At 39.3% G+C, this 228,084-nt stretch overlaps 2 protein-coding genes and 1 long non-coding RNA gene across 5 annotated transcripts; 1 reads left to right on the top strand and 2 right to left on the bottom strand.

Annotated features, from left to right (window-relative positions):
* Positions 1 to 12,189: 12,189 nt before the first annotated feature.
* LOC125961776 (uncharacterized) lies at positions 12,190 to 28,368 on the bottom strand. The gene is made up of 3 exons (XR_007472767.1): positions 26,878 to 28,368; positions 23,607 to 23,734; positions 12,190 to 13,809 (listed from the first exon to the last, which is right to left on the bottom strand). It is a non-coding gene; the product is annotated as an uncharacterized LOC125961776 (long non-coding RNA).
* Positions 28,369 to 38,082: 9,714 nt separating this feature from the next.
* On the bottom strand, positions 38,083 to 205,982 carry COLEC10 (collectin subfamily member 10). Of its 3 annotated transcripts, XM_033419915.2 has the most exons (9): positions 205,848 to 205,982; positions 197,053 to 197,143; positions 152,593 to 152,718; positions 99,213 to 99,308; positions 53,542 to 53,613; positions 52,095 to 52,166; positions 42,191 to 42,244; positions 40,496 to 40,591; positions 38,083 to 38,615 (listed from the first exon to the last, which is right to left on the bottom strand). In XM_033419915.2, the coding sequence occupies exons 3-9, from the start codon at positions 152,627 to 152,629 to the stop codon at positions 38,224 to 38,226; spliced, it is 819 nt and encodes a 272-aa protein (XP_033275806.1). In that variant the 5' UTR covers positions 152,630 to 152,718; positions 197,053 to 197,143; positions 205,848 to 205,982; the 3' UTR covers positions 38,083 to 38,223. The 3 variants fall into 3 exon arrangements, with proteins under 3 accessions (XP_033275806.1, XP_033275807.1, XP_004265413.1); XM_033419916.2 differs by lacking the exon at positions 152,593 to 152,718; XM_004265365.4 differs by lacking the exons at positions 99,213 to 99,308; positions 152,593 to 152,718; positions 197,053 to 197,143; positions 205,848 to 205,982 and adding an exon at positions 74,004 to 74,246.
* TNFRSF11B (TNF receptor superfamily member 11b) lies at positions 179,459 to 209,127 on the top strand. Its single transcript, XM_004265366.4, has 5 exons — positions 179,459 to 180,264; positions 198,904 to 199,273; positions 203,914 to 204,105; positions 205,793 to 206,017; positions 207,912 to 209,127. Exons 1-5 carry the CDS (start codon positions 180,235 to 180,237, stop codon positions 208,298 to 208,300), a joined length of 1,206 nt encoding a protein of 401 aa, XP_004265414.2. The 5' UTR covers positions 179,459 to 180,234; the 3' UTR covers positions 208,301 to 209,127.
* The last annotated feature ends 18,957 nt before the right edge of the window (positions 209,128 to 228,084 follow it).

Here is a 228,084-nt window from a genome sequence, read left to right as displayed (position 1 = left end):
TATTGTCTCTTGGCTCAGTGTAAGTCCTTCTAGATCACGAGTGAGGCTCTCAGGTCAAGAAAAAAGTCATAATGAAGTTTTATTCCCACTTTGAGAATATTAGGCATGGAAAAATCTAAATTTACAAGACCATCATTTTTCTATACTGAAGGGATTCTTTACTCTGCAAAAGATTTATCACAGCGTTTCTTTAATCTAAATAAAAATCTCTTTCCAACATAGTTAAATATGAGTCAATTTGTATGTAACATCTCAGGATACATCTCTTACATGAAGAAAGGCAAACTTATAAGCACAATAAATTGTCCAGTGTATTTAATCTTGCAAGGTCTAGCCTGTTGTAGATGAAATATGAGAGTTCAAAGGTTGAACAGAGACCCACCTCACTGCAGATGAGATAAACACACTTTACTATTTTAACAGTTCTCAGATTCACTCATATCTACAATCAAGAGGAAAAGGTTGTAATGTCTTTAGATGGGGCTTTAGAACTCAACATCCAAAGTTGTAGATTCATTAATACTATGGCAAGGACTATTGTATGGAAAATAATAACCACCATTCTTCAATGAGCGTCCTTTATAACAGAAAGCATTTTCCATTTATAATCTTACATGAGCCTTATTGCAATCCTTTGAAGCAGGTATCATAGCCTTTTTAAGCATGATAAAATTGAGACTAGAACATTAAATGACTTGCCCAAGATTATACATGAAAGTAGTACATGGGAGAGCCAGGATCCACATCCATTCGTCTTTTTTTTAAATTAAAGTATAGCTGACATACAATATTATGTTAGTTTCAGGTGTACAACATAGTGACTTGACATTTAAATGCATTATAAAATGATGCCATGATAAGTCTAGTAATCATCTGTCCCCATACAAAGTTATTATAGTTTTATTGACCATATTCTTGATGCTGAATATTACACCCCGTGAGTTATTTTATAACTGGAAGTTAGTTCGTACCTTGTGATCCCCTTTACTTATTTCCCTCAACCCCCCAAGCCCCTCCCCTCTGTCAACCACGAGTTTGTTTTCTGCATCTAAGAGTCTGTTTTCATTTTGTTTCGTTTGTTCGTTTGTTTTGTTTCTTGGGACTATTTTGTTTTCCAGTACAATACAGCTGCTTCCCAGCAAAATACTTTATCTGTCTTTGAATGAGCTGTCTGACATATCTTACAAATGACACTAACAACTTCCGCTTAAGGTAGTTTCCTGTTTTCCAAGCATGATACTGCATAATTGGCCCAGGACTGAATTTCTTGAAAATTGTTCAGAAATCAAAGGCCAAAATGCATTCAAGCAGTTTCTCTATAACCTGGCACCAAACTTTTCTTGGATCTGATTCTGCTGTCAGATAATTGACAGACATGCCCCAGTTTCTAACTGGTAGATTAACTACTACTATTTGTCTGTGTTAAACAGATGTAGCAAAATATATTTATTCTACAACAGCTCAAGTGTACTAAAGTAGAGTAGAACTTTTGGTTGTTAATTTTGTATAACTAGGTTGAAGAAGAATGTTTAGCAATTTAATTTGTATTTAAATATTTGGATATTTTCTTACATTTTAAAGAGGTTTCATTACATTTTAGAGGTTTATATATTCATCATGAATATATATTTTTGTGAATCTGAGAGATATATAGTCATTATTTTTATAGCAATGTGTTTGTTTTATTGGTCAACTCCCTGGCTAAAAATTCATTAGGGGGAAGGGATAATCACATAGGATATTGAGATTGTTTTATTTTAATTGATGGATAGATTTGGGAAAGAACAAAATATTACACCCTTGGTAAAACTAAAGTACTTTTCTGGCTTAATCAAAAGTATTAAGGAAGGGGCTTCCCTGGTGGCACAGTGGTTGAGAGTCCGCCTACCGATGCAGGGGACACGGGTTCATGCCCCGGTCCGGGAGGATCCCACATGCCGCGGAGCGGCTGGGCCCGTAAGCCATGGCCGCTGAGCCTGCGCGTCCGGAGCCTGTGCTCTGCAACGGGAGAGGCCACAACAGTGAGAGGCCCGCGTACCGCAAAAAAAAAAAAAAAAAGTATTAAGGAAAGTTAAAATGTACTTATAATTTCAGGCAAGAAAAAAATTGGGAAATAGAAAAATAGTTGGGTTGTTTAATAAACAACTAGAAAAAAATTCTTCTCTAGTCAACCAATTACACCATATCACTTCTTTTCTCCAAATAGGAAGTTTTAATTATGTATTAAAACACTGTCTGTAGCAGGGAATGAATATCATTAGGCTTAACATTTTCTCATTATTGTTTTATATACACATTTACAAGTTGAAAAAATGAAAGGAAGCAGTTAGTCACTTTACACAAGAGATTTTTTGAAGGAGGCAGAGCATTAAGCAACCATTATTAATCTTTAAAATTTGTATTAACTCAATATTAATGATGGTGACATTCACAGAATCCCTTAGTGGATATGTTCAATCCTCAGCTAATTTGAATCTGTGACAAGATAAAGGTTTTTCTGAATAATCCTGTTGCAATAGTTGCTTCCATCTTAAAATCATTATCTGGTAAGGTTGTCTGCTGAGGTCTTTTTCTTCAGTCCAAGAATGTATGCACAAGACATTTGATTTATTACTTCATTTAAATTTGTTATTTACAGGACAAATCTTGCAGTAAGGATTTCATGCTTGGAAAAGTCCTCTTGAAAATAACGGTGTATTTTGCTTAATTTACAGTGTTGCAATATGCAGTTTTTCAATAAATGCCGTATTAACAGGATAATTATTCACATATGCACTTCATCTTATAGTAGGAAAATCCAAGCCTTCCATATATTGGATCAAATGTTCTGTGTCACAAAACTAAGTCGATAAAACATCATACCTGTGTATGCTTGACGTATAGGTATTTATAAAAATTTCTTCTCAGACATTTGGCCCATATTCATGGCCTTAGGAAAAGTATCTCTCAAGGGAAACCAACCAGTGTTGGCACTTTATCCTGTTTTGGAGTGTGATATTTGTGGGTTGGATTCCAAATGTTATTGAAGTTGCCTAGCTACCACATCCCAATAGAAGGAGAAACTGTGAGTTTTGACAGCAATTGGCCATGAATCAAATTACCAGGGCCTTTTTTGACAGCTGGGTGGTAGGGAGTTTTCCGTTTTCACCTACCATATCTCCTTTTAATAAGACTGACTGTGGGCAAATGTTAAGGTGAAAGGTCCTCCACTGCTCGTGAATCACATCAAGTTTTAGTAGCTTTCAGGTCTTCGTGAACTGGGAGAGAGTTAAAAAGTCAGTGAACAAATGTTTTTGAGCCCTGATTATGTACCAGGCTATGATACAGGGGTACATAAGGCCTGATCTGAGGGAGTGGTGATGGTGAAGAAAACTTCCCTGAGGAGGAGATCACTAATCTGGGACAGGAAGAGTGTGTTGGCACAGAAAAGAGCAAGAGCCTGATAGGCAGAACTGCCCATGTGATGACTCAACGAAAAGAGCTTTGTATGTTCAAGGGTCTCAAGAAAGCTTAACTGGGCTGAAAAGAAGACAATGTATGAGAGGAGCAAGAAGTAAGTCTAGGCCAATTCTTACAAGGTCTTAAAAGAATATTAAGGAGTTTGGGCTTTATCCTAAAGATAATAGAAAGTTAATAAAGGGCCTTAGCAGAGGAACTTCATGAATCATAATTACAGTTTTCAGGAGATCCTACTACTATGAAGATAATAGATCAGTGGTAACATGAGAGAGGCAATATTAGATGCAGGAGACCAATTAGAAGACCATTATGTATTCATTGTATTATTCCAGATAGAGGATGATGGAGACATACACTAGGCTGGTGCCACCAGAGACGGAAGGGAGGCGATGGATTCAGGGGGCTTTAGAGGTAGAACTGGCCGAGCTGGTTGAATGGCTGTATGATGTGATAAAGGGAAAGTAGGTGTCAAGGATGAACACATATTCTCATGAATGATCACGAGAAACAAAGGAGGAGCAGGAATTCTTCTCTGGGACAGTAGAGTTTTGGGTGCTGTAAGAAGTCCAAATGGAAAGCCTGCATGGGAAGTTGGATCTATGAATCATGGACTCAGACATAGATTTGGACTGGAGACACACATAGTAATGGAAGCCTCGAACATGTTAGGGCTTGTCTAGGAGGAGAGTGGACAGAGAGTACTGGACAGAACCACAAGGAACTCCAATACCCTACTGCTGCTTGGAGGCGTGTGACCCAATAATGGAAATAGTGTGGTCAGAGAAATAGAAGAAATGAAAAGCAGAGGTATCAGGGAAGCCAAATGAAATGATTGTTTCAAGAAAATCAGAACCAAAAACGTTTCTGTTGAATGAAGCTAAGAAATAAGATGAAATGAGGACTGAATAGTATACTTTAGTAATGTTTACTTTTAAAAGTATACTTTTAGTAATGTTTAAATTATTAGTGACTTGGCAAGAACAAGATTAGTGAAATGGTAAAAGAAGAATGCTAAATAGGGAATGCAAAGTGAGAAACCACAGGGAATGAATATAGACAACTCTGTGAAATTTTGTTGTGGAAAGGAAAGAAGTTAAGATAGTAACTAGAAGTGTAGTTAGTCTTAATGGAGGAATATATACATAATACATGCATATGAACACAAACATACATGTAAAGAACAGGTGAACATATTTGGCTGATGATGGAGGAATAACTAAACTTGCGAGGGTCCTAAGAAGGTCATTAAAAGGATTAAAAGAGAAAAATTTTGGAGTAGACTTGAGTATTTTTATAGATTTCTAGACTGGAAGTTGAGACAAATTTCATCTGATGGCTTCTATTTTTCTGATAATTTGGAAGATAACTTGAGGTCTTCTGATGAGAGGGAGTGGGAAGGAGACAAGAAATGTCTTGCCTTATTGTAAGGAGGTATGCACAATGACTTTCATAACAGGGTAGTCCTTTCAATCCACACTAAAGGCTCAGTTGGGAATGCTGAGCACATATTGATGGTGATGTCAATTTGCCCAACAATGGGACTTTCCCAGCAGTACTCATCAACCTAGGGGTCGTCACAAAAGAGATGAAGAGCTGGATTCTCGGCTATTGGTTGGCTATTTGCCATGGAGGAGCAATGGAAGAACAAAAGAGCAAGGGAGTTTAGAATCTTAGCATGGCATACTATAAAGTCAAAATGAATAGGAATAAAACTAAAGAAAGAAGATAACACCAGGAAAGGTGGCATACTTGATTTCTCTCCCATCAGAAAACACACACACACAGACACACACACACATCTTTATCTTATTTATTCTCCTTTAATACTTGCCTTCAATATGTACTTCTGTGTGATATGAGACATTGACATAATTTTCAAGTTCCTTTTATTTTTCTTATTCTTCATCCCCCTATTGAAGCATAATATTCTTTATGACAGGGGATTTAAAATGTTTACATACATATGCACTATCATGATCCATTATTTTCCTAGACCATACCAGTCTGTGAGATGCTAATGTGGTCACATTAACTATAAAAAACAACAGATTTGGGGCTTCCCTGGTGGCTCAGTGGTTGAGAGTCCGCCTGCCGATGCAGGGGACGCGGGTTCGTGCCCCGGTCCGGGAAGATCCCACATGCCGCGGAGCAGCTGGGCCCGTGAGCCATGGCCGCTGGGCCTGCGTCTCCGGAGCCGGTGCTCCGCAACGGGAGAGACCACAACAGTGAGAGGCCCGCGTGCCGCAAAAAAAAAAAAACAAAAAATCAAACCAAAAAAACAAAACAAAACATTTTCTGTTGTCCCATTCCCTTTTCAGGACCCTGAACTCTCCCATTATTTCTGGGAGTCCCTGAGGGTATTTTGTATATTCTCTTAGTCACTTTGGCTGCAGGTGCCATCCATTAAGGAAAAGAATACAAATACCAAGTATGCTTTTTCCTGTTTCTTCGAGAGTAATGCTACCTCTTTCCTTTGGTCCTCTCTCCTTCAGATTCTGTAGCCATTCTTTCTGAATACAATAATGGTTTCCCTGTGGATACTGAGGGCAGTAAGGGGATGGAATCCTAAGAGTCCCAAAGCTTCATTAGATTTTCTGTAGTCTACAATGGGAAAATTCACTCTATGTTCCATGCTGAGAAAATTTTCTCTCTAGAGATACACCGAGTAGCACTCTCTGCTTCTCACATGGGTCAATTCTCCTTTCTTCTTAGCACATTATTTCCTAGCAGATTGTTCCTTATTATACAAAAAGATCTTGTTGGGGATATCAACCATTGTAGACCTATGAATAAACTGGTCCCCATGCTAAAAATTCCATAATCAAAATCTAGGATTTCCCTTCATATCTCTCTTCCAATCTACCCACCAACCAGGAGAATCAGCACTTCCCTTATATGCCCAGTTCTTTCCAGCCAAATCTACTAAAAGTCCCCCTATAAGCAGACACCAATCCCAAACAAATGGGATGGAGGGAGCCATTTTTATGTACTTCTTTCTAAATCTTGAGGGTTTTTTTTTTTGCCATCTTTCCTCTTCTCCATCCTGAGTGATCTCTGGTTTTCACTGGTTCTCCCTGATCCGTGGCTTGAAGCCAGTTGACTCATCTGGATCTCCTGTGGAGCTGTGTTTATGTTCATTGCTGTTCCTGTTTCTTTTTATGGTTAATTTATGGCTATGATAATAGGATTTAGGTGGGAAAGAAACCTCTCCCTTATTTCTTTCTCAATAATATTGTCCCCAAATTTCTCTTCTGAGACCGTCCAGAAAGGGTATGAAGGAGAGAGTGGAAAGTTGTGTGGGTGGGTGAGTGAATCATTTTGCTGTTTTGGGAAGTTTTAACTTGTGGAGATTCTACCAATGATTGCTAAAAATCACCTTAAACCCATCACTCTTAAGACTTAAATGTGAAAATGTATGATATTTCAATATAATAGTTCTGTAGGGAATTTTCTAATAACTGACTTTTTCTAGTAGAAAATGCACAATCTCTTGTTACTGAACTTATGATACTGATGATACTGAGCAGGACCCTGTGGGGCTCCAGGGCACAAAAGCCTTTCTCTGTTCCCCATTTCTTGATTACAGGAAATAAGCTTCATTCAGCCTCCATGACCTTCCCTGAGTTCCAACAGGCAGGTTCAAACAAATGCTAGGTAGGGAACCGGGGGAATGTGGAGACAAGGGAGGAACAGTCAAAAGAGAAAGTAGTGCAGCCTTGGGGCAGGGTCCTTGTTCCCCGTCACGTAATTATACATAACAATATCTTTGAGCTGTTTTGCAGATACTGAAACCCCACCAGGTGGGAGAAGTTAAAGGTATGGCGCCCACAAGCATGTAGACCTGAGACCGGTTGGAACCAGAAGGTTGATGCTGCTGACTCCCACTTACTTCATCACCAACCAGTCAGAAGAAGCTGATCACACCCTCTTTGAACCATTACTGTAAAACGCCTCACTACACCCTCCAGGTTGGGACACACAGTTTTCGAGGGCATTAGCCTGCTGTGGCTCCCTTTGCCTGGCAAAGCAATAAAGCTGTTCTTTTCTACTTCACCCAAAACTCTGTCTCTGAGATTTAATTCAGTGTCAGGGTACAGAGGCTGGATTTGGCTTCACTAATTGCTCTATTGCCTAGACAAGAGTCCAAAAATGGCAGGGAGGGAAACCAGAAGTACCCGTTTTTCCCCCTCTGTTACTCTCAGAATAGTTTTTGTTAAGTCTATTCAAAATTCCTATCTGAGTTTTGGAATCCATGTTATTTAGTAATTTCAATAACTCACAATAAACTGCATATGAAACATATGCAGTATTAAGCCCCCTTTGTAATAGAAGAATTCCAGCTAAGAAATGTAGAAAGAATGGTAAAATTAGAGAAATCACAATTTTATAATTCCTAATTAGGTAGAAGAAGGGCCTTTAGGGATTACATTTGATTTTCCCCAGCTCCTTACAGCCTGTATTTCCCACAGAGTCCCAGGGCCACGAATAACCTGGTTAACTGAGCAGACTGATGTGGTTCAATTCTAATGTCACCACTTTCTACCTGTGTGATGACACAGGAAAGCAACACAGCTAGAAAGTTTAAGTTTCAGTTTTCTTATCTGTAAAATGTTGCTACGAATAGTAATTATCTCTCACTATGATGTAATTATATAAGATCTAAAATGTTTTATCTTCATTAACAAAAAGTCACTAATTACCTACTCTGCAACAGATGTTCATTTTGTTATAGACCTTGCTCTAGGTGCTAGAAATAGAAAGTGGACAAGACACCCAAACTCTGGCTTCATGGAGCTTACATTTTTGTGGTGGAAAGACACCAAACACAGTGCAGAGGCAAATAAGCAAATGATTACAAGCCATGATAAGTGCCAGAAGGAAAGTAACTATCCCATTCTGAGTACAGTAGTCAAGAGAAACACCTCTGAGGAGGTGACATTTAAACAACGAAAGAAGAGGGGGAATCTTTGGTGAAAGAGGGAATATTTGTGTGAGGATCCTAAAACCAGGGAGAGTTTTGTCTTCTTTGTGGAACCTGCTATAGATGGAATATGTCCATCCTCAAATTCATATGTTGACAACTAACCCTCAATGTGATGGTATTTAGAGGGGGGGCCTTTAGGAGGTGATTACGCCATGAGGATGGAGCCCTCATGAATGGAATTGGGCCCTTGTAAAAGAGACCCCAGAGAGCTTGCTCATCCCTTCTGCCATGTAAGGACATGGTGAAAAGACAGCTGTATTTGAACAAGGAAGTAGGCTCTCACCAGACATGGAATCTGCTGGAGCCTTGATCTTGGACTTCATAGCCTCCAGAACTGTGAGAAATAAATTTTTGTTGTTCACATGCTATCCAATTCATGGTGTTTTTGTTACAGCATCCTGAATAGACTAGGACAGAATCCATGGAGATGAAGCCAACAGTGTGTCAATGAGCCACAGAGAATAAGTCTGAAATGATAGGCAAAGCCAGATTGTTCAGGGTATTACAGGCCAGGGTTAGAAATTTGGATTTTGTTCCAAGCACAACAGGAAGCTATTGCAGGGTTCTGAAATAGATAGGTTAAGTGACCCCAAGGTATGTTTTAAGTAGACTTTCAATGTTGAATGGATTTAGAGTTAATAAGAGTGAGAGTGCCTGGTTAGGGGGCTGCTGAGTGATACAGGGAGGAAGCAATGGTGGTCTGGTCTAAGGTAGCTGGAGTGAAGATGGAGGTAGGGACATGGATTCCACATGTACTTATGACAGAATAAAGAGTACTTGATGACAGTTGGTGTGACAGAATGGAGAGGAGAAAGTGGGACTCATGATTACAACCTAGGATTCTGGCTGGTTCACTGGGTGAGGCGGTCATGCCATTAACACTGCTGAAGAGAGGATAGAAGACAATAGGAGCAGGAAGGGGGACAGAATTGGGAAATAACCAAATCAAGTCAGCAGTTCTTTTTTTCTTTTTTGTTTTTTTTGGCTGGGCCTGCAGCATGTGAGATACAGGATCTTAATTCCCTGACGAGAGATCAAATGCCTGCCCCCTTCAGTGGAAATGCCACTGGACCACCAGGGAATTCCCTTCAAGACAGCAGTTCTTTTTAAGACCTGTTAAATTTGAGATGTCTATGAGACAATCAAGCAGAGATACTCTATCCCAGCATGGGAACAAACAAGTGTCATTTTTTATTTTTAATAATAAACTTGAGGACTTCAAACTATACTACAAAGCTACAGTAATCAAGACAGTATGGTACTGCCACAAAAACAGAAATATAGATCAATGGAACAGGATAGAAAGCCCAGAGATAAACCAACACACATATGGTCACCTTATCTTTGATAAAGAAGGCAAGAATATACAATGGAGAAAAGACAGCCTCTTCAATAAGTGGTGCTGGGAAAATTGGACAGCTACATTTAAAAGAATGAAATTAGAAGACTCTCTAACACTATACACAAAAATAAACTCAAAATGGATTAAAGACCTAAATGTAAGACCAGACACTATCAAACTCTTAGAGGAAAACATAGGCAGAACACTCCATGACATAAATAACAGCAAGACCCTTTTTGACCCACTTCCTAGAGAAAAGGAAATAAAAACAAAAATAAACAAATGGGATCTAGTGAAACTTAAAAGCTTTTGCATAGCAAAGGAAACCATAAACAAGACGAAAAGACAACCGGGAGAAAATATTTGCAAACGCAGCAACTGACAGAGGATTAATCTCCAGAATATACAAGCAGCTCATGCAGCTCAATATCAGAAAAACAAACAACCCAATCCAAAAATGGGCAGAAGACCTAAATAGACATTTCTCCAAAGAAGATATACAGATTGCCAACAAACACATGAAAGGATGCTCAACATCACTAATCATTAGAGAAATGCAAATCAAAACTACAATGAGGTATCACCTCACACCAGTCAGAATGGCCATATCAAAAAATCTACGAACAATAAATGCTGGAGAGGGTGTGGAGAAAAGGGAACCCTCTCGCACTGTTAGGACACTATAAGGACATGTACCTTACTGCTTATGTTGGCATTTGAGATCAAAGATAAAAAAACTTCCTCTTTCATCTTACATATTCTGTTATCAGCCATGCTATTGATTCAATGGAGATGCTAACTACACCTGTGCACACAGGTAAGGTTTTAGTGTAAATGGGGAAAGGAGTAATGCAGAAATGTTTGTGGGTTATCTTTTCACGGCATTTAAAAGTGGGAATAAATGAAAGCTGTCACAAGAGAGAATTAGGTGTGGATGTCAAGTAACGGGTGTGGTGTTCAGTGTCAGCAGGAGGGGAAGCTTCTGGTACTGCTTAGGTTTGTCTGAAGAGCAGTGGAATAAGAAGACAATTTTATCACCATGTCAATTGTGTCCTTTGACAAAATTGAGCACATTGCATAATGATAACTATTCTCAAGTTACTGAAAATAGTTGTGTCAATAACAGGTGTTCGTTTTAGGCAAAAATATACTTGCTAGTAGTTTTTCATGGCTGCCTCTCATCATACATGCATATACACATCTTTTTTGCCCTTTTTATTTAAGAACTCTGCATTTAGAAGAGATGTCTGACTTAAGGTACTCGTATTTGGGAATTTTAGTTAAATTAATATGAGTTTCAGTGGCAATTTGGAATGAGTTTAGAGAGGTTTTGATGAGCTAATGGCCATTAGAATAAGCCAATTCTGAAAATAATAAAAGAAAATGTATTAGTTGCTAATGCCACTGTGACAAATTAAATTCAGTGGCAGGAAGCAACATAAATTTATTATCTTAGAGTTCTGAAAGCCAGAAGTAAAAACATATGTTCATGAAATTTGTAAAAACATGGTCAGAGAAAGCTTTTCATAATAGCTCCAAACTGAAAACACCCCAAATATTTATCAGTAGGTGAATGGATAAGCAAGTTGCGATACTACTCAGTAAACTACTGATACACGTAGCTACATCTCCAAAACATTGTGGTATCAAAAGAAGTAGGACAAAAAAGAATACATTCTGTGGACTTCCATTTATAGAAAGTTCTAGAACAGGCAAAACTAATCCATGGCCATAGAAATCAAAAAGGGGATTTCCACGAGTTGGAGGTGTTGATTAGAAAGAAACATAAGAAACATTTCTGGGATGATGGAGCCATCCCATATCTTGTTGGGTACATGGGTATACTCATGTGCCCAAACTCATTGAACTGTGTTTTTAAAATGTGTGAATTTTAGTGTATATTAGTTTTACCTTAATAAGGAAATAAAAATAATAACACAAACTAAATATACAGCATTATTTTAATTTTATTTTAAATAATGTGAGCCTGCTTTATGTTTTCCACAGACAAATTACTAAAAGTAAATAAACTGATTTATAAAAAAAGGTTATTGTCAAGTGATAAAATCATTGATATTTTTGTTTCTTTACACTTCCAATATTTTCTACTCTTCATTCATTATGATAAAGTCACTTAATAAATAGTGCAATCATTATTGTAGTCTATGGTATCTGTAATTTTTGATATCCTATTTTATATTTATTTTATTTAGTGTTATTTATTGATAGTACTTATATATTATTATTATTTATATTATATATCTATAATATATTTTTATTTTATTTCATTATATTTATACTTTTATTTTCTATTTATATATATTTATGATATATTATTTTACTTTAAATTTTTTATTGTATTTGGTTACTATTTTATTCAAATGATGTTTATTGTAATCCAAGCATAATTTATTAGTATAAAAACTGTTTAATAACTAAGACCAAATATTAAAGAATCTCTTGAAGAAATCAAGCCTTGATCTTGGGAAGCATGGCAGAACTCTTCAAATGCTGGTTATTTCTAGGGTTCCTCTCCTGGATTTCCTATCTTTTTCTCTAATCTATGTATAATTTTGAGGGTTTAATCACATTTAATAACTGCCTCACCCCCAAGCTAACAATTCCCAATATCTTTTTCTCTAGGGTTAATCTCTCTTGAGTTTCACTCCTACGTATTTATCTGCCTTCTGAGTATCTCCAACAGAAGGGCAGTTACCTCAAATACAACACTTTTCTACTGAAAATAATTAACAAACTGCTTTCCTAAATCTTTATGTATTTGGGGGGCACACTTTCTCATCACTTAACCAGGAACCTAAAGATTCTCCTCTTTCCCCCATTACCTTTCCATCTAATGGATGCCAAGTTCTGGCCAAGCAATCTCCTAAGTAGCTCTTGTGTCTGCCTCTTCCTCTTCAACCCAACGGTCACACACAGCCACAGTCGGGACTCTTATTAGCTGAAGTCTGACCAAGGTCAGTAGTAACCTGCAGACTTATTCCTCTGCTTCCACCTCAACGTTTACAGTAATTGCACTTGGGCCAGTTGCTGGTGTGCCCTTATCAAATGCAACTTGGCTTCCAAAGAGTCACACAGTGACACGGTGTGAGCAGTAGAGTCAGCCCGCCTATGTTCAGATGAACTCTACCACTTACTCTGTGTAAACTGGGATAGGTTATTGACTTCTCCTTCCTCATCCTCACAGTGAGGAAGTAATAACACCCTCAAAATTAGGAGCCATACATGAGATAATCCAGTGAAAAGTACTCCATGTGATACCTGGCTTATGTAAAGAGATTAATAAATTATATTTTACATGAACATGAATTTATATTACATATAAACACACATTTAAATATATATGTATAAATTACATTTATTAACTAAACGTCACTTTCTCCTCAAGGTGGCGTACAAAGCTGTGCTGATAGACTTACAACATTGACTAAACTTATTTGGCTTATACGTTAGGAGTCTTCAGGACTCAATTGCCATTTTCCATCAAGAGAAACTGAGTTTTCACTTCATAAAGGGCAATGGAAATGTCCACCTTGTGTTATCTTTCCCTGTGATACAATCTTTTATTTTCCACCAGTTATTGCTAAATTTTTCTTGATTCTGTGGAATTCATATGTGAAATCTTGGAATTACTTAGTGCAATTTGCCATTTTCTGTTTACTCAGTCATTTCTGTCTACTCTGTACAATACAAAAAGCAAGCCTGAAGTGAAAAAGACCTATGGAATATACTGCAGTGTACATACTGCAGAACCACACCCAGTTAAACTGCTTTTTCTTCCTGCAACAGGGGACATGACCTAATTTCTAGCTGAGTGGTCTACATTGATGTGTATTTAACAGGTTCTGATCAAGAACTAATTAATTAATTACCTTTTCTTGGGTAGATCCTATGATTTTCCATTTGCTGTGTGCAATTCTATTTATTTACTGTGGCTTTTTTGTTAATGCATCCAGTTTCCCTGAATGACTATAACATTTCTTGGCTGTTGATACCATCAGTCTTCCTGGAATCATGAAATGTAAAAGCAGAAGGCAATAAATCTTAAACATATATAAAATCTACTATTTCATCTATTTTATTTCTTTAAGCAACCACCAAGTTTAACCACAATTTGGTTTTCAATCCAGATTTGGGGGCTTATAATTTTCTTTTTTCACTTCTTTTTTGTTTTCTTCCTGGTCATTCACATTCATTCCTCTTTCTTCTGTTAACCCCAATTTTCCCCCCTTACAGAAAGTAGCCTTTGTGGGATATCCATCAGGTTTCCCTGACCTTCCTAGACCAAGAGGTGTCTAAAGCCTTAAAAACTGAAGTCTAAATTAGCATAAATTAGTCATCTCAGAATGCAGGAAGATTCTAGATTTTATACTTTACATCAGAGAAAGGAGTGGTAATAATGTATTTTTTATGTGCTAAATTAGGTGATTATGAGTTATTCCTACTCTCTCCTAGCATAGGTGGCTTCCTCCATTCACGACAGAAAGATGTCTGTGACAACTCCTGTTCCCATCACCTTTATTACTTGTAATCCTAGAGGAAGAGAGATACATCATATCTCCCATTATCCATATGTTAAACCTTGACAAAAAGTGATTGGCCTTGTGCTTGAGTCACGTTTTTGAACCAATCACAGTGATTAGGAAAAGAAGTTTACTTGCTTGGCCAGCCTAGAACATGTTCCCATCATGAGGGAAGAGATAGAGTAACATGTTTAGCAGCTCCATCACAACCACACAGAAGAACAAATATTGAGCAAATAACCAATATCCACTACAGGGAGTATTCCAGGGCACTATTTTCGTATAGACCTGGCTTTATTTATAATATTAAACATATAAATTCTACATTAAAGGAGTGCTATCTTGTGTCAGATGTCCATCATTTAGACATGTAACTTTAGAGTAAAAGTCTTTCTTTTCTAAATGATACATGGTAAATTGTTATCCTGAATGTAGATTGACTTTTTTTTAATGAATGTCTGTTAATAGTGCCTAACAATAAATTACAACACACAAATAAGGAACATGAAAATCTAGATCACATAAGAGCAGAATCGTGTTAATAGCAGTGCAATCTATTTTAAATCTATTAGAAAAGCTTCAGTAGGTACCAGTAATGAGTTTTAAAGCACCCAGTTCAGATACACCAAGCAAGCTGGTAGTTCAGCTCATAGGATTCATTAATCATTGATGTTGCCTGCAAAACTGGTCTGTTAAAATGGACCAAGCACGTGGTGCAGGGGAGGCTGATCTATGAAATTTTCAGGCACGAAGACTGCACAGAAATTAACCATCATTGACAGCTTTGATAAGAAACTGAAGATTATTGACACTATAAGATTAGGGAAAAATGATTTGATATTATCTAGCTAGACAAATATTTCTCCATTTAAGTTATCAAGTAAAATGACCAGATGCTCAGCATAGAACTTCACTAGAAGCTCTTCTCTGACTTTCTGATCTGATTTGCTGGTTTCACTGATGTACTTCGTCACTTGGTAAATCACAGTGACCCATTCCACTGGTCACTGAATCCTTGCAGAGAGTGGGCATCTGGGTCATGCCTGCCTGCTTCAACTATCAACCGTTGCTATGTGCACTTACGAAGAGTCAAGTGTGTTTGTTCCCAAACTTGTTTTCCAGTTCACTTATTACTATAATAAAATAATTAAATATTAATGAACAGAGGTAATATTTATAGTAAAAGAGGGTTGTTTCTGTGACTGTTAAGTTAAATCCATTGTAAAATCTTGACTAATATAACTTTCCAGAAAAATGGCTCTATAATTAGGTGAGCTCACCCTTTATGAAAGTGGTTGTGATGACTATCTTGTTTGCCACTTCAGATTCATTCTCCTCCACTTTCCACCTTGTATGTCTTCTGATGCTCCCCTCTAATTCACTCTCTTTCTCCTTTTGCCACCTTCTTTTCTCCTGGAGGCTGAACAGCATCTATCCAGCTTCCACTTGCTTTGGGCCAATGAGAAACGCTGGCAGGAGATCCAAGGGAGGGAGGTTTTGAGTGTTTACGGCCCCAGTTCCTTTCCTGTGGGGTCACATTTGATATGCTACATCCTGGACCTAAGTTCTCATTTTCTTTTTTTTTATTATTTAAAATTTTTGCCATATAGTTGATTTACAATGTTGTGTTAGATTCAGGTGTACAGCAAAGTGAATATGTGTATATATATAAATACATTCATTCTTTTTTAGATTATTTTCTCTTATAGGTTATCACAGAATATTGAGTAGAGTTCCCTGTGCTATACACCATGTCCTTGTTGGTTATCTATCTTATATATAGTAGTGTGTGTATGTTCATCCCAAGTTCCCATAGGTTTTCTCTTTGTATCATCTTTAATTTCTTTCATCAGTGTCTTATAATTTTCTGCATACATTTCTTTTATCTCCTTAGGTAGGTTTATTCCTAGGTATATTATTCTTTTTGTTGCAATGGTAAATGGGAGTGTTTTCTTGATTTCACTTTCAGATTTTTCATCATTAGTGTATAGGATGCAAGAGATTTCTGTGCATTAATTTTGTATCCTGCTACTTTCCCAAATTCATTGATTAGCTCTAGTAGTTTTCTGGTAGCATCTTTAAGATTCTCTATTTATAGTATCATGTCATCTGCAAACAATGACAGCTTAAGTTCTTCTTTTCCAATTTGGATTCCTTGTATTTCTTTTTCTTCTCTGATTGCTATGGCTAAAACTTCCAAAACTATGTTGAATAATAATGGTGAGAGTGGGCAACCTTGTCTTGTTCCTGATCTTAGTGGAAATGGTTTCAGTTTTTCACCATTGATGAAGATGTTGGCTGTGGTTTTGTCATATATGGCCTTTATTATGTTGAGGAAAGTTCCCTCTATGCCTACTTTCTGGAGGGTTTTTTTCATAAATAGGTGTTGAATTTTGTCAAAACCTTTTTCTGCATCTATTGAGATGATCATATGGTTTTTCTTCTTCAATTTGTTAATATGGTTTATCACATTGATTGATTTGTGAATATTGAAGAATCCTTGCATTCCTGGGATAAACCCCACTTGATCATGGTGTATGGTCCTTTTCATGTGCTGTTGGATTCTGTTTGCTAGTATTTTGTTGAGGATTTTTGCATCTATATTCATCAGTGATATTGATCTGTAGTTTTCCTGTTTTGTGAAATCCTTGATTTTGGTATCAGGGTGATGGTGGCCTCATACGATGTGTTTGGTAGTGTTCCTCCCTCTGCTATATTTTGGAAGAGTTTGAGAAGGATAGGTGTTAGCTCTTCTCTAAATGTTTGAGAGAATTAGCCTGTGAAGCCATCTGGTCCTGGGCTTTTGTTTGTTGGAAGATTTTTAATCACAGTTTCAAATTCAGTGCTTGTGATTGGTCTGTTTATTTTTGCTATTTCTTCCAGGTTCAGTCTTGGAAGGTTGTGCTTTTCTAAGAACTTGTCCATTTCTTCCAGGTTGTTCATTTTATTGGCATATAGTTGCTTGTAGTAATCTCTCATGATCCTTTGTATTTGTGCAGTGTCAGTTGTTACTTCTCCTTTTTCATTTCTAATTCTATTGATTTGAGTCTTCTCCCTTTTTTTCTTGATAAGTCTGGCTAATGGTTTATCAATTTTGTTTATCTTCTCAAAGAACCAGCTTTTAGTTTTATTGATCTTTCCTATCATTTCCTTCATTTCTTTTTCATTTATTTCTGATCTGATCTTTATGATTTCTTTCGTTCTGCCAACTTTGGCATTTTTTTGTTCTTCTTTTTCTAATTGCTTTAGGTGTAAGGTTAGGTTGTTTATTTGATATGTTTCTTGTTACTTCAGGTAGGATTGTATTGCTATAAACTTCCCTCTTAGAACTGCTTTTGCTGCATCCCATAGGTTTTGGGTCATCGTGTTTTCATTGTCATTTGATTCTAGGTATTTTTTGATTTCCTCTTTGATATCTTCAGTGATCTCTTGGTTATTAAGTAGTGTATTGTTTAGCCTCCATGTGTTTGTAGTTTTTACAGATTTTTTTCCTGTAATTGATATCTAGTCTCACAGTATTGTGGTCAGAAAAGATATTTGATATGATTTCTATTTTCTTAAATTTACCAAGGCTTGATTTGTGACCCAAGATATGATCTATCCTGGAAAATGTTCCATGGGCACTTGAGAAGAAACTGTATTGTTGTTTTGGGATGGAATGTCCTATAAATATCAATTATGTCCATCTTGTTTAATGTATCATTTAAAATTTTGTGTTTCCTCATTTATTTTCACTTTGGATGATCTGTCCATTGGTGAAAGTGGGGTGTTAAAGTCCCCTACTATGATTGTGTTACTGTCGATTTCCCCTTTTATGGCTGTTAGTATCTGCCTTATGTATTGAGGTGCTCCTCTGTTGGGTGCAAAAATATTTACAATTTTTGTATCTTCTTCTTGGATTGATCCCTTGATCATTATGTAGTGTAATAGTCTTTATTTTAAAGTCTATTTTGTCTGATATGAGAATTGCTACTCCAGCTTTCTTTTGATCTCCATTTGCATGGAATATCTTTATCCATCCCCTCACTTTAATTCTGTATGTGTCCCTAGGTCTGAAGTGGGTCTCTTGTAGACAGCATTTATACAGGTCTTGTTATTGTATCCATTCAGCCAGTCTATGTCTTTTGGTTGGAGTATTTAATCAATTTACATTTAAGGTAATTATCGATATATATGTTTCTGTTACCATTTTCTTAATTGTTTTCAGTTTGTTATTGTAGGTCTTTTCCTTCTCTGTGTTTCCTGCCTAGAGAAGTTCCTTTAGTATTTGTTGTGAAGCTGGTTTGGTGGTGCTGAATTCTCTTAGCTTTTGCTTGTCTGTAAAGGTTTTAATTTCTCCATCAAATGTGAATGAGATCCTTGCTGGGTAGAGTCATCTTGGCTGTAGGTTTTTCGCTTTCATCACTTTAAATATGTCCTGCCACTCCCTTCTGGCTTGCAGAGTTTCTGCTGAAAGATCAGCTGTTAACCTTATGGGGATTCCCTTGTATGTAATTTGTTGTTTTTCCCTTGCTGCTTTTAATATTTTTTCTTCGTATTTAATTTTTGATAGTTTGATTAATATGTGTCTTGGCGTGTTTCTCCTTGGATTTATCCTATATGGGAATCTCTGTGCTTCCTGGACTTGATTAACTATTTCCTTTCCCATTAGGGAAGTTTTCAACTATAATCTCTTCCAATATTTTCTCAGTCCCTTTCTTTTTCTCTTCTTCTTCCTGGACCCCTATAATTCAAATGTTGGTACATTTAATATTGTCCCAGAGGTCTCTGAGACTGTCCTCAATTCTTTTCATTCTTTTTTCTTTATTCTGCTCTGCAGTAGCTATTTCCACTATTTTATCTTCCAGGTCACTTATCCGTTCTTCTGCCTCAGTTATTCTGCTGTTGATCCCTTCTAGAGAATTTTTAATTTCCTTTATTGTCTTGTTCATGATTGTTTGTTTGCTCTTTAGTTCTTCTAAGTCCTTGTTAAACGTTTATTTTATTTTCTCCATTCTATTTCCAAGATTTTGGATCATCTTTACTATCATTATTCTGTATTCTTTTTCAGGTAGACTGCCTATCTCCTCTTCATTTGTTAGGTCTGGTGGGTTTTTACCTTGCTCCTTCATCTGCTGTGTGTTTCTCTGTCCTCTCATTTTGCTTAACTTACTGTGTTTGGGGTCTCCTTTTTGCAGGCTGCAGGTTCGTAGTTCCTGTTGTTTTTGGTGTGTGTCCCCAGTGGCTAAGGTTGGTTCAGTGGGTTGTGTAGGCTTCCTGGTGGAGGAGACAAGTGCCTGTGTTCTGGTGGATGAGGCTGGATCTTGTCTTTCTGGTGGGCAGGTCCACGTCTTGTGATGTGTTTTGGGGTGTCTGTGACCTTATTATGATTTTAGGCAGCCTCTCTGCTAATGGGTGGGATTGTGTTCCTGTCTTGCTAGTTGTTTGGCATGGGGTGTCCAGCACTGTAGCTTGCTGGTTGTTGAGTGGAGCTGGGTCTTGGCATTGAGATGGAGATCTCTGGGCGATTTTTGCCGTTTGATATTACCTGGAGCTGGGAGGTCTCTGGTGGACCAATGTCCTGGACTTGGCTCTTCCACCTCAGAGCCACAGCCCTGACACCTGGCTGGAGCACCAAGAGCCTGTCCTCCACACAGCTCAGAATAAAAGGGAGAAAAAAAGGGAGAAAGAAAGAAAAAGATGGGCTTCCCTGGTGGCACAGTGTTTGAGAGTCCACCTGCCGATGCAGGGGATGAGCGTTCGTGCCCCAGTCCAGGAAGATCCCACATGCCGCGGAGCGGCTGGGCCTGTGAGCCACGGCTGCTGAGCCTGTGCGTCCAGAGCCTGTGCTCCGCAATGGGAGAGGCCACAACAGTGAGAGGCCCGTGTACTGAAAAAAAAGAAAAAGAAAAAAAAAAGAAAAAGATAAAATAATATAAAATTAAAAAGTTATTAAAATAAAAAACAAAAATTATTTAAGAAATTTTTAATTAAAAAAAAGAAATAAAGAAAGAACAACCAAACCAAAAAACAAATCTGCCAATGATAACAAGCACTGAAAACTATACTAAAAAAAAAAAAAAGAATGAACAGACAGGACTCTAGGACAAATAGTAAAAGCAAGCAAAGCTATACAGACAAAATCACACACAGAAGCATACACATACACACTCACAGAAAGAGAAAAAGGGAAAAAAACATATATCTTTGCTCCCAAAGTCCACCTCCTCAATTTTGGGATGATTCGTTGTCTATTCAGATATTCCACAGATGCAGGGTGCATCAAGTTGATTGTGGAGATTTAATCCGCTGCTTCTGAGGCTGCTGGGAGAGATTTCCCTTTCTCTTCTTTGCTCGCACAGCTCCTGGGGTTCAGCTTTGGATTTGGCCCCGCCTCTGCGTGTAGGTCGCCTGAGGGCGTCTGTTCACGATCAGACAGGACTGGGTTAAAGGAGCAGCTGATTCGGGGGCTCCGGCTCACTCAGGCCGTGGGGAGGGAGGGGTACGGATGCGGGGCGAGCCTGCGGCGTCAGAGGCCCGCGTGACGTTGCACCAGCCTGAGGCGCGCCGTGCGTTCTCCCGGGGAAGTTGTCCTTGGATCACGGGAACCTGGCAGTGGCGGGCTGCACAGGCTCCCAGGGATGTGTGGATAGTGACCTGTGCTTGCACACAGGCTTCTTGGTGGCGGCAGCAGCAGCCTTACCATCCCAGGCCCGACTCTGGGGTCCGCGCTGATAGCCGCGGCTTGCGCCCGTCTCTGGAGCTCCTTTAAAAGGCGCTGTTAATCCCCTCTCCTCACGCACCAGGAAACAGAGGCAAGAAAAAGTCTCTTGCCTCTTCGGCAGTTCCAGGCCTTTTCCCGGACTCCCTCCCGGCTAGCTGTGGCGCACTAGCCCCCTTCAGGCTGTGTTCACGCTGCCAACCCCAGTCCTCTCCCTCCGATCCGACCAAAGGCGGAGCCTCAGCTTGGGCTGGGGTTTTTAAATATCTGTCTTTCCAGTCAAATAGACTTATTATAAAATGGCTCATTTGCGGGGACTTCCCTGGTGGCACAGTGGTTAAGAATCCTCCTGCCAATGCAGGAGACACAGGTTCGATCCCTCATCCTGGAAGATCCCACATGCCGTGGAGCAACTAAGCCTGTGCGCCACAACTACTGCGCTTGTGCTCTACAGCCTGTGAGCCACAACTACTGAAGCCCCCGCCTAGAGCCCGTGCTCTGCAACAAAATAAGCCACCGCAATGAAGAGTAGCCCCTGCTCGCCGCAACTAGAGAAAGCCTGCACACAGCAACGAAGACCCAACACAGCCAAAGATAAATAAATAAATAAATGTATTAAAAATATAAATTAAATAAAATGGCTCATTTGCTAATTATCCTGGTGTGCTCTCTACTGGCATTTCAACAACTTGCTATATAACCTTACATAGCACTTACTGTATGCCAGGCTTTTTCTAATTACTTTACATATATATATATAAACCTATGACCGTCTGATGTAGTTACCCTTTCATGAACCCCACTTTACAGGGGAAGAAAGTGAAGCACACAGAGGTTGAGTAACTTGCTCAATGTCCCATGGCCATTATATGGTAAGATCAGAATCATTACACTTAACTACAAGTTTGTAGTCGCAGGTAGCAGAGAAAATGCTATGTGTTTACTACGTTTTCCTCTTCCAGATCACACAGAAAGGCTACATTTCCTCGATTGCCCTGAAACTAGATAAGTCCCAATGACTGAGTTCTGGCCAGAAGAATGTAGGCAATAATGATGTAAACTTCCTTCCAGGCTTGGCCTTTAAGATCATCCTTTGAGGTCCTCCAGATCTCTCTCTTTTGGCAACTAGGAAGCCAGGGGTTCCACATGGGACCAACAAGAGATGGAGACGGACTCCCCAATCTGTTTTCAATGATAATATGAGTGAGAAAGAAACATTTATTACATCAAACCACCATGATTTGAGAGTACATTTACTTGCACGTACCTTGATGTATCCTGACTAATAAAGAAATTGGTATTTTGAATCAGATTGCTTTAAAATCAATTATATGACATTGGCTTCATTGTTAGGCATCAAGAAGGTCCATATCAAAGGCTAGGATATATGAGAAACTAGCTATTCTTTTAATACTGTGGAAGAGCAACTGGAAATAACTGTTGCTTTTAGTAACTCGGGAGACAGAATAGGAACATTTAACTTGTAGTTTTAGGAGAAATGGATGAATAAAAGACCACTAGTGTCTATCGGCTATTATTGGCTGCCTTTGGCAAGGTTATTACCAAAAAAAATTGGAAAAAAAAACTGGTCAGTAATAAATAGAATTGAAAGAGAGTAGAGGGCAGAAATTGGGGTCTTGCTATGTCAGAAGATGCCAAATAATTAAAGAAGATGAGATGTCAGAAGACATTCAAGGAAAAGGTCTAATAAAATTTCTGAGATGAATAAAGTAATCTGAGCAAAGACAGGTGAAGACTGTAGACTTCCCCAACACAGTTCCAGAGAGCCTCAGAGAGAGCGGATGGGACAGGCACAGAGCAAGGAAGCAGAGAAATACATCAGGCTTGAAAATTCTTCCTGTAAAGAATTTTGTATGTGGTTGCTGATGGAACCTAAAGCAAGATCAGAAGTCTACTGATTTTTTAAGGAACTGCATTGTTAAAGAAAACACAACTCTGGCTTAAAAAAACCCTTTGACTGGATGAGACCTAAAACAACCCACAGGTCCCAAAGTTTTGAGGAAAAGAGTCAAGCTTCAAAGGCTATTTAACCCCCAAAGAAGGCGTGGTCTCTAAGACCCACATCAGATATGGCCAAGGAGAATAATAACCAGGAGGAACTTCCTTGCAGATAGAACCAGGGGTGGTAAGGTACAATGGTCAAATGCATTCCCCCCAGGAGCAGAATGAGAGTGGTAGGTCAGCAGAATAAAAGGGCACACGTGCATTTATCCTTGCAGCCTGAACAATTTTAGATTCTTGAATTGGCTGATGGCCCTGTCAAATTGCCAGGTATAATGTGTCAATTTGATAGCCATACGCTGCTTTAAATCATAGAAAGAGCCTTTTTCACCTCAACAATGTCAACTTGATAAAAAAATAAATAGATAATAAGATCGCCATGAACATTATAACAACTTGAAATACCTCATGGCCGTTGCAATAATTGCTAGTTCCTCATCTGGGAAATGTCTAGTAATTGTCAAAACACTCAGAGCAACTAAAATTTCAGTAAATGTGAAAGTGATACTGCACAATCGGATGGATTTCCAGCTGGCAATCATATCCCCGTGGTCTTACCCAACTTTGGTTTCCATGTGAGACAGTAGCACAGTCTTGCTTATTGGACTGATGTATTCCAAGCAGTATGCCACAAAGGTACGGTGGAAAGGAGAAATGCGGTCTGCTTTTCTCTGCCGCCAGTTTTCCTGAAACAGCCGGTAGGCACATTATTTTATATTAAAATAAACACACTATATTGTAGATGAGATTGTGACATTTAGATGAATTTTTGAGATGAGCTATAGAACTGCAAATAAATGTATTTTTGCGGCATTGGCAAACTTCAGCTTCCCTGGGCTGAATCACTTGGCAGAGACAATTCTGCCTGCCTTAGTTAACTGAGAAACTGGGAGGTGAGAGGGAACAGAAGGAGAGAAGGGGTGTAGGAGGCATTTTACAATTTAGCAGGATGGATATTGGTGCCTCCTTTAGATATTTATATCTAAAATCCCACTGGTCTTAAGTCACTGGGTAGAAGAACAAAATTCAGGTCTAGGACTTTTAAGGATGAATGTTCCTTACAAGGAATTGGGGTTTATTGTGATGTATGATGTCTCCCAGGTGAAATGAAGGTGGAGTAATAGCACAGCTATGTCCTTTATCCCTTTTTATTTCTTTTCCTTTCTGTAGCCCCTCAGTCCAATTCAAATCAACATAATTCAAAATATTATTACTCCATACAAAGACAGATATATTTCAAGATAGATAGATAAATCAAAATATAGAAAGAAAAAAAGAGAGACACACAGAAAGACATTCCATGAGTTAATGGAATTGTTACTTACTCCTGCCCCATCCCACCTATTCTTCTGCCATAGTGGAGGGCATAAGACCAAACCGAGCTACTTGGGGACAACAACAGGACATTGTGTCCCAGTCAGGAAGACACACTGTATTTTCCTTGAGGTCAGTGAAAAGGAAGAATGAGAATCAACATGAGGCTTACAAGTGACCAGCATTGCATCATGGGATGAGAGTCTGTAAGGAGACAAAGACAAGGAGAACCCAGAGAAGGCAGCTGTAGCACAATCCAGCTATAGCCCTATGTTTCCCACTTTCCTTCCCTACTTCAGTTAGTCTGAGTTGAGTTTCTCTTTCTTGCTATTAAAATATTCTGGCCCAAAGAAGTACAAAGGGAGAGCTATAAGCCCAGAAGTGGTGGTGCAGAGGGAATGGGGAAACACATTTCTAGAGTAGCCATACTACTTGCACAAATGACTTTTGCTTGATTGAGCTGATTGTGATTGAGAATAAAGTTTTGAGTTGACCTGTGTGTTGAGTTTTAATTAGAATTAAAATAGACTCATGATAACGAACTTATTGGTAACTTTTTGAAGAATTTAAACATATAACTGTATATAGACATTTCCATTCTATAAGCACGATGGCCATGACAGCAAAGAGTTTCAGGGTCTTGTGGAATTTTTAAAAAATAGTGCTCAAGGATTGGGGATCATAAGAGTGTCCTCCAAGACCTGAGAAGCCAGGATATGCCAAGGGGTGGACGGCACACTTGAATTCCATCTGACCCTTTTGCATTGGCAATTTAGAAAGCTCCTAAAGTTAGGACTCATACATTAGTCCCCTTTGCATATGCCAAACTCAGCTCTGTAGACTTAGTAGCTCCTTCTTCTCCTGTGAATAAATCTGTAAACATTTTGTGAAAAGTCCCTACAATGAACTCTTTTATTTTAGAGAGTGTCTCCTGGCCCCGCCTTCTAATTTTCATTGAAAATTTCCTGTTCAATCCTGGGTTCATGTCCCATTGCCTCACAAATTGTATCCACCATTCTGCCTATCTCTTTATTCTGATGCTTTATTAGAACTGTCTGTATTAATCCTGGCTGTCCACTGCTTGCTGCCTTTCTAATTTCAATGATCTTCCAACTTCCTTATCTTATCCTAGTTCCTAAAATCCCTAATAGGCATTGTCAGCCTCTGCTTGCTGAAGAAGCAAGCTTGGACTCCGGTCTCTGTGCTAGATGTTTTTGTTCGCCCTTCAACTACATCTTTACCTGGCTCCGCCATGTTTAGAGACTGGGGAGGTTGAATCTTTTAGCCTACAACAACTGGATCCTTTACTCTCTGGTTTCTGGTTGGGATTGGCCAATGGGAAGCACTTGTGGGTTAACAGGAAGCAGTAGGAGATGCTAGTCAGCTAATGATCTGTTGGTTTCTCTCCCTACCTGGCAGCAGGTTGCTTTCCTACCTCTAAGGCCACAGATCCTCTTGGGTAGCTCTCCCATGAGCTCTCTCCAGGTCTGGTAACCCATTCCTCACATTGGTCCTACAGGTCCTGTTGTTACTACCCTACATGTTTCATCACCTCTTGGTGGTTTCCTTTAACTCTGTCTACACCTTTGTAAAATTTCCCTTTTCAAGGCTTCTCAATCACCTCATTTGCATGTGCCATCTCTTTCCCATAAAGACCCTGAATAAAACATCCCTTGGTCCTAAAGTGCTGCTCTGAACATAGTAGGACCAAGGTACACCAAGAGACTTTGAATTCTGTTCCTGGATTCACCCTTTATAAGGTAGTTATTGAGCCAACATATACTGGTTACTCATTATATCCTAGATATTTTCCTCAGCCATTGTGCTACAAAGATGAATGTGGTATAATCCCTGGCCTCAACAGAAATGTCCTGACAGGAACATATAGAATTGTATGGAGAGAGAACAGTGGAAGAAACCCCTGAGGGTCTCTTAGAAAGCTGAGATGTATAAGTTGCGTTTCATTGGATGAGTGAAAAGTTGCTAAGCAGACAATAGGGAAAAATACTCAAAGGCAACATACACAAATCAGAGAGATGAAAATGCCGTGGAAACTTCTAGTACATGTGCAGATTCGGAGGTGTGTACTTAGAAGGGGTGGTGAATGGAGGGGCTGAAAATGTAGGCAGAAGCCATATTACAAAGATTGCATATTCGTCCATCAAGTATCTAAGTTTCATAGCATGTTATATTATGAATTCTTGGCTTTATCCCATAGGACTATAAGAGTACAGGACAGGATTGGAGGCAAGATTTCTGTGATGTAGAACTGCAAAGGCTAGAACATTATTGCCATCATGGAACAAGTGATATTTCATTCTTAAAATTAAATAAAAACAGCATATCCCGCTATATACATCACAGAAATAAAAGAGGAAGATAGGGAGTAGTTTTTCCAGGCTAGAATAGTGTCTACAGCAGCGGGACCTGAATGCTTTCAGAATCCCAAACAGAGGACCCAATGTCCTCACTAAGGGGGACCCACACGGCCACACTTCCCCCCAGAGGCACTCACAGTGTCCTTTAAGAAGACCCCTGAGCTCTCCATCTTCCTGCCACACTGCATCCCAGGATCACATCACTTCAGCCCAGGGGACCCCAATTATGTCATTTTTCCTCCTCTTGATCAGAGCAGTTGCTTCTCAAGGTTCTTTTCAGGAACTTCCTCATGTCTGACTTTAAGCGCTTTCCGCCAGATCCCCTTGGAACGCTCTGTCTCTATTAGTCACTTCCTTTATGTGAAGATGTAATTTTCCTTGCCTTCTGAGGGACAGAAAAAAGAGTAGTCTTCAGAATTCTTGAAATATCTATTTGTTCCTTTTGAGGCATGGACAATATGTTCTTAAGTTTCAAACCTATTCAGGACTGATGGAGGTGTTGTGAAACAGGAATGTGTTTGTACAGTTTTTCCTCTTTTCCATACATCCATCAATAAGTGTGTTGTACATGCTGACAACATGCCCAGAAAAACTGAGTGAGTTGTGAAATTCATCTAGAACCTAGGTAGCAAAGCCATAGCAGAAACTCTGGACTTTCGAAATATGCCCATTATCATATGGTAAGATGGAATAGTGTAGTGATTTAACAATGAAAGCACTGAACTGAACTGCCTGCAATGAAATCCCAGCTCTAAGGCCCAGCAATGGACCTTAGAGATGCTACTTAATCTCTGTGTTTCTATTTATTCATAGGTAAATAGAGGTAGTAATAGTATGTACTACATAGGGTTGATTTGTGGATTAAATTAAATTGAAACCACATATAAAATGCTTAACATAGCACTCAAATTTTATTAGTTATTACTATTATTTTGATTGACAATGTCCAACTTCCGTTCTTGATTGGATTGCTTCAACTCTCCTTTACTGAAAAGCTTCTGGAAAATATTACCTGTATATACTATCTCTACTTCTTTGCAGCCCATTTCCCCATCAACCCAGCTCTACTTTGTCTCTTGCCTCCCTCATACTATTGAGACTTTTGCTAAGTTCCTTTAGGATTTCATGTTGACAAATCCAATAGGTGCTTTTTAACTGTTTGTACTTGAACTCTCATAGACATTCAATAAATTTGATGCTCCCTTCCTGAAATGTTCCTGATTCTACTACTACTCTCTGCCCACCCTTTATCAATGAACCTTAAGAAACCTACCCTTATCCTTCTTCCTAACCTTTAAATATTAGAATAACTTAGATCTTAGGCCTCGGATATCTGCTCTCCTCACTCAACATTCTTACCCAAAGCAACCTCTCCCATTTCTGTACCTTCAAATCTCAGCTCTACACCCAGGATTTCTGTGGGGGACTCTGGCCAGGACTGCCCATGGAAAGTCTCTAAAATAAAATGAATGGGACATGTCTACGTGTTATGATACAGACTCAAGTAAACTGAAATTTTAAAATTGCTAGCACAGAATTTCAAGGTCTAGAACCTGGTCTTTAGGCATATAGGACATGGCTTGCTGATTTGCAGAATTATTGTTATATAATAGCATATGTTGTTTCTGACAAGGTCTTTTTTTTTTTTTGCGGTACGCGGGCCTCTCACTGCTGTGGGTCTCTCCCATTGCGGAGCACAGGCTCAGCGACCATGGCTCACGGGCCCAGCCACTCCGCGGCATGTGGGATCTTCCCGGATCGGGGCACGAACCCGCGTTCCCTGCATTGGCAGGCGGACTCTCAACCACTGCTCCACCAGGGAAGCCCTGACAAGGTCTTTTGACGAGAAAGAAGCTTGATTGCTCAGGACTTCTCAGACATACTGCATTACTCTCCTTATGTGGGGTGCTGAGTATTACCACTGTTTTGAGTGATTCTTAGTGAGAAATAGAAAGGAAACTTGCTCAGATGTGTAATTTGGTGGATATCACTCTTCCTAATTAATAAAGTATCAATGCGTTTTATTTCTTCAGTCTTTGGGTTCATCCTTGATTTCTCTGATCTAGGTTTAAGACGTTTAGCATCACGAGCTAGATGGTAAAAATGATCTAATAACTTATATGGGAGGAAAGGAAACAAGGATAATACAGCACTCTCCTCATGTCAGAGTAGGCTAATGCTAAGCCTGGTACCTGGTGGTAAAAGAATAAAAGTCTTATTGGGCACATTCCTTTGATGAGAAAAAAGAGGAATTTATGCTGATGGATTCAAAAGGAGATAGATTAGAGACTAACTCTTCTTTATTAGAGATTAACCCTTCTTTATTAGAGACTAACTCTAGGATAGCTAGAGAGATCAAGTTTAGCAGAAAGGTAGGACGCTGAGAATAGAACAGGGAAGCAGAGAGCAGAAACCTCCACCTCTCCAGATCACATAGTAATCAAAAAGGCAGTACATGGAGTTGCTGATCACGCAGGTGATGGGGCCATGGCTAGAAACCTCAATGCCCACCAGGAATCTTTAAGTTAGAGGGAATTCATTAAACATGAGATTTCTGAGGAAAGCCCTGGAAGAGCTGGGGTACAGAAAATGATCAAATATGATGAAGTCTCAAAGCTTTAATTCCTTGAGGTTTCTAAAGTCCATTGGGTATCCCAGGTTCTTCTTCTGCTTGCCACTGAATAGAGTATTTTCCACATTATCCTTTACCACAACCAGCAGCTTCAGCTGAGATCATCTAGTAGGAGTATGGTGAGAAGTGTTTGAGACCCAAGCTAGAAGTATAACTGTAAAAATGGCATTCTTCTGGGAAAAATATTTCCTGAAGCTGGGATACCAGTTAGATAATCAATTTGGTTGGTTTTGGTGAGTTAAAGTGGACTTTATTGAACTTGATGGGAAGGAGATTCTCTAGATCAAAGGCTTAACCAAAAGTCCTTTATGGGCATTGAGCACATAAGCCTAAATGAGGGTGGGGTTACTTTCAGTGATCTTTGCACAAAATAAAGTAGAATTGCATTTTACTCTTCATCATTGGCTGTCAGTGGAAGAAGTCATGTTAAGAGTAAAGGAACTAACCAGACAAAGATGTCACAAAAAAGAAAACTACAGGCCAATATCACTGATGAACACAGATGCAGAAATCCTCAACAAAATACTAGCAAACAGAATCCAACAGCACATTAAAAAGTTCATACACCATGATCAAGTGGGATTTATCCCAGGAATGCAAGGATTCTTCAATATATGCAAATCAATCAATGTGATACACCAAATTAACAAAATGAAGGATAAAAACCATACGATATCAATACATGTAGAAAAAGCTTTCGACAATATTCAACACCCATTTATCATAAAAAACCCTCCAGAGAGTAGGCATAGAGGGAACTTACCTCAACATAATAAAGGCCATATATGACAAACCCACAGGCAACATCATTCTCAATGGTGGAAAACCTGAAACCATTTTCCACTAAGATCAGGAACAAGACAACATTGCCCACTCTCACCGCTATTATACAACATAGCTTTGGAAGTTTTAGCCACAGCAATCAGAGAAGAAAAAGAAATAAAAGGAATCCAAATTGGAAAAGAAGAAGTAAAACTCACCGTTTGCAGATGACATGACACTATACACAGAGAATCCTAAATATGCTACCAGAAAACTACTAGAGCTAACCAATGAATTTGGTAAAGTAGCAGGATACAAAATTAATGCACAGAAATCTCTTGCATTCCTATACATTAATGATGAAAAATATGAAAGGGAAATTAAGGAAACACTGCCATTTACCACTGCAACAAAAAGAATAAAATACCTAGGAATAAACCTACCTAAGGAGAGGAAAGACCTGTATGCAGAAAACTATAAGACACTGATGAAAGAAATTAAAGATGATACAAACAGGTGGAGAGATATACCATGTTCTTGGATTGGAAGGATCAACATTGTGAAAATGATGATACTACCCAAAGCAATCTACAGATTCAATGCAATCCCTATCAAACTACCAATGGCATTTTTCACAGAACTAGAACAAAAAATTTCACAATTTGTATGGAAATACAAAAGACCCCAAATAGCCAAAGCGATCTTGAGAAAGAAAAACGGAGCTGGAGGAATCAGGCTCCCTGACTTCAGACTCTACTACAAAGTTACAGTAATCTAAGCAGTATGGTACTGGCACAAAAATAGAAATATAGATCAATGGAACAGGATTGAAAGCCCAGAGATAAACCCACGCGCATATGGTCCTTTATTTTTGATAAAGGAGGCAAGAATATACAATGGAGAAAAGACAGCCTCTTCAATAAGTGGTGCTGGGAAAATTGGACAGCTATATGTAAAAGAATGAAATTAGAACACTCCCTAACACCATACACAAAAATAAACTCAAAATAGATTAAAGACCTAAATGTAAGGCCAGACACTATCAAACTCTTAGAGGAAAATACAGGCAGAACACTCTATGACATAAATCACAGCAAGATCCTTTCTGACCCACCTCCTAGAGAAATGGAAATAAAAACAAAAATAAACAAATGGGACCTAATGAAGCTTAAAAGCTTTTGCACAGCAAAGGAAACCAGAAAGAAGATGAAAAGACAACCCTCAGAATGGGAGAAAATATTTGCAAATGAAGCAACTGACAAAGTATTAAATCTCCAAAATTTACAAGCAGCTCATGCAGCTCAATATTAAAAAAAACAAACAACCCAATCCAAAACTGGGCAGAAGACCTGAATAGACATTTCTCCAAAGAAGATAAACAGATTGCCAACAAACACATGAAAGGATGCTCAACATCACTAATCATTAGAGAAATGCAAATCAAAACTACAATGAGGTATCACCTCACACCAGTCAGAATGGCCATCATCAAAAAATCTAGAAACAATAAATGGTGGAGAAGGTGTGGAGAAAAGGGAACCCTCTTGCACTGCTGGTGGGAATGTAAATTGATACAGCCACTATGGAGAACAGTATGGAGGTTCTTTAAAACACTAAAAATAGAACTATCATACAACCCAGCAATCCCACTACTGGGCCTATACCCTGAAAAAACCATACTTCAAAAAGAGTCATGTACCACAATATTCATTGCAGCACTATTTACAATAGCCAGGACATGGAAGCAATCTAAGTGTCCATCAACAGATGAATGGATAAAGAAGATGTGGCACATATATGCAATGGATATTACTCAGCCATAAAAAGAAACGAAATTGAGTTATTTGTAGTGAGGGGGATGGACCTAGAGTCTGTCATACAGAGTGAAGTAAGTTAGAAAGAGAAAAACAAATACCGTATGCTAACACATATATATGGAACCTAAAAAAAAATTGGTTCTGATGAACTTAGGGGCAGGACAGGAATAAAGACGCAGACATAGAGAATGGACTTGAGGACACAGGGAGGGGAAAGGGTAAGCTGGGACGAAGTGAGAGAGTGGCATGGACGGATATACACTACCAAATGTAAAATAGATAGCTAAGGGGAAGCAGCTGCATAGCACAGGAAGATCAGCTTGGTGCTTTGTGACCACCTAGAGGGTTGGGATAGGGAGGGTGGGAGGGAGATGCAAGAGGGAGGGGATATGGGGATATATGTATACATATAGCTGACTCACTTTGGAGTGATTACAGACAGTCTGACAGTAAAGATTTCCAGTGTAAGGTGTTTACGTACCAGGGCCCAGATATCACGTTATTCCTCTCCATATGGAACTGAGGGATTGTTTGTGGTGATCAAAGGAACACATCCTTTTTTCATGTATAATTTCACCCTCCAAATACTATCTTCATAATTCATACAGGCATGAATCAATGAGGCCTGGACATTAGTGCATACTGAGCTACTGAATTTTTGAAAATGTAAGAATGAGGAAAACTTACAACAAAACTTTTTAAAAGGAGCAGTAGTGTAATGCTCATCCCGTCCCCAGTAACATAGATTATCTGAGGAAAGAAGAGCTTAGGTATTTTTTCTTTTACACTTTCAAAGATGGAGACACAAACATATATATTTACCCCCTGCCCTGCACTTTTTATAAAATATCTCCATGCAAGGGTGTTTAAGGTTAGAAACCCCAGAAGAAATATTTTCAAGCTTCTTTAAAAACTGTGCTTTTTGATATTTCATTCCAGTGTCTCAAAATGTATTTTTGGATCTCCTTTTTCTCAAATGTAGAGATCAAAATTTTGGACTCTTGGAAATAGCTTCCTATGTTTGTTCACTCTATTCTTTAAGCCCTAAGGTCCTTTAGGGCAAAGATAATATCCCTATTCTGTGGAAGAGAGAATTGTGGTGATTGTAATTTTGTGCCTGTACATAAATCCTCCATCCTTCCTGGAGACTGAGTCCCTGAAAAGTACCAACGTCAGCAGAATCAAAGATAAGGTCAGACAAACCAGGGAGTTTGGGGAAACGTATTTTGAAACATTATTATTTTAAACATAAACATTTCCAAAAAGCATCTATTTGTAAAACACATATGTTTCTCCCGGTAAGCTTTCTCCAGAATCATTTTCTCTGAGTTGATTCAGGAAATATACATATGAAATTGTAATCTCCTAGGAAAGAGTCTTCCGCAGTTGTCTATTATGTGCACTACACTTAGTAAAAATATTCACCTAGACTTTATTGGATGTAAATTGAATGTGTTTTGCAATTATGTCTCCACTTACCTCATTTTCTCAAGACTTAGGAAATTTCTGTGCCTGCCTTGTTTTTTCACATATCATGGTGGAGCTTCTGAGTATTCTTCCCGACTGACGTTCTATCAATATATCAAGGGGTGGGTTGTAGACAATCCTCATCTCTATCACCTCCCCCAGAAGCCCACTAACACAGTTTGTCCAAAGGATAACACTTACCTCTTGATAAATTCATCTGTTTAAGGGTTCTAAAGTGAAAAACACATACGCCAAAGCATTACATACCTTTAAAATTGTGTGGACACACATGAATCTGCATTATTTCCCAGCTGCAGATGCCAACATGGTGATTAATTTAAGGTTGCTGTGCTCACATTTTAATAAATTGTAAAATTCTGATTCCCTTCCCCCTTCTCCCTACCTGTCTTTATTTTCATATGAAAGTGACAGTCTGTGGGAAATCTGGGTTTCACTGAATGTCAGCTGTAGGTCACCAGAAAAAAATGATGTGGAGGAATATTTACCAAGTGTTACCGCTCATCCCTGCACAATCACAAGGATACATTCTGTCTTGTGAGGTAGTGGTGTGGGTGAGCATACACAACGACATGAGAACTTCTTGTTCACATCAAAATTAGCCAGCCTACAGGAATTTATAAATGTATTTGAAGAGATGTGTCAATGTTGCTCTTCAAGAAATGGTAAGTCCAACCTATTTCAGTATAATTTTGAAGAGGCGTTATGTTGAAGAGGAAGTAGGAGTAAAAATAGAATAGGTTTATATATTCCATCCATGACAGTGGATTAACTCTTGGGCTTCAGTGTGGTAACCTCGATGTTCAATGAGCCAAAGGACAGTTCTGTTCATGAGGCTAGAAGTCTGATCTGTCTTCTTTTCCATTGTGTCTCCAGCCCTCATCACATGGTAATGCTCCATAAGTACATTTGATGAATTAATGAGTTAGTGAGCTCTACTAGGCACCTAAGCCAATTGTTCGCCATGTCAGTTTCATGAACCTGGTCTCTGCCTTGGACTTCATCCCACTGGCACTGGACAGCTGCTCTGAACCCTCTCAATCAGGTCTTACCAAACCATCAACCTCTTAACAGCCTCCTCCCTTAGGGTTGAACCCTCTCCACTGAATACCCTCTCCTGATGAATAGATTATTTATAATTGAGATGCCCCACATGACTTTCAATCCCAGTTCTACTCTATATCTGTGCCTCTAATGCCTCACCAACAAAATTTGAATTCACTGGGAGTGGGGCATACCATATAGGGTTAGAGAAATGTACAAAACTGGGTATCGGGCTTCCCTGGTGGCGCAGTGGTTGAGAGTCCGCCTGCCGATGCAGGGGACGCGGGTTCGTGCCCCGGTCCGGGAAGATCCCACGTGCCGCAGAGCGGCTGGGCCCGTGAGCCATGGCCGCTGAGCCTGCACGTCCGGAGCCTGTGCTCCGCAACGGGAGAGGCCACAACAGTGAGAGGCCCGTGAACCCAAAACAAAACAAAACAAAACAAACAAAAAAAACACTGGGTATCCACCTTAGTAACCAGTGCCGCAGTGAGCACAGTTCTCCCTGCCCTGACCTGTACTTTCATTCAGAGGCTGATCCAGCTGGTCTCAGGGTCAGACCTCTCAGAGTTATGAACAGCAGAAGGGAGAACAAGGACGTAGATGGAAATTAGAGACAGCATATTTTATTTCACTGTAAGGAAAAACTTTCTTATGGGGTTAGAAAATTACCCAAAACCTTCAAATATGGACTGTGTGACCACCTGTTAGGAGTGCAGTAAAAGAAAGCCCTATATTGAAAAACAATGTACGTATGTATACCACATCTGTGGCAAATGCAGTGTGTGCTGCTGTTTAGTTAACCTGTCCTATTCCACAGACATCTTATGGTCTCAGGTATGCAATCCAGACAGCTGGAAATTAACTGGTTAATAACAATCAAAGAAGCTCATACATCTAAGCAGGAAAAAATACATCTTCTTTAATGTCAGTAGTTTTTATGGGTGAGTTGTCCAAAGTGTAATCAATGTTTGTTATAGTTCTCTCAACACAGGATGTATACCCTTCTACAGTGTTTGGGCAATGACTCTGGACATAAGATATTTCTTCTTGTCTGGCTATAGAGTGTGTTGCTTTGAAAAGGCAGCATTGTGCAATTGTGAATAAATTTTTAATTTTCTTCCCCTGGAACCTTTATGTCATCCTTGGGAAGTGCCCAGATATGTTCCTGAAAAGTTGAATATACATTTAACTTTTGAAAATGAAATTGATTTTAAATGCTAATTATTGAAGGGAATTATCTACTTTATTCTCTTACGGGGCAAATAATTACTTGTTCATTTTTAGTTTTGGCAAATCTTAATTTTAATATATCTGCCTTGCTTTCCCTAAATCTGTAGTTATTTGCAAAACTGCAGTGACACTGTACATTAATGACATGTGTAGACATTCCTGAATTTTAAAAGAAACCAGTGAGTACCATATTTGTAAGGCAAGTTTCTGAATCCCCAGCATGTCTATTAATTAACCCTAATCTTTAACTTTGGAAAGTAATCAAGAGAGATTATTTGAGCCCCTGTTATCACAAGAGAATCGTGGATGAAATTCTATTCAATATAAGAGCAAAAAACATGGGCTGGAGAGAACACTGGATTGACAGTTGCAATCAGAGTGAAATCCTGCTTTTCTTTCAAATGAGTTGATTTTGGTAAACTGCTTAGCTTCCTTGGACCTCAGTATTCTCATTGGAAAATGGCAGTAAAAACGTCTGCCCTTCGTACTTCACAGAGTTTATCAGTATCACATGGAAAATGTTATGTGAAGACATTTATTTTGTAAAGCACAAAGTAAGTTTTATAGCAAATCTAATTAAGTGTGTAGTGCCTTCAAAATTTCTCCCAGGCAAGGTCTCAGGATGAATCCTATCTCTGAAACTCTGTCATCTTCTCTTGGAAGCACTGGCAGCAACGATGAGTCATTGAGAGAAATGTTGTTATTATTATAATAATCATAAGAGAAATTAGAATAGTATGGACGGTACACACAGTTAATATTCATACTTGGGGGGCTTAGAACAAATCAGAATACGGATCCCAGTGTGAGCTGCCCATAGGCAATGTTTACTGTCTGCTCCCGCTCTCCTCTTTTCTAATCCCTTTCTTTTCCTCTAAGTGCTTCTAGCTTCTTGTTCCTCAAGCTCTTGGCTGGCATTCTACCCCAGGATACTGGATTTGATATGGTGTCCTGTTTTGTAATTTTTTTTTTTTGCGGTACGTGGGCCTCTGACTGTTGTGGCCTCTCCCGTTGCGGAGCACAGGCTCCGGACGCGCAGGCTCAGCGGCCATGGCTCACGGGCCCAGCCACTCCGCGGCATGTGGGATCTTCCCAGACCAGGGCTCGAACCCGTGTCCCCTGCATTAGCAGGCAGATTCTCAACCACTGCGCCACCAGGGAAGCCCCTCATTAACTGTTTTGCGAGCATTTTAAATGTCTAATTACATGTCACAAACTATAACTGGAGCATCAGTTTATAAGGGGATAATCTAGGGTTTTGTGAACTTTTATTTTAAAATTTCAACTTAGAGCTGCTTTGAGGTTTGATCTGCAGTTCAAAGTAGAATTTTACCAGCTTAGTAAATGTGAGCCTCGGGCACGTTCCAAGCTCCACACTTGACACATTCTTGTGATGTACTTGAAAGTACTTGAAGGCATCACTGATGTGAGATTTTTACAACATACAGTTGCAGAGAATAAAGGGCCTCCCACAAAATGTCACCATGCATGATATATTAGAGGCAGACAAGGGGCTTAGAGATTTGGTGTTGGTAGCACCCTGAAGCTTCTAGAGTTTTCTGAAGGCTTCACAAACCCTTTCCTTCATTCTCCATGCCCAAAGGGAGAAAAGTTGCTATGGATAAACGTAAGATGAGGAAACATGGAGCCATATTAATAAAGGGGGCAATTTAGCAGGAGGATTATAAATAACATTGTGTGGGAGCTAGCCTTTTCTTTTTTCTCTTTTCAATTTCTAGAGCTCCCTTTTCTCAGATCACAGGGTTAATATCTGGAGGCCTGGAATTTACCTGTGGGCCTACAGAAAGGGGGCCAAGGCTGGGTATACTTCAGTGAAGGCCATCAACCAGAAGAACAGAAGTTATCTGCATGATTCCATATGGTCTGGAACAGGGCACTAGGCTAGAAGTTCCTCACATAAAGGCTTAGAGTTGAAGTATTTCTGAGGGTATGCAAAGAAGAGGACCTTGCATGTGTGGCTATGGCCATGGTGGGTGACTGGTCAAAGAATTGGGGATCTTGGGTTCAAAGACAGATAATACCTTGACATTCCTAAGAGAAGAGCCTCTCATATGTCTGGCTTGGCGCCTAATCATCCCCAACCAACTATCCAATTATCCACTGGGCTAGACAGACAGTGGTTTACGGCTCTAGGGAGAGATGACAGAGCAAATGCCAAGTGAGATGGTTTACGGCTCTAGGGAGAGATGGCAGAGCAAATGCCAAGTGAGAACTTCATTGGAGACATAGACAGCCACCTCCTGCACAACTAGTAATTCCAGCTCTCTCTTGGGACCCATAACCTGGTGAGCTTATGGCTCAGTAACATACCGTGTATGAAAATGTTCAAAATCGTCATGGACGAGCATGGCGATGGAGATTCCAAACCTCAGTCTAGCATTTCTCACTTGCCTTGAGTCAGAATGAATTTAGTGTAATTAGACAGGAAAGATGGATAAAAATAACTGCCATGGTAGTCACAGGGAAATGACAAATGTGCAGCAAGAGGGAAGTTACTTTTTCTTCTTGACAAACTCACAGACAAAGTACATGGTAAGATGGCACTCTGTGTCATTCCACCTGCCTGAACTCAGCATTTCCACACAGTCCTCGTGGCCGTAGGGGTCGCTGGGCTCACCCTCTTTCCAGTTGCTGTAGTTCTGCAGTGGAGTGTTGTCGGTGAACACATACTGGCCCTCTCTCTCAAGGTCATTCACCCCGATGAACACCCGGAAGAAGCCACTCTTGGAGACGTAGTCTGCCAGGAGCATGTTGGCAGCTTCATCCTTTGGCATGGCTAGCATTCCACCCCGGATCCGGCAGTGGGACAGGGATTCCCTGTAGTTCTTCTCCTCCTGAACGATGTAGTAGAATTTCTCTTCGGTTTCCCTAATCCCTGCTATGACTTTGCAGCAAGGAAAAGAAGAATGTGATTATATATGTCAAAAAGAGAAACGCTAAGTATAAAATATTGCTAACTTAAATTCATTTATTCAACGTTTAAAATTCTTTTTCAAGACCCTATCATGAGGTGGGCACTGGTTCAATATTTTCTCCACCTTTCTAGCTGTCAAATGGGGAAAAAACTCCTGTCATTGGTCCTCCTTTGTCTTTTTCTCCTTCACTTCCCTCACAATGTGAAGCAGAGAGCTATTTTGACAAAGATGTGTTATATGAACTGTCACTCAGCTCATCTCAGACAATTTTTCCCCTCCTAGTTTATGCTTTTGCCACACTTACCGTTCCATGAGCATGACCTTCTCTCTTCCACTTCCGTACCTTTCATGCCTGGAAGGTCTTCTTACTGCTTTATCCGGCAAATTCCTACCCATCCTTTAGATCTTAGTGGAAGTGTTCTCTCCTATAAGAGCCTTTTCAATGCTCCTGGACAGACGTGAGCACTCCTGTGCATTCTCCCCTATGTTTCCATTGTCCCTTTCACTTCACAGCACTTGACACATTCTAGTCTAATTGTTTGTGTGTCTCTTCTACTGAACTGTGAGCATCTTGAGGCCAGTGGCCATGTCTTTGCCACTCTGTAGCCTCAGTGCCTGGAACAGCGTTAGGGGGTGGTAAAGGCTTATTGGACTGATATGGAAATAATACAGAAGTTTGTCCCTATGGGCCAGATTCCTAGATTGTGAACGTATACATCAATTGAGATAGATGGTCTATACTTCACTCCAGGTACATGAAGTAGACTGAGCTTCTGAGTATGATTCAGGACAGAATTGGGGACTCAGAATCATCCCGAGCTCATAATATGCTATGTACGTTTTGGCCTATGGGGGCATCTACATACATCTTTTTAGGGTCTATAAGTTAAAATTTACAAATAAATCTATGAGCACTCAAATGTTAAGGACTATTGCACTATGTTGAACCTCTGGGGTCTGGTTTATTCATTAACGTCCAAGTCATGTCAGATGCGGCATCTTCTGTATAGGTTATAACCAGAGTTATAACTGAGGGTTAGTTCATATCAAACATTTCCTATGCCTTTAGTATTACAAGACGAGAATGGACACAAGATGGCAACCGTGCGCCTCCAGTATTGTACAATAAATATGGCTGGATTATAATAAATAAAAGTACAACAAAGTGAAACCAACCATAACAGTATGAATGAGACAGTATGAATGAGTTCCCTCATTCATACTGTCTCAGGAGAGGGCACATAAGCCCCACTTTAAGGGTTTTATTGAGCACTTTAATAGGGAAATACAAGGGAAAACAAAAGTGACTGATATGGAAAATAGCACAATTTAGAGAAATGCATAATGTTCCTATTGATTTGCACTGAGGGTAGAGGAGTCATGAAACCTGTGTTCAGATCTGTGCTCCACTGTTCATTTAGCTTGTATCTATGGGTAAGGTAATCTCTCTAAGCTTCGGTCTAATCATAAAAATTATTGTTATTCCAAGTACTCAAGAAAGTAGCTGTTGTTTTATTATTACTTTTACCTTCTGAGATGCTGGCTGTTTGAAAGCTGGGCCTTTTTTTTCTTAAGGCCCAGCTAGCCAAACTCTGCCTCTTCTTCCTTCCCCTCTCTCACTAAAGCACCCGTTTCTACCCATAGGAACGCACATATGTATGTCCACAGGAAGTGGACCTGAAGTGTCCTAGAGTGAGTGGATAATTAGGATTTTGAGAGACCTTTAAACCGTTGACACTATCTCAGTAGGCCTTTGCCCAAAGTTATTTCCTGCTAGGGATGTTGGAATTGCAGTGTTGAAAGAGATAAATCCACGGATAAATAGTACAAAGCAATAGAAGAGACTCACCATTCTTGACAAACTTCATGGATGTCTTGAGGCGAGCCACACTGATATCCAGTTGTCCAACAACTTTTCGGTATCTTCCGCAATCACAGACAGTCCCTTTTAAATGACAAAGCTGTGAATTCATGTTGAAGCACTAGCAGACTGGTTGAAAAGAGCAATTGCTCTCTTCCCAATATTTACTGTCTTCTTCAGGTCTGGCTACGTCTCTCTGTGAACGGCTATGCTTTTCGTCTTTTATGTAATACAGGGTTTCTGATATACCTTGTCTTTAGGAATTCAGAAAATATCTTTTTAAATATTTTAAATTAGTTAAAACACAGTTCTAAACAAGATTTTTTAAAAGAACTGTCAATATGACTAAGCACGGTACACATATTGTGGACCATTTGGCATTTTGTTGAACACAGAACATACCAGTCTCAGAATAAAATCTTTACAGCTTTTAAAAAACATATTTCTAGCCAGTCTTCTCTTCTGTTACTGCATTGTTCACTGGCTCACACAACTCTGCCAAGACAGGAGAAAACTTTCACGATGAAATAAATGTTAATTCTGATTATCCATTTGGAGTATAGCTTATGTTTCAAGGACTAAGTTTAAATCTTGTGAATAGATCTATCTTACAATTTCAAGAGTCAGTTGTTCCATTTGTGGATTAACTATGATTTTAACTTCTGCCATTAATTCCCCTTTGCTCATTTACCTTTTCAGTTACCTACTGGTAATGTGGCAGAGAAAGAATTGTAAGGAAAATGATGTAAAATTCAAATGATTCCCAGATAACCAATAAGGGCCTGCTGTATAGCACAGGGAACTCTGCTCAATATTATGTAACAACTAAATGGGAAAAGAATGTGAAAAAGAATAGACACGTGTATATGTATAACTGAATCACTCTGCTGCACACCTGAAACTAACGCATTGTTAATCAACTATATTCCAATATAAAATAAAAAGTTAAAAAAAATTCAAATGATTCCCTTTTCCTATTTAATGGCTGCTTCATGTCAACATTTCCATTTGCTTTGTTTCTTTGGTTGGTGAAAAGCAAAATGAATTCTATTAGCCAAAGGAAAAAAAAATATCTGTGGCTTTATTTATCCACATTCACAGTTAAATATAAGGAAGTTAAAAGAGCTCTTAGAATTAGTCCGCACTACACCTTTACGGATAGAAATAATTGAAGCTCACCAAGAACAAGCTACTTTTTTCCTTGCATCAAGCGCTGGAAATAGACCTCTCTTTCAGTATCAGGGAGAAACTCCCCGGCCACTGAGGCATGTTCTGTAACCACAGGGCCTCACTGGATCAGGCCAGTCTGCTGCTGGCAAACTGCTTGGCCAGTATTTGGCTGAGATGTTGGTGGAATGTAAGACGTGCTGGTCCAATTGTTGTGGCCCTCGTGGATTTTCCTCCTGGTCTCGGAGAATGAGGGCTGCTTCCTGATGTGCTGGGTTTGCTGCCTCATGGTAAGCATGGGAGGGGTGGAATCACCATCCTCCCCTTCCCCAGAGGCTTGGAAAGTCACCAGCAGATACAGAGGAAATTTTCATTCTTCTCTTGCTTCTGGCCCAAGGAAAATGAGGTTAATCCCACTGAAAAGACTATTGTTTTTCTATAAACTATATTCATTTTTAAGATGAATAGATTTGGAATGATGCTAAAAATTAAGAAGAAAAACTAAGTATATTATACCTGCTTTGCCTTTTCCTCCAGGTATCCCAGGCAAACCCTTTTCCCCTTTGTCACCTGAAGAAAAACAATAGCCATGAAAAGAACAACTAAATAAAACAGTGTTATTGATGAATAGAATAGAACGCATAAAATCTAATGAAATAGAATTATTTCAGGCAGACAATATCTTATACACCTAAAACAACAGGAAAGAGGTTTTAAAATTCATTGCAATATCTCCAACAAATATTCCTTGGTTTTATAAAAATAATTTGATTTTGAGTTGGCTCTACAGGTACAACAAATCAAACGAGTCATAATTTAATTAGATGGAATGTAGAATTCCAGTTGGATGTATAAACGTTTAAGTTTGTGTCACTGATCTTACTAACATGTTTTTATAATGTGGCCTTCTGGGCAAAGCTAAGACAATATTCTGCATGTTTTTAATTTAAAAAGTGCCATTGTTTTACACATCTGGATCAACTGATTAGCACTACACAGTGTCTGTGTATTTATTATGCCCCCAAGTTCTTCCATGTGCCTCTGCCCTTGGATTTTCAAAAACACGTATCGTGCTTTTTCAATTTAATTCAACAAATACTTACTATTTACTTACTCTATGCAAGACAAAAGACTTGCTTGGTACTTTGAAAGGGTATAAAGAGAGACAAGATTAAACATCTGGCTTGAAAGAGTTTATGCTTTTTGGAAGAGATGTGATATATGCAAATATCCATATCTTAAAGTTGTGTCAAAAATATTATACTGACATATCAACCTTGATCATTTTCCTCTCTGCTCTTTTTTGTATTTGACCCTTTTCTTATTCAGTCAGAGATATCCACAAAACAGTTTCCAGAGAATCAGAATTATTAAAGCAGAGAGGAAAAAAAGGTTGAATTTTTTCAACTTCAAAATAAGCTCTTGAAACCCACATCAGGCACAATAATTGAAAGCAAAACTTTTGATTTATAAGAGGAAGTGTCTGCCTGAAGCTTTGGGCCCTGAAGTACTCTTCTCCAAAGAGAAGACCCTGATAGAAGTAAAACAGAGTTTACGCTTCAACGGTGATCTGGAAAAAGAATAAGAAAGAATTCAGGGGGATGAATACAGGATGAAGGTCATCCAGGCTAGAAAAGAGTATGAGGCTTACTCTTGTAGGATAATGATGTGGCCAGGAATTGGGTATATGACCGAGGGGGCAATGTAAGGGGCAATGGGGTCAGCATTGAGGTTCTGCCTAACCCCTTCCTTTCCCAGCAAAAGGGAAAACCTGGGAGCCACTCTAAAACCCAAAAGGTTCCCCATGTTGCCTGCCAACTAGCCATTCTTTCATCACTGTCTGCTGACTGCTTTTCATTGAGTCCCGTACATATTGGCCACTGATCATGCAGAAAGGCATGCCTGCCAGGGCCCCCAGGATTTGCTGAGCCTCTCCAAATTGACCCATGTGGACACTTTTCTTTACAGTGATGCCACAGCTCCCCAGACAAAAGGAGGGGAGTCCTTGAAACCCCAAATGTAGTTTAAGTATGCTGGGGAATGCCTCAGAACTTGTACTTGGATGAAATGAAACAATGGTGAAATCTGTGACAATGGAATGTGGTAAATATTATAAGAAAGACCATGAACAGAGATAACATACTCTGTCCAATGCAGAAGGGAGTTGGAAGAGGTAGTGCCCCAGCTGGAAGAATGAAGGAAGGCTCTCCTGAAGAGATGGCATTGGAGCTTCAGCAGGTGAAGGTAGGAGCAACATAGGAAACAAGGTACAGCAGAGGTACAGTTGGGAAAGAAGCATAAACATATGCCGAGCACCCTGATGAGGAAGACTGATCTGGACACACCTAAGCTGTGTCCTGCAAACTCGTCATTTCCCTTATATGTAAATTGGAAAAGATAAGACTAGATTTTGAGAGTATGTTAATGGAAGAAAAGGAATATATACTTGCTGAGTGCCAATCATTTGTCAAGTTAGATACTTTCTAGGTATTATCATATTAAATCCAATGAGCTAGGTACTATCATTATATTTATTCTACAACTGAAGATACTGAAGATCAGAGAGGCAAAATAAATTGCTCAAGGACGTCCAGCCATTCAATAGCAGTGCTGGTATTGAAACCCAACCACTTCTGACTCCCCAATTCATGGTGCTTTTCAAATAACTTAACCAATGACTTAATGAAGGGAAGCCAAGTTTTCAAAAAACGTTATAAAAAGTTGAAAGGAATATCAGTCCTATCATCACCAAAAGCAATATGGACTTGAAGGTTCATATGAATATGGCTTAATATTTTAATTAAAAATCGTTTATTTTCTTTATATGTGAATCCTTTCAATTCAACATAGGTTGAAAATTGATTCTAGTTCTGCTATGACCCTAGTTCTGGTCTAAGCCCAATAATGAATATTAAAAAAAAAAAGCATACATAGAGTATTTGCTTTAGAAAATGATAGGTTTTGGGGGACTTCCCTGGCCGTCCAGTGGCTGGGACTCTTTCACTGCCGAGGGTACGGGTTCAATCCCTTGTCAGGGAACGAAGATCCTGCAAGCTGCGCAGCATGGCCAAAAAAATAGGTTTTTAAGGAAAACAAAGTGCACATAAGAGACCAAGGAGATGAGACATTAGCACCATTGTCTACAAACAGAATGAAATAAAGGAATTGCCTGGTAGGTTTTCAGAGAAGGTAAAGACGGCTGTGGATCAGAGTAGGGCAAGATTCATTGAAGCAGTAGCCTTTAACTGGATTTTAATGTGGGAAATAGATACTTGAATTGATGCATGGATTTTTTTTTTTTTTTTCTGAGAAGATGTAAGCACTGTGACTACTTTCCAGTATTTTTTTTTTTTTTTTCGGTACGCGAGCCTCTCACTGTTGTGGCCTCTCCTGTTGCGGAGCACAGGCTCCGGACGCGCAGGCTCAGCGGCCATGGCTCACGGGCCCAGCCGCTCCGCGGCATGTGGGATCTTCCCGGACCGGGGCACGAACCCGTGTCCCCTGCATCGGCAGGCGGACTCTCAACCACTGCGCCACCAGGGAAGCCCTACTTTCCAGTATTTTGACATGAATTCCTTTCCTGTTTTTTAACAGATGGGAAAGTCAATGGAGTGTGGTGGAATGAAAGACCATGGAAGTCTGAAAAACCAGGGCTTGAATCTTGACTATGCCATTTAATAGCTAAACATGGACAGGTTACTTAATTCCTTTAAGCCTCCATTTCTTTCATTTTTAAAGTGGAATAGTGGTACCTTAAGTCATAAGATCATTAAGAAGGATAAATTAGATAATGTGATCATGGGATTAGGTCTGTGCTTGACGCCCAGAGGATGTTCAACCAGGGTTAGCTTCTGCCCCCTAAATCAGAGTTATGGTAAAGGAAAGCATGCCAAGTACTTAGCCAATTCATGGTGAATGTGAGCTCATAGTGTCTACTTCCCCAAAACGAAATCTGGTTTAAAGCATACGCAAAAATTTATTTTTGACCCATAAGTGAGAACACCTCTGTATTAACTGTCTTAATGTTGAAGAATTAGAGGTTGCATTTAAACAAACAAGCACCATAATACTTTCACTGTAAAAAAGATTATTAACCTTAAGTAAAAGCATCTATTTTGTCGTGGGATTGAATTTACCTATACTAAATCATCCTTTCCTATTCCTGAAATGAAATATTGACATCCAGAAAGCTACCTTATCCATTCAAGTGACAACATTAAGGTCAGCCCAGAAAGCTGAGATTAATCTGAGTCAGTGAAAAAGGATCAATGAGTCATTTAGAAGGACCAATGACAAAATGAGAACAATAAATTTCAAAGTTCAGATTAAAAATGAAATTAATCCAGGTGAGCCAGAGCAATGAACCTCCATTTTTTTTTTTTTTTTTTTGAAATTCCAGGACATGACATAGCTCTGGAGGAGTAAAAAATCTTAACCAATGGTGAAAACTGATGTTAAGGGAAAGTGGTACTTAGAAATAAAGAGTAGAAAAGAAGGTCACATCATAGGAAATAATGTATATCGTTTATTTTTTCATCCTTAATGCAACAAACATTTAGAAAGTTTCTACTGTATAGTAGACATTAGAATAAAATGGTTAAAAAGCAGCATCCTCACATACACTTTAAACAAAGAGACCTGATATAGCTTTTGTTCATTTGTTTCCTCCAGAAATCCACAGTGTATTGGATGAAACAGACAACCTAACAAGCCATGACGATAATAAAGTGATGGAGGTGTGCACTAGATGTATAGGCAACTGAGTTTGAATAAGGAATTGCCTGAAGAAGATAAGGTTAGTTAACACTATCCGTTCCAGACTGTTACTTGTCCAATTTTTGGAAGTTCATGCATTTTAAGGCTCAGAAAATCATACGAAAACTTTTGATCCTACCCCTTGACTCGTCGTCTACCACCCTTCCTTCCAAAGTTACCTAGTCTTATTCTATGACAGGATTAAGACCAGGCTCAAGATCATGAACTTCAACCCTCCTGGTTGGAGCCTCATCTAGATTTGGCACATCAAAATCTAGGAATGTGCAACATCTAGAATAATTAATGAAGGCCTTGAATTCTGGACATGTTCGTGGCAATGACTTAGCCTCCCACTCTACTTCTGCTCATCTCTAGGGCAATACTTGAGATCTTAACCTTATATAACTTGGTCGCATCTCAGAAATCTTGAAGTCCAACATGCCACACTCTGGCTACACCTTTCCCTCCCTTTAACCATTTGTTAAATGAAGCTGATAGAGCCAGAAGCAGATTCATGATGTATTTTTATCTGAAGCTTACACAATTTGAGGAGACTTCTTTAAAACAAATACTAAATTACAAATGACAAAGTACTTATAAAAATGAATCCTTGTTTTAAGAAAAGAAAACTAAGTCACTAAATTTTAAAAGTAGCCAATTACCACATTACAAAATTCACTAAAAATCATAAAATTTTAATAAAAGAATTTTGTATTTCTATAATTCTTTTTTTTCATATATTATGTGCTGCATATGTTTGGCTGCATTCATATACATCCATTGATTTATTGATAGGTGCATCATTTCCCATTTCAAAAAAAATATCGTCTTTGCATAATTCAAGTTTGGGGTCTGTTTCTGCATGCTGTATTCATTTCCATTGGTCTATTTGTCTCTGCACTAAATCAATACTATCTTGATTGTTTAACTTTATAATAAATATTTAAATGCAGTAATTTAAATCTTTCACTTTTGTTTTTATTTTTCAAGATGGTCTTTGGGAATTCATGGTCCTTTTCATTTCCCTATAAATTTTGAATTGGCTTATCTTATTCCAAGAGAACTACTTCTGGGATGTTAACTGAAATAGCACTGAATCTATTGATCAATTTGAGGATCATCTTATTAATATTGATCATCTTAACAATACTGAGTCAACCAATCTATGAATGTAGCTTTACCTCCATCTCCTTAGATATTCTTTAATTTCTCTCATTATCAACATGTGGTGTTTGTCGTAGAGAGCTTATGCATCTTTTGTTGGATTTATTCCTAGATATTTGACCATTTTGATGCTACAATAAATGGAATCTTTTTAATTTCAGTTTTTAAAATTGTTTCTAGTATTTAGAAACAAAATTGATTTTTAGAAGTTAAGCTGTCTAAAAAACTTAATACAAATAGCTAATCTGTAGATTCTTTTGTATTTTCTGGGTATGTTATCATGCCGTCAGGAAATAACCACCCTCTTCTTCATTTCCAGTTATTATGATTCTTATCTCTTGTTCTTGCATTTTTGCTCTGGCTGGCACCTCTTCTATAATATAATGTTTTTTTCTTTCCTAACATCTTTATTCGAGTATAATTGCTGATTAGACTTGGTGATGAAGGCTATGCTCATCTCATTTCCAATATCAGGAGAGAAGTGTTCAGTATTTCGCTACCAACTATGATTTTTAAATAGGTTTCTGTTGTTGTTGACATTCTTTTCATATTAAATGTTTCCCTCTATTTCTAGTTTGCTACATTTTTTTTTAACACGAATGGGCCTATGTTTAATGAAATGTTTTTTCAGAATTCCTGGAATCCTAACTGGAAATGTTTGTTTTTGAAATGAGAAAAAGAGTGGCATTTCCTGGGCTACTCATCTCTGGCAGGCCTTGAATTCTTGAGCTTTCTGCTCAAGCCTCTTGGTCTCTTAATGCTGCCTCAAGTATGAATTGGTAAATGTGGAAAATTAGCACAGGATGTAGAGCTTACCTTAGCGTGGCTCCCCTAAAGTCTTTTTCAGTTTGGTTGCCCTCTCATGCCTTCAGATATGGTTTTATTTATTTTTTGACTCAACTAGTCATGCTTAGCAGAAGGATTAACGCAGGTGGCTCTCTCATGGCCCGTAGCAGAAATCTGAATTTAATTTTTATTATTAATAATGTAAGAAGTTACTTTCACCTTCACAACTTGTTATTGATGGTGTATGTAAATTAAGAATATTGTCAACTTTGAGAATACCTCTGTAAAGTCTTGCTCATATCTGAGCTGTTAGATTTGAAAAATGTTTCCACAGATTAACTCTGGCCTGGTACATTTCAAGCCTTGTTTCTTTTGCACAATCGACACATTTCTTGGGCTGGATGCCCCGGACACATTCTTATGATGATCTGACTTCTACCCCTGCACTTTTTCATTATGACTTTGGATAGATCTGCACAGTCGGTGGTAGGAGTATTCTTGGAAGTTATTCCTACTTTGGAACTGTTAGCAAGAACTTAACTGTACATGGAAATAACTGCAAACTACACAGATATATCTCATTAAGTCCAAACAAGATATTTCCCCCACTCAAGTTCTTCTTAGCTAGCTCCCAAAATACTTGTATCCACTCCAAAAACTTATACAAGGAGAAGTATGTTGGAGGGAAGTTGGCGCAGGAGACAGTGCTCTCTCTTTCTCTCTCTCTCTTTTTTTTTTAAGGCTGTTACTGTCTTTATTTTGTCCATGAGGGAACTGAAGCACAGATAGGTTAAGAAATGTATACAAGGTCACACGGCAAGAAAGACACTGAGTCAGGATTGAAACCCAATCATTCCGATTTCAAACCTCAAGAGCTCAAATATTCTGCTGTATGGCAGCCCAAGTAATCCATGATGGAAGATGTTCACACCTTAATAGATGTTCAAACTCAGGTTGAGAGCACAAAGGAAGGGTTCAGGAAAAGCTTTATAAAGAAGCCTAGTCTTCATGGTCTTGAAGAATAAGTGGTATTTTGACACACAGTGATGGATGAAGAGGTGTGTAGGGGTAGGAAACTGTCTGAGCAAAGGCAGAGGGCAGAAGAAGGCACCTTGGCATGTTTGGGAAACAGCAAAAGGAGACAGTACCCTTAATCCATGCATTCCAGTGGGGACAGTACCACCTCATGGATGCAAAAGTCAGTGCAGTGGGGGGGGTGAAAAAATCTTACTCTTTTTTAATATATAAAGTATAAATACACACAAACTACATAATATATAGTCCATGGATGGTGTTAAAATTTCACGGAGGGGTGGGCAAGAAGGAAAAATATGTCTAAACATCTCATTAAGGGGCAATATGTCTCAAAAGGCTTGCTGGCAAGGCACTGGTTTTTTAAAATGTTGAGAGGCACCATTTTGATGAGTTAAGGTTACTTTACAAATTTCACCAAGACTTGTGGCCACGTGAACCCATCGCTGAGGCTCCTCTTGGCGGCTTGGGAAAAACCCAAACAAGTGCGGGGCTCTGCAGCCAAAACTTCATCAGCTTCATGGTAAAACCACCACAGGTACATCCTACAGCAGGACCATGAACTACGAGGGGTCCATGTAGCTCTTCTTCAGCTACGAGGTCTTCAGCTTCAAGTGAATATACACTATACGGTGGATATAACCCCCTGGATCAAAAGGAACCATAATAACTTCTTTTCAGTGGTATTGCCTTCTATTTCTGCCCTCAAATGCAGGTCGCAGGAAGTTTCTCAAAGGAATGAGCTGGAGGGTGTTCCAAGCCACAGAATGAGAGGAGAGGGGCCACAGCCTCAGCTCAGCCTGCCATCCATCAACCTGCCCAGGAGAACACACTGCTGGCCACTGCTGGCTTAATTATGCAGCTGCTAAAGCACATATGGAAGGCTGGAGGGGACATTAAGGCTGCGGAATTCTATTACCCATAGCACTGAGTTTCCCCACTCTGCACCTTTGCACAAGTATCTCTTGCATCTTCCTCAAATGCTTTATCCCCGTTTCCATAAACATGTTACTATTCTTCAAGATCTCGGTCAGTACTTTTTCTCTCTCTCTCTTTTTTTTTTTTTTTTTGCTTTACACGGGCCTCTCACTGTTGTGGCCTCTCCCGTTGCGGAGCACAGGCTCCGGATGCGCAGGCTCAGCGGCCATGGCTCACGGGCCCAGCCGCTCCGCTGCATGTGGGTTCTTCCCGGACCAGGGCGCGAACCCGTGTCCCCTGCATCGGCAGGCGGACTCTCAACCACTGCGCCACCAGGGAAGCCCTGGTTCTTTTTCATACCAATCTGGCTTCACTCTCTGACATGGCTCCTATAGTAGTCCTGTGGTTATTCAGCATTATACAGTTGACCCTTGAACAACACGGGTTTGAAATGTGCACGTTCACTTACGTGCAAAGTTTTAAAATAAATATATTGGGGAAGTTTTGGGAGATTTTCAACAATTTGAAAAAACTCACAGATAAACCACGTAGCCTAGAAGTACTGAAAAAAATTAAGAAAAATTTAGGTATGTCATGAATGTATAAAATACATGTAGATACTAGTCTATTTTATCATTTACACCATAAAATATACACAAACTGATTATAAAACATTAAAATTTATCAAAACTTACAGACGTGACTACAGACCATACATGGTGCCATTCCCAGTTGCGAGAAATGTAAGCAAATGTAAAGATGTAGTATTAGATCATAACTGCATAAAATTAACTGGAGTAAATACTGTACTTAGGTCATAATTTCGTAGCCACCTCCCACTACTACTGTGGTGAGCTCCAGCGTAGCAAGTATCTGCTTAAAATGCCCCTGTGATGCAAATCATCTGCACTTGAGCCCGTTCTCCTATGCTCAAATAAATTGTGTATCCAGGTTAAAGGAGATCGCTTTGAAACTTCAAACCCACAGAACGATGTCTGTATGAATTGCTGACTACCAGAAGCAATAAGGGAGGGTGGGAGGGAGGCTCAAGAGGAAGAGGATATGGGGACATATGTATGCATATGGCTGATTCACTTTTGTGTACAACAGAAACCAACACAGTATTGTGAAGCAATTATACTCCAGTAAAGATCTATTAAAAAAAAGAACCTGCTACCGTTGTGGTGCTTTTGGAGAAGACGATGGGATAGGGTGCTTAGATAATAAAGGGAGGCTACCTGTGTTTTATAATATGGAAGCAGGAACATGCAGGATCAGGATATGACTGAAAACAAAAGGATGTATATACACGCACCTCAAATTCCTATCCTGTTAGTAGATCTTAGACACAGACTTATTATTATTCCACTCAGATTAAAAAGGAATATTATACTGTCCTCAGCTACACTGAGTTTTATGAATAATTGTTTTCTGCAACTGAGTGCGCTTCATGGTCATGACACCCATTTTAATTGCATAAAGGATTATAACCAGTAGATCCCAGGAGAGAGTTCTGGGGAGAGACTAACTGAACTTTATGTTTGAATCTGTCCCTGAATTTCAGTTGAAGTTTGCTCAAGGCCTTTTTTCAAAGACACGTTGCTTACGTAGGGAAGAAACTGCCAAGATAGCAGGGAAGAGAAAACTCGTGTTTTAAAAGAAAGGAAAGGGCTCATTTTTCATGGTACAGAACATTTCAACATATATCGAGGGTAGGTTCAATTGGCTTTAAATTGCTACTGGAGAATAGTAAAATATAGCTTACCCTTCTTGCCAATGGGCCCGGTCTTGCCAATATTGCCTTGGTCTCCTACATCACCCAGTTCTCCTTTAATTCCTGAAAAGCAAAGCATGTCATCTTTATATCCTAAGGTTTTATCTTCCCTTTAATGATGTGCCTAGTATATGATATTCACTTGAAGGAAATACTGAAAAGTGCATTCTTCTATCTGTGGTATATAATAAACATTCTGTGCTATATTATATACATCCTGTGCTATATTAACTATTTTAATAGCATTATAATGTACGTATTAAAATTAAAATGTGGGTGAGTGTGACAGTCCTGGGCCTGATGATATTAAAATGCAATATTTCTAAAGAACTACAGCAGAGGATGTTTAATCTAAAGGTCAGGTAAGGAGCTGAGTGAAAAAATTCTTGCAGTTTTTTCTAATTCCGTTCCTCCTGAGATCCATTTTGGCTTCAGTCTGGGATTCTATTTCCTCGCTACTTTAAAACAAATTGGACTAGCTTAGCCATTTTTTCAAAGGGGAGGGAACATACAATCATAAAACCTAGTGATTAAAGAGACATCAGAGATTGTCCCACCAAGTTTTCATCCAAAAAAATATAATCAGGGGTTCCTGAGTGCCTACAAAATTGTTACTAATTTGCATTTTTAATCCATGATTATCTAAAAAATATTTACCAGTTGTAAAGCTATCTAGTTGTGAGAATAATTTTGCAGTTGATTGTACATATTTATACAATAAGAAGAGTTTAAATCAGCATTTCTCAAATTGAAGTCTCAAAATCCTATGAGTCTTTTTCTCTCTTTAACTTACTGAAGATTTTAAAATCAGTGGTCTAGGGCCACCACCTTGCAGCAGATGGCAAGGAATAGTTCTCGTGCTTGGAAGACACGCACTGACACGTCACAATCCAGAAGCTGTATTCTGGTGAGGCTGAGTCTTGGCTTGTGAGTAGAACCATTCCCTAATAGCCTGTGTGTTTTATTCTCATTTTCCTTTCTCCTGTTCTTCCCGTATATACCCCACCATTTGCCAAGAGATCTTGGAGAAAAGTGAGTAAATCAATGGATCAGACAGCTGTTTCTGCTCTTGCTTTTCTTCCCCCTCACACAGTAAGCCAGCCAGCCAGAGGTGCTTAGCACGGCATCTGAGGGGAGACACAGCGGTGAACATGGCTGTGTTTCTAAAACTCAGAGTTTCTTAGATATTCCCAGAGACTGCAATTCTCCAGGGCTCCCAGGGTGTTCCTCTCCCACCAGCCCTAAGGATGAAGCTTGAGAAATGTGTTCGAGTCTTGTCGACAGGCAATCTCCTAGGAACTCTCTGGTGGCAAGTAAATTCATCTAGGAAACACATCTCATGAATCTCTGGAGCGGAGGGTGTTATGAAAGCTGCTAACTTCCAAGGCAAGTCCAGTAGAGAGAGAGAAAAGTGTCAAAGTCATATCATGTTACCTACCTTTCGGCCCCATGCGTCCCACTTTGCCATGCTTTCCCTCCTCTCCTGGATCTCCTTTTTCACCCTCATCTCCTTTAGAAATGGAAAATGAATGAGTGGAGCAGCTCAAATAGTAACATAAGCACAGACGCCCCGGGAAAAGCTGAACATGGTTGGAATCCATCCCTCAGCTCAGTGCTGGCCTTACAACTTTGATTTGATTACGTCTATAGGCCCATGTGAACGGGACACTCAGGGAAAGAGAAGAAACTCCCATTAACATTTTTCTTTCACTTCTTCCATGTTGTTAGAAGAGGTAATCAAGAGGATGTGACCATTGGTTGACCAGCAAGCTAGACCCTGGCAATCAGCGGCTCCTTACCCTCTCCCCTGTCCTTGGAATGTATGTTCCACCCAGTTCCCATAGCCCAAGCCATTTCAAGGATGCAGCCTTGAGACCACCTGGACTGAATACATGCCCGAACCCAGTTAAGGCATCTATATAAACCTTTAAGATTCTGGTGGGTGAGTGCAGAGATCGACTAGTCTTAAGGCCACTCAAGACGAGCCTTGTAACTCCCCTTGCTTATTAAACCTCTCACCTACCAATCTGGAGTGGCCTGCCTCTTTCTTCACCTCCCCTTGCCCTCTAAAGACCCTCAACCACTGCGCCACCAGGGAAGCCCCTTAGCTCCATTTTACAGATGAGAAAATGAGGTCAAATAGAGGTTCAATAGCTTCCCGAGGTCACACAGCTCGTAAGTAATAAAGCCAGAATTCAAACCAGGGAAAATGCCTTCAAAGCTTTTGTTCTGAACAAGGTGTATGATTGGGAACAAATTTCTGTTTTAACATTTCTGGGTTTGGGGATTGCTATTCTGCACAACGGGACCAAAGATGCGTGCCCTGCTCACCAAAGGGCAAACTCAAATGCAGGCATGTACGTGGTTTGGTGAATCATAAAACCACACTAATGTGAATTATTGGTGCCATTATTATTTCTTCTCTCCCCCTTCTTAGGAGCTTTCCCATTCATTTTCAAGCAAGTATCTAACTGGAGGTAGCCAGGTGAGTGACTTAGTCATCTGCTGCTCCCTGGTGGTTCCTGACGGAGACCTGGGAGGGTGAAAGCAGGATTCTTCTTCTTCTGACCTGTGTGCCTGAATCCCAGCCTGGTGGTGAGAGGGCTGCTGGCAGCGATGAAGTAAACAACGTGTATCCTTGCCTTCAGCTTGGGTCCCAGCTTCATTTGATCTTTGGGACTTGTTTTAATGAGAACAGAAGAGAGGCGTAGAAGCAGGCTTTGGAAAGGATCTCCCACATGGAGCTCAGTTGTCTGTTTTTACCCTCTTGGCGAGATTTCATTGGATTAGTAGGGCAATTGAGACTTACTTTCCTTCTTTTAAAAATAGCCACTTACATTTTAAAATTACATGAAAAACTATAAACTGTGATGAACTAATTTCAGTTTTACAAAATTATTTGTTTCAGCCCCTGCCAGGCCACCAGCTTGTTGTGATAATCTCTCCAGCAGAATTCCAGCAGAGCACACAGCTGACCAATTTTTCTTAGGTACAATTTTTTTCCCCAAAAAGCAAAAACTCTTTTAAAATGAAATTCTAGTTTGAAATGAAATAGCCGGACCTAGGTCATTATCCCTGCTCAAAGGAAGTAATTATTAAAACTTAGTGAATTGGTTTTGGAAATGCTAAAAAAAATTCACTGAAAGCTGTACTTTTCCCACCGCCAGAATAATCTTATGGACGGGGGGCAAGTTGTTAACAATCCTTCTCCTGGTCAGCCTTGGAACTGAGTGATACAGGTGTTATGGTGTGCTTTATCAATGAGGCCAGATTCCTACCTAAAATATATCCTCCCCAACCCTACTTACGCCCTTTTTCCACGTATGCTGATTGCATCTTCATTTTTGGAAATTTTCATAGTTGTATCAATTATCGTCTGGACCTCTCATATATATGAGATACACTAGTAAGGTCATAAAGCGGACCACATCCCAGTACTTTTCCTTCCGCAATCACGACCTCATTATTCCCCAGAAACATAAAAAAGAACAAAATAATGCTATTTGCAGCAAGATGGATGGACCTAGAAATTGTTATACTGAGTGAAGTAAGTCAGACAAAGACAAATATCTTATGATATCGCTTACATGTGAAATCTAAAAGAAAATGATACAAATGAACTTATTTACAAAACAGCAATAGAGTCACAGATGTAGAAAACAAACTTATGGTTACCGGGGGAGAAGAGGGGGAGGGATAAATTGGGAGATGGGATGGACAGGTACACACTACTGTATATAAAATAGATAACTAATAAGGACCTACTGTAGAGCACAGGGAACTCTACTCAATACTCTGTAATGGCCTATATGGGACAAGAATCTTAAAAAAGAGAGGATATATATGTATAACTGATTCACTTTGCTGTACACCTGAAAGTAACACAACATTGTAAATCAACTCTACTCCAATACAAATTTGTTTCAAAAAAGAGAAAGAAAACTTTTAAGGCCTTACTGGGACCTGCTATTGTTTGCCTTTCCTCTATTCACCCAGCTTACCAGTCCCTCTGTGCCTCTACCTACCTCCCCCTAAGTCCTGGATCCCTTCAACTCAGTCACACTCACAAGGCTCACCCTAAGGAAAAAGGAGTGCACTGCACTGGAGAAAAGAGCTCTGGAGAAAGTCATTTCATTTCTCTGAGTCTCAGTTTCATCCGTAAAAGGGAGGAAAAATTCCTTACGTCAAGGGATTGTCAGGGACTAAAGGAGACAATGCATGAGAGGTGTTCAGCACAGTGTCTGGTAAACTCATCTATTCTTGTTTTAATGAGAACAGAATGGAGGTACAAAAATGATGATGATGATTACGATGAAAGGTCATCTCTTTTGAACCTATCTCAATCCTTATTTTAAAATCATTACTTACTTTTTTATTTGACTAGGCATTTTTTTTACTCATTACTATGAAGATTTTCACGCAAAGAGAGCTAAGTAAATATACACCCATTAAAGATACTGAGGTATCTTTAACAATTAACAAGTTGTCATTGCTTCATCTCTTTATTTTTACTGATTTTTTTAAAGTAAATGATAACCAATATTTCTCAAAGACTTCAGCAAGTGTCTCTAGAAGGTAAGAACATCCTCCTATGTAAACGAATATCATTATATCAATCCTACTTTTTAGTGGGCTGCGGGGATTTGTGTTTTGTGATTTCATTTATCTGGAGCCCATACTGCTGTGCTGCATATAATCTTATGAAAAACAGGCAAGCACTTAGAAAGCGGAGAAGACATTCAGAGGAGTAAACCGAAGTTCTTTGAAGACAAATCATGACAAATAATTTCATTTTCTCTTCTGAAAGGACTACTAAGGAACTGCCATGACCAGAGTGATTGGAAGAAGACAAATTTCCACTGGTCTTTCACAGAAGACAGCAGTTCCTGGGAAGCTGGGGTGATATATTGATGAAGCCCACAGGTTCCACTCTTACATATCCTGAGTTCAAGTCCTAATTATATCACTTTCCAGCTTTGTGAACTTAGGGGTAATATTTAACCTTCCAAAGTTTCTGTTTTATCTGTAATTGGAAATGACTAGAGTACCTACATGTTTAGTCTCCCATATTGAGGGTTGTTTCCTTACTCTGAGACACATGGGACTTTGGTTCATTTTAATAGCTTTGGGATGGTAATTGCGGGCAGAGGAAAACATCACTAATAAGGTTTCTCACTTCCTTTATTCCCTGTCTAGTCTTACTTGTACAGCTCCTGTTCATTGCCTGAAAGTGAGATTCTTTAACTGTCTAAATAGTCCTATACCCTAGAACTGGCACCCATCACTTGGTTATTGGGAGCCAATAGGAAAATATTATATTTAGATATATATTTTAAATTTTTTTAAGGAGAAGATTATCTTTAATTTAAAACCAGGTATGGCTTACTGATCCCCCAAAGATAGCACTGGGTATACAGTGTCGAGAGACTACAGATCCATAGTGACATTTTATCACAGCATCTTTCTTTCTTTGAGACTCTGAGGGGCAATTTTCTTCATATTTCTTTTAATGAAAACATAAAAATTGAGCAAGCAAGCATGATTTCTAAGTGAAAAATCGCTTGTAAACATTGTGTTTGGCATCTTCATGGCCGTGAGGTAGCTTATCTGTTGATAGGGGAGACCCTGACCTTGGTCAACCTTGCTTAAGAACAATAAACAACAGTAGGGCTTCCCTGGTGGCGCAGTGGTTGAGAGTCTGCCTGCCGATGCAGGGGACATGGGTTCGTGCCCCGGTCCGGGAAGATCCCACATGCCGCAGAGCGGCTGGAGCCATGGCCGCTGAGCCTGCGCGTCCAGAGCCTGTGCTCCGCAATGGGAGAGGCCACAACAATGAGAGGCCCACGTATCGCAAAAATAAATAAATAAATAAACAACAGTATGTTTCTCCATGATTAGTAAAAATATGGTGGTAGCACATAGGTCCTCTAAGAGATTTTTCTGCGATTCTTCCCTAACATTTCCTCACCTGGTTATGATGAATGTGCGTGAAATAAGACCATTCTAAGCAGTTAACGCTTTTCGTACCTTTTCCACATTTAACGTGTTCGCAAAACACTGTTTATTCCTGTTCACAGTAGGGATATGTTTACCAAAGAACCACGTTCATCTTAGTCCATAGGAAACTTCATGTCTTTAAGGAGGAGAGCTGTCCCAGGGAGAATCTTACATGGAAGGTGACAGCTTTTAACCAAGGTGAAATTTTCAAGGGGCTCAGCCTTCAGAACCATTAAGTCTATTCAAACTGAATGAGTGACAGAACTGTCATTCAAGTTTCCTCCAGAAGCTTGGTGCAATGAACTGGAGTTTTATAGTCTGTTATGGGCTGAATTGTATCTTCTCCCCAAAATCCATATGTTGAAGCCCTACCCCAGCACTTCAGAATGGAACTATATTTGGAGATAAGGCCTTTAAATAGGTGGTTAAGTTAAATTGTGGCTTTTAGGGCAGTTTTAATCCAATCTGACTGGTGTCCTTACGTGAAGAGGAAGTTTGGACACACAAAGGAACATGAGGGATGCGTGCACACATCCCTGAAAAGGCCATGTAAGGACACAGTGAGAAGACAGCCAACTGCAAGCCAAGGAGAGAGGTCTTGGCTAACAGAGACCAAATCTTTGACCTTGGACTTCCAGTCTCCAGAACTGTAAGACAATAAACTTCTGTTGTTTAAGCCCCCCAGTTTGTGATATTTTGTTATGGCAGCCCTAGCAAACGGAATCATAGTCACAGAGATCTAGGTGCAAATCCTAAATCTCCACTTAACAGCTCTTTAATCTTATCCTAAATAATTATCCCCTCTGCTTCAATTTTCTACCCTGGAAAATTAAGATAGTTACAGGTGTCTCATGGAGTTACTGTAATATTAAATAATACTATGGATGGCAAAATTTATAGAAGAGTCCCTTGCACTGAGGGGACTCATTAATCCACAAAATCTGTAACTTTCACCTACCTGGGAGCTTCTACCTGTGCTTCTGGTAACGGCCCCACAGCTTGCCATAGGAAACAATACTAGCTTATTCTCAATCCACGTAGTTTGAACCTTCTCCACAGTAACTGGTTCAGCAGTGGACATGTGGCCCAATGAGAGCCAACAAATTTCATTTGGTAGATAAGTCTCCTCAATAACTCAGACAGTTATGAATTTCAAGACAGAGACTTGCTCTTTCTGCAGGGGTTGCAGAGAGGATAGACTATTACTGAAGTATCTGAATCTATTTTAGCACCACAAAATAAGACCCTTCTTTAAAATGAAGTCATTACAGGGGAAAAGAGAACCAAGGTGTTTTTGATTCTGAACACATCACTTGAGCCTGGATATAGCTCTGCCTGAAACCCTCCCTTTACATGAGTCTATAAATTCCTCTTCTCTCTTTTGTTTGTTTGTATGATTAACCAGTTTAAGTTGGATTTGGTTTTGTTTCTTTCACTTGCAAACACAAGTTTCCTTACTATTATAACTACTAGACACTGATCAGGATCTTCTCATGAGGAGATCAAAACTTCAGGAGAGAATGGGCAAGTAAACATAATTACTGTGATAGATGCTGGAAGAGTAGCAGTTATGGGAACATAAAGGAGAAAACATCTAACTCTGCCTGCTCACACCTAAAACTCTCCTCTATTCTTTCTCCAGAAGAAGTAAACGAGATCCCTTTCATTGGGCTCCACCAGAACAAACTATATCTCAAGGTGAGTGCAGAAGAAAATAACCTAAAATACAAATTTGTCAATATATTAGGGCAGGTTGATACTAAAACGTTCTCATCAATAAAATTCATGTGGGTTTTTATCTTTTGTCCAATTCCATGCACCCTGTAGGTCCAGCTAATGTGTCACCTCCTCTACCCAAGAGTCTTCTCAGCATCTGCCCCCATCTCCCTCTTTAGCAGTCTGGATTAATCTCATTCTCTGAAGGTAATTCCCCTCAGACTTCATAGCATCCACCACATTGTGTCATAGATGATGGGACGCTTTGGGGATGATATATTATTTTCTTTGTATCCCTAGTACTTGGCACAGGGTCTCAGATGCAATAGGTGCTTTCTCAATAAAGGTTTCAAAGTAAAAGGAATAACATTCTTAAAAACAAGATGGATGAATGTGAGGTTAATGAAAATACAGTCAAATTAATTACTAATTGATTGAAATGTCATTCTTAATAATGGCTGATTAATGAATTGACTTCAGCTTGCTGGGGGGGTCTATGGGAAAGGCTTATAATCTAGTAAGGCAGCCCAGGCAAATACAGACAGTCCCTGATTTATGATGGTTTGATGTACCAATTTTTTGACTTTACAGTGATGCAAAAGTGATATGCATTCAGTAGAAACTGTACTTCAACTTTTGAATTTTGCTCTTTTCCTAGGCTAGCGATATGCAATATGATACTTTCTCTTGATGCTGGGTGGTGGCAGTGAGCTGCAGTTCCCAGTCAGTCATGCAATCACGAGGGTAAGCAATCAATACACTGACAACCATCTGTACCCAGACAACCGTTCTGTTTTTCACTTTCAGTACAGTAGTTAATAAATTACATGAGATATCCAACACTTTATTTTTAAAAAGATAATTTTGCCCAACTGTAGGCTAATGTAAGTGTTCTGAGCATGTCTAAGGCAGGCTAGGCTAAGCTATGGTGTTCCCTAGGTTAGGTGTATTAAATGCACTTTCAACTATGATATTTTCCACTTAGGAAGCGTTTATCAGGATGCAACTGCATTGTAAGTTGAGTAAGATCTGTACACCAATATCTGTCTCTACTGTTCCCTCCACTTCATATTTTTGTTTCCTCTTCTGATTTACCCATCTTCCAGTATCACTGCCATGCTCCAGTCCCCCAGGCTCCAATCCCCCAGGCTCCAATGCCCCATGCTGTCCAGGCTCCAATCCCCCAGGCTCCAATCCCCCAGGCTCCAATGCCCCAGGCTCCAATCCCCCAGGCTCCAATGCCCCAGGCTCCAATCCCCCAGGCTCCAATGCCCCAGGCTCCAATCCCCCAGGCTCAACACCCAAACTGGCTTTGACCCTTTCCTCCTTCCTAACTCCCACCTTGATTCTTATTTTTTCTCACGTCCATCCTTTCTTTTTCCTTCCATCTCTACTGCCATTGTTTTACCTCTTCCTGTCCTTATACACTAACCCGTGTTCCTTGCAGGTGAGCCCTAAATGGTCTTCATGGTGTTTTTATTCACTGGTGGTTCCAAGGGCCTAGAATCGTGTCTGTTGTATACATAGTTGTTGAAATCCTGGTTTCTTTGGATCTGAACTTCACTTTTTTAAACCACCTTGCAAACTAATCTGTATAAAATCACATTTTCATTATAAAACTGCCCCATTCAAAACATTTCAGCAGTTCCTCTGTGTTTCTAGGCCAAGTCCAAACTAATTAGTCTAGTGTTTGGACTTTCACAGACTGGTATCAATGGAACTTTCTGGCATTATTTTCTGACATTGACCTGCATAACTTTCTATTCCTGCCCGACTTGTCTATTCATTGTTCATTAAAATGTCTTTCAATGTCTGCTCCCATTGAAAGGCACGTGGTTTTCTCTCTGTTTGAAATTCATCTCCTCAGGGGAAAAACTTATAAAGTAAAAGACATATATGACCATATGAGAAATTAAAAGTCTTTATATGACAAAAGATGCCACATAAATAAAGTTTATCAACAAAAATATGAGAGACAAGGAAAAAGTCAAACACTGACTTAAAAAAATGATTAATATTTTTAATGTACAAAAAGTTTTTGCAAACTGCTTTGCTAAAAAAGACAACAAATGAAATTAAAAGGTAATCTAAAAATATAAACAGTAAATGATGGATAAGATGCCCAGACTCACTATTAGTCACAAAAAGATATATGTGTAAATGTCAATGTCATATTTTTCCATCATATTTAGTAATAATTATAAAAGATTAATGGCATCTGAAGTTGCCATGGCTACAGAAAGCACTCAGTCATTGCTTTTGGCAACATAAACTGCTATAACATTTCTGCAAAATAATCTGTCAATCATGATTAAAATAAAAAATCCACATACTCTACTTTACCTTAGCGAACCTATTTTATGGGACTTAACTGTAAGAACAAATGTATACATGAGAATGTTTGCTCGTAGTGGCAAAAAAACCCCAAAAACATAAACAATCTGAAAGTTTATCATCCTGAGACTGATGAAAATATGAGGAATATTGTGCAACTACTAAAAATAATGAGAAAGATCTCTGAATAAGGAGTGAGCTCCAGGTTCTATTATGTAAAGAATGCCTCTTAGAGAGTCATATGCATATGATCCCATTTAGAAGAAAGAACAAATGAACAGAACAAATATAGAGAAAAGTGTTAATAACAAGCTATTAATGATGGTTACAGGAGAGATTTGGATCTGTAAAGGGCAGCGTCACAGTGAAAAGAGAGATCATTAGCTTTTTCTTTATGTATCCTTATTTTGTATACATTTATACATGCTATGTGTTATGACAAGCCTGAATTACTTTTATGATTTAAAAAATAAATCATAAATAATATAAAAGAACTGTGGCCCTTTTCTCCTTTTATAAATCGTACCAATGAGTCGTGTCTCAAATTAAATTCTAAATTATCTGAATTTACTGGTAGAATTATTTCCTTGGTAATTCACCATCTGGCTCCTTGTTACTACTTTCTGATTGCTGCCTTGAAGTATTATTTAAAAATGCATTGTTACTTAACTTCAGAATGTAAGTTCCTTGTGATAAGGGCAGACATTCTACACTTTGTTCTCAAGAGCTGTTCAAACTTCACAATGTGCTCACTCATTCATTCCTTGGACAAATATTTACTGAATTTCTACCAGCTACCAAGTTCTGTGCTGGATCCTAGGGATACAACGTTAGCTTGGACAAGACATGACCTAAGCCGAAAAGCTTGGTGGGAAGGAGGCACCAAGCAAGGTCTTGTAAATGTCATGAAAGTTCTGAAAGGGAAATTACTGCCTGTTTTGTTGGCTTCTAACAAGGTGAGCCTTTGGAAAGATCAATGATGTAGGGGTAAGGAGACTAGGCTTTTACTCATCTCTACTGCTGTCTCCTCTGATGACAAGATTACAAATCAAATAAGAAAATAAAATGGAAGTGCTTTTTCAATATTAATATGCTAAACAAATGCAAGGAAATACAAAATGTAAGGAGATATGTATATTGTGACTAATTTATCACAATAATAATAATATCAACGTCAATAATAATAACATCTAATGTTTATCGGGTGCTTAATATGGCCCTAGCTGGGCTGTTAATATGCACGGCATGTTGTCAGCCAATCCCTTTACTGTGCCCCATCCATTCCAGGGACCCATAAACTTCATTCCCCCTTCACCTCACTCCTGTGTAACCTAGCAAAGAAAAGTGAGAATTTCAAGAATCCTGCAATCCTTCCTACTTGAATTACAAAGCACCCACTCTTTGTTTTCAGGCTTATTTTGTTTAAAAAGAATTCCTACTTGGAACCTGCAAGTCTTTTGCAGTCACTGCATGTCCGAGTAACAGGGAGGAAAAAAACAAAAAATAAAACACAACTAACATTATCCTTAATGAAAAATACAACATTAAGTTTTGTGGGGCAGGTTTTCTTCTGCCTGAACATATCATTCATTATTCAAACGCATTCACAGCCAAGTGAGCAGAAACAAATGCAAAGAGGAGGGATCCCATCCATCTAGAACTGAGTGCTGTGTTGCTGCAATGCAATGCAGTGGTTAAGAACAGGGCATCTGGGATCAGGCACTCGCTGGCTGTGAGATTTTGCAACTACTTCAATTCTTTCAGCCTCAGTTTCCTCATTAGTAAATCAGAAGAGTGAAATATCTTCCCCAGGGTGCCGTGGGGAGGAGTAAATGTGATGATACCTGTGAAGGGCCGAACGGTGCCTGGAATGCAGTGAGCACTCAGCAAATATGACATTATGACAGTATCACCCAATCGGCCCCCAGAGCTTCTAGCCACTAGAAATTAGAGGGATACACATTTTGTAATAACCTATAAGGGAAAAGAATATGAAAAAAATATAGATGTATATCTTGGATATATATACACACATATATATGCATATATATGTATACCTGAAACTAACACAACATTGTAAATGAACTATACTTCAATTAAAAAATCAATAAAATAAAGAGAAACCCCCCTCAAAAAAAAAAAAAAGAAAGAAAAAGAAATTAGAGGGATAAGAAGAAGAGGCCAAGGGGAAGCGATGCATCTTTTAGCTCACACCTTGGCTGTGCGGATCTCCCACGCCCTGGCTGATATATATTTTTGCTTCCAGAGATTTGTACTTCTGGCATTGAAATGTTTACAGTACTCTATAGATGTGACATATAATATTCTGTCTAAATTTTCTTTCAGTACAAAGTGGGGCAGAAACAAATTTAAAGAAAAAGAGTAGTGTTGTTATTAAGCGTAAGTCGTAACTGCTATTATATAAACGAATATCCTGGTCCATGTATATCCCAACTATCTGTGAGAAAGGCAGTCCTCCCTGCTATCACTAAATAAGACAAAATATAAAAACTAAGAGTCGACGCTACAGGTCATGTGATTAGCTTTTATTAAGGAAAAATGCCTAAAAAGTATTTATGATGTGTCTATTTTCAACTGCCTATTGGACTTTTCCATCTGGATGTTCATAGGTGGCTCAAACACAGTTTGGAACTCATTATAATCTGCCATTTTGCTTCTGAAATCTAATACACCCTCTCCCGACAGCCTTAATGCATCCCTTGTTTTTAATTCATGTTCCACCAAGAGCTTCTCACATCCTTCAGTCTATCATCACCCCTTCCAAGAGATTTATCTGCCTGAAAAACAAATTTAATTACATCATTCTCCTACTCAAAAACTTCCATTGGCTACTCTGGTTTAAATGATCATTTGGCTGCTCAGACCTGATAAATACAACTTCTACAGAATAGCTATGAAACCTGGAAAAAAAAAGAAGAAAGACAGAGAAAGAAGAAAAAAGAAAACCCAAGGTACAATGAAGATTAGGTTAACAAAGCATAATGAAGCATATGAATATTTACATAGAAGCCACTGGAGCTGGGATAGGGAAAATAATTCTGTCTTCTACCTTATTAAAAGATCCATCCTATTTAGCTAAAAGGAGGTAGAACGAAACTTAGTTCCTCTTCCACTGGACACCCCTGCTCCAAGACGAGGTCTCTACTGACAAGAAAGTTGAGTCAGTAACTTTGTTACATGAGTGATGTTTTTTGACATGGCAGAGTACTGCGCCCTAACCTCATTCCAAAAGGTAAGACGGAGAGGGATACAGGAGGACAGGCAGTGGAATGATGCATTTTGGTAGTTTCAGTTCCCAGTAATAAAACTTTTTAGGAAGGCACAGGAACACCTTGGGAGCTGTGAATGCTGTAGGTTTTAGTTTTGCACACGCTCATTTGTTCAGAGTTAAAATGTTAGTCAATCAGAAAGAGGGAGCAGGAAAAACTTCCATGTTAGTATTGTTGGGCAACATTAAAATAATACCAACGTGGTATTGCTTTCCTTGATCATCAGGAGATGATAGATATAGATATAGATACAGATATTGTTGATTAAAAAATATGTACAACCTAAAAGTTGAGAGTTAGGTTTTATTTGGCAGACAAACTGAGGACTTCAAGCACTGGAGGCAGCATCTCAGATAACCCTGAGAAAACTGTTCCCGGGAGGCGAAGGGGGAGCTAGGATATAGAGGAGTTTTGCAACAAAGGGCAGGTAGTTGGAACAAAAGATTACTATTTATGAAAGAAAACTAGATATCTCAAGTTTAGGAATTTAGTGCTTTTCTATGTATGGGAAGATGCAAGAGTCTGGGCTCACAGAAATCATTCCTTTGATGTGCACCTCAGCTCTCTGGGGCCAGTATCCTGTGTTTTCACACTTGAGTTTCCTCAGGGCTCACCGATGGGAGTGGCTGCAGTCTGATGGTTGCTGAATGGCAGGTATTCTTTCCTTCCTGTGTTCCCTCAGGGCTCACCAGCTGGCCTTTGGAGGTGGCTGCAATCTGTAATCGCTGATAACTGTGACATCCTTTGTCTACTGATATGACAGGCAATATTTTATTTCTCAATATAGATATAGATACCTACGTATGTGTTAATCAAAAATTGTCCATTTTAATAAAAATATAATGTCTCCTTAGGAGTACTCTAATCTAGGAAGGCAGGTCATAGCCCTTGCCTTTGTACACTCTAGGTGAGCCTTATTTCAGTGTATTTGGTCTGTGCCTATGGGCTAGTACTGGCTTTTCCCCAAGATCATTGGTGGCATTGTCCAGCCTTGCTCTGCAAGTGCTAGGGCAACACTGATAAAACAGTTCCAGAGACGCTCCCTTGTGGTATATCGAAGTCTCCCAGTCTCTTTGGGGACTTTCATTTTGGTCTGGAGCACATTGTCACACTTGCTGCCAACTTCCCATTGGACATATGGGCCTCTTCCTTTTGGTTGTCCTGTCATTTGGTCACTCAGCATGTGGTCTGATGAGAGAGAGATGACATTGTCATAGCTACTGGCTCTGAATATCAAAATCTTTTTCTAAATATTTGTTCATCTCAGGCCAGGCAGAACAACACCATGTAAAGTATTTTTGACTGCAACCAGTATTGTAATATCTTACACATACACCCATCCCTGGGTGATATGTTACATAAATGACCTTCAGAGGGGTCACAAACAAGAGTACTGTGCTTTAGTTTCCTTCTCTTTAAATAGGGATAATGATTCCTATAATACGTCAGTGGAGCTAAAGTGAAATAATGGATAAACCCTTTGTAAATTTTAAAGACTCGTATTTATATGATCGATTTCACAGATACAAGTATTGTCAAGAGACCTGAAAGGATGCTTCCAGAGTTTTCAAAGCAAGAACAGTCACGATAAACAATTTGAAAACAATTAAATTATTCAGATGCTACTTGACTTGAGTCTCTGAGTGTCAGATTGTAACTGCATATATTTATAATTCTTTTATCAAAGAGCAGAGGAAGCTGTAAAATATAACTGAAAGAATTTTGGAAAATTATAGAATATTGCAGATCCTATAGCAGATCCTATAGCAGATCCTATAGCAGTGTGAAAACCCGACAGACTGGTTATCAGTTGGAATACCCTGAAAAGATGTGGAGAGGACAAATAAAACCGTTTCTAACAGAATTAGAAAGTTTCCAGAAGTAGTATTTCATAAACACAAATAAAAAGAGACACCTAGGTTGTATATGGCCTACACACATGGCTAATGACCTAAGACCAACAGAACTGCCTACCTAGGGTACAGACAGTGGCTAAAGGAAAATATTCCTTAAAGGAAAAAAAGAAGAAGAAGGAAACATGGAAAAATAATTCTCATTCTCCCTTGGGTTTTGCTAATCTGTGGTTTTCTAATATTTAAAGAGTCCTTAACAACGTGTCAGAGATGGTGCTAAATGCTTTATGCAGCCTAGCTGAGTTTTCCTCCTCACAATCCTATGAAGTAGTCATACCATTACTAACCCATGTTACAGATAAAAGGACTGAGGCTTGGTTTTTTTCTGTCTTAATTCATTTAATCCTACCGGGTGTATTTACACTATTATTATTCTATTTAATTGATAGGAAGCCCCAGGCTCAACTGGAGAACTACAGAAAGAAAGCACCATTAGTGAAGAGAAAGGGTGGTCTCAAGTTTGTGAGCGTCTGATGAATAAAAGTTGACCTTGCAGTGAGACTAAAATAGGTAGGAAATGGCAGCAAGGAGCAGAAGGTGGTGCATTTCCCTGGTAGATTTCTGTTTGTAGAACCAAGGTTACAACCTATGAGCCTTTGTTTAGGGATGTGGGAGAGAAGACTTATGGTGACTAGTAACAGCAATGGAAGCTAATAAAAAAAACGATAGCTGAGCTATATGCTACACGTGTCTTAATTTTCAAATTAAGCTTTTGAGATTGGCCATAAAATTGTCTCCATTTAAAAAATGAGGACACTGAGACTTAAGATCACATCGGTAGGTAAGTGGCAGAGCTCAAATTCAAAACCATATATTCTGTCTCCAAAGCCCATGATCTTTACCAACATGCAAGCACCTATTACTACAGTCCCTAGTAACGACTGATATATAGCCAAATTATTATGTAAGTGAGTTGGGGGGAGAAATGGTATAGGTAAAGGATACAACTTTCTTAAATGAAACAAGCTAATTTTTTTTTTTTTTTTTGGTTATTACATCCTCACTCATCTTTGCCCACACTTGGATTGCCTGGACTTTTATTCCTCCCCTCCTGACCTAACCTTGAAATGTTTTCTTGGCATCTTATTCAAAGGGAAAAAGAGGAGAAAAATTGGTTCAGAACATCCATCCATTGGAATATAAAGTTGAAAAAGCCAAGTCTCTTAAAATTTTGGTCTGACCTTATGCATAACATACATATTAAAACTCTTAATGAAAGAATCCGGTGAATGAATACAATTTAAAAAAAAGGTTCTGGGAAAATACCTACTTGCTTAACCTCTCTGATAAAGTCACCAGAAAGAAATCAGCAACTTAATTTGTACCAAGGTGACCCAGCTAAAACCGTTCTGTACCATGTTTATACATTGACCTCCTTTTCTAATGTTAATTTATAAAACCTAAGGAAGGATCATTTCATGCCTAATGAGGATGATAAAACCTGAGGACAATGGTAGAACACGGCGGGATGGAACAATGACTGGCTTGGGAATCTGGAAGAGGAGTTTTAGCTCTGCCACCAATGAACAGCTGTGTGAACTAGAACACGTGATTTTTACCTCTCTGGGCTTCAGTTTTCACAAATGTAAAGATAACTGGTGTTAAACCAAATAAACTCTGAAGTTACTTTATACATAGTGAGACTTCTCATTGGAGTGTGAAAGTGACCCAGATATTGCTGGGCATATTAGCCATCTGTTTGGAGGCTTGAGAACACTTCTGGGAAATAACTCAAGTGTGTCAATTGCTGGGATCCAGAGCCATGTTCAGCAAAAATACTGGCCAGATTGAAGTCCATTTCCTAGAGGTAAGGGGTTTTCTGGGAAAGAAACTGTCCCATAAGACAGAGGTTTATGTCCTGGCAAAGCCACATGTACCTCGTAGCGTCTGGCACTCAGATGTGGGCCATAGGGACCAATAGGAGCTTTAAGCAAAAACTAAAGTAGCGGTTTCATCCTGCCCTGTACAATCCTGTGATGCAGTCAACACTGCTTAGGGCTCCCTCCAGCTGATTAGACGGTTTAGCATTCTGAATGGAGCATGAAGTCCAACTAGAATTGAATCAGGTTCCAACCCGCCACCTTCCAGCTGTGTGGCCTTAGGCTAGTGACTTAATAGTTCTGAACCTCGGTTTCCTCATCTGTCAGATGAGAATTAAAATGTCTTCTTTCTCAAAGTCTATTGAGATAGTTCAACTTAAAAATGGCTGGATAGCACTCACGCAGTACCGGGTCAATGGCATCTATTCAATGTGTGTTAGTATTACTGCTGCCACCACCATGATTGAGGTGGTCATTAGAGTCATGCTGAAGGGGAGAGAGCCTTTCTTGGCCCCATGAGTTCATCACAGGCCAGTTGCGTGGAGTCAAGATGGTTACTTGTAGGAGTTGCAGTGCCCTCAGAAGCAAAGGAAAGCCTTCCTTACTGAGTGAAGTGGCACTGAGTTAGTGGCCAGGCCAGGTTGAGACAGGGGCACCAGGGAAGTGGTGGTACAGCTGTGCTTACAGAAAACCAGTGGCCACTGGTGGGAAAGTTCTTTGACCACTGAAGTGGTACAATGACAGTGTCTCCCAAGACCAGTTGTTTTCTTGGAAGCACTGCAACACATTTTGGGGAACTGCAAGACATCCTTGGAAAGTATTTTCAAGGAAAGGTCAGGGGATCTTGGAAAATTTGGGTTTGTTTACTTCATCAAAAGTATTTATTGAGCAATCTCTATGTGTCAGGAACTCTTCTAGACAGCAGGAAAACACACTCAGCAAGATGAACAGGGTCCCCGCTTTCATGAAGCTTGTATTCTAGGACTGACTGTAGATATATAAAAACACAAGGGATTTTCATTTAGTACTAAGTCTGTGAAAATAACAACAAAATGTCTTGGGAACTATGACAGAGAGTGAAGGGGGTCGTCAGGCAGGGCCCCACTGTGCAAATGGCATTTGAGCTAAAACCAGAATGAGAAGAAGGAACTCTCCTTGGGAAGATCTGGGGCAAGTTTGGGTCAGACAGAGGGAACATCAAGTGCAAAAATCCTGGGTCGGGAATGGGAGACAAAGCAAGGATGCCTGAAGCAAACTACAAGTGGACAAGTAGTTTGAGGTGGGAGAAGTTGGGAGAAGCCAGATGGATCGCAAAGGAGCTTTAAGACCACATACATAGACATACACCCAAATTTCATTGAAAGAAAAACCTCCTAAATCAAAACCCAAAATAAGCAATAGGGTGAATTATCATTAATTTCCAAACAAACGAATGAAGTGATGGAGTTCATTATCAAAGAGGAGGCACGTCATCACTTTCAGCATGTTTTAGGGTCCAGTACAATGTTGGGCTGTGAGCTTGCATAAATTCCATGTTCTGAGGCAGAGTCCTACCCATTTATCAAAAAGGGGTCAGTGGGCTGTATTTTCAAACATGATTCTAATAGACTCTAGTAGATGTCATGGAATGACAGTGGACACAGAGCCAGAAGGCCAGGGGTCAAGTTCAAATTGCATGACTGTGCAACATCTACGTGGAAGACCTTGGGACCTCCACTTGGCCTCATAGAGACTGTTTCCTTATCTTTAAGGTTAAAGTAATTGCCACCACGTTGAAAAATTGTGAAACTTAAACAAGATAATGTATTTGAAAGTTCCTTGGAAATCACCCAAATATTTCTTATTGGTTTTACATTTCTTTTTAACAGTTCTTGTTAAAATTTCTTGTCATTGCAGTTTTCAAGTAAAACCACTAGAGGTCAGAATTTCACACAAATTGTTTAAGGAAACCACCAACGTGGGGGAAAAAAGAAGGGAACATTTTCCTACTAAGCAGCATAAAATAATAAGTTTAAGGCATAGAAAGAAAAAGAAACATGGCTTTCAACGAAGAATTTTTTATAACTAGAGCAATACTCATTCTCAAAATGACTACTCAACAGACTTAGACAAATAGAAAGGAGAGGAAAGATAAATAGAATGTTAAGTATCTATTCATACTGTCTACACAGCTTAAAGTTCACTTTGATTATCCGATGTTATTCTTAAAAGAGGTCTGTGATGAAGCTCATTTTGCAAATAAAGAAACTCAAGCATAAACAGCTGTAATACCATCCTGAAGATCAAGCAGATTCAATCCAATGTCTTTTTTTCCCACTAAGTCAAGCATGGGAAGTAGTGCAGTAAAAAATGGTGTGTCTGACTTAGACAATATATTATATGACAGAGTAGCATTAATGGTTTTCCATTTGCAACTCTATATATTTTTATTAAATTCCAAGTCTCCCAAATGAATTTAGGGAAAACTCCTTTTATTGTTTGTTTCTCAGAGTATCTGGAAGTGTCTGCGCACAGTGCTGATGACTATGGTATTGAGATGATTAGCCAGGGAGAAAAATACAGACCAGCTTGCTCTTAAAAAAATATATTAAACAAAAGCAATAATCCAGTTCTTTAAAATGTTTGCTTAGCCATCAAGTTTTTTTTTTTTTTTTTTGTCATTTTGTAGAGATAAATATACAAATCTGCCTTATTCACGGGTGGGGAGGACCGTCACCGTGTTCATGACAGGATGAAGTAGAGTAGACGGCAGTTTATATCTTGAGAGAAGACAAAAAAAACATGCCTTGTGTTTTGGTGTATCCACAATGTCTAGCACAGGACATAGAGCAGAGGAAGGGCAGTGATGAATAGGTTTTTGATGTTATGCATGTGGTACACATACAGGCAATTTGCAAATTAAAAATGAGTTAACTGACCCCAAGAGTTTGCACTCTAACACCAGCTTTCAATGTAGGTACAAGTTCTAAGACAAGTTCTTCCTTAGCTTTAAACCTTTAGAATCCCACATGATGCCTGGGACTTAGCTGGTATTCAGTACGTTCCAGAATCTTGGAATCTTTTTAATAAAAAAGCCACTGAGAACCCATTTGATGCCAAGTCCCCAGGTTCTAGGGGAAGAAGAAATCATACCAAGTCCATAACTTAGCTCTGAAACCCGGAGTTCTAGAGGGCTTCTTCCCAAGTCTTTCTTCCCCAGGAGCACTTGCTTCTTCATTCTGTCATATTTTTGCTTGTAATCATCTCATAATTTCTACACAGGCTCAGGCAGAGAGTTAAAGAGGTTTCCATTATTTGAAACCTTAGCGTTTCTAACGGGAAGGGAGAAGTTTTGTGTTACGTTAAAAAATGAGGGTTGGAAGACTCATGGTGGACCCCACGCTGGTATCCAGCAAATATTAATTGCCCTCTGCTCTCCCTCCTAAATTATTTACGTCCCCATTGCTCATGACACTAATATATATCATTTAATGCATCGCTTGTGCCTAAAATAGTGCTTAGCACTTAACAGGTATTCAATATATGCTGGCTGAGTTGGAATGAATAGAATTGTTGAACTGGACGATATTTTGGACATTATTTTAACAATTCTTTGTCCATTCTTCTTCCAGTTTGAAAGTTGCAGTTTCTCTGCAAGGAAAACTGCTTAACAGTTCTATTCTAAAATGGGTTCTCCCATTTGAAGGGACAAAGTTTTAATTTTAATTTTTAGCATTTCCCATGAAACCCCAGGAATAATACAAAGTTTCCTCTATTCTATGAAAAGTCCAGTAACGGTTTTAAGTAAGTACTTTATTTCTAATTGAAACTTTGTTTTCTGAACATTTACCCTCGCATTATTCATTTATTCACCCAAGAAATTATTTGGAAGCCCCAAGGCCTCATCGTTCTTCCCTGCATTTATTTTATGGTATCAAAGGTTAAAACTTGGATTGCAATCTTAGGAGGAAATTAATTCACTGATTAAGAAAAATGCACTTTAAGCAATACACATTTAAATAACTGACAAGCACGGGGCAATGTTTTTCTTTTTTTTTTTAAAGACCCTTTTTTTCTACTTAAAATTTTAAGCGGATGCAATTCTTCCACCATCTAGCCTGGAGAAACATAGCATGAATTACTAATGAGGGAGCACCAATTTGTGCTGCAGTGACCACTTTCAGAACAAAAGGGTCAGAGCTGAAACCGGGAAAACAACAGCATTTTTTTACCAACCAGTTGCTGGAAGCGCATTTGGACCTTGGCTCTACTTGAAAAACAACGTTTGCAATATTCTATCATCCTTCAGCTGAAGGCACTTGGCCCTAAAACTCCACTTTCAAATAAAGAAATGTTCATTTCTATGCTACCTCCAATCCTTGATGAATATTTTCCTCTTCAGAAGCCCCTTAATTTATGAAATACATGAAAGAATTCATTTTTACTTTACTGAGCTTTGGTCTAGTAGCTTTACCAAAATCAGTCTGAGGAAGCAGTTGGAGTAAAAACAGCCCATGAACAGGGATGCTCTAAAGGAAAGGATTCCGGAAGGTTGATGTCTTGCTTGTGTATCTCCCCTGGAGCAGCATGGAAGATGGAACTTCCCCCTGCCCTGGGTGAATTCCATCACAGCCCTGCCCCAGCCTTCCAGCGCCTCCCCAGGTTCTCTTACCTAACACCAAGGGAGATCTTAAAATAAGTAACAAGACATTGATTTTTCTAAAATAGAAGGAAAGTGAGAGAACTCTAAGGAAGGGAGTAGAGAAAGTCATTGGGGGCTAGAGTGGGGTTGAGAGATGAAGTAAGAGAGCGTACTTACTAGATAAGAGCGTTTCATTTTTCTTTCCTCACCTTTGGGTCCTGGTGAAACTATGTGTGTGGCACAGACTTCAGTCGTAGGACGACTATCAATGTCCAGACCCAGACTCTGAATTTGCAAAAGAAAGAGCAACAGAAGGATGAACTGATTCCTTCGAAGATGGGCTCCGAAGCCACCCATTGCTGTGGCTCTTCAAAAAAGGGCCGCCCAGAAGTGCCAAATAAACAGCTTTATTTTAAATAAAACCTTCTTCTTTGGGGAAGAAGGAGAAATATCTGGAACACACATTCCAAAAAGGGCTGTAAAAACAGGAAGGAAGCATATCCTAGGTTGTTTATTTTCTCAGTGTTCCAAATGAACCATACATTGTCCAGACTGTTTATTTTCAAGTGACAACAGTTTATTGAAAGTTATCTCTGAACTAAACACTCAAGTGTGCGGGTCAGCAGAAACATCTCAGAGAATAGAGGGGACAGAGATACCTTCAACTCAGTGCATGAATGGATAATTTAATACCCAAATTGCACTTAAATGTTGGGGTTCCAGAAAGATGGAGCCAGAGATTTCTTGAATTACCTACATATTATGTAATCGTTATGCATGGCATTGAGCTTTTTCACAAGGAAATATTCATTACTTGCTGCTGGTAGCAGTTGAACACTAATACTCCCAACTGATCTTCATGACCTTATTTCTTTCTTCTCTTGCTACAAAGAATTGTCTTGGGATTGAACCCCAAAGGAAGGAACACCACTTCACTGCAAAGCAATTTCGCAAAAAGTATCAAGAATATTAAAAATGTTTATGGCCTTTGCCCTAGTAATTGGCCTTCTGGTACACTGTCTGAAAAAAATATTCTGAAATGTGGGTAAAGCCTTATTTAAAAGATGTGGCCAAAAGGCGAAAGGACATCAGTTGCTTAATGATATGTTAATGGTTGGCAAGTCATCGTTAAGTACAAATGCATGAGAGTACGGCATGACAATTTTATTAAAATGGTGTTTTCAGCAAGTTTTTGATAAAATGGGGAGAAAAAACCTTGTGGTATCACATTTGTTAAAAAGCAGACCAGATATAGATACAGATGATGTAACTACAAATATAGCCATATATACAGAGATAGAAATAGAGATCTCCTTCTCTCTCTTTCTACATTTATCTGTTATCTGTCTATCTATCTACCTATCTATCTATCTATCCATCTATCTGTCAGCTTACCTATCTGTTCCATCAACCCCATGACCTGTATGAGTAGCCTAGACTTAGTAAGATTCTGAAAAACTAGAACCAGGTCATATAGCAGGGAGATTTCTTACCTTCTCCGTTCTTGGAGAGGCATGTTAACTAAGAGTTGGGCCAGAAGGGGTTTTGGACCTAGTTTCTTTGAAATTGGAAAAGAACCTTACATATTCTGATAAGAACTAATAAGGAATTATCCCTAAGAGATGTCATTTCAAATTATGGTCAATCTAAGAAATACAGGTAGATTTGTTTCTTATGGCTACTGTAACAAAGTATCACAAACTAAGTGGCTTAAACAACAAAAATTTGTTGTCTCACTATTCTGGAGGCTAGAAATCTGAGATCAAGGTATTGGCAAGGCCATGCCTCTTCTGAAGACACCAGGAAAGGATTTGTTCCGGGCCCATCTCATAGCCTCTGAGTGCCTCGGCTTGTGAAAGCATAACTCCAATCTTCAAGTAGAGTTCTCCCTGTGTGTGTGTCTCTGTGTCCAAATGTTTCCCTTTTTATAGACATACCATTTACAATGGATTAGGATTCACCTTAATGATCTCATTTTAACTTGATTACCTGTTTAATAACCCTGTGTCTAAACAGAGTTACATTATGAGGTACTGGGGGTTAGAAATTCAACATGTAATTATTTTTGCCTGGGGAGACTCAATTCAACCCATAACAACAGGCTTGTAGTATAACTAAACTGATCTTTTCATAAGCAATACAGGGAAAGGGAGGGAAAGGAACTGGCATTGACTGAACAGTCATTATGTACAAGGATAGGTCTCTTAACTTGTTTATTTTATTTAAACCTTAAAATAGCCCTGTGGAATAGATAGTAATTCCCTCATTTTGCAGGCAAAGTACCTGAGGCTCAGAAAAGTCAAGCAGTTTTGCCAAGGTCACTGTGATGGTTGATTTTACTAGTCAACTTGACTGGATCGTGGGTGCCAGATACTTGGCTATACATTATTTCTGGGCACGTCTGTGAGGATGTTTCCAGATGAGATTAGCATTTGGACTGGCAAACTGAGTGAAGCAGGTTGGCCTCCCCAAAGTGAATGGGCCTCATCCAATCCTCTGAGGGCCTGAGTACAACAAAAAGACAGAGAGAGAAAGAACTTGCTCTCTGCCTGAGCACTTGAACTGGGACTGGCTTTTTCCTGCACTTGGACCGGAACTTACAGCATCATCTATCCTCGTTCTCAGGCCTTTGTACTGGGACTGGGATTTACACCATTGTCTCCCCTGATTCTCAAGGTCTTTGGGATTGGACTGAAGCTATGCCACTAGCTTTCCTGGGCCTTCAGCTTGCAGACTGTGGGACTTCTCATCCTCCATAATTATGTAAGCCAGTTCCTTATAATAAATCTTTCTCTTTCTGAAATAGATATATACAGATAGATAGAGATAGAGATAGTGATAGAGAAAGAGATATATCCTGTTGGTTCTGTTTCTCTGGAGAACCCTGACTAATAGTCCCCCATTGAAAAGGGGACAAAAGAAATTCAAATACAAATTATGTCTAAAAATTCCTGCTTTAAAATGCTCTTTGGATTCCATAAAGGTGAATATTCTCCAGCTTCAAAGGTGCATTCATTTCCACACATGCTTAAAATGTCAAAAGTGGATGCATTTGTCATGTTAACAGTGATCGGAAAATGGTGGGAATTAATAGGATGGTGTTACAGGCCTCAAATTCCACATTTGTCATAACCAACTGTATGACATAGAGCAAATCACTCAACTTCAATTGCCACAAGGCATAGAAAGTGAGTTTGGACTTGATATTTAATGTACTTTCTGAATTCTATGATTCTTTGAAAATAGGTGTTCTTGAAGCTATTTAGACTATTCTAAATCTATTTTAGTTCTTTCATTTCTTTTTGAAGCATTGCCTGGCACACAATGAACGTACATTCTTTACATTTATAAGCAGAAATCCACTGGTAACAGTTTGAAGCAATAGTCCTTAGTATTTTTCCTTGGATGTCCTATGCCCATTCTTTCCAACATTTTTTTTAAACTCAATGATGCATATAATATCTTTCTATATTAATGAATAGACTGTTACAACAAAATTTAAATTAGTGCAGATTATGCGTCACATGTTTTATATGTAAAACATGATTTAGTCAATCAATGCTCTAGTGTTGGGAATTTAAAATTTCTAATATTATAACTCTGTGATAAACATCTTTAGAGCTCAATCTGTGTTCCCAGTCCTTTTGATCTTGAAGAAGACAAATGTATATGGCTTGGTAAGTCACTGAATGTTGAGAGCAACAGCTAAACAGAAATTAAAAAAAAAATAACTCATATATTGTAATCATATAGTGCTTTCCTTTCTCATGGAGACTATGATCTCCAGGATTAATTTTTTTCTTATCTGGCTTGGAAATACAGTTCCCTTTTTCCCTCACTGATAAATATGGGAGCTTTTAAATAGGTGGATATTCAAAGTAGAGGACTTTCAAAGACTAGAGAGGACTGCTCTACTTTTAGCTAGGATTTACCAAGAAATGTGATCTTAAAAAACACTTTTCAGTTTCAATCTGGGTGACAGGAAAAACACTATTGCCACTAAGAAACCCTGGTTGTGGAAAAAAATAATTTTGAAGGGAAAATAATGAGCCTGGGTGACTTTAAGGGTCAGGGAAATAACAGGATGGAGATTACAGGCAGGCATTTTGGAATGTGGGTCTTGATTCTAGGGGGAAATCTAGAATTTGAGATTTCAATCTGAGAGTCATAAGTATGGAGGTTAGAGATAAAAGTGGAATTTTGAGTGAGAAAAGAAGTTCAAGAGTATGAATACCAAGAGAGTCTATATTCAGGGGCCAAAAGGCAAAAGAAGGGCTAGCAAACAGATCACAGAGGGAGCAAAATGTCATGGAAGCCAAAGAACAAGAAAGTCTAAATGTATAATTGGTTCCAATTAATGCATGGAAGCATAAGATGAAGGCTGAGAATATGTCATGGGATTTATAAGTCAATAATTTATAAATACCACCTTATGAATGAAAGAGATCACTCAGTGAAGAGATTTCATCAAGATGAGAGGAAAGGAGTGACAAGGAGTCTCATAACCACTGGGAAAGTCATTATTGAACAGTCACAATAATATGAAAACTAATAATATCACTTACCTTTATTGACCCATATCTCTCCTGCTTACTTACTCTCAGCATCTAAGAATATACTGTATTTCTTCTTAAGGGTTCTAAACAGTGTTTAAACCAGAGTGCAGTTAAAATCGAATGGTGTGGTAAATGAGACAGTGGAATCTAGCATAATCTATTATGAAATTTGTCAATGAAGAAAAAAATGTTGTAAAGAAAGTATTAATGGAAACTGGTCTGTGAAATGTTGAAAGTTGTGAGCCTGTTGCTATTGTTTAAAAACTTTGTACAAGTTCCTTTTTAACCCAGTAAATATGGAATAAATGAATGACATAAATTTTAAAAGGGAAGAGAAGATTGAGTAAATGAAAGGAAGTTGTCAAATGATGTTAAATGTATCCTTTTTAGTGTGTGAAAAATATCTAACGCCCACTAGAAAGATTTCTACTGAAACTTTAAAGACTTAACTCTCAGTTATCTAGAAAATTAAGTCAGACGTTGAAATACAAGTCAACTATGCTTTCTCTTTAAAACATAATTCTGACATAAACAAGAAGCCAATCAAGTTTTCAGCTGGTATAAAATTAGAAGAGGTTAATGTAAAATAGATAGCTAGTGGGAAGCAGCCGCAAAGCACAAGGAGATCAGCTCAGTGCTTTGTGACCACCTAGAGGGGTGGGATAGGGAGGGTGGGAGGGAGACGCAAGAGGGAGGAGATACAGGGACATACGTATGTGTATAGCTGATTCACTTTGTTATACAGCAGAAACTAACACAACACTGTAAAGCAATTATACTCCAATAAAGATGTTAAAAAAAAAACCTCAAAAAAAGAAGTAAATCTAAAAAGATAAGAATTAGTGGCTTGTTTATGAAATTGTCTCTGTGATTCCACATTTTCCTGAATTTTTCATCTTCCACTTCCCAAGGCATTGAAATCCCAGGTTTGAGATTTGTGCTTGTCCAAAAATGACATGCCACTGAAGTGAATAACAAGTGATATTCTGCCTCCTTCCCCAGTCTTCTACCCATTTTTTCATAGGTTGAATGGTGGCCCCATAAAAGATACGTCCATATTCCAATGCCCGGAACCTGTATATGTGATCTTATTCGGCTAAAGGGTCTTTGCAGATGTAATTAAGCTAAGGATCTCAAGATGAATTATCTGGGTTATCTGGGTGGTCCTTAAATCCAATGACAAGTGTCCTTATAAGAGACACCCAAAAGAGACACAGGGACAAAATGAGAAGGCCATGCGAGGACAGACGCTGAGGTCGAGGTTATGCAGTCTTTAGCTAAGGCACACCTGGAGCAACCAGAAACTAGAAGAAGCAAGGAATCACCCTCCCCTGCCAACACCTCGATTTCATACTTCTGGCCTTCAGAACTGTGAGCTAATAAGTTTCTGTTATTTTAAGCCACCGAATTTGTGGTATTTTGTTATGGCAGCCCTAGGAAACTAAGATACCATTCTTGTGATATTCATCCACAGTTAATGGGAAGGAATGACACATCAGACATTTATTCAGTGCCTGACAGAGACCGAATAACATCTGTTCTTGTGCATTTTAATTATTATTCATCCAGCTTAGGTGATATCTGGAGGGAAATGACGAACAGAATATGAAACAAGCATATCCCAAGGCTGAAGTGTTCTACTAGTTAAAACAGGATAACAGCAAAATGACAACCTCATCTCCTGAAGGAATTTCCTAGCAAGGTGATATAACTCAACTCTGGACTTGGTTTTATCTTTGTCCATTCACATATAAGCATCTTATTCGATTAAAGTTCTCTCTCATAAGTTAATTTAATTGCATGCAGTTTGAAAAATGGAAATTAATAGAATGGCTTTTAAAATGACACATATTTAGAAAGCAACATGCTAACACTCAAAATTATTTTATTTTTACATTTTAAACCTCATATTTATAAAAACACATTTTAAAAAAATCGAATGGAAATAAATCCTCACACTGATTGTTGGCAAAGGTACCAAGGCAATTCAGTGGGGAAAATGATAGTCTTTTTAACAAATGATGCCACATGGAAAATTGAATTGCCACATGAAAAGAAATGAACTTAGAACCACATCTCACACCATACTCAAAAATTAACTCAAAATGGATAAAAAACTGAAATATAAGAGACAAAACTATAAAACTTACAGAAGAAAACATAAAAGAAGAACTTTGTGACCTTGAGTTAGGCAAAAATTTCTTAGATATTACACCAAAACCACAGTCCATAAAAGAAACTGATAAATTATACTACTTCCAAATTTAAAACATTTGTGCTTAAGCACACATACACCTCATTAAGAATAAATAGACAAGTCACAGATTGGAAGAAAATATTTTCAAATCATATATTCCATAAAGGACTTGTAAAAAACTGAGTAATAAAATGCAACCGATTAAATAAAAAAACATGAGCTAAATAACTGAACAGACATTTCTACACAGACAACAAATAGCTAATATATGTATGGAAAGAAGCCCAATGCCATTACTCATTAAATTCCAGTGAGATACCATTATACACAGATTAGACTAGCCATAATAATTTTTTTAAAAGTGACAGTACTAAGTGTTGGCTAAGATGTGATACACTGGCTCCCTCATTCTTTATTGGTAAGGATGTAAACAGTCACTTTGGAAAACAGTTTGGCAGCTTCTTTAAAGGTTAAATATAAACTTGAAATATAAGCCATCAATTCAACTCTTTGAGAGCTATCCAAGAGAAATTACAACATATGTCCACACAAATTCTTGTACATGAATTTTCATAACAGTATTATTCATAATAGTCAAAAACTGGAAACAACACAAATGTCCATCAAGCAGTGGATGGATTTTGTCCATCAAGCAGTGTGTCCATACAATGGATCGATACTATAAGGAACAAACTACTGATACATGGAACAATAGAGATGATGGCTTCTCTCCAAATTATTCAAAGTAGAGGAAACCAGACAAAAATGACTAAGTATTATATTATTCCTTTTATATGAAATTTCTAGGATAGGCAAGACTCTCAAGATAGAAAGCAGATGAGTAGTTGCCTGATGCTGGGGGCGGAAGCAGGAATTGATTTCATATGGGCACAGTGGAACTCCGCGAAGTGATAGCTGTGTTATAAATTTGTTTTACAGTGATGGCTGCACAACTATATAAATACACTAAAAATTCCAACTCTTCACTTACAATTGGTTAATTGTATGGTATATAATTTATACCTTCATAAAACTGTAAAAAAAAAATAACATCAACATTACATTCCAAACTCTTGGAATGTTTTAATTCTCAAGAAGTGTTTGTAAGCCTGGAAATCATCAATTAGAAAAATTTGGTTTTGTCTCCACTTTGGAAATCAGTTCTTATAGATTCAGTAAGTCATCAATCTTAAGATTGTTTCCAGGTCAGTATGTACTGATTCAGTGCACCTAACGAGTGTCTTTATGTGAGGCTTTTTCAATCAAAGCAATCAATAAAAAAAAAATAACCAGAGAAAAGAAAAGATATTAATATATATAAATTACTAAATTCTATTATTTAAACACATCTAAGTATAAGCTTAATTACACTAAAGAGCACGGGTATCCCCATTTACGTACTCAGGGATCAATACCTTCTGGTTAAAATGTGGCTCAAGGCAAGCTCCTGACTTTCATTATTTTTGTTCTGTGTTTAATTATACACAGCAATTTCTTGAATAATAGTGGATGAATTAGAATGAATAATTACATGGGCACATAATGAGAGGGGTTTGAGTTTGAATGATAGATATGTGTGATGTAAATGCATTCATTCATCTACTCATTCAACAACTATGAATGATTTATCAGATACTGCAGCACAATATCTGGAGTTACAATAGTCCTCAAGACAGTCTTTTTCTTAGGGAATTTATTGTCTTTTGGGGAAGAGAGAGAAGTTTAAAAACAGCTGCCATTACTTTTTAAATCTTTTTCCCATTCTGATAGGGATAAATACCGGGCATCCAGTTGTCATGGAGACCTAGATGAGAGGAACCTGATTTAGGCTTGGCGGATTAGGAAAGGTTTCCTTTAGGGGATGTTTCCTAAGCAGGTTTTGGAAAACTATTGGAATTAGCCAAATAAAGTTGAGAAGTTATAAAAGGAAGACATTCTGCATAGAAGGAGTACCATATGCAAAGTCTTGGTTGAGAGAGAGAATGATATGTGTGGGGAACTGAAAGTAGTTCATTGAGGCTAGTGTTTGGAACTAGATGGGGCAGATAAGGCTCAGCTGAAGGTAAGGAGTAGATCTGAAGGACATTGTAGGTGCTGCTTAGGAGTTGAAAAAGATACCAAGGGCAGTGGGAGCGCATGAAGGATTTTAAGAAAGGGAATGTTGGGACTTCCCTGACGGTCCAGTGGTTAAGACAGCGCTTCCACTGCAGGGAACATGGGTTCAATCCCTGGTCAGGGAACTAAGATCCCGTAAGCAATGTGGGTGTGGCCAAAAAAAAAAAAAAAAAAGGGAATGTTGCTGCTGGATCTGAAAATCAGAATATGAGAGGTGTGTCAGAGGTAGGCCTTCTTGGCTTCATGTAATAGAAACGCAGCAAGTAACTTGCTCAGTGAGATAAGAGATGGATTTTGTGGTTTATTGGTTTGTTTTTTCAAATAATAAGAAATCTGAAGGCAGAGAATCCTAACACAGTAGTACTATGTTGTCATCAGGCACCAAGACTTCTATTTTCTGCCTTCACCATATTTTACATGTGGCTTTTCTCCTCATAGCCACAAAAGGGCTGCTATAACTTCAAACGTTGTACCTACATTCTACGCAGGATGAAGGGAAAAATTGCAGACCAAGGGCCGAGACAATGGGACAGCTAGTTAGTCATCTTTTCAAAGAACCATCCTGGAAAACTTATGGGGTGAAATCCATTTACATCTCATTGGCTAGAATTATGCTAGCAGCAAGGGAGGCTGAAAGATCAAATAGTTCAATTAGGTAAATCAGGGCTTTGGAAGCAAGAGTATCAAGTGAAGCAAATGGATTAAAAAAAGAATGTGGAAGTAACAAGACTTACTGATTGCTTGGAAATGGAGGGTCAGGGAGAGGAAGGGGTCAGGGAAATTCCCAGGTTCCTGGCTTGAACAACTGGATGTGATGCCATTTACTGAGAAAAGAAATGCAAATTTCAGAGAAAAGATGATAAATTATATTTTGGGTATGTTGAGTTCAACATCCTTCTGCAATATTCAAGGGGAGGTATCTGATGGCCCCAACAAAATCTCAGCCAGAGGTACAGATTAGAGAGTCATCCACATATAGGTTGTAATTAAAGCCATCAGAGTGGATGAGATCTTGAAAGAATAGAAAGTGAGATGAAAAGTTAGCCAATGTATTATAAAGGAAGAGTCAACAGAGTTTGGTAACTTGCCGAATCCATATAGAGGAAGAAAGTTCACGTTTTATAACTGAGAGATTCTTTAATGCTTTCGGCAGTGTGAAAGGGAAATTAATACTTTATGCACTTTTTCTTCCTTTTTGACAAGGCATCTTTATTCTTTGTAGTCAGCTCAAATACATGATCTCTTTTAAATTGCTTTATGCTCTCTAGGAAAAAAAGATGACTAAACTGAATATTTTTAATAGAAACTATGCTAAACAATAGCGGTGACTCGACATTTAAGAAGCCTGGGCCCAACTTTCAATACCATTACAGATTTTTGCCTTGGGGAAGACTATTTACTTGTGTTACATCTTAGTTCTCTATTTTTGCAAGTGTGGAGACCAGATCCATGCTCTGCTTATGGAATGGGTCAAACAAAGTTTCGTGGTACCTGAGTTCCCTGGAGATAGGCACTAAACAGGTACAGGTTGAATTACTAAAGGGCATCTTTGCCTCTCTCCTCGCTGTATACGGAGGTCAGGAATGAACGCTCTTCAGCGTAATTGCTGTTGACCACTTCTTTTACCCCTTGCTTCTGAGAATCCTTAGCAACAAGGTCTCCATAAAGATTGAAGAGTGTGTGGTTGACTTTTGACCTGATGTATTTGGTTGACATTCAACACAGAGAAGTTAAAAGAGATCATCAGGCATTTGTTGAGCTGATGAAACACAGAATATAACCCATTTCTGGGAAAATATTTCCTGCATTATAGAGATAAATATTTATTTCAGCTCTGCTGGGAAGCATGTGCCTAATAAATGATATGTTCGTTTTTTAATGGTCTGTTTATATTTCAGAGATTTCATATTATGAAATTTGGCTGCTTACTTTATATATAATTTTCAGCACATCTTTTCATGAAATACTTCTGAGAAGATCTAAACTTAACGTCAAGCAAATATATTTTCTAAGTTCAGATAAATGACTCCAAAACTCCTCCTTCATAACAGGCATAGATACTGAAGTCTTTTACTCCTATTTCTCTTTCTTTCAAAGGATCCAAAAGCTTACAAGGACATGTCACAATGGATACAACACGGGGGGGAACAATTTTGCTTAAAAATGAGCATTTAGTTGCTAAAAAATATTTTTTAAACATGTTAATTTCAGAGGCAAGAATACATCATGGAAAACGGAAGCCAGAATTTAGGGACTCCTAGAAGTAATGCTGTGTGTGTTCTGGGGCACCATGGGGATATGTACAGCGTCAATGTTTTAGGATATCTTGGTCACACCATTGAGCTCAACTCAATTTTGGTTTTGTGTTCTATTCTTCCACCCCAGGTCCATGGTGTCTCTGTTAAGTGGCTCCTTGTCTGTCACATGCTTCCTCTATGAATATGTTTCGTACATGTAGTTTAGAATACAAACATTGGTGACATGACCTGTTGGCAATCTGTTGATATGGGAGAATTTCCCTGATGAATAATCACATTCACAAGTTGCAGCCTTAAGGTAAATTATTTCAAGTTGATCAACTAAATTAAGACTGAAGGAAAGACTAAATCCCATTTTGTAAGTTCAAGTGTGTGCAGTCCATCACACAAGGGAACTTTATTCCCTGACCCTGAAGCATCGCCAGTGCAAGACAGTTATACGCGGTACCTTTCTACCGAAGTGCTGAGGATAAACAGAGGATGATTATTTCACGAGCAGATCAAACAACTTCAAATTGAGTATTCGGCATCCCTCTTCTTCAAAATTCCCTAGCCAATAATATACTAGGAATTTCCCCTTTGCCATCTTCTCTCAGGCCTTTCCTTCTCAACATTTTTCTCCAGGACTTTACCTCCAATCCTCTCTTCTTGGTTTCATGTAACCTCACTCTTCCTCCTTCTTGGGTTGCCAAAATTGCTCCAAAATCTTTTTTTGTGGCGTTTTGCAGATAATTTTGCTTTCTCACTGTGTGCCTTCCACTAAATTTGCCCAATAACCTCTAAGATAAAACACCCTTTTTTCTTTAAGATAACATACCGTCACCGGCAACATTTCTTTCAATTAAATTAAAATGTAAAAATACTTAGTTTTCTCTCCTCTGAAAATGGAATGGGCATGAAAACAACATCATCAACTGACCTTGGGAGAACACTGGCTTGGTTTGCTATTTGTAATTTGTTCCACAGATATTATATTAATCTGAGAATCTCATTAACTCCGTGAGGAAACAGAAACTCAGAGACTTTAAGTGACATAATAAATTTGTCTAACTAATAAGTGTCACAACCAGAACTAAAGTTCAGTTCTTAGAAATTAAGGTCAGTAGTGATAGCCTTGGAGCTTTAGAAATTAAATGAGACAATGCCTTGGATAATGGAAAGACTTGTTTTTTTAACTTAATATACTTACCTGGCAGAGAAGACTAGTAAGTAGCTCTCAGAGTTATACCTAAGTGACATTAACATGATCTTTACAAGAGATCAGTATATGCACAGACTTGGTGTTGCTACTATTTCCATAATTTGTCTAGCATCTGACCTCCTATTTAAAAATGCATGTATTTTGCAAGTTCTAGCTGAAACTGTAGAATGTTGCTGGGACCATGTTGGCTAAAACCAAGCCAAATAACTTTGCCTAAGAATGAGAAACTTCGATAATTTTGATAATGTTGTAGGTGGAAATAATTATAGCAATGTTGCCATCTTGGTGTATTTTCTATCAGTTCTCCCTGATGAAGTTACCCCAGAAATGTGTTTATTTTGGGGAGTACCAAGTGCTATACTTCAGCTATCTCTTTTGATGCTTAATACACTGTAATAAAACTGTTATCTTTCCTATTTGACGTGTGACAAAACTGAGGCACAGAGTATTTAAGTGACTTGCTTAATGTCACACAGCAGTTGAGGTGCAGAGGTAGGATTCAAGCTCCAAAAGCTATACTTAGGCTGAGCCTGAGCATCTCCACTCTCTGCCCCTGGATTCAGAATCTCTACCTTTGTAGCTTGCCATATATCGAGCAATGTGCATCTTATGCATTAGAGAAACTGACAACTTAAATAGTATAATCACTATCTCAAATGAGGGTGATGTTCCTGCTTCTATTATTATTATTATTTTTTTTTCTGCTCAGGCTGGGAAATAAATGTCACAGTCTTTTATCTACTATACATTCATCTGTTTATTCATGCATTGATGAACGTTCAAATGAACATATATTTCACTCCATCTCTGTGCCAGGCACTCTTGTTTGTGATCAAGGCCCAGACTTCCTGAGTCAGATACTTTTGTTGCTGTTTTAAAACACTGATAACATTTTCATTAGGTTCATGATCTCTATCTTCCTCATAAAATTCTGATTTTATCGGTATATTAACTAAGGCTCAGGAAGGTCAAGAGACTTGCCTTCTGCCAGATGGATGGGAAATAACAGAGATTTGAATTCAGATCTTCTGATTTGCTATCTTGATGCTTTTCTCACTGTTTTTCTCACTAAAAAGGAAAACGTTTCAGTAATCCAAGAGCCACCTGAAATAGTAATCTGGAAAGAGCAACAAATGGGTACATTACTTATAATTCGTGCTCTTACAGTGTATTTCTATTTGAATTTTTATAATTGATTAATTACGTTTTAGATTTTGTTACAGACTCTTATTATCCGTAAGTAAATTAAAGCATTTTTTTGAATTTTGCAGCTCTTATCCCTCCAACTTGGAAACTGGTTTCAGTCCATAGCTCTGAAAGACACATATGTTTCTCTTAAGCACTTAGCTTTGGGAAAAGGATTGAAGTAAGGATTTATTCATTTTTAAAAAGCAAATAGCTTTCACTTTTCTCTATTTCACCCTTAATGCAAGTATTTATTGATACTTTAACCTTTCTTGTTGGTGGTGAGACTCTTAGAATATTTAGATGTGTGAAAAATTAATTTGCTTTACTGAATAAGGAGCACTGTAAGAGCGATGGAAAGATCACAGCTACCTGACCAACAGAGGCAGCAAGAATATAACTTTGGTCCTGTTGTTCCCTTTCTATAAACAAGTCAGTAATCTCAGGACAGAACCACTCAGACATGCCTCCATAGTGGCAGAGAATTGCTTGGTGTCAGTGACCTAGATGTGAAATGATTTATCGGAATTTTTATCTCCAAAAAAAAAAAAGAATATTTTTCACGTGGGTCTTAGAATCATAGTCATTTTATTGAATTTTTTCATTGTCTTAAAAAGTACTGGCTTTATTAAAGTAAAATAAATTACCAAGCCAAAAAATAGAAAAATTTTTTCCTAAGAAAAAATAGCCAACCAGACATTTAATCAGACTCTAAATGCGTATATAATGTTTCTTGCAGCCTCTGGCTAATGATTTATAAGCTTCTCTTGGATAGAAAATCTCTTTACTAACTTCTGAATAAATCGTATCACTTTAAGGCTGCCATAAGATGATTTCAAGAGATAATCGTGGGTTTATATTTAAACCAAAACTTTAGAGGCCAAATGAACTTTCTTACTTATTTTTTTTTGACAGCCAGGAATATATTAAAAAGCAGATCAGTTATTCTCTGGTTACTCTAGAAATTCTTAGAAATTATAAGTGATAAGACATTTGAGATACAATGCTTTCCTTTTATGAATCTCATTAAAAATAAAATAGTAAGACTTATGAAGTGCTAGGGAACATTCATTTTACAAGTGGTTTACATATATGAACTAGATTCTCACAAAAAGCCGAGTAGGTAGGCACTATTCTTACTAGGAAACAGGTATTTAGAAGTGAAGTGGCTTGCCCAAGGTTTCACGGCTAGTAATGACCATCTGGACCATGGGTACAGGCAATCAGCTTCAGGGTCGCAACTTCAGCCCGAAAGCCAGTCTGTCTCTCCTAGCAAAAGCTAATTCAACCATACCGACAATGTATTCCTGAAAAATGGGGGAAACTGAATTTTTAGATAATTGAATTCTCGGATCATTGATGGAGACACAGTAGTGATAGAAGTTATAGCGTGGTTCTTTTCCAGATGCAATCAATGCTGAGATGACTTTTTGTTTCTTCTTCAGGGCAATTATACAGCTTCTACAATTGGTGTTAAAATTCCTTTGATTCATCAAGAATTTATGAGTACCAACTCTGTGCCATGTACTTGCCTAACTAAGCACTGGAAGCAGTACAATGAATACAACTTAGTCTTTGAACTTGAGAATTCCTCTTTGTTAAAAAGCCAATTAAAAAAAAAAAGAAACCAAACTTTAAAAATTCTATTATGCTATTCTTGTGGCTTAGTAAATAAGGACGTTAAAAAAATCATCTCTTTCTTTGATGACTGAGCATCAAGGATTTGGAGCTGCCATGTGAAAAGATGACTCATTCTACAGTAGATGGGTTTATGTAAGGAGATAGATTTAATTTGTTCAAACTCTAGAATTTACCTTGAAAATCATACTTTCCTGACATCTATGAGATAAGCTTGTTTTTCTGACATTTTTTGTTTTTTACATAAAAGAGGGCAATTCAGACTTTCTACTTATTTGCATTATTGCTGAGAGCTGTGTTTTTATTCATTGAAGTTTTACTGTAATTGGCATGACAGCTTTGACATTGGACTCTCAAAGTCATTTGTTTTCTCCCATTAGTTTTTTGTTTTTCTTTATACTACGTAATCACATTCCTATAGAAAAAAGTGTAGAAAACGGGAGAGGCTTAGTACAGAAAGAAAACAACACCACTTGGGGGTTTATGTTTAAAAGAGTAAATATATCCTCTATTGCACATTTTTCAGAGAGGAAACTTCTCCATTCCAGCTGATGTGTGGAGTGTTGAAAAACCTGCATCTACATATTATGGATACGTTAGTTCTATAAGGAGACAAAAGTAGATACGCTACTATTAAGAGCTGGCAAGTGAAAGTCCAAATTGTATTTTGAGCCTTAGTCTCTCTACCTTTCTGCTTGCTGACCCCTAGAATTCAACTGAAGCTTTCTTGCTAGGGCACCAAATGCGAGAAAGACTCCCCTAACTTGATCTGGAAGGCTAATGGCTGGATCTGACACAGCATATGCTGTAACATATTCTTGGTTACTGAGTACACACAGAGGCTTGAGACAGCTGGCCATGGCCACGCTTCTGGCTTGGAGTCACGCCCTGAACTTGCACAGCTGAAATGAGTCCATGCTTTTCTGGCTGCCTGATCCACTACCCACGTGGCAACAGAGCCAAAGTGGTAAACCAGTTTCACCAAGGCTCGGATGTACCCAAAATGTTTACCTTGTACACTAATCCATATACTCTTTTATTTGAAAGTGGCTGCTCCTTTGTGATAATGACGTACTGTCTCTTTTGAGAAAACACCCATTAATACATGTTGGTATATATTCCAAAAAAAAAAAAAAAAAAAAACCATTTTGGAATAGAGTCCAAAGTAGGAGAGCCAGATTACTTAGGAGAGCTAAATCAGCATTTAGGACTTTCCTAAGGGAATGCTCTTCCCAAGACCTCATGATGTTCTTAGCTGAATTCTTGACATGCAAGTTCATGTTGGTTACTTCATACACAAGCTAAAGGTGAGGTAGAAAATTCTAGGTTCAATGTGTGGTGAAGTCATTGACTAACCCATAAGGCCATAGGAAGACAGTCAATGGCTCAGGATCAGGGTTAAATGAAAAGAAATTGATTCCTAAATAGGCAACAACATGCTGGAATCCATTTTTTATTTGTGTGTTTAGTAAGCAGGTAAACAAAGCAAATACCACATAAAAATCATGAAAGTCTAATTTTAAAATTACAATTGTTTGAAAATCAAGGCATCTTTTTTTCATATTTGGAGAATTCTGACATCTCCAGCTTCAGTTTAGAGATTGGATGTGTTGAGTGAATAGTTTGAACTGTCTATTGTTTCTTTAAGTGACGCCATTAAAAGGATGGGTCGGCCACTATAAAATATGGGCAAAGCAACTGTTGAAATAAGATGCAGCCAATATTTACCTGAATGATAAATTCATGTCAAGAATTCCAATTTACTATACATCTATGGACTTATGACACCCACCCTTAATCACACTTTTTCTGAGAGAGCCCATTATAATCTGTACAGAGCCACCAAGGAAGCAAAAGCAAGGATAAAATAAAAAGAGGTTGCTAGGATGAAGGTTGCAGATTCTAAACAAAGATGAGTGACACATGTTGGCTAGGATAAATCTACAAATAGCCTGGGGCCAGACATCAGACATTATTTGAAATGACAAACTTCACATTAACTAAAAGAAAAAAAAAGATCATAGATGGAGACAGACAGTGGTGCTAAAAGTTATAAAACTGCATGATTCATTTCCAGAAGAAATCAATGTTGAGATGACTTTTTTCCTCCTTCAGAACCAATAATGAGCCTCCTATAATTAGGTAAACTTTCTCTGTCCTATCAAAACAAACCGTCAAGCCGCAGAGAGGCCACTGACACATCTACCCTTCAACCAAAGCTATAGTATTTTAATTTAAGTACAATGCAAAGATGCATGAGTCAATCTACCGTAAATTTTCAGCAAATAGTGTGTGTCATTGGAAATAACTTCTGCTTTTCTGAAGACCGTAGATTTATTCTGTAGGAGTTTTAGAAACAAGCAACAATAATTTTAGCAAAAGCAATTCCCTGCGTTCACTAAACCATAACTGTCTGAAACTAGTTATTTCTAGAATTACACAGAACCAAAATAGCAAACATGTAAACAGAGAGCTATGGGTTAGAATTCATCAAATGAGGGGGGAAAAAAGTTTTGAATTTTAAGGTATAAAATATCACAGCTGTTAACTATTTATAGTTGCCCAATTTTAATGCACAATTCAAGCACTAATTAAAAACATTCTCCATAAATAGAAAACCAATTTGCTGTGTGTGCAGAGTGAATAATACAATCAACTTTCCCCAGCTATCAATTTTCTCTTCATACAGTCAGTCAAAAAGTAATTGACCTTTTGGACTTCTCATTAAAACTCAGCAATGGAGTCTGGAAAAAATGAGGCTAGGTCTATGCATGCCATCAAATGAGGTTATAGCATATCTAATCTCATCGTTTCAGTTTTGTCTGTCGTCATCATGAGTTGCTGGGCTGTGGTCTGAACCAATTGGGGGTAAAAGCAGAGTTGAGCCGATTGGCCATGGCATATTTTATCCATTCCACACGTACAGGCAGAGCCTTAGTTTGCCACTGAGCTAATAAAATAAAAACATGAGACATGTAAGTGACATCTGTCCCAGTCAGGACCCTGGGATGGAGAGATGGGCTCTCACTGTTTCAACCTTATGTTGTTAGGTTGTGTTAAGTTGTATTAAAGTCTAAGGCAAATTCCAGGAGGAGAAGTTCTTTTTGGTTCCCATTTATCCCGCTTTTGGAAATTTCTGAGGACATTTCACTGAGAGCTTGGGACAAATTGGTGATGGTGGAGGTGAGGGTGTGGGTAAGGGTAATACATTTTCCTGGGAAAGGATAAAATCATGGAAGTTAATTAACAAATCCATGGGAGTCTAAAACTGGAGCTGGAAAGAAACAGAGATAGTCTCATTCAATCCTTTTATCTTATAGAACATAAGATCCAGAGATTTAGAGCAACCAGCCTCAAGTCACACTTTGCTGAGACATGAATTTGGGTTTCAACTCCCAGCTGAGTTTTTACAGTCACAGCATAGCCTGACTACTCTTTCATGTACTTTCATGTTGTTTGTTAAAAACAAACAAAAAGAAAAGCAGAACGAAAATTCTCATTGAAGACATCTTGCAAAGCCACACATACGTGCTTGGGTCTTTGTGGCAACGGTTAGCTCTACTATGGCCATGGTGTGTGACCTTGCTCATTTTCAAGTACACAGCATCTCCCACCCACACCGCCCTTTTAATCCCAAGCTCTTGTAATAGGTTGTGTGGATTTCCTTATGGGAGGCCAAGTTTTAGAATGGACCTTCAGATTCTTTGCAAGTAAAATGTGGCTCTTTACCTTCAACGAGAAACTTGTGCTTTCATTAAGGGGACCGTATAAATTATCTTCCAAATCACACAATTGTGAGAGCAGATGGGGTAGTACTGATTATTACAACAGGACAACAGGTGCACACTGAACTGCTCTTGGCAAACTAGGATATGGGATCTCCCTAGCTTTAGTGTTTCCAACATCCACAATAGTAAAAATTCCCCTGTACAGGTATTTGTTCTATTGTGCATTTTTTAAGGTTTGTTTTTGTTTTCTTACTTTGAAAGGCAGCATTATATAGTGGAAAGGTAGAAAAAAATACAAAGAAGAACATCTGGGGGTCTGAGTCCTACTTCTGTGAGACAAAAAAATCATTGTCCTTTCTTGGATTTAGTATTTGCATCTATTAAAAGATAGAGTTGGGCTAAGTCACTATTAAGTTTTCTTCTAGCCCTAATGGTCTAGGATTTCTTTGCCCCCAGATTTCCATTTAATATGTGTGTGTGTGTGTGTATACACACATATATACATGTCTATATACATATATAAAAATAGAGGTCAGTTATGAAAAGAATATGAAGTTTCAATAAACACTGAATAAGAAAACAACCAGAATTTGAGTCTGGAATACACTGTTGGTAATGTTATCTTTGAAAAAAAAGCAAAATTGTTTACCTATATTGAAAGTCACACCCAGACACATAATGTCACAGCAACTTGGTAGTTCAGTACAGACAGGAAATGTTTTTTCATGTGTGTTTTTGGCAAAACTCTACAGCTTAGGGTACTGGTGGGTTTTTTTGTTATAACAGAGTCTTTTATGTGGCAAAGTCACATTAGACGCTGTCTGGTTGCTCCTGGTTACGAAGACTTTTCCTATTTGACTCACCTTCAATTTTTAGGCAAATTCTCTGGCTTCCTGCTATTGTTTCTGGTGTCTGCAAGTCCTTGCAATCTTTTATGTGTCTTTTGAGAGGAAAGTCTGGGTGATAAAAGTGTTACATGCCCCGTGTAACTTCAGAGGTGTTAATGATTAAAAGCATAAAAGTGGTTGGATAAGAAGCAGAAACAGAATTTATCAGAAATTCTAGATACTTATCTAGTTTAATAAATCCCCCATTTAAATTATAAGTGATAAGGCTTATCTACTTTCTGCATATACTACAGGCACAATTTGGGACAGTGTTTTGTCTTTCCATAATGCTTGTCTGAATTCTAACATTTCAAAACTTCCTTAAGTCATCTTGCTGAGCCAGGGAGACAAATACAAATATGGGTGGTTTCTCTCTTCTGCTATGACTCTTGGTTGTAAATTTTAGGTGCAAGATTGTGTCTTCATTTGATTACTACAATACGTTCCTACCCAAGCTGCAGTATAAGGAATAGTTAAAAAAAAAAAAACAAAAAAAACAGCTTATTGAGCTATGAGCTTAACAATGTGCTAAGCATTTTCTACATACAACCTCAACCAATCCTCAAAATGATCCCTTACATAAAATGAGGTTCAAAAAGATCATGTACTCAACCAAGTTTGCACAGCTGATAAGTGGCAGAGCCAGGATTCAAACCCAAGTATATCTGAAATCCAAACCCTGTGTCCTGAACAACTATAGTCTTATCTCAGGGTATATCATGGGGTGACAACTTCCTTCTCTACATTTGCACAAAGTCTTATGTTTTTAACACTCTTACTAGCACATCCATTTAGCTTATTGGTCCTCATAATGTTCTACTAGGGCAGCAGAAAGGGTGGATGTCAGGTTCATTTTATAGATGCGGATGCTCAGAGAGGATGGTCCAGCATCACAAAGCTAGTCATCTGTAGTGCCAGCAAATGGACCTGTGTCTTTGGGCTGCTGCCCTAGTGAAAAGTCCATAAAACCAGAGTTATTTCTTGAAAGACTTTTTAAAAAGTAAGATAAAACCTTAAAGAAACAAAAATTCAAAAGCATAATTAACCAATCATAAATAAGGAACAACTGCCATATTAATCATAAACGCTAGAGGCAACATTTAACAAAACTTGGTTTTTCCTTCTTGCCTATTTCACATCTCAACCAATGTCTGGCCAGTCTGAATTTGTGGCAACACCGACAAATGATGGTAGGTGATATAACCCAGACCTCTATGGCTCCCTCTGTCTTGTCATGCACCACCTTACATTGACAGTCTGTTTTTCCTACCAAATTCTGATGTTAAGTACAGAAACCATTTCTTATAGGTCTTCCCGTAGAGTGATGGCTCACTAAAAGTTTCTTGAATAAAAGCAGACGGTGTTGTTGTTAAGACATGTAATAATAACATTTACTGAGTCTTGTTTAATACATACCAACCACTCTTGTAAGGACTTTCGCTGTATTAAAATATTTAATCCTAAAAGCTATCTTATTTTACCTCAATCTCACAGGTACAGAAAATGAGGTACAATCAATTCAAACAGTTTTCCAGAGTCATAATACAGTAAGAGGCAAGGTAAAAATTTGAACCCACTTAGTACAGTTTAGGAAAATTAAGATTTCAAACTCATTAGCACTCAGCAATTCTGTTAGGTGGTCTTCGTTTAGTCTTGGATCCATTTCATAAAAATATTGAAACTGCATTCCTATAGTGTTTTTCTACTGAATTGATGTATGGAGGAAATGCCATTAAAAAAAAAAAAAACCTTCAGATTCTCCTGCAAGAATTAAATGGTACTCCATCATTTGGAGATCAGACTGGAAAAAAGAAATGGTGCTCCAGCAGGTTCTCTCCTGAGGATCTGACAACAAGAGCCAGCATTAGGTGGTGGTAGATAATAAAATGGGTTTTGGAGGAAGGCAAATAGGTTTGAAACCCAGCTCCAACCGCGTTTGGGGCTAAGTTCCCCAGAAGTCCACTCTTAGACAAGGATTTGTGTACCCCTTTGTCATGGTGCCAAACTAAAGGTGAAGTTTCACCCGGGTTATGCCCAGGCATAACCCCATACGTTCAGATGTTAGTTCTATTCTATGTGAGTTATTCTCCATTTGCTCCTCCTATTTTTTCCTGGGGGACTGTCCTTTATAGACCAGATCACAGTCTCACTTGCCTTATGGCTTCCAGGTTTGAATTTGCCAAATTAGAGAGTGGCACCAGTTGGAGATCAGGAGGTGGGGAGAGAGAAAGGTGGAGGTGTTCCCTCCACACTCCCCCTGCAGGGGCATAGTTTGACAGTGGCTCTTTCTTCTATTAATGGCCACAACTCCTGTTGAATGACCCTCTTGCATACAGTTAAAACTCTTACTCTTGTGGATCCCAAAACCCATCTCCCCCTTCTGGTCCTCCGCCTCTGTTGATAGTTCTTGGTGCTTCTCCATCTATTACTGGTTCCTTTAATCCTGCCCACACCTCTCTGTAAGTGGTCCTTTCATCAAATTTTCTTTGCTCAAAGACTTGAATATATATCTTGCCACTAAGGACTTGACTAGTAAATCTCATATCTGTATGGGTATTCTCGTTACGGATTTAAACAAAGCAGAAAGTCACAGAATACCTGTTTTACTACATGTTTCCCATTGACCTTCCTCTTTCTCCCTACATGCCACTGGACTAGGAGGGATGGGCTTTTGCTCTTCTCTTTGTGATAACTACATCCCTTACATCATATCCTGAATTTCATTTCAAATGGTTTAGAATAAAGCACAATTTTCAACCTTCCACCTTGATGTGCCAATGAGATATTAAAGAATTTAAATATTAAAGATATTAAAGAGAACAACTTTTTCTCTTTAAAGGATGTCTGCTTTTAGAGAAAGATAAATACCGTATGCTAACACATATATATGGGATGTAAGAAAAAAAAAATGTCATGAAGAACCTAGGGGTAAGACAGGAATAAAGACACAGACCTCCTAGAGAATGGACTTGAGGATATGGGGAGGGGGAAGGGTAAGCTGGGACAAAGCGAGAGAGAGGCATGGACATATATACACTACCAAACGTAAGGTAGATAGCTAGTGGGAAGCAGTCGCATAGCACAGGGAGATCAGCTCGGTGCTTTGTGACCCCCTAGAGGGGTGGGATAGGGAGGGTGGGAGGGAGACTCAAGAGGGAGGAGATATGGGGATATATGTATATGTATAGCTGATTCACTTGTTATAAAGCAGAAACTAACACACCACTGTAGAGCAATTATACTCCAATAAAGATGTTTAAAAAAAAAAAAAGAATGTCTGCTTTTAAGATTATAGCCATGCTAGGCGCCCCCAAAAGGAAAACAAAATAATAGCTCATTTACGAGTCAAGCCCAACTAATGATGTCATTGTTGTGGTTGGCATCTGCTTTCTTCTTTCTGGTGTTTTATGTCTCATGACTTGGAGTTGTTATAGCCAAACACAATTCACAGGAAGAAAGGAGTAGAATACATCCATTTAATAATTTAATATTATCTCTACTGCTTGGGCCAGAGATAGATAATTCCTTTGAGGTCCACTCACCTCACCTCTCATTTTAAAGATACGAAGTTGAATAAAATAGTACCATTCTTACGATAGGCAGAATGTCGGCCCCCAAAGATGCCCATGCTCTCATCTTTTAGAATCTATGACTACTTTAGGTTACATGGCAAAGGGGAATGAAGGGGGCAGATGGAATTTAGGTTACTAATCAGCTGAACTTAAAATAAAGGCCTCATCTTGGATTATCTGGATAGTTCAAATGTAATCGCAAGGGTCATTAAAAGTAGAAGAGAGAGGAAGAAGAGAGAGGTAAAGAAATGGCAGCATGAGAGGACTTGGTCCAATGTTGCTGGATTTGAAGATGGAGGAAAGGGCCCCAAGCCAAAGCTTCTAGGAGCTGGAAAAGGCAAGAAAACAAAATCTCCCTCAGAGCGTCCAACGTTAAATAACTCCACCAACACCTCGATTTTAGTGTGGTGAGACCCATTTGGGGGCTTCTGACCTCCAGAACTGTGAGATAATAAATTTACATCATCTTAAACTATTAAATTGATGGCAATTTGCTATAGCAGCAGAAGGAAACTAATATCATTCTAAACCAAATACCCTTACGGCTTTAGCTTAGAGTTTTAATTGGTAATTATTTACTTAGCATCTTCTATGGAACACGCACTATGCCAGACACTGGATATATAACAAGAAATAAGACAGCCGTAGGTTCTCTCCTCTTAGGTCTTATAGACTGGAGAAAGAGTCAGAAAGTTAAATCACATGTATATGTATAACTGAATCACTTTGCTGTACACCTGAAACCAGCACAACATTGTAAATCAACTGTACTCCAGTATAAAATAAAAATTAAATTAAAAAAAGAAATCTAAATCAGCTTTAACATTGACATAGGGGAAGTGCTATCCAGAGAAGGGCAGTGTGCTATGGATGACCTAGCAGGGGGTGTGACCCTAGGAGGGGTCAGGAAAGCCTTCTGTAGAAGCGACTGTTTCAAGTTGAAAACTGAAGGGTGAGCAGAGGCAACTGACCCCGGGGATGTAAGTGGAATTGGGCGTTGAGGTGGGGCACAATAGATTAAACAGAAGTAAGAGCGTGTTCCAGAATAAAAAAGAAGGCCTTGGTGAAGCCAAGAGAAGATTCTGCCTGGCATAAAGGCTTAAGAGACAGCATGGGAGAGGGGGCTGCTGACGTCAGCAGGGGCAAAGGGACAATGCTATACGTGCCACAGACTGTGAATCCCGAGCCTTCAGAAACAGAATTTGGGTGATATAATTTAATGCTATTAGTAAGACGGCTGCTCTTGTGTATATTTAATTTTATGTATATTGTAATTTTCTATATAAGTTTAATGTATATTATAATTTTATATGTATCGTAATTTTATGTATAATACTTAGATGGTCGTGCAAAATTGCAAAGAACTCAAAGAAAGCTAATGTGGCTGGAGATAAGGAAGAGAGGGAGAGCAGCATTTGAGGGGCAGGGTCTGGTAAGGTTGGGAAACAATTCAGGCGTGTTTATTAAGTCGTGTGGACAGGTTAGCTCAAGAATAAGATATCCATGATTGATCTAAAGATTCACAAAGGTGGATCACAAATTCACGAATGAATGAGAATGAGGGTATAACATTACCATTTCAACACCAACATCCATTCATTGAAATACGTTCTTAAAACGAGTCTAAATACCAGGTTGCAGAGAAAAAGGGGGAGTGAATGTACATAAACCCCTGTGGTATTTTGTTCAGTTGTTCATTTAGTTAAAGTAGTACTAAGATTAAGTCTTCACATCTCCTGGAAAGGGAAGTTTAATGGAAGAATGTTGATTCCCATTATGCCATGCCCGTTTTCTAAAATTACAAGAAATTTCTTAAATCCTCTATTTAAGTCCACTGCCCCATCCTTTGACTTTAACCAGAGCACAATTTTTGATATCCTTAAGGGGAAAGAAGGTGATAGAAGAAGGAAAGCTGGTATTTTATCATGTCAGTGAATTTACTGTGTACGTAATCCTATTACATTCTCTCAGCAACTTTAGAGAAACTGAATAATACTCAAGGTTATCAAGCTAGAAACGGCAAAACTGAGATGTGAGCCCCGCTTGGTCTCATATTAAAACCCAAGTTTATTCTACATTACCGTGTTCGTTTTCAGGCTCTCTATTCAGCAGCAGAAGAGAGTGAGAATCAGCTTTCTTGCTGCATCTCCAAAGTCTAGGGATATGTCCAGAAGAGCCTAGAAAAGGGAAGAAGAATGTTGAACTCCTGAATAAATTCAACTTCTATTTATTGAGCTTCTGTTAAGTGCCAAGATTCATGTTGTGGATTTCATGATGAAAAAGACAGGGCCCAAACCTTCAGACAGCTAGACAACAAAATTTTGTTATTTAATACAGTCACTTGAGAGAAAAAAATACAGTTCAATGTGATCATTGCTTTTATGGAATGAGTGTCAATCAGAGAAGGCTTCCAAGATAATAATCTAGGTGTACACGGGCAAAAGAAGAGAAGTTTCGACCAAGGAAGTTCATACTGTGTATAGATGCTTGAGATGATCAATTTAGGATTCAGAAAACTTTGGGGACTGAGGATCTAATGTAGAGTGTGGTAATTATAGTAACCATGGGAGGTGATGAATTAAGTGTTAATTAATTTGTGGTAATGTATCAAATTGTCACATTGTACACTTTAAATACATACAATTTTATTTGTCAGTTTAATCTCAATAAACCTGAAGGGAAAAAAAAACCATTTTGGAGAGAGCAGGAATGGAAACATCCCATCACCTCGAATGCCATTCATATGTCTGTAATTATTCCCATCAACTATGCTTTGTATATGAGTAAAATCCCATACACCTGGGAAGAACCAAGTTAAGTATGATTTCACCTCTAGGGCTGGTGTCTCATGAAAGCACTAGAGCCCAGCCATCCTTCAGAAGATAATTTCCAACAACCAGCAGTGAATAATTCATTAATAATGAAGAACTTGGCTTAAATAACATTATAAAATGTCAAATTCAGAAACAAGAAATTTTTTCTGGCATTTATTTATCCAACAACTAGTTATTAAGTGCTTCATCTGTGTCAGGCACTGTTCTGGGTTCTGCTAAAAGTGTGATGAATAAGTTAGATATGGTCCCTCCCCTTAGACAACTCACAAAATAAAATAATTAGATAATGGAAAAGATATACTTTACCAGAAAAAAATACAGACTTTTCTCCTAGATAGGTATAAAGGTTGTATGGGTCCTTATCTGGTTTGGAATGGGTGATTCTGGAAATCAATAATGATAGAAATCATCTTTGTGTTGGGGTGATGTGAATTTTTTTTCCCCTTCAGATCTACTCTTCACCCTTTTCAACTGCCCTATTTGCTGTGTGAAGTTGACCCATATGGACCCCATTGAAGGGGAATATATTTTGGCTTCTGCTTGGCTAAGTCAACGGCAAGCCCCCGTGACACTGCAGGGATGGGAACTCTCATGATACCTTGACCTTCAATGTAAGGCTACTGCTCCTCTCAAGGTGAACTTCTCCACGTGACTCCCCTTGAGGTCCAATATCTTCTCTCTCCATTATGGCTCAGAGGTGGTAACAACTCAGCTGCTATTCACCACCTGCAGATTATTGCATGATTCCATGGGTTTCCCCTCTATCCACATGCATCACTGTAAATAGTCTCTTTGTAAATGACTCATCCTTAAATTATTTCAATTTGAGTGTGTCTTCTGTTCCCCTTTGGGACCCTGACTAACACCTTTGCTGTACCCAAGTTTCTATCCTTTATTTACTTATTCTGCTTACATCGATTGACACCACACCTTCAACCTGGTGTAGAGGACAACACTCAGATAGCGACAATAGAATACCTGCCTAAAATAAGCACTCGCACATACTCTTAGTAGGAACTTAATTTATATATATGTCAAAATTTTAAATGCACTTATCCTCTGACCCAGAAATACCATGTAAGGAATTTATCCTGTTCATTACAGTGTTATTTGTAGTAACAAGATACAGAAATCACTGGTTGTATACATTATGGTATATCCAAACAACAGGATGATGTGCAGATGCTAAAAAGAATACAATAGATCTGTATGCAATAATATTGAAAAGTCTCCAAGATATGTTAAGTGAGAAATCAAAGTACTCAATAGTATTTTATATACCTATTTGGGTAAAATATACAATATAGTGGGTCTGCTATATGACTGGGTCTACACATAAAATTTGTTTTTGTTTTCATATTTTTTGGACATATTAAAAAAAAGAGATTTTGAAAGGGATATGACGAGAGACTAGGGAAGGGAGATTGTTACTTCACATTCTTTTAGCTTTCTGTGTCTGTTTTACTTTTTTTAAAAAAAAAAACATGTGCTTAAATTAATTTTTTTAAATAACATAAAAATAGAAATAGAGATGTAATTTCAAGCCCCTGTTTTGCTTAGCTTAATAGAGGAGTTCTGAAATAATAGTCAGAGGAAATAACTCCCTAAAACAAATTTACAAGAAACAATATCAGTACATTAAACAATATCACTTGTGAAACCTGAAAGGGGGGCATTTTACTCCACTTATATCACATGAAAATCTACTGAAACTGACTTCAAAGGCTGAACCACATGTCCTTGACAGCCACCAGGGGCCTGTTAACATAACCTCTGCCTGTTTCCTCTTATTATTTTTGCAGTGCAATTATAACTGAAAGTTCCCAAACCTTGTAATTGTCAACTAACTTTTGGAAAATGCAAATGGTTGACCAAGGATTTAATGGGAAGGCCCCTCCCACCCTCTCTGAACTTCGTGGTGGTCTTTGGGTACAAAATGACCTAGCTGCAGCAATTCTCAAAGATGAACCAAAGAAGAAAATAGTTGTCTTTTCAGAAAGGGTTTCTCTGTGGACATCAAAGATCACAGAGGAGAAATCTGTATAATATTATTTCCTTTTCCCGGAATTTACTGGCATCTATCCAAGGTTTTTCACTGAAAATTAACATCCTCCTGTATACAGATAGGTTTGATATCTGAGCTCAACTGGCTCAGCCCATTTTTGTGCAAACGATATTAATATTCTGTCCATGCCTCAGGCACTCTTTTTAATCCAGCACAGTTTCATATCTCTTCTTCCTATTTCTGCTTTTCACAAATAAACACAACCAACCATAGGTAGCGGATATTCCCGAAAGTACCAAATAATAGCTAATGCACATACAAAGCATTCTGAGCTTAAATTTCCTTTTAGAAGAATTCAGATCATAAGCATTGTAATTTCTGATAGAAACTTCCATGCACACAAGCGTATTGCATTAAATATTTTCCATTCTTCTTGCTTATTGACACAGCATCTATTGTGATTGTTACTCATATGCTATAAAGAGGCTAAAGAGGCAAAAAGGTGGAAGAAAACATTTCGTAGGTGGTCTTGCTCAATGAACAGGGAATACTATGTTATTTGTATTACTTCTGCTAACTCAAAGTATTAGTCTTTGCTATTTTTGAATGATGTGATTAGTTCTCATCTATTGAACTACAGGTAGGCACTGGACTAAGCATATTACATGTATTATTGCATTTCAACTGCATGATAAACTTTGAAATAAAGATTCGATTCCTACTTTACAGATGAGAAATGGAAGTTCAGGAATAGTATCTGGGCTCCACACAGCTAATAAATGGCAGAGCCGGTGTTTGTCTTCAACGTATATGTCTTTTCTTCTAAAGCCCAAGAGTGGGACTAACATCACAGAGCTTTAAATGACCAAAGTGGCCACTATTTTATCTCTAAAGAGAGTGAATTACCCCAAAGCCCCAATAACTTCCTTGCAGCCAAAATGAACCAGCAGGTAATATCCCAATGTAAAAAACCAAAGTTAGACATTTCTGAGATTTTTACCCCCTGATATTTTTCTGTCCCCATCTGCAGCCTGAAAAGACCCTTCTGTGGGTTTTCCTGGAAATATTCAGACTCTCCAAATCTCGACTTAGAAGGGCTTCTAGTCTACCATATTTGGGCAGCAGAACTACAAGGTGAAAGAGAGATGACAAAATTCAAGAGAACACATCACAAAAAGTCCCTTTCTGAATTGTTTTAAAACACAGACAATGGCCAAGAAGACCTTTGTTTATTAAAGAACAAGCTTTTCCTTTTCCAGAGAAACTGCTCTTATTACTTTCTCTATTAAGAAAAGGGCAATACTTAGGCTGAGTACAAAACCATAGCCATGGGCTTCCCTGGTGGCGCAGTGGTTGAGAGTCCGCCTGCCGATGCAGGGGACGCGGGTTCGTGCCCCGGTCCGGGAAGATCTCACATGCCGCGGAGCGGCTAGGCCCGTGAGCCATGGCCGCTGAGCCTGCGCGTCCGGAGCCTGTGCTCCGCGGCAGGACGGGCCACAACAATGAGAGGCCCGCGTACTGCAAAAAAAAACAAAAACAAACAAACCGAAAACTTCATAGCCATGAGGATCTTGGAGAAGAGCTTTAAAAAATGCATGAACTAAACCAACAGCCACACTGACTGGACAATGGCATGCCTTCCTTTTGGTGATGTGCCTGTCCTCTCAGTAGATTGTGTGGCTCAGTCACCATATCCCTTTGAGCTCAGAGTCACTATCAGAGTGAATACTCCGCTACACAGTCAAAACCACAGAATGCAAAGGTTGAAGGGGCTACAGAGCCTTCAAAAATTTCAACGTTTCCAATTCCTCCGTACCCTAGCAACCCATCCCTCAACGCATATTCTACAGACGAAGGGTGACATGATGGTTACCTTGCCACTAGATAGCTAAACGAGGACTCTAAACCGAATTTCTGAATTTCCAACCCTCTGCTCATTCCACAACATGGGAGGACTTCACTTCGAACCCTGGTTAACTTCTTAACAGTGGGCGACCAAAGTCTCCAGGTCTCAAATTTCCCCATCTGTAAAACGGGAAGATTCATGGTCCTTGCAGGTTAATGCTGTGCTTGATACACAGTAAGTGCCAAGTTAATATGTTATCACCATCATCATCATCATCATTATTAATACAGTGTTTTCCAAATCAAAGTCTTATTCCCTAAGATGTCATATATATGGGCTTTAAAAATTACATTTAGGGCTTCCTTGGTGGCGCAGTGGTTGAGAATCTGCCTGCCTATGCAGGGGACACAGGTTCGAGCCCTGGTCTGGGAAGATCCCACGTGCCGCAGAGCAACTGGGCCCGTGAGCCACAATTACTGAGCCTGGGCATCTGGAGCCTGTGCTCCGCAACAAGAGAGGCCGCGATAGTGAGAGGTCCGCGCACCGCGATGAAGAGTGGCCCCCGCTTGCCACAACTAGAGAAAGCCCTTGCACAGAAACGAAGACCCAACACAGCCATAAATAAATAGATAAATAAATTTAAAAATTACATTTACCCTCTATGAATGCTCAATTGTCACTGTAAGTTGAATTAAGGTCAAGTGTAGCATAATATATACATAATATGTAATTCTTACTCCTATTTATCCTTCTTCTGGATTAACTTCTAACATGATCAACAGAAAGAACTCTGAATAACCAGGATAAGTGTTTTCAGTAAGACACAGGGGAATGGGGAGGCCCTCTGTATGGTCTGGCCCTTCATGTAATTTACCCCATCTCCTTCAACTACATGTTCCATGACAGTCATCAGCGTCACTATTCACCAACTGATATGCTTATGTGAGAAATACAGTGACCTTTTTCAACTACTTTTCTACTTTTTCATCCAACGCTTCAAGCTAATCAGTGACTTCAAGCTAATCCTCTAAGTTTTATCACTGTAATCTGTGTGTAATCTACCCCTTCTCTCCATTTTCATCATAATGACATAATTGTTGACTCTCATCATTTATGACTTTAATTATGCAAGAATCTCCGATTACTTCCCCCTCCCCATTTTCCACACTGCCGCCAGAGGTAACATCTAAAGCAAAAAAATAAGATTGTTTTTCTGTTTTGTCAATCAAAATCATTCAGGGGCCCCAACTGTCCACAGAATAAGGCCTAAATTCCTCGACAAGACATACAAGACAAAAAGCCCTCTTCAGCCTCAATTCCCAACAATTTCCACATCAAATTGTATGTCCAGAACATGTTGAAATACTTGTAGTTTCCCAAACACACCAAGATGTCTGGCCTTAATTCTTTCTTCTGATTAAAATGCTCTTCTCATTACACTATCTTGTTTGATGATTAACTTTTATGTATCCTTCAAAACTCAGCTCAGGTTATACCTCCCTGAAAGCAGCCTCCTCTGTATCTAACAGCACCCTGTTCTCACTTTCCAGGTCTCATTACTGTGAGTTTTGTATGCCTCTATTACTGTACTGTTTTGGAATTTTTTACTTGTCTCTTTCCTCCACTAATTGGAACTTTCCTGGCTAGAGGGTAAGTGTTTTCTTCTTATTGGTACCCTCATGTCTATCCTAATACCTGGCAGGGAGTGAGTACTCAAATGATTTGTTTTAATGAATGAGAACCATCTAGACTCGTGACTGATAATCAGTTATTGCCACGTGATATTTCATTTGGTCCACATATTTCAGAGATGGAATGTTGGAGGAAGCTCCATGTACCCTTGGTTGTGGAGTGGATTCTCACAACCATGAAACAGGGTGTGCACAACCACAACTCCAGAAACCTTTAATCTGGTCTGGAATATGATGTAACACTGGCACCACCCTACGTCTTTCCTTCCAAAGAATACATTGGACCTTTAAATATGGTTTCCATCTGGGGTGATTAGAACTCAACATGATGTGATGCTCTCTCACAACTTCCATCCCTCCATCCCAGAGTCATCAGTGGAATTTTGAAATCTTCATAGAAAATACAGGATGAATAATTATAAATACTTTTTCACACAATAACTCCAAATTGTAGGTGAGGGGTAGGGTAGTCGTTATCTTTGATATGAAATATGGTTAGTTCCACAGGCATGCATTCACATGTTCAGAGCTTTATGGTAATTTGTTGATGGAAAGCACTACAGTTTCTTAAAAATTTTCAGAACAACAATATGATAATAAGTACTGTTTATGTGCCAAGACTCACTCTAAGCTCATTACACGTACTGACTTATTCGATTCTCCCAACAACCACAATGAGGTAACTACCATTATTCCCTCTCTCTTAGCGATAGAAATTGAGGCTCAGAGATTTGTCTTTATTCATCTTTTAATTGCTTGTACCTAGTATGGTTAACATTCAGATAATTTTTGAATGAATGAATGAATAAATAAATACCACACTACCATTAGTTAGCCATTGTGATTTTTATTCCTGTCAGCGGAAGGAAAATAATGTTTCTTTACCTGAGATGACACGACCACATATGAATTAACGTTTGAAGTATCTTTCACTTTCTCAAAAAGAAGATTATGAAGCATTCTCATTTTAAAATAGAGATAACAGCTCCTTAAGTTTCTGTGTCATACACTTGACATTTCACTTTTTCCAAAAGTCTGTCCTTTACACTACTGTGCAATTTCAGTATGATATATGATATGTATCAAACCTTTCCTTAACCATGTATCCAGCAATTAGTCATTTAATGTGCCAGACACTCTCCTAGATGTCAAGGAAACCAAGACGGATACGATAAAGCTCCTCTTAGGAGCTCATAACTAAATGGAGGAGACATGCAGGCAACCACGATAATACTCGTATCTGTTAATACTGAGTACATGCTTAGTGAATTTTGTACACATTTTCTCATTTAATCTTGACAGGGAACTTCCAAGGTAAGCTGAGAAAATCAAGGGTGTAATTGGTCCAAGGTCACTTAACTAATAAAGGCTGAGTTAGGATTTAAACCTAGGACTGTCCAATCTCAGGGCTCACCGTAAGACATTATGAGACAACACGTTAAGGACTTTAATCCAGGCTGAATAGAGAAGGCAGGGTAACATAGAGGAGAGAGAGTAATTCTTCCACCGGCAGAGAAAGGAAAGTCTGTGTGTATTTCTACACTCACATATATGAGTTGAAGAAAGCTTCATAGAAGAGAAGATATTTTAGCTGTGGAGAGAAGTTAAACTCACAAAACAATCGGTTAAGGTCCCAGAGCTATGCAAGAGATTGATGACTTCAAAGTAATTAGCACAATATTGTAAATCAACTATACTTCAATTAAAAAAAAGAGTAAATTAGCTGTTGCTGGAAAATTAGCTACATATAAGGGAGTGGCAATAGATAATGTGGTTGTCCATATGCTAAGAAACTTGTACTCTGCCTTACTGGAAATGGGATTTTAAGCAGGAAAATGATGGTTGGGTTTGAATTTGTATAAAAGATCGTTAGCTATCTATAAAGGATTATTTGGGAAGAAGAAAGATTGGAGGCAAACACATTAGTCTCGACAACAGCAACTAAGGATCTGACCCAGAGAAGTAGCAAGGTTGGGGCTGGAGAAGAGGTCACGAGTAACAAAGATATTTAAAACAAAGAATCAATAGAATGCATGGATTGAATGTGGGCATGCTTACGGTTTGGCAATCTATTGAATTTAGCCCTGTAGCACAAGGTTATTTCTGCAGCTGTCTTGAGTGGCTATGGAATTAAGATAATAACTGATTTTACCAGGCACTTACTATGTGTCAGATATCATTTTAAGCCATCACAACAAACCCATGTGGTAGGTACTATCATTATTCCCATTCCATGGCTATAGAAAGTGAGGCACAGAGAATTTAAATAATTTCCCCAAGGATATAGAGCTATGGTAATGCAGACTGTGAAGCTCTGCCCAGACTCCCTTTAGGATCAGGACATATGCCTCTAATGGCTGGCCATGTTGCTACCTGACTGTCCTCAGCTCCTAGCCCCAGTAAGGGAAGACAGCCACATTGCCCAAAGTCATGATACCCTTCCTAGTGGCAGCCTGCAACCAATGATTGATAGATACAGGGTTACAAAGGCCCTCCCCAGCTTCACTTAACTCTGAAAGCCCATTCCAGCTTCACACAAGTTTGGCTTTGATGAGAATCCACATAGCTCTACTTCTTTTTTTGCCCAATCCTGCTTCCCTCCTTAATCCCCACAGTGTTGATCTCAAGAGCACTCCTTAATTAACATCCTACACACCTATCTTCATCTCAGAGTCTGCTCTCTGAGGAATCCCTTCTGAACAGCCACCAAATGAAAGGGCTAGCATTTGAACTCAGATAGATTGGTTATAATAGCCATGGTTTTAAACACTTTTCTATATAGCTCTGCAAAGTCAAAGACCCTAGGGCAATGCCCAGGACTGCAAAAATGATTCTCAACTCATCATGACTTCTACTTTTTGTATTAGTTCATAATGCAGAACAGCCATTCAATAAAATTATACTTGAAAAGAAGATAATTGAGAAGATGTTGAACCAGGTACTGTCAAAATCAAGGGAGGAGAAGGTTTCAAGAAACAGGAACTAGTCAACTACGCCAAGTACTGAAGGAAGATTAAATGGGATAAGGACTAATAAACGTCCAATGGCTCTGGCAATGGGATGGTTTGAGCAATCCAAGTGAGTTCTGTTGACATGACATAATGTAAGCATAAATTATACTGCTGTGTTACAGACAGAATGGGATGATGAGAGAATGAGATGATGAGAGAATGTAAAGATGAGGAGTGATCGTAAACTGTGATGTCAAGGAACTTGGCTTTCAAAGGAGCCAGGATAGAGTCTTGGTGCTTTCTAACATTGCTCATGTGTTAAGGTTGAGTTGGGTCTATGTCTGCTGCATAAGCACAAGAAGCCTGGAGTAATACGGTTTGTCATAAATTTTAAGCAAACATCTGAGCTTCTGTGAACACTCATTTGCACCACATCTTCTCCTTTCTCAAGAACTGGAGGTTCCCAGAAGTGAATCCTCAAACCCCACACTGTGATGTGGTCAAGCCGAGTGCTTAGTCACTTTGTGCTTGGTGTCCGTACTGTCGATTTTTTGGAAGCCCAAGTTTCCCCTAACATCTTGCCCCGCCATTACACTATGAAGTACACCAGGAACTGTTTCAGGTAAGAAGTTCCTGACCCAAGGCCACAGGGGTGGGTGGCCCAGGGGAATCAACCACAGAAAGTATTTCCCACAAACCCACAGAGCACAGAACCCATGTTTGAAATGCTGGTGTTTGTGCTTGTTTATTCTCAGCAGAGTGCAGTACCGAGCATTATGTAAGAGAGGCAAGAGCAGCTAAAACTTTAAAAAATAATCTCTGTGGTAAATTTGAAAACAAATGTTGGACTGGAATATTTCAGATTTTCCACTCAGTGGATTGAATTGCTAGATATTTCAGTATCACTTTCTTTCCATTTAGCTTTGGAAAGCACAGATAAAATGCGTGACCTCACAGTCAATTTCCACATTCTGGAAGGAATAGACACTGTAGATTTGAGCTGGAGACCGAGCTCTGAAGTATGGTGCTATGCAGATGCAAATACGTGCTACCTCAATTGTATGAATATCTTATAGAAAGTGGGGTCTTTTTGTTAGTTATAATAATCCATGTAAACTCCCAGCTCACTGTAACTCACTGTAACTGGGTTGAGAGATGACATGTCAATGGTCTTGCCCAGACCTCTTGTAGCTTAAAAAAGACTAGTGTGAGAACTTGATAAATTATAAAACCTCCCTCAGGTTCCCTTTTGAACCATTTTAACAAGTATAACTTTTATTCTATAAAACTTGGAAGCAAGAAATTTCACATTATTCTCTTTCAGTAAATCAGATGGCCTGTTCTGACCCTCCATGTTTCTGAAAAAAGTAAGAAAATGTAACCAAGTTTCAATATGACACTTCCTCCTCAGTGTAATACAAGAACAGTTGAGGTTTCATGCCATCTAGGATATTCAATGAAGGTCACTCTGCCCACTACCCTTAAAAGGCACCTCATTATAGATGTGTCTGTGTGCACATTTGTGTATGCGTGTGTGTATGTGTGTTTGTGTGTCCACGTGTGTTTTGTGTGTTGGGGGGAGGAGGCAATTCTACCTGAAGGGCTGAGCCTTAAGAGTCAGCGCCCAGCATCCCAAGACCATCCATGTGGCCATTCCCATTTGAGGTCACACACATAATCGAGGCCCTACAAGGGGTCCCACTATTAAAGACCACAAGTAAAATGTCATCTCCCCCAATCTCTGGGAAAGCCCTAAAAATATTAAAAAAGGTTTTTTTCCTGGGCTTCCCTGGTGGCACAGTGGTTGAGAGTCCGCCTGCCGATGCAGGGGACGCGGGTTCATGCCCCTGTCCAGGAACATCCCATGTGCCGCGGAGCGGCTAGGTCCGTGAGCCATGGCCGCTGAGCCTGCGCGTATGTTTTTTCCTAATTTGTTCCACTTCCACCTTTCCCAATTCTTGAAGCCTTTCTTCATAAAAAGTGAGACCAAAGGTCCCAAAGAACATTCTAGGAATAGGTAAGAAATAAATGCTAGGTAACCATCAACTTTGTCTTTTGTCAAAAGCTACTTGTCCCCTACCCAACCAGAGGCATGGAAACACAAAGTTTAAAACACTTTCTTGAAATGGAAGCCTGAAAAAGTCACAGTTTTTTCTCACAACAAAACAAATGTAAAATCTAAACTGTGCTGTATACTCTTCACCTCCCAGCCCTTATCACATTAGCATGTTTCTGACAAACAAGACCTCCCAGAAGGAATATGTGTCCGTGTGCTCTGGACAAAAGCAGCTGGAGTACAGGACTGTCACAGCCTCTCTTAAAACAAAAACAGCAACAAAAAATCCTGCTTCTGCCTCTTACAAAGCTGTTTCTCTGATTTCAAAGGAGGGTTTGTAATTGCAGCTTTCATAGATTGTCTTTACATCCAATAAATTGATTGAAAGATAAATACAGAATGGGGTGCTTCTTTTGCTGAAAGATGTAATGATTGAGATATACATTCTAACAGAAACAACATCATTGTTCTGTTTCACTAAATGTTATCCATTCTTTCAACATCACTAAAATTTAAAACCAGAATATTTTCCAACTTTCATAGAAATCACAAAGGGAGAACTAAGCTGAATACTTAACGTGTTTAGAAACTGGGAATTTTAAACCATTCTCTGGAACATAAGTAATCTCAGTTTTAGTTCTGTTCATTAAATTCTATTGCACCATTTCTCCTTCCACAACTCAGTCACTTTTATCCCACATTTAAAAAGTACTCTCTACCAAGCTCTCTGCTTCTCTCTGAAGTTTCCTTTAAAACTACCAACCTCAAAAATATCTGGTCAGAAATATCATCCATTTATTCATTCTACAAATGGGATACATAAATGAAACAAATAAATATAGATCCTTGCATTCTTGGAATTTACATTGGGGGAAATGGATGGAAGACAGGCAATAAATAATAAACAGAGTAAGTAAGTAAAATACATGGCATACTACATGGTGATTAGTGCTACAGAAAAAACACAGCGGAGTCAGCAATATTGGGAAGAGAGAAGTGGCTTGTGGTTTTAAATAGGGTAGTTGGGTGAGCTTTATTCAGACAGCAATATTTAGGGAAAGGTTTGAAGCAGGTGCACGTACAACCAGGTGGGTGTCTGAGGGACGAGCACGGATGACGGTAGCTGCCGCTAATGGATCAGGTGTCCAATGCAAAGGTCCTCAAGCAGCAGGTGCCTGTTGAATAGGAGGAAGATCAAGGAATCCAGAGTGAGCAAGGGGAGACTAATAAGGGGCAATGCCAGAAAGACAGAAGGAGGGTCTCCTGGCATTTCCAGGATTTTGGCATTTACTCAGTGAGATGTAAGTCGCTGGAGGATTTTTTAACAGAAGAACGTCACGACCCTTCTTACGTTTTAGAAAGATTACTTTGACTGCTGAGTTGAGAACGGTCTGGGGAGGACTGGTTAGAAGGCTACTGCAAAGATCCAGGCAATAGGTGATTGTAGTTCATACAAGGGTGGAAGAAGAGGAGGTGGTAAGAAGTTCTCACTTTGTCACTTTCTAGATCTTTTTTTTTTAAATAAATCTATTTATTTATTTATTTATTTTTGGCTGTGTTGGGTCTTCGCTGCTGCGTGGGTTTTCTCTAGTTGTGGCGAGCAGGGGCTACTCATCGTTGCGGTGCGTGGGCTTCACAGTGCGGTGGCTTCTCTTGTTGCGGAGCACGGGCTCTAGGTGCACAGGCTTCAGTAATTGTGGCTCGAGGGCTCTAGATCGCAGGCTCAGTAGTTGTGGCGCACTGGCTTAGTTGCTCCGCGGCATGTGGGATCTTCCCAGACCAGGGCTCAAACCCGTGTCTCTTGCATTGGCAGGCGGATTCTTAACCACTGCGCCACCAGGGAAGTCCCTAGATCTATTTTGAAAGAAGAGCCTAAAGGATTTCCTTAGAGATCGGATATGGGATGTGAAAAAAATGGGCTGCTTTTCCCAATGTCATTACGCTGCATGAATGATGAACTCTTCTTCTACCTCTTCCCCACCTCAAGCAATTTCTTCTGCTTAGTGCTGAAATCGTTTTTATATAACGCTAACATTTCACCTAGATTTTTATATCTTTGCTATTTTATCCAGCACAGACTTAGATGGGAAATAAAAGGTTTAAGGGGCACAAACGCTTGACTGTGGGAGGGCCCTGCCTGTCTGAAAGGGGATGCTGATAGTTTCTTTGTTTTTCATTTGCTCTCCTTAAAAAAAACTGGCCAGTGCTTAAATTGTCACAGAACAAACAGAACAATTTATGAGGCCGATCTAATTTACTTTTGACAATTCCATCACCGTCTGACAGTTAACAGCTTTTATTTTACTCTGAAACATCAAGATATTCTATTTGGATGTTGCTGGGAGAGAGGCGAGAGGAATCTTGGCATTTGAGCAAGACGATTGCCGGAGGGAGCAATACCATGAGACGGCCTTGCCGATATTTGTCCCAAAGCCAGCTTTATGGGTAATGATGATCAAGAATATAGATCAGTTGACTAAGCTGTTTTACATACGTCAACCTATGTAATCTTTGCAGCAAACCTGTGGATTATGTGCTGTTGGCTGCATGGTACAGAGGAACATATTGTCTCACGGAGGTGTATTGATATCCCCAAGTCATGTCACTGATAAATGACAGAGCCAGGCTCAAAATTAGGGTCAAAATTTAACTCTAGTAATATTTCCACGATGTTGCAGTTGATGGATCTGGAAAGAGAAACTGTACCATAAAATAACTTTATTATTTCACAGTCTTGTTAAGGATGGGTCTTTCCAGGAACATATGGCGATGGTGGCTAATAAGTTTATAGGATTTCTAAGGGCCTTGACCCGAGATGCAGAGTCAGCCAGGATGAAACCCTGCCTATTCCACTTCCCTCCAGAGGGAAGCCTTCAGCCTCTACTGGCTCCAGCAGGAGTAATTCCTGCCAGCCCCTATGCTTTGACTGCAGAGGACGTTCATTCTCTGCCCCTAAACTCCTTATAGAGTGTCCCCATCTTAGATATAATTGCTGCTGTACTTCATCTGCAGGGACTAAAGTTCTATGACAAATGAGAGGACCTGTGTATGAAGTCTGCAGTGCTGTGAAGCCCTTTAAGAAAGTTTTAAGTCCTGTTAGTATAAATCTGGAAATAATGTAATACATGTCCCCTTGACAGAATAGAAGAATAAAATGTCACCATCTGCTTTTCCCCAAAATAATATTAATGGGGCTAACACCATGGATTTAAATTGAGGCAGCTTGTAAAATTAAGGAAATAGAAAGTACAAAATTCATTCCATCACAAGTTTATTGATTTTCCAATTAACACTGAAGGTTTGCTCCTAAAATCTGTGCTTACTGGCTCAGAAATGAAGTATGCCAGTGGATAATAATTGACATGAATTGCTACATTCCATATATCATCCACAATGTCAAAATGACTGGTAATGAGCAAGTTCTAGTTGTTTAAACACTCTACAACTGAAGTAGCATCATTAGAAAAGATAAAGATTGCACAGCATGAAATTTCTGTGCATTTTTAATGATTCTAGTTTAAAACAAACATACAGAAACAATATATTTCTAGGTGAATTTGATTTAAGCATACTAAAGAGAAGCTTAGTTTCTCAAGAAGGACTAGGCACTTTTTAAAAAACCAAAATTTAATTAAGTACAATTTTTGGAACTGATTCAAGATTGCTAGTCTTTTAACCTTCAGGCCATTTTAGGATGCTTATAATGAAAAACTGCAAAGAATCTTCACCATTATACTTGTGCCCGTGGGAAACTGGTAGACAGAAATCATTCGCTAACTCAGCTACCTTTTTGTATTGCCTTTATTGAATACACAGCTTCAGGGTACTAGGTTCATCCACAACTGCAGAGATACTATTAAGCTTAACTGTTAATCAGAACCTTGGAATTTAACACCTAGTATTTAGCAACCTGTACTAGGTATCTGTGTGCATCTCTTAGGTAAACACAGTTACAAAACAAACCTGGAAACCATTACTCTAGCTTTTGGAAAAGTTAAAAACTTCTAAAATGTTTATTTGAATAGGGAATTTTTAATTGATGTATTCCAAGCACCAAAAACAGTTCCTGGTAAACAGTTGGGTTCTCAATAAATATTTATTGAATGTTGGTTAAATGAATAGATGTTCTATTTTTTGCACCAACATTTAATCATTTCAGCAAATGTGAGTGCTTACTCTATGCTAAGCAATATGCTAGGTCCTAGGAAAGGTAGAATGAGGCAGAAGAGCCAAAGACCCAGTTCACAACCTTAAGTAGCTAGTGACCTAGTAGGGCAGGATAAAAAGAGGCAAAGAAGCCAGGCTAGGAATGAGCTCTGTGTGATCATGGAAGAGAGGACTACTGCCTGTCTGAGGAGGTCAGACAAGACTTTGAAGAGGACAGGATACTTGATTTCGGTATTGTGAGGGAGACATGCTGAGAAATGAATGAAACCTCACAGCATCAATGATGAATCAGTTTCCTTTCTCTTTCTTTGTTTCTTCCTTCCTTTCTTTTTTTTTTTTTTCAAAAGTCAATTCTTATCACTCTTTAAGAAGCCAGATAACATCAGACTGAAATTTTAACTGGACTGCAAAGCTTCATTAACTGCTTGTTTCTTGGATTAGGCCTTCGAATGAACACGCTGTATTAAATGTCAAGCACTTAGAGAACGAACTTATGGTTACCCGGGGGGGAAGGGTGGGAGGCAGGGATAGTTAGGGAGTTTGGGATCGACGTGTACACCCTGCTACATTTAAAATGGAAAACCAACAAGGATCTACTGTACAGCACAGGGAACTCTGCTCAGTATTATGTAACAACCTAATTGGGAAAAGAATTTGAAAAAGAATAGATACATGTATATGTATAACTGAATCACTTTGTTGTACACCTGAAACTAAACAACATTGTTAATCAACTATACTCCAATACAAAATAAAAAGTTAAAAAAAATGCCAAGCACTGTCTGTGCCCAGTGCCAGGCACTCATCAATGTAGGAGGCAGCACAATCCCTGCCCTAGAGGATACCCCTCCTGTGTGTCATCTGAGCATGTCCTTGGGTTGGGAAGACCTCCCTTCCCTCAGGAAAAAGCTTTGAAGCTGAGACCTGATGAGTGAGAGTAGAGACAAACAGGGGAGGAAAAACAAAAACAAAAACAAAACAAAAAACAGGAGTGGGTGGGAAGGAGAGAAAGACCTTCCAGGACGAGGGAGGAGCATGTGTGATGCCACCCATTCCCATAGGATCCAAAGACCAATTTCTTGGGAATCCTTAAAATGAATGGCTTCAAGAGCAAATGGAAAACAGGTTTTCCTGTCACTCCTCCCCCACTTGACTATCTCCCCTCACTGCACTGACAGCCTGTACTGACAGGGAACTTGCTTTCCCTTTTCCGGTATTCTCCTCCCACTGACCCGGAAGTTGCAAGCCGCAGGTTTCTTGGAACTGCGAATATTGTTTGAACTCCAGCTAAAACTGGAGATGTGTTTTGAGTCACAATATGCAAGCATATTTATACCATCTGTTTATGACACTTACAGGTGGACACTATGATTCATTACACATGCTGCATACTAAACATAGACTCTTGGAAAATCCTGAGCCCTGGAGATTCGTTGGGTACCAGTCAGTGTGCAGAAGGAGAAGGCAGTGAGAACCTTTTCTTAGAATTTTATAACTTGTCAAATAAAATCCTTATCTTGAAGAAAATGTTTTTGAAAGTGTTTCATAAAATGGATTGAGTAGATGAGGATGGAGGAAGTAGAGTGGCAAAATAGATACTATTATGACCAGTTATGGAAGATTCTACCCTTCTGTGGGTGGTACATATGTATATACAAATGGGCACATGTATTAAAGAATCAGAAAATATTTGGTAACTATGCGGCCAGAAACAAGTCATCTCTGTGTCAGAAGGAAGGATTCGGTTCTGAGACAATTACTTCTTTCTCCTCAGTAATGTTTCTACCTGATTTGGACTTAGCTTGTGCTTCTTATCTTCATATGCAAGTAATTCCTTAGTCGTTTTTTTTTTAAATCGTATTAGGACCCTTCTGATCCCAATACACAGAGACCTAAATATCGAGCCACAGGATATATCCATCCTTTTGTTTTTAGAGATGATTCTCCCTTTCTATAAATTAGGAATACTACCACCACAAGCCAAGGCTGGTATCACTCCAGCCGTTCTCTGTTTCAGCCAAATGTGCAAACTTTTAACAGCCTCATAAATAACAACTTGTAAAGTAGTTTCAATAAGCATGTATCTCAAAGTCAAGCTGTCTGGTGGGGACCCGTCCCCTTGGGGAAGTAGAAACATCCAAAAGAGTCAAGGAAGAAAGAACTCACTGCTGTATTCAATTAGTTGAGAAACCATCAAAGTAAATAAGGCAATACCTTCAAGAACACACAAAAAAGGAGGCAGTGAAGTAGAACAGATTAAAAGAAAAAGGAGAAGTCTGTTTTAGCTACCAAGTGACCCCAGGGGTGAAGAATAATTTCTTCTCCAGGACAATTTTAGTAAAGGTCTCCTAGCAAGACGGCTCGGTGGAAACGATTTCTTTTCATGTTTGTGGGGAACTGATGAAGTTTGCAGGAAACACAGGCAGTTTAATTCCAAACAAAGTACAGTAGGTCAGTTAGAGGGAGCAACTTCAGAACTCTTCTGTCCTCTCCTAGAATACTAATGGCTTTGAGAAGTCCCAGTGGTCATGATGTAAGTCACTTACATCTTAAGAGACAGTCCAGAGGAAAAGTTCCTTAACTCTGTATCAACTCAAGATGGCTTTCACAGAATTCTCAGCCGTCTCAAACAGATAGCTAATAATACTCATCTCACAAAATTATTTTCAGCCGTAAATTTTTCAGTAACTTTATTGAGGCCTACTACCTGCCAGGATTTGTGTCAGGCTGAAGAAATGCCCAGATACACAAGGTCTCTGATTTCAGGAGTGAGAATGAGAAAAGTATCATTAGATATTTATACAGTTATTAATATAAAATCACAGAAGTATGACTATAGTGTTATAGAATCATCAAAGGGATAACTCTATCTGGAAGAAGCAATAAATAAGAGAGCAAATTCCAAAGCATAAATCTCAGTAAGAGGTTCAGTGAATATGCTGTAAGTTTTCCCTCAATCACTGCCTATGTACCTGTGAAAGCCACAACAAATCAATCACTGCACTCATTTTGACAGAGCTGAGTTTCAGCCTCAGAATCCTTTTCAACACAGATGATCACCACCAATAAGTCAAAGCTAGTATGGACCCTACTTGCTAATCTGGCTCTCTACAAATGCAAGGAATTGTTATTAGTATAGTTTTGAGAGCAGTTATCCATCCAAACTGCCCATTGTCAAAGGGTATCAGTTGGATCAATTATTTAAAGGCACAAGACCAAGTATCAGATGATCCACATTCTTGCCTTAGCTTTGTGACTGTGGCTAAACCTTACATCAAAAATTCCTTCATTGGGGCTTCCCTGGTGGTACAGTGGTTGAGAGTCCGCCTGCCGATGCAGGGGACACGGGTTCGTGCCCCGGTCCGGGAAGATCCCACATGCCGCGGAGCGGCTAGGTCCGCAAGCCATGGCTGCTGAGCCTGCGCGTCCAGAGCCTGTCCTCCGCAACAGGAGAGGCCACAACGGTGAGAGACCCGCGTAACGCAAAAAAAAAAAAAAAAGAAAAATTCCTTCATTGTCAGAAATGGGAAATTATTCTGAAAGTGTTAAATGTTAAATATAAAAGTATTATATATAAGAGTACTTTGAAAACTGAAGTGTTAAACCAACAAAAGATGTGGGTGATCATGATAATGTCCCTCATTATACTCGTGGTATTGGTTTTAACTAATTTTTCCGTAGTATTCTGGGAATTCTCCCATGGCATTACCCCTCCTCCCCACCTTGCAAAATCCAGGATAAGTATATTAAAATGAAACTCAAAGGTATCCTTAAAGGGGAAAAGAAGTTTAAAAATGTGAAAGAGGGAAGAGATGGGAGAGGTCCTGTGTAGTAATGTAGTGGTTTCAGAGCAAGGGTTTGGAAGCCAGATTATGTCGGTGCGAATCTTTCATCTGCCACTAGCTGTGTGACCCTGGGCAAATTACTTACTCTCTCTGGTCTCTGTATTCTCATCTGTAAAGTGAGGTTAATAGAACCTGATTCCTAATGATGCTGTGAGGCTCAAAGGAAATAATATGTGTAAAGCTTGCAACAGTGCCCATTACGTACTTAGCACACAATAAATAGGAGACATACTTTTATTCATTAAATAGAAATTTGTTGCATGTCTGCTAAGTGCCATAACCTCAGCAGTGTGCGACTGCTTCCCTCAACTCTCAACAAATCTCAGATTTGTTCTGTTTAAGATGAACATTGCAATAGGATGAACCCAAGGATAGTCTGTGTTTCTTATCAAGAGAGTTTCCTAGCTGTGGGGAAAAGATCAAGAGTGTTTACAAAATCTGTAATCTTAAAGATAAAATACTGTGTAAAGAAGAAGTCACCTTTCCCTCTCTTCCTCCTTCTTCCCTCCCTTTCTCTTTCCTTCCTTCCTCCTTTCCTCCCTCCTTTCCTCCCCCCTTTCCTTCCTACTATATCCTTTGAGAGTTTATTATGCATTAGATTCTATGGTAGAAATCTCAAAATTTTGTGCTATGGTGAATCCCTCAGAAATATTGGGAGCTTTGTTATTGCCCATAAATCCAGTGATTCTTTAGAATGCAGCTTAAATTATCCTGTGAAAGTGTAAACTGATTCATTGTAGTAAAGCATTAAAGGTTAGTTTCCTAAATTCTAGGGTCTCCAACGTTGTTGTAATATTCTTCTTTATCAGAAAAGATATTATTGAGGATTAATCTCCAATGAGTATAATATGAATTTATACATTGTGTAGAACTACTATAATAAATAATATATTGCTTATTAAAAGTCACTAAGAGAGGAACAAATGAGATAAAATAAATAAATGCTCTAGTATTTCTTTTTGTACCTCAATGGATTGCTCTGTGCACACCCATGGGATTCTCATACCTCATGTAGAAGACCTCTCTTCTATGGAATGTATATAGGTAGAAGAGAAATATATAACTATAAAATGAAGAAAAGTCTTTTCTTTTTATAAGGCCAACACCTTGAGAAATAATTGGCAACTTTTACTCTCTGCCATGCCAGATAAGACTTTACTAGAGGTTCGATATGCGATAAAAATTTCTCAAAAAATGCAACACATTTTCTTGTGATGCGTTGCCTTTTAATTGAGTTGCTAAACCCACTTGCCGAACTCTGTAGTAGAGCACAATGGTTAAGCTCAAAGTCTCTGGAGACCTATTTCCTGGATTCAGATTCCAACTCTACCGCTCCCTAGTAATGCATCCTCGGACATGTTACTTAGATTCTTTATGCCTCAGTTTCTTCATTTGTAAAAGGTAGAATGATAGTATGCCCATATCATACAGTAATTGTGGGGATTAGATAACTTCCTAGCACACACTATGTGCCCTAGGGTGAGTTTTTTTTTTATTAACTTTAATAAAGACAGCATTAAAAAGCTAAGCTTTCTTTGCTTCACTTCTGAGTAAGTTGTTAAACTGCTTTACAACCATCAAGAGTCAAATCACAGTCTTCAGTCTTCTTGAAGTAAGTTTAATCCTTAATCCACAGATAAGCAGATCAAAGGTGATTTACCCAGCTTCCCAAAGGAACAGAACGGAAATAAAAGCCACATCCCCACTTGTGCTGTGCCCCCTGAATCTGTCACTTCTATAGGCTTTATTCTAACTTCCCACAAAATCTGTTCTTAAGGGGAAGGGATTTGCGTAGCAGGTTCTGAGCCAGTGGTCCCTTCCTCCCTCACTCACCTGTCTGTGTCTGTGGGGCTTTATTGAAATGAATCTCAAAGGTGAATTTTATGGGTCAGTGTTGACAGCAGCAGATATCAGGGTATGAAGGGCACTGCCCCAAAGGAGGAAAATGGGACAGTGTGTGTGTTTGTATTCAGGAATTCCAAGTTAGTGCTCAATGAATTTGCTAATTAGATTTACTAATTGAGGCTATGTCTTTTCACTCTTGCTTAATAAGGAAGCAAGGAGGGAAAGGAAGGAAGGAGGGAGGGAGGGAGGGAGGGAGGGAGGGAAGGAATTGTTTTTGAGTACCTATTAGGTGCCGTATATTTAATCATCACAATTTGATGGGGGCAGGTATCATCATCCCTATTTTATACATGAGGAAACTGAGTCTTAGAAGGTTGAATTAACTTTCTCAGGATCACAAAGATATAAAGAGACACAGCCAGGATTTATTATCTAGGTGTGTCAGAGTCTAGATCATCACACACACGTCTTAATGCCTCCCATGAGACACACACCAGCGTCCCAAGCAGCCAGGTTCCTGGAGTGACCATCCCACGGCTACTCTCTAGGAACACCTCCCTGAACAACTGCAAACCTCTGAGCTATCATAGACCCAAAACTTAAGCACAAGCTGAATCCCAATGACACAAAAATTACTCTTTTGATAATGATTCAGTCAATTTAGCCCTTCCCTGACCCTATAATTTTACATTTACTAGATTACTCATTTTCATGGGAATCATGAAGAACACTAATTCAGAGTAAAATGGAAACTAGGAAGCTAAGAAGGGGAATGGCATTCTGGCTCCACAGTGAGTTCCCAGATTCGCTCTTTCCCATACCTCTTCCACTCACTGCTGGCAACTGACTGGAGTCACATTTATAAAAATATCTTCCCAGAGAGTTCCCAGTTTGAAAAAATTATTGTGCTCCATAATTCTCTTAGAATTCATTGGTTTGGGCCTTGAACTGCATTTTTCCATAGGATTCACATTCTCAATTTAGCTACCAAAAATTCTCTGACATATAATGTAGCTGAAATTTACTTAATACCATACCAGTGAAGTAAATAATAGACTTGAATAATATTTTTGTAATGATTAAAATTATAATAAATATGATAATAATAATTGCAAATTTGTACCAGGCTCAGTATTTAACACAATCTCATGAAAATCTATGAAGATATCATCATATCCCATTTTTATAAATGAGAAAACTTTCCTGAGACAGATTAAGTAATTAATCTAAAAACACATAATTATTAAATTGTCAGGATTTGAACTCAGATCTATTGCATATTTGATGTTCTGGTTGCTCAGACTCTGAATTTTAATGTAATAGTGTACTGGTATCAGAGATAAGAGATTCAATTTTACTTCCAGTTCTGTTGAGAACATGCTTTGGGAAAGTCCTTTAACTTCCCTGGACTTAATTAATTCACTAGTAAGTTGAACAGTTTGGACAATTGGTCTAAACTCCAGGCCAAGTAAATCTCTCAGTGATAAATTTCTCATCACCTCTAAAAGCAGCCCTTTTAGCCCATTGTTCCAAGGCTAAAATTTTTAGTAACTTTTTTTTCCTAGTCAATCAAAATATATCTCCAAATAATTTCCAAATACTTTTCTCCTAGAACCCTACAAGGTAAATCTATACGCCCTTCTCCGTCCATCCAATCAGTAACTATGTAATGTAGTACCAGCATTAGGGAATCCAAAAAGGTTACAGTCAAATGAGTGGAAATGAAATGAGATTATTAGAACTGATATTTACTTATTTAATACAGACACATCAGAGTCCAGTAGGAACACAGAGAAACTCTTTATATCTGCCTGGAATATACTAGTTATGGCGTAGTAGGCTATACTTAAGTAGAAATAAAGACTGACATCTTAGGGTCTTGACACAAATTTACGTTTCACTCAAGTAAAGTTTAATGTGGTTTGGTGATAGTTCTAGGCAACTCCCTTCCAAGTGATAAACCAGGAGCCAGGTTGCTTCCAACTTATAGTTTTGTCATCTTTGATCCTTCACTTACAACTGCATAGTCAGAAACAGAAAATGGAAAATCGTGCATAAAATTTTATGGCTAGGGTCGTAAATCTCTTTGATCGCCTCTGCTCACATGTCCCTAGCGAGAACTCAGCCACATGGTCCTAGCTACATGCGGTGCTGACTGGGAAATGTACGCTTTCAGTATTTCCAGAAATCAAATCGTTTGGTCACCAAATTGCATTATGTTTCCTACAGGGACTCAGAGAGTTTACATTGTAGAGTTGCAAATGAGCTGAGATTTGAAAAATGAGCAGGAGTTTTACAGGTGATAAATCTGATGGAGGTGCTTGGGTTAGAAATAAATTCCTGAGCAAAGATCCAGAAAGAGCACGGCATGTCCAGAGACCAGTATTCATTACATAAATATTTACTGGGTCCATACCATGCATCAGTCCCTTTGCTAAGTACTGTACTTATTTTGGGAATACTATTTAAAGTAGATGTCTTAGCAAGAGTTCCCCCGAGACAAATTCTTGAGTGAAAATACTGTATTTAGAAAGTGATCCCCCAAAGCAAAAGTGATGGACAAGGGAAAGTGAAACAGAAAAGGAAGATAAGCCAGTTTAAGGTTGCATTGTCTAATTGGCCACTGATACAAGCAACATGTTGCTTGAGCCTGAGGGTTGGAGACTTATGTGTCTCATAACTGCTCTAAGAGGATTTGAAGTTGTGCACAAGAGACATCTAATATCATCCTCTTCCAGCACCATCTACCTCTTATACTACTCAGGTCCACTTTGGCCTTCCATTAGTCCAATCCATCATAAAATCCCATTCAAAATAGTAGTCAGTTATTAGAAGTACACTAGTGGAACTAGCTCCAGTTCCTGCTGCTGTAACTGGTCCTGAGGCACATGATTTTAATTCATTCTCTCACTCCTATACTATCTGTTATGGGCTGAATGTTTATGTCCCTTCATGTACCAAAATGTTCATTGCAGCTCTATTTACAATAGCCAGGACGTGGAAGCAACCTAAGTGTCCATCATCGGATGAATGGATTAAGAAGATGTGGCACATATATACAATGGAATATCACTCAGCCATAAAAAGAAACGAAATTGAGTTATTTGTAGTGAGGTGGATGGACCTAGAGTCTGTCATACAGAGTGAAGTAAGTCAGAAAGAGAAAGACAAATACCGTATGCTAACACATATATATGGAAGATTTTCTTTGCATGCCAAAGATTATCATCACCCACTTCCTACAAGTATTCAGAGTTTTAGTTCTTTCTTATCTATGAGTAATCCAGCTTTAAATCCCATCACAGGAGTCCGTTTTATACAAACCCTTCTAGTAATTACAGTTTTTCATATTTCTTTGAAAACAGAACCTCAGTCAAAGGCTTACATAAAGGTAATTTATTTGGGAAGTAATCTCTTGGGCCAAAAATTATGGAAAGAGGGAGTAAAACAGAAGAGAAAATATATAAATATGAATTGTTGAGTTGGCCATTGGTACAGGTGACAGGTGTTTAAACCTACATAACGCAGTAGAGATTTATAAAATATGTCTCTGAACCATTGGTCCGGGCCTCTATTGCCCACATGTCAAGGTGGCTCCATGCGTGTAAACATCCACTGTTGAGCTACACAAGTGTGATACTAAGAAGCTTCCTCAGATATGCCCTAGGGAAGGAAGAACTATGTGGCTTGAGGACAAAGTGAGGCATTTTGAAATGTACCTTGGTGAAACTAGTCAAGTTCTATACGGAACTGTTCATAATAACATGACCATGACTGATGTAAGAGGTGAAAGTTGAGAAGACTTGACATGGTATAAAAGAAGTATCTGATGCAGTCTAATGCAAAAAGGATTGAGCAAAATTAGGCTTGACACTTAGAGACCTGATCCCAAGGATACTTCTATGTGATGAAAATTATTTTGGATTTCATTCGTTAGCAGATAAAATTGAAGGATTTTGAGCATGGAAAAAATATGTTCCCCCCTGCCTGTTAGAATGATGACGTTTGTAAGCAGTATGAAAGACGCTGGTACAAGTGATATAAAGACCAACAAATAAGACTATTTTCCATAAGGAGATGAGATATGATGATAGTAAAAATCGGGGCAGTAAGAATATACAGGAAATGCTCACTTGAAAGCTGTTTGGAGGAAGAGTCAATGGGCTGGGTTTGTGTTGAGCAAGAAGGGTATAGGAGACAGCGGAACCTATGATTACTCCCAGATGAGTAATTTGAGACTTAACAGTGCCATACACAAGTTAGAAACATAGACTAGGGAAAAGCTGACTGGTGTCAGTGAAGCACTGGCTGCATAGAGTTCACTTGGGATATGTAGAGTTTGCAGAATGGTTTGGAAATTTGGATGTATACATTCAAAAGATAATTGGGAATATCAGCATGGAGTTCAAGAGTGAGACCTGGGCTGGGTAGGGTGAGAAAGAATAGCGTAAAGGTGGTATACTTAGAAAACAATATCAGTCTCAGAGAGATTGCCACTCATTCACGGGGATCTCTCAAGGATAATTCTTGGCAGCTGTGAGGGGAAAGGGAGAAGATGGAAACTGAAGCAACTTCAGCCTGTGATACTAGAAAAGGTGATACAGGATTCCTAGGATCGTTGTTGTTTTCCTTGATTACATAGTTGGAGGAGCTAGAATAGATGGTGGGCATTACTGCTGGACTAGTATCTCATTTGGAAGAAATTATTTCCCCAAGGGTCAGAAAAGTTCTTCGCACTTAGTTTCCCTGTAAATAACAGTAACAGCTAACCACTTTTGAGTGCTTCATATATCAGGTATTGTTTGAGTCTAGAACTTCCCTAAAAGTATGCCACTTACTGTGGATGTGGTTATAGTTTGGTTGAACATGTTCTGGTTGGCTCAGTTAAATTTCAGCTTCTGCCTAGTGTACCAAGCCAAATGTTATTATTAATGTGTCCAATTTTGCTCTCAGAAGTGTCCATATCTACATGATAAATTATACGGTCGTCCTAGTTATAAATATGCTAATATATTGATCTCTTCAAGGAGGCTGGACAGCTTACCATAGTTGGGAAACCCCAGGTTAGTATCCTCTGACATCATCACCATTCATCTTAGTGTGCTAGGCAATATTACAATTATGATGTGTGCCATGATGTGAAAAAGGTAGAGAATCTGGGCAACTTGCTAGGTATTATTATGCCAATTTTATAGACAAGGATATGGGTTAAGTGGCACAACAAAGATCAAACCGGAAGAGAGAAGATAAAAATGCAGATCCCTCTAAGTGATACCACCTTGCTTTCCAAGCATCCTCCTATAAGAAAGGACATGCAGCTAATTCATCCTATACTCAGGGATGCAAACAACAGACTCATTCTGTTTATGCTGAAATCATTTTGTGACAATGACATCAGAAAGTATTCTCCTTTTAAGACTCTATCAAAAAGAGAAATACTTCTTACTTTTTGGAAACAATTGTACCATTTGGGGCCCAACCAAGGATTTCAGAGGAGCCTTAAAACCAATAAACTAGAACCAGTAAACTAGAGTGTAATTTATTCTGCACACTATTTCCATTTATGTGGTCCCTGACTTTGAATCTTCACATCACATTGAAACACAGCTTTCTGATTAAGTACACTTTCAAAGTCATCTGACTTAGAAGATTTACAAAAAGCAGTTGAAAAACACAATCTGGTACTTAGACTTCTTCTTTCCACTGTTAACTGGTCACACAAAGAGGTTTTTCCTGAATGTTTACCTATACATATGTCACTAAAAGTAGTAATTATATTCAGTGAGAATATTTGTCCTTGCAAAGTGTAAATTCAATTGGAACCAGGTCAATGAAGAGAAAATTAAATCAAATATGATTACGTAAAGAACTTTCCTACTCTAACTTATCTGAAGTTACTCAGTTACAAAGTGGAAGAGTAGGGAATTAAAGCCAGGCTTAGAGGATTTCAAAAGGACAGGGCTTTGCCTTCCCTACTGACAATACAGTGTGTACTCAATTTTGGAGCATGGAAAATATATGTACTTGTTTTTGTACCTGTAGTCTGTATATATAATTGACATCTTTGCTCTTTGGTGTTTCAAAAATTTTAAGGCTGTAATGAGGGGTCACATTTACAATCACCAATATATTCTCTACAATGAATATGCTCCCTTAATTAAATCATGATTCTGGAAAAACACACCAAAAAAACAAAAACAAAAACAAAGTCCAGGGTTTTGAATGATGTTTGAAGCTGTCTTCAGTGATTTATGGATTTATGCCACTCGTCTGGATTTTCACCCTCATGAGACAATTACTCAGAGCTGATTCAAATCCCTTTCTTTGAATTGCTTCTCCAACCACAACTTCCTATTGTTCTCTAATTCCAATAAAATATTTTCTTCAACATCATTAAAGTTTCCAGTTCCTCAGTTTCCTCTCTCTCTCCAATCTAAAAGCATTTATCTATTTCTGGCTTTACTTTCCTACACTAGCCAGGTAGTACCTTCTGGCCAAATATTTCAACAAAGCTTTCCCCAAATACTATTTGATTACTTTTCTAGCTAACCTGGATAAACTCCACCCACCTTTTAATGAGATTCCTTTGTGGAGCAATGCAATTAACCAGATAAGAAATTGGAGAGACTTGAAGGCATCTGGTTACTGGAATAGAACATTCAAGCATTGTAAATAAAATGCCATCATCCAGAAAATTTGGTCTACATGATCTTATTTATTCTAGTCCATTAAGTGATCGGTTAAATATGTTTAGCAGATGAGTGTCAGCCCCTACCCATGGTTGTTCAATTCCTTTTAAGTACAAACAATATTTAATATCTTAATGGAAAAGTAATTTGTTTACTCAGAGAATTTAAAATTTAAGAAGTTTCTTCTGGTAATATGAAACATATCTTTTAATAACCAAATGCTTTTAGATATTTCATTGGGAAATGTTTAAGTTGTATTATTGTGATATGTTTCAAGAAATAGCAGGCTAGCGATGTTTTAATAATTCCCCCCAAAATAACTGCAGCAACATGGATGGACCTAGAGATTGCCATACTGAGTGGAGTAAGTCAGACAGAGAAAGGCAAATATCACATGATATTGCTTATATGTGGAATCTAAAAAATGGTACAGATGAACTTATTTGCAAAGCAGAAATAGAGTCACAGATGTAGAAAACAAACTTATGGTTACCAGGGGGTAAGCGGGGGGAGGGATAAATTGGGAGATTGGGATTGACATATACACACTACTACGTATCAAATAGATAACTAGTAAGGACCTAGCACAGGGAACTCTACTCAATACTCTGTAATGGCCTATACGGGAAAAGAATCTAAAAACAGAGTGGATATAGGTATATGTATAACTGAATCACTTTGCTGTACACCTGAAACTAACACAACATTGTAAATCAACTATACTCCGATACAAACTTAAAAAAAAAGAAAAAAATATATACCCAATGAAGTAATTCCATAATCTCAACCAGATCTCCATTACTTTTCCCTACTACTTCTTTTAAAAATATCCCTCACCCTTTTCTTTATTTTGCTCCCTTTCCTGCTTAGATCCCATGTTCAGAAATGCAGTCACTTCCTTGCAAATGCTCTCAATTCTCTTTCCCCTCCCTCTATCTTACCCTGCCATTTTTGCCTGGTGAAACTCAAGGCTGGTTAACTCAGCTATCCACTTGCTCTGGGCTTGCACCTAGGAGGCTATATGATGCTGGAAGAAAACACAGAAGCAGGTTGATTGGCCTCATTTTAATTTATGCCCTCTGTAATGTCTGATAATCCTACCACACTTCAGGAAAATGAGTTCCCCATTCTCCACTCTACCACCCTTTTCAGATAGCCACCCTTTCCTCTTGTCTCATTCTCAGTTGAAAACACTGCGCAATAATTCCCCCAAAAATAATCAGAAAAGAACAACATCATCTTCTTCTCTCTGATGAGAGGCACTTCCTTCCATGTGCCTCTGTACACTCTGCCCTTCTTCCTGTCTTAATGAACTAGCTATCCTGCTCTCATGTAAGGCCTTCCCCTTCACTGATGCTCTGGAGACCAGGACTATTCTCTTTCTTCACTGCAGCCTCATTTTCCTCCTCACTGCAGGATCATTCCCATTTGCCCACAGATGTGCCTTAGTACCCATCTTTTTTAAAAAATTTTATTTATTTTTTTATGCAGCAGGTTCTTATTAATTATCTATTTTATACATATTCGTGTATATATGTCAACCCCAATCTTTTAAAAGACCCCATAATTCTTTCCAGTTATCATTTTGATTTCTGTTCCCTTTCCACTTGAAAGAACTCTCTGTACTCATTGCTTCCACTCCCTCACATTCTATTCTTTGCTAACCTGACTGTAATTGAACAATCATTAACTGAAATTATTTATACCAGGGTTATCAACATCTTATGTCTTCCCAAAGTCCATGGCAAATTTTCGGTTCTCACTTTTCTCAACATCTCAGAAGGATTCAACAAATCTGACTACTATCTCTTAATTTCACTTTCTAGGCTATGAGACCATATTTATATAGTTTTTTTTTTCTACCTTCTTGAAGGACACTCTTCCTCAATTTCCTTTGCTGGCTCCTTCTCTTTTTCAGACCTATAAATATAGGAAACTCCTAGGGCTCGGTCCTCTAGGAACACACATCTGAGGTGATTTTAACCATTCTTACGGCTTTAAATGCCATCTAAACACCAATTTCCCTCATAAAAGGACTTCAATTAATCTTGATAAGTAAATAATGGCAATGGTGCAACTATTTTGATAATCTAGCATGTATCTTGTATATATCTTACTGCGTAACCTTGGGAAAATTACTTAATGAGTTTATGCCTCAATCGGTAACATTACTAAATGTCTGGAGTTCTTATGAAAATTAAATGATAATGTACCGGAGGCACTTAGCATAGTGCCTGGGAAACAGAAAGCACTCAATAAATGTGAACACAAAAATAAATATTAGTTATATGGGGGATGGGCCATTATTTGGAAAAGCACAATTAAGTCAAGCAAATCCAAGTTCTTAAATTTTCATCCCAAGATCAGATGCACAAGGTTATCAAAATCACTTGGCATTTCAAGAACTTCTATTCATGAGCTTTCCCAGCACAGTATTTAAATGATTAATCGTTTTATCTGGTCAAGGTGATGGTTTCATCGCTCTACCACACATGTCCAAAGGCAATCCATTCCTTCTATTTTACATGAGAATGGAGTCAACTGAATAGAAGCTTAGGGTAGGTGTTACATGGAGTTTGTCTATCCACACTGGGAATAATAAGAATATTTACTCCCTTTGGGGAATATGCTATAAGTAAAAGGCAAACTTATTCCTTCTAAATTCTTACAGTTTTATAGGGATACAAATACTTTTTACATACAATGTCTCATTTTATCTTTAAATCAACCTTATGAGGTGTCAGGAAGAATATAATTTTTATTTGATAATTGAAAACACTGAGGTTAATGGACTCCCATGGTTTATAATTGGTAAATTCATTCCTGGAATGCAGTTCTTGATTGCTAGTCTACTGAACACTCCAGTATGAGTCCTCAATTACGCTGCCTTGGTAGAGTTTGTGATGAACTGGTTTTATTATATGAAATAGAATGGGTTGTTTTTCACTTGTTAACACCAGTACGTCTATTTTATTGCCATTTAAAAGGTTTCCTTAATACCCCTTGACTGGGCGGCTGCACCTATCTGTGCTTTAGTCTACTGTATATAACTTTACAAACCATGAAACCTGGTACATTAGCACTTGAGAGTTTCCATAAGGCAAGACACACAAACACTCACCAGTTATAACGCATAACCAACGAAGGAGAAAGGGCTATGGCAAAAGCAGAGCCTAAAGAAGAGATTTCTTTAAGAAGCAGGCTCAGAATCACTCAGAGCTCGGTCATCATCACCTTGTTATGGCATTTGAAGCATAAATACTTTGTTTTCTCATCTGAAAATGAGGATCCTAATAACTAATTCACAGCATCATCATGAGGATTAAAGTGCCTTACACATTATTCGTGCTTAATAAGTATTTGTTCCCACTGCAGTCCCCTCAGTAACTACTGGTTCATTTTGGTTAAAGATGTCACTCTGCAGGAAGAGGGAAGGCCATCTCTAACCGGGCATTTTATTACAAAGTGCAGTAGAGAGTAATTAAAATCAAATGTGCACTCTTGTTTTGTTCTGTAATTGTTTGGAATGCATTCATCTTGTTTTTAAAAATTAATTGTAAATTTCAGTGCAGGAAAAACTGAATGAAATGTATTAGAATATTTATAATCCTCAGCCCACTGAAATGTCATTTTAAAAGTAAATGCTTAATAAAAATTTGATTATGTTTAGTTTGAAGAAGAAATGACCTCTTAGACCGATATTGCTTTGATTTCCTCAGCAAGATTTTTGCTGATAAATGAACATAATCTCATGTATCAGATGCAGAGATCCTTTGAAAATCTACCTCTTTTATTCTTTCAAAAATGTCATCTTTTACTCATCCACATCATGGTTTTTCTCCTTCAATTAGCCCCTAAATTATTAGAAAGGACAGAAGAAAAAGGACTAGAAGGTGAACTGTATTCATTTTCAGAATCTAGAAATCTGCTTAAGATGTATTTCCATAATTACAGCTTACACAGATATCCTGGAAGTAAAAGAGGCTGAGTGTTTCTACTATAAGTCATCAAGTTAGAAGAGAAAATGGCCAAAGTACTTAAATGAGTATCTTTTTTGTGAGGATCAAATTGATAAAAGAGTAAACAACCTTTATTAGCGAAAGAGAATTTCCACATTCACATCATAAATGGATCAATTAACTTTTTAAATTGTTTTAAAGTTCTAACTCTTAAACTGTAAAAGTTATAACTTTTAAAAATTGTTTTACTCATAGCACTTATAAATTACTTTTTATTCTTAAAAGGCATTTTATATTTATTTCATAACAATCCAGCCACAGGGTGTTATCTTTAGTCCCGTTTAGTGAATGGCTAGAAACTGATCACAGATTTAAGTAATCTGTCCAGGATACACTTCAAGTAAGTGGAATGAACAGTTAGAACTTGAGCCTGGGTCTCCAAATACTAAATCCTTTTCACTAGTCACTTTACTTTAGACGTACAAGAACTTGATGTGAGTCCCACATTAGCTGCTTCTGGGCAGTCAACTTTGTGTAAGTCAACTAACTTCTCTGAAGCTCAGGTATCTTATTTTATTTTTCAATATTGTACAGTTTTATTTGTCAATTATACCTCAATATAGGGATGGTGGGAGACCCCATATCATCGTGGTTCCGATCTTTTCTGGTACCTTCCAGTCTTTTTCATAGATTCTGCAGACAATTGTGATTTGGGTGTGCTCATAAGAGAATGTGAGGTCAGGGTTTTTCTATTCCACCATCTTGCTAATGCAAAAAACAAAAAGGTCACGTATCTTTTTTTTTTTTTTGAATGGGGAACATGACATCTAGTTTCCTTTCAAGGCTTTAGAAAGAGCAAAGGACATAATGAATATGAAAACACTTCACACCAGATTTTAATTTTCCTATTCCAGAAGTCAAACGTTTGACAGTAAAGTGATTATAGAGACTGATTGTCCAGCAAGATGGAAAGAGCAAGTCATCCTGTGAGCCTCATATCTAAATCTAGGTCTAAAGCCTTATTTCTTACTTCCCAGCTTTGCACCTTACCCAAGTTCCTTATCTGTTTTCTGAGGCTCAGTTTCCTCACCTGCAAAATTGGCACACACAATAAACACTGCTCCGTGATCCATCCCTGATTTACTCCTTTTTAAACTGAGACAGTTATTATCTGGGATTTATTATATTCTGAATATTTGTTTAAAGAGAAATTTAATAGCTACTCAGCAAAGGCATACTTGCCTTCTTTAGTGTGACCAAATTTCATTTTTTAACTGCAAGTTCCATCTTCACATTACAGACAGGTCTATCAAATTGAATTAAAATAGAAATGATTTATATCCTTTTCAGTTAAAAACAAAACACAACAAAAACCTATCCTGAAATCCAAGCAAATGATAGAAAGATCAGAGAGAGAAAAGAAAAGCTCTGTATGAAAATGGCACTTTTGCCCAGCTGTAAAAGCATAAGGAGAAACACAGAGGGGTTTTTTTTGTTTTCTTTTTTAACATCTTTATTGGAGTATAATTGCTTTACAGTATGTGGTAGTTTCTGCTTTATAACAAAGTGAATCAGTTATACATATACACATGTTCCCATATCTCTTCCCTCCTGCGTCTCCCTCCCTCCCACCCTCCCTATCGCACCCCTCTAGGCGGTCACAAAGCACCTAGCTGATCTCCCTGTGCTACGTGGCTGCTTCCCACTAGCTATCCACTTTACGCTTGGTAGTGTATATATGTCCAAGCCACTCTCTCACCTCGTCACAGCCTACCCTTCCCCCTCCCCATATCCTCAAGTCCATTCCCTAGTAGGTCTGTCTCTTTATTCCCGTCTTGCCCCTACGTTCTTCATGACCTTTTTTTTTCCTTAGATTCCATATATATGTGTTAGCATACGGTATTTGTCTTTCTCTTTCTGACTTACTTCACTCTGTATGACAGACTCTAGGTCCATCCACCTCACTACAAATAACTCAAGTTCGTTTCTTTTTATGGCTGAGTAATATTCCATTGTATGTATGTGCCACATCTTCTTTATCCATTCATCTGTTGATGGACACTTAGGTTGCTTCCATGTCCTGGCTATTGTAAATAGAGCTGCAATGAACATTGTGGTACATGACTCTTTTTGAATTATGGTTTTCTCAGTGTATATGCCCAGTAATGGGATTGCTGCGTTGTATGGTAGTTCTATTTGTAGTTTTTTAAGGAACCTCCATACTGTTCTCCATAGTGGCTGTAGCAATTTACATTCCCACCAACAGTGCAAGAGGCTTCCCTCTTCTCCACACCCTCTCCAGCATTTATTGTTTGTAGATTTTTTGATGATGGCCATTCTGACTGGTGTGAGATGATATCTCATTGTAGTTTTGATTTGCATTTCTCTAATGATTAATGATGTTGAGCATTCTTTCATGTGTTTGTTGGCAGTCTGTATATCTTCTTTGGAGAAATGTCAATTTAGGTCTTCTGCCCATTTTTGGATTGGGTTGTTTTTTTGTTATTGAGCTGCATGAGCTGCTTGTAAATTTTGGAGATGAATCCTTTGTCAGTTGCCTCATTTGCAAATATTTTCTCCCATTCTGAGGGCTGTCTTTTCATCTTCTTTATGGTTTCCTTTGCTGTGTGCAAAAGCTTTTAAGCTCATTAGGTCCCATTTGTTTATTTTTGTTTTTATTTCCATTTCTCTAGGAGGTGGGTCAAAAAGAATTTTGCTGTGATTTATATCATAGAGTGTTCTGCCTATGTTTTCCTCTAAGAGTTTGATAGTGTCTGGCCTTACATTTAGGTCTTTAATCTATTTTGAGTTTATTTTTGTGTATGGTGTTAGGGAGTGTTCTAATTTCATACTTTTACATGTAGCGGTCCAGTTTTCCCAGGTGAAGGGCAGACTGCTGGGATCCTTTTCTCGTGCAAAGCAGTAGACTCGGGCCACCTAGGGAGGTGTGAGGCCTTAGACACCTTAGCCGCAGGAATGACTCAGGTGCAGTGCAAGACTGAGAGAAGCTTGCTAATGCTAATTAACTTCTCCTGAAGGCCCTGTTAAGGCCAACCCTGGCCAAGTTTGAGCATCAAAACATTTACTTGCTTTTCTGGGTTTTGTATTATTTGATTCTCAAATTCCTTCTTGCTAAAGCAACACATGGCAAAATAAAAATTCTGTAGATACAGGGACAGCCAAGACTCATACCTTGCCATCACTCTACTAAAATGCTTTTGTAAAATGCCAGGGGGACCTGGCATATCCCACCCATGAAATCTCCTGCTGAGACTCTGGCAGAAAACAGGCTGCTTCACGCATCAGCAGCCCGGAGTTATTTTGGGTCTGCCGCTTACCAGCAATGTGTGCCTGTGTGGATCACTTAACCTTCTGGGGCTTCTACTTCCTTATCTATAAATCTAAGAGGATGGGTTGAATATTGAGTATATGCCAGACCCTTCCTGTCCCAATGTTCTCTGATTCAACCTATGAACCAATAATAAGGATTCCCAAACTAAAACAAATTCAGTGCTGCCTCCAATTTGGAATGCACTGACTGACGTGATGTTACTAGATTTAGCATATCTGTGGAGAGGGGAAAAAAAAAACCAGTTTACTGGCAGCCTGGGTGAGTCAAAAGGCCAAGCTATTTTTGGGAAAGACCACTAAAGTGGCTCAGGCATTTACATGCATTTTCTCAGCAATAGGACAAAGGCATTCTGCCCAAATTCCAGGGAAAGACCTACCAACACCTTTGCTACTGTCCAGTAGTTAAATAAATGTACTTAGCTGAATAAGGACAACACACTCTGAATGCTGGTTTTGTAACATTGGTCATGCTTTGCAGTCTGCAAGTTGGTAAGGTTGTCAAATGACCTAGTCATCAGGTGAGACTCATAGCTTCAGCAGGGAGTAAAGAAGCATTTTTGGACTCTCTTTTTCCTCTTGCCTATATTGAATTGAATTAAGAAGTTGTCACCTTATGAAGATTCCCATGGCCAGGGTTAAGAGATACAATGACCGTCATATATTGAGTTTGGAAAACAACTTCGCAAGCAAAAGTCAGACAAGTAGCCTTTCTAGTACGTGTAGATAATTATGATAAAGAATATGTTTTCCTTTTATCACCAACATTACTGTCATATCAAAACTTTTAAAATTTTAGGTAGTGCAGCTTTGCTAAAGAGAGCTAACTCTGGGATATAACGTATAATGTGCCGACTCAAGCTCACACTGCTGGATGGTATATTTGAAAGCTGCTAAGAGAATCAATTCTAAAAGTTCCCTTCACAAAGAAAAAACTTTTTGTGTGTGTCTATATGAGCTGATGGATGATGAAACTTCTGGTGGTAATCATTTTGCAGTACAAGCAGGTCAAGTCATTATGCTGTATACCTTCAGCTTATATAGTGCTGTCTGTCAGTGACATCTCAGTAAAACGGAAGGGAAAAAAATTTACAAGGAAAAATTTAATTAATTAATTAATTTAGAAGAAAGAGAGAGTGCTAACTCCCAAAGCTGGCATGTTAATGAGGCAGCAAAATGGGACACTTGGAAGCAAGAACTTGAAAACCAAAGAGCTGAGACGTGAATCCCAGCTCTGCCTCCTTCACCCAGTCTGCCACCTTGGGCAACTGTACCCTCTGAGAGAGGGTACAAAGTTAACACTATCAGTATTATTAAGCTATTACCAAACTTTGAATTATGTTTTGTATAATTGTATACTTTGTACCTTTTGTATTAGGTCACTTGACAACTTTACCCAAAAGCACAGAAATTCACCCATTTTTATCCTTCCTCTATTTTGCCTCTTAGGATACAGTTTTGTAAACTGACATTCATTTTGCCACTTTACGGGTAAAAAGGTAACCAGATTTCCCCTCAACTCTACTAAATATGAACCTCTGAAGACATAGGGGCTGCGTCAAGCCATCTTCCAACCACAAGGGGACCAAAATATGGAAGTAACATTGAGAAAACAGATGGAAGAGATGTAGAAAGAGGCTGTTATAACATCGTTTATACTGTAGTATCATTTAGATTCTTGATCAAGGTCGCCCTGAAACCTTATTCTTGAAATATTCAGTTGTACAAGCTAAGAAATTCTCTACTTTGGTTGAGCCAGCTTGAGATACACCTTATGCCACTTGCAACAAAACAATTCCTAACTATTAGACACTTGTTAAAAATGTAATTCCCTTGACCTGGTGAATGAATCTTCAATAGAAGAGCTGAGATATTCTGAATCTTTAACCAGGGCCCCAAGTGATTCTCCTGCAAAACCAGTGTTAGGGACTGAACTGTGTATCCCCCAAATTCATATGTTAAAATCCTCACTCCCAGTGCCTCAGAATGTGGCTGTATGTGGAGATAGGGTCTTTAAAGAGGTATTTAAGGTTAAATGAGGTCATTAGGGTGGGCCCTAATTCAATAGGACTTGTGTCCTTTTGAAAAGAGGAGATTAGGGCACAGATACACAGCGGGAAGACCGTGTGAAGACACAAGAAAATGATGGCCACCTACTAACCAAAGAGAAAGGCCTCAGAAGAAATCAACTCTGAGACACTTTGATCTGGGACTGGACAAAATCCTCATCCTGTGCTAACATCTGTTTTGTAACCTTCCGGGCAAGCAATCCTGCAGCATTTGTTTGAATCTCCCTGCAAAGGGAATCCACAAAATTCCAGCATTACCCATCTCATCTTGGAACTGCTCTCTGTGAGAAAATCTTCTTTACTTTATACTGAAATTTATGTTATCAAAACAATTAAGGTTCATAATGATAACACTGGGACACGCTAAGATTCTAAAGCAGTTTCAGAATAACCAAAGGAATCATATTACTCACTGAAAGTTTAATGTTTCCTATTGACAGTATAATGTTTGATATGAATATTCTAGCTTTTAATTTAGGATATATGACAAATATTATTTGATTGTAACTAGCACTCTCAATTTACTGATCATTCTGGATAAAACATAGTTTATCATAGCTTCTAAAATAAAAATATTATGTGTGAAGTTTTCTTCCCCAAGGGATTTTGAACTTCTGAAGTGCAATCAACAAATGATGATAAAATCTCAATAGGTTTGGCTGCATAGTTTCTTTTGAGGTCAGATCCTTTAGCTTCAGAAGAAAAGCTTGTTCTATACAGATTTCTACCGACACATCACAGGCTGCCTATTCCTATAAACCTAAAGGCAACACTCCTGTCAGGAAGTAATATTTTCACTGTTTCATTTAAAATAGTCATACCAACTGTTTTACTGAAACAATGATTATTTTGGACAGGTACTGTCCCCCAGAGTCATTTAATCTGATTCAATTACCTGTGTAATTGACCTCCAAAGCTTTCCCATTTTAGAGAGGACATTTCTCATTTTAAAACAGACACTGACAGTCAGGTTAAAGTTTAATAAAGGTCCTTTTACTTGAGCTGACTCTACTAAAACTCATATTAACAGTAATAACAATAGAAATAATAATAACTAACACTTATTAACTGCTTACTGTGATGTTACAGAGGGCTTTAAATGTATTGCCTTATTTAATACAATTATCCAATGATAGAGGTTATATGTAGTCTGCATTTTACAGATGAATCTCAGAGAAGTTTAATAATTCAAAATCACACACTTCAGTAAGTAGCAGAACCAAGCTTCGTGCCAAGTTTGATGTGGCTTTAAGGTCCTGCTCTCATTTACTGTGTGCATTCCACAAAGAGAATACATAGTCTGAGGAAAGAAAAATTTATCCTCTTGGCAACATCGTAAAACATCTGTAAAACAGGGATATTAACACCTGCCTCGAGACTGTTGTAAAGATTAAATATAAATGTAATTTATCTCAGTATCTGGCCATAGTTCTTCACAGACATTTCTAAAGTGCTTTATAAATGTCAATTTCCTCTTTTTCAGCAACTTTTTGCCACATATTTTCAGGACACTGATCTGGGTCACACGGGAAAACCTACAAGTAGAAGGTACAGTTACTCCTGACTTACTAGAGTTTATATCTAAGTATAAAGGCAAAAGACTGTGATATGAAAAAGTTACAAAATAATCTACTTTAATGAGTGCTTAGAACAGGGGTTTTGTAGCCAGACTCCACTGGATTTGCATTCTGTCTCCACCATTTCCACCTACCCTTTGTAAAATCTTGGACCAGTTACTTTCCCTCTCAAGGTCTGAGTGTCCTTGTCTGTGGAATGAGGATCTACCTCATGGGGTTGATATGAGGATTTTAAGAGCTATTCTTCACTGATGTTAATTTGCTTATTGTACCTCACTCAGTCCTTACAATGACGATGAAACGTGTTCTAGTTCACAATTCTCAAGTTCAAGACACAGGGAGGTAAATATTTGATGAATGTCACTTGGACAGTAAGTGTCACAGGTGGGATGCTTTCCCAGGCAGTGTGGCTTTACAGCCCAATTTCCTAACATAGTATACAACACTGACTTTCAGGTTATAAATGATATATGTGATGTTCCAGAAATATTTTAAATGCTGAAAAATATATAAATGTGTAAATATGTAAAAGATGTATAAAGATAAAAACAGACTAATTAAACAATTCTTCCTTGGGCTGAAAGGAAAGAATAAAAGGTTGTACAATTCGTGAGGATAATAATGCCTTTAAGCACACTGAATAGCATTATGCTTCTTTTTTATTCCCTAAAAGAAAGAAAGCCTCAAGTCTATGAAATTGATGGCCCTTCCAGACTTTTTCAAAATTCCTGCTTCCTCATGTCATTTCAAAAGATGACTTCTAATTTGATGACTGCTCCCATTAGCTCTGGGCCACTCAGCTTGCTTTTTCTAACAAAGGTCCACAGATTAATCGTGCGTGGCTGATGTGATTTCCTTGAAGTTCTCAGTGGTCTAATCTGCCTTGATGTGGTTCCTTTCATGGTTTTATACGGCACTTGTGGGACATGAGTGGGCATAAGGCCAGCAAGGTTATATCGTGTCTATTTGTTTTCTCTTCAAAATGAAGATTGTATTTAAATGAAAAATTGTGTTCCAGAAGCAAATTAGTTCCCTTTGAAGCTCTGTCTCCTAACATGACATCTGGAGGTTTTGTGGAGAGAAATAATTTGTGTTTTTACATAGTCTTCCATGTTAATTTTGCCCTTCCATTTACAGTGAAAAATGAGAAATTTAGACCCATCCTCCATTCTTCAATATTGAGACAGGATCTACTCCGAGAGGCTGGTAGTTTTAAAAAATCATTTTCCAAATTACATACACTCTACATAAATATACGTGTGTGTGTGTGTGTGTGTATGTGTGTGTATATATATATATAAATATATATATATACACACACACAATATGGGAAAGAAAAAATGTTTTTTCTCCCTCCCCCACTTCAGTTCCCTTCCCCTTCCTAGAAGTATATTCTCAGCTTTTTTGTGCATTTACATATATCTGTATATATATAAATATATATATGTTTTTTGTTAAACAATATCAGATGAGATTTTGATCTCAGTGGATATAAATCTATCTTGTTCTTTTTAATAATCTCAAATTCTTCAGTACAGATGTAAGTTTGCTGATATGTTTTTCTTTTTTAATCTATCACTTTTCCTCTAGTGTTTTGGAAGTTATATGCCCTCTTTCAAACTCCCAAGTTGCTATCTTTACAGTTTTACAGTATGTACAGGCATATCTCCTTTATTACACTTTGCTTTATTGTGCTTCACAGATATTGCATTTTTGTTTTATGAATTGAAGGTTTGTGGCAACCTTGCATTGAGCAAGTCTATCGGCAATATTTTTCCAACAGTATTATTTCATTATTGTTAAATTAAGGTATGTACAGTTTTTTTTTTAGACGTAATGCTATTACATACTTAACTACAGTATAGTGTAAACATAAATTTCACATGCACTGGGAAACCAAAAAATTCATGGGACTCATTTTATTGCCATATTCACTTTATTGTGGTGGCCTGAATCCCTAGGCAATATTTCTGAGGTACACCTGTATATACAGAGTATAGAAATTTGTTACTACATAGAGCTAATCTGTATATATAGCTTACGGATAAAAAAGAGAATTTTTGCTTAACTTTATCCTTTCATCACCTGCTACTACCACACTGACACAATCTGAGAATTTTCAAGATTATGATTTTATTCATTCTTCCAAGATTTTCTTTGTCCTTGGTGTTCTGCAGTTTGAATGTATTATGCCCATGAATGAGGTTTTTTTGGAGTTTATCCTGTTTGGTATCCTAACCTGTCTGGATCTGTGGTTTGATGTCTGTCACTAATTTTGGAAAGCTCTTGAGCATTATTACTCCAGATATCTCTTTTGCTCTATTCTCTTTTTCTTCTCCTTCTAATATTCCAATTACAGGTATGTTACATCTTTCGATATTGTTCCACAGCTTTACGTATTCTGCTCGTTTTGTTCATTATTTTTTCTCTTTGTATTTCAGTTTGGGAAATTTGAATGACTTTCAAGTTCACTGATCCTTTCCTCAGCCATGTCTAGTCTACTAATGAACCCATCAAATACATTCTTCACTTCTGTTACTTTGTTTTTTATTTCTAGCATTTCCATTTGATTCTTTCTTAGAATAGCCATCTCTCTGCTTATAGTATCCATCTGTTCCTGCATGCTGTCTACTTTTTCCATTAGAGCCTTCAATATATAATAGTTATTTAAAATTCTCTGATAGTCTGTGTCATATCTGACTCTGGAGTTTGCCATGTGACCCCAGTTCACCGGTGGGTCCCAAAAAATTTGTTGATTTTTAGTTTGTTCAGCTTTTTCTTGTTATAAGGGCAGGAATGCTGACTTCTAAGCTCTACCACTTGGAGCTGAAATCAGAGTGCTATTATTATTATTATTATTATTTTTTGCATTACGCGGGCCTCTCACTGCTGTGGCCTCTCCCGTTGCGAAGCACAGGCTCCGGACGCGCAGGCCCAGCGGCCATGGCTCACGGGCCCAGCCGCTCCGCGGCATGTGGGATCCTCCCAGACCAGGGCACGAACCCGCGTCCCCTGCATCGGCAGGCGGACTCTCAACCACTGCGCCACCAGGGAAGCCCGAGTGCTATTATTCTTAACAAAAAGTTTTACTGGTTTTGCTGCTTATCAATGTTTCTGATGAAATGTAGCTTCTAAGTTTGTTTTTTAAGTTTGTTGAAATATAACTTTAATAAACATTTCAGATAGAGCTTGTGGTGATAAACATCCTAAGTCCAGGAATGTCTTCATTTGCCTTTATTTTGCCATTTACATGAATGACAATTGGTCTGGGCATAAAATTCAAGGCTCATAATCTTTTTTCTCAGCATTTTGAAAATTTTGCTTAAATGTTTTCTTGAGCCAGTTTTTTAAATGATAAATCTCTTATCAATCTTTCTTGTACCTTTTAAGTTACCTGTTTTTCTCTCTGGAAGTTTTTAGAATTTTCTCTTTGTACATGGAGTTCTAAAGTTCCACTTAGACTATATCCAAGTGTGGGTCTTTTTTTTTCCCACTCTCCAGAAGCAGTTCCACAAGCAGTCCCATTGTTACCGAACATAAGTACATGTTCCCAAAACTCAGTGAGGCCAAACAATACCAAAACGTTGGAGTTTGGAGCAGAGAAAGGTTAATTGCAGGGCCATGCAAGGAGACTGGTGGCTTATACCTTAAAAACTCCAAACTTCCGGAAAGCTTTCAGCAAAGCCCTCTTATAGGGAAGGTGAGGGAGGGTAGTTGTTCCTTGTTGCAAACTTCTTAGTGTCAGATCCTTTGTTCTTGAGGTCAGGTCACGATGTTCCTGTTAACCTCCACCGAAACAAATGTTATCCACTCTTCTGGCAAGAGAGGGCAAGGGCCCAAGGCTCAACTTTTGCCCTCCAAGGTCCAGGCCGGGCTAAAGGAGGGGTTCCTGCATGAGCCGGTTACCCTGCCTGGGAGTGTTTGCACAGCACCCAGTCTGGGTCCTCCCGCCAGTGCCCATGCCTGGCTGAAAAGGCAGATCTCAGCTGGCAGCGCCTTCAGGGCCAGGTCCCCAGACTCTGCCCAGCCATCATCACTGAGGGAGCCAGGCGCCCAGGACCCAGCCAGCCCTCAGGCTTTTCATTTAAACTGGAGAGAATCATTTGTATAGTATCAATAGGAATACGTGTTGTAGCAAATATCAATCAGGTTAATTCCCAGCTCACAACAATTGCCCTTCTTTGAGAATAGCCCAACCACAGAGGTTGTCCTGAAGTAATGTTGTGCAATGTCCTTGCAACTTAACCCTGACCTCTGGCCACCTCCTAGAGGTAGACAACTGATCTAAGCTATACCAATTTTTGAAATTTGAATGGAGAGAGTGAAGCTGGTTGAAGCTGCTACCTTAATGGCAGTGTCCATATACTCCAGTTGCTGAGGCCTTTGTGGACTGCGACCCATGGAGACTGCCACTGCCGTTAGGTCGCCGAGGTGGGGATTGGGGAGAGGTTTGCTGCTGCTTCAAGGCCTGGGCCCCGCCAGTGGGTGGCCATTGCGAGGGCTCTGGAGCTCTGCGAGACACAGCCTTCAGCCTGTCCCCACGTCCCGTAGCTCACCTGCTGGCCGGAGGGCCTGGAGGGCCCCGGGAGAAGGCCGTGATCTGCCTCTCACTGCACTGTCTGCCGTGAGGACCACTGCGAGCCTGACTGTTCGTGGAGCGGGACCTCTAACTGCTGCGCTCAGTCTCGCCTGCTCTGCCCCTATTGCATCATTGTGTCCTTCAGAGACGGGATGAGGTACACTCCCCTCTTCCCCTTTTTATTTTCTTTATTAAAAATTAAGGTGAAATTCGCATAACACTAACCATTTTAAAGGATATAATTCAATATTATTTAGTAGATTCACCATCTTGTGCATCTATGGCTTCTATCTAGTTCCAAAACATTCTCATAACTTCTAAAGAAAACCCAATACCCATTAAGTAGCCAGTCACTGTTCTTGAGTTTTTTTTTTTTTTAACATCTTTATTGGAGTATAATTGCTTATTCTTGAGTTTTACATAGATATTTCTGTAATTAAGCAATATGTGCATGGCACTATTTTAAAAAAGAAATACTTGTTAGAATTGTGGTCATTTACGAGAGTCATATTTTGAAAGGCTCAATACCAATGATATCTTTAAACAGAATACTGATCAGTGACAGGAGGGTACAGTATTTCATAGCATAGTGTCTTACTTCATTTGGGATGCTGTAGCGAAAATACTATAAACTGGATGGTTTATAAACATCAACAATTTTTTTTCTCACAGTTCTGACTTCTCACAGGCTGAGAAGTCCAAGATTTTGGTGCTGGAAGATTCAGTGTCACTTTCTCACAGATGGCATCTTCTCACTGTGTTCTTACATGGTGGAAGAGGCAAGGGAGCTTTCTTGGGCCTTTTTTTATAAGGCACTAATCCTTTATGAAAGGCTCTACCCTCATGACCCATTCACTTCCCAAAGGCCCTATATCTTAATACCATCACCTTGGGGATTACAATTTCAATACATGAATTCGGGGAAGACATAAATATTCAATCTATAGCACATGGGACTGCCTAACCATCATTAAGAAAATGAAAAGGCAAGCCACAGGCTAGAAGAAAATATTAACAATACATGTAGCTGACAAAGGATTGGCATCTAGAATATAAAAAGAACACTTAAAACTCAAATACAGGTTGCAAATCCAATTTTTTTTAAATGGCCAAAAGATTTGGCCAGACACATCATTTAAAAAAAGGTATCTGAGTGGTTAATAGGCACATGAAAAGAGGTTTAAAATCATTAGCCATGAGATAAATGCAAATTAAAACACCTACTGAAATGAGATGTCCTATTAACCACTAGAACAGCTAAATTTAAAAATGCTGATGCCGACATTGGTTCAAGATGGCGGAGTAGAAGGATGTGCGCTCACTTCCTCTTGTGAGCGCACTGGAATCACAAGTAACTGCTGAACAATCATCGACAGGAAGACACTGGACCTCACCAAAAAAGATACCCCACATCCAAAGACAAAGGAGAAGACACAATGAGATGATAGGAGGGGCGCAATCACAATAAAATCAAATCCCATAACTGCTGGGTGGGTGACTCACAAACTGGAGAACACTTATACCACAGAAGTCCACCCACTGGAGTGAAGGTAGTAAGCCCCATGTCAGGCTTCCCAACCTGGGGGTCTGGCAACGGGAGAAGGAACTCCTAGAGAATCAGACTTTGAAAGCTAGTGGGATTTGACTGCAGGACATTGACAGGACTGGCGGAAAGAGAGACTCCACTCTTGGAGGGCACACACAAAGTAGTGTGCGCATCAGGACCCAGGGGAAGGAGCAGTGACCCCATAGGAGACTGAACCAGACCTACCTGATAGTGTTGGAGGGTCTCCTGCAGAGGCAGGGGGTGGCTGTGGCTCACTGTGAGGACAAGGACACTGGCAGCAGAAGTTCTGGGAAGTACTCCTTGGCATGAGCCCTCCCAGAGTCTGACATTAGCCCCACCAAAGAGCTGGGTAGGCTCCAGTGTTGGGTTACCTCAGACCAAACAACGAACAGGGAGGGAACCCAGCCCCACCCTTCAGCAGACAAGTGAATTAAAGTTTTACTGAACTCTGCCCACCAGAGCAACACCCAGCTATACCCACCACCAGTCCCTCCCATCAGGAAACTTGCACAAGCTTCTTAGATAGCCTCATCCACCAGAGGGCAGACAACAGAAGCAAGAAGAACTACAATCCCGCAGTCTGTGGAACAAAAACCACATTCACAGAAAGATAGACAAGATGAAAAGGCAGAGGGCTATGTACCAGATGAAGGAGCAAGATAAAACTCCAGGAAAACAACTGTATGAAGTGGAGATAGGCAACCTTCCAGAAAAAGAATTCAGAATAATGATAGTGAAGATGATCCAGGACCTCGGAAAAAGAATGGAGGCAAGGATCAAGAAGATGGAAGAAACGTTTAACAAAGACCTAGAAGAATTAAAGAACAAACACCTAGAAGAATTAAAGAACAAACAAACAGAGATGAACAATACAATAACTGAAATGAAAAATACACTAGAAGGAATCAATAGCAGAATAACTGAGGCAGAAGAATGGATAAGAGACCTGGAAGACAGAATGGTGGAATTCACTGCTGGGGAACAGAATAAAGAAAAAAGAATGAAAAGAAATGAAGGCAGCCTAAGAGATCTCTGGGACAACATTAAACTCAACAACATTCGCATTATAGGGGTCCCAGAAGGAGAAGAGAGAGAGAAAGTACCCAAGAAAATATTGGAAGAGATTATAGTCGAAAACTTCCCTAACATGGGACAGGAAAGAGCCACCCAAGTGCAGGAAGTGCAGAGAGTCCCAGGCAGGATAAACCCGAGGAGAAACACTCCGAGACACACAGTAATCAAATAGACAAAAATTAAAGACAAAGAAAAATTATTGAAAGCAACAAGGGAAAAATGACAATATATAAGGGAACTCACATAAGATTAACAGCTGATTTCTCAGCAGAAACTCTACAAGCCAGAAGGGAGTGGCATGATATATTTAAAGTGACGAAAGGGAAGATCCTACAAGCAAGATTACTCTACCTGGCAAGGATCTCATTCAGGTTCGACGGAGAAATCAAAAGCTTTACAGACAAGCAAAAGCTAAGAGAATTCAGCACCACCAAAGCAGCTCTACAACAAATGCTAAAGGAACTTCTCTAAATGGGAAACACAAGAGAAGAAAAGGACCTACAAAAACAAACCCAAAACAATTAAGAAAATGGTAATAGGAGCATACATATCGATAATTACCTTAAACATGAATGGATTAAATGCTCCAAGCAAAAGACACAGGCTCTCTGAATGGATACAAAAACAAGACCCATATATATGCTGTCTATAAGAGACCCATTTCAGACCTAGGGACACATACAGACTGAAAGTGAGGGGATGGAAAAAGATATTCCATGCAAATGGAAATCAAAAGAAAGCTGGAGTAGCAATCCTCCTATCAGACAAAATAGACTTTGAAATAAAGACAATTACAAGAGACAAAGAAGGACATGAAATAATGATCAAGGGATCAATCCAAGAAGAAGATATAACAATTATAAATACATATGCAACCAACATAGGAGCACCTCAATACATAAGGCAGCTGCTAACAGCTATAAAACAGGAAATCGACAGTAACACAATAATAGTGGGGGACTTTAACACCTCACTTACACCAATGGACAGATCATCCAGACAGAAAATTAATAAGGAAACACAAGCTTTAAATGACACAATAGACCAGATAGATTTAATTGATATTTATAGGACATTCCATCCAAAAAACAGCAGATTACACTTTCTTCTCAAGTGCCCACAGAACATTCTCCAGGATAGATCACATCTTGGGTCACAAATCAAGCCTCAGTAAATTTAAGGAAATTGAAATCATATCAAGCATCTTTTCTGACCACAACACTATGAAATTGGAAATCAATTACAGGGGAAAAAATGTAAAAAACACAAACACATGGAGGCTAAACAGTACATTACTAAATAACCAAGAGATCACTAAAGAAATCAAAGAGGAAACCAAAAAATACCTAGAGACTAATGACAACGAAAACACGATGATCCAAAACCTATGGGATGAAGCAAAAGCAGTTCTAAGAGGGAAGTTTATGGCAATACAAGCCTACCTCAAGAAACAAGAGAAATCTCAAATAAACAATCTAACCTTACCAACAAACAAAATGCAAAGTTAGTAGAAGGAAAGAAATCATAAAGAGCAGAGCAGAAATAAATGAAATAGAAACAAAGAAAACAATAGCAAAGATCAATAAAACTTAAAGCTGGTTCTTTGAGAAGATAAACAAAATTGATAAACCATTAGCCAGACTCACCAAGAAAAAAAGGGAGAAGACTCACATCAATAGAATTAGAAATGAAAAAGGAGGTATAACAGCTGATACTGCAGAAATACAAAAGATCATGAGAGATTACTACAAGCAACTATATGCCAATAAAACGGACAACCTGGAAGAAATGGACAAATTCTTAGAAAAGCACAACCCTCTGAGACTGAACCAGGAAGAAATAGAAAATATAAACAGACCAATCACAAGCACTGAAATTGAGACTGTGATTAAAAGTCTTCCAACAAACCAAAGTCCAGGACCAGATGGCTTCACAGGCGAATTCTATCAAACATTTAGAGAAGAGATAACATCTATCATTCTCAAACTCTTCCAAAATATAACAGAGGGAGGAACACTCCCAAACTCATTCTACGAGGCCACCATCACCCTGATACCAAAACCAGACAAAGATGTCACAAAGAAAGAAAACTACAGGCCAATATCACTGATGAATATAGGTGCAAAAATCCTCAACAAAATACTAGCAAACAGAATCCAACAGCACATTAAAAGGATCATACACCATAATCAAGAGGTATTTATCCCAGGGATGCAAGGATTCTTCAATATACGCAAATCAATCAATGTGATACACCATATTAACAAATTGAAGAATAAAAACCATATAGTCATCTCAATAGATGCAGAAAAAGCTTTTGACAAAATTCAACACCCATTTATGATAAAAACTCTCCAGAAAGTGGGCATAGAGGGAACCTAACTCAACATAATAAAGGCCATATATGACAAACCCACAGCAAACATCATTGTCAATGGTGAAAAACTGAAACCATTTCGTCTAAGATCAGGAACAACATAAGGATGTCCACTCTTGCCACTGTTATTCAACATAGTTTGGGAAGTCCTAGCCATGGCAATCAGAGAGGAAAAAGAAAAGGAATACAAATTGGAAAAGAAAATGTAAAACTGTCACTGTTTGCAGATGACATGAAACTATACATAGAGAATCCTAAAGATGCCACCAGAAAACTACTAGAGCTAAGCAATCAATTTGGTAAAGTAGCAGGATACAAAATTAATGCACAGAAATCTCTTGCATTCCTATACACTAATGATGAAACATCTGAAAGAGAAATTAAGAAAACACTCCCATTTACCATTGCAAGAAAAAGAATAAAATACCTAGGATAAACCTACCTAGGGAGACAACAGACCTGTATGCAGAAAACTATAAGACACTGATGAAAGAAATTAAACATGATACAAACAGATGGAGAGATATACCATGTTCTTGGATTGGAAGAATCAACGGACTGAAAATGACTATACTACCCAAAGCAATCTACAGATTCACTGCAATCCCTATCAAATTATCAATGGCATTTTTTACAGAACTAGAAGAAAAAAATCTTAAGATTTGTATGGAAACACAAAAGAGCCCGAATAGCCAAAGCAGTCTTGACGGGAAAAAACGGAGTTGGAGGAATCAGACTCCCTGACTTCAGACAATTTACAAAGCTACAGTAATGAAGACAATATGGTACTGACACAAAAACAGAAATATAGATCAATGGCACAGGATAGAAAGCCCAGAGATAAACCCACGCACATATGGTCAACTAATCTATGACAAAGGAGGCAAGGATATACAATGGAGAAAAGACAGCCTCTTCAATAAGTGGTGCTGGGAAAACTGGACAGCTTCAGATGAAAGAATGAAATTAGAACACTCCCTAATACCATACACAAAAATAAACTCAAAATGGATTAGAAACCTAAATGTAAGACTGGACACTCTAAAACTCTTAGAAGAAAACATAGGAAGAACACTCTTTGACATAAATCACAGCAAGATCTTTTTTGATCCACTTCATAGAGTAATGGAAATAAAAACAAAAATAAACACATGGGACGTAATGAAACTTAAAACCTTTTGCAAAGCAAAGGAAATTACAAACAAGATGAAAATACAACCCTCAGAATGGGAGAAAATATTTGCAAATGAATCAGCGGACAAAGGATTAATCCCCAAAATATATAAACAGCTCATGCAGCTCAATATTAAAAAAACATACAACCCAATCCAAAAATGGGCAGAAGACCTAAATAGACATTTCTCCAAAGAAGACATACAGGTGGCCAAGAAGCACATGAAAAGCCTCCAACATCACTAATTATTAGAGAAATGCAAATCAAAACTACAATGAGGTATCACCTCACACCAGTCAGAATGGCCATCATCAGAAAATCTACAAGCAACAAATGCTGGAGAGGGTGTGGAGAAAAGGAAACCCTCTTGCACTGTTGGTGGGAATGTAAATTGATACACCCACTATGCAGAACAGTATGGAGGTTCCTTAAGAAACTAAAAATAGAATTACCATATGACCCAGCAATCCCACTACTGGGCATATACTCAGAGAAAATCATAATTCAAAAAGACACATGCACCCCAATGCTCATTGCAGCACTATTTACAATAGCCAGGTCATGGAAGCAACCTAAATGCCCATCGACAGACGAATGGATAAAGAAGTTGTGGTACATATATACAACGGAATATTACTCAGCCATAAAAAGCAACAAAATTGGGTCATTTGTAGAGACGTGGATGGATCTAGAGACTGTCACACCAAGTGAAGTAAGTCAGAAAGAGAAATACAAATATCATATATTAGCGCATGTATGTGGAACCTATTAAAATGGTACAGATGAACCGGTTTGCAGGGCAGAAATAGACACAGATGTAGAGAACAAACGTATGGACACCAAGGGGGGAAAGTGGCAGGGGTGGTGGTGGTGGGATGAATTGGGAGATTGGCATTGACATGTATACACTAATATGTATAAAATGGATAACTAATAAGAACCTGCTGTATAAAAAAATAAATGAAATTCTAAAATTCACACACACACACAAAAATACTGATGCCATCAAGCGGTGACAAGAATTTGAAGCAACTGGAACTCTCATACATTTCTGGTGGAAATGTAGAATCATACAGCCACTTTGGATGACAGTTTAGTGGTGTCTTGAAGTTAAAATACACTTATCATATGAGCTAACAACTGCACTTCTAGGTATTTACCTATGAGAACTAAAAACATCTGGCCACACTATGACTTTTACATGAACTTTCACAGCAGTATTTTTTTTTTTTTTTTGCGGTACACGGCCTCTCACTGTTGTGGCCTCTCCCGTTGCAGAGCACAGGCTCCGGACGCGCAGGCTCAGCGGCCATGGCTCACAGGCCCAGCCGCTCTGCGGCATGTGGGATCTTCCCGGACCGGGGCACGAACCTGTGTCCCCCGCATTGGCAGGCGGACTCTCAACCACTGCGCCACCAGGGAAGCCCCACAGCAGTATTTTTTAATAAAAATCCCCAAACTAGAAACAAACCAAATATCCAATAGCTAGTGAGAAGATGAATATTGTGGTATATCCATACTATGGAACACAACTCAGCCATAAACAGGAGCAAACTACTGATGTACAAAACAACAATGATGAATCTCAAACCATTATGCTGAAAGAAAGAAACCAAACATGGAAGAGTATCTACTTTATAACTTCTTATATATGAAGGTCTGTATAGATCAAATCTATTCTTTATAGAGTAGACAGAAAAGAGATAAATGTTTGCCTGGGGCCAGAATGGGGAGATCGACTGAGATCAAGCACAATGAAACTTTCTTGGGTGATATATATGTTCTATATATCTATGTATATGTTCTATATCTTGATTCTGATGATGGTTATACAAGCACAGGCATTTATCAAAACTCATTCAACTGTACACTAAAATGTATACATTTTATTGTATGTAAATTATACCTCAGTAAAGCTGATTTAAATAAAAACAACAGCCTGGGAACAAATAAAAATGCAAATGGTTATCTTGGAAGAGATGAAAGTTTTTAGGAAAAAAAATGCTTTTATCCAGTGTTTGACAGACTGCCACGTGTTAGATACCTGTATTCAACTTGTTCTGTGACTCCTCAGATGATAAATAGAATAAGAATGATTTTTAGAGAATATAAATAAAATGTCCTGAAAACTGGAAGTTTTTTAGTTTGATATTTGAAAACTTTCCAAATTTTCTGATTTGATAAGATGCTGAATTCCTCTAATGTTTGAAAAGTTTTGACATCATATTGATTTAGTACAATGAATCTTATTAACAAAATCCTTTGCTAAAATTGATGTTTTGTAATTTCCCTTGAAATATCTGCATTATGAAACCAGAACTTATAATTCTATTCAAATATGCATTAGAATGGAAAAAGCAATGAACTGGGTTCTATCCTTGCCTCTGTGAAACCTAGATATATAAACCTAGAATGAGTTGCCTCCATACAACTCCGTTTTGTAGCGTGTAAAATCAAAGCCTGTGTTACATTTTTTGGATCGCTCCACTAATTAAATCCCTCTATTAACTGCCCTAACTAAAGACTATGATTTTATGTTTGGCTCTAGAAGGATCTGTGTAACCATAAGAGGGCAGTATTCCATTTAAACAATTTCTTACACAATTTCCTGTAAGTGCTCAGTACACTAAAATTACAGGATTTTGAGATTGGCATAATATTTGCTAGTATTAATCCCCTTAGGATTACATTAAGAAAAGTAATTTGTCTTTTTTAAGTATGAATACATAAATTTATCACAGCTAGAGGCAAAAGGGAGTCATCTTACTCTTTCTCTGGCTATCAGGCTTGCATTTACTTAAGTTGAGGAGATCATGCTTCTATCTCATCAGGACTGTAGTATATTAAAACACACTTGTCAACCCAATTAAGGGGGGACATTCTAGGGCTAGGATGTAGATTTATAGAGATATTTTTCTATGGATTCTGGGTAAACTGCAATGTACATGGTTGCAACTAATTCAAAATCAGTGCCAATGTCCCACATCAAAATCACATTTCAGTAACAGGAGGTAAAGTGAGAAAATAAAAGGGTAAAAAGTCATTTTTGGATGAGAATTTACTTGGGTCTTACTTGATGCTCAACACATTTTTAAAGGAGTGGAAGGCTTAGAAACTACTGTTACGGCATTTACACCATTTAAAGAAACTGAATATGTATTCCTTAAACAATGAAAGATAATTTATGAAAAATAGAGTCTATCACCATAAAAGGTATTCTAATTTTCTGTATCAGTGTCCCAATTGTTAGCAATTTTATCTGCTTTATAAGCCCATTATCTTACAAGGACAGAAGGCCATGGAAGCTGGCACAGCTCAAGGTTGCAATAACAAACTCATGGTTTATGGACCTAAATCCCCTCTTCCCTCTCTTCTGTCCTTTACACTGGTTTATTATCTCCTGGTTACTCATCTCAACCTAAGAATGTCCCTTTTCTGTCTCCTTGACATTCAGTTCATCCTTCCTCTACATAATGTTAAAGTATCTTCTCACTGTCTTAGAAAACCACCTCCATCTTCTCTAGTTAGAGGAAAAGAATGTTTAATAGTTTAGAAAGGAAAGGTCCAAGCACAGGGAAATCAAGGAACATTTACCAGTTCCAGGTTATGCCCATTCCCAAAGGATAATCTGTCATCCTCTTGGCTTACTAGGGATATTTGAAGAATCCATTTGGCTTGCTTAAAATCACTGTTTTCATTACACGCATTATTGTGCATGGCTTCTCACAATAATGGAGTGAATATAAGCAAATGATCAACACAATGAATCATATGAGAATCATCTTTTCTTTGAAAAGAACATTTATACCTGAAATAGAGAGCCTTGCTTGGTCAAAATTATCCATAGGATGACACAGCAGAACTTACCAGTTGAGGGAATTTAGAGATGCTATATAAGTTCGCGCCTTGCTACAAGACCAGACGGAAGCCATGCCTAAAAATGAAAAAAAAAGTCATTTGATCACAAATGTTACTCTAATTTTACTCTGACTCTATTTTGATATTTAAAATTTATTCTGATGTAGTGTTAGGATGTTAAAATGTAAATTGCTTTTATCCTGACCTTCTGTTTTATTGTTTCTCCTCAGCTTTTATTACAGAATTGTTATTGCTATGGAAATGTTAACTTCCTGTTTGTATTTCTGGCACCCTGAAGGGCATGGAAGTTGGCCAGTTTAAGCTTTATTAGGTAGCTACTGAGAGATAAATGTCTGCAGCATTTTTGTTTTGTTTTGCTGCAGTTCACTAAATGAAAATCTGTCCATTAAAAGTAAACTGTGCGGTCAATGCTACAGCAATGCCTCCCTTTTCTACCAGTAGCACACTATAAACCTTAAGCTAATTTAGGTTAATTATGAAGATCCACTATTGCTGCATCTAAGCCCATATGAACTTGAAACTAACCAGTCCCAAAATTTGTGTGCCAGATGAGAGCCATGGGTAAGGTCGGATAGCAGATGAGAGCCATGGGTAAGGTTGGATAACCTTTCCAGATGTGTTTCATCACGGCTGCTACCCATTGGAGGGAAATCACAGTGGAGAGTTGAGACCTTGGCTTTCCAGGTTCATAAACCTGGTTTTGTGAGTTTACCTAAGTTTTACCTCTGATGCTTCTTATAAACAGGAACATAACTTTACTGATTACTAAGGGAGATACCGAGAACAGTGGGAATGAACAACTCTAGTGATCAGAATGCTTGTGCCCCATAGCCCTTCATTCACAGTCTTTACTAGGAAAAAGGCAATTAGAAAACTGACTTAGTGATAGAAAGTTGCTCGATGAGAGAGCAGTAAAGGGAACTGAACGTCCTTAAAGGAATTATCTTAATTAAAGGAAGATACACCTCTCGGCAGTGATCAGAACATGGTACTTTGGTCTGCTTTTCTCGATGATGACAGAATAGTTATTAGCAGAAATCTGTATTCTCTTTTTTCTTCTTTCTGTAGAGCTTGCATTTGTCCTAACAAACTTCCCCTTTATTTAACCAAGTAGGTCATTTTATGTAAATTGCACTAACAAAACAGACAGTCCTTGCTCCATGGAGCTTTAATTTTAGTGGTGAAAAACAGACAATTAAATGTGGTATATAATATTTTATGTGGTTAAAAAACAATATTGAAAATAAAAATAAAGAAGAGGAAGGAGGCAGAGAGCAATGCAGGAATTGCTGTTTTAGATGGCATGATCCAGAAAGACCTCTCTAAAAAAATGACGTTGGAGCAAAATGACATTGAATTAAGTGAAAGGCAGGTCAGAGATGTATCTAGGGAAAGAAGTTTCCAGGTACTGAAACAGGTGTACTTACTATGGTGACATCACCATAGCCCAACACTTTCTATATTGGGAAAACCAAATTAAAGTTACTACCGATGGTATCCTTGAAAGAGGAAAAGAGTCCCAAAAGGACACTGTGTGATTGAGGATTTGGTTTGGTGATGGATAAGGAAACCGATTATTGACAGCCATCATCTACCTAGGGTACATTTTCCTTGTACCATTTGGAATTACTTATTGTCACTCAGGGTCCCACCAGAATATTAGGCTAAATTTAGGAAGGTTTGATAAGGCATTATTTACACTGCTGTGCAGTACCCTGAGAACTTGACCCTCATAGGCCCTCGAAAATGAGGAGATGGCATGATTAATGAAACTCAGAAGAAGAGAATGATAGCTTGAGACAAGCTATCATCTTTGGTAAAGAAACCCAACCATTCCCAGGTGACCCTGCAAAGAGGGATGTAGTCCATGAAGATCAGCATCCCCAGGATGGGGGTGGGGTTTGGGGGAAGGGATGAAAAGATAGCAGGCACACCTTCTTTCCCTTTTTGATTGCCAGTCTGAGACCCTACAGAGATTAAAATGTGGTGTTCCAGTCCTACACACTCAACCTAACACTTACACAACTGCCCCTTCCCTGATGAAGGCTCAACATGCCTAAGGTTGACCTTATATCAAGTTGTTTCTGATAACAATGGAAATATAAAGACCAGTAGACAGAGATAGTGCTAAACATGGCTTAATCTTTGGCCACAACAAAGTCAGAGTCCATGCAAATCTCAAAGAAAAATCAAGGACTATAAAGAGAAGGGGTTTTGGGTCTAATACTTGAGTGCAAGTCATACCTGTGACAAGTACTATCTTTGTGATCATTGATCAAGTTGCTTAATCTCCTTGCACTCCACTTTATCTATAAAATGAGCATCATTATAGTTCTTACACATAACATTATTGGGAGGATAAATAAATATATGATGGATGCAATGGAAGGGGCATTGTAACCCTCAAAGATGCATAATGCTTTCTCCCACAGATAGAAGAGCAAAAAGAAGTACTTAGTCATACCTGCTTTAGAAGGAAAAAGGAAAAGGCATGAACACATAATAAGAGTCCACTATGACCCAGACACTGCTTAACATATATTATTTAATTCTTTGAACACCACCTATAAGATGTTAATATTACCATTTTACAGGTAAGAAAACTGGGGTTCAGAGAGACCAAACAATTCACTCAAGATCACACATCTTGTAAGCGGCAGGGCCAAGATTCCTAATGAAGCAACATGAATCTCAAGACGATGTTTTTATTCCTGACGTCATCAATTCTGATTAAGCTACTCCAAGAACACAGAAAAACTGTATGCTTCATTTCAAACCACTCCTGGGCATAAAGAAGAAGCTCATCAACAACTAACTTAGAGTCCTTCCTCTCCCTCTCTCTGTGAGATGCCCAGAAGAACACTCTGCTAGGTAGTGGCCAGGACTGGGGCATCTCTGCTGAGCCCAAGGTGCTGACTGTTAGATTCAATATGAAAGGGTGTTCTTCCTTGACTTTCAAAGTGCTGAACTGCCAACACTCCTTCTCATGTGGGAGCAGGCAGAACTGCAACAGGGACCTCTGCCTTCCCACCTTGGTGGGACCAGGCGTCCACATCACAGAGCTCAGGTCCACTGCCAGGAACCCAGTGAGGATCACCACCATGCTTGACCAAATGCCATTTGTTTCCAGAAAGGGAGGAAAGTAAATAGCCTTTTGATTTGTTGCTTCTCAGCTTCTTCTGAAAGCTACCCTAAAGGCTATAGTTCAGGTGGGTCTAATACAGCCAGAGTATATGTATGGTAAATCAGGCTGGGAAACATTCAATTTTATTTTGGTCTAGTGGGATGGTGGTGGCTAGGCAGAGTGTGAGTTCATGTGAGTGGAGTGAACAGGGCATGGGTTCCATTAAAGAGGGCCATTTTGTTGGGTGCAGTCATGACATGTTGGGTCAGGGAACTCAGTGCAGAAGCATCGATAATGGTGCCACAGCCAGGCAGGAATCACACCTTCAGGCATGCCCAGAACCAGTATCAACCAGGTTACATCCACTGTTCCCAACCAATCTTTGGTTCTTGGGTAGGGATAACTATTCTTTGCCCTTCTGTCTTTGTATGAAGAGTTTTGCCCAGCCCAACTTCACGGTTTTTTCTCTCCAGCAGGGCTGTGAAACTTTTCTGATTGTTTTTCTCAGTTTTGGAAGGGTAGCAGCCTCAGCATAATTGTGAACTCCATGAAGGCAAGGACTCTGTCTCCCCCTTCACCATGATATTCACCCTGCATAGCATCTAGATGTGATAGTAAACTTTTGTTAAATGAGTAAATGAATTACCCCCATGACCTCACCTCTCATCCAACCTGACAAGTTACTGTGTGTTAAGTGCTTTACATGGGATTCCTAGCAGTCTAGTTTGTTTGGTAGATACAAACAGCTCCAAAATATATCAGTGGCTTAAAACAACAAAGGTTATTTCAGGTTCGCTGGTGGATGAGCACAATATCACCTTCAGGCTAGGACCCCACAGGATGCAGAAGTCACCATGTTGAAACCTGACGTTGCTGAAGAAGACAATGAGCCAGTGAATCTAATCCTGGCTCTTAAAGGGCTCCTCCCAGAAATGACATGTGTCAGTTTTGCTCATATGTCATTGGCCAAAGTGAGTCACTTGGTCATCACCCTCACTCCACAAGGGGTGAGAAAGTTCAGTCTTAACCCAGAAGAGAAGAGAACCAGACTATTTGTGAACATCTCTCTGACTTTCATCCACATATTATTTCATAGAAACCTTATAATTCATCTATAACAAAGATGCTATTATTGGTCCTACTTTGTTTTTATTGAGGTGTAGCTGATTTACTGTGCTGTGCTCATCGCTGCTGCAGAAAGTGACTCAGTTCTACACAAGGATCTTGAGGTTTAACAAGGTTAATGAGTTGATCAAGAAAATCAAATGGTGAAGCCTGGCTTCAAGTGTAATCACTTAACCAATCTGTTGAATCTTGCTATCACTGGAGTCTGGCAAGCTCTGTAAGGGGAGACACAGTGAATTCTCAGGGTGTCTAGGACCAGATTCCTCAAGGGTCTGTGCTTGAAATCATTAATCTTAACCTTATAGTCTGAGTCCCTGTAGGCAGTACCTCTGCTCTCTGACTTATCCTTTCTCTTTATTGGAAGAACTTGCTGTTCCTTGAGGAGGATGATAGCTACTTATTTAAGACATTAAACACCAGCCATCATCCCTTCCATGGCTAGTATTTTAGAAGTTATCCAGCAATGGCAATTTTCTTATTTGCTGGTGGTAGATAATATTCATGGAATTATTATGAAATTCATATTTATTCTTTCCATAACACACTGGAGCAGCTCAGACATCAGAGAACTGCAAATTCAGTCTGTGGTTCACATTTTTCTTTCCACGTAGACAGAGAAAAATGTTTCCCAAATGCTGAGATTAAGATGTGGACTTAGCTTGTTGGGGATGAAACATCAGTGGGCTGATGACCTGAAGACTATTTCTGTGGAATCAAATGAGCTTGTTAAAAATAAATTGTTGGTCTAAAACACCGTCACAAACCTTTGACATGATCAGAGGTCACTATCAGCTGACTATTTATTTAGATAATTTATTAGGGTTGGCGTAACAGCCACAGAAACTCACTCTAGCCAACTTGTGTAAATGAAGGAATTTGTTAAGTCCTGGGCAGTTCAAAAAATCAAAAGAAAAGCCCTGGAAGGAATGGAAACAGTGCATCTCTGGGGATCAGGCCTACCACCATCAGTATTCATCAGCTCCAAACATCTTTCCTCTGGGGGGTCTCTCCACTCCAGATTCTGATGCCCAGGGTACTGGAAAAAAGGTTCAGAAAGGCATTGCATGGATCATGTATGTCTATTGCTCACAGTGCCTGGCAGATGTTAGCAGCTCAATAAATTTTTGTTGAATGAGTGAATAAATGAATGGCCAAGGTCTCTGAGCCTCATATCACTCAATCAAAAAAATAAAATAAAATTTGATGATTCTATGAAGTCTGTATTAGTTGCCTATCATTGCTGTAACACATTACCACAAATTAGTAGCTTAAAAACCCCACAAATTTATTATCATATGGTTTTGGAGGTCACAAGTTCAAAATGAGTCTTACAGGGCTAAAATCAATGTATCACCAGGTTGTGTCCATGTCTTGGCTATTGTGAACTGTGCTGCAATGAACATTGGGGTGCATGTGTCTTTTTAAATTATGGTTTTCTCTGGATATATGCTTAGGAGTGGGATTGCTGGATCATATGGGAGTTCTATTTTTAGTTTTTTAAGGAACCTCCATACTGTTCTCCATAGTGGCTGTACCAACTTACATTCCCACCAACAGTATAGGAGGGTTCCCTTTTTTCCACACCCTCTCCAGCATCTATTGTTTGTAGACTTTTGATGGAAGCAAACTAAATGTCCATCGACAGAGGAATGGATAAAGAAGATGTGGTACATATACACAATGGAATATTACTCAGTCATAAAAAAACTGAAATAATGCCAACATGGATGGACCTAGAGATTATCATACCAAGTGAAGTAAGTCAGACAGAGAAAGAAAAATATCATATGATATCACTCATATGTGGAATCTAATTTTTTAAAAATGATACAAATGAACTTATTTACAAAACAGAAACAGATTTTCAGGTATCGAATACAAAATTATGGTTACTCAAGGGGTGGTTGGGGAGGGATAAATCAGGAGCTTGGGATTAACATACACACACAACTATACATAAGATAGATAACCAACAAGGACCTACTGTATAGCACATGGAACTCTACTCAATATTCTGTGATAAACTATATGAGAAAATAGTCTGAAAAAGAATGAATATAGGTATATGTATAACTGAATCACTTTACTGTACCCCTGAAACTAACACAACATTGTAAATCAACTATAATCCAATAAAATTTTAAAAAATAAAAAATAAAATCAATGTATCATCAGGGTTGGTTTATTTTGGAGACTGCAGGGGAGAATCAGTTCCTTGCTTCTACCAGACTCTAGATGCTGCTGGTATTACTTGGCTTATGGCTCCATCACTCCAATCTCTGCTTATGTTGTCACAATTCCTTCTACCAACTTTGATCCTTTTGCCTCTCTCATAAGAATCTTTATAATTAGATTGGACCCACCCAACAATCCAGGATAATCTCATCATCTCAGGATTCTTAATTTAATCAAATTTGCAAAGTCCCTTCTACCCTGTAAAGTTAAGGTATTCACACGTTCCGGGTAATAGGATGTGAACACCGTCGGGGGACTATTATTTGGCCCACCATAAGACCCTTTTCAATTCTGAAATTCTGTAATGTTCTCATTGCTGATATTGATACTAGGAACCATGGGGACCATCTGGCCCTGTTGTATGTGGAGCTTACAGTCTATTACAAACAAAGTTGGCAAAGCTGTCTAATGGGAAATCAGGGCTACTGAAAGAGAATTTACATATCAGTGATTCCTGTCTGTTGGATGAACCAGGTGGCTCATTGTCTATGCCAAACATTTGTGGATAAGAGCAAAGATTTTTGTTACAGCATTTCTACTAACTCCACCCCAAAATGGCATCACTATGAGAGGACATGGTCTAAAGAAATCACTCACATGGAATTCTCACATCCCCAGAAGGGAGTCTGACTCAGGGCCAGACAAAGAACCATAGGAGACTCCCAAGCACTGAAAAGATTATTAAAGATTATTGTGCTCCACTTCCATTTATAATTAAAAAGAAAAAACCTCTAAAGTACAGAATAAATATAGAGAACTAAGACAAATATCTAATGTTATCTATGATGACTATTGAATGCTTGTTCTGAAATATCTCTATCAAACAATTTTAGGAATTGCCATTTTCTTCTCCTGCCTTCTTGCTGATGCATAAATGCATTCTTAATCCTCTTGTTGGACAGTGCAGCCCATAATATTCATGACCTACCAGAAATAATACCATCCTTAATAAACCAAGCCAGTAATTTCTACATGTCATTTTATGATACCTAAGGCTTTTACTGACACAATTAAGAGGGACTCTGGCTTTCTAAATACTAATATAATTATTTATATTAAATATGGACCCCAAATTTATAATACCTAGGACCTAAAACAAAATCCCACTATGGATCTCAGGCTTTAAAATGTTGTATCTATTAAACAACATGCCTTTATTTACAATCACTCATGTTTTCATTTTTTTATCAAAGATATTATTTGACTTCACATCTGAGCCTCTGAGCAGCCTGAGATACTAACAGTTGACATTGTTTGAACAACCACTTTATGTTGGTGTATCAGCAAATACTTTATACGTTTTTAATCTAATACGTAATACATAATTAAATCCCCAAATTACTACAGGCATTATTATTATACTCATTGTAATATGAGTAAACTGAGGCTCAGAGTGGTTAATTAATTTGATGCAGGTCACACAACAGAGCAGAAATTTGAATCCAAGGAGTTGGTCTCTTAACCATTATACTCTGCTAATTCCCAGTTTTCCCATACAGGTTAGCTGTCACAGTAGTCAGATGCAAGGGCTGTCTATGCAGCCTTTGTTTTCTCTCTGTTTCTTTTCTTTCCATTTCTTTTCTTTTTTCTCTCTTTTTTTGAGAGTAAACTTATTATTTCCAACAGTCTAATGGTTTGAACCATTATTGTACATCGCAATAACTCAAAGAAGTGTTTTCAGGTATGTTTTTACCAGGCCCAACCACAGAGCTTCTGATTTGGCACACTAAGGCAAGTAGACGCCTGTGTGTAGGTAGAAGATCCCTGCATAACTCTAACATGGACTCCTGAGGAAGAACACTGCATCAGGTCTTATTAGATACTGAAAGGAGGGCAGAAATTGCATCGCCCTGGACGAATCTACGAATCAAGGACCTGGATGAATCTACGAACTCCAAGTGGTGTTAGAAAATTGGTCAACAAAAGCATGTAACAACTTCAAAAAGCTTGTGAATCTAGTCTAGATGGAAAGAAAACTTAACAGCAGAAATGTGGTACCTGGCTTGACACCTCATAGTAAACACCATGAAACTGGAAACATTTCACCATGAAACTGGAAATAATCAACCACCCATGGTCGTTTGTAGCCCCTTTTCCTGAGTTATTACATGTCTTCACATTCATGAGAAGAGAAGTAGGGTGGAACGGAGCAAAAGAATAAAACTCTAGATAAAAGGAAAAAAAACCCACTGGAAATACATTATGGTTGGAGCTAAATAGTCCCAGTCATTTAAAAATGGAGCAATCTCTTCAAAGAAAGAGCAATGGGAAATAAACCCATAACTTTTATTCACCTCTAATGCTTTCTGTTCTCCAGACAAGCTCTCACAATTTTGCAAAAGGGTTTAGCAGTCTTAAAAAGACATGGCGAGAAGTTATTTCGAAGGATTGGTGTGTTGTGACATGCTCATACTGATTTTGCAGTCTCTCTGCATTACTTCATATGAATTATTTAAAATAACCCACACCCTACCAACACAATGACCTGCGTCTTCTTTCATTCTCTATTTAATATTCTTGTTGCTGTTGTTATAGTTAGAAGACAACCTTCTGGCTTTCTGTTTTGTTTGTACTTGTGAGAAAGGCAAAGGAAGTTTTTTTTTAAAAAATGTTAATGTCTGCTTGTATATATAGTTGATTTTTTTAAAATGCACTACTTTGGTGTCCTCTTCTGCTTCTTTTTCTTGTGAGTTTCCATGTGTAATCAACAGACACTAAGTACATCATTAGGACATACTAAATTTTTTCCATAGCCCTGGGGCCATCTTGCGCTCTGTTTTTTTTCGTTAGAGCCCCACACATGGTGTTTTCAGTAAACTTTCATTTCCTAGGATCTGGTCTTTTTCCACTGAACTCATATTTTTCCCTGATTTCCTTTTAGATTATAAAACTGTTGCCAAATTAGACATGGTTTTTAGAAAAACACCACCACTACCTCTCCTGATGTTGAATTAGTATTTAATTCAGCCACCCAGTAGGAATATCAACAGTCACCCATTCAAGTGACAAAATTAAAAATTTTTTCATCCAGTCACGGCCTGGAAAGAATAACTGATTTTACTACTCAGTTACCTGACTTGACACTGATTTTCCATTTCCATGACAATGATCCCACCATCAGCAAATATCAATTGAATGCCTACAATTCAGAAAGCAAAGGGCGGTGCCCAGGTCTGAGTATGAGGTCCATTAATAACTCCCCACTCCTTCCTTTCCTGTTTGGAAGACATAGTTGGAGGCTTACCCAGCAACCACACCATTCCCCGCTTCCCCACTCCCCCTTCACACGCACACTTCCTCCCAGCAGACAGAACCTGCCATGCAACATGGAGACTGAAAATGCCAGGTACATGCTTTCCCAGCCTCCCTTGTGTTTACAGCACCAGCCATGGCCACTGTGACCTGAAGGGAAGTCTGCTGAGACTGGGGTAAGAAACAGGGGAAACAGGGCAAAAGAACATGGTTCTTCTCTTTGATTAAAAGGATTTTGAGAAAAGTTACCCCCTTTCAACTTTTTAAGATACAATTGTTTAAAAAAAATGCTGAGGGATTAGGCAGCCATCTTGCAATCATGAAGGAAAAAGCTGAAGACCAGAAAGCAATATTCTGAGGAGGACGAAGCCAAGACGCAAGAAAGAGATGGAGCTCTCAATGATGTTTTGAGCCATGGCGCCAAACCTGGAATTTTCCTGCCCCTGCAATTTATATTACGTGGAATAATGATTGCATTTCTTATCAAATCCATCTTCAAATGGCTAGTCTGTATTTTGCAGTTGAAGGTATCCCAACTAATATACCTGCTTAATTCTTCTTCCTTCAAAATTCAACTGAGACATCAATGCCCTGTGAAATTTCCCTCAATAGCATCTTTGGCCCACCCCATAGCAACCTCACTCCCATCTCCATCCAGGTGGAACAAAATGAGCCTTACTTTCAATTCCCATGTTACCCTGGCATACAGATGCTTATTTTCTTACAAAACTTAGATCCTCAAAGCTCCCTCTCATTCACTAGCTCTCAAGTCCAATGCAACAGGGTCTAGTTGATGTGACCACTTGCCCCATCTGTTGGCGGCAGGCAGAGTTAAATGTCTTTACTAAGAGGGAGAATCTCTGCTCACACCTAGGGAAGGACAATGACAGTAGTTGAAAGTTCAGAAGCAGAGGAAATTCTTTGTTGCTCTATATTGAAGCCATCAACGTATCCGTCTCCTCTTCAAGATCGTAAGCACATTGAATGAATGGATTGTGTCTTTCTGCAGAAAGTTTAGCACATAGTAGATCCTCAATAACTGCTTGTTAAAAATAAGCTGATAATTATAGAATTTAAATGTTAAAGCTCAATGACATCTTACAGATTATTTAATATAACCTCCTAATTTTATAGGTAAGGATATCGAGGACTGGAAAGTTTAAATAACTTTCTCAATTTGTAAAATAGAGGCAAAGCTAGAACTACTACCAAAATCTCCTAATCCAGTGTTCTTTCTATTCCACCAGAGGTATGAATGCATTTGTAATCTAGGTGTACAGAAAGGATACTTCAAAAACATAACTAAAAACGCATGCAGATACAATAAGCGTCACATGTTGTTGCAAGAGGGGAGACAATGTTTTGGACTCGGATGGATGGTGAACATTAGCTATTACCCATGTCAGGTAGCACAGTACTATGGATTCTTGGACTTGTTGCCTTCACCTTTGGATATCAGCTTGTAGTGGGCATCCCTGACTTTCCAGTCTAAATTTGGAGAACATCCCATTTATTTTCTCCACAGCACCTGCGACATTTTCACTTCTCTCAATTTATCACATAACACTGCACATTTATTTATGTGCTTATGTGTTCACTTGTTTGTTTAATTTGCATCTTCTCCAGAATAGCAAAAGCCATGTCTATTTTGTCCCTGACTCTACATCCAGCACTTCACAGAGCCACTGATAATTAGTAGACACTCAGTATCTAATCAGTCATTAACTTATTCAGCAGCATTCCAGATGATGGGAGTACAAAAATGAAGAAGAAAGGCAAAAGTCCTGCCCTCTTGGAGCTTATAGTCTATTTGGGGAAGACAGAAATTAAGCAATATAACATAAGCACAATACTGCATATTTAAGAATTTCAGATGCCACCAACTTGAAGATGCATTGTTACTTCTATGTGTGAACAAAGAAAAAGACATCACAAACTTTGCCATGCCATTGGTATTTTTCGATGCATCATAACCTCAGAGAGTTCCTTGAATTGATGAATGAATTAGGTTGGAATTAGGTCTGGAGGGATAGTGGAATATCAGAGAAGTGGGTAGTCATAAAGAACTGATATATTAATCAAGAACTAACCTTGGATTTACAAGGTATGTAGTAACTTTGGTGGCAGATATATCCTGACCCCAGCCCTGGCAATCATTTGTTGTGTGGGCCTGAGCAAGTTCTTGAGTCTCAGTTTCCTAATTTGGAAAATGGGTACTATAAAATGTGACATTTCAGATTATGTATGTAAAAAGACCCTGAACTTAATGGAGACACAATAAATGATGGTAGTTTTTATTACCTTTATCATTTTACTCAGCAACTCCTCAGGTGACTTCTAGTTGATATCCTGTTTATTTTAACTGTTGGACCCTTGTCTTGATTTGCCAGTTCTGGGCTTCCCCACCTCCCACCCCTCCCGCCCCCATGACCTCCCACAGACTCTGTGCTCATCTCGTGCACCTTCTGTTTCAACTTGTCACTTGTCTGTCTTCCCTACTAAATTATAAATTCCTTGAACATGTGAACCCTGACTTATTTATATCCATCATATCCAGAATACAATGCTTGGAACCTAGAAGGTTCTTATAATATTTGTTGACTGAATGTGAGACCAAATATATTTTTGTTGGGGAAAGGGCCTTCCAGGTAAAGAAAAGTTTTTATAAAAGCCCTGGTGGCGCTTCCCTGGTGGTGCAGTGGTTGAGAGTCCGCCTGCCGATGCAGGGGACACGGGTTCGTGCCCCGGTCTGGGAAGATCCCACATGCCGCGGAGCGGCTGGGCCCGTGAGCCATGGCCGCTAAGCCTGCACGTCCGGAGCCTGTGCTCCGCAATGGGAGAGGCCACAACAGTGAGAGGCCCACGTACCGCAAAAAAAAAAAAAAAAAAAAAAAAAAAAAAAAAAAAGCCCTGGTGAAAGATACATTAGGCATCCATCTATTCACTCAACAAAACTTCTTTTGAGTGTTAACTGGCAATAGATTCAGAGACGATTACCGCTCCTTGGAGCACAGGGAACATCCCATGGAATAAGCAGGTTAGTCCTCATCTTGGGCTTTCTCCATCACACTAGTTAATCTCTACCATAGGTGGTTACTCATCCAGTTTGATTTGCATGTGCTGTTCCAGCAGTCCCTCTCCATGGAAAGCTGTTAACTTTATAAGGTTTTAAAGAGACTGCAGATGTTTCTCAACACTTTTTCATGGGTGCCAGAATTTACATCCACTACTGCTCCGTGGAAGGGCTGCCTTTTAGGTAATGCAAAACAGCAGGGGGGGATCGATCTGCCTGCTTCCTTCAGACAGGTGTGCCTCGGAGAGCATGAGATCAGCTGTAGGCCCATGAACTGACATGCTAACCTTCAACGTCACTTCTCTGAAAATGCTTTAGCTTTTTTCATTACTTGAGAACTAAGCAAGGCATTAAAAAATGTCCAAAACCAAACTCCCCATTGAAATTTTGAGGTCTCTCTAAGCAAAAATAATCTTATCCTGGTTTCGCAGGTCAAGAAACCATTAGAAAGGAATCATCCCAGCTGCCCAAAAATGGTCTCGAGTCCAACCGCCGAGGCGCCAAAGCCAACACCACGTTGACGCAGATGGATAGCCAGCCAGAAAAGGTAGAGCGCCTGTGTTAGGCTCTCTCTGCTCCTGCAGCCCGGGAGTGAAGGGAGTGGAAGAAGGGAGGAGAGGAAGGCAGACCAAAAAAATCAACATAGTGCAACATGTCTCATAGTCAAGTCAGCCATGGCGGGGTCTTATAATGCTGTTCACCAGTTTTTGCATCGTGCAGACAGAGCCAGCTCCTGTATCAGATGAGCCACTTATAACCTTCCATCTTGGTACCTGCCCACAGGCCTCAAATAATCAGACAAGGAACAGTTCTGATGAGAGTTGAAAATACCCTTTAACCTATAGAAGCTTACTATCAAATGATGGATAATAACTTGAATTCAGTTAAGCAGAAACAGCTAGCAAAATATAATGGAGCATGGAAGTTGTGAATCTAGAGTTCAAGCTCTTGCTTTAATTTCAAGTCTATTTCTTGCTAACTTTGCCACCTGGGACTGGTCTCTGGTCCTCTCTGAGTGCTACTTTCCTAATTTTTCTAATTTTCTAATAGAAATACTTAACTTATCTACCTGTCAGTTACTGGTCAAAGGTTAAATGATTAAATGATCTCATGATATCCTGTTGATTTAAAAGAACTGTACAGGGACTTCCCTGGCGGTCCAGTGGTTAGGACTCCTTGCTCTCACTGCCGAGGGCTAGGTTCAATCCCTGGTCGGGGAATGAAGATCCCACAAGTCTCGGGGCCATAAATAAATAAATAAACAAACAAAAATTTTAAAAAGAACCGTACAAATGTTGGATTGTGTCTTATGGCTTAAATGATAAAATAAGAGGGTATATTTAAAGTTAGCATGACAATATAGATATACTTTAGGAATAAGAATATCATTCTTATTTAAACTTCTGATGCAGTTTGGAATGGAAAGCAGATTTTGTTTCCTGACAAGTAGCTTTGCAGAGTGGTTCACAGGGGGTCCATATTTTCCCATCCCCTTCCTCCTAATCCTTCTCTGGGAGCAAACAGGATAATCTTTTGATCTTTCTGCTTTATTGGCAATGTATATGGTGTGGCTAGAAAAATATGAGGCAAAAATGAGGCAAAGAATGGCTCCTTTACATTTTGCACTGTCTTGCTTTAAGGACTCAGTGAAATAAGGTATGGAAAAAGTACTTCAAAAAGAATAAAGTGAAAAAAAAAAGAGGGAAAAAAAAAGAATAAAGTGGTTTACAAATGATCTCTTAAGCACAGTTTTGATCATGCTCAAAAACCCTTTGAGCCTCCATTGCCCATAAAACAACAGGAGCACCTGGCATTCAAAGTCATCCACACTTCCTCAGCCTCTTCCTTCTCTGCTGCTTTAGCACAAAGACAAGGTCCTCTCGCACCTGCGCCTCTCACCTTCCCTCTGCTGGGACCATGCACCCTGCACTACCCATTCTTCCATCACCACCACCAACACACCCCACCCCTGCCCATGTCTGGGCCTCCAGGAGCCTAGTTTTTCCTGCCTGGAATCCATTTCCTTCTCATATCTGCCTCTTAAAAGTCTGCTCATTTTTCAGGACCTCCCTGGTGGCCCAGTGGGTGGGACTCCATGCTCCCAATGCAGGGACCCCAGATTCGATCCCTCGTTGGGGAACTAGATCCCGCATGCGTGCCGCAACTAAGCCCGCATGCCACAACTAAGACCCAGAGCAGCCTAAATAAATAAATCATAATTTTTAACAAGCCTGCTTATTTTTCAAAGTTCTTCTCTTTCAGGAAGCCTTTTCAGGTAGCCTCCCGCCCCATCCCCACACACACCATCAATCCCATTTCAAATGTATCCTTCCTACCCCCTCAACTCCTAAAGACTTCATACCATATTCGTATCATTATGCCTTCTGACCTCCTGTACCACTTCTTTGCTGTAATTTTTTTAAAGCGTGTGTAATAGTGGAAGCCAAGCTCTGATTAAGAGACCAGGTGATAAACTCCCAGAAGGCAAGGAAGACACCTGGACATCCACTTCCCATAGGTTTCCTCAGTGCTTGCATAGGATTGAACCCTTTGCAGGCACTCCTGGATGCGTATGCCTCAGCTGATTTGACTGCCATGGTTGCTGGGGGAGATTTTCTGCTTTAAATATCTAGTTTAGGGCTTCCCTGGTGGCGCAGTGGTTGAGAATCCGCCTGCCGATGCAGGGGACACGGGTTCGTGCCCCGGTCCGGGAAGATCCCACATGCCGCAGAGCGGCTGGGCCCGTGAGCCATGGCCGCTGAGCCTGCGCGTCCGGAGCCTGTGCTCCGCAACGGGAGAGGCCACAACAGTGAGAGGCCCGTGTACCGCAAAAAAAAAAAAAAAAAAAAATCTAGTTTATACTTTTAAATAGGTAGTAACTGTAGCATGAACAGTCTTTGAAACTATAAAATCTCTCCTTACGATGGCCTAGACAGCCGTGTCCACGCAGCACAGGTACAATCATTCTAAAGTAATACCTTGGTGAATTTGATTACAGAGAAGTGTTGATGTTTGCAGAGAGCTTACTGCCTGCCAGGCATTGTTCTAGGTGCCTGGTTAAATATATTCCCGTTTAATACTCAGAACAATCTTAAGAAATGAATACTGTTATTAGCTTCTCCACCGTATAGATGGAGAAACTAAGACCCAGAGAAATGTAAGGACACAGAGCAAGGCAGCAAAGATTAGATGCAGAGAGTCCAGCCTCAGAACCGGAGCTGCACTCTGCTCTATTGTGTTTCATGTAAAAGTGCCCCAAATGACTTGACTACTTTTGCTGCTAAACTGATCTTTATTCTAAGCTACCTAAACCTTATCTTACTTGAGCTTGAAAGGAAGGCCACAAAAACCCCCTCTTCCACACTTCCCACTGTGCCTGCCCCTTGGGACTTCTGCTTTTGTGTTCCATTCATCTCCCCAACATCTAACAACCACTAAAGAAGCAGCAGAGCTTCCTTCAAATGTAAACTGTGGTAAGTACCAGGTTGTTTGGAACCCAAGGAGCTACTGAATCAGTCACTGTTTGCTGCTCCCTCTAACAAATATTTCTTTGAGATCCTTGAATGACTCAATCACACATCCCACACCTGCTGCCCTGAGATCTGAGCTGTGCTGGGAGTACACAGTGTCAAAGGGTGAGCCCATTTATAGACTCAGTTAGTACAATGATGCACTAGTGAGGAGAAAACAACCCTCATTTATGTAACATTGAAAATTCAGGATGGGTAAGCCAGACGAGAACCCAGGAAATATAAATATTGAAACATGACAAATGATGATACAACAATATTATTACTAACCAAGGTACAAACATCTCTTTAAAACGGTGCTACAAAATGTTTCATCATATTCCAAATCAGTTTCCCTCCTGGAGTCATAGGTCATGAACCTTCTGAAAGTGAATACAAAATTTATGTGAACTTACATATGTTTTTTTTTTGGCCAGAAGACCCACAGGTCTTACGAACTTGAAAGCCCCAGTCATGAGGCTTTCTCCTGCCAAAAGGGCTTTCTCCTGCTGCACAGTGACTGGGGTTAGAACCACTAAGTCATGATGTCTAGGACCAGCTTTTGGTCCCACTGTGCAAAATCCTTTCAAATGGTCTGGTTTAGAAGTGTAAGTATGTCTGTGCCTCTACTGGAACTCCCCCCAGCAGAAGCGACACGTCTTTTAAGAGAAAAAAATCATAACACAGATAATGTCCTTCCTACCAGGACCCAAAAGGTGACCTTGACTGTTCTCAGGTTCTATTGACTACATAATTCTTATTGACTGCCACGTGGTACCTACAGAAATACGAACCTTCAAAGGCCATTTCACGTACTAGAGGAGGAACTGTAGTGACAGAATTTGTAAATGAAACTGCTTTTCATTTACACATTGTTTACATTCCTCCAGAGCCAGATCCCATCCTTTCTCTTCTATCACAGTCTAAACTATTCCCTGTACACAACTCTTTTCTCTGCCACTCCCTTGCTCTGAGTGCCTGTTAGTATGTCTGAAATTTATTTTCAAATATTTTGGCACAGTGTGATGTTATATACACAGTAGTCATGTTAATCTATCCTGTACACGTAGACAGTTGATTTAACCAGGATTCCCACTTTCCAGAGGGTGAATTAGCATTTCAACAGAAGGTCCACATTCCAGGAATTCAGCGCTGTCCATCTTCCAGCAATACCAAAGACTTCCTTCCTTAGCATAATCGTGGTAAAATGGGCTCCCATGGGTGAAATCTTAGGTATTTAAGTCGCGGGATTGGCTAAAGCATGCATTCTCAGTGGGAGACATATATTCCGCAACCGGGCAAAATTTGTTTGTTTGGGGAGGGGTAAAAAAAGCTTGAAATATTGCGAGGGTTTCACGTTCTTCCAAAGCACAACCCTACCTGAAAACATCTTATGCCTTAGTATTTAATTTCTCTCAAGTTAAATTGACTTAAAATTTTCACCTTTGGGTGTAGTAATGAAAAAATATGTGGAGGAACATCTGGCTAAAATATTTTAACATCCTCTACACCCTGTAGGAATACAGAATATAGCCAATTCTCTGTCCTTTATTTTTAGGATCAGTGAGTATGTTAGCTCTAGGCTTGTCGTATGTGACGTTTATCATGTTGACGTACATTCTTTCTATACCTAATATGCTGAGAGCTCTTATTAGGAAAGGATGTTGAGTTTTTGTCAAACGTTTTTTCTGCCTCTATTGAAATGATCATATAATTTTTATCTCTCATTCTGTTCATGCCCTGTGTCACATTTATTGATTTGCATATGTTGAACAATCCTTCCATCCCAGGGATAAATCCCACTTAATCATGTTGAGTCCTTTTAATGTGCCATTGAATTTGGTTCGCTAGCATTTTGTTGAGGATTTTTGTATCCACACGCATCAGGGATACTGACCTGTAATTTTCTTTTCTTGTAATGTTGCCTGGCTTTGATAGCAGGGTAATGCTAGCCTCATAAAATGAGTTTCAAAGTGTTCCTTTCTCTTCAATTTTTTGGAAGTGTTTGAGAAGGACGGGCAAAATTTTTCTTTAAATATTTCGTAGAATTAACCTGTGAAGCCATCTAGTCCTGGGCTTTTATTTGTTGGGAGATTTTTGATTCCTAATTTAATCTCCTTACTGGTAATTGGTATGTTCAGATTTTCTATTTCTTCCTGATTTTAGTCTTGATGGGTTGTATGTTTCTAAGAAGTTTTCCATTTCTTCAAGGTTTTTCAGTGTGTTAGCATACAATTGTTCATAGTAGCCTCTTACGATCATTTGTATTTCTTTGGTATCAGTTGTTATGCTTAATAGTGAAAGGTTAAAAGCATTTTCTCTAAGATCAGAAACAAGACAAGGATGTCCACTCTCACCACTTCTATTTAACATAGTACTGGAAGTCCTAGACACAACAGTTAGGCCAAAGTAAATAAATAAATACATAAAAGGCATTCAAATTGGGAAGGAAGAAGTAAAACGATCCATTTGCAGATGGCATGATCTTATATACAGAAAACCCTAAAGACATCACCAAATAGCTGTTAGAACTAATAAATTCAGTAAAGTTTCAGGATATAAAATCAGCTCACAAAATCAGCTGCATTTCTATGTACTAACAATGAACTATCTGAAAGAGAAACTGAGAAAGAAATCCCCTTTACAATAACATCAAAAACAACAAACTATTTAGAAATAAAATATTTTTAGTATCAATGCCCTAGATTTGATCCCTGAACTGTCCTGTATTCTACCACCGATTCTAGGAATACTTGTTTGCCTGATGGAGGCATTGTTGCTACGCCACCGGACACTGCATGGTCTGGCCCTGCCCACCTCTCTGAACACATCATATGGTTTAAATCTCCCTCTCATTCCCTTAGCTTTAGCCCACTGACATTTCTCACCCGCGTTACCACACTTGCTCTTTGCTCTACCTGGAGGGCTTTGGTTCCACCTCCCAGAATATGCAATGCCCTCATCATTCCATTGTCTGATCAGAAGTTGCTTCTTTAGAGAGCCTTTCCCTAAGAAACTCAGCTAGGAACTTCTTTGGTGGCGCAGTGGATAAGACTCCGTTCTCCTGACACAGGGGGCCCGGGTTCGATCCCTGGTCAGGGAACTAGATCCCACTTGCATGCCACAACTAAGAGTTTGCATGCCATAACCAAGGGGCCCACATGCCACAACTGAGGAGCCTGCGAGCCGCAACTAAGACCTGGCACAACCAAATAAATAAATATTTTTAAAAATCTATAAAAAAAGAAACAGCTAAAGTAGCCCCTTTCTAGGCACGCACCATTACACTAACTTGAATAATGGACTTCAACCCTCTTATCACTCTCTGAAACTGGCTTATCACCATCCAAAGCGTTTATTTCCTGATTTATTTCATTACTCTCTCTCCTCAACCTGACTGAAAGCTTCTGAAGTGTGGTAACTATTTCTGTCTATTTCGGGGGTGCAGTGTCTGGCACCTACTAGGTACTAAGTACTTTATCATTTATTTGTTGAATAAATAAATGATAAAGTACTTTTTGTGTACTGAAACTGGTTATGTTAATAGTGCCCCTTCAGCTGAATATTAAATAACCTCATCTCCCTCTTAAGCTTAATATTCACCTACAGATGCTCCTTTAGGCTAAGTCTTTTCTAGGCAAACTCTTGTTTCAGAAAGCAATTCTCTCTCGCAGGCTAGTTTTTCTGAAAATTATCACATCAAAACTTTTTTTCCTAAAGGTTTGTTTCAGTTAAAGGAGGGGACTTTCCCAGGTAGAAGCACCTAAGTGACTACTAAGAAAATGGTTCTAAGAATTCTTATCTATCATATTTTCATTAGCCAGGTGCAGACAAATTGCACGAGGGTTGTGGGGAGGGGGAGAATCTTTGAACTGACACTAGAGATGACCAAATTTCCTGAAGGCCTTTTGAAGAGGAAACTCTGAGTAGGCAGGCAGTATTTTCTAACACTCTTCTGATATGCAGATATCAGATATATTTGTTCAGAAGCCTTCAGGTGAGTGGTTGTTTGGGATATGCGTCCCTGTTTAATTAAGGAACCCATTTCCTGGGACTGAGTAGACACTAGATGGGTATCTAAGTTTCAGAAAACCCCGGCTGAAGTGACTGGAGCTATTGGCAGACAAGGCCAAAGTGTTTATAAGCAAGGAGTTAAGTTTCTTCTTCTGGCTGCAGAGGAATGACAGACACCATGTTTCGGTCTATTGAGATTTTTTTTTTCTTTTTCCAAACTTCCCCACCCAGAATTAACATGAATTTGGCACTGTCTTGACAGAAATTTCAAACAGAAAATTGTGACGGGTTTTGCATGCGCGGAAAGGCTTGATATATGTTCTCCTCTGTTCAAGCAGGCAGGGTATATACTATGCTATTTAACGTAATTGAGCTCTACTATTAAGAACCTTTATCAAAGAATGTACAAGATTTTCCCCCTGCTAGTAGCTTGCCAAGCTCATACAGTCAGAGAAACCAGAATCCGAGAATGGGTGATGCATTTTGGAAGGAAATATAATCATAAAGCGAAACTGCCTGAACTGTGGAGGTTATTTTCTTAGACTGAAGGGGGAAAAGAGAATCCAGAAAAGGAGGAAAAAAGAAATTTGAGGGAGAGAAAAAGTGTGACTTTACAGTTCTGTATTCATAATATTTAGTGTGCACTCTAGCAAGTATTGCGGAAGTCTAAATTCCCTTGAAAATTAATCATGGGACTATAAATCCTAACAGAGGGGAATAGAACTATGCTGCTATGGATTGAATTGTGTTCCCCCAAATTCCTTTGTTGAAGTCCTAACCCCCGATGCAAACTATATTTGGAGATAGGGCACTTAGGAGGTAATTAAGGTTAAATTAGGTCATAAGGGTGGTGTTCTATAGAACTGCTAAGAAGAGGAAGAGAGAGATATCTCTCTCTGAACACACACAAAGAAGAGGTCATGCTAGCACACGGTGAGATAGTGGCCACCTACAAGCCAGAAAAAGAGGACTCACCAGAAGTTGATACCCCAATATCAAACTAAACCCATTGGGAACCGGGCCGCACAGCAGGAGGTGAGCAGCGGGCGAGTAAGCGAAGCTTCATCTGCCACTCCCCATCGTTCCCCATTGCTCCCATCCACTCCCCACCGCTCCCCATCGCTCCCCACCGCTCCCCACCGCTCCCCATCGCTCCCCACCACTCCCCATCGCTCCCCACCGCTCGCATTCCCACCTGCACCACCTGCCCCATCCCGTCCATGGAAAAATTGTCTTCCACGAAACTGGTCCCTGTTGCCAAAAAGTTCGGGGACCACTGGACTTTAAGCCACCCAATCTATGGTATTTTGATATACTAAGACAAGCTAAGACAAATTTCCCACCCTCCACTTCTCCTGGTGGGCTGACAGAAGTTGCTAAGCCCTGAATCATAAATGAGGCAGCTTTCTTTATAGAGCTTGAAAGACCAGCCTTCCTGCTTAGAGAATGAAGTGCTCCTTCCAATGCTATGTGACATGGGTTACAGGGAGTAGTATTCACTTATTGTAAGTTATCCCTCCCGCACACACACACAAAGTGGTAAGATTAATACTAAGAATAGTAAGGTATTTGGGAGACAGTCTGCCAATACCTATCAAAATGTAAAATACATACACAAAATGTAAAATACATATACCAAAAAATTGGGACAAAGGTCCCGATTACATTTCAAAGAATTTATCCTTAAAAAGTCCACTCACCTAAATGTGCAAAGATGGACACATAATAATACTCACTGCCACATGGTTTGTAATAGAAAAATACTGGAAGCAGCTGAATTGTCCATCAGTAGAGCACTAGTTAAGTAAATTACGATATAGTCATATGCTAGAGTATTGTACTACAGTGAAAAAGAATGGGACATTTGTATATATGTCTGTGCCCATCCTCGGTCGGTTTACCCTCACAAATCATCCCCCTGTTCTTCTCTGTATCATGGGAGAGCCCACCAGCTCATGCTGCATCCCATGTCTGCTGGTACCTGCCTGTGCTTGGCCAATGGAAAGCTCTTGAAAGATATTTGAGGGGCAGTATTTCTGACTGCAACTCTGTCTCTATAGAGCTCAGATCCCACTGGACAGAGCCACTGCGGCTCTGGCTTCCTTCTGGTGAGACAAGCCCCCAACTCTTCCCTTTGACCCACCACAGTAGGGAGGTAATAGCTTTACGCTGTTGCTCACGTCTTGGTTGCCTCATCATCCTCTGTTTGACTTCTCAGCGATTCTATAACCTGTGTAACCAGTTCCATGTATTAAGTTCTCTCTTTTGAAGCCCTCAGACACAGTGCTGGTATGGAACAGGAACAGGGTCAAGGGGAGAAGCAACCTTTGGAACACTGTAGTGGATGCTCCTTTCTGCATGAAACAACGGGATATCTATCCATAAACGTGTATTTGTACATGATCTGAACAATCATACAAAAATCATTAATAGTAGAAGCTTCTGTAAATGGGCAGTGGGGGTCTGAAGCAAAATGGAAATTTACCCTCCACCGTATATGTGTTAATACTATTTGAATTTTTACCATATGCAGGCATTTAAAAAAGCTTAAACTTAGTTAAGCTAATAAAAATACTTTTCAATTTATGCTGTGATTTTTAGTTTAAGAGGGCTTTCTCTTGCATGACTACGTTTGGACCTATGACCCTGAGGCTGACAGGATGAAGGTCAGAGAATTTCTATCCCACAGAAGCTATAATGATCATGTCACTCCCGTGCTTAAACCCTCCAGCGCTTGCTATGGTTTTTTGGAGAAAGACTAGAATCAATTACACTTTGCAGCCTCACCACTGTCCACTCGTCTCTGTAGCCTCTTCCAGCCCAAGCAGCACCTTGCTCTCTGTGTACCAGCCTTACTGGGCTTCTCCTAGTTGCTGGAAATTACAACTCTCTTCCTCTCACCTCGAGGTCTGCTGACACCCTGTCCTTCCTGCCCAAGGGCTATCTTCTCACTACTAGTTAATATACATGAGATGTGGCTTAAAATCATACTGGCTCAGTTGCTCCAACTGTAACTTATTTCTTTCCATGTATTTATATTTGTGTGATTGTTCGATTAATACCAGCTTTCAACGAAAGCGTTATTTTAACGAATGACTGACAATGTTGAAGTCACACTACGCTTGAGTGGGAAACCATAACTAGCCCTTACTGACCCCTGGCAACACTTCCAGATCCTTAAACAATGGGTGACTTACTCAAGCAGAAAGTGCTTGCCTTTCTGCACGTTATTTTTAAAGCAAGTACATGTCCATTTCTGTACAGAGTCTATAACACCTTGAAAGTCAAATAGCTTTGTGTAGAATATTAATAGTTAAAATTGTGTTTGTTAATGAAGAAACGGGCAAACATTAATAAAAGAAAATCAATAGGCTAACTGCATATTTCTCCTCTTTTCTTTCTGTTCCTTCTCCTACAAGATCAGAAAAAGATTTACTAACAATGAAATAACAAGGAATATGTTCTTGTTCTTCTAGTTAATAACCTTTCCTCTACGTAACCTCAGAACTCGTATTTCCAGTTTTCAGGTGTGGGAGCTCAGGTGTAATATGTTCTAGACATTCAATCAGTCACTTCAGAGCCCACTGTGTGCCTGGTCTCCCAAAGGACCTAAATCAATCCCTGTCCTGCGTTTCAGGCATTTCTGTTATAATGATGATTATAAATGGCCTCCTGTATCAGGTGCTTTGCTGCTGTGCTAAAGAGTGGAAGTGTTTTCCTCCTGGGCTTCCCAATATTCAGGCACCATTTCTTTAAGCCATACAAATGGCTGAAACCGAAGCAAGGGCCATCAGAAACACGTGCAGTGAAAATGTGTTCAACATGGGGTCAAACTCAAGAGTTCAGGGAAGAGAAGATGAGGGTCATCTGATTAGGTGTCACCTAGAAAGTCAACATCACACGTCTCTGGTGCCCAGAAACAGAAGGTTACATTTACGGGACACTCTGTTCAATGGCCCCTGCCAGTGAAGGATCTGTCACAGGAAGATGGATGTAGTCTGTCTGCCAAGTGAATGTTCAGACGTTTCCACTTGGATTCAGTCCCGAATGCCCGGTCCCTTCCAATCCAGGCGTAAGGTGAACTCCAGCTTCTGAGTGTTCAGGGCCTGCTACTCACTGTAGTGGGTCACATGGGAAGAGCCAGGGGGACTGGCCAGATTGCTCCAAGAATATAACAAACGACGTGACGGATAACTCAGAGTGTCTGTTTCCTGGCAGTGGGTGATTAATAAACAGCCCACGGTCAGGCCCCGACATGCAGTCAATACACAGGCCCCGACATGTAGAGTCAATACACAGACTTATCTTGTGACTCTAGACAAATGGTGCCCCGGCTTTTCTCAAGATGACAGTGAATTACACTCCCTCCCACTCTCTCTCTCTCTCACACACACACACACACACACACACTCACACACATACACACACCACCACCACCACTATTACTATTATTTATCAAATAGTTACAGGGAGGCCAGACGCTGAGCTCAAAGTTTCAAGGAATATCATAGGAAAATATATGATTCCTGCCCTCAGGAGCTTGTAGTCCCGACTTACCTTGGGCTTCTATAAATGTCTCTACGAGCACCTCGAATAAGAATGATAACAATAGCTAGAGTTAACGAGCACTTACTACGTGCTAAACACTATGTTGAGTGATTTACATGTTTTATCCAATTTAATCCTCATAATAACCCTCATAACCCTCTGAGGGCGGTATATTTTTATCCTCACTATACTGATTAAGACACCAAACAGAAACACAAATAAGTTAGTTAAAACTTGCCCGGGGTCATAGAGGCAGGATGTAGTAGATGTGGGGCTCAAGTATAGGAGTCAGTCTGGCTCCAAAGCCTGGTATCTTACTTACTCCCCGAGAATAATCAGCGCTGTAATTTAGTAAATATTTCCTATGGCCCAGGCACTGTGCTGAGTTATCTTACATGCATTCCTTTATTTAGCGCTCACAATTAGTGATTAATCTCATTTATGGAATACTTTTTAAAATGCTTTCATTTGCTCCTTCCCACATTTCTGTAATAGCAGTACTATTTTTATCTTACAGATGAGCAAACTGAGGCTTAGGCAGTCATAAAACTTTCCCAGGGTTAACACTGCGGGATTCAATCCTTGATCAGTTTTCTCCAAGGCCTGACTCCTGCACATTAGCGTTATATGACAGTTCAAGGAAAATGCCTTCAGATAGTATCCCAGACAAACATTATCCTGAGAAAGACAGTAATACTGCCATTTATATAGTGCTTAACTACTAACACTCAAATTTACTTGAGTCCCATGGTCAGTCTAGGTGCTAGTAGCTCAGATTGTAGGTGTCAAACTGAAGTTCAAAAGCTGAGGGGCAGGGCTTCCCTGGTGGCACACTGGTTAAGAATCTGCCTGCCAATGCAGGGGACACGGGTTCGAGGCCTGGTCCGGGAAGATCCCACATGCCTCGGAGCAACTAAGCCTGTGCGTCACAACTACTGAGCCTGCGCTCTAGAGTCTGCAAGTCACAACTGCTGAGCCCACATGCCTAGAGCCCGTGCTCCACAAGAGGAGCCAGCGCAATGAGAAGCCCGCGCACCGCAATGAAGAGTAGCCCCCGTTCGCTGCAACTAGAGAAAGTCCCTGTGCAGCAACAAAGACCCAACACAACCAAAAATAAAAATAAATAAAATTTTAAAAAATGAATAAAATCTATCTTTAAAAAAAAAAAAGCTGAGGGGCAGGTCTAGAGTCATACCACTTTGTCCCCACTCCCTGACCGTCATTCTTTCACTAGTTCACTTAAAAAGCCACCATGCTCTGGAGAGAGAAAGCTGAATAAGACCTTCTGTCTTCTGTAATTCACAGTCAGAGCAGAAGAGCTGAATTCTTTCCCTCTAAATATTTTCTACTCTTGTGTATGGATCCACTTGGACCTCCTGGTGGAAAGATGTGGGTTTGAAAGGGCAGATACTCTGACCCCTGCTGGTAATACTTGCCCCTGGGGCCACTCTTCTGATTCTCTTCACCTTCGTCTCCTTGAACTCTGGTGAAAAGCAGAAATTGACCTTCTCAGGAGACAGAACTGAACACTTGGCCCTGTTGGGGAGACTGGCTCTGCAGTGGTTTTTCAGCATCCGCAAGCAAAGAGTTCTGGTAGCAACCTGAGAGCAAATCAGTAAACTGCAAGCCCTCAGAATGGGTCTACACTTTAGACGTCATCAGGTCCAACTTTCAGATAAGCAGCTGGTGGGAGTGGATGGGGGAGACAAGAACACTTCAGGAAAAGCACCAAACTTCCGCCAACAGCTTGGGGGCGGTGGAAAGACCTCGAAGAGGCAACTCCAGAAGTTCAGTAGGTAGGACAAGAAGGTACCAATGACCCTTTGATGATGATGGTGTTGATGAAGAAAACAGCTGCGAGTGTATCCCACAGCTTGCAAGGTGTTTCCTGCCCTAGGCAGGAAGTTTTCCTGGGCTGATTATCTCTGGCTCTAACTACCCCAGGCAACAAACGGTGAAGAGGAAAAAGCATGGGCTTTAGGACCAGACAAGTTAGAGGAGTTTCTTCTACATGTCTATGCAACCTTGGAGATTAATGACTGCAAACTCCCAGAGCAGTGCAGTGCGTGAATAAGAAGGCTTGTTATTGGAGGGCTCAGAAACCGCTGAGAAGGGGATCAGACAAGAGTGGAATACGGTGTCTGGGACGCACTGCAGGCTGCGCCCGGATCTTGGCTGAATCTGACTCTCGGGGTGGAGAAGCCCAGCACAGCAGCTACCCAGCGTGCGCCCAGCCCTCCCACCGCCGGCCGCGGCTGCCAGGAGGCCGGCCGCTGGCGGGAAGGGGTCAGGAAACCTCAGAGCCGCGCGTAGACAGCAGCCGCCTTGTTCCGCAGCCCGGTGGCTATTTTTTTTTTTTTTTTCCGCCTCCCAGGGGCCAGACATCCCTGTCCCAGCACCGCCCACCGCGCCGCCCCCCCCCCCCCCCCACCGCGCCGTTTCTTTCCGCCCTGGCTCTGAAAGCGTTAATCCCGGACCCCAGCCCCACTCCCCCGCTCCCGCCCAAGGTTCCTAAAAAAGAAACGTGCAAACTTTGGTCCAGATAGGGAACGAATGATCAAAGCAAAGCCGATACTTCCTGTTGCCGGGACACTATATATAACGTGATGAGTGCACGGGCTGCAGAGACGCACCGGAGCGCTCACCCCGCAGCCGCCGCCTCTGAGCGCCTGAGGTTTCCCGGGGACCACAATGAACAAGTTGCTGTGCTGCGCGCTCGTGGTAAGTCCCTGGTCCGGGGACGCGGGCACCGGTGTCCCGGGCGCCTGGGGAGGCTTCTCGCCTCCCGGTCTCTCGACCTCCCCGAGGATTGATGGGGGAAAAGCTCGACTTGCTTCCTCTCCCAGGAGAGATTTGGGGTCAGGTTGGAACAGGAGACCTCTTTCAAGCTGATTGTGCTTCTCCTAGGGTGTCCCTTTACACTGGAAAGTTCCTGCTGGGTTTATGGAGAAGAGACGAGCTCTGGACCGTTTTTATTTGAATGATTTTTTATCCATTCTATTTATTGTCTCTCTTCATCTCAGATGGTTCATACCATCTTTGCTTAGTTAACCTGAGCATCATCGTCATTATTATTATCGTTAGCAATAAAGTGGTCTCTTAGAATCAAGATAAGTTGGGAGATGTCAGTTTTCTTAAAACTATTGTAATTAGAATAAAGTTTGGATGCAGTGAATATATGATACATCATTAGGCTCATTCCCCACTTAAGCAAATGCTATAGGAAATTTTGAATAAGTGGCACCAGAGAAAAGATCACACATGCACACACATTCTTTACTGTGCAGTTTAACATTTTACTAACTTTTTATTATCAAAATGGGATATTTCAGTTCTCAATTTCAATGTACTGTGAGATAATGTTAATTAGGTTCTAAAATATATTAAATAATTGAAGTTCAGCACTAAATAGAGCTAAAAGTTATTTTACACATACAATTTGGAAAAGAAGGAATCTCTGTAACTTTTAGCTTCTTTTTTTGTCTTTAATTTGGATGTTGACCAATCAAATTAATAAGATTTGTATGTAGATTATTCTATGACCAATGTCTTATTTCCTTTATGTCACCAGAGTGTGGAATGCATTGAGACATGAATCAGACATTCATGAAAGGACAGGAAAATCCATATTTAAGCCACATATGTGTTTTGGAAGTTGTTGCAGGAACTGCGTGAATATCAGTGTCCAACCCACAAAGAGTGAATGGAAGGCTAGGAAGTCTTCCAATGAGTTCCTGGGATACACAAACATAAATAAGTAAATAAATAGACAAGTCACTAAAGAAAAGGTAGATTAACAGGAGTCCACACTTACGTATGCTAATCTTATGCACCACAACAGCTAATACCTATATGTGTATGTGTGTATGTATATTATATAAAATAACTCCACCAATATGGATAGTAGGGAGAACTTTTTAAAAAGTGAAGCTTTATTAAAACAGGACACATAGAGAATTGCACAAATCTTAAGTGTCTGAGTTTCTCAAAGTGAACACCTGTGAGCCAGCGCCCAGATCAAAGAACACCACATTACCAGCACCCTAGAAGCTTCCTGGGCTTTCTCCCTGTCACCACTACGGCTGTGGCTAGAGGAATCAATATTCTGACTCCTAATGCCAGAGATGAGTTTTGCTTATATTTGAACTTTACATAAATGAACTTTATGTACTTTTTTGTATCTGTTTGCTTTCACTTAAGGTTCTACTGTGAGATCGTCTCCAGTGTTGGATGTACAAGAGCGCATCCATTTTCACTGCTGTGTAGTATTCCATTGCGTGGCTACACCACAACTGACTTAATCATTCTAGTTTTTGGCTAGTATAAATAATTCTGCTATTAAAATGGGTACCCTTTTATTCTTCCTAGCCTTTTATATGCTCTCAAAGATTTAATTCATATTAAACATATTATCAGTAAGTTTTACATTTTAGAATTTCCATTAAATAATATATATACTTAATAGTAAGTGTTTCAAAATAATAAGTAGACAAATGTTTTGATATCTGGTCTGTATATGGTTGAAGATATATATTTAGATAATACAGCATCTACTAATGGTCGATGATACAGCATTATCAAAAGAGAAACCTTTTATTGTCTTGAACACAGTAAATACTTTAAATAGGAATGATTTCCCTTTCCCTTTCTGTAGTTTCTGAGATTGACTTTATTTTATAAATAATTGAAAAAAGATACTTTGTACTTACACATGAAGAGTCCAAATGCCCTTTTGTAAACACCAAGATGTAGTTCTAAGAACTGGAAGCATTACAGCTATTTAGTCCTTTGTACCAGGCATGCCACTAGGCACTAGGGACAGAATGGAAAACATGGACACGATTTCTGTCCCCATGGACCACATAGCCTAATGGGAAAAGCAGATATTGGATGTATAATAAGAATAACAAAAGGAGAAGCACTAGGTGACGTGGGAACATAAAAGATCCTGCCTTCCAGGACCTCATAAAGAAAGTTGCTGTGCAGTGGTTACGAACTCGGTTATTTTGGATCAAAATTCAAATACCAGGACCACTGCTTACTTGATGAAAGATCGTGTGGCAATTTACATGTCTCTTGAGTTTTAGTTTTCTATAAAATAGAGATAATAATATGCACACATGCAAGATAACCCCATAAAGTTCCTGTTCCATATCAACACTAGCTTCTAGCCTTATGCTCACAGATAACTGTAGGGCGCTCTAGACCCAAGTGAATTACGTACACAAAGTGCTGACGAAGCTCATGGGAGGGAGAGATGGCCACCAACTATTACCTTGAAGGAGCAATAGAATGTTTCACTGTTGGAGATAAAATCAAGGCATCCTGAATCTAAGAAGTGGAAGAAGGTAAAATTGTGAGGCAAAGTACAATTCTAGATTCTTTTTTCGGTACACGGGCCTCTCACCGTTGTGGCCTCTCCCGTTGCGGAGCACAGGCTCCGGACGCGCAGGCTCAGCGGCCATGGCTCACGGGCCCAGCCGCTCCGCGGCATGTGGGATCTTCCCGGACCGGGGCACGAACCCGTGCCCCCTGCATCGGCAGGCGGACTCTCAACCACTGCGCCACCAGGGAAGCCCCCAATTCTAGATTCTTTTTGTGAGAGCAGAGGATATGCCTGTAAGCAAGCACTGAGGGGGTGTGGTCATTAGGACTAATGCCATAGTCATGGGCTTTCTGGAATGCTCACTGATGTAGCTAATTAGAGACCTACTCTGCGAGATGAGGTGGTCACATCACCAAGTTATTTCTTTCATGGTTGCTCAAGGAGCCTCCCTAGACTAGGAACATCCTGGTCTAGGACTAGATTTTAACTGGTGGCTGAAACGTCCCAACATGGAGCTCTAGAACCATCCATTGGCCTTCTCAAAGCTAAGCTCTGAATTAATGTGAGACACTAGGGCTTGGGGTTGGGGGGCGGGGTGAAGCACTGGGGGGGGTAGTAAATGTTTTTTCTCTGGACAACTGCCTGATGTGTCCCTCCTCCTTTTGTTGTTGTTTGTTTTGGTTTCCTTCCCTTCCCCCAGTGGTTGAGTATATCTGTCTAGCCTTTTTGTTTGTTTGTTTAAGTGAATGATAACTCTGAAGTTTTGGGGAGAATCTAACATATACTCAGTCCACAACAGTCCTGAACCTCTGACCCTAGCAACCTTTCTGGCCTCTATCACCCATGAACCGTCAGCACAATTCCTAATTTCAATCTGGTCTTTAATTTTACTTCTTAGGTTAAAACCACAGTTGTCAAATTCCACTGGTCAGGGAAGAAGGCTTTCTGTGCCAGATGTTTTATCCACTTAGTTCTAGAAGGAGAGCTATGGCAGTGTCTATCAAAGGGGCGCTAAGCACACACTCAAATATTCTTGCTCTCCTACCCACTAACTTGCCAGCTGGGTTTTGCTCTAAGCAACTCTCAGCCCCCCTGCCTGCATGTTCCCTTTTTGTGAAAGCTTTCTGTGAAAAGCATTATTTCCTTTTGTATCTTGTTGACCAGCAGTATTTCCTTTAGCCTGAGTTTCTCCTTTGTGGCCCCAAAAAAGAGGACTGGAAAGTATATTTCAGAGAAAGAGTAATTTTGTAAAGAATTATGTTTGCATTATTCAACGCCTTACCTAATGATGCTTGGCTACCCCTGATGTTGTTACTATGGAGCAGAGATGCCAACATTATCTGTGTATTTGAGTGTCTTACCCTGTAGAGCAGTAGCTCTCCATCAGATCAGACTTCTTCCATGCACTTATTAAAAAAACCCTTTGTGGGCTTCCCTGGTGGCACAGTGGTTGAGAGTCCACCTGCTGATGCAGGGGACACAGGTTCATGCCCCGGTCTGCGAAGATCCCACATGCCGTGGAGCGGCTGGGCCCGTGAGCCATGGCCGCTGAGCCTGCACGTCCGGAGACTGTGCTCCACAACGAGAGAGGCCACAACAGTGAGAGGCCCGCGTACCACAAAACAAACAAACAAACAAACAAAAAAACCCTTTGTAACAACTCCCTTGCTCTCCTGAAATGAAATTTAGAGCGCCTATATTTTACCTACATACAGAATTTTAAAAAATCAATATACTGGCATAACTATACTATAAAGGAGAAATAAAAAGAAAGTAATTTATAATAAAATAAGCTTCACTAGAAGACTTAGTGAAGTAATGTTATATTAGCATCTTTACATAGAATTGCCATGAACAGACTAGGAGGAACAAAGATGGGAGCACACGTGTCACATTGGGGTTCAAAACCATGATCAGTCCTGGCTTTGGTGCTGTGATTTTTTGAATGGAGAACAAATCTTGCTAAAGTTTGAAACAAAACAAAGTACAACCGTCTATCAAATTTTATGTTGTTAAATTCCTAGAAAATTCAATATGTATAAAAATCATGCGAAAACCACTTTATATGTATATACATATGTATACGTGTTTGTGTATATATATTTATATATATTTACATATGTGTATATATGTGCATGTATATATATGTGTGTGTGTATATAAATATATAAAATGGAGTTCAAATCCAGGCTCATATAATGATATATATATATATTTTTTTAACTTAGATCACTTATATCAGTCAACAGGACATTTGAAAGTATGTGGGACATGGGATTATTCTTGATCATTGGGGACATTTAGCAGCACATAGAAACTGTGACAACAGAAATCGCCCACAAATTTCCAGAACTTCTAGGGGATAGTACTACACCTGTGGTAAACAAAATATGAGCTCTTTGCAGACATAAATTTTCATGTGATTCATATTTATAGCCCCCAGGTCTGCACAGTGCCTGACGCTAAATGTGTGTTTGCTGAGTCAAAGGAGCTACGGTGAGATTTGCTGGGGTGTGTGTATAACCTACCAGCAATTTCCATGGAGATCCCAACAGAATGTAGCTTACTGCCAGAGATCTAACATTTTAATGTTAGCTTTGATCTCTTTCAAAATATAAATATAACACCCTACCCACCTGACCAGTATTTTAAATATTCTTTTGTCCATTTCTACTATGAAGATACATACCAATACCGTCGTGGAGGTCCATTCTTAAGAGAGCAACAAAAATGAACCAGATTTATATGTATACCCTTGCAGGTGCTACCTAACCTCAGCTGAATCCCCTTTTTGACCTTCCTATCAAGTGTTCATTCTTGGTTTGATAAATTTGATACATTCGTAAAACATCCCATGGAGATGTCAAATAGGCATTTGGATTCAAAAAAGTTCAGAGCACAGGGGAAGCCTGGACTTGAGATAAGAAAATCTGGGTCATGAGCATAGAATGGGTTTTTTGTTTGTTTGTTTTTTCTGTTTGTTTGTTTTTAAGCCATAGGGAAGGATATTTCACAGGGCAAGAGAGGAAAGGAGGGAGCAGCTCCAGAGTACATTTCTGATATTGACAGTCAGGTAAACAAAATGCAAATATGAACAGTAATAGCAGCCATGTTTAGAAAAGAAAACAAAAATCAAAATAAAACTTAGCAACCCACAAGAGCAGGAACTAGTCAATCAGAAATCCTAGCAACATCTGTAAACTATCTATGCAAGAAGAAAGAGTGAGGTATAGCCAACTTGAAATACACACGGTATTTTTATGTGACATGTAATTAGTTTTTGGAACTCACTACCACAGAATATTTATTTTGGGGTAACTAGCATAGAAAGTCTAAAAAAAGAATTCTTTTAGACAGTTGTAGGGATAAGAATAGTGTTACAACACATTAGGTAAGAAGCTGTGTGGTACCCACTCCCTCTCACATTTACCTGGCCTTGCTAAATGAATGTTCCAAAGGCCAGAACAGTCTACAGACACACTAAAATGGTTTCTCTCAACTACAAGGTGACATAACTTTCCAGGTGCTTGGGTAGGTTTTTTTTTTCACCCTAATTTCTCAGAAGCACCTGAATCAGCCAGACCATAAATGGATAGAGGATGCAGGAGGAAATGAAAGGTCATTTCTGAAGGTCATACTTCTAAAAAAGTAGTGTGCTCCAAAAAGCCCTGATTTATTACTTTCTTATTGGGATTTTTAAAAAATCAATCTCTTTAGTATTATAGTTTTAATACTGTGAAAACATTGTGTAATTTCCTTGAAGCATCTTCCTTAAAACTAAAAAGAGCAGTCTTAGGATTTTCACTACAATTTAGTCTGCACCTTGGAAGCATTTTCTATAAGAGCCTCTTAAATAAGTAGGAAACTCTGTGTCAAGATGAATTTAGATTTAAAACAAGATAGTAATTCATCTAAGCTTTGTGACCGCCTTTAGTAAATTCAGTTTTCTTCTCTGGTCTTTGATCCCCAAACCTCCCTTCCCATGTAATGGTACTTTCTTGTTCAAAAAAACTATTTTTTATTCTTAGAAAATATGGATATCAAGACCTTATTCTTTAGAAAGCCCCCCTCCACCATCAGTTGGCATCACCACCAACACCAACAACACCACCAACAAAAGTAATTTAGGAATTCATTTGTGGGGTGTAATGACAGTAAGAGCTCTACAACAGCAGACAAGAAGCAAGGGATCTTATTTCTCAGTTTTGCCTTAGATTCTGAGGTCCAGCCAGTGACTTCACTTCTCTGAGTCTTACTTTGTTCATCTCTAAAACAGGGGTGTTGGACCAGGTGATGTGTGGAAGGTCTGCTTTGGTTTTAAGTCTTTGTCATTAAAAAATGAATCAAGATTTTTTACTATATACCTGCTAATATTCCAGACATACAAAGATCAAATGGACTTAGTTATCTATGCAAAAAGTATACCAAAGAAATTAAAAAAAAAAATCTATTTTGTTGCAATTGTCAAAGTTTCTTCTGCCCAATTGGTTTCATTTATAAGAAATTCTGTTTAAATCAATGAGATCACAAGAGGAAGCAGCTTTTGAAATGTCGCCTGCTTTTAAGTAGCAAGACTAGATCTGGGCTTTAGGATCACAGATTATTCTTTTAAACTAAAAACTATTTTTTCATTCTGAAACAAGTCCTCTTTGTCTTCAGCTAGCATAGAAGCCATTAATGTGTGTATTTTCATATCCCATATAGTTAGAAGCCAGGTCTAAGACATTCCCTCAGGACTTACTAAAGCAGTATAATTATGGTCACCAGCAATCTCCTTAGACTCCTTTTGAGCAGAGTTTTCAATCTGTATTCACAAGGAAGTACTCAACAACTGCATACTGCTCTTTGGAATAAGTGTCAAACATTCAGGTGAAATAAGCATGATAATGGGTGGGTTGGCATGACCATTAAATACTGCACTGGAACTCTACATGGGCTGTTAGACACATCCCTCTGCTCCCACACTGTTTCCTGTCTCTTCTAACATCCAGTAAAAGGAAAAAAATCAACTAGATTGTGCTAAAACAAAGGTCAACTAGAAAGTGTGAGTGATGGTTACTGCACAATGATGTAGTCGTTAGTGCCGTTTGTAAACATTTTCCATTCTCCTCCCTTTCAGAAACATGGTAAGATTGTAGTTCTTAGTTTTCTCTGGGGAGCAAGGGGGTAGGGGTGTGAATAGTTCTGGCAATGACTTGTGAGTGTAAATGATAGAAGTCACTTCCACATTAGAGCACTTAATTGTCCATATATGACCCCCAACATTTTTTTCCCTTTTCCTCTTTCACTGCAAATAAACCATGTTCCAGGTATTAATTTCTATATCATCCTAGGTCCTGGACAGACGGCAATGCTAACAACCTTCATTTTCACAAAAATCCTCGAATGTGGAGATTGGTATCTATTTTACAGGCAAGGAAACTGAGGTTCAGAGAAGTTAAGTAATTTTCCCTGAGGTGACCTGGCTGAGAAGTATTTTCTGTCCTGTAGGAGCTTACATCTAGCAGCTGAGTCCCGTGAAAAATACCCATAAGGCAGAGCAAAGCTTCTGGGTTCCTTCAACCAGAGTTCTCTTGTCTGCCGGGGTTAAGAATGTCCTGGGATGCGGCTCAGAGTCATATCCTTGGTCAAAGTGATTGCAATGTATTTTTTCATCCTTTTTTCAGCTCCTCCTTCAGCTGGAGGGGGTCACCATGTTTTTGTCTTTGTTTTTTCTGTTGAAATTAAATGTCCTGGCCTCCTTACTGGCTTTGAATTCTAAGTCCAGACCCATTAGGGTATAGAGCATGAGGCAAACGCTTTATATTTTAGCTCCTCATTAGAAAAGTGCAATCCTAGGGAAGCAAGAGCGGGTGAAAGAAGAGTAAGCAAAAAAGGAAGGCAACTTCAAGGGGGTGCATCACTGAGAAGCCACTACTTAGTATTAAGTGCAACTGATTGCTCAGTCTCACAAGACCATCTTCCAGAGAGCCTGTGTGAACTACTGCATTCCAGGACAGAAGACAGAGAAGAATTGATTCACAGGGATAAAAGATAGATAGATAGACAGATAGATGACAGATAGATAGGGGAGGGGATGGGATGGCATGGATGGATGTATGGACGGATAGACAAAATATAGATCTTACTGAATTTTACATTGTGTCATAGGTGATCATTTATATGCCTATCTCGTTAGCAATACTGCAGGTTCCCCGGGGGAATAGTCAATTGTTAAAGGCTTAGGTTCAGACAAGATTGGATTTGAATCCCAGCTCAGATGGGTACTAGCTCTGTGACTTTTGACAAGTCACTCAACTTCTCTGAGACTGTTTCTTCATCTATAAAATGGGGTTAATACTATCACCTCAGAGATTGGAGGGGATGGATGACAATAGCATGTGAAGAAAGGGCTCAGTATAGAGCCTATTATGTAATGATGTTATAATATACTATGTTATTATTATTCAGCATATCACCCAGGGCTTCCAGTATGATGTTTTGCATGTTGTAGGCACAAGATAAATGTCTACATGTTTAAATCACATCCTGTTTTATTCCATTTCCATTTCTAGTTTCTATTCCATTTCATAACCACCATGGTTGTTTTTTTCTAACTTTCTCTCACGAGCTGCCCTTGACCATATATTGATTGGGCTTCAATCTAGATCATTAGCAACCAGACTGACTCATAGGATGATGTGAGCAATGTATTATCTTTGAGGAAAGGTAGATATAAAATGGAATTTAAAAATTGATGTTCAAAAATATCAACATACTAGGGCTTCCCTGGTGGCACAGTTGTTGAGAATCCGTCTGCCAATGCAGGGGACACGGGTTCGTGCCCCGGTCCGGGAAGATCCCACATGCCGCGGAGCGGCTGGGCCCGTGAGCCATGGCCGCTGAGCCTGCGCGTCCGGAGACCGTGCTCCGCAACGGGAGAGGCCACGGCAGTGAGAGGGCTGCGTACCGCAAAAAAAAAAAAAAAAAAAAAAAAAAAAAATCAACATACTAAAATGTATTGCCCATTCTGAGCTCAAAATGTCAGGGACTGTAGCTGGAAAACTGAACTAGTGATATCACCCTTGTGCTTGTCAAGTGGGCCTGAATGGACATAATTATAAGGAAAATTGCAACCAGCCCTGTTGTTGAGTTGAAATTTTCAGAATTGATGCTATATCTCAAATCTGGTGATTAATAGAAGTCCAAGAGAAGAAATATTAAGATCTGAGATCCAAAATGTGGGAGATTTCTACACATCTCCCTCGGGAAGTCTGAAGTGTTTACCTGCATTACAAGTTCTTTTGTCTTAGAGATTCTCTCATTTATTTGTTAATCTATCAAATGTTAATTACCTATAAACTCCTCTGAAGCAGCACAAGCCTCATAAGCAACTCTGTTCTGACAATTCTGGTTGATTCCAAACATAAACAAGGTACTGCTAATTAATTGAAAAAGCCTCCAAACAACTAGAGGAAACTTCTTGAAGGGAACCGAAAAAAACTCATTTAAAGTTAAGTTTTACCTGGAGACAGTTCTTCAGCCCCAAGGGAAGCAAAAGAGTGTAAAATTTGGCCCAGTGATTCATCTAATAAATCATAATTGCTTGTGTTTCCTTTCTCCTGTTTACCTAGCAAAAGCTGTTGGCAGCAAATCAGTTCCTAGTAGATGAACAGATTTTAATGCATTTGCTCTACATCCTGACCTAGAGACCTAATCCTGGCTATTGTGGAAATTATTAAGCAGTGGTAGACCCTCAGGTGGGGAACTGGCAGCAGGAGATAAACCTCTCAAATGAGCTACCTGCTTTTTTACACACTTACCTTTCAAATAGAAGCTAAATACAAATGGAACGGTACATGCAAAATGCCAAGCAAAATGAAAGATGCTTAAAAAAAAATCTTCCTTTAAACAAATTCTGTCATCACTATCATTTTACAGATGAGGAAGCTGCAGATTTTGTCCTTGTCCTTGAAAATTTATCCTTTACAAGGATAAAGGAAAATTTATCCTTTATCTGTGTCTGTAGAATCACCAGTAATCCTAATTACACATAGTAGGTACTCAATATCTATTGAATTGAATAAAATTAAAATAGATATATTGGATACGTGCTATGTATAAGACACCGTGCTAAGCATTTAAGGTGTATGGAAACAAATCCTTTTCTGTCTGAGCCCTCTAAGCAAATCTGTGGAACTGCCTTGAAATATTTTACTTAGACCAAGCAAGTGATACAAGTTGGGAAGATACTGAAACTGATTTTAAAAACAAGTCAGAGATGCTTTTTCTGGAGATGATTAAGAATAGGATCGATAATCGACTTACGGCATATTTTAGGTGTGTTACTCCCTACTGAACAAGAAACTTCAAAATGTCTCCTAAAATGAGACTGATTCAAAATGTCCCCCATTTCCCACCTCCTATGTAATTAGCATTTGTAATAATGACTCATTCTTGTCTGGAATCTTATTCTTTACCAGGTTTATTTGTGTCCCTTTACTAATTTTAAAACAATTGTATAGGGATAGATAAAATTAGGATTATTCTCATTGTAGAGGTAAGATAATGGCCAAGGGTTATTAAGCTGGTGGTCGAACTGAGCTTGGAACCCTGGCATGCAGGTTTCCAGCTAAAAGTGCTCCTGTAAATTCACATCAATCTAATGGATCTAAAAGCTGTACGCTTTTTAGATATTCTTATACATTATCCATTTAGCATTCTTCTTGAAACTTTCTGTGATATCCCTACTTTTTTTTCTCTCTTTTTCATCCCATCTTGCAAATGTCTGTAGGTTCCAAAGGTAAACATTTTAATCTTTTTTTTGCTTCTGTACAATATCCTTGGGTAATGCCATCCTATTCTCTGTTTCTAGAGCCATTTACGTGTTCATAACCCTGAAATCTGTGTCTTTAGCTGCGTTTCTATCCTGAATACCCAATACACGTAGTTAAGTGTCTACTCGACATCATCACTTGAGTCTCATAGTTGGAAGATCCAAAACTAAATTCATTGTCTTCCTCCATAACTGTTTCCTCCTCCTGCTGTTGGTAATTAATGGCAACACCACATATCTAGTAGTCAGAATTCATGGGCATGTTCTCTATTTGCTATTTCTAGTACCTCCCTCCCCATGCAATCAGCTAATATATCATACCTATCCCTTCCTCTCCTCCTTACCACTGTCTAATTTCAGCTTCTCCTCATTTCTGACCTGTTTCTCTATTGAGCCTTTTCTTGATCCTCTTTTTCCTCTGTTTTACCTCCAATTGTTTTGCAGTGATTTATGAGTATTTTACATCAGCCGAGGCTTTTGGATGAATGTTCTAGCAAACAGGAACATTAACTTATTCAACCCCATTGTTTAGCAATATTTCCAGAGCATAGTAATTGTTTCAATAAGTGTTCACTGAATGAATGAATAAATAAATTATTTAAGGAATGGAGGAAATAGGAGAGAAGTTACTACACTATAGGACTATAGAAAGTCAAGTAAACTAACCTTCATAGGAAAAGAGGTTTTTATTTAAAAAAAAAATAAGCTTTATAGTTTATACTACAAGAGATCTTTAGGAAACTCACCATGATATATATCCTGAATGTTTCCTTTCTTGGCTAAGATGAACTGTAAAATACTATGGTTTCCAAACTGACCAGAAGTTTAGCTAACTCTGGAGAGTCCTCAAATAGTTTTCTGTGGCAAAGATCATGACGAGGGATCACAAAAGGAACTCCCAAACCAAGTAGTTATTTCAAGCTTTGTGTGGGTTCCTTTTAATGAATTTTCCATAAACGGAAACCCACCGGGTCACTCATGGTTCTGTATACCAGAGAGAGCAAGCCCAGTGGTATGCGACTGGCTGCATTGCATCATGCAAAAATAAATTTGCTGGAGGAAGTGTATTCTTGTATCCTTTAAGGAGAAGCATATACTGGTAGCCTGCTGTAGTGAAATCACTTGTCATCTAAGAAATTTCCATCTCAGTAACTTTGGACAAGAGCTAGTCTTAGCACAAAGAAAGAAAAATCATCAGTTCATCTAGACTTCGGAAAGGCTTTGGTTGATCTCCTCACTTTCGTGATCTCCTAACACTATGCTCTCGAATCTGAATGAAAAGTTAGCATTTTAGGGCTTACTTTTGGACTGCGCATGAAGGCTATAGCGTAAGTTAGAGCATTTAGTAAATGTTAAAGGATATGGCCAAACAATAGTATTCTATGACACATGTTCTGGGTTTTAATTCTGCCTCTACTAATCACTGTGACCTGGGATGGTTGGTCATTCTAAGACTCATTTTGTAGCTTGTGGAGACTTAATGATGATAATGGTAAAACATCATAAAGTAGGTACCAACCAATGTGTTATAAAGATTATTTTTTAGTTCACCGCCTGGCACAGAGATTTAATGTGTGTTTGTTAGAATGGAATAGACAAAACAGAATTCTACCTTCATATTGCCCATTTTTCTTTCCACTACCATATAACTCCTAAATATGGGGAATTTTGTTAGAAATTTTATGTTTGGGACTAAGAGTTATGTGATTAATTGAAAGATCAGTTAAAGCATTTAATAATAAAAATTATATACCTATATCTTAAATATTTTATTTTGACTTAAAACATTTAAATAAACATTCATTCACCTGTATTTTGAGATATAGTCAAGGCCTTTCTTAGAATCTGTGTTGGCTACCTGGAGTCCCATGCTGTCTTTCTTACAAAACCCTAATCTAAAGTGTATTGCCCATCCATTTCAGTTTTGGAGCTTAAAGACATTTTTGAAATAAATTGATTATATAATCCTTCTGGATGTTTTCCCCATTTTGTTTTTGCAGTTGTCTCAGCTACCTCAGATGCTATAGTAGGGTTCTGTTGTTGTTGTTTTGTTTTTCCATGCATCAACTTTATCAAGTCATCCCCCAAGCATTCAATTTACTTTTCATAGAAAAATAATTTTTTCACACCCATGTTTACTGGTTTACATAATAATTGAGTCTCCCAACTATAGTTACAACTACAGCATATATAGACACATACATACAATGAGCATCAACAGAGTCAGCAGCAAACATACCACCGACTTTTTTAAGAGAGCAAATGGGAGTTGGAATGCTCAAGGAGAAGGCATGGCTAAGAATCCGGCGAGCTGGGGCAGCCCTTGGTTTTACAGAGGGAATGGAAGGCATGGGTGAATCTGAAAACTGGAGGTTGATAAGAGAGTTCTGCAGTATAGGCATAGCTTGGAGATATCGTGGGTTCGATTCCAGACCACCACAATCAAAGGAATATCACAATAAAGCACATCACATGAATCTTTTGGTTTCCCAGTGCATATAAAAGTTATGTTTACACTATACTGTAGCCTATTAAGTGTGCAATGGCATTATGTCTACAAAACAATGTATATACCCTATTCAAAAAGTACTTTATCGTCAAAAAATGCTGTCATCTGAGCCTTCAGTAGGTCATAATCTTTTTGCAATAATAACATTAAAGATCACTGATCACAGGGAAGTCCCTGGCGGTCCAGTGGTTAAGACTCTGTGCTTGCACTGCAGGGGCACGAGTTCCATCCCTGGTTGGGGAACTACAATCTCACATGCCACGTGGCATGGCCAGGGGAAAAAGAAAAAGATCACTGATCACACATTACCACAGCAAATAGAATGATAATGAAAAAGTTTGAAACATTGCAAGCATTACCAAAATGTGACACAGAGACACAAAGTGAGCAAGTGCTGCTGGAAAAATGGCACCAATGGACGCTCAACACAGGGTTGCCACAAACGTTCAGTTGTAAAAAACACATATATTGTGCTGTGAAGCACAATAAATCAAAGCACAGTAGAGCAAAGTATTGTAAAAAGGGGTTTTACAAATAAAAGAGTGGAACAAGAAGTAGGAGGGGGGTTAGAGCAAAACATTTGTTTCCAAGTTCATTGGCTACTTAAACTCTGTCAATATTACAGTGATAGAAAGAAAAATGGTAGAGCCAGAAAATGCTTCAGAGAACAACTAATTCAGCCCACCCATCACCTTCACCCACTACCATCACCTGCTAATATTTGACAGATGAGGAAAGATGGTTGGGTTTGAAAGAGAACATTCTTTAACACAGTCCAACATGAAAGAAAAATGGAAGGTGAGGAGAGGGACAAAGCTACTATAGATGGAGCCTGAACTGTCCTTTCAAGAAAAGAGACATGGGGGGCTTCAGGAAGGATTCCTGGACTTGTGGGAGGCACTAGATTAGAGGACTTCTGGATTCCCTTCAAGGATTAGGGGTCTACACCAGAGGATGGATGGGTAGGGAATGGGGAGAGGAAGAAAGAAAAAATGGAGAGAAAATTCCATTTAATTTTTCTTTAAAAATCAAGCATAACCCAAAGCAGACTGGCCTCTTTTACAGACAGCACTTTATGCTTCTGCATAGACACCTAGGTACGTGTCCCAGCCTTTGCAGATATTCATCAGTGGTTATGTTATGCACTGCACAGAAACATTTATTTTTGAACTCTTCTTAGACTTTAAATATTATCAGCTGGCAAAGGAGATAGAGCCAGTGTTAAGATGGTCTGTCCTCCTTTGGCTTCTTCCTCACTGCTTTTCTAGGAAAGGCAGAAGAAAGTGAGAGAGAGGACTGAGATGAAGAGCTTTATTAACTTTGCCCATCCTCTGTCCAGTAACTGGTTCCAGAAATTCGGTGCAGGAATTGGGGCTAACCAGATAGGGAGACTCAGTATCCAATATGGGCCACACAGAGTTCTGTCATTTTACCAAAGTGGAAAATTTTCAAGTAAAACACAGAGGCCCAATGGAACTTGCTGAAAACAAGTCTGCAGTTCCTAACGGCTTTCCGATTTTTTAAAAAATATATACGATCATTCCATGCGGTAGCCGAGGAGAAATGACCTTCACCATTATAACTGCTCTCTAATCCTTAAGTCAACCTGATTTATTTATTTTTTCTCTGTGGATTCGTTTCACCTAAGCTTCCCTGTATTTTGAAGAGATGGCAACTAATTTCCTAAGCATGGTTTCAGGAAACCAACAATGTCATGTCCAATTGCCTAGAAAAATACAAATTGCATCAGTATTCTTGGTCAGGTCTTGTATTTGTGGGGCTGCTTGTAGTGAGCACCATCTGTGGGGTTTTTCCCATCTCATCCTCGTCACTTCTTGGTAAGAGAGAAAAGGGTCCGCTGATGAGTAAATGAGCCATGTTGGTGTGACGAAGGGGGCGTGATGGGAAGTCAGGCGGGGGGAAGTCTCAGGACTGCTAGCCCTACCAGGATGGGGCTCACTCAGCAGCAGCAAGCAGGACAAAGGCATATCCCTATGGACCTCTGAGCTGAGCTTCTTGAAAGAAGAGAACCCTCAAAAGTGGCTTTTCAGGAAACTGAAAGTGAACATCAAGAGAAAAAAAGCATTTTTCATTGCTTTCCTGTGGCTTTGCGAGTTGCATCAGGAAAACTTCATTCCCTAGCGTTGAATATTTTCGAAATATTTGAGCCAAGCCCACACAGGGGCCTTGAAAAATATAGCATAATATGATTCGAATGACCAAGAAGCAACAAAGTCAGTTCATCTTGCTTCATTTCCTTCCAAACATTGATCGTTATTTGTAGTTATTTATTCTTTCCTTCTATGTTCTCTGCCTCCTCACTAGACTGTGGGCAGTTTGAAGAGCATCTTTGTTTCGTGTGCCACCATATGCTAAGATCTTCTACAATGCCTGGTACACGGTAGATGCTCAATAGATATGTGTTGAATGAACAGATTCCATCTATTTCTGACAAATCCAGACCAAACCACAGAGCTTTCACTCGTTACTGGTCCACTTCTTTCTCCTAATGTTGACCCAGTTTATCTGAGCCAATAGAAAACCCCAGGGAAATTCAAGAACATACTTTCCCCCAAAACCCTCGGGTCATGAGAGCGTCCTGAAAATACCACCGAAGCAGCCCTGGTTTTGCACTGAATTCTACTTATTGTTGGTTAGGAGTCCCTTACATCACAGCACTCTGAAAATTGCTCTCAGTTAAAAAGTCCATGGCCCTAGGTGAGATCTTTTATTCTTTCAATCTGGTTTATCAGCTCATATTAGGTCCAGACATCCCTGACCCTTGTCATGTCCCAATAAGAAGTGAATAGAATTACTTATTAAAATGCCCAAATGCGTATGAAAAAGGCCTTTCTTTACCTTTGTTATTCCTCTTTCAAAAGGGAGTGCTGTTTCCCTAGCTTGGCACACTTTTTCCAGGTCAATGGGTTTCTGTGAGATTTCCTGAGTTCTGCAAAGAAGAAAGTTTGGAAAAAATTATTGTTTGGCCTGCCACCTTCCCAAAGCCTGAGAACAGTCAGTGTTGATCCCTGTATCAGAAACAAACAATAAAACCCAAACAAACCACCCCTACGCACAAACAACACTTTTTCTTCTAATTAGTGTGAAGAACTACTTCAGTGTTCCCTTGAAGACCTTCTGAGATCTAGACTACAAGACAGAATGCCCATGTGGCGCTGCCTTCCCAAGCAGTACTCTTGCCTGCAAAATCTTTCTCCTACGCACACAGCTCTTCGGCCATTATGGACGGAAACTTCTGAAACCCTGCCTGCTCCCTGAAGTTTTTCCCAATTAACCTTAAGAGAGGTGGTCATTTAATTTTCTAGACATCATTCACCTATGAGATTCAAGACTGCACCATATGATGTTATGGAGGAAATATGTCTTAAAATTCTAGGAATCTTCCAGTAGATTACCAGCTGCACAGAGACAAAGATCATATCTTTTATCATTTTTTTTTTCTTTTTGGCTGCATTGGATCTTCGTTGCGGTGTGCGGGCTTCTCATCGCAGTGGCTTCTCTTGTTGTGGAGCACAGGCTCTAGGCCCGCGGGCTTCAGTAGTTGAGGCGCGTGGGCTCAGTAGTTGTGGCTCACAGGCTCTAGAGCGCAGGATCAGTAGTTGTGACGCATGGCCTTAATTTCTCTGTGGCACGTGGGATCTTCCCGGACCAGGGATCGAACCCATGTCCCCTGCTTTGGCAGGCGGATTCTTAACCACTGCGCCTCCAGGGAAGTCCCAAGATCACATCTTACTCACCAGCATATTTCTGGTATATTTCTGGTAGGCATGCAGTACATATCTGTTGCATGAGTGAATGAATGATCAGAATGACTGTAATCACCAACTGTTTACTTTACCATATGTTTGGAATCATTACATCTTAGAACGGGAAAACTAAAAGAAAAATATCATCTCGTCCTAAATATGCTACTGTGACCACCCCATTTAAAGTTTGTTATCTCTCTACCTTCCCCTCCATATTTCCAATTTTTTTACAACACTTATTTTCTATTGTATAATTTATGTGTAATTTGTTATTTATTTTCTTACTCCCCCAGTTGGATGGTAAACTCCATAGACAGAGTTTATTGACTATTTTATTCACTACTGTATCCCAATTGCCCAGAACAGAGCCTGGGACACAACTATCGTCAAGTGAATAAATTATATTTATTGAGTATGGGCTCCACACATGGGAATCACAGCAGTAGATTTTTCAATCCCCAGCCCCAGCTTCACATCTGTGGAATCAGAATGTTTAGGGATATAAATCTCAGGAGTCTACATGTTATCAAGGTGTCTAGGTGATTCTGGTATAGCTATTCTGAGAACCACTAGTTCACCCAACTCACTAATCTAGGTAATCCTGAAGCCCAGGGAGGTAAAGTGTCACTCAGGGCACATGGGTTATTTAGCGGTGCATCTAAGTGTAATCATTTCTATTCTGATGAGCTTTCCACTCCAGCCATCTAAGAGCTAGATTTACTGAATATGTTTTGCTGCTATTGCCATCTTGGTCTTTGAGATTAAGCTACTTAGAGGCAAGAATTATGGCTTCTGAAATCACTTTCTGGGGTTGTAGCTCAGTAGGCAGGAAGGGCATGAGCCTTCAGGTATTAAAGGACTCTTTGAGGTTAATGATGCTTTTGCACAGAAGAACCACCCCATTTCCATGCTAACATGCCACGATTTCCCTTTCTTCTTCTAGTTCCTGGACATCTCCATTAAATGGACCACCCAGGAAACCTTTCCTCCGAAGTACCTTCATTATGACCCTGAAACCTCTCGTCAGCTGCTGTGTGATAAATGTCCTCCTGGCACCTCCCTAAAACAGCACTGCACAGCGAGGCGGAAGACCCTGTGCGCCCCTTGTCCTGACCACTACTACACAGACAGCTGGCACACCAGCGACGAGTGTCTGTACTGCAGCCCAGTGTGCAAGGAACTGCAGTACGTCAAGCAGGAGTGCAATCGCACCCACAACCGCGTGTGCGAATGCGAGGAGGGGCGCTACCTGGAGCTGGAGTTCTGCTTGAAACATAAGAGCTGTCCCTCTGGATTTGGAGTGCTACACGCTGGTATGCATTCGCTTCCAACATGCGGCCGAATTCATTAGCATCACACACAGTCAGGCAGTAGGGAAAGGTTAAGGGAACATGTTTGTCCCGGTGACATTACAGGACAGCAAATTGCAAAGGTAATGGAACCTGCTAGGTATGTACTATGTGTCTGGATGGCTGCCAAAGAACCATTCCTCAGAGGAACACTTTGCCACTAAGGGGCAATTTAGTTACAAATCTCAAATGCAGCAAATCACTCCCTAATGAGATGCATGATTGACTGCTCTTTCTTAAAGGGACACACTCCGAGTTGCACTGTTTATAGCTGAGCTATGCCTCTGTGTTTCACTTCAGCATGGAGAGCTTCAAACTGCAGTGCTTCCTGACAAACATTAAAAATGTTAACTGATACCAAGAGAGTAATTATGCGGATATTAATGAGGCTCTGGCGTGCTAACAATGAGTAGTTATAATTAATTATGTAAGAAATGAGAATGGCTAGGGGAAATGCAGTTCATTATTAAAAATGAAGCTAGTTCTTCCTTTGGCCTGGCAGTTGAGTGTCTGGGAGGATAAAGATGGTAGCAGCATCTCTTCAATGAGCTTATCCTTTATCTTAGACAAAGCAGACTGTCAAGCCAAGAGTAAGTACCTGTCTACAAACAAAGTACTTTCTCTTTTTGCATTTTGAATAGCATAGGTTAAGGCCAGCGTGCACTGAACTTTCTAAGGTTGTAACCCACTTTTTTTTGTTTTTTTGCTACATTCACGAAGCTTCGGTATAGTCTGCATGCTCTCCTGGCCTGGGAAAATTAAGAGTATTCACCTACTTTTCTGGAGGAAGCAGTAATCGGTATAGATTCCAATGACACAGTCTGAAGCAGTGTTTCTCAACCTCAGCTCTACTAACATTTGGGGGCTGGATAATTCTTTTTGTGGGCAGCTGTCTGGTACATTGTAGAGTGTTTAGCAGTATCCCTGGTCTTTAGCCACTAGATGCTAATAGCACTCTTCCCCCAGTTGTGACAACCAAAAATGGCCCAGACATTGCCAAATGTCCCCTGGATGGCAAAATCACCCCTGGTTGACAGTCATTGGTTTTGAGGATGCTAATTATTTGTAACTATTTTGACTTTAAGAAGTTGTAATATAGATTCTAAATGATTATAAACATTTTAGGTTTAAAGGCCTACAAAGGAAACATATTCAAAAATTGAACTACTGGGCTTCCCTGGTGGCGCAGTGGTTGAGGGCCCACCTGCCGATGCAGGGGACACGGGTTCGTGCCACGGTCCGGGCAGATCCCACATGCCGCAGAGCGGCTGGGCCCGTGAGCCGTGGCCGCTGAGCCTGCGCGTCCGGAGCCTGTGCTCCGCAATGGGAGAGGCCACAGCAGATAGAGGCCCGCGTACCACAAAAAAAAAAAAAAAAAAAAAATTGAACTACTAAGTTGCCTAAGTTGTGAATTTTATAAAATTAATCACAGAAGGTGCAAATTGCATGACAGTTCCTTAAAATGCCTCTAGTATGAGTATCTGAGGAAGAAATTGGTGACACTTCTTAGCTTTTATTGGATGATACTTTGGGACTCAAAAGCTAAGCCAAGGTGTAGAGGGGGAAGCCCACCCAACAGAAACAGATCCACTGAATTCAATTCAGTAATTTATATATGTGGGGAAATTAATTAAGCAGGGGCTATGCAGCTTGGAAACTAGAAAGTTTTGAAAAATAATGGAAGTAGTAAGGATTTTTCTCACACAAGCATGAAAATTTGTTTGTAGAACGAAGTAAGCAGGCAGCCAGAAGACTTAGTACAAAGGTACACGTTTATTCATTTACTTACTGCTCCCTCCCTAGAAACCTACAAAGGAGTTCCTCATGGAAAATACGAGGTTTCCAGTCCAAAGACATGATTCTGTAGTATTATTCTAAAAAGTATTTAATAATCATTCTTGTTTTTTTTTTTTTTGCGGTGCACGGGCCTCTCACTGTTGTGGCCTCTCCCGTTGCGGAGCACAGGCTCCGGACGCGCAGGCTCAGCGGCCATGGCTCACGGGCCCAGCCGCTCCGCGGCATGTGGGATCTTCCCGGACTGGGGCACGAACCCGTGTCCCCTGCATCGGCAGGCGGACTCCCAACCACTGCGCCACCAGGGAAGCCCGTGGTTGTTGTTTTGAAGCCAGATTGTCTTCTCCTCTCCATATTTTACACTGACCCTTGAAAACATGGGTTTGAACTACGCAGGTCCACTTGTATGCACATTTTTTTTCAATAGTAAATACTACAGTACGACATGATCACAGTTGCTTGAATCTGTGAATGCAGAACCCCGCTACAGAGGGCTGACTATAAAGTTATAATGGGATTTTCGACTGTGCAGCCTGTTGGTGCCCCTAACCCACCACTGTTCAAGGATCAACTGTACTTCATCCTGTTAGTCCCGTAATTCTTATGTAATTGCTTATGGCTAGCAATGGTGAATTCTCCACTGAAAAGCACAACTCCTCTTGCCATTCTATTTCACATTTTGCCTGCCAGATTGTACTTTGTATGTTTCTGTTGATATTAATAAGGCAAAATCATTTACTTAGATGGATACATCTTTTTATAAGAAGTTCTATCAGTCATAAAAGAGGGGAGTCGTTTTCAGAAAGGTCATTACATAAAGCCTCCAAATACATTAAAAAAACTTTCCTTCTATAATTCTTGGATTCCTCTTGGTAGAGAACTTTAAAGGCTAAATTACCTGAAAGAATGTCTTGTACCTATGATTTTCTCATTGGGACACATGAGAACACCCAAGCCATCAACATGTATGTGAAGAATGACAAGATTCTTCTTTGTGCAGTTGGCAAAGGGAGACTTGGATCCAGATGTCCAAGACCATTTATCCCCAGAATAGTAGCAATGAAATAATACCATGGAATCTCTGTCCAAATACCTCTGCTTACGATATTGGATAATTTGGTATCAAGTTGGATCCCATTTAAGGAGAGGAGTGTAGCAAGAAAGTACTTAAAAAAATAGACCTCTTTGTAAAGTGGTTCCTAAGATGATGTCACTGCAACCCTGCAACTGGCATTTAACATGTGAAGGTTTCATGCACGGGTCCCCCTTCTCTTTTTTTTCTGCCAACCGTCTGTCATTTTTATTGGCCAATGCATCATCAATCCCTTTTGAAAAGAAAGAAGCCAGAGTTGAAACTAAAACCGATCCATTGTACTCTTTTTTTCTGGTTTTGGAAAAGGATACAATGAGATGGGAGGTTGAAAATTTTAATAAATGAAATTTATTAACTTTCTGTAGCTTTCCTTTGTCCCTTTAGTATTTGGTATCTTGCGTCAGCCAGAACTGGCCTGTAAAAGCTACATTTGAATATTAAAGTCTAAATCTGTTCAACTAGCTTACACTAGATGGAGGTATTTTCATATGCAAGTACACTGTAATGTATGATCTACCCAGGCATAGAGTCGAGGGTTTGAAGATATTTATTTTTAATAGCATCTTTAGTTGTTGACTGGTTCAAGTTTTCCTGCCAATGATTTACCCAAATTTATCAAGTATCTCTCCACCATGAAATAAAATGCCCTTACAGTCACCCTTCCCTGAATTTTAACGACTGTGCTCTTTTCAGACTCGACAGTTTAAGTAAATGGTATATCATCTTCCATTTACTATGTAATTGTAGGCTTACGCTTTTGAGTCTATGGTCAACTTTATTGCCACCTTCAAAAGTTTATTATAATGTTGTAAATTTTTACTTCTCAAGGTTAGCATACTTATGAGTTGCTTCACAATTAGGATTCAGGAAAGAAGGAACTTCAGTAGGAACTGATTGGAATTTAACGATGCAGCATTCCATGGGTACTGATTTCAAAGAATGATATTACAGCAGTTACACAGCAGTTACCTTCATGATTTCCCAGGAATAATTGTGTGGAGATTATGGTTGACAAAAGGATCTTACTGACAGTTTAGCACAGGCAGGACTAATTGAACATCATACGCTTCTTTTCTTTCCTCCCCAATTTTGTGCTTGTAGGTAACAACAAAACACGTTTGTGTTTGTATTACAAGTAGGGGAGACTGCCTAGGGGGCTAACTCTAGAAGTTTTGTTCTGTCTAATGAAGTGAAAAATGAAAATGCCTCAAGTTTTGTGCAATATAATAGTCGCAGTAAAAACCAAGTGAAAAGTCTTATCCAAACATATGGAATTTAAGAAAAAAAAATGTCATGAAGAACCTAGGGTTAAGACAGGAATAAAGACACAGACCTACTACAGAATGGACTTGAGGATATGGGGAGGGGGAAGGGTAAGCTGTGACAAAGTGAGAGAGAGGCATGGACATATGTACACTACCAAACGTAAGGTAGATAGCTAGTGGGAAGCAGCCACATAGCACAGGGAGATCAGCTCGGTGCTTTGTGACCACCTAGAGGGGTGGGATAGGGAGGGTGGGAGGGAGGGAGACGCAAGAGGGAAGAGATATGGGAACATATGCATATGTATAACTGATTCACTTTGTTATAAAGCAGAAACTAACACACCACTGTAAAGCAATTATACTCCAATAAAGATGTAAAAAAAAAAAAAAGATGGTATCTGCTGCGAAAGTATTTGAGAAGAATGTACTAAATGGCTTGGTATTTTCTGTAGGAACCCCGGAGCGAAACACAGTTTGCGAAAGTTGTCCAGATGGGTTCTTCTCCAATGAGACGTCATCCAAAGCACCCTGTAGAAAGCACACAAACTGCAGTGCACTTGGGCTCCTTCTAGCTCAGAAAGGAAATGCAACGCATGACAACGTATGTTCTGGAAACGGTGAACCGACTCACAAGTGTGGAATAGGTAATTATGTTTCAAAATAGCAGTCTTTGTACCACCTCTGAGTTGAATACAAGACCCTCCAGCCCTTCTTAGTCAAACTTGTATTTTCCCTTTCTTGAATTTTAACCAACTAAGACTATTCCCTGTGCATCATCGCTAAAGCCACAACTCAAAATCTTTCAAAAAGTCCCCATCTTCTCACAATCATGCTCCAAACCCTGACTTTCACACTTGAATCAAATGTTACCCACAGAGAACGGGATGGTGTAAAGATTTTGTTTAAGGTTCGATGATCAGAGTCCAAATTGCAGAATTTTTTAAGCTATGCATTTTTATCACTCTTAAGAATATCTGTATTATTAGCCAAAGTATAAATTGGCAACAAAGAAGCATAGTGACATACATAGATGACAAATTAGAAATGCAATACTGGCTTTGTTACCTATGGTATTACTGCATCTGTTGCATGGAAGTTCTAAGTTCCTGTACTTGTCTTAAACTCTTTATTCAGGAAAGGTCAGTAGCTCCAAGCTCAAGTTACCTGAATGTACCTCATGTTGGTGATGGTACTAATCAGGTTGCTGTCCTCACCTTGTCACTCCTACCACCACACTAACCTCAGACCTTCTACCAAGGACTCATCACACCAAGGAGGATTGACCTTTTAGCATTTAATCAGCTTGACTCTCCCCAAACATCTTTTTGTGTGACATAGAAGTATATAAAACATAGGAATGTGGGTTGGGAGATTGAAGATTCAAACCCAGTTCCAACATTCTTTCACTGTGTTGTAAAAATCTTAGCTAAGTCATTCAGCTTTTCTGCTTTCTTATTAAATAATGGAACGAGGGAAGGGATAGAAGAAGAGTGACCGCTAACATTCTCTTTAATTCATTTATACTTTTATTTCTATCATTCTTTGAGCACTTACTATATGCCAGACACTTTTGCTATATGGGCTTTAATCTTTATAAAAATACTGTAAAGTTTGTTCAAGTTAATGTATGAACTTGAACGGCAGAGTCAGGATTCAAACCCAGACCTAATGAATCCAAAAAAAACTATTAATCCCTGGGATATACCAACCCCACCCAGACACTCAGGCCATTGCACTTCTTTTCTAAATGACATGTTTTTGTGTTTGATTATTTTCCCACTTAATGTACGCTTATACATCTGTATCCATCCTTGTTCCCAAAGGTAAACTATGTGTCTGTGTGTGTGCAGAAAATAATACACTATTTCAGTTTACTTTTCAAGCTCCCTTAAAGACAGTGATTTGACATTGATCTTGAAGTAACCTGTAGACACCAGCTAAACCTTTAACAAAATATTTCAGTTACATTAAAATATGTTCATGTATATATTAACATATATATACACATTATGCTATATATATAGAATTTTTGCTGTAAGTTATTTATAGCAGTAATACATTCTTATTAGACGTTTGTTAAACTCTCCCCCCACAAAATGCTCTAAAAGAACATTAGGAAGGACATAAACCCAGTTGGATTAGTGACCTGCCACTAAGACCAGGCAACAGAAGATTGATTTTATTCAAACTTCTCATTTTAGCATGCAATATCCTGGAAAACTCAACTGTGTTGGTTTTTATTATTACTATTATTATTATTATTTTTGTCCCTTAGACGCCCAAGAATCCAATTATTGAGTAAATCTTCTTGGTTTTCCCACCTTCCTTTAGACATGACCCTGTGTGAGGAGGCATTCTTTAGGTTTGCTGTTCCTACAAAGCTTACCCCGAATTGGCTCAGTGTCCTGGTAGACAATTTGCCTGGCACCAAAGTGAATGCAGAGAGCATAGATCGGATAAAACGACGACACAGCTCACGAGAACAGACTTTCCAGCTGCTGAAGTTATGGAAGCATCAAAACAAAGACCAAGATATGGTCAAGAAGGTCATCCAAGGTATGGGAACCTGAAATAAACAACTCGATCAGAAATCAGAACACCTGTCGGCCCTACAACAGAAACAGGACTATGTACCTGTTCAGTTGTGTGGATGATGTTTCCCTTTGGGAATTACTGTTGGACTGAAAACGTATTCATCAAGTGATAGTGGATATGCTATTCCTAGAGCAGTCATGTGAGGTTTTGTTCTCACCTCCTCTACTCCCCAATTTCTTTTTCAAGTGTCTCTCTAAAGGGAGAGATAATACATTTCAAATGCGGGACTAGACCTCAGGAAATCTGACTCTGGATCCCCTTAGCAGTTTTAGGAGCATCCCTTCTGGCCTACCTAGAAGTTCTTTAACCACTTTGGATCTTACTTTGCATTTCTACCAGGAAACTATGTTGGATTTATGTGGTAATTCTCTCCAGAGAGCCTCTAAGTGTCTTACAGGTATCCTCTCATTAATCCTCACAACACAGCCTATTTTATTTTACTTTTATTTTTAAAAATTTATTTACTTATTGATCTATTTTATACATATTAGTGTATACATGTCAATCCCAATCTCCCAATTCATCCCACCACCACCACCTGCCACTTTCCCCCCTTGGTGTCCATACGTTTGTTCTCTGCATCTGAACACAGCCTATTTTAAGATTACCATTTTAATAGCATGTGTTGTGAGGATTAATGAGATAAGGTCTGTAAAGTGTTTGAGTTTCTTGGAGAATCTCCTTTAGAAACTGTGTGTGTGTGTGTGTGTGTGTGTGTGTGTGTGTGTGTGTGTGTGTGTGTGTGTGTGTGTGTGTGTGTGTGTGTGTGTGTTATGATGGGAGAGAATCAGAGGGGAAAAGGAAGTAAGTTTCATCCAGTGTGGACTATAAGCTTTAGGATACACAGTAGAAAAAGTTCTGACTTTAATTAGCATTGGGAGGACATGGCAGAAAAAATGAGGGAGCGTTTTCATAGTGCAGACAGTGTCAAGGAGAAATCCATTCTGCTCTTCACATGTAGTTAAATGACTGAGGAGTCCTACACAACCTTAAAGCCTCAAACATCTGAAACTGAGGCAACAGATTTTAGGCGACTAACAGCTTTAATAGTTGAATGGTTTCAGTTGTGCAAAGAGTAAACTTGTCTTCTGTTTTTGGCAAACAAAATGTATTCTTTGAAAGTATAATTAGCCCTGAAGCAAAAAGAGAGGGAAGGAGAGAATCAGAGACTGTTAGAATTGGAAGGGACCCAATTTCCTATTTTATAAATGAGGACATTTCAGCCCAGAAAGATGAACAGACTTGCCTTCGGGCCCACAGATAATAAATGACTCATGTCATCAATAGAAACGTTATTTATTGCCTCTTATGTTATGTCCTAGCTCATTACTGAAATATTCTCCAGGCCATGTGTATCCTGCTGTTCTTTGGCCTCATATTATTGGGTTTTCACGGCTCCTCCTTTGTGCTGACGATCTCCTGGTGCTATTTATTAAAGACCGTTTGAAGGACCTAATTCTTCAAATAGCACATATATTGGGTATCAGTTAATGAAAGTTTGTATTATAAAATAGCTAACTTTGTGTTTTTCCTAAAAGCTTACCCTTTTAATTTCTCCAAATTTTCTTAGAAAACGGTGTGTCTGTAGTTTCCCACTGTTCTTTTCCAAATTTGGGCTTTTCACAAAGCTGTGTTGGCTGCCTAGAATATAGGAAGCATATTATCCTAGTGTAACACAAAACAATATTTCACTCAATTCTCAGAAATAACTAGCATTACTTAAGCCCTCCCAAAAGGAAAGGAGGAGGTTCTCCTTAAAGTTACGAAATTCTGGGGAACCTCCTTTTGCCTCAGGGAAGTTTTACGGCGGCTTTGGGTGGATGACGTGAATGTCTCTGGCTTTTGCTTTATGCAGATATCGAACTCTGTGAAAAGAGCGTGCAGAGGCACATTGGGCACGTGAACCTCACCTTCGAGCAGCTTCTAAGGCTGATGGAAAGCTTGCCGGGGAAGAAAGTGACGACAGAAGACATTGAGAAAACAAAGAAGACGTGCAAATCAAGTGATCAAATCCTGAAGCTTCTCAGCCTCTGGCGAATAAAGAATGATGACCAAGACACCCGCAAGGGCCTGATGCATGCCCTAAAGCACTTGAAGACATACCACTTCCCCAAAACTGTCACTCAGAGTCTGAAGAAGACCATCAGGTTCCTTCACAGCTTCACCATGTACAGATTATATCAGAAGCTATTTTTAGAAATGATAGGGAACCAGGTCCAATCATTAAAGATAAACTGCTTATAACCGGAAATGGTCATTGAGCTGTTTCCTCACCATGGACCAGATCGAATAAATGAGTAAACTGTTTCTCAGGCGCTTGAGGAGGGTACAATGATTTCTTTCTCATCACCAAGGACTAGATTTGGCCACAGGGCCTGAAAAGAAACTATGGTGTGGAGAAAGAACTCACATCTCCCCCCAAAGTTTAATAAATCCCAAATAATTTATCCAACTAACAGATTTGGTCCAATATCTACTGACTATATTTTTCCTTGTTACTGCTTGCAGTAATTCAACTGGAAATAAGAAACTAGACTCCATTGTGCCTTACTAAACATGGGAATGTCTAACTTAAATAGCTTTGAGAATTCAGCTGTACTAGAGGCTTTTATTAGAAAGCCATTTTTTTCTGTAAAAGTTACTAATATATCTGTAACACTATTATAGTATTCGCTATTTATATCCATTCAGATATAAGGTTTGTATATATTACCATCCTGAAGGGAAACTGTGTAAGACTTAATTTTAGAAAGAAAAAAATATATATTCTGTTTATTATTATGACAAATGAAAGAGATAAAATATATTTTTTAACAGAATATTTGTAACATTTCCTAATAGGTACTGCCATTCTTCCTGTGTAGAGTATTTTTGTAATATACTTTTACCTGTGTAAACTGAATTATCATTTTATAGAAAATGCATTATTTAGTCAATTGTTTAATGTTGGAAAGTGTATGAAATATAAATTATCTGAATATTAGATGCTCTGAGAAACTGAATGTACCTTATTTAAAAGATTTTATGTTTTTACTATATAAACAACATCATTAAAGTTTTCAAATTATTTTTCATCGCTTTTCCTCTTGCTTTTATGTGAATGGGACATGAATGGGTCTGAGCTTTCACAATTTTCCCTTTCTTTTATCACCAGGACCATCTGGGAATTGTTAAAAATGAAGATTCCTGGACCAATTTATTGAGAAACTCTGGAAAGGAGGGCAGAAACCTGCATTTTTAACAAGTTCCAAAGTAATTTTTACTACACTAAAGTTGGAGAACTTCTGAAGTCAAGCTTAGTATAGAGATGGCACAAACAACTTATAATGACTGCCACTAGCATCAAGAGACCAAACTACCTAAGTTCTTTGGGTTTCAAATAATAGAAACTGGCACTACTTAAGAAAAAGTTAATTGGAAGCATGGTGTATTTGGCTGAGTGGTGCCCCTGCCCCAAATATGTTTATGTCATAATCTCCAGAACCTGTGAACGTTACTTAATTTAGAAAAAGGCTCTTTCTTCGTATGTGTAATTAAGAATCTTGAGACGATAAAATCATCCTGGATTATCCAGGTGGGCCCTAAATCCAGTGGCAAGTGTGTTTATAAGAGACACATAGAGGGGAAAGACAGAAGAGAAGATGGTGTGCAGACAGAGGCACAGATGGGAGTGATGTGGTTACAAGCCAATAAGCCATAAGCTAGGGAAGAAAGGAACAGATAGATTCTCCCCTAGAGCCTCTGTAGGGAGTACAGTCCTACTGGTATCTTGATTTTGGACCTGCCCTCCAGGACTATGAGAGAATTAATATCTGTTCTTTTAAACCATCTAGTTTGTGGTAATTTGCCAGAACAGCTACAGGTAATAATACAGGTTGTATCCAAGCCTCAGAAACAGTAGAATTAAGATAACACTGGGCTCCTTGATGGCAGAAGTTCCTACACTTTCTCCTAGTCTTATATTTCTGTAACTTTTAGTTCAAAATGTCAAATTCCTAGCAGAGAGACTCTGGTTGTCCTAGGTGAGGACTGGTGTAAATATTCAGTACATGGCTAGTGAGGGTCTCTCTTCATCAGCTGCAGTTCCCAAGAAGGGGATATGACTGGGAACAGGGTCCATTACACCCCATCCTTTCACAGTCTGTGTTTCTCTTTTCTCTCACTTTTCTATGGTTTAGAATGTAACACAGATCAAACTTACCTTTGTGAAACCAGATCATTATGGCCGCTTTGACAGAAGGGTAGATCCAGGTAAATGTCACACAAGCTCATAAATCTGGGGAAATAAAAGGCAGAGGTAAAGTCAAGAGGCGCAAACCTGGAGAATCAGTCCCAAGGCTGCAATACGGGGAGTGGAAAATACTGTGGAAATTAAGTGCTGAAGTCGTTAAGTCGGAGGACAGGGGTTAACTAAGTCATCATGTTCCCTTCAGAAGTTCCAGTTCTTCCACCAAAGTTCTTGTGCACAGAAAATGAAATGGCCTCATATACATCAGCTAAGTTTAAGAAAAGTTTGGTAGTTAATGGTATCAGATATAAATCCTTCAAATGTTAGTTTGATTGGCTTACCTGCTGCTCCTTTGGGTTCAGTCTGCCTCAAGCTTCCCCTCCAAGGGAAACAGAATATGTAAATTCATGTCAGTTTCTCTTTTTTCAAAACTTTTAATTTTGAAATAGTTTTAGACTTAACAGAGTCATTGAAAAGCCAATATAAAATATCCCTAGTGAGCTATTTTGTAAAATATGCCTCAATTTCAGTCTGTCTGTTTTCTCGTGAATAGATGATGCTATGGATTTGGGGAGAGAGTATCACATAGGTAATGGTCCTTCTCACATCATACCAGGTGCAAATGATATCAGCATGACTAAGTACTGTTGATATTAACCTTGATAACTGAGTGAATTTTTACATAAGATGTGAGATATGTATTGAAGTCCTTTTTTTGTTTTTTATTTTCTTTTTACATATGGTCATCCACTTGTTCCCATAGGATTGGTTGAAAAGACGAGCATTGCTTCTTTAATTGCCTTTGTGTCTTTGTCAAAAATCAGTTGATTATATTTCTGTGGGTATATTTCTGGACTCTCTATTCTGTTCCATTTATCTGTAAGTCTATCTTTTCACCACTACCACACAGTCTTTTTTTTCTTCTAGTTTTCTTGAGATACGATCAACATACAGCACTGTATAAGTTTAGGGTGCAAAGCATAATGATTTGACTTATACATCATGAAATGATTATCACAATACATTTAGTGAACATGCATCATCTCATATAGATACAAAATAAAGGAAAAAAATATTTTTTCTTGTGATGAGAACTCTTAGGAGTTACTCTTAACAACTTTCATGTGTAATACATGGCAGTGTTAATTATGTTAATCATGTTGTACATGACATCCCTAGTACTTATTTATTTTATAACTGCAAGTTTGCACCTTTTGACCACATTCGTCCAATTCCCCCTCCCTCTACCCACCCCCACCCTGGTGTCTGGTAGCCACAAATCATTTCCTATGAATTTCTGAGTTTGTTTTGAAGTATAGTTGACCTACAACATGATATTAGCTCCAGGTATACAACATAGTGATTTGATATTTCTATACATTACAAAATGACCACCATGATAAGTCTAGTTACCACCTATCACCATACAAAGATACTACATTATTAATGACTATATTCCCCATGCTGTACATTTCATCCCTGTGACTCATTCATTCTGTAACTGGAAATCTGTACCTCTTAATCCCCCTCACCTATTTCATTCATCCCCATACTTCCCCAAATCCTCCTGCCTCTGGCAACCACCTGTTCTCTGTATCTGACTCTGCTTTTGTTTTGTTTGCTCGTTTTGTTTTTTAGATAACATATATAAGTGAAATCATATGGCATTTGTCTTTCTCTGTCTTATTTCACTTAGAATATTATCCTCTAGGTCCATCCGTGTTGTCACAAATGGTGTGATTTCATTCTTCTTTATAGCTGAATAATATTCAACTGTATATATACCGCACCCCCTTGATCCATTCATCTACTGATAGCAGTTAGGCTGCTTCCATATCTCGGCTATTGTAAACACTGCTGCAGTAAACATATGGGTACATGTATCTTTTCAACTTAGTGTTTTTGTTTTCTGCAGAAAAATATCCAGAAGTGGGATTGCTGAATTGTATGGTAGTTCTATTTTTAATTTTTTGAGGCACCAGCATACTTCTTTGCATAATGGCTGCACCAACTTGCATTCCCACTAGCAGTGCACAAGGATTCCCTTTTCTCCACATCCTCAACACTTGTTGTTTTTTGTTTTTTTTTCCTTAGATCAACTATTTTTTTTATTTTAATAGATCTTTATTGGAGTATAATTGCTTCACAATACTGTGTTAGTTTCTGTTGTACAACAAAGTGAATCAGCCATATGCATACATATATTCCCATATCCCCTCCCTCTTGAGCCTCCCTCCCACCCTCCCTATCCCACCCCGCTAGGTCATTGCAAAGCACAGAGCTGATCTCCCCGTGCTATGTTGCTGCTTCCCACCAGCCAACTATTTTACATTCAGTAGTGTATATATGTTGATGCTAAACTGGTGTGAAGTGATACCTCATTGAGGTTTTGATTTGCATTTCCCTGATGATTATTTTTTATTTTTATTTTTTGCGGTACACGGGCCTCTCACTGTTGTGGCCTCTCCCGTTGCGGAGCACAGGCTCCGGACGCGCAGGCTCAGCGGCCATGGCTCACAGGCCCAGCCGCTCCGCGGCATGTGGGATCTTCCCGGACCGGGGCACGAACCCGTGTCCCCTGCATCGGCAGGCGGACTTTCAACCACTGTGCCACCAGGGAAGCCCTCCCTGATGATTACTGATGTTGAGCATCTTTACATGTGTCTGTTGGGCATCTGTATGTCTTATTTGGGAAAATGTCTATTCAGGTCCTCTGTCCATTTTTTAATTGGATTTTTTTTTTTTATTTTGAGTTGTGTGAGTTCTTTGCATATTTGGGATATTTACCCCCTAACGGATACATCATTTGCAAACATCTTCTCCCATTCAGTAGGTGACCTTTTCCTTTGTTGACAGTTTCTTTTGCTGTGCAAAAAAGCTTTTTAGTTTGACATAGTCCCATTTGTTTATTCTTGCTTTTGTTTCCCTTGCCTGAGGAGACATATCCCCCAAAATATTGCTCAGACTGATGTCAAAGGTCATACTGCCTATGTTTTCTTCTAGGAGTGTTATGGTTTCAGGTCTCACATTTAAGTCTTTAACCCATTTTGAGTTTATTTTTGTCTATGGTGTGAGAAAATAGTCCAGTTTCATCCTTTTGCATGTAGCTGTCAAGTTTTCCCAACACCATGCACTGAAGTGGCTGTCTTTTCCCCAGCGTACATTCTTGCCTCTGAATTTATTGACCACGTAAGCGTTAATTCATTTCTGGGCTCTCTGCTTTGTTCCTTTGGTTTACGTGTCTGTTTCTGTGCCAGTACTATACTGTTTCATACTGTCTTAACCACTGACTTTGTCTTTTCTGATGATTACTCTGTCACTTGAGAATGCGCCGATATTTTTCTTGCCTTTTTGTCTGTCTCATGATTTTTTGTTACAGCCAAATATATTGGGTAGGTCACTGGAACTGAGGTAAACAGTTTTTATACCTGGATATGGGCATGCCTTTCCTTCTGCTAGAATTGTAAAGGAAGCCTTTCCAGTAATCCAGTTAGCAACTGGACTAGTTTTGTGACTTGTTGCTGCCGCTGCTGCTACGGTTATACGCAGTGCATCACAGGTTTCCAATCCCTACAGATACTTGTTTCTAAGGTGGCTGATGTGCCTCAGAGCAAGGGCTGTTGGGTCCTGAGTTTCAGGTGTTCCCTTTGAATTGTGCCTCAAACTGGTTCTCTTTGCACATTCTCATTCCTCTCCCAACCCTCGCCCAGCGGTATTTTGCTGTTGTCATTTGGAGTTTCTTAGCTTCATGGTCGGGGGTGGGAAGTGCAGTCACCACTGTCCTGATTAATGCCCTTAAGCACGCCTGTGTCCCTGGGGTGTGTGGCATTCTCAGTTTTCCTGCCCCTCCTCTGGCTGCAGTTCTGGGTTCAGCACTTAATTCTGTGCTTTCTCCCCAGAATAGATTTTTTCCCCCTCCTGTTCCCTTTCCTCAGCTGCAAGGAGTGCTTCCTGATATCCTAAAACCAGCAGTTTTACCCTTTCCCCAGATTAATGCTTTTGTTCTTTTGGGTGAGGTGTCTTGTTCTCCCTATAGGGCTACTGCCCCTCCCTCCAAGATCTTACAGTTCTTTCTGATCTATTCTGAGAACGCTCAGTGGGGTTCATGGAGAAGGAGACTGCAAAAGTGTTAGAGGACGTGGCCCAGAGGATGTGACCCCCAGTTGACCTAAGAGCTGGACCTGGGCAATCAGAGGCTCCTCACTCCGCCTGTCCTTGGAACATACGCTCTGCCCACCATTCTCAGAGTGGGACTGTTTTCAAGGACTCAGGCTTGAAAGAGCAACGTGTCATTGAGACCATCTGGACTGAATATGTGACTAAATCCTGTTAAGGCCTCTGCATAAGCTTTTAAGATTCTTGTGGGTGGGATCAGAGATCTACTCATCTTGCAGTTACCGAAGACAAGACTTGTATATGAGTTCTTGCTTCTTAAACCTGCCACCTACCAATTTGGAGCGATCTTTCTTCCTCTTTCTTTGGTCTCTCCTTGCCCTCCATGTATGGGGGCCAATTTCAGATTTCACCCAGGAAGCTCCTGAGGTTGCAAACCAACAAAAGGGTGCAGACTCCCCCAGTTTCTGCAGCACCCAGGAGTCTCACACTGTTCCACCAGCCCACACACAGCCTTCATCAATTTTCCAACTACTAAGAGCTCTTCTTACTAGTGTCCAGTTACATCTACTCCAGGTAAACACATATTTGTATGTCCTCTCTCCCTGGAATCACTAGCTCTTCTTAGATTTCGGGTCTGTTATTTGTTGTGTGACCTCAGGTCTCCAATGAGTGTTTGCCTGTTTTAAATTAAGATTATTGTATAAGAACAGTTTTAGGTTCACAGAAAATTAAGGAAGGTGCAGAGATTTCCCATTTATTCCCTGCCCGCACACATGCATGGCCTCCCTCATTATCAACGTCCCCCCACCAGAGTAGAACAGAGTAGTAGGTTTGTTACAATTGAACCTACACTGAACATCAGTATCACCTAAAGTCCATCATTTACCTTAGAGTTCACTATTGGTGGTATACATCTAATGGGTTTTTTAAAAGTCATGGATTTGAATTAGTTCTGTTCTTTTTTGTCAGAAGTTTGAGAACATCACTCATTCCAGCTCTCTACATCCTCCAGCTCTGCATGTTCTTCCCAGGAGGAAGCCAAAACTTAGTCAATTTTGTTGTTTAAAGACTTGATGTGAAAGATTGGATGGGAGTTAAAACTATCCACATGAGTTCAGACCCACTATCTCTTCTGGTCCGTCCAGAGACCTACACAAGTTGTTAAGTATTTTTAATGAATTAGTATTATGGAAAAAAAGGATTCAGACCAAGAAACAATTTTGAAATCCTTATTCTAGACCTGTCATGAAAAATATTCTATGAAGTTTTAATTTATATACCCATGCTTTCCTATTCTACCTATTTTACTAAGCATCTTATTCAATAGACTATCTTCAGTATTTTATTCATATGATGAAAATCTAATTTGTTAATTTATTGAAAAAATATTTGAGTGCCAAATTAGAGTATTCAATACAATGTACTTTATACCCAGTTTTAAACAAGAGACACAGTGGCAAACCATCATTGCTCTCAAGAGTATAGTCTTAGGTTATTTTAATTTGCTAATTGTGAAACCATCCCTGTCAAACACAAAGGTATTTATGCTCAGGTGTAGAGATGAGTGTGAAAGAAAGGACTTGAAAAACAGAGAACTCTATACTCCTTTACCAATGCAGAGATAGCTCTGGAAGTAGCTCTTTTCAAAATACTTAGCACCTCTGAAGATTTTCCTAAACTGATAGCCAAACTCTCTGATAAACTTTTACTATTCTTTTTCCCTTGATCAAAGTTCATAACAGTGGCTGTTATCACTTCAATTATTTTAATTATGACTGTTGATATTGAATACAACTATATTCTAATTCTTTGACTTTCTTGCTGTTGTTTGCCAAATTTCTCTCTCTCTTCAAATCTAGTAAACTATAAAATAGGGATTTAACAATAATAATAGCCAGCAGCAATCATCTCTGTAACTGAGTTTAAATACATCTGTTCTGAGGATGGTTATACTCCATTCGGGAAGACAGGATATACAAGTGAAGGAGCAATTGCTAACATCAAACAGGATATACTTAGTGCCAATTGATTTGTATAAACATGGCACAGTCATCAAATGTCATCTTTTAAGCTCAGGAAAGGCCAAGAAGCAGTAAGTTCAATTAGGTCTTGTAGATACACCTAAGCAGAGAGAATATGTAGGATATTTTAGACATAAGAAATTGTATTGGAGCCCGGAGGTGGAAACAACCTAAGTGCCCAACATTGGATGAATGGATAAAGAAGATGTGGCACATATATACAATGGAATATTACTCAGCCATAAAAAGAAACGAAATTGAGCTATTTGTAATGAGGTGTATAGACCTAGAGTCTGTCATACAGAGTGAAGTAAGTCAGAAAGAGAAAGACAAATACCGTATGCTAACACATATATACGGAATTTAAGAAAAAAAAAAGTCATGAAGAACCTAGGGGTAAGACAGGAATAAAGACACAGACCTACTAGAGAACGGACTTGAGGATATGGGGAGGGGGAAGGGTGAGCTGTGACAAAGCGAGAGAGAGGCATGGACATATATACACTACCAAACGTAAGGTAGATAGCTAGTGGGAAGCAGCCGCATAGCACAGGGAGATCAGCTCGGTGCTTTGTGACTGCCTGGAGGGGTGGGGTAGAGAGTGTGGGAGGGAGGGAGATGCAAGAGGGAAGACATATGGGAACATATGTATATGTATAACTGATTCTCTTTGTTATAAAGCAGAAACTAACACACCATTGTAAAGCAATTATACCCCAATAAAGATGTTAAAAAAAAAATTGTATTGGAAAAGTCACAGAGGCTAAAAATGTACATAACATGTCGAAGAAACATTGTCTAGACTCATGTAGTCTATATAAAAATTCAAAGAGTACTATTAACTAAGCTTGTAGAAGTTTATTTCAACCCACATAGTTATAGATAAAATTGCTTGATTTACCCAAAACTCTTCCTTTTAGTCTGGTAAGCACCTCCTTCTTTTAAGGAACTACTCTCTCCCATTCCACCCCAAACTCAACACGTAGTTCCAATGGGAGCTGATACTAATAGTCTCTCTTTCTGCCAGCCTCAACCCTTCCCCATTGCTATTCCAAGGTATTCAATGAGATACCTTCTTTAGGATTTGTGCATTTGGAATTACTTGAATTTTCTTTTTTTGTTCAATGAAAAACTATAAAAATGTGAACCTAAAGCCATTAGAGCCCACAGAGAAAGGGAGCTAACAGAGAGAACTAAGAAGAAGAGATAGGCAAAGGATCCTAATGATGTTCAAGCCTCTGGTTCTAGCCATACTTTTTCTTCCTGTTATTTCTTTTTGTGAACCACTGACTTTTCCTTCTCACTCAAGCCAGTTTCTGTCATTCATAAACAAGAGTCCTGCCTAACATGTGGAGTAAATAAGAGGTCCCTAAATGCCAGACAAAGATGTTTGGATTTGAGGCGCCAACTGTGATGACTGTGAGGTCCTATCCACCTGAGAATCTTTAGTTTTATAACATTTACAGCTAAACACAATAGGAGCCATGGAGGTCTTAAGAAAGGTATTGAAGTTTGCAAGGCAGCACTTCAAGAAGATTATCCTGGCAGAAGAGTATAGAATGGACTGGAGCAGAAATAGCCTAGAGACAGTTAAAGCAGAAGAGTTGACTATGAGAACAGTTCAGCCATGAAGTAAATAGACAACTCAGACTGGGGGTGGGAGCCCAGAGCGGAAGAGAAAGATCATTTTAAAGAATCGTTAATCTTTCCAAAAGAGTCATCAGAGGAGGAGCACCGTCACTGGACATTTGGTTATGACTAATGGATTGGGATTCCGTCTTTTTCCAAGTATTTAATACAAATAAATCTCCCATTTCCTTGGGTTTCTTGAGTCTTTTCCCAGGGAAATCCACCTCATCTTTTGAGACACAAAAGCTTAAGTCATCTTTCCACAAAAATCCTTCTAACTAAAACAAAGACGTCTTCCAAATTGACATTTCTATAGCAATTTTGGTTTTTTATGACTCACTGATTTCAGAAAAGAGGAGGTAAACAGGGCAGATCATGCATAAAACCCGTGTCATCCTGATGGAATCATAGGTTACTAAGAGACCACGTGAGGTCATCTGTTCATCTCTCATGCCCTGGTCCAACCATTCCTAAACCATCCTGGAGAGTGATGATCTCAGATTTCATAATTTTAAAAGTATCTTATTGCTTAGTGATTCCCCCACAACATATACCCATGGACACACACAGCCAATGGAACCCAATTCCAGGACTTAATTGCTCTCACTCTGAAATTGAAACTGGGAAAAATGGTTTCTTTAATAGAAATTCTTACTTGGAATTTTAGAGCAGGTGGGCCTTTCTAGATTGTTCTAACCCAGTGTTTATCAGACATAACCTAATCATAAGCATATTTATCAAAATGCACATTCCCAGTACCCTTCCAGAATGACTTTGATTCCATGGGTTAGGAGTAGGATGCTAGAATTCTTACTGGGCAATTTTGGAAATAATTGTATCTAATCCTTAAGGATCCAAATGAGGCTGTGAGACATTAAATTGCATAGCTGGAAGAACTCAGAGCTCCTAAGACTCAGAACTCTACTAAGACTCTTGTTTAACTTTGTGCTTCTCTTAATGAAGATGGGAAACAACTAGCTTTCCCTCCTTGGGTGCACTTAATCACACTGTGCATGTATCTGTTCAATACCATTGCACTTATCAACTGACAGTTTAACTGTCTCTTGATACTGATGTTAATGGTAATAATAACAACAGCAATAATAATACTCGCTATCATTTATTACATGCTTTCCTGTTATCCCCAGATTTGGGTCCATTTAGGTTCTTAGAAAACAAGGTTTTGTAACTGAAGTAAGTCAGAAAGAGAAAAACAAATATCGTATAATGTTGCCATATGTGGAATCTCTTACACAAATGGTACAGATGAACTTATTTGCAAAGCAGAAATAGAGTCACAGATGTAGAGAACAAACTTATGGTTAACAAGAGGGGAAGGAGGCGTGGCATGAACTGGGAGATTGGGATTGACATATATACACTACATATATATACATATATGTATATATATATGACATATATACACTGTGTATAAAACAGATAACTATTGCGAACCTACTGTATAGCACAAGGAACTCTACTCAGTGCTCTGCGGTGACCTAAATGGGAAGGAAATTTTAAAAAGAGTGGATATATGTATACATATAACTGATCCACTTGCTGTACAGCAGAAACTATCGCAACACTGTAAAGCAACAATACTCCAATAAAAATTAATTAAAAATAAAAATAAAATAAAATAAGAACACAGTGTTCTATAAAGACAAAAGCCAGGAAGGCCCTGATCCATCTTCCAACTCGCCATTGCTTCCACACTGACCTCGGAACTCACAGTAAATGCCCTTTAGAAACATGCTAAGAACATAACCCTGCACTTCAGCCCATTAATAGACATCATCTCATTAAATCTCAACAACCCAATTCGTTAACTCTCCCTAACCCACTTGTTATGTCATTGTTTCACTAAATCCTTACAGCCCTACCAGTTGATTTCCCCTGACATCCACTATTTTTTTTTTTTTTTAAATTAGACCTCTATTATTATCTGCTGCATGGACTGGGTACAATATTTGCCCGATCTAGTCACAGCTATCCCAAGTCTTATACTTCCTACCAATGATCTATCCTTTGGATTTTAGCTCAAGATGACAAACATCACTCCTGAAATAGGATGACAGTAAGAGGCAAGAGAGGAAAAAGTCACATTTTTGAAAAACAAAATCCACTAGCCAGGAACCCAAGAGTCATGGCTTTGTATGGAAAGTTCCATCTGCTTTTTGTGGCACCTGGATCAGATTTTCCCCTCCAGCCAGGAGAATATGCCACTCAAAACATCTGCCTTGGATGGTGGCGTGATGTATTCTGCCATTAAGCACTCATGGCAAGGAACACATCCAGGATTCGCTTACTAAGAGGAGGTGGCAAAAGAAGCAGCTTTGCTAAAGTCTCCAGAATAAATTTCTGTTTAAACCCAAACCGTGAAGTTGAAACTGGGTATTAAAAAAACGTAAAGCCTGCAGACTCACACTTGGGTATAACTGGCACTATACCTTTTCCCGATTATTTGAAAATAGCCTCTGTTGATTAAGTCACATTTAAAGAATAGGGAATTTCACAGTAAAGTTTCTAGAAAAAATAAAATGAGATGGGGTGTGGGAATTAAAAAATAAGGGCAGATTCCACTTAGAGATAAGTAGCTATCTTTCTCAGGAGCAGGTCCTCGTGAGTTAATAAACCTTTAGTAAAGGAAAGGGCTTTAAAGTGAGACACACCTGATTTTAAAATCCTGTCTCTTCTCCTAAACAACATGATTGCTTTGGTGCTCAGCCTCTCTGTCTGCATAATCCATGGACTAAAATCTCAGAAGCTTATCTGGACATCCCATGTAAGTTTCTAACACATTACATGGCATATAAACAAGTGCTTTTTAAAACTTCATAAAAAGGATGGTTCCCAGCTATTCTGTGTGGTCATCTTGAGGGAAAAAAGAAAGGGGCATTCTTCCAGAAAACTATGCTGGTTATTTGGTTCAGAGTTGGAACCACTTCACCCCAAAATGGGAAGAGAGGCAAGTCAAGAGAAGGCACTTAAGGAGACAAAGAGGTTTCCACAGGCCTGGCTTTCATTCTGGGCCCCACTGAAGCTTTGGAGTGCCTATGACAGTGGTGCTATGCAGAGTATGGACACAGTGCACCTGCAACTCAGATGGTTTGTGACAAATGCAGCACCAAGCAATCGCAGGCACCACGAAGGTAGCAGATGCAGACCTTGCAGAGATGTTCTCTGTTCGCATTCTTAGCAGAGATGGTGAAGTTTTCAATTATGGGAAGACTCTCTTTAAGACAAAAGTCTAACAGTCACTGACATTTGAGAGGCTGAGTTAATCTATCCCCCCAAAGTTGGACAGTTCTTTGAGTGTTCAGTGAAGCCACATCAATCACTTTGATTTCCTTTTGATGAATCTGGATAAAACAAAATCTCTCTCAAAGAACCATTCCAATTGGAAATCACCTTAAAGGACAGGAGAAAATAGCAATCAGTGAGTATCTGTCATGTGCCAAGATCTTCTTATGTTCGTTCTCTTAACAACTTTACACATTAGGCCTTAATATTACCATTTTAAAGATAAAGGGCTACGGCCCAAAGAGAATAAATTATGTGCCCACTATTTCATAGCAAGGAAGTAACAGAGATAGATTTTGAACTCCATTTTATCTTTAAAACTCTTGATATTTCATTGTATCACACTGGTCCAAAGGCAGTGGGGAAGTCAGACAGCAGTAAATTAAGAATCAGGAAGTGGGCATTTAAAAGTGGTATTTAATGTTCTCTGCATTTTCTTTCTGTGCATTTGCCCTAGTGTGGGGGGGGTAACTGATTTCACACAACTCTGATTTTTGCCCACAGATAGTTACGTCGCGTTAGTGTCCACCTATTCTGCTTTCACCCCGAGTGGGTGAGCAGAAATTCTATTCTGATACTAACTAGCCAGAGTTAGCACAGACCTCATAGATTAAGGGGAAAAGTCCTCCACAAGCCTGCCCAGCCACCAGCCACAAGTTTCAGGGGGTCCCCAGGCCCCCCATACTTCTGACTGGCTACAAAGAAGGGGTTCCTACAACCCCCTCAGGTTTGATCATTTGCCAGAATAACTCACAGAACTCAGGGGAGCGCTGTACTTACGACTGTAGTTTACTGTAAAGGATACTCCTAGTGACAAGATCTGGGAGGGTCCTGGGAGGGTCCATGGCTTTCCCCTTTGGAATCAGATGCATCACCCTCCCGGCACATGAATAATGTGTTTACCAACAAGGCAGGTCCACTGTCCAGAGTTTTTATTGGGGTGTTATTACATAAGCATGATTGATTGAACTCAATTTCTAGCCCTCTTCCACACCCACACCCCAGAAGTCAAAATAACTCAAAGTTGCAACACTAGTCAACATGGTTGGTTTATCTTATGACCACACCCTACACTAAAACTATCTAGGAGCCTACCATTTGTAATTATATAAGCATAAAAAAGACACTCTTCATCAGTTGGGATAGTTTAAGGATTTAGAGTCTCCCAGGAACAAAAGCCAGTAAAATTCTTTATTATATACCACCACCCTACCCCATCCCACTCTCCAAACTTGTTCTCTTTCCTAGCATCTCAGTTGTCATGGGCACCATCAACCACCCTTTAAGCCTGCCACACTAAAAACCTGAAGTTGTCTTCACCTTTTCTCTGCTCTTCTTAGGTAGGTTAATTTCCCTTGGGTTGCTTTTCTTCTCCAGGTTTCCTGGGTTCATCTTCTCCTCTCCACTTCTACTACCACCATTACCACTGCCATTCAGAATTCAAACCCACAGGAGCCTAAGTTGTTGTCCAATTTCCTGACTGATCTGCCTGGCCCCAGCTTCATCTACTTCAATCCTTCTTGCACAAAACTATCAGATCAGTCTTCATTAAACATCCCAGTAATTAGCAGTAATTTGTTCCTCTGAGCAACCTGTATGAGAATCCTTTTCTCTGTACCATAAGGTCCCCTGTGATGTCACCCTTCCTTGCTTTTTGCTCAAGAAAGATCAGAAAAGCAACCAGAGTTCTAAATGGCCTTAAGGAAAAGCACACAGGATGGTAACTGGAATGAGCACTGATCCAGAGTCCAGAAGGATTAGGTTTGAATCCTGACTCAACTGCAAGCTACAGATGCCTACATTGTAGAGGCACTGTATAGGGCAGAGACGTAAGGTGCTCAGTACCTAGGTTATTTAACACAGAAAATCTAATCTGCAGTTAAGTGGGTGTTTTTCACTCTCATTTCTCTAAACCCTTCCTTTTTAAGGTACTATATTAACTTTGTATTGCTGCTGAAACAAATTACATGAACAGTGGTACCAATTAACTTTCTTTCAGTTCTGGAGGTCAGAATTCTACTGGGATAAAATGAAGGTGTTGGCAAGGCTGTGTTCATTCTGGATGCCCTGGTACAGAACCTGTTTCCTTGTCTTTCCCAGCTTCTGAAGGCCATCTGCCTTCCTTGAGTCCTTTCTCCACCTCCAAAGCTAGCAACTGTAGGCTGAGTCCTTATGGTGTCATCTCTCTGGTTCTCCTTCTTTTGCCTCCTTCTTCCACAGTTAAGGGCCCATGTGACTACATTGGGTCCAACTGGATAATCCAAGCTAATTCTCCAGTTTAAAGTCATCTGATTAACAATCTTAATTCCACCTGCATCCTTACTTCCGCTTTGTCATATAAAGTAACATATTCGGATGTCCCAGAGATTAGGATATAGGCATCTTTGGCCAGGGGAGGGCATTATTCTGTCTCATGCTGAGTTCAGGTAACCCATTACCTACAAAGCTTTCCCTGAGGGCTCTCATCTGCATTGGTCTCTTTCCTCTAACCCAGCAGTGTTCAATCTTGTCTGCACACGGGCATCACCTGTGGCACTTCAGAAACGATTTGGTCCCATTCTTGAGAATGTGGATTAAATTGGTCCAAGGTGTTACCTGAGCAAAGGATTTTTTTTTTTTTTTTTTTTACAAAACTCCCCCAATGGTTCTAATTATGCAGCCAAAATTGGGAGACACTGAATTTTGGGGAATTTTTGTATTTTCACCTTATCTGTCAATGTACAGAGGAGGTATTACAGGCTGATTAAAAACAAGACTGCAGTCAAATTACCTGTAGTCACATTTTTTGGCTCCACTACTAACTAGCGGTCAGATCTTGAGCTAGTTAAGCAATCACTTGGTTTCTTTGTTTCTTTATTTGTAAACTGGGAAGAAGAATAATGCCCCACAGAGTTGTTAAGAACACTGAATGATATAATGCATGAAAAGTGTCCAGTGTAGCACACAGCTCAGAATGTGCTCCCAACCAATACTAGCTCTAAGAATGTTTCACGGTCATTCACTTTATCTTTGAAACTCACCTACAAGCTTTGCCTGGGCATAATCAGCCCCTCTTTCTGTGGTTCTCAAAAAACACTTGTTATTTGATGGATAGGAAACAAGCAAGTGTAGCCAAACCACATGATTGCAGCTCTTTGAGCCATAAATCTTATTTTAGTTTTAGTATAGCTTTGTCGTATCTTTGCTTTCCAAGTATGTTTAACCCGTGTAGTCTGGATGCACGTTAGAATCATTTTGGAAGCTTTTTAAAAATATTAGGCCCAGGGCCCACCTCCTCGCAGAGATATTAATTCAGGTGGGCCCCAGGCATCAGTGTTTTTTAGGTCTCCAGGTAACTGCAATACACAGCAAGGTATGAGACTCTCTGACCTGGACTAAATTTCTACAACTGCTGTGCTCTGGATACAGTCGTCCCTCAGTATCCACGGGGGATGGATTCCAGGACCCCCACAGATATCAAAGTCCGAGGATGCTCGAGTCCCTTATATAATATGGCATAGTTCATTCTGCCCTCTGGATCTGCGGGTTCTGCTTCCACGGATTCAACCAACAGTGGATGCAGCCAACCATGGACTGAAATCGCAGCTGGTTGAATCAGTGGATGTAGAACCTCTATACCGAGGCTGACTGTACTTCTAATGAAGCTAGCGACGTATGCCTGAGAATGCCATGGTGAGTCTATTGATTGGGAGAGAGTTTAGTAAAGGGAAAATAAGAAGAGAGAAGGGATTTAAAAACAGGAAAAACCAGAATGAGAGAAAGTAAGGAAAAGGAGACGGTGAAGTACACCTAGAAGATATCTCCTGATCATTTATTGGCACTTACGCCAGTTATTAACTGTGCTCTTCCATCCCAATTAGGTCCTTAAGGAGATACGAGGATCTCTCTTTAAGGAGGATCTCATTAGAGGATTGGAGTTTCTGTGTCCTTCCCAGAGCATGTACTCATATCAGCAAGCCTGAATCCAGCCACTGCACAGATTTCTTCTGTGGCAACTCAGGTAGGTAGTATTGGAAGAGGTGTAAAAAAAGACTAAGTTGAAAGTTTGGGGCTAGTCCTTAAACAACTCTAGAGAGGAAATTCCTTGCTCACCCTGGGTGGCCCACGGGTCACTAAGGGGCCTGCAAGGAATGTGAGTCAGAGGAGACAATTACTCAAAAAAGTTGCTCAATCTCCTAACATCTGGTGGCAGAGAGAGGCTCCAAGTAACCTCAAGGTGACTTCCAGGCATGGAACGTCAACCGCATCAGGCAGGTGGCCCCAGCACAAAGAAGTTTCCTATCTGCTACAAAGGGGTCTATAGCAAAAATCACATCATAAATTAAATTGTCATATCTTTTATAATTTATAAAATTCTTTCCCATTTATGAGTTCACTTGTTATTTTTTTTCAGGAAGAAAAAAAAAACCTTTGTAAGATACATAGGTCAAATATTATCCCCATACTTGAGATAAAGAGCCCAGTGTGAGGCAGTTAAGTGATAGAGTGATAGAGGTAAAGGCTTCTGATCTTATCTGCTTTCTGGATGCACCCTGTTTTTTCTATTTTTTATTTTTTGCGGTATGCGGGCCTCTCACTGCTGTGGCCTCTCCCATTGTGGAGCACAGGCTCCGGACGCGCAGGCTCAGCGGCCATGGCTCACGGGCCTAGCCGCTCCGCGGCATGTGGGATCTTCCCGGACCGGGGCACAAACCCGTGTACCCTGCGTCGGCAGGCAGACTCTCAACCACTGCACCACCAGGGAAGCCCTGGATGCACCCTTTTTTAAAGAAAAGGATAATTAGTCATGGCATAGATGATTACAAATAAACTATAAGTATTTAAAAATGAATTATCAAGGTGCTAAAAAATAAGTATTAGGAGGGCACCAGTAAGACTCCATTTAAGAAAACTTCCTAGGAAATGTGAGTTTGGAGAGGTATTTTGACACCGAATAACAGCAATTTCCACTGGGAAATGGAATTTCAATAAACAGAAGAATTTCAATAAACAGAAGAAAGTAAGCAGAAGAAAGTAAGCAGAAGAAAGTCATATATATATATATATGGAAAACCTACCACCATACACATACTTTGGAGTGAAAATGAAATCTCATTTGCCAAAGGTCATTGTGTTAGAAGTCAGACACTTGCTTCATCATAGCTACTGATGATTAAATATCTGAATAGCAGCACAATACAAGATTCTGGACACACATTAACCACCTAATCCTAATGACTGCCCTACAAGATGGGTAATTATTCCAAGACTGTTCTCAGTCCACATGTGAGGAGACTGAGGGGCCCCCAGGCAGTGCCCCGCAGCTGGTGGATGGCAGAGCCATGATTCAGACCCAGGTCTCTGACTCCGAGCTCATGCTTTTTCCACTGCTCTATGCCATCTCCTCAAAGCCCATAATTAAGCAAAATAACATGCTCTTCACAAATGAAAAGATCTCATGCACGAAAGTGATGAGACAACATTTGGTTGATGGGCTTCCAAATGTGCGGCGGATCCTTTTTCTGGAAACCGCATTTGGCTTAAGGGGCCTAAAGTCCAGACAGTAGTGGTGATGTAACTCGAAGTCTCCGTGGCTGTTGGCCTTGAGTCTGAAATAGCTCTGAGCCCTCCTGTCCTGGCATCTCTCCTGCACCCGCTCCCCCACCCCGACTGCCACCGAGCTCAGACTGCCCGCAGGACTTGCAAGTGGCTGAGGAGACAAGCTCATGGGGTTTGAGACAAGGAACACTGCGATCTCCTTCCTCATCCCAGTAACTATTTCCACTGCCCTCACTCTCTCCAGAGCTTATTCTCAGCTCTGTAGGACTTCACGTTTGTTTGTTTTGCTTTCAGCTCTAAAAAGGACTCTCAGCAGCAGTTCAAGGCTCTTATAAAATTACTTCTCACTTAGAGCAGTCCTGAGGAACGACGGACACTCTGCAAGGTGGTGGCTGAAGAGGAACGATGGACTGAAGAGGAACGATGGACACTCTGCAAGGTGGTGCTTGAGACCAGATTTTAAGCGTCATCGGCTGTGATGTCTCCCCACTCCCACTCCCGTCCACCTTGTTTTAGTCAAAGAGCATCTTCCCTCAAGTCCGAAAGTCAGTCAACAAATAGTCCACCCCAGGGTTCTCATCACACTCAACAACTTTACCTTCGAGTCCTCGTAATTCTGCAGCTGTGGTTTCTCTGTGTGTTGCCATCTCCCCTCAGTCTTCCTGGGCCCAGGTCTTGTCTTCCTTGAGAGCTTATCCTTTTCCTACCAGGGTTAGTTTCTGTTAAAAGGAAGCAATAAAGAGTAGTGAAAAGGGGCCATGGAATTAAAGTCCAAAGAACTCAGGCTATGTTTACTTCCCTTTTCCATCACATGGATGGGATGACTGTGGACTAGCCACCTAGTTGTGGGAAACTCCTTTTCTCATATATAAAGTAGAGATCATGTAATACTTCCCCTACTTATCTCACAGACCTTTAGTAAGGATCAGAGAAAAGAGTAGATGGAAAATAACTCAATAAAGTAAGGATAAATTCACTGGCCACTCATATGACTAGAGACTGTGCTTTCACAGAGCTCCCTTTACAAAGGGGGAGGCAGAACTGGAAGTGAAGTATTATATGGTGTAACGTGGTGAAGGAATGTACAGACTGTCATGGGGGCCTGGAGGAGGGAGACTGGCTGATGTCTGGGGACATGGGGTGCCAGAGGTTCTAGAAAGAATCCAGAGAGGAAGTCAGATTTAAGCTGGGCC

This window comes from Orcinus orca, chromosome 17, assembly GCF_937001465.1.
Source record: "Orcinus orca chromosome 17, mOrcOrc1.1, whole genome shotgun sequence".
NCBI classification, from domain to species: Eukaryota; Metazoa; Chordata; class Mammalia; order Artiodactyla; family Delphinidae; genus Orcinus; species Orcinus orca.
This window is presented reverse-complemented; position numbering and strand designations above follow the sequence as displayed.

Excerpts from the sequence above, each read along its gene's own strand:
- COLEC10 (XM_004265365.4), bottom strand. The coding sequence starts at position 74,151 with ATGGGTGGCTTCGGAGCCCATCTTCGAAGGAATCAGTTCATCCTTCTG. Across the intron at positions 53,614-74,003 it reads AGTTTCACCAGGACCCAAAG|GAGATGAGGGTGAAAAAGGA; the intron begins GTGAGGAAAGAA and ends CCATTTCTAAAG. Across the intron at positions 40,592-42,190 it reads TGGAGGAAAAGGCAAAGCAG|GGACTGTCTGTGATTGCGGA; the intron begins GTATAATATACT and ends GTCATTTAAAAG.
- TNFRSF11B (XM_004265366.4), top strand. The coding sequence starts at position 180,235 with ATGAACAAGTTGCTGTGCTGCGCGCTCGTG. Across the intron at positions 180,265-198,903 it reads TGCTGTGCTGCGCGCTCGTG|TTCCTGGACATCTCCATTAA; the intron begins GTAAGTCCCTGG and ends TTCTTCTTCTAG. Across the intron at positions 199,274-203,913 it reads ATTTGGAGTGCTACACGCTG|GAACCCCGGAGCGAAACACA; the intron begins GTATGCATTCGC and ends TATTTTCTGTAG.